The following is a 284,718-nucleotide window of genomic DNA, read 5'->3' as shown; positions in this document are numbered from 1 at the left end:
CCTGGTGGTGGCTCCACTAGCTTGTCTGTCTTCTTCTGATGGCCTTGTCTGTCTTCTGCACCTCTGTCCGGCTGGCCTCGCCTCCTCTCTACCCTTCCTCCAGATCTGCCCGCTCCTTGAGGGCACGCACAGAAGACGCCGCTGTCTCACTTGGGCAGGAAAGGGCTCTGTTGGAAGGAGATGGGGGACTCGGACAGACCAGAGAGAGGCTGGAGGGCCAGAGGGACAGGAATCGGAAACATCACAGATCTACATGTTTTTTTCAAAACCGAAGGAGCTGGTCCAGCCCACGGCAGTGGTAGGGTCCTGGACTGGGCGTCGTCACAGCTGCTTCCTCTTGGGCAAGCTCCGGACGACAGTGTCTGTCTGTCCCAGTTCCTACTGATTTATTGCCTCTCAGCTCCACATCCACCTTTTTTTGGTCCCTCTTTTATTTATTTATTTATTTATTTATTTATTTATTTATTTATTTTTTAACGTTTATTTATTTTTGGGACAGAGAGAGACAGAGCATGAACTGGGGAGGGGCAGAGAGAGAGGGAGACACAGAACCGGAAGCAGGCTCCAGGCTCTGAGCCATCAGCCCAGAGCCTGACGCGGGGCTCGAACTCCCGGACCGCGAGATCGTGACCTGAGCTGAAGTCGGACGCTTAACCGACTGAGCCACCCAGGTGCCCCTGGCCCCTGAGAACATTCCCCCTTTGCCAGCGGGTGCAGGGTTAGGCTTCCCAGGGGGAAGGGGCCTCCTGTTTCTGGTGTGTTATTTTCCGTCTACACGCAGCTGAGGCAGTGGCAGCGCTTGGGAGGTTGGCGGCGCTCGCTCTCTAGGGAGATTTCTTGAGCTTTCTTGGTCTCCAAGTAGGAAGCCAGCAGCTCCCGGCACTGCGGTGAAATTCCCCACCAGCCAACGGGGGCGGCCGGCCTCCCCCTTGGTGCTGGTGGGGGCCCCTCCAGGTTCTTGGTTCGCTGCTGGGCTCCTCTGCAGAGAGGGGAGCGGAGGCGGGGAGGGGGTGGGAACCCGGGCCTTGCATCGGCTCTTCCTGCTTTTCTGAGTTCTCTTTGGGTTCTCGTTTAGCGTCAGCTGGTTAATCCTTTATACTACATTTTCTCCGTTCAGATCGTTCAGATTACCGGCGCGGCTTGTGTCCCGCCTGGACCCTGACTGATGCAACCCTGTTCACAAAGCTTCTGTAGTGGGAGGCAGGGCGCGGCTGCCCCCCAGAGCCACTCACAAGCGGGGATTTCCTTCGGTAGAGGCTGGAGGTTGGACAGCCAAGGAAAGATACCACCCCACCATGTCTCTACGTGCTCTATTCGGGTCTGCCCCAGATGCCCACTCTCCCCCGGTCCCTGCACAGGCCGTCAGCTCTCCCGTGGGCCCCCAGCGTGTGCCCCCACCGCCACCCCCCCTTCATTCTGTGACCCCGTCCCTCTCACCCAGGGGACTCTGCTTTGCTGTGCTCCACCACAAAGGAACGGTTAGGCTGTTTTGCTCTTGCTTGCTGCTCTGATGCCCACTCGGTAATCCCCCTGGGGGCAGACAACCTGTTCTTTTCTCTTTGGACCCTGAGCACACGGCGGGTGCTCAGTGTGTGTCTGTTGCACGACCTCATTAGTTACCGAATTTGTAATTTTGTGGGCAGCGCACGAGGCTCCATTTGCCTTGGGGCGTGCGCGCACCCCTTACGGTACTCGTGAGGAGACCCTTGTGTGTAACCGAGCGGGTTGGTGTGCATAAACGGACCAACTCAGTTCATTTTCATTTCCCAGGGAAGTACCTTTCCCCCCGCAAGTCACTGAAGATAAAATGATAGTAAGTCAGAATTTGCCCTCTCTGGAAGGTGAGGGTCTGGGAGGGGCCCCGGGGGGAGGCAGAGAGTGTGTCACCAGTTGAATTGTGTCCCCCTCCCCCTACATTCCTGTGTTGAAGTCCTACCCCCCCCCAGTAGGACTGGAAACGGGACCTTATTTGGAAATAGGGTTGTTGTAGACGTGGTTAGTCAAGATGAGGCCATACCCGAGTAGATCAGGCCGCTCATCCAGTGTGACTGGTGTCTGTATAAAAAAGGGGAATCATACACACACACACACACACACACACACCCTTCAGGTGCTCGTATAAAAAAGGGGAATCACACACACACACACACACACACACACACCCGCCAGGTGCTCGTATAAAAAAGGGGAATCACACACACACACACACACACACACACACACACCCGCCAGGTGCTTGTATAAAAAAGGGGAATCACACACACACACACCCCGCCAGGTGCTCGTATAAAAAAGGGGAAACACACACACACACACACACCAGGTGCTCGTATAAAAAGGGAAACACACACACACCCCGCCAGGTGCTCCAGCCGTGCCAAGGACCCATTAGAAGCCCAGGTGCTCGTATAAAAATGGGGAAACACACACACACACTAGAAGCCCAGGTGCTCATATAAAAAAGGGGAAACACACACACACACACACCCACCAGGTGCTCGTATAAAAAAGGGGAATCACACACACACACACACACACCCCCACTAGAAGCCCAGGTGCTCGTATAAAAAAGGGGAATCACACACACACACACACACACACACCCACTAGAAGCCCAGGTGCTCGTATAAAAAAGGAGACGGACACACAAACACACCCGCCAGGTGCTTGCTCCAGCCGCGCCGAGGACCCACTAGAAGCCCAGGAGGACCCACTAGAAGCTGGGCGGGGCCAGAACACACCCTCGCCTCCTGCCTTCGGAGGGAAGCCCTTCATCCGGGACCTCCAGCCGCCAGAGGACTGCGACAGTAAGTGTCCGAGGTGGAAGGCACCAGGCGCGTGGCCTCTGCGAGGACAGCGCTGGCGCACATGGGGGGGGGGGGGGGGTGGATCTGGCTCTGCCGCGTAGCCGGCCGGCCGGCTGGCGGGTCGCCTCGTTTCCCTCCGGGTCTGGGAGGTGATTCGCGTTCCCTGAGGAAGGTAGTCCCTGATGGCCGTGCCGTTGTGTCCACTCTTGGGTAACACAGGCACGGAGGGGCCGGAAATCCATACTTCCGTGTGAAATCTCTGGTCTTTGAACTGTTGGCAACGGGATACGTTAAAATGGGGCTGACCAGACGAAACGCCTCTGCGAGGCCACCTGTTTCCAAGCTCTGCATTAGCGGAAGAGTGCTGTCAGGTTTGCGAAAGGAGAAAGATCCGGGCGAGGGCCCGGCCGCTGATGGGGAGCCCCCCACACGGAGCAGCACGGAGCGGGGTGCTTTGCCGACACTGACGCCTCTCATCCCTGGTGTGTAACTGGGAGGTGAGCTCTGTGGTCGTCCTCCTATTACAGATGAGGAAACTGAGTTACAGGGGGGGCCCACGACCTTGCCCGGGGTCCCATAGCTAGCTGGGGCCGGCTGATCCCAGGCCATGGATGCCTTCAATGCCCTGGCGGCCTGCCTCCAGACCCGTGGAGGATGGGGGGGCGGGGGGCGGGGGACATGGGGGCCGGCTCTGAGACACAGCCACCACGAGCCTGGGGGAACTTGGCGGCTGCCCAGACCAACTTAAGTCTCCAGTGCCTGCTGGAAAAAGGGCTTCTGTGCGCCCTGAGCATGGGCGCAGAACCAACAGGGCACGTCAAACGCTGACGCGGGCTTGCACGGGCGGCTGCTACGGTGCTGGTGTCATTTGTGGCTCGTGACCTTGCCATCAGGCGACTGTTGTTTTAGCTGATGATACCATTTGCCGACAAGGTATGGCGGATGGTGGGAGTGACCGTGCACGGCCCCCACTGCCAGCCCTCTCTTCCAGTTGTCATGGTTCGGGGTGATGAGGACTTCGGTGAAGGTTGGTGGCAGGCGGGGTGAGATCAGCAGGGCAGCGGGGCTGCGAAGGTGGGGCTCTGGTGTCACTGTGGCAGCAGGGGGATGGCTCACTGGCCCCTTGCCAGGCTGGCTGGGAGGAAGGGGTTTCCTATCCAGTCTTGGTTTAAGCTGCAGTGGAGGTCATCCTGGGGAGCTGGGGTACCCCAGGGATGTATGAAAGGCACACGGTAGGGGGCTGTCCGGCCCCTAAGTCCCCCTTTTCTAGAAACTGCCCCTCCCCCCGCAGAGATATCCAGACACAGCCCCGCCCTTCCTTACCACACAGGACTGCACCAAGAGTGCCTCCTGATCCAGCCAGCTGGAAGAGGCCGGCTTTGAGACCGTCTGTGTCCTGAGTCAACCCAAGTAGGCCGCGACAGAACTTCCGTGTGGAAGTGACCAGTGGAAGCGAGTGGGACGGGTGTTGACATGTATTGCCTACCGAAACGACGTGCTTCTCGTGCTATCCGCTCAGGGCCGAGTCTTTTCTGTGCCCGGCTACAGAGTCTCTTAGCCCCTTGAAAAATGGTTTTCCAAACTGAGGCGCTGTGGTAAGTCCCAAATGACAAACCAACCCTCAGAAGACATGAAGAGGGCTTTGGGGTTTTCCTTGGCGCTCCTGTGACTCCACCTTTCTGAGATGCTCAGCGGATGCTGGCGGGGGGTGGGGGGGGTGGGGGGCCGGTCACCAGCTGGTGGCTGTCCTAGTCTGGGAGGTACGATTTCTCCTTCCGTTTCATGTTGCCTACTGCCAAGGAACTGGCAGCCTCTATGAAGTTTTCCAAATCAGGGATGGTCAGGAAATTCAGGATCCTACTCATTTTTCCCAGGAGGATCTGCATCTTCCGGGCCGCTGAACCACATTCTACCTCCAGGATTGCTTTCTGCCTCATTTCACTCAGCACCTCCGGGGTTATGGACTGTGGGAATTCAGAGAAGGCTGGGTGAGCATAAATGCTGCCCAGGCGTCGTGATTTCCACCCCAGGATCAGGCCCCCTGTTGGCCAAGACCAAGCCTTCTCCGGAAACTTAGCCAAGGGGCACGCCTCTGCTCCCGGCCTTGCCCCCAGCAGTACGTCTCTCATTGACCTGGGCCTGTGGCCACCTGGCCGCAGAGATGTGGGCTGAGGACACATCGAAGCCTGACCCCAAACCAAAGGGTTGCCGGCTCCTGGGCCCTCAAGTGGCCTGCCTTGCAAAGGCTGTGCCTTCCTGGGGGTGTCTGGCTTCTCCCCGTGGATTCCTACCGAGGTGGGGCAGGGAGGGAGATGTCGTCGCACGAAGGGTCTTATTTAAGCCTTACAACGATGTGGTGTCCGTTTTGCAGACAATAATGGGCACGGGAAGTGTAGGAGGCCTGCCTGGTGCCTCACAGGAAGTGGACGGGCTGGCGTGTTCCTCCTAGGACACCCCAGCTGCCTGGCGCAGGTAGACCTGCTGACGAGTCACGTGTGTGCTGAGTTGCTTCATTTGGGGCCCACCCTCCACTGGCAGAGCCCCTGGGGCTTCCAGGCCTCCTGGACTCTGCCTACACCGGCCTTTACCTGACCCTCCTCCTGGGCACTGGCTTCCTTTTGTGGCCCTCCTCCCTCAGTAAAACTGTCCGAAGGCCAGCGGCCCGGGTCCTCCCACCCTGCCAACCTAGCTGCTCCCTTAGCTCATCAGCACGGTGCGGTGGGGGCCGAGTGGGTGGCTGGGGGACGGGGTCGGCCGCTCTGGGACATCTGGGGTAGGTGAGGACGTTGGGACATGACTATTCAGCATGCCAAATGGCAGGCCTCACCAGGCCAGGTGACCAGCTGCCCACTTCTGGCTGTCCACCTTTCCCAGTTGGAAAACACCTCGGTCCTGGGCGAGCCGAACCCACCACATTCCCTCCGCTCCCTTCCAGTGATTTCATTCGGCCTCATTTTGCCCGAGTCTGCTATTCGGTTGCTTTGTCCATCAACCTACAGCTCTGTCTGCTCACCTCCCGGAAAACATGTCTGTCTGTCTCTCTCCCCAGACAGGCAGTCCTACTTTCAGAGACCTCGAACGCCTCTCTGGTGGGTCTGGAAACAGAGCCTTCTGTGCATGGTGAAGGGCAAGTCGGAGCAAGAGCAGGGTCTTGTGTGGGTCCCAGTGGGGGCGGGGGACAAGGACACCCTATTCCTCTCCTGCACTCTGGGCCCGGGGAAGGGTCTCGAGAACCCACCTTCTTGCCCTCTTACGGTCAGAACCGCAGGGTGCACACTCACCATTTGTAGTGGGTTGAACTGTGGCCCCCGAAAGCTATGTCTGAGTCCTAATCCCCAGCACCCGGGGCTCCCACACCCACCGCCCCGCACCATCACCTGGCAAGCTTTTAAGGAATGCAGATCTCCAGGCCCCTCCCCAGACTGACCGGTAGCTGTGTTTGAAAACAGGGTTTTTGCAGATGTCATTAAGGATCTCAGTATGAGGCCATCCAGGACTTAGTGTGGGCCCTAAGTCCAGCGTCGGGTGTCCTTACACAAGAAAGGAGAGGGAGGGACACACAGACGGACCCAGAGAAGAAGGCTGTGTGAGGGTGGAGGGTTGAACCGATGCTGTAGCAAGCCAGCGAATGCCTGGGGCCACCAGAAGTTGGGAGAGGCAAGGAGGGCCTCTCTCCGAGAGCCTGTGGAGGGAGCGTGGCCCTGATGATACCTGGATTTCAGACCTCTAGTCCCCAGGGCTGTGAGAGTGAGTTCCTGTTGTAAGCCACCCGATTTGTGGCAATTTGCTATGGCAGCCCGAGGACACGAATCCATCTGGCTACTTTCTTGCCCGACTTGGGCGGCGCACCCTCAACTCCCCGGTGCTCATTTGTTTCAAGATGAGTGGTTTGGGGAAGAGAGATGAGGATACCCACGGCAGGACTGGGAACGTAGGTTTCCCCCTTGTGTCTGTCCCTGCCAAGTGACGGGGCTGTCGTGTCAGGGGAACTACTGAATGTTGACACCTTTGCTTTCTCGTCTGAGCTCTTTGAGGCTGTCCGGCTCCTCGGCTCCAAGTCTCAAGGGCTCGGAAGTGACTGATTGCTTCTGTTGTGGTCAAGCATCGGGTCAGCGAAGGTGGCCGTGTCGGTCCTCCGTCGGTTGCAGAGATGCCGAACGTGGCCCAGAGAGAGGCCGGTGGCCTGGACCGGCGGGCAGCAGCCTGGCAGAGGGAGGTGAGACCTTACCTTGTACTTGGTGCCCAGGTTTAAGCGGATGTGCTTCTGTTGGTGGTTGAAGCAGAAGGTGATCTCGTCCTGGCTCCTTATTTGTACTTTGATGTACTGGTTGATTTTCAAGGAGATGGACTGGACGGGCGGCGCGTGGACGTGCAGGTTCAGATTCCACCAGTTCCAGGCCTTCTGGTATTTGCCTTTGGGGAAGTAGTAGCCCAGGTTTTGGCTCAGGCTCAACCTAGACCAAGAAGGGATCAGGTAACCATGGCGCTGGGCCCTTGTGCGCGGGGGCAGAGCCTCTCCTGTGGCGAATGCAGGCCTGCCCCCCTCCCCTGCCTCTTTCCCATTCTCCTTCCTCCTGGCCTGGAGGCTCCCACACCCACCGCCCCGCACAATCACCTGGGAAGCTTTTAAGGAATGCAGATCTTCAGGCCCCACCCCAGATGGACAGAATGTGAATCCAGAAGGTGGGGGTCAGCCCTTCCCCAGTGTGCACATCATCCTTCCCTTTGGGTTTTGGACCCGGAGAAGATGTGGTTATCTCTTGCCTGCCTTATTGGAGAATTTTTAAAAATGCTTTATGTGAGGCTAAGTCAAATATCCTAAAACTTTTTTTGCTCGTAATTTTATGTATGTCCCTGAACAAGCCACGTATATTCCCTGAGCCTAAGTTTCTTCATCAAGAAAATAAAAGTAGTTCCTAGATTTCCCTAAGGTCTCTTCTGGCCTTTGAAAGTGAGTGTCACTGGGGACAAGAGGCCCTAATGAATGTCACCAGGTAATGATTTGAAAGAATTGGCTGAGTTTCTTGCCCCCGCTACTTAGCATCCAGTAACTTCTTCTACCTTTGAGGCATTGATTTCTGCACAAAAGGCCCCCAGGGCAAGGCAGATACCTCTGAGAACAAAGTTGTCAACTAGGAAATGAGGCATCTGGGTGGCTCAGTGGGTTCAGTGTCCAACTCTTGATCTCAGCTCAGGTCATGATCTCACAGTTCATGAGATCTAGGCTCTGCACTAATGAATGGTGTGGAACCTGTTGGGGATTCTGTCTCTCCCTCTCTCTCTGCCCCTCCCTCTCTGTCTATCTCAAAATAAATAAACACACTTAAAAAATTTAAAAAAAAAAACTCAAAGAGAAAAAGAAAAAAAAGAAAGGAGAAAATCCCCAAACACACAGAAATTAAAAAAAAAAAAAACTTAAAGAATATGTAAGAAAATATTCTTAAAAACCAAGGCTGGGAGAGTGAAAAAAATTTTTGGAAGTAAAAACAAAAGTCTGGTTTTGACTATCAAGAAGAAAAGCATTATAAAGTTGATGCAAGATGGTAGGCATTTCCCACTCCATGACCACTTAGTAGGGAAGGGAAGTGGGAAATCCTGAAAACACTGAGTACTTACCCCAAAAAGGTAGAGAAAGATTTTGAAGTGGCTGGATTACCTTGATTTGGTGGGATGAAGTTTCCCGCTATTGCCAGAAATGGGAACTTAATGGGGCACCTGGGTGGCTCAGTCGGTTAAGCGTCTGACTTCGGCTCAGGTCATGATCTCACAGCTCGTGAGTTCGAGCCCCGCTTCGGGCTCTGTGCTGACAGCTCAGCGCCTGGAGCCTGCTTCGGATTCTGTGTCTCCCTCTCTCTCTCTGCTCCTCCCCCGCTTGTGCTCTGTCTCTGTCTCTCTCTCCCAAAAATGAATAAAATGTAAAAAAAAAAAAAATTTTTTTTTTAATTGGAAACTTAAGTTCAGTTGCACTGAGATATTTAGAAGTTTGGTTTTGTGTACAATACATGAGACTCCAAAGCACTCACCACGCCCTCCTCTCTGAGCCACCTGGAACAGAGGGGCACTGGGTCTTTCTAAGGCAATTGTCACCAGGTTTGACTCTCAAGAAGCATGGAGGAGATACAGCCCGTGGAACGGGTCACTGTGAGTCTGTGGTCGCTGTTTCACGCACGAGGAAGCAATGGCACCAAGGACAGAGTGCCTTCCCTGAGGCCAGGGACCTGCCTTGCTGCCCTCACGATACCCATCGTCCCCTTTGCAACATGTGCGAGTCGGAGAAACAAATTCACAAGCAAATGAGAGAGAGAGACTTACCCAGTGTGGGAGGACAGATGTGCAGACTGGGAATCAAACCTTAACCACACTGCTTCTCCTTGGGGAGGGGTGTGTGGCTCTCATGACCCAAACTTACCAGATTGCTTTGTTTTCATCATAGAAGGTGGCATGGCCGGAGTTGTTGATAAGGGCCCGGACACAACCTTCTTCACTGTCTTCTAGAATGATATATATGAACTTTCTCTGTTTTGTACTGAGGATGAGCATAGCCACCTTTCCTGATGGATAACTGGAAGACAGTTAAGGCACAAGCACCCTCTTGGGACCCCCAGGAAAGGCAGAGAGCCCTGCAGAGGACGCAGGGCTCAGGAAAACCCATGCCCCAGCCCCAAACCACAAACTTCTTAGGTGTCACATGTGTCGGTATGAGTGTCCCTGGGTTTCGGTGGATACTGTATTTGGCCCGATTCATCAGGAAAGAGAATTTGGAAGACAATCCCACTGGGGTAGAGAATTAATTTTCCATCACCTTGAGGCACCTGGGAAGAGAAAATGAGCTTATGAAAAGCGCACAGGGGCTGACTGTCCCAATTCAGAGTCTAGTTTTGTCACTAGAGTGCTGGGGGTCTATTTACTCTCTGGATGCCCACCCATCACTACCCCAGCCATTGCTACCACCATCTTGCTGGGGGTTCTGAATAGGAAATCTCTCGGGACCTCAGTTTACGTGTCTATGTGATGAGGCTGAAATGGATCACTGTGTGTGTGTGTGTGTGTGTGTGTGTGTGTACTCACAGGCACACACACAGATTTTATTTTTATTTTATTTTTAATTTATTTTTAATGTTTATTTTTGACAGAGAGAGAGAGCGAGCGCGCGCGCGCGTGCACGAACGGGGGAGGGGCAGGGAGAGAGGGAGAATCCGAAGCAGGCTCCAGGCTCCGAGCCATCAGCACAGAGCCCGACGCGGGGCTCGAACTCACAGACCGTGAGATCATGACCGGAGCCGAAGTCAGACGCTAAACGGACTGAGCCACCCAGGCGCCCCCACCCAGATTTTAAACTATTATGTCAATGACTCCAGTGGTTATTGGTTGTATTTGTTTCCAAAGGCTGCCGTAACAAAGGAACACAAACTGGGTACTTTAAAACCCCAGAGATTCATTCTTTCACGGTTGTGGAGGCCAGAAGTCTGAAATCCGGGTGTCAGCAGGGGTGGTTCTTTCTGGAGGCTCCGAGGAAGAATTTCTTCCATGCCTCTCTCCTGGGGTTTGGTGATGACCTGGGATCCCTGTTGCTCCTTGCCTTGTCTACACATGGCTGCAATGTCCACCTCCAGTGTCCCATAGTGTCCGCCATGTGTCTGTGTCTTCACATGGCCATCTTCTTGAAAGAACCACAGACGTCCTGGATTAGGGACCCGCTTCAGCATGACCTCGTCTTCACTACCTCCATAAAGACCGATTTTCCAAGTAAGGTTCCATTCTGAGGCACCAGGCGTTAGGACTTAGATAGAGCTTTTCAGGGGAATACAATTCAACTCATAACATTGGCATCACTCGGGTTTTTTATTTCTTCTTGAGTCAGTTTTAGTGAATTATATTTTCCCGGGACGTTGTTCGTTTTAGGTAAATTTTCAAATTTATTGTCCTAAAATTGTTGTCATGTGGTGTTAAAAAAAAAACAAAACCCTCTATTGCCTCTATAGTTATGACCTTGTCTTCATTCTTTTTATTATGACTCTCTTCTCTCTCTCTCTTTCGTGGATAAACCCTGCTCGAAGATTTGCCGATTTTACTAGTCTTTCCAGAGAACCAGCTTTTGGTTTGCTTCTTCTACTCTCACTTTGTTTTCCATTGTATCAGTTTTTAGTCTTACTAGGATCATTTATATGCTCCTGTCGGTTTTCTATATTATTTTATTTTATTTTTCTAATTCCTTGAATTGAATATTGAGCTTGTTGGTTTTCCTCCTCCTCCTTAATACACGCCTTTAAAGCTATAGCACTTCTTGCAAAATACTGTTTTAGCTGTTTCCCATGCATGTAGATGTTAACCGTGAGTTTCACTCTAAACATGTTCAAATTTCCAGTATAATCTCTCCTTTGACACCTATGTTATTTACAAGTATGTCTTCAAATTTGCAAATGCACAGGGTGCTCTTGGAGATGTTGTTTATTGTTACTAAATATTTATTATTAAATATTTACTTATTTATTATTAAAATTCACGGGGGTAAGAGAGCATGGTCTATGTGGTATCAGCTCATGGGAGAGGATAGTGTTTGCTGGGACTTGCTTAGTGGCCCAGTTGTGTCATCAATTACCGCAGCTACTTCACATGTAGCTATTTCTTTGAGAAGGACCCATGCCCTGGTCTTGTGTTCCCATCTGGGCATTAAAACCCATGCTCCTGGATTATCAGGATGCTCCGTTCTCCCACCTCTCGCTCTCCCCTCCCCAGCACCTGGCGACACCCTGCCTCCCGCTTCCCACACTTGCGCTCTCGTCGTACCCTTCTGGTGTTCAGTTTCTCTATTTGTGGTGTTGATCATTTCTCTTACTTTCTTACACACTCTGTGTTTCTGATGCTTTGTACATTTCATCTACATTTCCCAGATGTTTGCAGCCGGAAGGCTTTTGGGGTCATCTAGTGTCCCACCCCACTCTAATTGGAACTCAGGTTGGTGGTTCTCCAATTAGCATTATTGTTTTTTACATGATTATTTATATATTTTTGAGAGAGAGAGAGAGAGGGAGGGAGGGACGGAGAGAATATGCAAGCATGGGCACACTGAGGACGGGCAGAGAGAGGAGACACAGAATCCCAAGCAGGCTCCACACTGTCAGCGCAGAGCCCGACGAGGGGCTCGAACTCGTGAACCATGAGATCATGACCTGAGCTGAAAACCAAGAGTTGGATGCTCAACTGACAAAGCCACCCAGGCGCCCCACCAACTATTATCTTTAACGATGAAGACCCGTTTGTTCAAGAAAGCTTACAGCGGAATGCCCACATCTAAGGCGATGAAAGAAAATGATACAGTTGCCTGAGGAGCTGGGGCGGAGGGCTCCTGAGGGCATCCGAGTGAAAACCAGTCTGTGAGGTGACAAAGATCTGCAAACCGACTCCAACCCCACACCCAGCACTGTGCTGAACACTTTACCTCCACAGCGCGAGGACTCTGCAAGGTAGGCACCGTCATGATCTCCCTTGAAGACGAGGCTAAATGACTCGTCCTGTGAGAGGAGAGCCAGAGTTCAGGAATCTGCCCCTTGCTTGCCTCCAACCAGTAAGCTCCCAGCCACTTCCCACATTTAGTCTGCAAATCACTGCTCTTTTCTTTTTTAACCTAAAACAGGTGCTTTGTAAAGACATCCAGGGTTGGTTTATTCCTGATGGCCTGTAAGAAGCTTCTAGACATTGCTCATGGGAGAGGATATTTGTAGTTTAGGTCTTAGTTTCAAACGTCCCCTGAAAGCCAGACTTTCTTGAGAGGCTTTCTGCCTGTCAAATCCAATTGTCACGTAATGACATTTTCCTAGTGATGAAGACCCCATGGGCAAAGCAAAATCTCTGACACGGAGGAGAAATTGTCACATTTTCTCTCACTGGGAATTATATAATAAGTGGCTTATCTAAAAGCCTAAATCTCATCACCATTTGCCTGGGGACAGGGTATGAGAGTAGGAGCTAAAAGTTAGGAGAGAAGGGACTACATCTCAGGCCCTCCCTTCAGTTCTACTAGAGTGGAAACTGCCTCACGGGCAGGGCCCTGTGCTATGAGAGAACGGCTGTCTGTCCCTGAGCTCTCTCCCTGTGGCCGTCCACCCCTGAGCTGTCCCTGTGGCCGTCTGTCCCTGAGCACTCCCTGCCTGCTGTGGAGCTGCTGGCTCCTGGGCTGGCCGGGCTGGCCCCTGCCTGAACACGAGCACACACTTCCAAACGGTGCTACCTGACTCAGCAAGCTACCTGGAATTTATTGCTCATTTGAAAAAAACAAAAAAACAGCCAGACGTTCCACTCCTCATGGGCCTTTTGGGCAGCCCCACGTCGTGGGGTGGATTAGGAAGGGACCTCTGCTTAGATCACTTAGTGGGAAACTTCCCCTTGGCTGCAAGGATATTTAGACAGACGCTGCAGGAGTAAAACTCTGAGGCAGGACAGGACAGGGATTGTGGGAAACATGGGGTTCGCCAGCCCAGCTGGAGTAAGAAGCCAAGGAAGGTTTCACTGATATGTTGGAAGTGAGGAAGCTGGAACCTTCTGAGGGCTTCCAACATCCTTACCATTCACTGCTTGGTACAACCTGGAGAGCCCCCCGGCTTTCCGTCAGTTTCTCCATCCACAGGAGTTCTGGCTGCTCCACTGACTTCCTTCTTCACACAGGCCCAAGAGATGAAGGGAGACTGAACTTTCCATTCCTTCCGTGGAGGCTCAAAGAGTCATACCTTGGTTGACAGTATCGGTTTCCAGTTCTTTCCTACTTTTGCCACAAGGTGAAGCAACCCTCGTCATTTTAAGATGTTCGGCTTCTTATCCTCTTAGTGCAAACTGCTTTCATTTTCCTTTGGACACACAGCAGAAATGCGTTTCCCAGTTCTCTCGCATCTAGGTGGGGTCATGTGACTTGTTTGGTGAGTAGAATTTTTTTTTTTTAATTTTTTTTTCAACGTTTTTATATTTATTTTTGGGACAGAGAGAGACAGAGCATGAACGGGGGAGGGGCAGAGAGAGAGGGAGACACAGAATCGGAAACAGGCTCCAGGCTCTGAGCCATCAGCCCAGAGCCTGACGCGGGGCTCGAACTCACTGACCTGGAGATCGTGACCTCGCTGAAGTCGGACGCTTAACCGACTGCGCCACCCAGGCGCCCCTGGTGAGTAGAATTTAAGCCTAGACCTTGACTTCACTCCTGTCCACGCAACAGGATACAAAAGACTCCAAGATGGCGGAGACCCACCAGAAAGGAGCCCAGAGCCCCCAGAGCCAGCCTTGGAGGAGAGCCCCTCAAGAGAGCTATGAGACTTGAGTCAGACGTGACATGAGCAAGAAACATGCATCCGGTTATAAACCTGTTAGCTTTGGGAACTATTTGTTTCAGCGGGTAGTGAGCATTGCTCTGAGTAATACAGGCTCTGGGTCCACGTGAGAGTTATTTACATTTTTGGGGGTCTCACTTTCTTCGACTGGAAAGTGAAGAGAGTTAATACCATACCTATCCCATGAGACTGTTGGGAAAAGCGAAGTTTACGTTACACGTAGAAGTGCTTTATAACCTGCACAGTGTTACACAAATGTTAGGTTCCATTAGGCTTGAGTTCTCCAGTTTAGTAAATAGTAACAGGGCAGTTACTCAGTTGCTCAGGCCAGAATTCTCAGATACATCCTCTCAACTTCTTTTTCTCTCACATCCTACTTCCAATTTAACAGGAAGCCTTTTTGAGTCTTTCTTCAAAAAACACCCCAAATCAGACTGCTTTCCACCACCTCTGCTGCCATTGCCCTAGTTGAGATGCCCGTCGTCTTTCACCCGAATTAATGCCCTGGCTCTCAGCTGAACTTCCTGCGTCTATTAACTTGCCTTGTTAAATCTATTCTCCATACACAGCCAGAAAGATCCTTCTACGGCGTAAAAGATTCTTCTACGGCGTAAGTCAGATGATGTTCCTCCCCTGCTCCAGATCGTCTCATGACTTCATATCATCCTTAGGATAAAATCTCGAGTCTTACTCTGACTCACCAGGCTCTACCCGAACAGGGCATCTGAGCCCATTCCCCATCCTCCTCACTTGCTCACAGCTGTCCTTGAGGAAAGGCCTCAGGACCTTTGCAACGCTTTGCTCCGCCCCTCATTTCATGCATGCCTAGACTCAAATGGCACTTCCCCAGCTGCCTTATACTTATCAGAACAACTCTCCGCTCAGGCCAACAAGTCATGAGCCCCTGAGGCTACTTCATCCGTGGTTCCTAACAATACCTGACATAGCACTGACCAGGATTGTTGTGCATTGGCTGTCTCCTCAACTGGAACAGAAGTTCCGTGGGCACAGGACCTTTGTTTTGTTCACCCTTCTATCTCCAGCACCTAGAAGAGGACCTGGGCATAGTAGATTCTCACTTTATATGTTCAGAAGGCATAAAGTCTATCACATCTTCCTAATGCCCCCTTCAGCGCCTCTTTTTTTGAGCTTCAGACCTGATTGCTACCTCACTCTGAGGGACTCCACTATTTTGAGATGTTTGAGATTTTTATAACTGTACTGTGTAGGTGCTTTTTTAAAAAAAAAAAATAGGCTTTATTTTTTTAGAGCAGGGCACAGCAAAACCCAGCAGAAAGTACAGAGATTCCCATATGTCTTTTGTCCCTAACACATGCACAGCCTCCCCTACTACCTACACCCGGCACCCACTGTCCGTTATCGTCAATAAACCTGCATCGGCACATCACGACCGCCCAGAGTCCATAGGTACGTTAGGGCCCACTCTTGCTGTTGGACATTCTTTGGGTTTGGAAGAGGTATCACGGCGTGTATCCATCACACTGTGTCGTTTTTACTGCCCTAAAAATCCTCTGTGCTCCTTTGATTCATCCCTCCTTTTAAACTTCTGGCAACTACCGATCTTTATACTGTTTCTCTAGTTTTGTCTTTTCTAAAATGTCATATAGTTAGAATACTACATATCTTTTCAGGTAAGTCTCCTTGACCTAGTAACATGAATTTCAATTTCCTCCACGTCTTTTTATGGCTTGGGAGCTCATCTCTTTTTAGCACTGAGTAAATATTCCATTGTATGGATGTACCACAGTTTACTTATCCAGTCCTCATGGGATGGCTTTTTGTTTTGTGCTTTTTGTGTTTGTTTGGCAGAGTAATGATTTTATTTTAGAACATCGTTGCGGAAAACATGTTCTGATGAGGTATAATCTTATCTTTCATTATCTTTTCAAATTTTCATTTAAATCCAGTTAGTTGACGTACAGTGCGATATTGGTTTCAGTGCTAGAATTCAGTGATTCATCACTTACATACAACACCCAGGGCTCATCATAACAAGTGTCCTCCATAATACCCATCACCCATAGAGCCCATCCCCCACCCCCCTCCCTCCATCAACCTTCAGTTTGTTCTCCATCTTTAAGAGTCTCTTATGGTTTGTTTCCCTCTCACTCTCTTTTTTAAATCTGCCTCTCATATGTTCGTCTTTTTCTTAAATTCCACATATGAGGAGTGAAATCAGATGGTATTTGTCATTCTCCAGCTGACTTATTTTGCTTAGCATAATACACTCTAGTTCCATTTATGTCATTGCAAATGACGAGATTTCATTCTTTTTGATGGCTGAGCAATATTCCATCGTAGATGTATACTACATCTTTATCCATTCATCAGCTGATGGACATTTGGGCTCTTTCCACAGTTTGGCTATTGTTGATAGTGCTGCTATAAACCTCGGGGTGCGTGTATACCTTCGAATCGGTATTTTTATATCCTTTGAGTAAATACCTAGTAGTGCAATTGCTGGGTCATAGGGTATTTCTATTTTTAGCTTTTTGAGGAATCTCCATACCGTTTTCCAGAGTGGACACACCAGTTTGCAATCCCAGCAACAGTGTCAGCGGGTTCCTCTTTCTCCACAACCCTGCCAACATCTGTTGTTTTCTGTGTTGTTAATTTTAGTCATTCTGACAGGTGAGAGGTGGTATCTCATGGTTTTGGTTTGTATTTCCCTGATGATGAGTGATGTTGAGCATCTTTTCACGTGCCTGTTACTCATCTGTATGTCTTCTTTGGAAAAATGTCTACTTGTGTCTTCTGCCCATTTTTTCACTGGATTATTTGGTTTTTTTTGGGTGTTGAGTATGAAAACTCATACTCAACAATTTATGGATTTTGGATACTAACCTTTTGTCAGATATGTCATTTGAAAATATCTTCTCTCATTCTGTAGACTGTCTTTTAGTTTTGTGGGTTGTTTCCTTCACTATGCTGAAGCTTTTTAACTTGATGAAGTCCCAATAGTTCATTTTTGCTTTTGTTTTCCTTGCCTCCAGTGATGTGTTGAGTAAGAAGTTGCTATGGCCGATGTCAGAGGTTGCTGTCTGTGTTCTCCTCTAGGATTTTGATGGTTTCCTATCTCACATTTAGGTCTTTCCATTTTGAATTTATTTTTGTGTATAGTGTAAGAAAGCGGTCCAGTTTCATTCTTCTCCACATAGCTGTTCAGTTTTTCCAGCATTATTTATTGAAAGACTGTCTTTTTTCCATTGGATATTCTTTCCTGCTTTGTTGAGGATTAGTTGACCATATAGTTGTGGGCCCACTTCTGGGTCTTCTGTTCCACTGATCTATGTATCTGTTTGTGTGCCAGTACCATACTGTCTTGATGACTACAGCCTTGTAATACAGCTTGAAGTCCAGGATTGTAATGCCTCCAGCTTTGGTTTTCTTCTTCAAGATTGATTTGGCTATTCGTGGTCTTATCTAGTTCTATGCACATTTTAGGATTGTTTATTCTAGCTCTGTGAAGAATGCTGGTGGCATTTTGACAGAGATTGCATTAAATGTGTAGATTGCTTTGAGTAGTATAGACATTTTAATAATGTCTGTTCTTCCAATCATGAGCCTGGAATGTTTTTCCACTTCTTTGTGTCCTCTTCAAGTTCTTTAATAAGTGTTCTATTGGTTTAGGTATCTTATGATTTTTGGTGTAATTCTAAATGGGATCAATTCTTTGATTTCTTTATCTGCTGCTTCATTATTGGTGTACAGAAATGCAACAGATTTCTTTACATTGATTTTATATCTTATGACTTTGCTGAATTCGTGTATATTTGCAATTTTTTTGGTGGAGTCTTTTGGGTTTTCTATGTAGAGTATCACGTCATCTGCAAATAGTGAAAGCTTGACTTCTTCCTTGCCCATATGGATGCCTTTTACTTATTTTTGTTGTCTGATTGCTGAGGCTAAGGCTTCCAGGACAATGTTAAATAGTAATGGTGACAGCGGACATCTCTGTCTTGTTCCTGACCGTAGAGGAAAAGCTCTGTTTTTCCTCATTGAGGATGATATTAACTGCAGGTCCTTTCTATATGACCTTTATGCTGATGTTGAGGTATGTTCCATCTATACTTACTTTTTATCAAGAATGGATGCTATATTCTGTCAAATGCTTTTTCTGCACTTATTGAAAGGACCGTATGATTCTTATCCTTTCTTTTATTAATGGGGTACATCACATTGGTTGATTTGCAAATATTGAACCACCCTGCAGCCCAGGAATAAATCCCACTTGATTGTGGTGATAATTCTTTTAAGGTACCTTTTAAGGTACTGTTGAATTCGATTTGTTAGTATGTTGTGGAGAATTTTTGCATCCATAGTCATCAGGGATATTGGCCTGCAATTCCTTCTAGTGGGCCCTTTTTATGGCTTTGGAATCAAGGTAATGCTGGCTCCATAGAAGGAGTTTGGAAGTTTTCCTTCCATTTCTATTTTTTGGAACAATTTGAGAGGAATAGGTAATAACTCTTCTTTAAATATCTGGTAGAATTCCCCTGGGAAGCCATTTGGCCCTGGACTTTGGTTTGTTGGAAATTTTTGATTATTGATTCAATTTCTTTGCTGGTTATGGGTCTGCTCAAGTTTTCTATTTCTTCCTGTTTCATTTTTGGTGGTTAGTATGTTAATAGAAATTTGTCCATTTCTTCCAGATTGCCCAGTTTGTTGGCATATAATTTTTCATATATTCTCTTATTGTTTGTACTTTTGTGGTGTTGATTTCCTCTTTCACTTGTGATTTTACCTATTTGGGTCCTTTCTCTTTTCTTTTTGAGAAGTCTGGTTTATCAATTTTATTAATTCTTTCAGAGAACCAGCTCTTAGTTTCATTGATCATTTCTACTGTTTGGTTTGTTGTTTCTATATTGTTTATTTCTGCTCTAATCCTTATTATTTTCCTTCTTCTGCCAGCTTTAGGCTTTATTTACTCTTCCTTTTCTAGATCATTTAGATGTAAGGTTAGATGGTGTATTTGAGACTTCTCTTGCTTCTTGATGTAGGCCTGTATTGCAATATACTTTCCTCTTAGGACTGCCTTTGCTGCATCCCAAAGGTTTTGGATGTTGGTTTTCATTTTCATTTGCTTACATGTACTTTTTAAATTTCTTCTTTAATTTACTGGTTAATTTATTCCTTCTTTAGTAGTAGGATGTTCCTTGACCTCCATGTGTTTGTGGTCTTCCTAAATTTTTTCTTGTGGTTGACTTCAAGTTTCATAGTGTTGTGGTCTAAAAATATGCCTGGTATGATTGCAGTCTTTTTGTACATGTTGAGGGCTGATCTGTGACCCGGCAAATGATCTATTCTGGAGAAAGTTCCATGTGCACTTGAGAAGAATGTGTATTCTTCTGCTTCAGGATGAAATGTTCTGAATATATCTGTTAAGTCCATCCACTCCGGTATGTCATTCAAAGCCATTGTTTTCTTGTTAATTTTCTGCTTCGATGATCTGTCCATTGTTGTAACTGGGGTGTTAAGGGTCCCTTACTGTTAATATATTATTATCAATGAGTTTCTTTATGTTTGTTATTAATTGATTTATATATTTGGGTGCTCCTAAATTGGCTGTATAAGTATTCACAATTGTTAGATCTTCTTGATGGATAGGCCCCCTAATTATGATATAATACCCGTCTTCATGTCTTATTACAGTCTTTATTTAAAATGTTTTTTTTAACGTTTATTTATTTTTGAGACAGAGAGAGAGAGAGAGAGAGAGAGCATGAACAGGGGAGGGTCAGAGAAAGAGGGAGACACAGAATCTTAAACAGACTCCAGGCTCTGAGCTGTCAGCACAGAACCCAACGCGGGGCTTGAACCCACCGACTGCGAGATCATGACCTGAGCTGAAGTCGGACGCTTAGCCGACTGAGCCACCCAGGCGCCCCACAGTCTTTATTTTAAAATCTAGTTTGTCTGATATAAGTATGGCTACTCCGGCTTTCTTTTGATGTCCATTAGCATGATAGATGGTTCTCCATCCACTCATTTTCAATCTGCAGTTGTCTTTAGGTCTAAAATGAGTCTCTTATAGGCAGCATATAGATTTAAAAAAAAAATCCATTCTGATACCCTATGTCTTTTGATTGGAGCATTTAGTACATTTACATTCAGAGTGATTATTGAAAGATATGAGTTCAGTGCCATTGTGTTACCTGTAAAGTTGGTATTTCTGGTGATGTTCTCTGTTCCTGTGTAGTCTTTGTTGCTTTGATCTTTTTCCCCCCACTTAGAGAGTCCCCTTTAATATTTCTTGCAGGGCTGGTTTAGTGGTCACAAACTCCTTTAGTTTTTGTTTGTCTGGGAAACTCTCTCTCTCTCCAGCTTTGCTGGATAATGTATTCTTGGCTACATATTTTTCCCATTCAGCTTGTTGCCATTCCCTTCTGGCCTGCCAAGTTTCTGTGGACAGATTTGCTGTGAATCTGATCTGTCTTCACTTTTAGGCTAAGAATTTTTCTCTTGCTGCTTTCAGGATTCTTTCCCTGTCTGTGTAATTTGTGAATTTGACTATGATATGTCTAGGTGATAGCTGGTTTTTGTTGAAATTTTTTTTAATGTTTATTTATTTTTGAGAGAGACAGAGGCAGAATGTGAGTGGGTTAGAGGCAGAGAGAGAGGGAGGCACAGAATCCAAAGCAGGCTCCAGGTTCCGTGCTGTCAGCACAGAGCCTGATGCGGGGCTCAAACTCACGAACTGTGAAATCATGACCTGAGCCGAAGTCAGTAGCTCAACCGACTGAGCCACACAGGTGCCCCTAGTTTTTGTTGAATTTAATGGGAGTTCTCTGTGTTTCTTGGGTTTTGATGTCTGTGTTCTTCCCAGATTACAGAAGTTTTCAGCTATAATTTACTCATATAAACCAAGATTACAGAAGTTTTCAGCTATAATTTGCTCATATAAACCTTCTGCCTCCTTTTCTCTTTCTTCATCTTCCGAGACTCCTATGATACGAATGTTATTACATTTTAAGAAGTTGCCAAGTTCCCTAAGTCTACCTTCATGATCCAATACCTTTCTTTCCCTCTTCTTTTCAGCTTCATTATATTCTATAATTTTATCTTCTGTTTCACTGATTAATTCCTCTGCTTTGTTGATCCTCACTGTTATGGCATCTATTCAGGTTTGTACTTTGGGTATAGCATTTTTAATTTTGACCTGACTAGATAGATTTTAGTTCTTTTATCTCTGCAGTAAGAGATTCTCTAGTGTCTTCTATGCTTTTTTTTTTTTTTTCAAGCCCAGCTAGTATCCTTATAATTGTTGTTTTAAATTCTAATTCAGACATCTTACTTATATCTGTATCGATTAAACCCCTGGCTGGTTTCTACTTCCTGTTCTTTCTTCTGGGGTGAATTCCTCTGTCTTGTCATTTTGTCCAGAAAAAAAAAAAATCTAGATCCTAGCTGTGTTTTGGTCTGCTTGTTAAAAGAAGCTAGATCCAAAATATATATATAATAAAAAATTAAATAATTAAACATTGAAAAATTAAAAAATAAAAATAAAAAGGAAGCTAGATCCTATTTCCCCTAGAGCTGAAGCTTTGCGGCACTCTATGATCAGTAGACTTGGTGCATGTGAGTGGTTTGTGCTGGTCTTCTGGGGGAGGAGCCTGTTGCACTGATTCTCAGGTGGCCTTGCCCTAGTGAAGATGCACCTGCAGGGCGCAGGGGGTGGGGCTTTGTATAGTGGCTCTGGGCTCCTTTTGGCAATACTGTTTAGCTCACTGCGGTTAGTCACTGCAGGTGGGCAAGGAATGAGATTTTTTTTTTAAGTTTAATTTTTAAATTTTATTTCTTTCTTCTCTTGTGGTTTTATTTTTTTAAATATGGAACTTATTGTCAAATTGGTTTCCATACAACACCCAGTGCTCATCCCAAAAGGTGCCCTCCTCAATACCCATCACCCACCCTCCCCTCCCTCCCACCCCCCATCAACCCTCAGTTTGTTCTCAGTTTTTAAGAGTCTCTTGTGCTTTGGCTTTCTCCCACTCTAACCTCTTTTTTTTTTTCCTTCCCCTCCCCCATGGGTTTCTGTTAAGTTTCTCAGGATCCACATAAGAGTGAAAACATATGGTATCTGTCTTTCTCTGTATGGCTTATTTTACTTAGCATCACACTCTCCAGTTCCATCCACGTTGCTACAAAGGGCCATATTTTGTTCTTTCTCATTGCCACATAGTACTCCATTGTGTATATAAACCACAATTTCTTTATCCATTCATCAGCTGATGGACATTTAGGCTCTTTCCACAATTTGGCTATTGTTGAGAGTGCTACTATAAACATTGGGGTACAAGTGCCCCTGTATCCCTTGGGTAAATTCCTAGCAGTGCTATTGCTGGGTCATAGGGTAGGTCTATTTTTAATTTTTTGAGGAACCTCCACACTGTCTTCCAGAGTGGTTGCACCAGTTTTCATCGCCCCCCTCTCATCTCTGGATCAGGGAGTTTATGCTTGCCACTCCTCAGGAAGCCCTCACAGATAAGCAAACAATCACCCCTTCTGTGTCCCTGGCTTCTGTCAGATCCCCACCTGCACTCTGTGTGTGTTTGAGCTGTCCACCTGTCAGGTGGCACAGCTTTCCTGGGTTTTCTCTCAGGCATGGCTGTGTTTCAAAACTAACTTTCGGATACCCCGGTGGTGCGGCCCAGTACTGATCCTCTGGGGGAGAGTCTTAGTGCCCTGTGGCCGGTGCTGGCTTGTCCCAGAAAGTGGTTGCGTGACTGTGCGGTGGCTCGGAGTTTATGGTAAATCGCAGCAGAAAGCTGGCGCCAAGGTCCTTGCCCTCGGCGGGCATCTTTGTTCCCGTGCTGGTGAATGCGGCAGCTCAGTGGTGCCCACCGGGTCCTTTGCCCGCGGAAAGGCCAGATGCCCCCTACCAAACGCACTCCCGGCACGGGAACCACTTCTCCCAGGGCAGCCCAGGGGATCCTCGGACTGAGCTGCCCACTCTTGCTGCAGCACCACCAGGGGCCACCCTGGTGATCCCGCTGACCTCTGAAACTTCAGACTCGGACCCTGTAATCTGCTGTGTATAAAAGCTGTCAGTATTGGGGCGCCTGGGTGGCTCAGTCGGTTAAGCATCCGACTCGGGCTCCGGTCATGGTCTCGCCGTCCGTGAGTTTAAGCCCCGCATCGGGCTCTGTGCTGACAGCTCAGAGCCTGGAGCCTGTTTCAGATTCTGTGTCTCCCTCTCTCTCTCTGACCCTCCCCTGTTCATGCTCTGTCTCTCTCTGTCTCAAAAATAAATAAACATTAAAATAAAAAAAAATTTTTTTTAAAAAAAGCTGGCGGTATTTAAACCCTCCCCTTTTTCCCAGCCAACAGTTTCGGGGAAGAGTTTTCCCCGTGAAGTCCCCGGTGCATGTTTTCACTCTTCTCTCTCTCTCTCTCTTTCTTTGCTCACCTCCACAGCACCTGCGGCTCTTTTCTCCCCCAAATCAACTCTTTGTGGTTCCTACCTTCCACAAGGTGACCGTTTTTTGGGGGTTTTTTTGTTTTTTTTTTTTCTGCCTGTAGACATGCAGCTTTGTGTGCTCGGTCCTCAGATCGATTTCTTGGGAGTTCAGAAAGGTTTGATGTTTCTCTAGCTGTGTTTGAGGTAGGAGGCAAGCGTAGGGTGACCCTACCCATCTACCCTCTTAACCGGCCATTCCCCGGGATTGATTTTTGTGTACATTTTAAATTTTTTAGGGGATGGACCTTTATATTCTACACTTCCGTTTTCCTCCTCCCAATCTTACCCAAATGCCCAAGACGGGGCCCGAAGGGAGAAGAGTCTCAGTGAACCCTAGTAAAAGCCCCGGTTAATCTGCCCATAACCCCCACACTCAGGCGTGCCTCTGTATTTGTATTCACACTGTATATTAGTTCTGACAACTCCCTGATGTTATGTGTGTGTCTCATCCCCCTCCCCCCCCCCCCCCCCCCCCCCCCCGGCCACAAAAACCCTGCACAAAGTAACACCACCAATGCACTGCCATACTTACCTCAGTCTTGCTGTGGACCCATCCCGTATCTACTTCCAATTTCTTCTTACGATAAACCACACGACGAGTTTTTTTGGCTTCTGGCACAGGCTCCTCACCTTGTGGTGGTTGTTTCCATAAGTGAAATGTGAAAGTCGACGTCTCCGCAGTTTTGGCCGTGAGGAAGTCTGGTAGAAAAGAGAAAGGAAGCCTGGATCTGTCTTTCTCAGAGAGGTTGAGGGTTTGAGACATCGGCCATATTCCCCCAAGTGGCGAAGGCTGCCAGATGGTGGAAAGGGCAGGTCTCTGGAGAGAAATGTAAGGGTTGAAGTTGCAGCTTTCTCCGTTTTGGCATCCGTCCACTCAAAATGCATTTATCGAGGGCCTACAGTGTGCCGGTCCGAGGCTAGATGCCAGATGCCGTGGTGAGGACCACCCAGTCCAGACTGGGTTGGGGGGGTGGTGTGAAGGTGACATACCAGCCACACGCTGCTAACAAGCATGGCTGCTAATTCTGGTAATTTACAAAATGGGCAAAAGTGGGGAGCCATTTACAAAAAAAAGGAAACGCTTCAAACCCCGTTATGTCAACTTAAAACATAAATGTGTGTTAGCGTGCCACGTTACTCTTTTTTAAAGTTTATTTCTTTATTTTGAGAGAGAAAGAGAGAGTGCGGGCACATCGGCGTGGGGGAGGGGCAGCAAGACAGGGAGAGAGAGGATCTCAAGCAGGCTTGGAATGTGGAGCTGGATCTCAGGAAACGTGACATCGTGACCTGAGACAAAAATCGAGAGCTGGACACTTACCCGACTGAGTCACCCAGGTGTCCCAGTATGCCATGACAAAATGCAGGGCAAGACCTCTCCTTTGTGGGTGCTTCTGATGCTGGACTCTGTGATCTTTTTTGCTCAAAGCACATTAATAATTTATTATCTATAATTCTCAGTTTTGGTAGTTTGTAAGCAGTCTGCAGAATCACAGACTTAAAAAATTCTGTATATTCCCCAATCTTTAATGGATGTTCTGTCCACATATAAATTTAAAGTAGTGTTTTATTTTTTTAATGTTTTATTTATTTTTAAGAGAGAGAGAGAGAGAAAGAGTGAGCAGGGGAGGAGCAGGGAGAGAGGGAGATGGAATCCTCTCTGAAGCAGACTCCAGACTCTGAGCCATCAGCACAGAGCCCTACGCGGGGCTCGAACTCACAAACTGTGAGATCATGATCTGAGCCAAAGTTGAACGCTCGACCAACTGAGCCACTTAGGTGTCCCTAAAGTAGTGTTTTTTCATTTTTAAGTTTTTTTTAACATTTATTTATTTTTGAGACAGAGACAGAGCATGAATGGGGGAGGGTCAGAGGGAGAATCTGAAACAGAATCTGAAACAGGCTCCAGGTTCATTTATCAGCACAGAGCCTGACGCAGGGCTTGAATTCACGAAGCACGAGATCATGACCTGAGCTGAAGTCAGATGCTCACTGACTGAGCCACCCAGGTGCCCCTAAAGTAGTTTTTTAAAAAGCTATTTTCTTGGGGTGCCTGGGTGGCTCAGTTGGTTAAGCCTTCGACTTCGGCCCAGATCATGATCTCATGGTTCATGAGTTCGAGCCCCACGTCGGGCTCTGTGCTGACAGCTCAGAGCCTGGAGCCTGCTTCGGATTCTGTGTCTCCCTCTCTCTCTGCCCCTCCCCCACTTGTGGGGGTCTCTCTCTCTCTCAAAAATAAATAAAATGTAAAAAAAAAAAAAATTAAAAAGCTATTTTCTTATTAAGTCTTTTGAAAGTATTCAACTTCGTTTTCACAGCAACAAGTTTCTTTTTATCATCATTTCTGTCAATTTCTATATGAGTTGAATTTTGGAACTAGATTAGTAGGGCAGCTGACTCTCGGCGGGTGTCAGACAAGCCGTGGGAGCAGCAGGAGAATCTGGGACAGTGGCACGTCTGAGAAACTAAGGAGGCCACTGGGTAGAACTCGGAGAGGAGGCTTTTCTGCAGGAAAATGAGGAGACAGAGGTGGGAGGGCAGGGTCATTTGGAAACCTGTGTGAGAAGTTTGGAAGGGGGTCTCAGTCTCCCTGTGAGAAGCACCTTCCTTCTCCAGTGTCTGCTTACAAATGATAATGATTTGTCAGAGGGAAAAAGCTGAAGTGAGCCCAGCCACTGTTTGTGTCTCTTAGAAATTAATAGAAAACATTTCTAAAATGGTAATGACAAAAGAGGACATATATATGCTCATTTTTTCCCCTATCGGAATGCTAAAATCGTGGACGCTTTGTTTTGTGCTATACATCCAGCTGTGCCATCATTAGGGGGAGGCTTTAGGCTGCCTTTCTGAGCCTCTCTTCCTTTAAAATGGAATAATGATGCCTACAGAGACGTACTGCGTTACAGTAAAACCTTGGTTTGTGAGCATAATTCATTTCCGGAAACATGCTTGCAATCCAAAGCACTCATGTATCAAAGGGAATTTCAAGAACCATTAGTTCAGTTGTGATCATGTGACATTCGGTACCACTCGTATTGCAAGACATTGTTCATTTATCAAGTTAAAATTTATCAGAAATGTTTGCTCGTCTTGCAGAACAAGTTACTCGCAATCCAAGGTTTTATTGTACTGTGAAATCATGTCTACACCGTGCCTGCCACCTAGTAGAGGGTCAATATATCTGTGGCCTTCACTCGGGGAGCTTTGAATTTTGATGGCTCATGATTCAGTATCTTCCCACCTCTTTTCCCAGACTAGATGGTTCTGAACAGGAAAGGCCACTTAATTTGAGAAGCCCCATGCAAAATGAAAATGCAGAGGTCCTTGTTCTAATATTATTAAGAAGTTCAAGACGGTGAGCCCAGGGCATTGAATCAAGCGCAGCACCTTTCAAAGTATTGGGTCCCGTGTGACTGATCAGAGGTCCCACATTCATGAAGCCAGCCTGGGCTTGGGAATCAGCATGTGCAGACAGGGAGGTGTGTGTGTAGAATACAGAATGGTCTGCATCCTGGAAGTAAGCGAGTTTGTATCTTGGAAGAGGCTGGGAGATTTCTTTGGGACTGGCTACAACCAGAACATGGAGGGGATGCCTTTTATCTATTAGAAGGGTTGCTTTTTTGTACAAAAAGTTCAAGGTGTTGCTTTTTTTTGTATAAAGAATTCAAAGTGTTGCTTTTTTGCATAAAAAGTTTAATCCTTCTAGACTTCAATTGCCCAGAGGAGCAAGGAGTCGGCAGGGGTAGTCGTGAGGCACTATGGGCGTTCAACTATATTAAAATCTTATTCTCCAATTGGAAGTCCTATCCTGGATGTGTGGCAATGGAGTATCCAGAGAGGCCTTAATCTCCCAAAAGGAGCAAAAAGAAGAAAAAAAGAAAAAAAAATCATACATGCCCACATCCATTAAAAACAACAACAAAAACACTTATTGAGTGCTTACTGTGTGCCTTACTGAAGTGGCAAGTAAGAAAGGGCACAGGCATCTACAGCCCAGAGGGAGCAGAAATATGAGCAGTAGACAAGTATAGTATCATAAGTGGAATAGATAATGTGTGTTGTGTTTTTGGCTGCTGAGCTTCTGAACCCCCCTCCTTGTTTTGGGGGCACCCCATTGTGTGAGTCTTGGTGGGAGGCAGGGCCTTCCCACTATGGAAGCCGAAGGTAGCAATTCCTTCTTGTCTCCTAGCTCCAGTGAGTGCATGAGACCTAGGCTTAGAAGGCCCTCTCTTTTTCTTCCCCAGAAACACTAGCCTTTCGTTGGGGATGAGTCCCAGGTTTGGCCTGAGAGGTCTCGGGCAGCATGCGGCTCGTGCCCACACGACGACTGGGTGATCTCAGGTAAGTCCCTTAGCCTCCCTGAGCCTTAGCTTCTTTATCCTGCTTCACGTGGTTATGAAGGCTCATTTGAATCAGACTACGTGAAAATAACCCGGTCCACAGAAGTTATTCCCTAAGAGTTAGATCAGGGGCATAAATTGGTATTGGGGGCCTGGAACATGGTCTTGGGAGGGAATCTGAGGATGTGTCCTGGCTCAGGACTGGTTAGCCATGGGTATTGCTGACATTTCTGTGTTAGTTGGATATAGCAATCTTAAAGATTTCCATGTGGTGGCTTTGTGTCTCTGAATGGAATAGTCTCATGGCTTAGGCTCTTGGCCCCAGTTTTCCATTATTAGATTTTTTTTTAAAGAATTTGTTTGAGAGAAAGAGAGCAGGGGAAGGGCAGAGAGAGAGAGAGAGAGAGAGAGAGAGAGAGAGAGAGAGAGGGAGAGAGAGAATCTTAAGCAGGATCCATGCTCAACGTGAAGCCTGAAGTGGGTCTCAACCTCATGATCCCTTGATCATGACCTGAACCAGAATCAACAGTCAGATGCTTAACCAACAGAGCCACCCAGATGCCCCCTCCATGATTAAACTTAAAAACACTGGCAACCACCATGATGGGGAAATATTAACAGCTGGACCTCAGATGCCTTCAGTATCTGGTAATGATCTAAGTAGCCCCTCCAATCTAGTTTAGATCCCTTCTTAGGGGGCTCTATGGACGTCTCTTCCTACCACAGCACTTAACCATTCCATACATGAATCCCCTGCTTTCTTATCTATCTTTACCCACAGTCCCCCAAAAAGGATAAGGGGGTCCCAGACTGTGTCCATCTTGCTTGGTATTTTATCCCTGGAAGCGAGGACCTTGCTAGTCCAGTAGGTGCTGTGGTTAGGCAGTGAGCATTTCTGCCTCCTTTAGGGTTCGTGGCAGAAGGTAAGAGGCAATCACAGGATGGAAAAATGGGGGAGTAGTCCTTACTTTCACGTTTCTTCATAATCCAGAGGATTGTTTGCTTGTATTTTCCAAAATTTTTCTTCAACCTAAAGAGAATGTGAATTATCTCGAATGCATGTTTACGTGTCATGCTACACAGTGTAGACAGTGCTAGAACCTGCCGAGTGTTTCTATTGTTGAAGAATTGGGCTCGTGCCTCTGCTTTCGGGGGCTGTTTTTCTTCCACTCAGTACTCAGGAATAAAGGGACAGTACAATGGTGTTGACCCAGTGCTTCCCTCCTGGACTTTAGGCTGACACCCAAATCCTTCTAAACGAGTTCAACAAGGGGCATCTTGGGAGCTAGGACAGGACTGGGAGGTCCAAATGTGAAACCGGCTCTAGGAGTTAAGCTCGTGCAGCTTGATTTTTCTCTATGGCTGGTGCATATCCCAGTGAAGGTTACCTTTGGAAATAGCTGGGAAAAACGGCACCATCTGTGAGCTGGACAGAGTCACTTGAAACCCCTTTGCATTTAGTGGGAAAACTTCAAATACTCCCATTCAAAATGACTCATCATGAAAGCCACACTGAGGGCTGGTTCTTCAAAATAATCAAGGCCTTACCCCCTCTCCTGTCAATATACAAAGCAAGTCGTCTTGGGATTTCACTGGCTTGGGCTGTTTCTGTTCCAAATAAGGGTGGTCTCCCGGGGCAGCTGCGTTTCTTGGTTCTCAGATCAGAGCCCCTTTGAAAGGGAATGTGCTGAAAGGAGTGAGCTTCCCAGGCTTAATTGGATCTGAGAAGAAGGCCTTTGACCTGACCGATTTTAAGTGCTCAGTTCAGATTCCTTGAGGAGAGTGGAATAACTTAACCTCAAGTAACCCCAGGAAGCAAATACCTTTGGCTGGAAAGGGCTGTGCTATTTTGGCGGGCAGAGAGCAGGTTTACTGTTTGTACTTTAGAAGCAGTGGCGGGACTTGAGAATGAGCTCTTCATGGCCCATTTGCATTGAATGTTATTTGTTGTATCTGCAAGCACTTTGAATGGAATCGAAGCAGTTACCTAGGCTGCCATCATCTGTGAAAGGATAGGGACCAAACCGGGGGTGGGGTGAAGCCTGACTTACAGGTCGAGAGCAGGATGCCAAACGTGTGCAAGGGTTAAATTCCAGTGAGGGGATCCAGCCACAGGCACCCAAGGCCCTTTTGAAAAGCTTCCTCCCTTGGCTCTTTGCCCACCTTTGCCTATTCTTGCCAGCCGGCTCCTCAACGCCAGAGACTCTGAGATCCCCGCTATTCTTTAGATTGACTATATATTCTATAGACTGATCTACACATAGTAGATCAGCACATAGTAGGTGCTCAGAAAATATTTGTTGAGTGCAATCAGATTAGAATGAACCTTGGTTATAGGCCCAAGTGGGATGGAATAGGTGGGGAAATGTCACATATGGGGCCCGGTAACTCACAGCGAAGTTACTTTGCATTTGTTTTTGTAGCTGTGTAAGGATCTGGAAGCTTGGATATTCTTTGTGTTTCACTCTGTGTATTCTGCTTTCTCCTTTCCTAGAGAAGCTTCAGGGGTGTCTGGCCCCAGGACTCTACTGAGCCCAAAGCAGAAGTTGCTGGCAGTCAACCTCTCTTCTTCGTTTTGGAGAAAGCTTCAATTCATCAAGGAGGTTATGCAGGGCACCCTGTACCCCCACAGCTTGTTCCTTGGTGTCACTGCCAGCGTCTGCAAAAGACTTGCAGGGGGCTGGAACGTGCACCTTGCTTGCTACGATTTCTGATAGTTGGATAAATGAAAATCCAGGTTTCTCCGCAGCACATTCCGGATGTACAAATGGGAGTTTGGGGACATTTTGTGACCTGGGGCCGTGACAACTAGCAAGATGTGGTGCCAGCAACGGTCTGCAATAGCCTTATCATTCCCCACTCCAAATGGGGATTCTGGCCATCGCTCCCGGTCAGTGCAGATCATGGCTTTTCCCACTCCAGGGAGCATGGAAAAGCATTAGCTAGCCTATGATGAAGCTAGGGAATTTCTTGGCAGATGCCCAAGATCTTGACCCCCCCCGTTGCTCCTTTTATTAAAAGAAAGGCCAGGGCTCTGACCCTTGCTCCCCGGACTTCTGTATAAGTTCATGGTACCTCCAAGACTTTTCCTGCCCTGGGTCTCCAACCTCTGTCACTGCCAGCCTTTGATCCTATCCTGTACCTCCCGTGCTCGTAGATTTCCTTGCTCTTGGTGGCAACCACATCATTCTCTCTACCTGCCCCTGACCTTCTCTTGCTTCTGTGCTTGCTCTTTGGCTCAGGGGACCTGCCTGGCCCTGGCCTTGGTCTTTTCTCTGGTGGCCCAGTTTATGCTTTCCGGGCTGCCACCGCTGGCCTACCTGAACCCGCTGACCAATAGCTTGATCTCTCCAGTCACTTACAGAATTCCCAGCTTCCTCCTGGTTTCACTCTCCAGAATCCCAGTCAGGGGGATGTCAATATCCTCTTCCGGTTCTTGGCGAGCAGCCATTTCTTTGAGCACGGTCCTAAACACTACCTGATAGGAGCTGTTGAGAACCTACAAAAGGAACATAGAATGAAATACCCGGAAAAGGAGGATTAATGGCTTACTATAATTAAGCACTTTTCTGACTCCCCAAAGTGCCTGGTGAGATTTCAATATGCTAGTAGGAAAACACAAACCATGGGAACAGTAGGGTGGCCAGTAAGATTTGTTTTAAAGACTATTTCCATTATTCTCATACTCCTCAATCCCCCATTTGCTCTCTCTCTCTCTTTCTCTCTCTCTCTCTCTCCATATATATATACACACACATATATAAAATATATATAATATGTAATATTATTATTAATTTTTTAACAGAAGCATGGCAATAAATCTTTTCAGAGCATAAAAGACTCCATTTCCCAAATGTGGAGATGGTTATAGAGCCTAAAAATGCTTCCATGATTTAAGAGCATACCAGGCTTTCTGAGTTGCAGGAAAGGCCAAGCTCCTAGTGGTTGCTTCACTGTGAAGGATGGCAGTCTTCAGGAAAGCAGGGTAGCACCTAACGCCTAACACGTTATAGTAGCGGCCAATTCTGCGTTTAGAGATTCTTCCAAAGTAATGATGTTTCAAGCTGCCTTCTTGTTTTGTAAATCTGATCAATCTACCCCAAATCTGTGATTCTAATACCTGTGAAGCTTTCACGTCGCCCTGCTCACGATATGAAGTTGAGGTTGAGGCCATTATGGCTGTTCAACATCCGATAACGTACTGTATGCCGTTAACGTATTAGCCTCCTCTGGTAAGCGGAAGACCGACATATCCAAAGTTGTGTGTGAGCTGGGACAAATTTAAGAATGTAGCTTGTGGTTGGCTGGGTTTTTTCAGGTTGGGGGGGGCAGGCTGGGGTGCCTCAGGTCTGGCTTGCCTGATTCCCAGACTCCGCAGCTCCTCTCCAGCTGGGGGTGTTGAGTTAGCTAACCAAGCAGGCTATTACACAGAGGTGGGTGGCTCTCGTGTCATGGGGCCTAGGTAAGGCAGCCAAAATCTAAGCCTATAAAATGCCTCAATGTTATGAATCGAAACCTAAGGACCACCAGTCGCAAGTGGCCAAATGGGCTTTAAGCGACGGCCAATCAAAACTTTTGTTGCCCTGCTTCTGCCTCTTTATAAAAGCCTCTCCCCAGCTCCCGCCCGCAGAGCACTTCCTAACCACTTCCGATTTGGTGGTACACAATTCGAATCGACATATGCTCAAGTAAACTCTTAAAATGTTTTGTAGGCCTCAGTTTATCTCTTAAAACCAGAGTCTGCTTCTGAGCAGGTAGAGGTTAAGGCCCGTGGCACCAATATGGCTGCCTCGAAATTCCTCATTGTTGACAGTTCTTCCCTTGGGATGGAGTGACTTCCTATTTGCCTGGGCCAGTGATCTCTCCCCATCGTCTTTGGATTCTGAGTTTTGTTCCCCAGAAACCACGGTGCCCGCTGTGGCCCACCCGACAACAGACCCACGGGGTGGGCCTGGTTGAAGTTCTCGTCCGTCCAGGCTGTGCCACCCTACTCGATTTAGCCAGCACACGTGACTTCTTAGAGGTCTGTCTCATTTGCTTCCCCTGCCTGTAGAGTAGAGCTAGCCTCCTCACCATGGCAGGTGTATCGAGTACCCCAGTGTTGGGTTCTCCATGCCCAGAGACCTCTCCTGGGTGAATCTCTGGTTCCCACGACCGAAAACATTTGCACAGCCAGGTTTGTGAGGCGTGGGGACGTCACGGAATTAAAACAAGCGTGGATCGTGAACTAAAAGCAGCAAAGGGAGCCGAGCTGTCAGAATAGCCAAAGTATGAGAGCCCCTATCCAAATAGAAGGACTTAGCGCCCTCTCTTTAGTTTGTACCCCAGTGGTTTCCGGGATTCCCCCAAAAGGGGCCTCAAAAGTCCACACTGACAGGTCTTTCAGCTACAGGTACCATGTGGCATTTGCGTCATTCTTTGTGTTCCTGCTCTGGCCCCGCCTGTCCACCTCTGCCTCCAGTGACGTTGCTCGGCTGCCTTCCAACCCATACGGCTGCCTGTGGTGAGGAGGCCAGTGTCTGGGGCTGGGTGGGGGCGGGCGTCGTGTAGTGCACCTGTTACACGGCGCCTCCCCCCGTGCGCTGTGCACAACCTCCCGGGAGGTGCCTCCCCTGTGCCTCAGACTGCAGCTCCATCCGGTACTGCACACCTCAGCGGACGGGGGTGCCGAAGGGCTCTGAGTAATTTAAGTTTCTACTTAAAACAATTCAGATTCCAACTCTTGCTGAAAAAAATCTTTCTACCTTTCCTATTGTAAATTCAGAAGAATATATCGGCTTAATTTTGAGTTCCAGGGACACAAAATTTCAGTCCTGTGATTGTCGTTAGTACCTACAGTCCTGAGAAAGTTTCTTCGCTGTAATGGAAAGGATGCATAATAATGTTTCCACCTGAATCGGCGTGCAAATCTTAGATGTAAGTAGACACAGGAAATTAGAGCCACCAGCTTGCACCAGCGGGTAAAATCTTCATGCAGGAAAGAGGACACAGCATACTGTAGGTGTAAGGCTTATTTAAACTATTGCGACTTCCCATCTCCTCTCTGGTTATGGGGTCCAGCTGGAGAAGGGACATCCGCGGACTCTGGGGGGCCGGTTCTGTGTCCCTCTGAGGGGTCGTGGTGGCAGGACGTGGGGAAGGCTAGCTGCCACGAGCTGCTGCGGTGTTAGCCTGCATGGCACAGGCTGTTGTCTCAGTGTCTGTCTTGCAAGGCTGCCCCGTTCCTTGTCCTTCGGTCAGAGACAGCAGGCTTGCTTGTTGGGGTTTCTGAGTTGCTGTCTTTCAGCACTTAATCACCAGGGATATACGAAGCAAAAAGAGAACTCAGGAAACTCCCCACCATGTCATCCCTTGGGTCATGAGGTTACTAGCCAGTCTGATCGCTCTCCACCCTTCAATTTTTTTTAATGTTTATTTTATTTTAGAGAGACAGAGAGAGAGCGAGGAGGAGAGGGGCAGAGAGAGAGGGAGACACAGAATCTGAAGCAGGCTCCAGGCTCTGAGCTGTCAGCACAGAGCTCGACACGGGGCCTGAACCCACGAATCTGACCTGAGCTGAGGTCGGATGCTCAACCGACTGAACCACCAGGTGCCCCTCTCCACCCTTTTCTTTTCTCCACCCTTGAGAAGATTCTTTTCTTTTTTTTTTTTAATAATTTGTTTTTTTTTTAATTTACATCCAAGTTAGGATATAGTGCCTCAATGATTTCAGGAGTAGATTCCTTAATGCCCCTCACCCATTTAGCCCATCCTCCCTCCCACCACCCCTCCAGCAACCCCCTGTTTGTTCTCTACACTTAAGAGTCCTTCAGAGGCTTCTTCTATTTGTTTTTCATATAACGTCTAGGGTTTTAAGCTGTAGTAAGTGGGAAAAGTACATCTACTCCATCTTTCTAGAATTTAACGTCATTTTTATTGAGGTTTCGACAAAGACTGATTTGCCTTGATATCTAGATAAATTGAATGTTTTATTTTGGGCTTTGCCACCTTTAAAAGGGTTCTGGAATGTGATTATATTATCAATAGGGCTCTGAAAGTAGGGCCATGGAGGGTTACCTTTGGTTTTTTTCTGACCCACTTTGATTTAATGTGTGGCATTTAAATCTTCATCTGTTTTAAGAAAAGCTCCTTTGGGCTATGCTAACAATGGAACGAAGCAATGAATCCCAGCACCAAGAGGCAGTTCCCCGCTGGCCTGGGGCCACACTGCTCCAACTTCTGGAGGAAGGCGGGCTTGAGTTTTTATCTGACTTACCTTGTTATCGTAGCTCTCAGTTTCCACGGAGTTCGTGGGTTCATTTAATAAATCGTCCCAAAAGCTCTCTTTAGAAACAAACTCCATGGCTTTTGATTTTGGAGGGCACAGCAGAAGCGAAGGCATTTGGAAAAACAACCACAACAACGAGCAAACAAAACCAAAACCAAAAGGAAACAGAGTTACGGCATTTTGCCCTTTTAAATAAAAATGCATGCATCATCAATAAGGCTTTAGGTAAACTCATCAAGTTTCCTAAAATTCAGCGGGGGGATATTAATAAAATAGGAATAAAAGGGTCAGTTTCAGTGGCTGACTTTAGGAAGTGTGTGTTACTAGCGGCTGGTGAAGGTTCACCTGACACAGTGACATTTGAGTGAGTCCTGAATGAAGTAAGGCAGTGAACAAGCAGGCAGATAGCTGGAAAAGAACATTCCTGGCAGGGGGCTAGCAGGTGCAAAGGCCCTGAGGTGACAGTATGTGGGAGTGTGGCTGACATAACTGACAAACTGTAAGAGGCACAGTATACCTGGAAAGGGGTGAATATGGAAGGTAGCGGGAGTGGAAATGGGGGAGCGGGGAAGGGGTTACAAGGCCAGCCCACAGAGGACCTTATAGGCTATGGGAAGAATTTTAGATTTTATTCTGGGAGAGATCTATTCTGAGTGTGATTTCCTCTTGGAAATCCTGAGGAATATTCCTAACTCCTGCCAGTGTTGTAAAAAAATTGCCGATTTCCAGACGTACGTACGGCTCCTAATTGCGAATTAAAGCATAAGAGATACATTCTCGAGCCTGTGAGCGCATGACAAGCAGAGAGCAAATGCCTTTGTTCTCAAGGTCAGGTACAGCCTGGGCCAGGAGAGGGGCTTAGAGCCTCCAGTGTCGACGGGGTGCAAATTGAATCAAGGAATTGATAATTACATCTTGGGCCCCATCTCCTGCTCCCGGGAAGGTGTGGCTCTTGAGGGGGGCGCTCAGGGACGGGCTCTCAGACGGTAATTGAGCCCCCAGGGAAATTACTGGGGCCTGTTTTCTCAGCTTCAGGATGACAGCAGCTCATTGAAGCCGGCCCACCCAGAGAGCCCTGAAAATCCACCAGGTTGGTGCAGGGCTGACTTATTGTGTCCGATTTTGTGTCTCTGTGACACCTTTGGGGATGGAGAAGATTCTCCGTGATCTCTGCACGTGTTTACCTTGCACTTCTTCCCAGTTCTGGTTCAGTAATAAAAACTCTGTTGGGATAGAGAGCCCCCACTGAGCTGGACCTGCCTTTACCAACACCAGGCCTGGGGGCCTTTCTGCTCGATTCCAGAAACACCGTGTGTCCCCACACTGGCTGCCACGGAAACGGCCGAGAAGCGTTTTGAAAAGCCATTCGGGAACACCCAGCAACAATCCATGGGAGTTCCAGCAAGCTCTGAGGGGGAGGCTCCTTGTGGTGGTCACTGGAGAGCGAATGTGGAGGACCTGGGAGAACGCGTCTGGAGAGACAGAGTGGCAGGAGGTGCCTCCTGTGGAAGATTCTTCTAGTATGCGCCCATCCTAGATTGAGAGTGAGAGCCTGGCTCTGGGCCAAATAGCTTAGCAAGTCCCCATCATTTGTGATTCCCCATTTGAATCATGCAAATGAACGGAAACGAAACTAGGTGTTTATCGCGGGAAGAAGGTGGCTTGGCAGTCCTGAATGCCGAACGACAGCCTTCTGAAGGGTTCGATTCAACATAATAATTAACCGTACTAACGTCAACGGGCGCTGTCTCCATGTCAAGACAAGCTCAGCAGATGTGCAGCCAACAGCCACAACTGGGGCTGAACGACAAGGAAAAGCTTTATGCCTAGTGCCTAATTAACTTTCCCTTTGGGGATTTCTGTCTACCTCTACCTTTGTTCTGGTGAGCTGCTCATCTTCTCCTGTGAGGCCCTATGGGAGGGTTGGTGGGGGCGGGGTAAGTGTCAGGCCCTTGAGCGGTGGCCCTACGGGCTACTTGCAACCTGTCACCCAGCCCCTTGGCTCTCTGGTCCCCTCTTCTGTGTCAGGCTCGTCTTCAGGGCAGCACAGAGGAGCGGGGCTGACGTTGGTAGGTGCCAGGCACACACGATTCCCTAAAGTAGACTGTGTCCTCTCTGGAGCCGATTAAGCACAGATCTTAATTTTTTCTCCATCCAATCAGTGCCTCTCTTCTAATGGCTTTTCCTGCCAGAACCATAGTTCCCGAATTCGGGAGAGATGTTTGAGCCGCCCCTGCAGGGCAGATCCCCCCATTGTGGATGAGGAAAGGGAGAGAGGAAGCAGTGAAGCATGAGCCGTGGGGCCGGCTCTGAAAAATGGGCAACCTAGCTCTGCTGATAAACAGGCAACAGAAGCAACTTTGTCCTGCCTTCACCTCCTCGACCTTTCCTGTAGTAAGTTCCTTCTTATTCTCGACAGGTGGGTTGAGGGATTGGCTCGTCTGGTGATTGCTAAGGGCACAAGTCTATAAGCTGTTCTCAAACCTTGCTCCTCGAAGTGGGGCCCATGGATTAGTAGCAGTAGCTGCTGCTGGGAGCTTGTGAGAAATACAGGACCTCAGACCTACTGAGCCGGAATCTGCATTTTAACAAGATCCTCAGTGATGGTTCTGTCCATTAAAGTTTGAGCGGCACAGCTCTAAACCCTCCCTGGAAATGGATTAAGATGAAGACAATTCTATTGATCGGTACCCTTCTGGGGGGGGGGGGCGGGGTTGGGTAGCGGGTGGGCTACATTGTCTAGAGTCTGAGAGTTTGTTTGATAAGCCACCTGTGTGTCCCAGACTTAATCTCCCCCTCAGCCTCTACCACGTTGAAAGACAAGATACTGTAGTCCCTAAATTGTTTCTAATAGGATGGGCCTGGTTAATTGTGGGGCTTTTGCTTTGGGGGTGAGGGTGGGAGGTGTCAGTGGGGATTTTGCCACCATCAGGATTCCCTCCTGTCTTTCCCCTTCATAGGATTCAACTAAGCCCTCCTTAATGAAGAACGAACGTGTTTCAAGGCACCATTTGTGGGGGCTCCAATTTATTCCCTACCAAGGTGCCATTGGATATGTCTATTTGGACGGGCCCTCGCGTCCTTGTCTAGCCCTGCTGTCCAGCCCTCGGGGATGCCGGCAGCCAGCTAGACCCTCCTGAAATGTGGGGCTCCTGAGTAAGGGATGAAGTTCTCTCCCAGGTCATTCCGTCTTGCTCCAGAGACCCTCTCTCTGTTTCTCATTCTATTCCTCCTCTTCAGGAAAGGACACGGAAGCCCATCCAAGTTCAGAGGCCGTGTGCCCAGCACGGCCCCGGGTCCTCTCGAGGACTTGGTGCGAGCTGGACCAGCAAGGGCCCCACCCTCCCGGGGCACCACCCCGCAGCCCAGGACACTCTGCGGGGAGCAGGGATCTTTGGATATGTTATGCCGGGCGCTTACCACTTTCTTCCTCATGAGCCACGTCAGGGGTAGCACACACTGAAAAAGAGTGGCAACAATTATTGATAGGATGTGGTATGGTGAACTTGTCTGGACCTTTGGGTCCCTGAGGGAATCGGTTTAAAAAGCACGTCCCAAATAGCTGGGGGAGACCAGAGTGGAGATCGTGGGTTTTGGGGTAAGTGGCTTTCACAGTCTTTGGCAGTTTGAGGCCTGTTGCTTACGTTCGACAAATAGTGATTCCCCTCCCTCTGTTCACACTTCATCTCGCCCACCAGAATTTAAATTCTGAGAAGGTGTCATTTTTTTCTTTTCACGGGCACACTGAGCTCCTGGAGGAACAGGTGCACAATGTAGTGATTCAACAGCTCTGTGTGCTCTGCTACGTTCACTGCGAGCGTGGCCACTGTCTGTCAGAGGTTGTGATGGTTTTGTCCATCTTATATCCTGCCCAGTACGCAGTAGGTGAACAATTAAGTGTCGGTAGGTATACGGTAAATGTCATGGAAGAAACTGAGTAAGGGTAACCTATTATCTTTCCTTCCAATTCCAGTGGTAAATACGCTCACCTCCCTTTTCAAAATTCAATTCTCATTCAAACTTAAAAGCACTTTACCCTTTGGCTCCGTTTCTTCCTTGGTCCCTGAGCCTGGCACCAAGCCCTAGAAATAATGCCTTGGCCACTGGCCTTAGGTAAGATCGCTGTATCCTAAAAGGTCAAAGGAGGTCTCTCTTTGGCCGGGGGCACGCTCATCCTGTTATTCTTACCTTCTTGTGGATGGATTTGTTAACTTCTACAAGTCATTTAAAATCATCATAAGATCGGGGCGCCTGGGTGGCTCAGTCGGTTAAGCGTCCGACTTCAGCTCAGGTCACGATCTCACGGTCCGTGAGTTCGAGCCCCGCGTCGGGCTCTGGGCTGATGGCTCAGAGCCTGGAGCCTGCTTCCGATTCTGTGTCTCCCTCTCTCTCCGCCCCTCCCCCGTTCATGCTCTGTCTCTCTCTGTCTCAAAAATAAATAAACATTAAAACAAAAATTAAAAAAAAAAATAAAATCATCATAAGATCATAAGATTTAAATACCTTCCAAATCTGACTTCGCAGTGGTTAGTGTGGTTGTTGAGAGTTTTAGTTTTGATTTTGATTTTGCAGGTGCTGTTGAGAGACAGAAGAAGGTGGCCATTAGCGATTTTAAACTCCCACTTTCCGAGGGATCCATATTAGACATTTAGGGCCCGAAGTTCTTCCTCGATGCCCAAGGCTGATCGCGAGAGGGGACGAGCAGATTGGAGGGCACTGGATGCACCCCTGCCTTTCGTCCTCCTCTTTAGTTCTGCTAACTTATCCAGGACTGCGGTGAACCAGGGGTCGGGACACGTAGCCCCTCTGTGGCCTTCTCCTCTGGTCACCACAGGGCCAGTTAGGATCCTCAGGATAGACAGAACAGTATGGGGGGAGATTTTGGAGCTCCGGGTCGCTCCAAAGCCGTGTGGAAATGTATGGGGTATGCGTGTCACTACGGGAAGTGGGCATGTCTGCCCTCCTGGTGCTCTCTGAGGAGTGTTCGATGGGAGCTGGCCGGGACACAAGGGGGCTATCTAGTACGATCCGCTAAGATACGCAATGGGAGGCTACTGTATTTTCTGAGGACTTTTGTAAGTTCTTGGTTATCGTTATTTCATGTCTGGCGGGATCTTGTAGTCCCTATTCCTTTCTGTGCCCTCCCCACCTCTCCCTCTTCCTATCCCTACACCCATGCATGCGCGCGCACACGTCCTGTATGTAAGTCCTGTGTGTGCACAGCAGAGACTAGCAGGCCAGTGGTCAAAAAGCAGAGGCAAACTGCTCCGCCTGCCCCCGGGGGTGTCAGGATTCGAGCCTGGGCCAAGGGGTCAGGACGCAAGCCTCCCGCACCCGTGCAGCATCCGTGACTATCAATCCTTTAGCTGAGGCTGAGCCCTCTGCAGTCAAGGACCTCTCCAGCTTTTAAGAAGACTCATCCCATGCCCCGATGCATCAGCACTCCTGTGGCGCTTGGGTAAATTCCTAGCAGTGTTATTGCTGGGTCATAGGGTAGTTCTATTTTTAACTTTCTGAGGAACCTCCACACTGGTTTCCAGAGCGGCTGCACCAGTTTGCATTCCCACCAGCAGTGCAAGCGGGTTCCCGTTTCTCCGCGTCCTCGTCAGCGTCTGTAGTTTCCTGGTTTGTTCATTTTAGCCGCTCCCGATGTTTACAGCAGCGCTTTCAACGCTAGCCAAATTATGGAAAGAGCCCAAATGGCCATCAGCTGACGAATGGATAAAGAAGATGTGGTTTATATAAGCAATGGAATACTACTTGGCAATGAGAGAGAATGAAATCTTCCCACTTGCAGCAACATGGATGGAACTGGAAGGTATTATGCTGAGTAAAATAAGTCGGTCAGAGAAAGACAGATATCATATATTTTCGCTCATACGTGGATCTTGAGAAACTGAACAGAAGAGCATGGGGGAAGGGCAGGGGGAAAAATAGTTACAAACAGAGAGGGAGGGAGGGAAACCAGAAGAGACTCTTAAATACAGAGAACAAACTGAGGGTTGATGGGGTAGTGGGTGAGAGAGGGGGAAATGGGTGATGGGCACTGGGGAGGGCACTTGTTGGGATGAGCACTGGGTGTTGTAGGTAAGTCAATTTGACAATAAATTATATTCATTAAAAAAAGGGAAAAAAAGAGAAAATACTGGAGAAGAACTTTGTTGTTTTTGAGCTGAAGAACTCCTTCAACAAGATAAAAATTGTAACTTATAAAGGAAACTAGTAATAAATTCAACGTCATTAAAAATATAAAAAAAATAGGGGCGCCTGGGTGGCTCAGTCGGTGAAGCGGCCGACTTCGGCTCAGGTCATGATCTCGCAGTTCGTGAGTTCGAGCCCCGCGTCGGGCTCTGTGCGGACAGCTCAGGGCCTGGAACCTGTTTCGGATTCTGTGCCTCCCTCTCTCTCTCTGACCCTCCCCCATTCATGCTCTGTCTCTCTCTGTCTCAAAAAAAAATAAACGTTAAAAAAAAATTAAAAAAAAATCATGTAAAAAGGAAGAAAACTCATCCCACTGTGGCATAGCTTTGTTAGCGATCTTTTTTTTTTTTTTTTTGAACCTATTTCCCCGAAGGCGGTCCTACTCTAGCCCTTCAGCACATAGGCAGTGTCAGACCTTGTCCTTGTGCGGAGAGCATGGATGCTTGAAGGCAGTTATCCTCTCTCAGAGCCACGTGTCTTCCAGGCTTGCCACCCCCTTGATGCCAACACGTCTGCGGATGACGCAGCCTCTGAGTCTGTCTAACGCCGCTCTCTCCTCCGAGTCTGCGTCCAACTCTCATGCGGTGTGGCAGTCCTCACGCTGAACAGCTGTCCCGGGGCTGGCTAAAGCAGGACTGATTTCCGTTTGTATCATCTTTTAACTGTATTTCGTTACGCTAACTTTTCCAGCACTCACATCAGTCATACCACTGACTTCTTAAACTTGTGGATGAGTAAAGTGTCTACCCCAAACAGGCCTTCCCCACCTTGTACTTTCCCATCCTACCGTTTCTGTGGGGTTCAAAGCAGGATCCGCTCTAAGTTAGCGCTGGATTTTATGTAGCTAGTCCCGGGTCAATGTTTCCGCCTGTCAGGATTGTTTAGAATCTGATTGCATTATCCCCATCAACCAACAGCTTCAGGTCGTCTGCGAATATAAATATTCCTCCTCCGTCCGTATCCAGGTCTGTGCTAAAATGTCCCAAGCCCTGTGGCTCCCCACTAGAAACTGGGTTGACTCTGATCCTTAAACAGTATCTCTGGGTGGTTATTCGACAGTTCTCATTCTATCATCTTCCATTAGCATCCACCTGACATTTCTCCGTCTCGTCCACGGAATAGCAGGAAGGCTTTGCAAATGAACCCCCTTGTGGAATGTGGGCCTACTGGGTTACCACAGTTCCCTCGATCTACTAACTTCGTCAAGAAGGGACCTTGATTTGTCCTTAGCCTATGCTGGTTTCTTGTGACCATTTTGCTCTCAGTATTTTTGCCCCGGGTTGGTCACACAGACTCATTTCGCATTTCCTCAAAAACCATACATGTGATTAAGCCACTCTCACTCTATAGATATTCTGGTGTATGTTTTATCCCGGTCAGGACACGGAGTTATCGTTCCCTTCTGATCTTTTCACCAGCCTTTGGTTTCTGCTATTTCTTGCCTAATTTTGTTGCATCTATTTCAATCCAGAGATCACTTTTCCTTCTTAGAGAAGTCAAATTAAATAGCAAAGAACCTGACTTTCTCTGACTCGTTCCTCCGAATTGTACTATAAACGGTGTCCCTGTTTACCTTGATCTTCTTCTTGCCCCAATCATATTTTATTTATTTCTAAAAAAATCTTTAACGTTTATTTATTTTTGTGAGAGAGAGAGAGAAAGAGCGCAAGTGGGGGAAGGGCAGAGAGAGAGGGAGACACAGAATCCAAAGCAGGTTCCAGGCTCTGAGCTGTCCGCACAGAGCCCGACGCGGGGCTCGAACTCACAAGCTGTGAGATCATGACCTGAGCCGAAGTTGGAGGCTTAACTGACTGAGCCACCCAGGCGCCCAACCCTAATCATATTTTAAAAGGACCCTCTTTTTTTGTGGCTGCCTGCATGATAATGATGATGATGGTGGTGGTGAGGGGGATGGTGACAACAATGACTTTTTGGGAAGAATAAGTTTGTCCTGGGCTTCAGCTCTCCTGGCCCTATTCTTAAGTTTGAGCCATTTTCCTACCTTCATCACAGGTAACCTTCTCATCTTTTTAGCCTCTGCGTGTGATCTTTCAAAATCTGAGTCTACTGGAGGAAACGGCACCGGTCTGCACTTTGGAGAGTTTTCCAACCGTCTTCTCCATCCGGCCAGGTGGCTTGAGGTAAACTCCACTGACAGCCCTTCCTCCCTCTGTTTATCCCCACCCACATTCCTATACGGACAGTATCTCTTTGTATATCCATCTTTCTATACGGAGCCCCCTTCCTGCCAAGACTTTTTTGGGGAGTAGGATACACCCTCCTATCACCATATCTGGTCCTGAGTCAGGTGAGGACTCAACAACAATTTTGCAAGTATTTAACAAATATTTACAGTATACTCACACAGGCTTACTATGTGCCAGGCACTAAGTCTTGAGGAGTTTTACAGCCATGGGCATAATGCTCTGTGTTAGAACTTCTGCGGTTCTTTACGATCCTGCTCTGTGCATGGATAGGTAGACACCTGAGGCCATCAGTAGCCTTTCTGGTCCTCCCTCGGAACACTTCCTTATATACATCATGAGGCATTTCTTGTGCCGTTAGCATTCCTTCATTATCAGACTGCCTCTCTCCATAGTAATAGGTTTCAAGGATTTATCTGGGTGTTTTCCCTCCATATTCGGTTCAAAGTCTTATTTGTTGAGAAGGGCCTTGCCATGTAAAATGCTGTTTCTGGCCCGCGGGGGTTGAACAATCCCATAACTTACAAATGCTTTAAAAAGAGGAACCTAGCCCCCGTGAAATTTATCCTCCACTTGAGGTTCTCTGGTTCTCCAATATTCCTGTGCCTATGAATCCTCTGGGGATGTTGTTAAGAATGCAGACAGGGATCCTGATAAGGCTGGAAGTCTGCATCTTTACAGGAAATCTGGGACAGGGATGCACAGTCCCGGACCCGGAGGAATCGCATTATCGATGCCTGCTCTCACCTCTGCTGTTCCCACTGGCCCTCAGCCCTACACAGCCAGTGTTTTGGCTTGTTTTTGCCTTGAATGTCTGTGTTTCTCCAACAAGTGGGTGGCTGGCTCCTGCCCCGGGCTGAACGCAGATTCTTTTTTGTGTCTTGCCTCCGTGGGAGTCCTTAGTGTTCTGTACTCCAGCCGCAGAAGGACTGGCTTTCCTTCATGGCATGGGCCCCATCCCGTCACCCACGCATCATTTTCCCTGTGTCACTTTCCTCTCTCTCCTCTTGACGTGGGTTTGAGCCCTTGCACCTTCCTGGACCTCCGTACTTCCTGGTTTTTTCCTGCACGCCGTCACTTTCTCTTACAACTCTTTCACTTCAGAAGGAAGCATCTTTGCCATCTGTCTGCCCCATCCCATTGCCCAGACATAATCATGTACATATTATAGGCACGTTTGGCCCAACTGTTAGCCGTGCTCTCCAAAGGATGGCTTGCAAATCCAAGGCAGAAGGGGAAAGAAAAACCTCCACAAATTTTAGAGAATTGCCTGCTGTCCCTTGTGTTTCAACCTCTGCTGTGAGCACCACCCCTTCACGTAAATGCAGGAACCTGGGTGTGTCCCTGGTCCTGGCTTAGAGCCTCCAACCCAGAGCACACCTTTGGCCCAAGCCACCCATGTCACAATATTTGATCAGCAGGCACTTCCCGTGGGTGGCTAGACTTTTAATAAACACCAAACATATGCTGGCTGTAAGGAACTCAGTGTTAAAAAGACACTTAGCTGCAAAACGTGCCCCTACAGACCAAATATGCAGAGTGCTTCAGACCTAAATTAGACACAGACATGACTAGCTCTGTAAATTAAGCTCAGGGACCGAAAGGATCATGAATGAACACGTCAAATAAAACAATGACGGCAGGAGGTTCTCTCTCTCTGGAGGTGGGTCCACAGCTGTAAGGACAGGCTTTGGTGCCCCCCTTCCCTCCCCCCTGCCTTCTTCTATCTTCTTTCTTCCCTCCCACATCCTTTCAAGCTTAGCACTGGCCCTTTACAGGCTATTACCCAGTAAATGGCTTTAAGAATCCTGCTTATGAATATTTAGATAAATGCTCAGATTCTCCCCAGCTGTCATGCTTATTGACTTTGAAATGGTTCCAGTTCTCAGGGCTCCCTCGGAGCTCACGTGCTGACCGAAGTCCCACACGAACTGATTTAGCCCATAACATACTCTTCATCCCGCCTGGGCTGCCCGCGCCACTGGGCTCCTGGCCTGCGTGGCCCTGCCCTCTGCCTCTCCCCCCTCCCTCATAGGGTTTCGGGCTCTTAATTTCATTTAACCACATTTGAGCTACAGGCACGGATGCAGGCAGGGAAGGGGGGGGTGATGGGGGAATCTAATTTACCGCTGCCATGACTACAGATGTGAAATGAATCTGTGAACCCGTGACGGATCAATCTCACGAAGGCGGGATTTAAATTATTAATAATGGCAAGAAATGCTATTCAGTGTTCCGTCCCAGGATCCTAGAGTGAGGGGACTTTGGGCTTAATTGGGGAGAGGATTAAGATTCTCAACGCAATCTTGCCAAACTGTCTCTGGAGTGTCTCCAGGTGGTGGCTACAAAAGTTCACGCTGCCGATGATTTTGGCTGGTTCTGAATCCGGGCTGGCTTTGCCTGCCTGCTGAGACAGAATCCCATTTGCCACTGTCCACGTGATCATCTGGATACAGCCCATCACCCCGAGGAACCAGTCTGTAATCTGGGAAGGTAATGGCCTGTGTCCCCGAGGGAAATAGGGCCTGTGTTCATGTAGAACGGGAACAGGAAGGCGAATGAAAAGAGAGGGGAAGATTGAAAAAGGTATTTGTTTTAGCACTTTGCTGATGCTCTTTCTCTGAGGGGGGTCTGGGCTGGAGGATGGGGGTGGCAGGGCTAGTAGAGGAGTTTAACTTTTTCCCTAAAGTACCGTATCAAATGGCACGGGAAGAAAGATCTGTCATCAGCATGAGAGGCAATGCGGGAGCCCCGCTCTTTCGCACGCACGGAATGCATGCCCCCTCCAGCCCCCTGTGTGACGGCCAGCAGGGGGCAGCTCCCCTTACCCAACTTACTCTCATAGATCCATTCTGTCTGCGTGCTCTCGTCATGCCAGGCCAGAAGTTCTCCATCTTGCTGCACGGAGGATGTGGAAGGCATCGCATCATGGTATGGAGACTCGTGGGACAATTCAGAGATGAAAGGAGGGGCGGCGTAGAAGGTGGTCCTCTGAGCGGGTTCCCTGTCAGAAGGGAGCACAGGGGCGGGTCAACTTCCACACAGGGGTCCGGTCAGGCACTGGGTTCTATGGCCTGCTGGGAAAGTGGGGGTGGGGTGCTACTCTCCGTCTCCTGCAGACTCTGCCCGTCCCAGATGGTGGATGTCGCAGGTTGAGAGGGACCAGCTTGTAGATGGTGGTAAATAGGCCCATGAGCCATTCTGGGCGGCGTAGCCCCACGTCGCCAACTGCTGCTTCGTTTGGAGTAGAAGTCTCTACGGATGCCTTCAAAGGCCAGTGGGCCAGGCTTCCATTACTGACACTCTAGTGTTGCAGAACATTCTCTGTCCTTCCTCGTTATGACCCTGCCCATTTCAGTGGCCCTTTCTGCCTCACTGCTGCCTCAGAAAGAGTGGAAAAAAATACCAAAGTAGATGCTGCAGCTAAAATCAAGCCCTGAGGCCTGTTCCCTCTAGTCTGCCCACCACAGATACCGCCATCATGGAGAAAGGTTTCCACAGGGCCTGATGACAGAGCAGTGGCTGTGAGGCAGAGATCCTGCCATTTGACAGCTTAGTATCAAAAGGGGCAACCCCAAAACACCACAGCTGTGTTCTTCCTCGGGAATCTCTGGCTTTTAAGTGAGAACAAAAGCCCATAATTTTGGGGGTCTTTGGGGGTATTTCAGCCCTGAGGTCACCTCATGTAAACCGGTCAAATGGCAGAGACAAGCGTGAGGGACAACGCCAACCCAAATGGGTGGCGACTGGGGTTGGTAGACAAAGCGCGGACTTCGGTGCCAAACGACCCGAGCTTAAATCTTGGCTCTTGCACGAATGTGGAGTAACTTTGGGTAACCTACTTAACTTCTCTGTGCTTCGGCTTCTGCACCTTTCTGATAATCATACCTCCCTCATAGGTCCCCACCGGTGGGGATGAGACGAGAGTGGGCAATGTGGTCTTGGCTGCTGTTGTTCTTACTGGGGAGGTAAGGTCCCAGAAGGTTCTTACTGGGTTCGGTGGCCCTTCAGCGACAGGCCTGTTCCCTGTGTGGGTCAGGGTTCCCCTACGCAGAGGGGGACAGGGAGGGGGCTGCATTCTGAGGCTGGGGGGTGAAGAGGTTGAGGGAGAGGGGAGGAGGCCACTTGCCGTATCCGGGAGGCTCAGTGCCTGTGGGAGCTACAGACAGATCTCGTTTCGCTTCCAAGGGACCCGTGGGAAGGCCTGGGTCTGTGCCAGCCTGCGGCTAGGGCAAAGTGGCTGTGTTCTCAGGATGCGCCATTAAAAAGGAGCAGTGGGGTCAAGTGGCAAGATGGCAGATCCTAGATCAGGTGACCACAGGGATCAAGAACTAGTGGACATAGGTAAGCTCTTCAGGCAAGTGTCAACCCTTGCCCTGTTCCGGGCCTCAAGGCCAGATCAGGAGACTCTCCTGGGCTTTATCTTTTTAGCGGGATGATGCCTGTCCTGTCTCACTCCCTGGTGACCCCGAGAGGTAATGCAAGTCCCCATGAAAGGACTCTGAGAAGTCAAAGCAGCCAAACACGATGAAGGGGTTATACTTAAGGTAATGGTGGCCCTATCTGGCCATTGCCATCGCCATGTACATTTACTCAACGTCCTCCCTGCCACATCTGCCTTGGGCTGGGACGGTGCAGGGTCTCTGGGGCACCTGTGGAGGCGGGGCTGGGGTTCTGGCCTCCTGAGCCAAACGCCAGCTCCCTGCCCCGTCTGCAGTGGAAGGGTTCAGGAAGAGCCATGGATCCTGGATCCTGGGGAGCGTGGATGGTTGCAGGCCTGTGTGGTCAGCTGTTTCAGAGTGGGGGAGGGGCCTGGTGTGCTCGGGGTGGGGGACCTTCAGGGCATGCGTGTAGAAGTGGGAGAGGGCGCCTTCCTGTTTATTAGGGACCCACGAAACGCTGCTGCACCTGAACCTGCTTCCTTTTCCCACCCCCTGCCTTAACAAACACATATGAGTGTAACACGTCCTGCCTGAAGTGGTTTGCACAGTTTCAGTGTCTCAGCAACCTTGTGCCAGGAAAAGCCAGGGGCTCTCTGAGCACCCATGGCCCAGACCTGGACTCTGGGAGCCAAGCCAAAAAGCGTGTGACAGACACAGGTGAGGCCCCAGGGCCCCTCCGATCCTCATGCACTCCTCGGTGACAGGAAAGCCACTCAGCTGGAATATGAATAAAGGGCTGGAAGGGTACATACGTTTAGGTCAAAGCTGACCAGGAATCCTGACTCTTGTCGCAGGCGTGCTAAGTTTCCATGCGGTGGCTCCTGAGGAGCAGGCCAGGAATGACAACGAGCCACAGCGCTTACTGAACACGTCGTGTGCACTAGGCACGGTTCGCCCTTTTTTTTAAAATTTTTTTTTTTAACGTTTTATTTATTTTTGAGAGAGAGAGAGAGACAGAGCATGAATGGGGCAGGGGCAGAGAGAGCAGGGGCAGAGAGAGAGGGAGACACAGAATCGGAAGCAGGCTCCAGGCTCCGAGCCATCAGCCCAGAGCCCGACGCGGGGCTCGAACTCACGGACCGCGAGATCGTGACCTGAGCTGAAGTCGGACGCTTAACCGACTGAGCCACCCAGGCGCCCAGGCGCCCCCTCAGGGAGCCCTGTGAGTTACTACTCCTTTCATCCCGACCACAGCCTCATACGGCTGAAATTCTTACTGTCCCCATTTTATGAAGGAAGAGTCTGGGGCCGCAGGAGATTACGTGGCTGCCCTGGGGCACACAGCTGGCTGGGTGGAGCCGCTGACATTCGAACCCAAGCAGCCTGGTGCTCGAGTCCCTGTTCCAGTCACAGCCTTTCCAGTGGTCCCTGCCACATTGCTTAACACTCTGTGGGTGTCAGCAATGGAGGTGAAGGGGCCTCGGAAGAGCCCCTCCCTTTGAGGTGTTGCTTCAGTGGAGGCGAGGCTGTCAGACCCACGGTGCTCAGCCTCCCGCAGTGTGCAGCCTGGAGCGCAGGACCCCGCGGGCTCGCGGGGCTGAGGGGTAGCCCTCAAGTTGTAACCTGTGGGCTCCGAATGAGGATCAGCAGGGGTCTCCTTCCTGCTTCTCACCATAACCGAACTGGCCTCGTGCTTTCTTTGTATCTAATGCCAACCCCTTCACCAGTGGACACAAATGTCCCCCCGCCCCCCCCCCCCCATCATCCTTTGGGGAGGGATTGTTGGGGAGGAGACACAAGGACTAGGCCTGTGAGTGGGAAGTCGGGGGTACCCCCCCACCTTGGTTTCTGCAGAGCTGAGCGCATAGAAGGAGGCATTTACATGCCTGAACGAGGCAGATGGCAACTCTCTTTTGGGCATTGTGTTTACGGTGAGCACGGCCGCAAGCCCCTTGCCACCTCTCCCAGGTTGAGACCTCGTCTGCGACTCAGATGGCTCCTGCCCTTTCCTCTCTGTAGTGCTGGGCGTCCAGGAATCGGACCTTGGGAACTGTCCCTCACCCTGTGAGTGGCCGAGTGGCAGAAGGCAGTGGTGGGAGGTCCTTTCTGTGTGACTCCCCAAGACCCCCGTCCCTCCACTGCAACCCCTCCTTCTCCAGGGGGCCTGTCCCCTGCACCGCCACCCCACCCCCCTACTCCTTGGCTTCGGGACGCAAAGGCTCCCGAAGCAGCATCCCTAAGCACGAATTTCCATCTGATTTATCCAAAAAGAAAACTTTTACCTTGTAAGGATAGGCAGGCTTTTCCATGAATACATCATATTGAATTCTATTGGAAAAAGAACAGGACAATATTGAAAAAAAAGAAGGCATCTTTTTTTTTTTTTTTTTTTTTTCTTATTTAAAAATGTGTGGTCGGGGCGCCCTGGTGGCTCAGGCGGTTGAGCGTCCGACTCCAGCTCAGGTCATGATCTCACAGTTCGTGAGTTCGAGCCCCGTGTCGGACTCAGTGCTGACAGCTCAGAGCCTGGAGCCTGCTTCGGATTCTGTGTCTCCCTCTCTCTCTCTGCCCCTCCCCGCTCATGCTCTGTCTCTGTCTTAAAAATAAATAAAACATTAAAAAAAAAGTGCTGTCAAGTATGTGATGCTGGGTTTGGGGTGGAGAGGCCCCGATTTGTAGAATTTTTCTATTTTTACTTGTCGTTAGTATTGTCTCTCTTAATGGTTTCCTTTAGAAATTACAAGGTTAAATTTCATAAAGTCAGGGAGAACTCAAGAAGATAATGTTCATGAAAGCATGGATTTTGGAAATTCAAGTTTGCTTTGTTAATCTTCGGGTTGTCAGACAGGCCTCCTTCTGTCCCGAGGTGAAGGCTATCTGTACAGAAGAGGTAACTGAGGTTCAGAATATTAATATTTTAATCCGAGTATTAAACATAACATAAATATTAATTAATATACATGTTAATATTTTAATATTAAAATATAAATATTTTACAATTTAGTTTTAATGTCAAAGAGGCTGTTTGTGTCATTTAATTACCCATTTGCCTGGAATGATACGTTAGGAATTTCGTGCACAACTGGGATAAAATATGCCACCAATTCTCATAATAGAGACTGGTAGAATGGAAGGAGGAAAGAGATAAGAACCAGAATTTGGAGTCTGGAACTTCGATGTTCAACACTTTTCCTTACCCGCAGTTTACCCATGAGACAGAGTATTATTGAGGAATATTACTTGGATGTTAAAATGATGTCTGCAAAAACCAAACGACACGGGCAAATGTTCAAGTCACGACACGGTTACAAAGTAAAATACAAAGTTGCACGTACCGTATGTTTAAAACAGTGAAAACAAACGAACTACAAAACAAGGAGCACCACCACCACCAAATATAGAAGAAATAAGAGTGGAAGGACAGAATAAGAATCACTAAAAAGTGAATCAGCTCTATTTATATTTGAATGTTGGTAGAGTGGAGAATGTTTTGCTGCTCTCTGCTTTTCAAGTTTTCAATTAAAAAAATGAACAAAAGCAAGGGGCGCCTGAGTGGCTCAGTTGGTCGAGCACCTGACTCTTGATTTCAGCTCAGGTCTTGATCTCAGGTTGTGGGATCGAGTCCCGCCTTGGCGGCTGCACTGAGCATGGTGCCTGGTTGGGATTCTCTCTCTCTCTCCCTCGCTTGTGTGCTTTCTTTCTCTCAAAAGCAAACAAACAAATAAATAAACAAAAGTAGATTTTATTTTTTTTTAATGCCATTCTCCTAAAATTAAAATATGCACATAAGTTATTAAAAAGCCAAAACAAAGAATGAAAGGAGGAAGGAAAGGAGAAAAGACAGAGGTGATTACAAGAGGAAGAGAAGAGAAGCCTTGGGAGCCTGTCCTGGTTCCTTTAATGGCTTCCCGTGACCGTGGAGTAGTCACCTACCCTCTCTCTGACTCCAGGTTCTGCATTTGCAAAGTGGGGACAAATAATGGCTGGGAGAATTTAAGGGGACAAAGATCGTGAAATATACAACACATGCCGATGCCACTGCGCTGCGCTCCTGACCTTGGGCAAGACACATAGAGAGACACGTACAGAAAGTGATGCTGTTTGTTCCGGAGCAGAGTGGAGGCTGTGAGCGACTGGCCTTGGGGCTCAGCAACTCCCTCACCAGTTCCAACTCAAGGCAGGCTGGTTGCAAAGCTCTGTCACCATCTGTGAAGTTTCCTGCCTGACAAATTGGCTGGCTCTCCCGTCCCTGCCTTATCAATATATTGCAAACCTTTCTCCTTCAGTACACAGAAAACTGCTGGGTACCCTGCTGGAAAGGGTTGTTGGGGCAACTCTTAACTGGAAATGGCCACTGAATGATAATAGCATGTGGGCCAAACGGCATCTGGAGCTGTGGGAGAGGGGGTGGGGGCAGCGAGGGTAAAGAAAATCAAATCTGGCAGATTACGCGTATCAAAATACAATTGGGCAAAAACATTATGAGTCAAAATTAAAATACTGCGACAGCTCTACGGTATTATTTACCACTGAGCAGAATGCATCTTCAGGAAGTTCTGGGGTTCTAAAAAAACCAAAAAGGGCCTCATTATGGAACGGTTTCTTGTTCTACGACGGCATGATAGTAACATAGATGGCACTTCCTTCTAGCACCTTCCGCCCACGTGAGATCAGAAGAGCATTTTTGCACCTCACAATGGAGGTGGGAGAGCTTTCAAAGCATTTTCAGATATACTTTTTCACTTACATTTTGCAACCACACTGTGAAGAAAGGTAGTTTTACGTACAGGCAAACTGAAACTTAGAGAAAGTTAAGTGATATGCCCAAGGTCAAAGGCGGCCCCACCATGTGCTGAATCACCTGACCCTGACATCACACCTGCAGCGTGGACACCCACGGTTTACGAAACCTCCGTGGAACCTCTTGGGGAGATCAGTCACACGGAGCTATTGATGATAAGGTGGCAATTGATGCTGCGTTTATATTCAAGTTGCTCATCTAATTTTATTGGATTTCCCCCACAGACCGTGGGGAAAATTATTTTTCTTTTTTTTTTTTTTCAACGTTTATTTATTTTTGGGACAGAGAGAGACAGAGCATGAACGGGGGAGGGGCAGAGAGAGAGGGAGACACAGAATCGGAAACAGGCTCCAGGCTCTGAGCCATCAGCCCAGAGCCTGACGCGGGGCTCGAACTCCCGGATTGCGAGATCGTGACCTGGCTGAAGTCGGACGCTTAACCGACTGCGCCACCCAGGCGCCCCAAAAATTATTTCTTTAAAGAAGAGAGGAGGGTACAGGTTGTATGACCCTACCCTGATTTATCCAGGGCAATGGGAGTCTCTGAAATTGACCAGCCTGCAGAGTAGTTAGGTGGGGGGCACAGATCCCTCCCACACCCCAATCCATTGCATCTTCTCTTTTTGTTAAGTCCACTTCACAAGCTGAGTGGGTGGGGTGTGTGGTGGGGAGAGTATAAATTACCCTTCACAAGTCAATGGTAGGAGAGTCATGGAACATAACACAATACACGAATAGTAATAGTAAAAGGAGCTAACACTTGCCTAGGCTTCCGATGCTATGTGCCCGGCAGAGTTCATAATGCTTTACATGATTTAATCCCTTTAATCTTCACAGATATCCTATAAGGTATGTCTGTTGTTATTCCTAATTGATAAGAAAACCAGCACACAGAGGGCTTCAGTGACTTGCCCAAGTTCATGCACTAATAAATGGGAGAGATCTGACATGCCAGCCTCGGCAATTAAGCTCCTGAGAGAGGAACAAGACGGTGTTCTTTGTGATAGACTCACATCTACCACCAGATAGACAAATAAATGGCACGCTGGCTTCTCCATCCTCTTGGATGAAATGGGACCTCAGAATGTTTCTCAACATAGTGCTCCAGCACTAGTCTCTAGTAATTAATCCATCAGCCTAAGAGAGGGGAGCCTGTTTTGCCATTTCCAGGGCTCATTTTATAGATGCCAATTAATTTATAAAAATATCTTAAAGGACAAATGCTGGTGTGTGCATGTGTGTGTATGTGCATACGCGTGAGTGTGTGTTTGACTTTATGAAACAAACGACATTAAGCTTGATTCAATTTGCATTTACCGAGCATTTGCTATGGGTCTGGAAGGCATTCTTGTGCCAAGGGCTAAGCCAATTTATATCTTAAAGGTATTGGTAGAATATTCCACATAAGGAAATATTGATGTAAATTCTTTTGAAAAGTTCCAAATCCTGTTGTAGACCCTTTTTAATGTAACCTGTTTTGTGTAGCCTGGCGCGGTACCCTGGGTTTTCATAGACCAAAACATTCTTCCATGTGCCTTTCAAGGCACTTAACATTCCTCTACAGTTTTGCAGTGCCTCTCCAAATTTTGCTAGCAGGGCATTTATTTTCAAAGCTTTTGCTTTATACACAGTTCCATTCACTTGACAACATTGTATTTGTCCTACTCCAGTGGGTAATATATTTACAAAGGCCCAGTGCATACAGGGAACATGTTAAGAATGCTTGATTCATACTGTGCAAAAGAAGTGGTCTGAATGCTATTTTTCAATCCTGGAATTACACCTGGTATTTGAACAGCAGGGATATTAGGATTCCGAGAGGGAGAGAGGCACACACAAAAGAGAGTTTCCCAGCAATAGAGAATTATCTCTCCAGTGCCCTAACTAAATTTCTTCGGGGGTAGCAGGAATCTAGGATGAGGCATCTGATTTGGTGAAGGGGGATGTAAAGGCAAAAATGCCCGTGTGGCTGCTGAGAACACCCAGGTTTTGGATGCAGGCTGTGTGTAATCAGACTGGGATTTAAAAATTGAAGCTGCCAAAACAGAACAACAACAAAAAAAAAAAAAACAAAAAAAAAACACCCAAACAAACAAGAAACCAAAAAAACAAAAACAAAACCCAGAAAACAAAAAACACAAAACAAAAATCAAGCTGCCTGAGGTGCTTGCAGTGGGTAACGGAACCAGATCCAGAAAAATAATGTAGTTCTATTTCTAGGTCAACAGTAAGATGATGCAGAAGACCTGGATGTTTAGCTTTCTGAACGTGGTTGGATATATAAGGCCAAGCAGTCACGTCAGCAAGGGAAGGCCCCGCGCAGGCCCGCGAGAAAGTGCGTATCAGCCGCTGCCAGCAACGGCACAGGGAGGCCAGGGCCAAATAATAAAGCCCAGTTTAAGGAACAGGTGCCAGTTGCGGGAACCGTGTTGGAAAAGTGTCAGCCCCAGGATGAGAGAAATCACTCCAGAGTTAAATACTCACCGGCAGAGTAAGATGATGCCTTCCGGGGACCTACTGGGTACCCTGAGAAGCATACTGGTGTCTGTTGACCTAGCAACAGATTGTGGGATGTATTCTAGGAAGTAATTGGAGGTCATTGATAAAATTGAGCTCTAAGGATGTTTCTCAAAATGCCGTTTGGAAAACAAATGTAATGAGTAGAAATGAATTAATAATAATAGTAGGGAATCGATTGAAAATATTACGGCTTGCAAATACAATCCAGTGCAATGCAGCTATTAAAATGATTTGGAGAAAATTTAATAACATGAAATGATATTCCTAGAAGTATATATTTATGTGTGATTGCAATATATAAATATATAAATAAATGTACCTTAAAAAAGTAGGTTACAAACACTTTATAAAGCCTGGTGAGGGTATAACCAAAGTGGGAAAGTGATTATTCCCCTCTGGATGGGAGGGATTTTTGCTTTCTTCGTTTCGCTCATATACAGTTTCCCTAACGTCCACAATAAATACGTGTTATTTGTGCAGTAAGGAAAAGATACAAGTTATGGGCTATATTCTGCTCGTTTTGTTTATGAATAGGTGCTTCATTTTCGTTAAGCCTCTCTGCTCTGTGGGCACCGTTCTTGGGGGCCCAGCTATTGAGATTGGGAGAACGTGGTCAGGAATGAGTGTTCCTACCTGTTGGCACTGAGGGCAGCATTGACAGATTGAGCCTCGGCTCTATCTCAAGCTTGATCTTTTTTCCCTGGGCGTGGTGGTGGATGACAGTTGCTATCTTTTAAAATTTTGTTAAAAAAAATGTTTGTTTATTTTTGACAAAGAGAGAGAGAGAGAGACAGAGACAGAACATGAGCAGAGAGAGAGGGAGACACAGAATCGGAAGCAGGCTCCAGGCTCCAAGCTGTCAGCACAGAGCCCGACGTGGGGCTCGAACTCACAGACCGTGAGATCATGAGCTGAGCTGAAGTCAGACGCTCAACCGACTGAGCCACCCAGGTGCCCCACCAGTTGCTATCTTTTAGAAGGCCCTCTTCCGCATACCCGTCCCAGATACTCTTCTTCACACACCTACTCTTTTCCCTTCAGATACTCTCCCTCATCCAGATACTCACCGTCTTCCAGATACTTTCCCAACAGATACTCTTCTTCCAGGTCCTTTTCCTCCTGTAGATGCTCTCCCGCCTTCGCATACCCCTCTCCATACAGGTACGCCTTCCCCTTCAGCAACTTTTCCTCCTCCAGGTAGTCATCTTCCTCCAGATATTCCTCCTCTTCCAGATACTCTTCCTCTTCAGGAAATAGATAGTCTTTCTCTGAACACTCTTCTTCCTTGATCTCCTCCTCCGAAGATATGGTCTGTGTGGAATTCTGGGACGTTGTGGCAGAGCGAAGGGGTGATGTTCGTCTTGATGACTGATCATCTTCAGCAGACATGTTGGGGCAGCATTAAGTAGATGAAACCCTGCAGCAAGCCGCAGGCGGTCACTTCGCCATCCTGGTAACCAAGAGAGGAATCAAATCCCATTAGTCGGTAATCGCTACTGCATATTGATTTATATCCATTCGTGTTCGCTCATTTCATTCAGTAGTGTTTGGGTGGCCCTTTGAATGTGCACGTCGGTATAGAGCGGCCCGTGAAAAGGCACAAAAAGGGGAACAGAGGTTTTACCCTCCAGGAACGGGTAGGAGAGATCACACCTGAAGGCAACACCTTTGCAATTACTGCACAATATGAAGTGAGCCTGGAGGGCTGGAGAGTGAAGGAGTGATTCGGCATTTAATGGTACAGTCATCAGAGGAGACTTAGTTATTCATCAAGAAATATTTGTTACCACAATAATCAAGAAGACGATGTTGGGATACCTGGGGGGCTCAGTCGGTTCAGCATCTGACTCTGGATTTCAGCTCAGGTCATGATCTCACGGTCCGTGAGTTGGAGCCCCGCGATGGGCTCTCCGCTGACCACGTGGAGGCTGCTTGGGATTCTCTCTCTCCCTCTCTCTGCCCCTCCCCCTCTCGCTCGCTCTCTCCCTCTCAAAATAAATAAGCAGGAAAACAAAAAAACAAGGAGGAGCTTGAAATCTGTTGAGAAGAGGAGTCATGCAAACAGGTTTCTAGACACAAAAAGACACGCGCAGTGGGAGAGGTACAGGCAGGGTGGTTACAGGCACAGTGGCCGGGCCTTGGTCAGCAAAGGCCCTTCTAGTTGGAGGTCTGCCGGGCACGTGGTCATGGCCACCACAGGCACGGCCTCTTCGGCTGGAAGGCACACCCGCGGTGAGTTTACTCAGCAAACAGGTATTTTTACGCCCCAGCTTGCATGCAGCAGTGAAGCCTTTGTCTTGCCATTCCGTCCATCCTCTCCCACCCCGTTAGCCTCTCCTGTAGCGCTTACACTGTTTCTGATTATGTTTCTGTGTTTGCTTGTCCAGCCTTTCTTTTCTACTACACTGTGTCTCAGTGGCAGTGACCTTATGTGACCTGTTCCCCGCTCTACCTCCAGTGGTTAGCTTAACGCCCGGTGCTCGGTAAACGTCCAATAAGTATGTGACCGGTGACTGAGTCAAGGGCAAGAATAGATGGCTCTAGAGCAGCGTGTCCCAAAGTTTTAAAAAGGGTAATATTCATTCTGCACAATGGAATGAGCTGAAGGAAGCAAACTGCCCAGAACCTTCCTGTTTGCTCTAGGGATTTAATGCATAAATATCTCAGTCTACCTTTCTTTCAGATCTTAGACCAGGAAGCTCTGTTTTCGGGAACCAGTGCTGAGATCACAGGATCACTTGCTAACGTGTGTGCACGACGACGCCCAAAATGGGAAGAGTGACGTGTAAAGACATTCATAGTGGGCCCGTGGGCTTGTTTATCTACTTTTAGGGTTGCTAGAGCCCTTAGATGATCAGATTCTGATAGGATTAGCCTGGGGCAGATGATCAGATTCTGATAGGATTAGCCTGGGGATAGAACCGAGGGGGTGCTACCCAGACCCCCTTTCAAAGGACTTGCTGCCGGCTGTGGAGACTGTGGTCTACAGACAGCCTCCGGCCGCCCCGTCTTTCAGGAACTGCCTCGGCTGCAGAGCTGCCTTCCAGAAGTCATCCAAGAAAGTCAGGCCGACTCAGGCAGGTCAGCTTTGACAGGCAGGCTTGCCCAGCCCGGTCCACAAGACCATTCCCTCCACCAGTCCTTCCCCGCCCTTTCTCAGGCTTATATTTATACTGGTTGCACCTCAACGGTCCGCATCTGGGAACCCGTTTCCAGACAACCCGCCCTCTGACAGACAGCTTCACAAAATGTAAGCCTACAAAGGAATGGATTGCAGGATTGGGGACAGCAAAGAGGACAGGCCTCATAGATAGATTGGTATTTTAGAAGGTTGGGGAGGGTGGGGAGGAAGCAGACCAACCCGGGGCCCAGAAAACTGACCTTGCAGAGAGAGGACAAGGTAGAAAAAGTAAGGGCAGAGTCAGGGGGTGGAGAGCTTTAGAAGTCATTATTACTCATTTTGGGCTGGGTGGTGACGGGAACGCGAGAGGATCAAAGGCTCCAGAAGGGAGCGTTCTTGCGGCCATTTACCAGACAGCGTAGAAACAGTAGAGAGTCTCCTGCCTCTGTCACTCACCGCTCTGTGGTTCATACAGTGATCTTCCTGCGTGTCTTCTCACCTAGGCTACCTCAGATGCCCTTTGGAGGAGATGGGATGTAAATCGCACACACCAGGGTGGAAGAGATCGCCTTTGGGGCAAAGGGTGAGCTGTGGGAAAACTTCGGGGCTCACACTGATGTCTACGGGAGACTCTTCTGCTTTAAAGGAGCCTCCCCAGGCTTACTTTGATTTAAAAGCTGAACGTGTCAGTTAACTGTCGCTGTTCACCTCCGACCCCCATGCGCTCCTGGCCCTGGCTCCCTAAGCCAGAGGGAGAAGGAAGGGGCTGGGTAAGAGGAGAGGAATTGGAGACGGGGATGCCTGGCCTCATCCTGGGAGCGGTGAAGGAACATATGTAAGCACCAGCCACTCCATCAAGGGCATGCTTAACACTTCAGGGATCTTCTACCTTTCCTATTTTTTTAGCTGCTCGAGATAAAAGGTCAGAATGGCCCCATCCCCCCGGACAGCCCAGAATGCATTTTCCAAAGGCAGCCTGTCATTTAGGCTTAAGAATCTTTTCTTTCCATTTTCTCATCAGGCCTTGTGAAAAGGCCCAGGCTGCTGCATCCTCACATTCTCCCTTTAATTCTCCTGGAAACTTCTAAGAAAAGCCGTCAGGTGGAAATGAACAGTAATTGGCAACTCGAGACCCGGCGTCTGAGGTAAAACATCCTGGTTTTGACTTGTGATTCAGATGTGCACTCATTTTGACCCCGGTTTCTGACAGATTGCAGCTTAATTTCTGTGGTCACAACAAGACACATCCCCTTTATAACAGCCGATTATAATCAGCTGATTATAGGTCTTTAATCTTTAGACTGGCTTCACAAAATGGCTGCATCAATCAAAGCAAGATGGCAGACACAGGTTATTCGGCTTCAAGAGTTTTTTTTTTTTTTAATTTAGAGTGAATATTTAGAATGAGCAGAATTCACAAAAAATCAAGAGTTCCGGCTTCTCGTGGAAATAGGAATGTTGGGCAACCCTGCACTGGCTTTCCCACACGGAAATAGTGCTGCTGAGTTCAGGCTGCTTTCCCTGAATGGGGCCTTCCACTTCTGCGTCTGTCCCCACCACTGCCTGTAGTCTGCTCAGATTCCCCGGGTGGGCGCATCCTCCCATGGGCCCTGTTGTTTTCCTTACAGTAGAGCCATGGCTCGCTGTCTCTACCAGAAGTTGGGAGAACAAAAGATACACAATCCACTAAAAGGTCTGGTATCTCTCACACTTTGCCTGCTCAAGCATTGGCTTCATCTTTCTGGCCCCACGGAGAGATGGGCTGTTTGGTGGCGACAGGTGCCGTGTTTACACAGGTCGACACTGGACGCCTGTACCTACCATGGTGATTGGGCATATAATAGGCACTCGGTAATAACCTGTTGAATGTATAAATGAAAGAGCAAAGAAAAGTATTAATAAATGCACTTTGCCAAGGATATTTACTGATTATGTACATACGCTTATTTACTGAAGAGGGGTAAAACTTTGTATCAGAGGTCATTCGACCACAATCTTGGAGATTTGTATCCACATAACCCCTTCCACACTGCACTGCAAATGAGAGGCCAACTGATTTTTCCATAGTGATTTTTCTTTCTTTTCTTTTCTTTTCTTTTCTTTTCTTTTCTTTTCTTTTCTTTTCTTTTCTTTCTTTTCCTTTTCTTTCTTTCTTTCTTTCTTTCTTTCTTTCTTTCTTTCTTTCTTTCCTTTCCTTTCCTTTCCTTTCCTTTCCTATCCCATTTGTCATTCTGAGGGGTCGAGGCCAGGATCTCCAAACATTCTTAGTTTGAAATACATGAGGAAGACATAACTAATGTAACAAAAAGAACAGAGCACCCCCTCTGTAAATGACTGATCTCACAAGGAATAATTGCAACCTCTGGTTTCCAGGTGAATGACCTAAAGAAGGGCTCCATGTTCTGGTTGTGGTTTTTTAGGAAAAGGAGTTAGTAGGGTCTCCTCACTGGTTTCCAAGACGGGGGCGGTGGTGTTGCTCCTGAGATGTTCTTTGTCTCTCTCACTGGGGCCATGGCTCTACAGACTTGCTGAAAGGCGTCACACTTTGGAAACCAAATGCACGCAAGGAACCTGCAGCTGGGTGGGAACAAGTTCCTTGGGGCGGGAAAACAGGCTGCTCCGTGAGGATGAGCACATTCGCTTTGTCCAGCTCATGCGGCCCAGTACGATGGCTCTGGGCAGAGAGGGGATGGGAAGACGTAGAAGGACACGATTTGCCAGCGTGGCCAGCACGGCTATCCTCCCCTTACGCATCCTCGTGGGTCCTCCTCTGCCCCCTGGACATCAATACTGGTGTGTTTCCAGGGAAAAAGCCCAAGGACCGCATTTGACCCTTGGTCTGTCGGCACCAGTTATTGTCGTCACCATCCTCTGCCTTTGCATTCTCAAAAGGAAGGAAGGGTCTGGCTTTTCGGACAAGGAAGGAAAATGGAGGCCCAAGCGCCCTCTGGTCCCTGCACAGGGTCGCTCGGGGCGGGGGCCTGGGTCCCAGTGCCCAGCTCCCTGCCCCAGCCGGGGCTCCCTTGCTGCACCTCCCCTCACTGACGGTCCTGCACACACCCGTTGATGGACCCTTCCGGTCCAGCCCTGCCCCCTGGCCTGGGCTCCAGCAGCGGGGTGGGGGGGCAGCTTTGTAGATTAACCAGTCTCTGCTCGATAACGCAACACTGCTTCTGACAGAACCGCTTCGGACAATCAGCAGAGGAGCGGACTGTGTGAAAATGGAAAGGGAGAGCTGAAGCAGGAAGGAGAAGGGAACTTCCGAAAGAGCAGAACGGCACAGTGGTCAGGATCTGGGGCCAGGTTAACTGGGGTTAAATCGGGCTGGGCCACTTACATCTGACTTGGAGGGAAGTTCTTCATTCTCCTGTGACTTAATTTCTTTATCTGTAAAATGGGGAGAATAATGGTCCCAAACTCTTGTGGAGATCCAATGAGGCAATACACGTATGCATAAGTAGTGACAGTCACAAATGTGACCTATGTTGTTATTGCACGCTGACTCCTAACCAGCACTGAAGGTAAAAGTGTGTGTGTGTGTGTGTGTGTGTGTGTGTGTGTGTGCATGCCCTTCTGAGGTCTTAATTAGTTTATGGCATGGGGAGAGAAAACAAAAAGATTGCCTCTCACTTCCCTGCTCCCTGGTAGCCACTGCAGCCTAGTGGAGGGGTCTCGAGATGAGGGTCTGTCAACGATTCAGTCCAAGTCCTGAGGGCGGGGTCCTGGGGGCAAAGATGGCCACGGGTATTGTCACAAGTGAGCTCCCCTATCCTTGGGAGGCTGGAACCCTTCTGGGGAAGCATTTTATGGCGGTGGTTGTGTCTGCCAGGACAGAACCTCCCACATAGCGGGTCAGTCTGTTTTCCTACTCTCAGCCATGATTTCGTGAGGTTGTTATCTATAAACATGGGACAGCCTTTCTGAGGCCACTCGTTCCATTTTCACGTGGCTGCGATTCAGCAGCCCTTGGACTGAATCTTGGATCCCAGCCCTCCTCACTTTTCTCACTCCCCTTCCCCGTGACAGTCTTGGGAGTGTTTGGAGGTGGCAGTCAGACCTTTCTCCAGGGCCCCAGGCTCAGACCCCCAACTCCCTTCTCGTCGTCTCTGCTCAGACATCTAAGAGACACCTCAGACTTGGTGCCCAAACTCAGATCCTGCTCGTCCTCCCCAGACCCCTCAGGTGCTGACAGAGCCCGTGGAGCCATTTCTTCTCTCTTCCTCACCCTGCATCCCATCTACCAGGAAGCCGGGCTGGCTCCTCCTTCAAAGGATCTCCCACTCCTCACGCGCCCCATGTTCCCACCCTGGTCTGCCCAGCATCACATCTTGCCTCGACTACTGCAGGCACTTCCTAGCAGGTGTCTTTTCCACAGGTCGCCAGCTTTTAAAACTGAAGTCCTGGGGCGTCTGGGTGGCTCCGTCGGTTAAGCGTCTGACTCTTGATTTCAGCTCAGGTCATGATCTCATCGTTGGTGAGTTCGAGCCCCGCCTCTGGCTCTGTGCTGACAGCGTGGAGCCTGCTTGGGATTCTCTGTCTCCCTCTTTCTCTCTCTGGCCCTCCCACGCTTGCATTTTTTTTCTCTCTCTTAAAATAAATAAATAAAAATTAAAAAAAAAACCACCCCAAACCTAAGTCCTGTCACCTCACCCCTCCGCACAAAGCCTGCAATGGCTCGCATCTTGCATCGAAAGCCCCAGCCATCGAGAGGCTCCCCATCACCTCTCCCACCTGCCTCCTCCTGCTCTCTCCCTCCTTCCACCCCTGCCATTCTGGCCTCAGCCTCGTGCCTAACATTGCCAGGCACTGTTCCACCAGAGGCCTTTGCTCTACTGTCCCCGGGGCCCGTTCCCCAGGTACTCTGGCACTTTTGATGTCCCCTAACCTGCTCTCATTTTACCTTTTTCTTCCAGAGCATGTATCACTTTCTAACATATTAAGCACTTTATTCATTTATTATGTGCATCGTCTCTCTCCTCTCACTAGAATGTGAATTCCTTGAGGGCAGGGAGCTTGGTTTCACTCACTGATTTGGCCAAGTGCCCTAGAACCGTGCCGAGCACTTGGTAGGAAATAATACATATTTATGGAATGGAGGTGTGAATCCTGATCCCTGCCTGTCCGGAGCCCGGGCCCCGTGTGAAGGCAGTGATCTCTCCAACGGAGTGTGGTGGGTCTGAGGACACTTAACCCTCAGCTCTGTCATTGTGTGCAGAGCTCCCCTCCAGAAGGTGTATCCCTTTCCTGTCTCATCGGCACTTCACGTTTTCTCCAGTATAACTCCTCCCAATAGCCTCCTATTGGACTGACTGCCAGTCATTTCTTAACTCTCCCAGCTTCCTAGTATGTGTGTCTTCATCCAAAGCAGCGATACAAATGTCAAACCAGAGAGCCGCAAGGCCACCAGCCAAGTCTGCTCTGCCAGGAGAGGCTGGGGAAGGGGATGAGCATTTCCAGTCAGCCCCCGTGCGGGGTCCCCTTAGCCTCCCGCAACAACCCCCAATGCAGGCGCCATCATCCCTCTTTACAGAGGAGGAAATGGGGCTCAGGGTTTAAGGGAAACAGAAGGGTTCACAATCTTTAGAGGGTCACAGCGACAAAAAGTTGTTTACAGGAAATTGTTTTTTTTCCTGAGCATCAAAAAGGAAGTGAAGTGGGAGAAAGAGGCTCTTACTATAAACATTTTTGGCTGAAAAAAAATGCGAAGGTCTTCAAGAATAAAGCTTGTCCTCTGGGCAGCTGGCAGGACCTGGCCAATCGAGGCTCCTCCCTCTCTGCTCTCTGAGGGGCTCAGCTCCCAGAGGCTCCACCCCTTGGCTCTCTGAGCCCCGCCCCTTGGCTCACGAGGCCCCTCCCGCCGTGTTCCTGGAGGCGACCTTCTGCTTCTTGTCTCTCTGAAGCCACTTTTCTCTCTACTTTTTGGGCCCCTCCTCTTTGGCTCCCTGGGACTTCCCCTCCCTCAAGCTCTCCCCACTTTTCTGAGGGATGGCAGGTGAAGTCCGGTCCCACGTGACTTGTTCTCCAGGAATCCGTGCTGCTCACCTCTCCAAAGTGCTCCCGAACCCTTACAGGAAATGCCCTAGAATTGTGCCCAGCATCAGTATCAAACTCACTGGGATATAACTGGCCACATCTGCCTTCTCTTCTCCTTTTGTTTAAATCGGGACAGTGTTCTCCCGTTTCTAGATCTGGGGTGCTACTCTTCTGCTTCTCTGTGCTCCAAAGATTTGTATAAAGCTTTGAGTTGCCAAACCAGTAAACGTGCCCGATTGAATTTGTTCGTCACGGCGTCCTTGAGCGACAAACACGATTATCTCCGTTTTATAGACAACACTCAGGTTCAGAGAAATCAAATGACTTGGTTAAGGTCAGACAAGTGAAATGTTGCCAAACTAGGATTTGGACACAGGTGTGCCATTGCAGAGGAATGTTCTTTCCCCGAGTGGACTATCATGCGGGTTGAGAGACTGTATTCTTTGGAGGACTGCACTTCTCGGGGCACTGGCTTCAGTGCTCAGCACCCACCTCCCCATCCCAGGTTAAACAATCATTCTCTGTGATAAAACAGGGTGAGATGAGGGAGGCCGGGGAAGTGGGGTTTTACTGAGCATCTCCTAAGTGCCTAGGACAGAATAAGGTATTTTGCATTATTTAAAACTAAACACATTTTTTTTAAATGAGAAAGAGAGACAGAGCACAAGTGGGGGAGGAGCAGAGAGAGAGAGAGAGGGAGACAGAGACTCCAAAGCCAAAGCAGGCTCAGGCTCTGAGTTGCCAGCACAGAGCCCAATGTGGGGCTCAAACCCATGAACTGTGAGATCATGACCTGAGTCGAAGTTGGACACTTAACCGACTGAGTCACCCAGGCGCCTCCATTGTTTAAAATTTAAAGAGTCACAAAAGTCAGGTAAAGTGTTATTATCCCATTTTTCAACTTAGAAAAGCAGGGCTCCCAGAGGTTCTAATTGGCCTTAGGATACAGCTACTGGGCGCCGTATTTGTGATCCCCCACACTAGGTCTGTCCAATTCCAAGTCTAAACCACACCGCAAAGAGACGAGAAAGGTATTTCATCTTTTTGGTCTTGACAACTCAAATTCTTAGCGATTCCCTTAAATACGGAGAGGCCCTAATGGCAATTACTTAAAAGAATAAAAAAATAATAATATTTAGAGTTTCTATTTGCTACAGGGAAGTTCATTTAGATGGAAAGGCATCCCCAGTTAAAAGTTTTCTGGAGTGATTTTTGAGAGTCATATAGAAGGCCTTTGCATTGACCTCCCTCCAATCTCTGATGTCATGAGAAACAGAGTGGGGTTATTGAGACACGTTACAACAGATGACATATTCATTTTCAGCTAGTTCAATTTAGGATCTCAGTAGAAGCGTATTTCTGGCGTGGCCCGTCGACACTTCCCATGTGCCGGGGGACCTGCCTTCTCGGCTCATGGGAGCCCATGTGGAGGCTGCGTGCCGGATGGGGCCGTAGGCAGCAACGGCGGGAGGAATAGCACTATCTTGGCTGAGCTCCAAACTGGATATGTGATTTTGAATATGTTCTCCCACTTGTGTCTAGGCTTCCTGTCTCATTTGTAATGTCAGTGGATTGGCCTAGAAGCGCTCTAGGTTCCTTCCTTCCGGCCCTGTGTTTCCAAAGACCGTCCCTTAGTCAAACCCTTAGGGCCAGGTGCGTTGTGGCTTTCAGGTTTGTTGCTGATTTAGGCTGTCCTTATGGTGACTGTATCCTAAATACGCATCAGCCCTGCGGGGGTGAGGGGGCAGGAGCCTGCAGTGAGTCTCATTAGTATTTCTATAGCAAAACATGGACATTTTCACAACAGGTGGGATAAAGAGAAACGGTTAGTCGCCCCACATCAGTTTAGGTTGGATTTTGCTTTGAACCGAGTTCTAGCAGTTCAGGCTTTGTGGCCAGAGGAGTTTGCCACAAATTTCTCAAAGTTTTCAGTTTTCAGAGCTTTTTCTGGATTACGGAATTTGTGGATAAGACGTTTTAATCTTGCCTTTATATTGCTCATTGGTGGTCACATCTAGGAATTATCTGATGCGGTGTTCTTGATGGGAAAGGCAATGCTTTTAGAAGTTACTACGGAAGGGGCACCTGGGTGGCTCAGCCAGTTGACTGTCCAACTTTGGCTCAGGTCATGATCTCATGGTCTGTGAGTTTGAGCCCTGTGTGGGGCTCGCAGCTGTCAGCACACAGCCCGCTTTGGATCTTCTGTCCCCTCACTCTCTGCCCCTCCCTTGCTCACGCAGATGTCTCTCTCTCTCTCTCTCAAAAATGAATAGCATTTTTTTAAAAGTTACTGTAGGAAAACAAAATCCATTTTGTGAAGATCCATTTGATATTGCTGTTTCTGGGATCACAGTGTGTCTAACAGGGAGGGCAGTAAGAATTATCGGCAATCATGGCCATGCGGCCTTCAGGACCCAGAACAATGCAGTTATGTTCAACCATGCTCATGGCTCAGTACTTACAATGTCAGGGAGTGAACTCAATCCAAGCCAAGATAGTTTTCAGTAAGAAGAGCTGAAAGAAAAAAACTTTCTGGTTAGCTCTTAGTTACTCAGAAAATTAGCCGGAGAAAACCTCCTTCCCTAAGAATACTGGAAAATGGATATTTTTCCTATGCTAAATATGGCATAGTTTACTTTTGTGGTACAGTGTGTTTCTTCATTAACCTTCCTTGGTCAGTAGCTCTCCTCGAATGTTCACCATGGAAATCAAACCCAAGCAGCCCTCCCTTATTCTACCTCCCTTTCCATCCCCCCCCCCCCACCCATGGGACAAAATGGCTTGACCACTCCGAGCATGGACAGTCCCTGGGAATTGCAGAGAACTCCCAGGGATACTGCAGATTTTAAATTTTTGAAGAGAACAGCTCGACATCTGCTGGATATTGTACGCATACCTAATTTTTGATTATGCTCCATCCCTTTTAATGATGGCATATTTTGCAAAGCGGGGTTTTTGGCTGTCTTTGAGATGAAAAGCAAGGACCATGTAAAAATCAGTGTGCAGTAGAAAAGGAGGGTGGCTGTGTCTAATGATTCCAAGATTGAAGTCACTCAGTGCCCAGTGGGCACACACATTCTGTTAGAAAGTCATCATGGCCATTCAAAAATGAAATAAAGGCATTATTTTTTCTTTCAGTTTCTGGAGGAAGTTGTGACATAAATATGTGACATAAAGACACAACGCAATATTTATCCAGTTATTTGGATATAACTGATAAATGAAACCTGTATTTCTTTTGGTGGAGGGGGCAACAGGAAAAATTCACTGAGGCGCTAAAGGTGCCACGGACGGAGAAAGTTTGGGAACCTGGTATAATTCACGTACTTGCTCAGAGGTAGACATTCCGAGTCATCCCTGATTCCTCCCTCTTCCGCCCTCCCAAGTCCGTTAACCAATCATTAAGTCCTCTTGGCACTGTCTTCCAAGAAGTGTCCCGAATCCATTCTTCTGTCCACGACCGTTGTGCTCACCCTTGTGTAGACTGCCATCTCCTACAGCTACCTCTGTGCTTTGGCCCTTGCTTTCTGATAATCTATTCTTCAGAGGCAGTCTTTTAAATACATAAATTGGATCATGTCGCTCCAGCGGTTAAAACCCTCCGGTGGTTTCAGAGGCTTTCAGAGGCTTCCAAAGCTTGCCCATGTTGGCTCCTGCTTTCTTTCTCACCCTCCTGGAACTCCACTCTTCCCCTTGCTCTCCATGGTACAGCCTCTTCCCACCCAGCCCTTCCCATTGTCTGGAAAGTTCTTCCAGATCTTCAAATCCTTGACTCCTCCTCCTTAAGTTTCAGCTTAAATGTCACCTCTCCAGTGAGGTCTCCTTTGGGTCACCGATCTAAAATTGCCCCCATTCCCACCCTTACCCCAAATCACTATGTATCTTCTCATGTTGTTTTATTTTCTTCATAACATTTGTATCATGTTTATTGATCTGTATACTGGAGGATAGAAATTTTGCTCACTTTTGTTTGCCGTTATATTTCTACCACCTAGAATAATGCCTGGCACATAGGAGGAGGTTAATAAGTATTTGTTGAAATGAATAGATGAGTGATTATTTCACACGGTTCTAACTTGGGATCATTCACTGATGGCTCCTAATGGAGGAGATCCAGAATTTGTATTGAGAGAGAGGATGTCAATAATTTCATTTGACTGATTTCTATGTATGTAAAATAGACATTGATATACAAAATGTGTTTTACAAAGCAGGTAATCTGGTCAAGCGTTTCCTATACTCTTTGGGAAGAGACAACTGCTTGTTATCTTATACAGACTGCATTTTCCTTAGCAATACTGATGGTTTATCATAAGTTTATATCGAATTGGATAATTAATGAAGCAACTTCATCATTTTATTTGTTATTTTTCATAACAGGCGAGCTACCCCTTCCTTTTCTTTCCTTTCTTCAGACTAAGAAAATGAGATAAGGAATGTATAAAGGAACATTTCTACAATGACAGCATTAAACAAAACACGGGAATGCCATGATCCAGCCTGCACCCACCGATGCGTTTTCTTGGACAACACCAAGTCCAGGAAGGGAGCACAGCACAGAGGCAGTAGGAACAGGTGTGGAATTATTCAACATCTCTGGCAAACAGCAGTGGGGATTAAACAGAGATTTCTTTAATGAGATTAATTCTGAAATACGAAGAGCAGTTTGGCATGTTCCCAAAGATACAAGGCATTTGTATCTATCTAAGATTAAAGGAGCTTTCACACAAAGCGATTTTACTTTTTCAACATCAAAGAGGATTCTTGGAGGGGCTGCTTGAAGCAGACACACTGTAACAAATGTGGGGAGTGCCAAAGCTTCTTTATATAAAAGACAGTTTGCTCAGCCAGGGATTGTGTCTGTGGTTTTCACTATCCAGGATATACAGAACACTGTTCTTCCAATCACAGGATTATGGAGAAAGGGAGACCAGGGGTTAGAAATCAGGTTGACAAACATCCCAGACAGGTGGCTACCCAATGATAACCTTGGATTTCCTGGGATGGGGGCTCAGTGCTTCCTGAGGCTGACTGTTGGACAGTTCTTATAAATATTATAAATAATGGCGATGATGCTGGTAATAACGATAAGAAGGATCACAGACACTATTTCTACATGCAAGGCACTGTATTTAGCACGTAAGAAATTACACAGACTTCTGCTAAATCTTCCTCCCTTGGGCTTTCAACCAGCCTTTCCAGGTCTGCTCTCTGGAGCTGCTCACAATAGATTTGCTCCATTGCGAGCTACAAATATTTGAAGGTAGCTTTTATATTCTGTACCGTGTGTGTGTGTGTGTGTGTGTGTGTGTGTGTGTATGTGTGTATTTTGTTTTGTTTTGCTAAACGTAAGTTCATTTATGTGGATCTGTATTAAATTCCATCTTGCTGGCTTTGCCTCACCCTTTCAGGCTGCTCAAATTTTATGGATCTGATTCTATCATTCAGTGTATTAACCAGACCTTAGAAAGTGTGCTACTGAAAATGATAAGCTTCCAAGTCTCCCTCCTATCCCTTTTCCCTTTCTTCTTTTCCTCCTTCTTGCCACAAACAGTTATTGACTTTCTATATGCCAGATACTGTCAGGTACTGGGACTGCACGTTTGCACAAGGCACACCTATAGACTTCAAGAAAGATCTAGCTTAAGCGGGGAGGCAGGAAAACAAATTAAAATACCGTATAGTATGATTATGTCATGAATGAAAATGCAGGAGGAGAATGTCAATATAAGCTGGAGGAGCGTCTGAAAGGGGAGGAAATATGGAGCTAGGAGAAGGTCAGCATTATATCTGGTTTCTGGGGGGGGAGTGGGTGGGCCCATGGGGACATAGGCAGTCCCCACTTAATTGAAGCTAGCCAAAGGATGTTCTAGGGCTGGGAGGGCAGGGGGTAGGCTCTAGCCACCATAAAGACGTGGAAAGAGAATTCTGTGTAGAGGGAGAAGGAGGGTTTATTTACGAAAAGGGCTATGCTATTACTGCTCAGTGACACAGCCCTCTCTCCTCTCTCCTGTCTGCCTGCCTAATGGGGCTCCTCTCTTCCCCATGGTGGACATCCCTAAAAAATCAAGTTTAGCTGGGGCACCTGGGTAGCTCAGTTTGTTGAGTGTCTGACTTCAGCTCAGATCATGATCTCATGGCTTGTGGGTTCGATCCCCTCATTGGGCTCCATGCTGACCATATGGAGACTGCTTTGGGCCCCCTATCTCCCTCTCTCTCTGCCCCTCCCCTGTTCACTAACCCCCCACCCCCCCCAATTTATCTCTCAAATATAAATACAAATTAAAATATTTAAAATAAAAAAAAATCAAGTTTAGCTGTCTTGGCTAGCAAGTTGAAGTTTTCACATGGTGGACTGGAAAAGCAGGGAGCATTCTAGATTTCAATGAGAGACCAGGGAGGGACAATATGAGAAAGGAAGGGGGTCATTTGTGATGTGAAAATGCCCATGCCCAGTTAGAAAGGCTCGTAAGACCAAGAGCAAAGGGACTTTTTGTTATGATTGCTCGTGGGGTTCATCCAAGCATAATGACCCAGTCCTTTAGGTTGTCCTCAATATGAAGACTGGAATCCTCAGGAATCCAGGCAGAATAGCTTGTCTGCTGGTGTTGGAGAGCCGGGATGGTGCGAGGATCCTACAAGTTCCCAGGTGTTGGGAATTTTGTAGGACAGAGAACAGGTGACCTTGGTAGACCCATTATCCTATGGTGGACCCATGGCTTGTTCAAAGAGGGATACCTCTGAGGCTGTGAGCCCCTCCTGAGGAAAGAAACCTCAGCAACCAAGAGGCTACAAAGTTCTGGGAATTAGTGGCCCCTGGGCCACTGTGAGGTGTTGACTGTCTCCTCAGTGCTTCCCAGAATTCCTGCAACGCTGTAGAAAGTCGGTTGCACAGATGGAGTTGGTTAGGGCTGATGAGCTCCACCTGTTGTCAGTTGAGAACATTACAACCTGGGTGAAGTGAGCTGACGGTGTTTATTTCCTTCGAGAGTGTCTGTGAACAGGGTCAGGAGTGGCTCCCGGGGCCCTGAGCGCATGGTTGTAGCTGCCCACACATAGCTGAGCTCCAAAAGCATGGCTCAAAGCTGTGAACCAGCGTAAAGCCGAAGTTTGTCACAACCGCTGGTGAAAAGAGGACTGGAGGGTCTTCCATGAATGATTTGGAGCTGAGAAGTAGGTTTGGGACCCGGGGCGTGCTGCCTCAGCACCCCTTTCTTCTAAAAGGTAAAGGGATGAGTCAAAAAGCGCATGGACAGTTGGAGTTTGGAGGGGTTAGATATCAAAACTAAACAAACTCTTTGTTATTAAACCAGCACTTCCTATTTTGGGTGGGGCAGGAAGAACATAGGCATATGTTTGTGGACTAAGGGATTTGGAGCAACACTAAGCAGAAGTGAAGAGGCCAGGAAAACCCCTCAGATCCCAGCAGACCAACAAGGGCTAGGCTGAGGACTCATGGCTGCCCAGGCCCCACTTTCCAGTGTATTTCAGTCCAGCTACACCAGCAGAGCAGGGAGGCCTGGGCTTCCCCTGTCTTATAGTGCCAGAGAAGCCTTGTATTTCAGTAGATAGTTGTATACGTTCCTCCCAATAAGAGACTGGAGAGAACTTTGGTTTTAGAACAGTCCGGCTTATTCAAGACACGACGTGTAGCGCTCGTGTATTCCCTATCAGTCCTTGATATGTCTAGAAGGAGGCCCTGTTAACAGTGTTACGTTACTGAGCATTAAGAGTCAACTTGGGAGAAGGCCAGGCCTTCGGCCAGTCATAGATTACCTCTAGTCAGAGTGGGCTCCACAAGCATCGCAGAGCTAGGACTGAGGGCTCAGTCTACTGAACAGTACTCCTGCCTGGGCATCCTCTGGCCCATGTTTCTGTCTCCTCTTGGTTTTCTACCTCAGCACATTCATAGTCCTGCTTCCTTTTCTGGAGAAAACGCAGCACACGTTTCCACCAGCTCTTCCCGAGTGGAACTTCTTTTTTGGGGGTCCCAGATGGGTCTTGGATTTCCTAAAGCAATTTAAAGTCTGTAAGTCTTTAAAACCCAAGTCACCGTCGCCTCCTCTGTGAAGACGTGCTTCCAGAGGAAGCTTCCAGAGAGCTTTTCACCACAGCTCTCGCGTGTCCTTTCCTTCCCACACCCACCATTTGCATTTGTTTGCGCGTCTGCCTCAGCCACTGGGTCGGTAGCCTCACACAACTCCTGGCACGTGGCAGATTTTCAACAGAAGTCTGTGCACTGGATAGATGGTTCATAGGAAGAAAAGGCACACAGGAGACTGGCCGCACATCTCATTTCCGGTTTGGAATTTTCATGCAACTTTCCCTCCTGCTAGGAGAGGCCACCAAGAGATGGGCTGTGGGTGGGCTCAGACAGCAAGGATGCCTCTGTTGAAGAGAATGGAGTGGGTGGCAGGGCCTTGGGTGTGGCTGGGGCCCTGCCAGCCGAGGCTGGGAACTCTAGCTGCAGCAAGGGGAGAAGCCTCAATTCTGTGAAGGATCCAGGGTATTCTATGGTGCCTTGCAAATGCAAGTCCTTTTTGTTGCTGAAGTTATTGTCCTCAGCGGCCGTTTATATAACCCCTCTAGTGAACTGGCAGGATTCTTGGCCGAAGGCGGCTGCCTTCCCTCTCGGGGGACCAACTGATGGCCTGCTTTGCTGAGTTCCAGGGCGCCACGCCCAGGCAGATCTGGATCCACGTTAAAAAAATGCCAGGGGACAAACACTGAAGTCAAAAAGTTCTTTTGACCCCCACCCCTTAGAGCAATCAGTGCTTTTTTTTTTTTTAAGCAGTGTAGACACCCCAGTGTACTCATTAAAACATCATTTCCCAAGGCCTTTTTTATAAATAGAATTTCAAATGTATTCAGGTTGGCGCTTTCAAGGAGGGTGACCTTGAGCAGGTGCCTGGCACCGAACACCTGTGGAACATGGGCCAAGGGACACTCCTCACCACCTCCCTGGATGGTTAGGAACGCTGTTTCTCTACCATTTTACAGGTGGGGGAAGGGAACACAAGGAAACCGAGTGATTGGCTTTGGGTCCCAGGAACTGGTTTGTAGGCAGGCTGGAATTTTCCATCTGGGGAATTCTTCTTCTGCTTATTTGGCTGGGCTACGCAGGCCTGGGAGGAAGAAGTCACAACCTCCACACCCGCAGTTTTTCCTTCACTGCCAGAGCCAGAGGCTCTCTGGAGTGGAACGGACCCAGTTCTCCTTATTTGTAGGGGAGTCATGAACCAACACCGGCCTTCACAAAGGTTAGCTAAGCGAAGCAGGGAACAGAAAGGCTATCAGAGGGAGGGGCAGAGAACGGGGAGAGAAACAAAGAAGGCTGCGTGTTGATGCTTCTTAGTTTCCCAGACCCTCCACACTGTTCCCCACTCCCTCCTGCCCAGTGGGGGCCGGAGGAGGGAGTCTGGGCTCCTACAGCAGCACTAGGAGGCTAATGAGCGAAGCCTTACCCAAGCCAGACAGCGGCGGCGCAGATCCAGCCAAAAGGCCCCGGGGCCCGGCGTTTGTGTGTGTCAGGCGCTCGGTTACCATGGGAACGGCGTCCCGAGTTCGCAGCGCCGCCTGGAGTTCCCAGCCTGTGCGCCTCCTCCTCTTCCCTGCCCCAGCCTCTCCGCTTCAGGAGGAAGTGCTTGGGCCAAGCGGCAGTGGCTGGTCAGAAAGTTTTCTTCATTATTTGCGCCAGGGTCCCCGGGTCAGGTGCCCCCCAAAGGGAACCGGTGGACCGCAGACTGCCGGTGTTTGCAGCCCGCTAGCGCCCGCGCTCCTGCCCCTCCCGGGTAGAGGAGGGTCGGCAAAGACTGGGTGGGGTTTTGTTTTGCTTTGTTCTTTATTTAATAGTATGTAATGTTTATAGCTTCGTTTTTCTGATTACAAAACCGTACAGCGCGATGTTAGCTTTCCGCAGTCCTGGGGCCCAGGGCTGAGCTTCGTGGGTGGCTGAGATGGAGGGGAGTGGGGTCTGAGGCTCACAAAGCTGACCGCCTTTATTTAACTCGGCCTGCAGAAGGGCTGCAGGCTGGGTGGGGGGGTTGGTGCCGGGGAGGTGGGCGGGGTGTTTTCCTAGGAGACACCCTCCGGAGACTCACTTATGCTGGTCCCCAGGACAAAGACCCCCAAGCGGCCGAGAGGACAGCGGCCTCTTTGCTCTCTCTGGGGGGTACTACTGGGGGGTTCAGGGAGCAGGCAGCCACCCTAAGGGGACAGAGTCCATAAGAGGAAGCCATCGAAGGTCACAGGTTCTGGCCCCTTGAATGGCTTTGCTGGCAGTTGCCAAGTGGCCCAGATGCACAAGGAGGCCCGGTTGCAACCTATTTCTGGTCAGTTGTCACACACAGTTCAGAACCATAGGTCCCGGATCTTTGAAATGTCAGTGATTTCTTTTCCCATTCTAAATAAATATTCACGTTGGCACCTAAATTTATACTTTTAAATTCTTTTTCTTGAAGAGTGTTCATCACATTGTGTAAGTTCTGGGTATCCATAAAGCCTGAAGAATCATGAGTACCCTGTGCATGTCTGAGTGTCACTGGGTTTCTTCATTTTGTCTCTCAGTGGCCTGTGTCAGGTTCTTGGGAAGGGGGTGAGAATGACAGAGAAAAGAACTCCGGAGTGAGGGCATGGGGCACAGAGAAACTTGAGGGTTCTCAATGGTTCTCTGCTTGATGGTCCCATAGGAGGTAAGCAAGAGGAAGGTGACCAGATAATTATTTATGCCTCTCCTCTTCCCTGGTGCAGAAAGTTGGAGAAGAGCAGAGGAGAGGCCAAGTCCTTACCAGTACTATGGGGTGACAGCAGGAGCCTCCGTGAGTTGGGGAGGAGTGTAGGGGAAACAGGAAGACACAGGATGCTACACAGGATGTCCAAAGAGCTCTTTGCATCTTTGGTTCTCAAGGATCTCTTGAAGCACAAAGGAGGCTAGGTTATTACAACAATTTTTGGTGAGGAGGAACTGGTCAAAGACTACTTTTATTTTTTTAATTTTTTTTAACTTTTATTTATTTTTGAGAGAGCACGAGTGGGGGAGGGGGTAGAACGAGAGGGAGACACAGAATCCAAAGCAGGCTCCAGGCTCTGAGCTGTCGGCACAGAGCCCGACACGGGGCCCGAACCTACGAACTGTGAGATCATGACCTAAGCTGAAGTCGGACGCTCACCCGACTGAGCCACCCAGGCGCCCTGGTCAAACACAACTTCTGAGAGCTATACCTCTCAATGATTCTCAGGGCCAGTGCCAAGGGCTGCATGGGGGAACTTTTGTAGCCCCCTATAATGTCCATCAACCTCACGTGAATCTAAGTAAGAAGCAGAATTGGTTTTCCAACACAGCTTCAAGACAGTTTCCTAGTCTACTACTTCCAATAGTCCAGGGCCACCAAAGCCCTGTCACAATTTCAGCGTCCATTCCCCAGGCTGGTGACTGTAACCTTGGATGGCGGCGTGGTCAGGCCTTCCACAAGATGGCGCTCAGGGGTTTTGCTTTAATTTTTAAACGTCGATTGATTCATTACTTTGTCAGTATCTTATGCATGCCTACTGTGTGCCGCATTGTTCTAGGAGTAGGGTCGGGGATGCAGACTTAACAAGACGAACGAAGTCTCTGGCTTTGAGGAATTTTAAAAGGTTGTGATTTTTTTATACTTTCAGAAGCAAAACCCAACTGTGATAGAGGTTTCCCATTTATGTTGCTGCTACGTTGTTTTGAAAGTTCTGCCGCATTTCTGACAGTTGCACAATTTTTTCCCTCCAGACTAGTATGGCCCGGAAGAATTATAGACACTTTTATTATTTGGCTGGGGAAAGGATTAACTTACATCTGTCTGCGTAAGCCACTGTCTAAGATTCATTCTTTCGCCAGGAAAATACTACATCTCAACTTGGACAATTCCAAATTGTTGCCAGGCACCAGCTTATCATTCTGAGGTCTCAGCTTGGGATTTGGCTGCCCATTTGAGTAAATTCACAGCTCCTTTTAAAGAAAAACCGGGGTGGGGGGATTATCGGGGTGGCTCAGTCAGTTAAGCGCCCGACTCTTGGTTTTGGCTCAGGTCACGATCTCCCAGTTTGTGGGATCGAGCCCTGAGTTTGGCTTGGGATTCTCTCTCTCCCTCTCTCTCTCTGCCCCTTCCCTGCTCGTTGTGCACTCTATCTCAAAATAAATAAATAAGAATGAAAAAAAGGGAAACATTTGGGTAGGTCTTTCAGGCGTTATAGTGACCTGCCTCCAAGTAAGGATGAAACTAGCTTTGATCTGGGTGAGAATTTATCAGACTCTTTTTTTTTTTTTTTCTTTTCATAGCAAAACGTCAACCCCGCCACCAAACTATCTACCCTGGAGAATAAGTACAATCAAAGAGCTCACTCTTGCCAAAGGCAAACCTGAAACATTGCTGAGAGAGACAAAGGTCTGTGTAAACTGCTCATTCCTCCAGCTTCAGGAAGCTCTATTCTCATTCCAAGTTAGAATCCCAACGGCAAGATGTTTTAGGACATTCGCTATACTAATTTGGCTGTTTCCAGAAATACCTTCACTTAGCTGTGATTTGAAAAGTATGACCTTGATTTTAATCACAGACTGAAAGAAAATGGTCCTAAGACAAGTGTTTTGTAGTTTGGCAGACAATAATTCTTAAGATCAAGACCTTGCTCGTTTTACCACCCATATCCTTAATGTGAGGATTCATGAGAACCCCAGACTCTGTCTGACCACCTGCCTGACTTGACATTAATACTCAGGTGTCCAGTAGGCATATCTCATTTAACACGGCCCAAATCAAACTCCCGATCTTCCCCCACCGTCTGCTTCTCCTTCAGTCATCTCAGTAAACAGCAACTCCACTGCTCAGGCCAAGCATCTCAGAACCATCTTGGCGTATCTCTCTCTCTCTCTCTCTCTCTCCCTGCCCCTCACATGTAACCAGTTATCAAATTCTGTTGCCTTTCCCTTTAACACACACTCAGAATCTGGTCACTTCTCACCACCTTCTCGTGTCTGGAAAATTTCATAGACTCTTTCACTGGTCGCTCTACCAGGATAATCCTTTAAAATATGTCGGATCATGACCCATTCTCTGCTCAAAATCATCCCATGACTTTCTGTCTTACCGGAAGGAAAAACCCAAGATCTCCACTTCCTGTCCCGCCCCCACCTTCCCATGTCTGACTTGACGTCATGGTGATCTGCTCCTGATTCACCTTACCGGAGCCACACTGGTCTCGCATGCCCCCATCTCAGAGTTGGGGAGGGGTGGGGGGGGGGGTTTCTGTCCAGAAGATTCCTCCCAGATAGCCACATGATCCCTCCCTCTTCCCCCCTCCCATCTCTCCTCGAAGGTTACCTTCTCAGCCAGGGTTTCCTGACCACCCCATGAAAACTGCAGGCCCCTCTCTGAGCTCTTTCTTCTCCATTCCAGCTTCATTTTTCTCTGTAGCACTCACTACTGTCTGAGATACTATGTGTTTTATTTATTGTCTGTCTTGCTCCACTGGGTGGAAGCTCCCTGAGGGCAAAGACGTTTGTCCGTCTGCTCTGTTTTATTCACTTCTGTAGCTCACCACCGAGAGCACTACCTGGGACAGAGTAAGTCCTCAGTAAATATTGACTGAATGGATGATTAGATTCTACGAGGATGTGTGTCAGAAGAAAAAGTATCTGTTTTGTCCAAGTTGTATTTCCTTAGGCGAGATGATTGATGCTATGCATTGTAATTTACTTTTTGGTTTTACTACTGGGAAGCTCAAGGTCAGACATAGAAGGAATTACAAGCACAGTTTCCCCCATGGTCTCTAACTCAGTAACAGCCTCCTCCGTATGTTTTCTCGTCGTCTTCAATTTTAACTTTTATTTGAACAACCTTGTGTGTACCTATGCTTCCGATAGTGCTCATGGAACTTCAGGCTCCCATGAAATATTTGCCAAGTGAGTGCACTGTATAGCATTTTCACCCTTTTTGGAAGTAAGTGGGATATGAATAAGAAATTACCCATGATCTCTGGTATGGCTGACAAGTAATGAGCTAGAGAGAAATAGGCGATGATGAGGAGAGGAGAGGAGAGACTGGTGCGGGGGGGGGGGGGGGGGAAGAACCACCCACGTCCCCCCTCCGGGGCGAGCGTATCATCTGTCATCCACACCAGGACCCTATGTCAGCGAGTGGGGGGGAGATAGGAATAATTCTGCCAGGGCAACAGGCATGAATTGGAGCTGCCTGGACACACTCGGACAAGTGGCTACTTTAGCAATGGCTCATATTTGTTACACAGTAGATATTTAATGTAGGTTCAAGGTCAGGAAAGTAAGCGTAAGGAAAATGGATTCCTTTGCTAGGATCCACAGAAGCCACTGGAAGCGTCACCAGCACCAAATGAAGACATGTTCCTGGATGTTAGGAAAGAGTTAAGTAAGCGGGTTGACTTTTGTTGTTACTTCTCAACATTGACTCTGGCAGAGCTGTTTGAAAGCCTGGAAAAGAGGGTAAGGGGGGACAGACCAGACAGTACCAAAGGGAGTAACTTCCCGGAGCCCAGAGAAATCCTGCCGCTGTCCGCCTATCCGCCGACCCCTGAAGCGGGACAGAGGTGAACGGACCCCTCTCCTGCCTGGTGGGGAGTCCCCTGCCTTCGGTCTTCTCGTCATTCCCAAAGCTGGGATTTCTGTCCTCTCCAGCCACCAGCTCCCAAGATCCCTCACTCAAAGGCCAATTCCCTAGGTTGCTGGTGGCAATGAGAGCTCCCACAGCCTAACTGAAGTTTTTGGAGATAACGTCTATTGGTATCTAGCATCTGCCTGTCACTCTTCCACAGAGCCAAGTGAAGGTAGGCTGCTCATTTGCTTTTCACAAGCCATGCCAGTGGTTTCTCTGTCGTTTATTCAAATCGTTCCAGGCGACTGCAGACTCAGGGAGAATCCAACTGAACATCTTTCCAGATATTACCGTTTGACAGAACACTTGGCAATTGCCAAGGGCACCTGTTCTTTTTTTTTTTTTTTAAATTTTTTTTCAACGTTTTTTATTTATTTTTGGGACAGAGAGAGACAGAGCATGAACGGGGGAGGGGCAGAGAGAGAGGGAGCCACAGAATCGGAAACAGGCTCCAGGCTCTGAGCCATCAGCCCAGAGCCCGACACGGGGCTCGAACTCACGGACCGCGAGATCGTGACCTGGCTGAAGTCGGACGCTTAACCGACTGCGCCACCCAGGCGCCCCAACACCTGTTCTTTATAAAGTTGGGTACCACCTTTATCCCCTTTTATTTAAAAAAAAATTTTAATGCCTTTTTTTTTGAGAGAGAGAGAAAGAGAGAGAGGAGAGAGCACAAGTCAGGGAGAGGCAGAGAGAGAGAGGCGGGGGACACAGAATCTGAAGCAGGCTCCAGGCTCTGAGCTGTCAGCACAGAGCCCCACGCGGGACTTGAACTCATGAGCTGTGAGATCATGACCTGAGCCAAAGTCGGACACTTGACCAACAGAGCCACCCAGGTGTCCCCTTTATCCCCTTTTAGAATCCAGGCACTGGGGGCTTTGTTTTAACCATCATCAGGGTCTTACTCATTACTGGGTTCCAAACATCACATCCTGATTAATGGTAGGTAATCGTTCTTGATTCTTACTCTCATTTGGATTTCTACCTTCTCATCCTTCGAGTAACTGGCCTGACAACTAAAACTCCGAGAACATTTTTTTTTTCCTAAAGGGCACAAGGGGTGCAAAAATATTTTGCAAATCTTGCCTCTTCATGTGCAATCAGCTTTTCCTCTCCTGGAAGTGATGTTTCCCTCGTATACCTTCTCTAGTTGAAGAACGGAAGGACACCCTCCTTCCTTATGTATTCCAGCCATGCAAATTGTACCCCAGAGGAAGAGAGACCAGAGAAAGGTCTCCGTGCTCAAGAATATAGGAAGGACACAGAGATCAGTACATCGTTGCCTTGGCTCTTCTGTACAAAGCCCTTGACCACCAGAAAGAAGTCATTGCTGAAGAATTAGCTAAAAATGGGGGGAAAAAAGGAAAAAGAAGGAAAGAAATCAAACACCACGTGAGAGTCTCACCATGGCATATATTTGGTTGTACAGCAGATCTAACTGTACTGTATACCGTGGCCAATCTGGAAGATTCTTCTTCTTGTGGTGTTAGCTCCCGCCTGGGAAACTTCAAACCTCTTAATAAACTAGAAGGTAAAGAGGTATGTTCTAAGCTCCTTCACCTTCTTTCTAGCAGGGCAGTCAGCTTGCATTTAGGATACTCCTAAGTTGTGTGTGCCTCTGCAAGGAGCCAACAACATGTATTCCTGGTAGATTGCGGGGACAGGGCCTCAGTCAGATACGCCATTGTGGGGGTCATCAGCCCAGAGCCCCTTGAACAGGACCTACAAATGTCAATATCAAGAACACTAGTCCTCTCTAGACATACGCATGGGATGCCACGCTTGGCCATTGTCCCAGCCTACCAGCCCTCTGCCGCCACGCTGGATGGACAGAGCCCCTTCTAAGATACAGATGACATCAAGGTTGCCAAGGAAAATCCCGAGCTGCCCCACTGCTGGGTGGCCGTTGGTAGTGAGACTTCCTCACAGTTCTTCCTGGATCTCTGGAAAATCTCCCTGGAAACTGCTGGGAGAAGCCTCCTTTTGCTGCACCTGTTTGCCTCAGGGCTTCTGGTTCTCTCTAATGATTTTCGGTGAGGGTGGGGGAGTAGACTTCGTGCTATCTGCATTATCAGCACAACTGATTTAACTGCATCCGGGACTGAGAGAAATTCTCAAAGATTTCCTTCCCTGGCAAAGCAGAGAAAACAAAATATTGTTGTTTAGGAATCAAATATTTGTACTCAAAAAAAAATTTTTTTTACATTTATTTATTTTTGAGAAACAGAGTGAGACAAAGCATGAGCGGGGGAGGGGCAGAGAGAGAAGGGGACACAGAATCTGAAGCAGGCTCCAGGCTCTGAGCAAGCAGTCAGCACAGAGCCTGATGTGGGGCTCGAACCCACGAACTGTGAGATCATGACCTGAGCCCAAGTCGCACGCTCAACCGACTGAGACACCCGGGCGCCCCAAACATTTGTACTTTAAAGCAAAGCTTTGCTGTAAGGAAAGGACAATGTAAACATGTATTCTCACTTTTGATCCAGAGTCAAGGAGATCTTTATTTATTTTTATTTTTTCATTTATAATTTACTTAGGGCGAGTGAGCATACAAGCTCAGGAGGGTGAGAGGGAGAGAGGGAGAGAGGGAGGGAGAGACAGAATCCCAAGCAGGCTCTGCACCTGCACTTCAGCATGAAGTCCCAGGTGGGGCTCGAACTCACAAACTGTGAGATCACGACCTGAGCCAAAACCAAGAGTCAGATGCTCAACCGACTGAGCCACCCAGGCACCCCAAGGAGATCTTTAGATGTAAGGAGCATATCCTTATATTTTGTGCTATCCCTGGATATAAGGTCTGTTGAGACGAAACCAGAGCTCTGTTAAATTGAGGACAGGTCCATTGGTGGGTGTAAGCATGGGCCCGAGGGTGGTCTTCTCGAGAAAGGGATAAATGAAAGCCCAGCTGCTCCTTTTGTCTGTATGCATACACTTCACCGAGGTGAGGAGTGAGCCACAGGGTAGAATAAAGAATCCTTGGACTATTATCTCAAAATGTGAACAATTTTTATAACCTGTTCTAGGGGATGATGAACTCATCAAGGTGAGAAACTCGCCTGCTTTGAGAGAGCTGGGCTGTGACTGGGTGCTGTGTTCCAGTGATTTACAGTCCCTTTTAATGCAGTTGGGATTGGGAGCGAAGGTCAGAGTGGGTCTTTGAGCAGATGTATGAGAGTGGATTTTAGATATAAATTATGCAGCACTTGAAGTTCAACACAGATACAAATCGAGCAGCTCCTTCATGGCGTTTGGGGAGTTATGACTGATGTGTGGTCTGCTTATGAATGGGAGTAGGTCACCCTTCACTTATGAGAGTATTTTTCACATTAGGATACCCATAATTAATTAGGGGTTCATGTGGTGAGGTCATGAATGGAAATGCTTGGTGTTTTGACCCCCTAAATCTGTGTTCTTGCCCACAAGGCCTCAAGGATAGATTTCTTTCATAGTTCACGGAGGAATGATGCGATCTTGCCTCTCAGCACAGCAGGAAACACTTTCATGGCGCCATTAAATTGGAGCTTGTCCACGCTGCGGCAAGGAAGCTGATTTTTCGTGAGACAAATCGTGTAGTATATTTTATTTCGATCCAGGATCTAACTTGGAGACTCCTTGATGACGAATTTTTTTTTTTCCCTAAATATTTTGGATAGAATTGGTTTACTTTTCCATTCGAGGGTGAAAAGGAATTCTAAACAACTCAGACTTTCGCCGGTCCAGCTAGTCAAATAAAGGAAAACTTGATGTGGTACGGCAGCCAGAAGGAATTTACTTCCCAGTGTAGCTAATCCGTGTCCACCTTCTGACGGTAGCATGCATGCCTGAAGCTTTGCTTTGAGTCGTTGCTGAAATAGTCAAGGAAGCCCCAGGAGCCCAGCTTATTTTTGCATGAGGTATTTGATGGTAAACATGTATACTCTGAGTGCTGGGCTCCTGAGAAAAGCAAGGCTTTATTTTGAAGTCCCAAGGGCCGGCTCTCTGCCTCTCATTAAGAAGAAACCACCACGATCAACACTTGCTTTCTGCTTGAAGCCTGTAGGGTCCAGTGCTGTCACATCTCAGAGGATTTGTATTTCTAGGTCTCTGAGTGGAAGTGCCTACCAGTTCTGTTCATTTGTTCCTGAAATGTGAGCTTTTGTAATGAAGTGTCCTAGAGTGGACTTCAGTACAGAAGGGCACCATTATTTAGTAACACGGACTTTTGTGATGTTTGGAGCCTCCTGGGAAGGTCTGTAGGTTCACTGTGACCTAAAGCTTTTAAATAATTTATTTAAGTTTATTTATTTAGAGAGACACAGAGAGCGTGAGCAGGGGCAGAGACAGAGAGAGAGAATGAATGAGAATCCCAAGCAGGCTCCACACTGGCAGCGCAGAGCCTGATGGGAGGCTCGAACTCATGAACTGTGAGATCCTGACCTGAGCTGAAATCAGGAGTCGGATGCTTAATCGACTGAACCACCCAGGTGCCCCTGAAGCTTTAAAATCAAAATCTTATCTTCCATGGGTTGTCCGTTTTGTCTTTCAGGAAATGCCGCAGGACTTTTTCCCTCCACATCAGAGGATTTTCTCTTTTTCTTCTCTATAGCCCACCCCTTACCCTGCCTCTTTCTTGTCCCCTTGTTCTTCTTCATGGCTTCACAATTCTTGTGAGCACTTCGTCCTCTCTTTTCGGCACAGTAGGAATGGGCTACCTCATTCCACATATTCCATTCTCGACTTTGCTGAACTGCTCAGTGAACACCAGTCACTGTTGCCCTCTAAATTTCTTGTTCGAGCCACAATCAGGTTTTCTGTTACTTTTAGCCGAAGGCGTTCCTGACTTAATCAGAAGGAAGGTACTTAATAATGATGAAGACCAGTTGTCAAAAGCCACCAGCAAATATTATTATGAATAATAAAATGGAAAACAACTTATATTAAAGTCAAGCAAGAACTGCACAGAGATGGTTCCTCCTGCCATTATTATTCAACAGTTTTTTCTTGAAGGCTCTAGGGAATGCGATAAGGACAATAAAAAACAAAACAAACAAAACAAACAAACCAAAAAACCCAGGGGCGCCTGGGTGGCTCAGTTGAGCCTCTGACTTCAGCTCAGGTCATGATCTCACAGTTTGTGAGTCTGAGCCCCACATCGCGCTGCTCTCTCAGTACAGAGTCCTCATTGGGTCCTCTGTCCCTGTCTCTCTCTGCCCCTCCCACACTGGTGCTCTCTATCTCAAAAATAAACATAAAAAAAAAACACTATGAGACAAAAACATTAAAACCAATACAACAAATGGAGTCCTGAAAGTTCAACTGTGCAGAGTTGTATTTTTGTATTTTGTATGGTGTGCACTGTGGAGTTGGGTTTTTGTGAGTTTAATAAGATCAGTTGTACAGCCAGCTGGGATTTGGGGGGTTAAGCCGTGCTTTCTAAATTAATTATTTCCTGGTTGTAGTTTGGTGCTATTTAATAGAACTTAGGTGTTTCAGCTTACATATCTGTATAGCTATAGGCTGGACTTTCCAGGATATTGGCAATTATCCAGAAATTTCTCAGATGTTTGGTTCCTGTTTCACTGGGTAAATTGGTCCGAGAGAATAATGGAGATCTGGGTATACACCACTCACTCACCTTCCCTCCGTATCCTCCCTCGTTCCCGGTAAAAAGTTCTCTTCTTTCCATTTGAGCTCAACTGTTGATTGTCTTATAGCAGACTTTGCACTATTACAGACTGGATTATTGTTGATCTTGTAATCAATAGAAACAATAAGAAAAAGATAAAACTTTTTTTTGCATGTGATGTGACTATTTTCTCTGAACATCTACTAGAAGACAGAATTTGTCAAAGTGTTTGGATACCAACCAAACGTACAAAATAATAACTCTTCTCCATTTTAGCAATACCCACGTAAAGCCTGAAAATGTCATTAACGGTAGTTACAAAATTTATAACATGCCGATGAAGAAACATAAGATATAAAATGTAAGAAAAAATTTTACGTGAACAAATGAAAAATCATACTATATTCTTGGAAGGGAAGACATGATTGTTCTAAAAATGTCAATTCCCCCAAATTAATAGAAATATAATGCAATTGCAGTTAGAAACCCAGCAGTGTTGCGTTAATGTGTTTGTTCAGTTTTTAATTGGATAATGTGATCTTAAGGTTTATGTGGAAGAATAATTGTATCTGAACTTGCGAAAAAATATGAAAACAATAGTAAGATGGTTTTTCCTTGATCACATTTCAGAACACATTCTAAAGCCTCAAAACTGACCTGATATAAGTAAGTGTGATGACAAAGAGAAAGTGGCAGAGAGTAGAGAATCCAGAAATGGATTCTACCCAGTGGGAAGAGCTTGGTTTATTTAACCAAAGATACTGGCCCAAGGAGTTCTCCATCTAGAAGAAAATCAGGTTGGTTCCCTATCTCCTATTATAGTATAGAATAAAATTATGAAAGGATCAAAAAGTTAACGTAAAAAGAGAACAGTAAAAATTACAAAAGAAATCTGGGAAAATGCAAATACAATCCAGGATTTGAAGAAACGGTGGTAATGAAGACTGAGAACCCAGTATCCATGAAAGAAAAGAGACAAGTTTGACTGTATAATATAGAGAACATAGAGGGTAAAATTGCCTTTGATAGACAATGTATTAAAATCTATATATACGATGACCTCTTACAAGTTTGACAAAAACATAAAACAAGAGAAGAAATTCGAAAGAAAAATGCCTGAAATGATAGTAGACACTGTGGATGTGCAGACTTGTATGTGCCTTGGAGGGTGACCTCTTGGAATGCGGCCACCATATGAAGAAATCCGGACACGTGTTCCCACGCCGACAGCCAGGACCAGCTGCCAACGTGTGAACCCGGCCCTGGGGACTAGTTAGCTAAATGGCCAGTCACATGCGTGACCCTAGCTGAGACCAGCAGAAGAACTATCGGGCTGAGCCCTGCCCAAACTGCTAATCTACAGAACCATGAGGAAATGAATGGTTGCTGTTTTAAGGCAGGGGTTGGCGAAAGGTTTGTTTTTTTTTTTTTTTTTTAATTAAAAAAAAAGTTTGTTTTTGAGAGACCGGGAGCGCGAGGGAGTGGGGGACAGGCAGAGAGCGAGGGAGAGAGAATACGAGGCAGGCTCCAGGGTCGGAGCTGTCAGTGCAGAGCTCGACGCGGGGCTCGAACTCGTGTACAGTGAGATCATAACCGGAGCTGACATCAGACACAACCAGCTGAGCCACCCGGGTGCCCCCAAGGCAGGGGGTTTGCAAAAGTGTTTTAAAGGGTCAGACAGACTGTAAGATCTCTATCACGATGACTTATTTTTGGGTTGCGGGACAAGAGCAGCCGTCGACAGTAGGGGAAACGAATGGGTGTGGCTGTGCTGGAATAAAACTTTTTGTTTTTGCAAAGACAGGTGGCTGGCTGGCTGGCTGGCTGGCTGTCGTTTGGTAACCCCCACTGAATCGGTCGGTTGGGCCGCAATCACGAAGTCATACCGAGGGATGTCGGTGACGTTGTCAAGTGAACAAGGCAAGTTGCAGAACAACGTGTAGAGTGTGGTTTTCGAAATGTTGGCCACAAACGTCTAAACCAAGCCCAGAAAACCTTCGGTGTCCGTGCACGTCTGCATGCATACATGTGCGTGAGTGCAGCGAGTGCAGGGATGCCTCGGAGTAGTGGATTATTAGGCGGAGGCCCGTTGGAGGCGGGGTGTGCTGAGATGAATATTGGTTCCGTGCGGTTTCATGTTGTTTCCGGTTCTGCAACGAGCCAACGACTTCTGAACTTTGAACGCCATCGAAGAAGGAAAAAATGAAAAAGTTAAATGCCTCGAGATTTCTGTCGCGCTCAAAGACCGTATGCAGCCACTGGCTCCATCCACCGTCGTCACTAGAGGGCGCTGGGCATTTGCCAGGTGGCAGAAGGGAGCCCGGTGGTGGCGGTGGAAGGAAGACCGGATGCTGCAAAGAGGAGGGGGATTTTCTGTTTGAACTGTTGCTCCAGGCTTGGATTTTCTGAAGGCGGATGGAAGCCTGAAAGTCATTGGTCGTTGCCGAGTGGACCAAATACCTAAGGATTTATAGAGGCCATCAACGGAGGCTCCACCCAAAGAGTCAGAGGCTCTTGGTCATCTATCCTAGGGGCCTTACCACAGAGCACCCCGCTGTCACAGCTGGGCCTTCTGGTGCGTTCTTGTAACCGTCATCTGGGTATCCGTAAGCGGAGGGGAGCCTCTGCTACAATTCGCGAGAACCCACCCTCACGGGGATGTGAAATTTCTCCCTTTCTCTGCAGAAAACCTCTCTTGATTGATCGTTCCAATTGCTGTGAGAAGGGAATCATTCACAAGAAGGATCACTGAGTAGCAGAGCAATTAAAAAAAAAAAAAGTGCTTAATAGCCAATGCCGCCAATTCCCGGCCCCGTCAGTGAGTCCACGATGGTGAACGTGGCACCAGCCCAAGCGTCATGTTCCGGCGAATCCTCTGGCCCATTGATACTTAGCCGGCCCCTCACAAAAAGGCTGATAGAGCCAACTTGAAAGAAATTGTTTTTGGGCCCAGACGACTGAGAGTTTGAACATAAATGAAAAGTACAACCCATATGAATGGGTAGAGGAGTGTTTTCTTGTGTGGGGGAGGTAAGAGAAACTTTTTGACCAGTTTTCATAGTATCTCACCTAAATATAGATGATACATAGGCATGTACATGTGTGTATACTACACAGGCACATATATATATATACACACACACACGTATATGCCTACGTATCATATATATATATATCTTATAACACATACACAGCTTAGACTTGTCAGGCACAGTGTTTTAGCTTTTTCAAAGCAGTCTGATATCTGTTCCCTCATTCGGATCAGCATACAGAGTTCCCGATGACTACCTAAGTCAAACTTTGGTTTACTTTACATTGGTACGCGGAAATGATCTCATCAGTCGGGGATGGCATGTTGGGGCGGCAATAAATTTTGAAGAAGATAATTTCATCTCTGATTCCTGACTCCTCATTTTATCAGCGGCCTGGCAGGAAGGGACGGAAGGGGGCGGGGGCACCAGGGCTACAGAGGGTGCCAGAAAGGTGTGAGTCTTGCAAAGGCCTAAGCGGCAGCCGCAGCGGGAGGGAGGGAGGACGCCGGCCGCCCTCCTGTCCTCTGTGCACTGAGCCCAAGACAAGAAGCAGGAATGAAGTACTTGGAGGGAGTGGGAATTCTCAAGGGCAGCCACATTTTAAGGGCATGGACGAGTACTCCCCCGGAGGACTTAACGTATTTTTAGTGTTTTGTTTTTAAAGAAAAGGAAAAGAATACCACCACAACCGGAAAGGATTTGACACAACAGAATCAAGTTCCGAGGATGGGTTTGGAAGAAGTCATCCCACCATATGGCAGGAGTTTGAAGCCCCTTTCCATGGCTTCTTTCACTGTGGGTTTACGTGGCCTCCATGAAAACAGGGCGCAGTTTACCTGATGTCAACCAAGCACCAGAATTCTGCTTCTGTGCATGGTGGCCTTGGTGTGGCGTCTCAGCTGAGCCGCGTCGTGGCTCTAAGGCAGGCTTATGGGGTTCCTTGGTAATCCAGGAGGAACTTCAGTTCCAGAAATTTGGACCTGGAGGGACTCTAGGACTTACCTTGTCCCACCCGCGTTAGGGGGCAGCCTCCTTCTCAACGCTTCGCTGGGACGAGTGACAAAAACGGCGAGGTCAGGAGAAATGTAGCCTGGGTGTGGGAGCATGTGTCTAATTGTGTGGTACACGGGGTAGCGGCAAGGGAGGGAGAAAGGTGCCCACCGGGACAGGGAGACGGGCTTTCAAGGGTACTTGGCCTGAGCTTTGGCCTTCACTCCCCTTCGCCAGCATTTGACGTGGGACGGCCTGAGAGAGGGCAGGAAGGAGGTTGTGATGAGCCCATAAAACCTTCTGCTGTGTGGGTCTCCTACAGAACGTCATTGTAGCTGTCTGCCTCCCTAGATTGCTGGTTCCAGGGTGATGGGAGAGGAGGCCTTGATTCCCACATGCGGTCTCAGTGTAGAAGTTAAAGGCAAGGAGTGCGGAGTCAGACGCTTACTACCCGCCTGACCCTGGGCAAGTCACTTACGCTGTTTCTGAGTCTTCATCCATTAACAGGGAGCTAGTGATATGCTCCTACGATTAGTGTGGTGATTCAGTTCTATCTTTGGATGAAATAGAATATTAGAGGCCTGTCACAATCTAAGTATTTTTTTTTTTTAAGTTTTTATTCATTTATTTTGAGAGAGACAGTGTGAGCGGGGGAGGGGCGGAGAGAGAGAGGGAGAGCGAGAATCCCAAGCAGGCTCCGTGCTGTCAGCACAGAGCCCGATGTGGGGCTCGAACTCACGAACCCCGAGACCATGACCTGAGCCGAAACCGAGAATCGGAAACGTAACTGACTGAGCCACCCGGGTACCCCATAACCCAAGTATTTAATAAGTCACTGGGTTATTTAATAATAACCCAAGTATTTAATAAGCAATACGTGTATTGCTTCCCACCACACATCTATTGGGCTCCTTTTGGGCATCTGGAGTCAGATGGGGGCTAAGAGCCGCCTCCTAAGAGTTCATGACCACTGGGAGAGCATTCATTGGAGGCGTGCTCCCAATTTGAGTAATTGGCTGCTTTGAAATAAGCTTGATTATCTGGGAAAAGGAGGTGACAGTCCCTGAGGACAGGCCAGGGGACGGAAGCAACAAAGAGCAGCGTCTTGTTAGCGCACTAGAGGGGCCTTCAATCACCAAGCCGGTTCCCTTTGTTAGTGAGACTTGGGCTTTCCACACGAGGTGCCGCTCGTCCATTGCATTTATTCCGCCATTATCCAGCCGTAGAGCCCCGATGACAGTCCTTCATTAGTCCCCAGAGAGGGCTCTTCTTTGGCCCTGACCGCATCGCAGAGAACAGAAACTGGGCTGCTGATTGGGGAGGGCCGACGCATCATCACTCAGCTTGTGTTTGCACCGATGAGGGGGGGGAAGTGACAAGTCTGCAGTTCGTGTTCTTACAGAGATGATGAGCTGTCTCAAACCAGCAATTTGGCTAAAAAGGAGTCTGCACGACTCCAAGCAAATTTGTCACTTTGTGTTCCCCTCCTCTTTCCTGAGTGTTAATGCAAGTTTGCAGTTGAATTTCAGATATTCTGAAATCGCATTTCCTGGCATTCATTGATGCTACGCTGAAAGCAGAATGCTAAGTACAGTACATTTTTTCTTTTGCACCCAAATGAATCTTGGAACTACATACGTATGCATATATATATATATATATTTTTTTTTTCAATTCTTTTTGCTTTGGCACTATCATCTCCTGACCCAGACACCATCTCATTTCATTCAGTTCTAAATGTTTTTGTTTAGCTGTTGCTGCTGCACATCATCATTACTATGAGTTGTACCCAGAGTTTTAACATAGCAGGCAATTGTACTTTTTCCAGAACCAAGTAAATGCTGCGTGATTTTAGGATTTGTCCTGGCATTTTTTCTTTTCTTTCCTTCTTCTTTTTTTTTTTTTTTGGGTCAGAAAAGGCTTGGAAGAAAATATCCAAAAACAGAGGGTCTCGAGAAACAAAACATCAGAAGATCCATTTAAAAATACTGTCTGAAAACTCCTTTGGCTGCACGGTTCAGATTAGGGGAGGGATCAGAGCTGTCCCGAGGAGGAATTTGCCCGTGGGATTCTGACGGAGCTGAAAATGCTGGAGAGTGGTAGCAGATAAGAGGAAGGAGGGCAGTCACAATCAGGAGGCAGGTGAGAAAGTTGTGGACTTGAGTCCTGGTGTCTCCTTGAGATAGATAATACAGGCTTCTAGTAGAGGTAGTCTTAAAAGGGTCATAAAAAGCCTTGACAGCTTGATGGATATGGACATCATCAATTTTTTTTTTTTCAGTGTAAAGAATGGGATCCTATCAAAGCACTTCCTAACTAGGAAAAGGATTATCTGTGTGTAGACTAACTGAACGCACCCAGGCCCTGTGCCACCTGCTGCCGGCTGTCCTCACAACATGCCTGTTTACGCTGATGTACTGTTGGGTGTTTCGAGCCCCCTTTGACCGGCAGCGGTGGTGATGTGTTGTTCTCAGCCTTCCTGGAACCTTTCTGCGTTTTGAGATCTCTTTTATATCGGTGACCGGAGCCGGTGGTAAGTACGCCCCCTAGCAGAAGGAAAACGCAGTCTGTGCGCCCGCCTATGCACAGCTCCGGTAGAAGACGAGGCGGGTGCCCGAGCCACGACTGTTCCTCGAAGAGCCTACAGCAGTTCCTCGCTGCTGTCAGTGATGGTAATTATAGTTATAGAGCACTGTCCCCTGAGGAGCTCAAAGCACTTTGTAGACGCTGTGGCATTGATCCTCGTAACACGAGTGTAACAGGGAGAAGGAGCACGCATTGTTATCGTTTTATAGATGGGGAAACTTAACCGAGACGGGCAGAAATGACTTTCTGTTCACGTGGCGCAGGTCATGCCGTAGAGGTTTCATGAATTCTGATGTGTGTGCTAATCACCCCCGCTAAATCACCGCCGCGGACCAGCCTTTCTTAATAAGGATGTCAACTCAGGCGTATCGCAAAGACGTTGTTCCATAATGAAAAGTCATTCAAAGACAATTTAGTTCTTCTTTTATTTGTATTCTCACCAAAAAAGCTACAGGAGAGCTTATCGCAGGAGTTATCTCCGAGTCAGGATAAAAGAACAAAGGCCCGATATCACGTCATGAACAGGGAGGAAGGGTGGGGCAGGGGTAAGATATGTGCTGGAAAATGTGTGCTAAAGCCAGTTACTGCAACGGATTTAGCTTTGAGATTCCTGGCAGTCAAGGCTAAAAGGAAAACTAGATGACTTATCAAGGTCTGCATCCATTAAAATAAAATATGCTGTGAGGCAACAGGAGTTTAGGTGTGTGGGCTCAAGTAGACCAATTAGCCTAGGAATAAAGGATAAATTTTGCATCTTCTGAAAATCATCCTATGACCAGATCATGGAGAGGCTGGCCGCTTGTCCTAAAACACCACACACACACACACACACACACACACACACACACCCCACCCCTTTATTTTCATATTCCAGTACATAAAAGTTGAAGGTGATGTGTGGTTAAAATTAGCATTGAGAGCAGACCTAAAAGGCACAATGGGAATAGAAAGCTATAAGTAGCTGCTTGGTGACTGACAGATGGAAGACAGTGGAGGGGACATTTTTGCCAGATAGCAGCCTCGGTCTTTCTGCAATATATGATGGACTGTAGATTCTCCTTATATCTCTTTCTGTCTCTTTCTCCTTGATTTACAGTATTGCTTGGATGTTTATAATCTTCAACTGTGAATGACCCCTGGGGACAGTTATCTTAACATTTACCTCAGGGGCCAGCTCTGATCTCCAAACAAATACCAAGTTCCAGAAAGAGTTCTTTGCTCACCGTGGCTGCAAAATAATCAGGTCTCCAAGCTCCCTGCAAATTGGGGGCTCTTTAAACGGTGTTTGAAAAAGAGGCATCTGGGCAGTTTTTCCTTGCTTATGCTTTTTACTGTAAACTGAGAATAACCTCAAGGGTTTTGCTTTTAGAGGCTTAGCTTTTCCAGTTCTGGAAAATGCATGAGGATGTCACCAGTTGTCCTAAACTTAAGCACTGCCCGAGACAAAATGTTGGCATGCTAAAAGTGTTGAAGGATCGAGAACATTCTCCTCAACACCCTCTTCATGAGCGATGCCCACTTCAGCTAAATCCTGCCCAACTATATTTTCCTCGATGGTGTGTGTGTGTGTGTGTGTGTGTGTGTGTGTGTGCGTGTGTGTGTGCGTGTGTGTGTGTGTGTGTGTGTAGGAAATTCTGACATCTAGATATGAGGCAGAAAAGATTAGATGTTGCTTAGATAAACGGTGCCTCACAAACCACTTGCCGCCTTTTTAAACAGGGATAAAATACAACTTGATTTCGGTATTATTGATATTATTTCTGGCTCTTGAAGACCTATGAAATGAAAACTAAGCTTTAAAAGCTTTGCAGTTAATTGCTGCTGAGTTAAGTGGTTTTTTTTTTTTTTAACACCTTCATGCTGACACATAATTTAGAAAATCAATCAGGGAGATGAGGATTAAAAATATGAATCTAAAGTACTCCTGGCTAATTACAAAATGCTGTAATAAACTCTGAATGGCCCAGAGCACCACTGAGGGCCTGAGGCTCTTGCTGGGGATTGCTGGACAGAGGGATGTCATACAGCGAGGGTGAGAGCAGAGGAAGGGGGGGTGGGTGGACAGAGGAAAGTCCTCTGTCTGTTCGGAAAAAGGTGTTCCTTGTTAGTGAAAATCAGTCCTGCATAACATTTCTTCAAACACCGAGACTGTCAAATTATGGAGAAAGGCAGTAGTTGTAGAAATTGAAGGTGATATTTATGCCTTTCATAAATGGACACTGTGCCAGTAAATAAGGCCCACTTTCAATCCAGCCCTTGGTAATCTTATAAAGGATATAAATGTCTCGGGTCCTCCTGCTCTCTCTGTACCCTTTTTGTCCTAAGTGGCTCCTTTTCCCATTTACCAGGCTCCCAGTTTTCTCCACTCAAGAGGACATGCCTGTTTATAAACCATCACACCTTTACTGTGCATTTAAGCTTCCATTTTCCCTCCTTAAGGGGGTGATAATGCTCCCAAGAGAACAAAATTTTTTTCTTGGGTGGTGAGAAAAAAATAATATTCTCTTTATGTATACAGCATGGGTAAACATATAATGCATAAACAGATACACAGAATCTGTATATCTGCGGTATTAAATTTTATTTTTTAAAAAATTTTTTAATGTTTATTTACTTTTGAGAGAGAGAGAGAGAGAGAGAGAGAGAGAGAGAGAGAGAGCAGGGGAGGGGAAGAGAGAGAGAGAGAGGCAGACACAGAATCCGAGGCAGGCTCCAGGCTCCGAGCTGTCAGCACAGAGTCTGACGTGGGCCCGAATTCACGAACCTCGAGATCATGACCTGAGCCGAAGTCGGACCCCGACTGAACCACCCGGGTGCCCCAAGTGGTAGTAAAACTTCATAGGTGGGAGCAAGTAGGAAAAACATGTCAATGGATCCAGTGTAGTATTGGGTACAGTAGTGAAAATGAGGTTGGGAACCCTTCTGTAGATTGAAGGGCCCAAGCGAAAGTTAAGTGGCCACTTCCCAGCAAGTCAATTCTTTGGCAAGGCTCTTTGCCAGTCCCTCTTCTGGGGGTAAAGAGGCTGAAGAAATGCACTGGGCACCAGTGCCTGGTCCCAGCCAATCGTGAGCTGGGGGTAGGGCAAAGATTTGAATTTAGAGTGAGGCGAGTCATTCCAGCTCGGGACATGAGAATTTTCAGAATTATGCAAGAGACAGTAGGCAAAAAAGAAGAAAAGGGAAGAGGAAGAGGAAGAGGAAGAAGGAAGGGCCACAGCAGTGGGAGAGCTGTGACGTCCTGTCATGTCCTGTGCGGAATATTTATCCCCATTTCTCGGCTTTTCTTGGTTGAACACATCTGGCTGATAACGCTTGGCGCTCGGCTGGAACACTGCCTTGGGAACTGAACCGTGGGGAGGTGAATGCTTGTCTCGTGCGGTGTCCCCCGCAGGAGTTCAATCCTGTCCTTCCCACTGCTGGGCCAAATCCAGCTCTGTGATCCTTCAGACAGCGCAAAGCTTTCTTTCCCTGCCTTTGGCAGTTTCTGACTACTTGGGTCTTTTATGTGTTCTTAGTCCTTTCTTTTGGCTGGATGAGCTTTTGGTGCCTGATCTTGTGTCTGACGTCAGCCAGGGACATACTGGCTGTCAGGGAGTTTTGCGAAGTCTCGCAGATGAATAACCAGCCAGCCATCAGGGCATCGGAGGAGCGCAGCGTCCTTATGAGGATTAAATTAGCACCAAACTGGGGTGCCTGGGTGGCTCAGTCGGTTAAGCGTCTGACTTCGCTCAGGTCATGATCTCACGGTCTGTGGGTTCAAGCCCCGCGTCGGGCTCTGTGCTGACAGCTCAGAGCCTGGAGCCCATTTCGGATTCTGTGTCTCCCTCTCTCTCTGCCCCTCCCCTGTTCATGCTCTGTCTCTCTCTGTCTCAAAAATAAATAAACATTAAAAAAAAATTAGCACCAAACTTTGAGAAGGGAAGGAAGAGGCACACAGGAAATTACTAACCCATAACTCTAATTCCCCACCTGGTAAATTGCTGAAACGATCAATAGCACAGACCGTCTGGAAGCCCCCTGGGGGAGTAAAGGTGATAAATGTGTTGTGGTCCCATAATGGAGGGGATGGGGTCTGCAAATGGAGGCCCATCTCAAGGGGGACATTGGGGGGCTGCCACGGTAACCTCAGCAGTGTGCTCCGTGTGTCACACAAGTGGGTCTGGAGTGTATGGGGCTAATTGGTTGTAGCAAGCAAAACACTGTGGGGTTGTCCGAGGTTTTTCTGAGGTGGGTCACATGATCACAAATCTCCAGGTTTTGGGGCCACGTGAATTTTTTACTGATTACACTAGTGAGTTGGGAGAGTCCCTGCAGGGCCAATGAGTGTCAGACTTGATACAAACATGAGTCACATGCGTTTAAGGCCTTGTTCCTATCTCCACTTGGGTCATTAATCCTTTAGCGTCCCAAGGTTAGGGTATGCTTTCAGTAATAGCGGGTATTAAGGGCTCAAGTTTGCGTGATTGATTACACTGAACTTGTTTTATACCAACTAACGAATCCATACCGGCTGGTGTGACACCTGGCAGTGGTCAGTCATACGAGGATAATGGTGGACAGATGGTCAGGCCCTATGGCCCATGCATTCATGTGGATCAAACGATTGGGAGAAAATATTTGTTTTTTCTTCTTAGAACCTCAAGTAGGATGCCCTTAGAGACAGGTCCGTTGCAAACTGGTCAGCCTCAGATCTTACGTTGGATGCATGGGCCTTTGAGGCATGGATAAGAGCCGGGGATCCCTTTGGGCACCCTGTCCCGAAGAGGAAACTGTAGAATTGTGCCACCGTCCCTGCATTCAAAGCCAGAAAACCTGGTTTCAGACTTCAGTGCTTGCTACCTACTCTTGGAAGGACCTTGAACAAGTCACCTGGGTCTCTTTGACCCGAGTTTCCCCTCTGTTAAGGGCAGATAATTCTACCACTACTTAAAAATGAGATTTTGCATTTATACATGGAAGATCTTGGCATATCATAGGCATCGAGTAGATGCTTAGCCTGATTTTTACATGTGCTTGGTCCTGGCTGGGAAGGACCTGATTCTCAGGGCAGTAGGTGACACTGAAGGACTCAGAGAGGAGGTGCACATCTATTTTCTTGACTTAAACTGACTTAAGGAATCTCCCAGCTGAACGAGGCATCCTGTTTTGTTCCTTGTCTTTCTAACGGCTGTGCAGAGATGGTCACAAGTAGGATGTGTCATTTCTGCCCCCATCCTTTTGAGTAGAACTCGGTCACACAGCCCCCGCCTGGCTCATGGGGGCTTCGGAATGCAGTCCCTGGATGGGCAGTCACTTCCCAGCGACATCTTCACTCCACGCAGGGGCAGGAGGACACATCTTTGATGACCGGTAAGCTGTCACGGACACAAGTAGTAAATGTACAAGGTCCTAGAACACGGAGGCGACGGGGTGTGAGATCATAGGAATTAAGGGGACAGGAAAAATGTTGGTTAATCCACCAAAAACAGTTTTTTTTGCCACATCAAGAAAACAGCTGTCTATCTCTAACACCTGGCCTCTTAGCCACTCTCGTAAATGAATGCTTTTAAAGTCAACTCTCTGAGAGTATCTAAAAATACCACCTGACAGTCATTTGATTTCCCATTCGCTGTAAGCATTTCCCTGCAATGTGGGACATATCTACTGGGTAGAGTAGGATGTACCTATAGAAAAGTGAAGTTTGACCCTGATGGGATTTCTAAGATAGGCTTATTTTTATTTGCACTTATTATGTTGGAAAATTGACGAGAGACGTTTAAGAGCCTGGGCTCAGGGTTACGTGGCAGATTAATAGACTGTCAGGGAACAGGACCCAGGAGCCTAGCAATCCCAACCATGGCCCTCAGGACCCATTTATGACATGGATAAACCCAAGCTATGCCTTGGAACTCCAACTTCTGCAGTCAATGAAGTCTCTTTGTTACTCTGGCCACATTAGTGAATGAAGGTCGCCCTGCCTGCCAGCCGCGCGTCTTTTAATGGTGGGCGTGTTTACGGTAAAACTACCTTATGGAAAACAACTTGTCACTTAATTGTGCTGTGCAACTGGAAATGGTGAACAGTTTCCTCCATTTAGTTCTCTAGGAAAATGAGCGGCTGCTAGGCCCAGAGCCTGCAATATCACGCAAGTGTAAGGTCTGGATTGGGGTATACGCATGGCTTCTGCTTCCTTCCGGCCACATGTTCCTAACGTCTGTATTCCTGGCCTTAATAGTTTTCTTCATGACCTCCCTTATTAAGAGTTGACTTAAAATGGAATTTTCCTTAATGATGGTAGGTGAAAGCAGTTTCACAGAATCAATTTCAATTTTAAGAGCACCTTGAGGATTACTGGGAGTTTGTAAGTTTTATTAAATTGAATTGTGTTGTATTAATAGGCATTTCTGAAGCCAAGATTCTAGAGATCAGAATGTCAAATTTTTTCCCTCTTGGCTTCACTTCAATGATTATAATGGAAAAAAATGATCTTTAAGTGAGACTTCTGAACAACATGCCTTGCAATGATGGTCCTCGTGGAAATACAATCCCTTTAGCCACTCAAGCCTGCTACCGTTTAAAGTTTGAGGGTCTGTCTGGATTTGTATGAAGAGTTTTCAAGGATTCAGGTCTTTCTTTTAGAGCTATTACTTGTATTTTCTACTCAGGGGGTAAAAGGACAATAATGTTCAAGTGCACAAAATTTATCCTTAGGCTCAGCTATCCTTGGGATTAGTACTTGAGGAGAGAGAGTCACACAATTCTCTCTTTTTGACTGGTAAGTACTGCCCCAGCCGGGACATCGTAATAGGACAAAATGCTGTCCCCTTAGGGAAGATTCTTAAGGTGATTTGCCCCTGTTGGTCTGGACTCCTGGTGAGAAGGCACTGTGTGACCTGCTTCGAAACCTTCAAGGTCATTTGTGTGTCTTATAACATTAGGGATCCCAAACTTCACTGTGCATTGGAGTCATTTAAAGAACTTTCCAAAAACAGAAAACATGGAGTATTCAGGCTTCACCCTGACGTGTTAACTCTGGATTTTGGGAGGGTGGCTCGGGGGGAATTCATATATTCAAAAAAACGTGCCTCGGGTCGGGTCCGTCCATTTGGAAATGGTGCTGGCTATGTTGTTGCGAGCCGTCTTTGCCCTTCTCTTTGCTCTGAGACGCTGGCTCCATCGAGAGCTCTCTTGTTCTCTGCCTTCTTGGACTTGATTTTGGGAACCCTCAACAGGAGGTAAGAGGGATGAGAGTAGTGCGGTCGGGCAAACTTTCTCCTGATTCTGCGTGCCTCCCTGCTGCCTGAGGCATCTCCTTGGGCTTGCTGGGGCCCTCTGACTCAAGACATTGCCGTCTTCTCCTTCTTTTTATGGCGGTAAACCTGGCATGACATTATATGTTTCAGGCGCCCAATGTTATAATTCACCACCTGTATACACGGTGAAGTGATCACTACCAAGTCTGGTAACCCTCCGTCACCTTACAATTGACCCCCTTCCCCTCTGGTCATTCGTAGTCAAGCTCTTGCTGCAAAGCCGCTGAAGCCAGAAGTGCACAAAGAGTCGGGCTCTGTGGTGACAGCTCAGAGCCTGGGGCCTGTTTTCGGATTCTGTGTCTCCCTCTCTTTGACCCTCCCCTGTTCATGCTCTGTCTCTCCCTGTCTCAAAAATAAAACATTAAAAACAAAAATTAAAAAGAATTAAATTAAAAAATGTGAGTCAGTTGAATGTAGAACTTGACTTTGGGCTCACTGTGTTAAACTAAGATTTTGAGAATTACGGAACCACACTTAGTTACATTCTGTTCACTAAAAATGTATATATTTAAAGGTTTATTTATTTATTTTGAGAGGAGGGAAGGAGCAGAGAGAGAGGGAGACGGAGAATCTCAAACGGGCTCTGTGCTGTCAGCGCGGAGCCCAATGCGGGGAGCTCGACCTCACGAACCTCATGACCCCAGCCGATATCAAGAGTCCGATGCTTAAGGGCGCCTGGGTGGCTCAGTTGGTTAAGCGGCCGACTTTGGCTCAGGTCATGATCTCGTGGTCCGTGAGTTCAAGCCCCGTGTCGGGCTCTGTGCTAACAGCTCAGAGCCTGGAGCCTGTTTCAGAATCTGTGTCTCCCTCTCTCTCTGACCCTCCCCCGTTCATGTTCTGTCTCTCTCTGTCTCAAATATAAATAAACGTTAAAAAAAAAAAAAGAGTCAGATGCTTAACTGACTGAGCTGCCCAGGCACCCCACTAAAAATATTATTGATAACTTTTTGTAGAAGCAAAATATATTTGTATTATTGATAAATAAGGTACAACAACGTTAGGATGAAACAGTGACTTTATCTTCGTTTATCTTGTAAAAATTTCCGTTTGGGTAAGTTTTATCATATGCATACCATAATAACTTTTAAAACATCACATTTGTAAATTAGGAAATGCACCTGTAAAGGGTGGCACTCAAGAGAATTTACTGGTAGGAGTTACTGGGAGAAGATTTTGTAGCTCACTGACTGTAGATTACCGATGATGGTATGTAGTTCTTAATACAGTCATTTGAAATAGTGTGGGTCAACTTTATGAGAGAGTCCAAAGGATGTCTAGGGTCCAGGTTTCATATGCGGGATCTCAGGGTGTGTTTATCTGATAGAAACTCTGGTTTATAAATAGTAATGGCAAAAAAAAAAAAAAAAAAAAAAAAAAAAAAGGCCCAGTAATGGCAATGCAGAATCAGATGCACCTAAACTTTATTAGACACCTACGGCATGCCAGGCACAAGGCAGGTCACAACAAACCATGCCATGGGGACTGCTAACCCATTTTACAGATGAGGAGACTCTGATTCTGAGGTGAAGTAATTACGCAGGGCTACACAGACGGCATGGAATATGCAAGCTGAAGACTTCCAAGTCCAAGTCCGGGATGCTCCCCTCGCTCCCAGTACGCAAGGCAATATTAAGGGCTTGGAATCGGAGGTCGTGTCCTAGCTCCGACACTTGCTGAGCGATGGTAGGCAAATCACTTAACTTTTTGGCGCCTCGCTTTCCTTACTGTAAAATGGGGCTAAAAGCAACAGGTGCTTAACCTTCTTGAATTGTTGACAAGATTAAATGGTACTTAAAGGGCTGATAACAGTGCCTGGTACATAGTAAGCACTCAGTAAATATCTCCTGTTTCCTCAAATGCCGCTCTCTCGTTAGATTACGGTCCTTTTGGGAGCAAGAAATGGCATCTGATTTCTTCTCCTCTTTTTCTTCCTCATCTCCGCTACCAAGCACACTGCCTTGCTCAGAGATGATGCTCAAGTAAACGTTCATTGATAAGGATTTCAGTTCGCCTGAACTTTCCAATCAGTAAATATTTATCGAGCGCCTGTGTGTGAGAAGCCCACGCAGCACTGTTTTGAAGTCTCGTCCTGTCCTGTGTTGTCTAATTTAATCCTCACCGCCACCCTGAATTGTAAGAACAGTCGTGGCCATTCTGTCATCAAAGAAACTGAGGCTCGGCAGAAGGAATGCGGCAGAGGTCCCGCAGCTAGATGGGGGTGGGCCCAGGGTCCCAACATAGGCACTCGACTTAGAGTCCGTGTGTCTGTCCACCGGCCAGTGTGGAGGCGAAGGTCTCCTCTGACACTATCACCGTAAGAGGTTGTCCTTGCTTTTAGGGATGTAAGCCCAGTCTCAGACCCATGTTTTGGAGACTGAACACATTAAAACTCACGGAGCAAAATGAGTAAATGGAATCCTTGTTACTTCTTTTCTTATTTATTTATTTATTTATTTTGAGAGAGAGAGAGAGAGAGACAGCATGTGAACAGGGGAGAGGCAGAGATAGAGGGAGAGGAGAGAATCCCAGGCATGCCCCCCACTGTCGGTGCGGAGCCCCACGAGGGGCTCAGACTCCCAAACTGTGAGATCAAGACCTGAGCTGAAATCAAGAGTTGGATGCTTAACCGACCGAGCCACCCAGGCGCCCCTCCTTGTTACTTCTTGAAAAAATATTTTAATCGATTTATTTGGCACTATTCAGAGGTCACATGCTATTTGTTAGCATTTCATTATCATTAAGGAGCAACTGATGGCTAATTAATTGAAGGGATTACACACTTAACTAATTAGATAATTTTTAAATTTCGGTTAGATTGGAGTGTACAGAATCATACAAATCACAATTAGAGTTGTGCTGATAAACAAAACCTTCAGTTTTGCCCCCGGTTGGTCAGAAGGGGAGACCCCCCCGACCCCCCACTGCGTCTTCATTGGGAAGCGTTCACTCCCATGGCTTCTGATGGTCTGCAATGACAAGGCCAATTATCATCTCCCACTGGGGCCAGAGACCTCACAGTCACTTATTTTTTAAAAATTGTTGAAGTGGGGCGCCTGGGTGGCTTGGTCGGTTAAGCGTCCGACTTCAGCTCAGGTCATGATCTCACGGTCCGTGAGTTCAAGCCCCGTGACGGGCTCTGTGCTGACAGCTCAGAGCCTGGAGCCTGTTTCGGATTCTGTGTCTCCCCCTCTCTCTGCCCCTCCCCTGTTCATGCTCTGTCTCTCTCTGTCTCAAAAATAAATAAATGTTAAAAAAATAAAATAAAAAAAATTGTTGAAGTATAATTTGACATACAACGTTATATTAGTTTCAGCTGTGACATTTTCCAAACTGAAGGAGAATTTCTTAGAGACTAGAAGTCTTCTCCGTAGGACATCTTTTTTTTTTTTTAATTTTTTAATGTTCATTTATTTTTGAGAGAGAGAGTGTGAGCGGTGGAAGGGCAGAGAGAGAGAGAGGGAGACAAAGAATCAGAAGCTAGCACCAGGCTCTGAGCTGTCAGCACAGAGCCCGATGCGGGGCTTAAACTCACAAACTGTGAGATCATGACCTGAGCTGAAGTCAGATGCTTAACCGGCTAAGCCACCCAGGTGCCCCTCCATAGGACGTCTTTTAATCGAGCCTCCCTCTTGGATCAAATGAACAAATGGACTAATATGAGGAAAAAGTCAGAACTTTGGGGGGATTTCTAGCACTCCCAGATTCAGAAGGGAAGTTTGTAAGGATGGCACTCAGCTCTAAAGACCCACGAGTTTCGATGTTACTTATGAGGACCAGTCCTACACACGGTCTCCTTTCTGATTTTAAGAAGGGTTTACTTATCCTGGTTATCTTTGGAACTTGGGAGTGCCAACCGTTCTACTTTCCGGCACATTCTACCTCTGTTGGTTTCGTCAATATTCCCACGCCGGTGAGTGGTTCTTCTATCAATAACAGCCATTCATCTCAACCAGCTGCCCCTGATAGCTGCCATTTTATTTTTTCACTTCCTTCCCTCTTAGGTTTTTCCAACTGTTGACCTTTATTTGTTGCCCAATAGACTTACCAGCAGGCTTTCTTGGACTTCCTGGCTCCTACCTTCTACTTCCTCAGAAGGTGAGGGCCCCCAACTGTCTCTAAAGAGCTTGGCTCCAACCCTTGTTATCTGTACTCAGTGTGCTCCTTTGGCACCAAAGTAGACTATCCTCTGCCCTATGTAGCAAAAATAACACATATTCCCACCATGTCCTGCAATTTAGAGATGACAGGCATCATGATAATTTACTACACTCATCCAACTTTCATCCTCTTCTCCATAAATGAGGAGGGAAAGGTCAGAATGTCCCCTGCCTTGCCCACCCTCTGACTCCTGGGCCGACAGCTACGGTTTCCGTGACTCTCCGGGGAAAGGCAAGAGGCCCTGGGCTCTCTAATAGACCCTCCTGCTTGCTGAATTTTTCCCTGTGATTCATCATCGGACAGTTGCATGTAAAGAAAGCCTGGAGAATCTCAGATGCACGCTTGCCCTTTCCCTTTGTCTCTGCTCTACCTGTCTGTTTAGATTAGAAACCCACGAGGCATGTCTACCTCCATGCTCTATGTAGCGCCCACCAATTGTGGATGCTCACGGAACGTGGATGATTGATGATGGTGTTAATCTGAGTAATAACAGGCATTTCGGGTTTCATCGCAGGGAAGCTTCTCCATACTGGGTTACGGATACATGTGTTCTGCAGAGGAGGAAGGAGCCCAGCTAATGGACAAGTAGGATGGCTCCGTTTGAAATGCTCCTCCCTTAAAAACAAAAGCCAACTCATCAATCAGGCAAATACAAAGCCTTCACAAAATCCTATCAAGAATTGTAACGGTAGCTCCAGTTGTGCGTCAGCTGCTTGAGATTTTAAGTCAAAGGGGGAGAGAGGCGATTTTGTAGGAGGGCTTCAAGGCAGTGATTATTTATTGAGAACTTGCTAAGTGTCAGCTCCTTTATGTGTGGTATCTCAAATTACTTATAATTTCCTCATCTTGGAGACAAGAAAACTGAGCTTCTGGGGGGGGGCGGTGACTTGTCCAAGTCACATGCTGTGTAGACTGGATGTTTTAGTCCCTCTAAAATTCCTATGTTGGAGCCCTAATCCCCAGTGGGATGGTATTTGGAGGGTTAGCTTTCGGGAGGTAATTAGGTTTTGTGAAGTCTTGCGGATGGGATTAGTGTCCTTGTAATAGATGAGGAGAGGCACGGAACACACTCTCGCTCTCTCTGCCATATGAGGACACAGTGAGGAGGTGGCCGTCTGCGAGACAGGAAGCAGGTCTCATCAGGAACCCAATCTGCTAACTCCTTGATCTTGGTCTTCCCAGCCTCCAGAACTGTGAGAAATAGGTACTTGTTGTGTAAACCACCCAGTGTGTGTGACATTTTGTTGTGTTGGACTGAGCTAAGACATACGGCCCCGGGAACTCCTTCTTGGCCTTCAGATTTGCGCATGGCCTGCTGACGTCAGCGTCAGTCCGTCAGTCCGTGACCTTGCCATTTGCATCCTCATTTATTCTGATCGGCGCTCTTTCTCTGGGTTCAATAAAAGAAGTTCTTGTTATGCTAATGTAGTAGGACAGTCCCTGTGCCCTTTTGTTTTCGTCCCTCCCCTCAGCAACCCCCCTCGAAGGACAGGAGGGAGTGTCTGTGGTCAGGTCATACTCACTGTTATGCTGTGAGAGCCATCACTGTCAGCCACAGATACCGTAGCTGCTCCTTCACCCAGAGCCAGGCTGCTGAGCAGAAAAAGGCCAAGGACCAAGGCAGAGGTGAGGAAGGAGGGAGCCCACAAAGAGAAGGGCCCCTGGGCACCCATCAGAGGAGGACTCCACTGGGCCACTTGGCACTGAAATGGGAAAAGGGAGGATTTCCACCATTATCTGGACCCTGGGAGTTTTCGTGATCATCCGACAGCAAGACTTCCCTTCTAGGAATGAACCATACCTTCGGTTTCCCCTGAGATCATGGGTATAATCTAGGGGAATCACTGTACAAAGCCAAGAAGAACTTAAATGGGGTGGGGCGTTTATGACCACAATTGGAAAATTACATTAAAAAAGAATCACTTAGAGAAGTTCCTCCCGTTAAAATAAAAATACTAACAAATGTGAATAATTTCTTATATGCACATATACAATAGTAATTAAACACATCAGGCTTACTCGCCGGTTTCTTTGTCCGTGAAGAACCTTACGGGGCAGAGCTCATGCTCCTTGGCCTTAGAAGTGCCTCCTGTGGGAGGAAGGCGCTCATCTGAACCTATTGGAGGTGAGCAGTCAATTCTTTGATAATGTGATTAATTACCTTCGTGTTTTTTCCATACATATATCTTTGAATTTTTGTACATTGCATTTTCTTAAAGCAAGGCTTGCTTGTAATCTGGATGTGGAAGATTCCAGTGGGCAGTTACGGTGTCCCTGGATCTGCTGACCCTGGTCCGCTGTTCTTCCCCCCAAACATGGCATAGTAGTGCCATTGGAGCTCTCTGCCTAATAAGAGGCTTAAGAGACACAAGAAGGCTCCCACTAATAGTCTGTAGAGGCAAATGACTGGACAGAATGCGGCCAGGGGGCTGGGCTACCCCTTTCATGAAGCCTGGACATCAACACTGCGGTCTTGGGTTTTGTTCCCAGTTCCTGGCACAGAGGTCCTAAAACCCTGGGAATTTCCCAAGTGGTGCCCGTCTGAGACACATCTGAGTTTATGGTGATGAAGGGACTCTTGGTGGCCCTTAGATGGCCTCAGGATGGACACTGACTGCCAGAGGAATCAACCATGTGCAATCATGTGATTGGAGGGTTGTAACTTTCAGCATCCCTCTACTCCCGGGAAAGGGGAGGGTTGGGATGGACATTTTCAATCACCAAAGGCCAATGATGGAAATTTTCAATCACCAAAGGCCAATGATGGAAATTTTCAATCACCAAAGGCCAATGACTTAATCAACCACTGCCAGGTAATGAATCCTCTATACAAACCCTTAAACGATAGGGTTAGGAGAGCTTCTGGGTTGGTGAACACACGGAGGAGCTGGGAGGGTGATGTCCTCTGCAAGGGTGTGGAAGCTCCGTGTCCTTCTCCCCCCATACCTTGCCCTAAGCATCTGCCATTTGGCTATTCCTGAGCTGTATCTTTTATAATAAAACTAACGGTAAATAAAGTGTTTTCCTGAGTTCTGTTAGCTATCCTGGCAGATTACTGAAGCTGGGGGGCGGGTTGTGGGAACCCCCAATTCATAGCTGGTCAGTCAGAAACACTGGTGGCCTGGGAGTTACAACTGGTGTCTGAAGTGGGGGCTGTCTTGTGGGACTGAGCCCTTCAACTTAGGTGACCCGACACCAACTCCAGGTAGAACGTGTCAGAATTGAATTGAATATAGGACAGCCAGTTGGCCTCAAAGAATTGGAGAATTGGTTGGTGGCAGAAAATATCTCAGGCTACATATCTTCCTTTGGTCTGGAATGAGTTCAGTTTTGCTGTCTTCCTTCTTGAGTGATACAACTCCAAGTAGAAGATGCTACCTTTAGAGAGAGGATAGGGCTCTCGGCCCATCTGGGCACTGGGGAGGTGAATAGGATGACCAAACAGGGGGCTGGCGTTTGGATTATTGTGTGTCACATTCACCTTGATCAGTAAGCTGGACACGACCAGGGTGAGCTCCTTCTGACTGTTAGATGCCTCATTCCCACCTGTGATACTCAGAGAGACCATGAGCCCTGCAAAACACCATATTGTTTTGTGATGTCACCTCTGGAATGTTCTGAGTGTTTTGGTGACCAACTCCTGCACAGGACCTATACCCGGCACCTAACACTGCTATGGCTTTTTACTTGAGGTGGGAGTAATAATCTTAGCAAAGGTAATAGGTTTGGGCGTCTCTGCTCCTAAGACTTTTTGGCGGCCCTTGACCCCAATGTGTCTTAATTTCTTTTTTTTTTTTTTTTTTAAAGCATTTCTTTATTTTTGGGACAGAGAGAGACAGAGCATGAATGGGGGAGGGGCAGAGAGAGAGGGAGACACAGAATCGGAAACAGGCTCCAGGCTCCGAGCCACAGCCCAGAGCCTGACACGGGGCTCGAACTCACGGACCGCGAGATTGTGACCTGGCTGAAGTCGGATGCTTAACCGACTGCACCACCCAGGCGCCCCTTAATTTCTTAAAATCACATCTTATCAGATGCCATCTTCATATGCTTTCAGACTCAGATTTTCATAATGTACATAAGTGACGAGAGGGGCTAAGTGAGTAGAAAGTCTCTTGTTTTTCAGGTGAGCAACTGAGGCTCAGAGGACGGGCTAGGAAGCAGAAATCTTATTTTCTCTTTTCCACAGCACTCAAGGCCAAATTTTACAAGAAAAAGAGATACCAGGACTGAAAGCCTAGAAATTCCCATCAACGTGGTTCTCCCTCAGGTAGGGATATTCACAGAAGGGTGTAACTTAGTTGTAGCCAGAACAACTCACCCCTTTCCAAACTTTGGCAAGATATGTAGGATAAGCAGCATAGTCAAGGCCTCAGATTCAAGCTGCCAACCAGCCGTGTGCCGGGCAGTGGCGGCGGGGAGGGCGGGGGTGGTTGCTTAGCCACTCTGGGTCTTGGGCTTGTCATCCCTCAAATGAGGAAGGCGGGTTTGGCGACCTGGTAAGACCTTCCAGTCATCATAACACTTAAAGTTTCCATGACACTCTGGAATAAGCCCTTCTTCTCAGACTTAGATCTTTTGGGGCTTGCTGTTGTACAACCACCCTGGAATTCTGGGGTCGGGTGGGGTGGGGGCGAACGAGCACTGGGACCTGGAACCAAATTCACACGACCGAATCCGTTAAGCAGAAAAGCTAGGACGCGGGCCAAAAGGTACATGGTGCTTTGGAGATGCCAAGAGAATCGGGGCCTGCCGCATACCAAAGGTAGGGTGGAAGGGGGACTCAGGACGGAGGCCAATGAATGGGTGAAGCGCTGGCAGGCTGGAGAGTCTGAGGTCTCCTTCTGCTAAGCAGCCATTTCCTTGGTGGGGTTCTCCTGACTGGATTGTTTCCACTGCTGCTATGTCACAAAGGGGGCAGCCTTACTTCTTCAGAGTCACCTGAGGGCCTGTTGGAAGATGATGGCGGTGCAACCAGAGGGGCTGAAATGTAGGGTGGAGGAATCCAGTGCAGAGGTAACTACCGGAAAGCTACATACGGGGATGTGTAGGGACAGGATCGATCATCAGTGGGCATCATATCTATCTATCTATCTATCTATCTATCTATCTATCTATATCTATCCAGATATATAGATAGATATATCTATCTAAATAGATAGATGTGGATAGATAGATAGATATAGATATCTATAGATAGCTATAGATATATCTATCTAGATATATATACTATATATAGATATCTATATAGATATGTATAGATATAAATACATAGCTAATATGTATATATACATATAATAACATTTAATGTAGAATTACATATATAATATAAACTATATAATTATATATAGTAAAATTATACATATGTTTTCTAAAGCCGTCTCGGGGCGCCTGGGTGGCTCAGTTGGTTAAGCGTCCGACTTCAGCTCAGGCCATGATCTCACAGTCTGTGAGTTCGAGCCCCGCGTCGGGCTCTGTGCTGACAGCTCAGAGCCTGGAGCCTGCTTCGGATTCTGTGTCTCCCTCTCTCTCTGCCCCTCCCCTGCTCACGCTCTGTCTCTCTCTCTCTCAAAAATAAATAAAAACGTTAAAAAAAATAAAAAAAATAAAGCCATCTCAAGGATTTTCAGAAGAATAGGATTAGAAAGAAAACCTTCAGCATTCTTTCAACAGGTAACAATCTAGGCAAGTATGTTCAGCAGGAGGGAGAAACAGGACACAAAAACATCCCAGCTATTTGTTTTCAAGTTATCCTTATAACTTTATTTTTTTTTTAATTTTTAAAATGTTTATTTTTGAGAGAGAGAGAGAGAGAGAGAGAGAGAATGAGCGGGGGAGAGGCAGAGAGAGAGGGAGACACAGAATCCAAAGCAGAGTCCAGGCTCTGAGCTGTCAGCATAGAGCCTGACGCGGGGCTCGAACTCATGAACTGTGAGATCATGACCTGAGTCGCTTAACCGACTGAGCCACCCAGGAGTCTGTCCTTATAACTTTGTAATGGGCAGCCACTTCATCAGTTTCAGCTCATGAAGCTTAGAATACAAAACTTCGTCCTGGTCATCAGACGGCATGGTTTCCCCGTAGGGTTCCTACGGCTCTTAGGAACTTGTTTTAGGTCTGATTCTATCCACTGAAATGCCACGTAGTTCTGCTGACCACTACTCTCCCCGAGGGTGGGTTTGCTCCTTTGGTTTGTTCACAGCCCACGTAAATCACTCTCTGCATCACTAAGGGACGGGAAGAGGGTGCCAACCTGGGGGTGGGGGCAGGAATAGGATCTGAAATCGGGGTCATGTGACGGAGAGGTTGGAAAAAGTCTTGAATCTACACCTGACGTAACTCTTCCTGCTTAGCTCCCAGAAACAGGCCAGCGTGAAGGAGCAGAGAAGGGGAATAAAACTGGGGGGGGGGGGGGCGGTTTGTGGCTTAAGGAGGCTCAAGCTTGTTCTGGGGCCATATCGACCGAGCGCTGATTCAATCATGTGGCAGGCACTAGGCCGTGCGAGTGTGAGGTATAGATTGTACAGGCGTGGGAGCCGGGAACCGCAGCCGCCCCTTTAGTAATGGCAGAGCTAGAGTTAGGGGCTTTGAGCCCAGGCCAGTGCCCACTGTCACTCCGTCACACGCCAGGCATGTGCCACCAGGCTGGGCCTGGCTGCTTCTCAGCTCCCTGTTTCTTCTCTCGCTCTTAGGAAATAGCGCCTCCTCTCTCTGCATCCCAACTGCTTGTCCTTAGCTTCCTGAGTGTGTCAGCCACAGTGCTGCTTTATTCTGGGATCCGGTCCGTCTTGTTTAGAAGGGAATTGCGACAGTAGCTCTGTGTCTCCAGAAAGTGCCTGGGGCCTCCCAATCGCGTTGGGCATTTGGGCTTCTCAATTACCCGGCAAGTGCCGGTGGTTCACTATTTGTTCTCACCCTCAGGTCTTTTCAGGTTTTAATGATTTCCAGTTTTTCTTCTCACATTAAATATTTGTGTTTTCTGATCTATTTCCCAACAGCGCATTAACTTGCCAGCCATCAATGCTATTTCCTGCCCGAGCCAGCTGACCTGGTTCCCTTTGCACATAACGATTCCATTCTCGAGGGCTTCCTTATTTCCCCAATGAGTGCTAGCAGTGCGTCTCGTGAAGGCATTGTTTATGGCTGGATCATTAACGAAGGGTCTACACCAGACCAGATCGAGCTCCAACAGCACCCTCCAGTGCCCCGTGCAAGCCTCTTATTCCCATTCTCCTTTGTTAGGGCTTGTTCTTCAAGAACAGGGAGCTATGGAATCTGCCCACAATACCCACGTCTCTCCCCATTTGAGTAACTTTTAGGAGGACGATCTCAGGAGATTGCATGTTAAACAATTTGCTGACATTTATTTGATCACCTATGATGGCATCTTTTCCTTATTGCTGTCAACTGTATAATTCTCTCAAAATCGATCACATGGGCCTGGGAATCATCCTCTTACCTGTTAGCATTTATTAAAACCAACGTCGGCCGTATCGGGGTACTAGGCAGCTGAGTTAATTTCACAGTATGATGACACTCGGCCCTTGTCCCTTCGTCTGAAAATTAGCAGCATACCCAGCTCTTCCTTTCGGCATCCTAGGGATCTCAGCCTCACGTACCTGAAAAATACCTCAGATGGCCAATGTTCTTTGCTGTAACCCTCAATAATGCTGGGAAAGTAGGTGTTTAAAAAAACCTGGTCAATAGGTTTTGAGTCTGCTGGGGCATTTGAACGCCTCTTCTGGTCTGTGGTAGCCGTAGATTTCCAGGAGCAGAGAGCACTCTAGAGTACGTCAGCTACACCTGCCTAGTTACTGTCCAGTCCTCCCCAAACGCTTTAGATGGAAGGCCACCAACCTCAGACACTGCACCCTGGAAAGTCCCACTCAGAGAGTCCTGGTCCTTAGAAACTCCATGGATCTCCCCCTTTGTTCCCTGCCCTCCCCCCCCCCCCCCCACCTTCCTATTGGCCATTCTTCCTCCATGTTCTCCATTTGCTGGAGGCCAGTGATCTGACAAAGGCACTCAGTGGTTGGTGATTTCAAGCATTTTCCTTGCAAGACCACTTGCATTGAAAAAAAGGAGACGCTGGGGTTGCCTGGGCAGCTCAGCAGTTTAAGTGTCCAGCTTCGGCTCAGGTCATGATCTCATGGTTTGTGGGTTCGAGCCTTGCATTGGGCTCTGTGCTGACAGCTCAGAGCCTGGAGCCTGCTTCGGATTCTGTGTCTCCCTCGTGCTCTGCCCCTCCCCCACTCTCTCTCTCTCTCTCTGAAAAATAAACACTGAAAAAAATTAAATAAAAAGGAGATGCGGGGGAGAGGGCCAGGTCTGATGCTACGGAGGGATTTCCATTCGCAGGTGGGATTCAGGCTCTGTGAGAGAGATGTCTGTGCCCAGGACCCTTTCTGGACCCCTGGCAGTAAGGCGTCTTAGGTCTCAACTGGGAGCATGGTGCTGCTGAGGGCAGAGTCTCTCGGTTGTCTTCCTCACAAGGTGATGGAAAGGTCTGATGAGCCCCACGGCCAACTGTATTCCCCTTCCCGCATCCATCCTTTCAAGGAGAAGCCACACTTCTCCTCTTTCCCCTTCTGGGTCTGTATCCATACCGGAGGACATTTCCCATAGATTAGGGAAGAGACAGTTTCTCCTTCATGGGAAATGTTGGTCATGGCTGCTCTGGGGACCAGAATCATGCTGCCATAGGCTCTACCTCCCAGACTTAGAAGAACCTTTCAGAGTTCTGAAAGGCCCAGACCTCTCGGCGGACCTCAAGGACATCAAGCGCAGATCAGTTTCGTCCATGATACCCAACTAGTGATACCCCTGGCTGTGGAGACCTACTGAGAAGGGGCTGGCTTCAAACATGGGCTGAGTCGTCCTGGGGTTTTGTTCCTCCTGTGTTTGCTTAGCTCAGACGCTCACTCCTCGGAAAGCCCAAACTTTGGTAAAGAAATACATTCGGCATTTGCTATAGTGCTTTAGGCCAGGAACATTCAAGCCTCACCGGCAGAACGGGCCACCTGTTTGGTCCTTATGACTGCTTGTTTCCCACTTCTTGGCCTTTCACACCAGGAAGCAGGCAGAGCAGTTACGTTTAGGTTCATTTTAGAGGTGACATTCAGAGAAGCTAAGTGACTCTCTCAAGAGCACTCAAAGATGGGACTTTTGAGCCCAAAGCCACTGGGAATTCGGGGCCGCCACCCTCATTGGATTATATGTTCAAGATGGTGACAGGAAAACCAGCATGCTCGCGTGCAGGGGCCAGCCCCCTTTAAGGGCTACACGGATTGACCTGGGGTTTTGCGGAATTCACAGGGGAAAACCCCACTGCTATAGATTGGCCATCGCGCGGTCACAGCTGTGCAGTTTACAAATATGAATCGAAATGAAGATAGGGCTTCACCAAAGACGCTAACTATACAGAGACAAATGAAATCACCACTATGGCAGGCCGAAAGTGACGACAGGTTCATGGGGTTCAATCTGATCGCCTTGTTACTTTTCAGTGCATTTCGGTTGATTAGTTCACCCGCAAGGACTCATTATACCTCCGCTGTAAGGGAAGCGTGCTGTTCTAGTTTCCATGTCTAGGCATGTCAAAAAAAAAGGGGGGGGGGATAGGCCACTGCCCTCAGAGAACTGTAATTTATCTCTCTGGGGCGGGAAATGGGACAGGGCAGAAGAGAAGCTCTGCAAAGTAATGATACCAACACATGCAAAGTAAAACATCTGGGCCCTGTGAACAGCAAGAGTAAGTATGTGGTTTGGAGTCAGATATCCTGTTTTAAACCCTGCCTCTTGCCCCTTGCTGGCTCTGTGATTTTATATAAAACATGATAGTTCTTCTCTGTAAGATATTACACATGAATATGGAAATCAACTAGCATATCCTCACATAATACTCATTCAGTAAGTGCTATTTCCTTTTCCTTGTTCTAGAAATCCTCCGCTAAGGAAATCTAAGCAACTTGTCTTTTTGAATTTGCAGTCATCATCTCGGTCGCTCTCTATAAACAAAGAAAATGTCACACGTTGTCCCTTCATTGCTGAACTCTACAACAAACTCCCTGAAACAGGTCAGATGTCAGTGAGGTTGCTGTGGATGGGGGTACAGGTTGTGCATGGCAACAACAGTTGTGAATGGCACCCTCTAAAGCTGGTCATTGTAGAAACCCAGCGTGGCTCTGAATCGTGTTAGCATCCACATTTTCTGGATATGGAAATGTCGGCACAGAAATGAAACGATTTTGTACAGGTCACGCACCCAGACGGCGTCGAGCCGGGACTCTTTTTGGGTTTTGTGACACCCGGTCCCTTGATCCCCACATCTTACAGCCTGCATTAACGTATGCTCCTCTTTGACTGCCCTCATTTGCACCCAGCGATAGTTGGTACTATTCACTAAATTTTCAAACTGACTGGAAGTTCCTTGGAGGCGGGTGGGGTCTGAGACTAGATGCCCGATTAATGTTAGCTGATTAATCCACATAAATGTGGATGAAGAATTGTTACAAGAACATTCAGAGTAGAAATATATTTAGGGCGAGGTGACCTTGTTTTCATAAGGCCAAGAGGGAGCCTTTCTTTACGGACTAAATCCAGCTAGGTCTGACTGGAATTGGGGAAGAAAGAATTTGTTTGGTCTTAACGTTTTCTCAAAGTTTAATCAGGGTTCTTGGCGTCTCTGAAATGCCTGCATATTTGGTATTTTTCCTCAAATCTTCTCACTTGCAGGGGAAGGTCCTGACTTAATTTAGCCTCATCTTAGTACTATCCATAGGATTGTGAGTTTGATAAAATAGGTATGTTCTTCCAATAGCCATTAAAGTAAATACATGACTATTAAACGTTGTTAAACGTTTTTGTGTTGTATCTAAGACACTAGGCCATGAGGCAACACTGGCCTTGACCTCCTCCTTGATTCTGTCTGGGAATAGGAGGGAAGATACAGGACTCAGTCATGAGAGGAGGATTTGGTTTCCTGGGGAAGGAAGTCATGGGGACCTATTAGTCTATCAACATTTTCTGGATTGGGTGCTGCGGGCGTGTAACAGAGAAGGCACAGGGTCTGCGTGGGAAGCGCTGGCCATTTAAAGGAGGGGACAAGATGTTAAGGTTGGTTGGTAAAAAGGACAGCTGGGGCTATGGCGGTGCCCATTTACAAACATGGATCCATCACTGGGCCAGGGAAAGTTAGACCAAGAGGTGATGTCACTGATCCCCGTTGTACAGATGTGAAAACCAAGGTCAGAGGGTAAGAGGCACCTGATGGCATGCACAGGGATAAGGGCCCAAATATCCAGACTGTTCACAGCTAGGGATCCACCACCTACACATTAAGGTTTTATTTAGTGCATTTCTGCTGAGGGAGCAGTCAGAAGTTCCTGGGGGAGCCCAGGCAGAATAAAGGCAGCTGAATATGATGATTTAATAGCCATCATGGATACTCTGAACAGTGATAAACAGGATAAAGGGCTAGTGATTCCTTTTCAGACATTCGGTTGGATGAAGACGCATATCTCTGAAACCGATCAGAAAATAAAGACAACTGGGGGAATCTGAACCCTGACTCAGTATTTGCTGATATTAAGTGATTAGTGTTAAATGTATTGTATTGTATTGTATTTGAAACATCTATTTATTTTTGAGAGAGAGCAAGAGACAGCACAAGCAGAGGAGGGACAGAGAGAGAAAGAAAGAGAGAGAGAGAATCCCAAGAAGCCTCCTCACTGTCGGTGCAGAGCCCAATGTGGGGCTCGACCTCATGAACCGAGAGATCATGAAGCTGAAATCAGGAGTCAGACGCTTAACCAACTGGGCCACCCAGGCGCCCCCAGTATTAAATTTTAAAGGGATAATAATGGTATTGATGCTTTGTTAAAAAGACGCACAGTCACGTATTTATAGGTAAAATAACAGGATGTCTACACGTTGCTTTAAAATAACTCAGTGGCGGGGTGGGGGTGGTTGTGGACTTGGGTGGACGTACAGATGAAACAAGTGTGGCCTGGCCCTGTGAGGCTGGGGGAGGGGTATGTGGACATTTATCGGGCTCTTCTCTTTTGGTACATGTTTGAAATTTTCCATAATCAGAAGTTAACAGGGGCGCCTGGCTGGCTCCGTCGGTTGAGCGACCAACTTTGGCTCAGGTCATGATCTCACGGTCTGTGGGTTTGAGCCCCGCGTCGGGCTCTGTGCTGACAGCTCAGAGCCTGGAGCCTGCTTTGGATTCTGTGACTCCCTCCCTCTCTCTCTGCCCCTCCCCCGCTCACACTCTGTCTCTCTCTCTCTCTCTCTCTCAAAAAATAAATAAAAAATGGTAAAAAAATTAAAAAAAGAAGTTAACAAAAAAACGATCTTCACCCCCGTAACTACTGCAAGTGCCTTGATAAATCCTTGGCAATTTCCTATGCGTGTGTTTCACACATACACGTTCGGGCAGCCAGGACTGGATTTGTGACCTCGTGGGTAAACCGGCACCGTTCATTTAACTTAGAGTCTTGAGTTTACTCCTCCATCTGTAAAATGGCAATTACGACAACACTTTATTAAGTCAGTGTTGCGAGGGTGAAGTTAATTGGTGGGTAGAATGCTCAGCTCAGGGCCTAACACAAAACTGGAGCTCAGTGTTTGTTTTCTTCTCAAGACTGGGATATACACTGTTGACTACGACCACAATTCCCGTAGTAATGTGTTCTAGAACAGGATCCTGCTGTGATGGAGGCCCCCGTTGGCTGGAGAGGACCTCTCAAGATCCATTCCTTAGTGACTGTGGCCAATCGTCCCAGAAATCTAGGGTCAAGGGACCTTAAACTGACAAGGAAACGGGCCGTACTGCCCACAGTGAAGTTCATTCTGGTCTCAGCTTCGGCCACAAGAACGACTGTGCTTTCCCAATTGGGAAATACGAAAACCATGGAGGCTGGATTTATTTAAAGTAAATAAGGTTCTGATTGCAGAATGTCCCTGCACCCTCACTATCTAGAAGATTAAGCACATCCTTACAAAGTTAATGACATGTGCTTATTGCAAAGTTAATGGCATAGAACTGTGCCTTCTATTTATCTAGCTCTTTGGGTCTTGAAGAATTCCAGCCAACATTATACACCGTGCAAATTATATTTCTCTCTACGCCCGAAGACATAATGCAGATAACCTGACTTGTTTTCTATCTTCTCCATCTGTAAAATTGTGAAAATAGCCTGAGAAATGAGGACTTGATATTTGGAGAGCATTGCAATGTACTTAAGGTGAAGTGCTTTGGGTGTCTTTAGAAGTAGCCATCGTGATTTTTTTTTTTTTTTAATTCATTGCTACAATTGTTACCTCTTCTCCAGGACACATTCCACCTGTTCACCACTTTTTGAATACACCTCAGAATTCTACCATTAGCAAAACCTACTCTTCTCGATAACACCTTACATTTCTGTGGTGCTCAGCAGTTTCAAAAACACGTCTGCAATTGTTATCTCATTCAGTCCTCACAACGGGGTGGTGACCCAAACAGGGCATGTGCTTTTATTTCCACTTTACAGGCACATTTAACTGACTTTATATGTTGGAAGGTGCCTAGGGGGTCAGGGAGTCTGAGTCCTTTTTACTAGTAAAAAATCTGGATCTCAGAGAGGGTGCAAGTGATCTCCAATTTCACACCGCCCATCAGTGACAGAACCAGGATGAGAATCCTTGTGATCCCCAATCTTAGCACGTTGGCCTTTAACCCTGGTGTAACCTCCACCTGGGCAAATGACACGTCCTACCTGTCTCCGAGCTGTCCCGAGTGCCCGCAGCTGGCATCCCTTGAGGGAGCTGGTTAGACATGGAGCTTCCTGGACCATATACCATACTGAGTGCATCAGTCTTACAAGTAGGGAGCTCAGAAATCTGCATTTAAGATACACTCAGACGATTATTCTACACTGGGAAGTGCAATTATCGGACTTAAGCTCTGTGGCTCTGATCCCCTTTGTGATATGATGGTCTTGAGGTGTATGGGCCACCAGCACGAATCGCTCCTTGGGAATTCCTTGGTGTCCCTTGCTGTCTTTGTTACCACATATTGAACTCTCACTGCTCAGTGATGGGTCTGTGATGGTGCCCCTCTCTTCCAGAATTACCATCTGGGCTCTGCTTTGAGCCTAACACTGTGTCAGCAGATGTTAAAGGGCTGGAAGGATAGACTCAGGGTGGCTAAGAGTGGAGGGCGAGCCTCGGTGGGACAAGGGAGAAGGCTCGGCTGCTGGACAGCACCACTGTTTTGGATGTAACGATTTGGGTGTCTGTCGGGGTGATTCATGGTGCCCCTTTGCCCACGCCAATTGTGGGGACATATCTGCAGCTGGGGGCGACTGAGAAGAGCGTGTGTTCCTCCACTAAGGGGACAGAAGTGTGCCAGAGCCCACGGTTAATGGTTTCATACGTTCTCTCTTTTAATCCTAAAAATATCTCTCTGAGGAAAGGCAGTAGATGTAGTTACCCCAACTTGAAAATGTGGAAACTGAAACTGAACTTGCCATATTCTTGTCACTGATCAAATCGTGGGGCTGGGGACCCAAATATCGGGTGGACTTCAAGTGAATGCCCTTCCACCTACACAACATACGTGTGACGGTCATTATTCATGGATTCGCTATTTGTGTATGTGCCCACTCGCTAAAGTTTGTAACCAGCAAATCAATACCTGTGGCGCTTTGGTGGTCATTTACAGACATGTACAGAATAACAAAAAATTAAAGTCACCTGATACACACATTCTAGCTAAGGAAACTTTTTTTTTTTTTTTAAAGTTTTTTTTTAACGTTTATTTATTTTTTTGAGACAGAGACAGAGCATGAATGGGGTGGGGTCAGGGAGAGAGGGAGACACAGAATCCCAAACAGGCTCCAGGCTCTGAGCTGTGGGCACAGAGCCCAATGGGGGGCTCGAACTCACAGACCGTGAGATCATGACCTGAGCCGAAGTCGGAGGCTCAACCGACTGAGCCACCCAGGCGCCCCCCAAGGAGCCTTCTTGTTTCAGCTCTCACACTGTAAAATAGTGTCCTTTTCACAGTTTATTTAGGGCCACATTCTTGACATTTTCGTGCTCTTTTGGGGGGTGGAGGATGATTGCACAGTTCAAATGGCCCTGTAGCACATTGCCCAAGGGCTGTCTAGTGCCCTTTAATGAAAGAAGGTGTGATGTGCCCGACGGAGAGAACATGGGTCAGATAAGCTTTGCTCAGGCATGAGTGACAGCACTGTTGGCTGAAAGTTCAATGTTAACGAGTCAATAGTGCCTACTAAATAAGATGTCTTTCAACAGTAATCCACATAAATACAAGGTTATGTCTCGGTTGGTTGACGAAACTGTGACTAGAGGCGGGCAGGCACCGAACCCTGCATCTCTACCCGGGGCGATGGTCTGGCACCTGCGAATTCAGCGTTCGCGGTCACTTTCCAGACCAGAACGGCTGCAAGTAGGGGGTCGGCTGTATTTCCTTGCGAGGCCTCCGCGAAGCCAAATGCAAACGTGTCCGCCGTGGCCCGGCCGGACTATCAGACGGAGTGTCTCGTGGGGGTAAGCCGGCCTCTTCCCTGGCCAGCAGCCTCGGGCTCGTCCGCTCCTTCACTAACTCTCGGCTTCCCCGCTCTCTCCCGCAGAGGGGCACAGCCGAGCCTTTCCTGAGGCTCCACAACCTGTACCCCAGCCCGCGCTGCGCCAGGCAGGCCGCCCTGCCCAGGCTGAGCCGCAGAGTGACCAGCCAGCACTCCTATCCGCTGAATCGCTTCTCCTCCGTGCCCTTGGACCCCATGGAGCGCCCCACCTCGCAGGCGGACCTCGAGCTGGATTACAACCCTCCGCGAGTGCAGCTCAGCGACGAGATGTTCGTCTTCCAGGACGGGCGCTGGGTGAACGAAAACTGCCGCCTGTACAGAGAACTGTACTTCTCTCCGTCGTCCTCTTTCCACCACAAGCTGCACCACAGGCGGCTCGCCAAGGAGTACCTGCTGCAGGAGGAGAACAAGGCGTTGCGCGAGGAGAACAAGGCGCTGCGCGAGGAGAACAGGACCCTCCGCAAGGAGAACAGGATCCTGCAGGTCTTCTGGGAGGAGCGCAAGGCCACGCTGGGCCGGGAGGAGAGCAGGGCCGCCTCGCCGCTGCTGCACCAGGACAACGCGGCCCTGGAGGTGACAAAGGACGCGGCCTTGCAGATGCACCGCCTCCAGGAGGACAGCAGCTTGCAGCTCCTCAGGGAGGAGAACAGGGCCCTGCGACAGCGGCTGGAGCAGAGGAAGGCCTACTGGGGCCCGGCGGAGGAGAAGGCGGGCCCCGGGGAGGAAAGCACGGCGGTCCCCTCGGCCCACGAGGAGCTCCACGGCCCCGGGCTGCTGCCGGACCAGGGTACAGGCCTCTCCTCCGCTTTCGAGGAGTCCAAGGGGCCTTCGCCCCCCCAGGACGACTCCAAGACCCTCCGCGTCCTGCGCCAGATGGTCAGCAACCTGTCCGGGTCTTCCGGGGACGAGGAGAGCAAGGCCGGCCCCGGCCTGGCTGACGGGAGCCAGTCCCTGGAGCTGCTGAGGGAGATGCACCAGGCGCTGCAGGCCCTGCGGGAGGAGAACCAGAACCTGCAGGTCCTCCGCGAGGAGAACCGGCTGCTGCGGGAGGAGAACAGGGCCCTGCACGTGCTGCGCGAGGAGCACCGCGTCTTCCAGGAGGAGAACAAGGCCCTGTGGGAGAACAAAACGCTGAAGCTGCAGCAGAAGCTGGTCATCGACACGGTGACCGAGGTCACCGCCCGGATGGAGATGCTCATCGAGGAGCTCTACGCCTTCATGCCGGCCAAGAGCAAGGACCCCAAGAAGCCCAGCAGGGTCTGAGGCCCCCCACCCCCCCAGGAGCCCTGGGCACGTGATACCCGGCCAGACAACGTCTCCTGCCTTCCATTCGTCATCCCCGCCTCCCCCCACCAGGTGGCCCTCGCGGAAGAGCAGCGCTATCGTCATCCTCAACTCAGAGAAGCAATAAAAGCATGGGGAGGCCGGCTGGTTAACATCAGCGTGCCGCTCTGGCTTCTTTTTCTTTCTTTTTCCGGCGGTTTTGGGTTCACAGCAGAAGTGAACAGAAGGTACAGAGAGTTCCTGTATACCCCTGCCCACCCCACCCCATGCACGCCCAGCCCCCTCCCCTGCTTATCAACATCCTCCTCCAGGGAGGTGCATCCTTCCAGCTCATGAACGCGCATTAGCACATCGTTATTGCCCGAAGTTCCTGGTTTAGATTGTGGTTCTCCCTCAGGGTTGTATATTCTGTAGGTTTGGACAAATGGGTAATGACATGTATCCATCATTATAGTACCAGAGTATTTTCACTGCCCACCCCCCCCCCCCCATCCTCTCTGCTCTGCGCATTCACCCCTCCCTCCGCACTGCAGGCAACCACTGATCTTTTTACTGTCTCCACGGTTTTACCCTTTCCAGATGTCATAGATTGGAAACCCACAACATGTAGCCTTTTCAGGGTGTCTTCTTTTGTTTAGCAAAGTGCGTGTAAGTTTCCTCTATGCCTTTTCATGCCTTGGTAGCTCATTTCCTTTCTGGGCTGAGTAATGTCGCCTTGTCTGGGGGGACCACCGTTTATTCATTCACCTTGGACATCTTGGTTGCCTCCACGTTTTGGCAGTCATGAATCTGTCTTCTTTTGTCCCTCCCCGCCCAAGTCTCGGCTTTCCTTATTGTGTGTTTTTCACTCCCCCCCCCCCTTTTCCTTCTTTTTTTTCTCCTACTCCTGTCCTCTTTCTCCCGTCTGTCTTTTTCTCTCGTCACCTTCAATTTCTGAAGTTGTGGCAATGGAGGATGGCCTGTGGGAGAAGAGGGCACTCAAGGCGAGGGCTGTTCAACTGCACTGCTATTGACACTGGGGGCTGGTAAGTCGTGGGGGGCTCCCCTGCATGTTGTGGGGGGGGGTTTATCAGCATCCCTGGCCTTTGTCTTCCAGATGCCAGTGACAGTTACCCAATCCCTAGTTGTGACAACCAAGTCTGTCTCCAGGTACTGCCACGCACCCCCTACCCCCAACATTGCTCTAAGTTTCTCAAAGTATATTCTCTGAGGCACTAGTCCTCGACACGCTCTGAGACAATGAGGGCTTCCATGGGGAGAAATGCTGCCACGATCCTCTCCAGCAGATTCATAATCACACTCCAACTTAAAGGATCTGAGAAGTCCTGCAATGAAGAAATCTGCTTAACTTTGGTGAACCCAGAATAGCTCCATTTTACTTGATCTTGAAATCGCTTTTTATGTTACCCTGCTGTTCTCCCAGTTTGGGAAGGGGTGCTCTGTGCCTTCCCCACCTCTAGGCTTACCTCCCTATCCCTGGGTGCCGGCTACTTACTCATAGTTCACACCTCCTAGTTGGATATAACTGGTGGGGCAGGTGGCTACTAGGCTTATGGGAGGGAGCTACAGAGGCTCAAAATTTAGTGTCCTGGGCTTTGACTTCCCGTTTCAAAGTTGGACATAGCGTAGAGCCAAGAGGTTGAAAGGAACCCTCGGGTGACCATAGAGGGAATGGGGCCAAGGTTCCCAGACTCTGCCGTGTGGTATTGGGTATGACTGGACAGTGGGAGTGATTCCAGTCTGCAACAAAGTTGAGGAATCACAGGGGTCCTTGAGGTAAGCTGACTGATTCTCAGTATCATCTCCGTTCGCTAGTAATGGGTCTCTGTGAGGAGGCAGGTGTGAGGGAAAGAAGGAATTTACCCGTTTTGCTCATGGGAAACTGTTAGGACAGATAAGAGTTTGAGACTGGAATATTCCCACACCTAGTCCATCGTTCATGCTAGCTGGATTTCTGAGCCTTGAGTAAGGTCCAGAAGGTGAGGGAAAGGCAGTTGCCAATCACTTTTCATCCCTGTGATTCTCAGTCCCTATGAGGCAGCCATTATGGTTTCTTCTACAGCTATAGAAACTGGAGTGCCAAGGATTTTCCAGAGGCTAGCTGGCTACAAAGGGCCAAACTGGGACTTCCGTACAGACCTAATGACTGCAGATCTCAAACTCCTGTTAAATCACATTGTCGAGTGAACCTGGGCTCCAAAAATTACGTTTAAATATGGCTTCCGTGCTTATAGTTCAGATTTGGGAAGTTGTCGAGTCTTAACCAAAATAGCATCAGAGATTCCAGATGAGGGAGAACAACGATAGGAGTATTTTCTCTTACCATTCAGTGATGACACATCTATCTATTCTGTACCCAGGGGCAGAGGGGCCTGATGGGCACGCGGAGGCTCAGTGATTCATTCCCAGGTTGCCGCCAAAATCTAACAGGAAGTTGTTGCTAATGGGCCTCTGGCCCTTTGCAGTCTTTTTTCTCCATTTGGTAAACGCATCACGCAAGGCATCGTGATATGCCATACTTTGTTTAGGGCAATGTCATAACCCCAGGGTGTAGGGTTTTTGTTTTTGTTTTTTTTTCCCTTCATTTATTTGATGAAACCAAATTGATTTCTGTGATTCTGGACAACTGGAAGACAAAAGGCAGACTCTCCCCACGTTTGTGTTACAAATATTAGCTTGGAATCATCTACACAACAGCAGCTGGGGGCTTCCTTGCAAGCTGAGGGCGCTCAGAGGACTTAATACTATTTAGCAGTGTCAACTTTCTCTGTCAAGCAGAATCTAAATGGGTGAAAAATTAGCAAGACAAACCATAAAATGTCATTTTTATGGAGTGGGGAAGATTTACTTCAAAACAGTGTTTCATTGCATAGTGCGATCTGTCACAGATAAGCTCACATTCCGTGGGAGCTAATTTCTTATAGAACAGTGTGAATTTCATTCTTCAAGGAGCACTTCCTTGAAACATCTCTGCTGCTTTTTCAGCTCTCTGTTGTCCTCAAGTCCCTCACGAATGTAGGAGGCTGTTTTCTCTTTGCAGGGAGGATTTTGGCTGCAAGCCTCTGAGGTTTGCCTTTGGAGAGCCGAGCATCCTCCCTCTCCCATTTGGCCCTTGGCCTAGCTAACTGGCACTCTTGGTTGCTGGGGTCAACTGAACCCACCTGCTGAATTGGCTGAATCCTGCCCATAGCCCTGTGTAGTGCCCAGTAGTGAGACATCAGGTCGAATAGAGAAGAACATCCACAGCCTAAAACAACTAGCTAGTTCATGGAAACTGTAGTTGCCCAGAATTAATTCAGGGAAGGGATTCCAGTCGGAAAATCACCTAGGCGAGGACAGTGGTTGTGAGCTTACCAGAGAGTGCCAACAAGAGGGACCAGAATCAAAACAACTCGGAAGAAAATCTTGTTGGCTTTGGTACGCTCAGATTCTGTTCTTGAACTCTTCCCTTTGCTAAGGACTTTTCGCGAAACGGGGTGACCTCGGTCTTCATGTGGCAAATGCTTGCCGTGGTCCTGTGTGACACTGGGCAGCCTGGGAAGTGGCTGGCACGAGGGCAAGGTGTCTGATGGAGGAAGGTGGAGACCCTACGCCCTCAATAACCATCAGCTCATTGTCCTTGGAGTTGAACTTTTGATTCATCAGATGGAAAATGGCTCTTACCGAAAGGCCAAGTCATTTTCGGAATATTCGGGATATACCAACAGGAGCTGCTGGAAACCACGTTCTTTCCGGTGAATGGGATTTCGAGCCCCCGAGTTGTTGGTAGGGCACAGAATGTTTGTGTTTGGAGCAGCCCGCCCCCTTCCTCATTCACATGCGAGTCTTCTGCAGCCTGAGCTCTTATCAGTTTCTCTGGGTAAATAGTTCTTTCCAAATTCTGTGCCTTCTTTGTTCACTCACACAATGGCCTTTGTAACCAAGAACAAAGTTAGGAACAGGTGACAGATTATTTTTAATGCTGTCAAGACAAGTGGCTGTTTAATTTTTTGACATTTTCTCTCTAGAAGCCTGCTTTTGTTCTTTGCGGATCGGGTGACTCAGAGCTATCAGAAATCCTCATGCCTTGGCAAGACTAAGTCCAAATCTTTTTCAGAAACTGGTCCGTCGTCATTTGGGAACACTGTGTGGAACAGAGTAGCATTGCTTGGTTGTCAGTTACTTTTTGTGGCCCTATGATTGGGTTGTCCTGACCTTTTCCCTCATTTCCTTCACTCATTCAATCCATCACCGGGTCCTACTGTTCCTGTCTCCTAAACAGCCCTCGGATCTTTCTACCTTTTTCTGTTCCCATGAGTGTGACCTTAGTCCTGGCCACCATCATCTTCTGGGTGACTCTGCATTGATTTCCAGACCTTCAAGGTTACTTGCAGCCCTTGTTCTGTGTTGCAGCCAGACTGATTTTCTTAAATGTGTGTATGCTATCCCACTGTTTCCTTATTTAAAATTCATCTCTAGCTTTCCGTGGTCCTGAGGATCAAATAAAACTTTACCCTGGGTCTCTGACTTGAGTGTGGATGCTACTTTATATTCTTCTGGCCTTTTCAATTCAATTACACATCACTGTTTCTCAGGGTCCCCAGTGGGCTCGTTCAGAATTCAACATAATTTAACCAAATGGCCTCCTTGTCTCTTGGAGATTACATCCAGAGAGGAGAGATTCCTCCTCCTGGGAAGGGCCGGCAGAGCTCCAGGGAAGATGTACTCGGACCAGTGAGGAAGGGTGGGGACACCTGGGCTGCCACGTGGTTGGTAATGGATCTCCCGTGGTCACGATCAGGCTGTTGGGTGAAGAGCCCGGTAACTTCCCACCTTGCCTTGTCTTTGGTGAAGATCACCTACTCTGAACCGCTCTGCACCCGCGGTGTAGAATTCAGAGCCAGCCTTCTGGGTACATAGCTAAGCTCCACCGCTTACTCTGAGACTTTGGGCAAGCCACTTAACCTCTCCGTGCCATGGTTTCCTCTTCTGGTGAAAGCAAATGGCACCTGCTTATCTCAGTTAGCTGTTGTTGCATCATAAACCCCTTCCAAAACTTAGTGGCCTCTGAACCACTTGTTTAGTTGGGCTGGATTCAGCGGGGCAGTTCTGGTCATGGCTGGGCCCGCCCCACCTGTGGTCAGCTGGCAGGTTGTCAGGTGACTCTGCTTCCGGCGGGTGGCCGACAGCTAGCTCTCCTTGACATGGCGTCTCGTCCTCCGGCGAGTTGTCCCAAGCTTCGTCTCATGGCAGAGGCAAGGGTCCGAGAGGGAGAAAGAACAGCATGCAAGGTCTTTTGGAATCTCGGCCGGCACTGGTCTGTCCTTACTTCTACTGACCACACCCCGTGGGCGGAAGCAAATTGTGAGGCCAGTCCAGATTCAGGGGGTGTGAAGGGCACTTTACCTCTTCATGGACATAGGGAAGCCACTGAGTAGGACCATCGATCCACTGAATCTATCCTACTACTTTATAGGTTGTTGTGGGGATTAGGTGAGAAAATATACAGAAAGTGCTTAGCACTGAGACTAGTCTGTTGTCAACACTCAAGAAGTTGTATCCACTTTTATCAGAATAATCACTTTTATGCGTATCTTTAAGAAAATGGGTAGAAATTAGAACAATTCACAGAAAACTGCTTCAGCGATTTGTGAGAGTTTTGTAGCTTGTGTAGCTAGAATAATAATAATTATTATTATTATATTATATATATTATTATAATAATTATTATAATTATTATTATTATTTGTGGTACTGGAAGACTAAAGTCAGCACCTGAGCTTCTCGTTATGCTCTTAGATGCAGATTTTTTGGTGAGGATTGAATACATTAATGCATGAAAAATGATTAACTCCGCATCTGGAATGTAATAACCACTAACTAATGGCAGCTATGATTATTATATGACCGCAACAGGGTCAATGATTTGGACAAAACCTGCCTTTTTCCCAGCCCCACTTTATTGCTAAAACAAATGAAGATTGGTTTAAAATGATTGCCGAGAACTCCGATCTAACAGGTGGTCAAGGTATGGCACAGTAGAACGGAGCTTTATGATGGAGATTTGTCACTCACGTACACATAGAATGAGCCCCACACCTTCATTATGCAGCTTCCCTAGATCAATCGTGGCCAGTCTTCAGTTATTCTCCCCCACTTTCTTTCTTTTGGTAATCTTTAAAAGCAAATCCCCGACGTCACATCAATACTTCAGGATGTATCACTGATAGACATTTTGAGTCATTTTAAGGAGACCTAACCACCCTATGATTGTCATATCTATAGCCAAACTAACCCGATTCTTAAATATCACCTAATACCCAGTTCATAATAAAACTTCCCCCATTGTCTGTGTGATTCAAACTAGATCCATATGTTATGTAAGAAACCTAAGTTTGTTTCACAGGAGGAGAATTCTGTGCAGTTCTTGGGGCATCCAGAGTTGGCTAGTGTTATTCGAAGCCCGGCCTGCCGAGGACCCGAAACGCACCTGATGCACGCAGAGAAGGTGGACGAATGTGGTTTCCTGAACCTTTTTTGCATTTTCCAGGAAATGTTAATGCTACCATTTGGTGGGTCTAAAGCCACATTGATTTAGAACTATTCAGAAAGGTGCTCCCGAGAGCTGTGATGCGGGATGCCCCAAGATTGCTCACGGGTTAGCTTCATTAACCTCAAGGTCATTGGAAAGAATAGAGACCCACGTTGTTACCTTGACACCTGAGATCTGGGTAAGAATAGAAGCAAGAGACTTGCTCAAGCTGAGGAAGGACCCCCACAGTGTGCTTAGATCCTGCAGATGGCAACTGGCCCCAAGCTATGGAGAACTTAATGTCAGGCTGTCACAGAAAGCCAGACTTATTCTTAACATCTTTAAATTGTATCTCTTTAAGGCTGTTGGCTGGGCTAGTCAGAGCTGGGGAAAAGAAGAGAGGCTATGCCAAGAACCCTTAGTGAGGGTGTGTCTGCAGTAGAAAAATCTTAAAAACACAAACACGCTAGCTCTATATGTGTGGTGAGATTAATGGGGAAAGATCTTAATCTTTTGGACAAAATAGATTTGTGTATTTATACATTCATTCAACACCTAGGCTAGAAACCAGAGAGCCATGCTGAGTCCAAGCTCTCTCTCTCTTCCTACATGTAATAAATCACCAAATTTGGCCAGTTTTACCTCCTCAAATTTCCTGAACTTGTCTCTTTCTTTTTATCTGTACAACCATCGACCCACTTCCCTTATCAGCTCTTGCCTAATCTGTTGTGGTCTAATCCTAGAAAAGTCCGTTTTCCACCCTGCAGTCATAGTGAGCCATTAAAAATTTTTTTTTTAACGTTTATTTTTATTATTGAGAGACACACAGAGCATGAGCAGGGGAGGGGCCGAGAGATGGAGAGACACAGAATCCGAAGGAGGCTCCAGGCCCTGAGCTGTCAGCACAGAGCCCGAGGCGGGGCTCAAACTCACAAACCGCGAGATCATGACCTGAGCCGAAGTCGGACACTTAACCGACGGAGCCACCCAGTGCCCCCAGAGTGCGCCATTTAAAACATTACTTGGACTCTGTTATCACTCTCCTTTAAAGCTTTGAATGGCTCCTTATTTCTTTCTGTGGACCTTCCACACCACAAATGCTGGACTGGATTATGGGTGTGCAGAAATAGTGATCCCTTTAGCTCAAAGGGTGGCCCAGTTGGGAACAGCCTCATTTATTTCCTCCCATATTCCACTCAGGTATGATTTACTGTGCGTGCCACCGTGGGAAGAGGCTTAGGGAACGAAATCCAAGCTGCTCAGACCTCTCTCCTCTCACTGGCTCCCCCTCCTGTGACTCCCGGCCCTGTGAGGGAGCAGTATGGAGCTGTCTTCAGCCTTCTAGAGGTCATTCTTTGCTCACGCAGGTCTCTGCATCTGGAACGTGTTTTGACCCCTTTTGTATCTTGTAATTCTTATTCATCCTCCAAGTCTCAATTCAAGAATCATTTGCTTCAGGAAGTGTCCCTAACCTTTAAGCCTAGGCCAAGGGTCCCTCTTTTGTGTCTTCCCTGTTCCTAACCCATGGGCTATTCTACCAGATCAACTCACCATATTACCAAGACACAGTTTGATTTTGTGTCTGTCCCTCCTTCCAATCTTACGGTTCCTCGAGAACAAGGTTAATCATCGAGAAATTCCTACTGCCCAGTACAGGGCCTGGCACACAGCAGGTGCTCAGTAGATAAAAAACACAAGGGATCGTGTGGAGGACAGCCGTGATACCCCTCGGCTGGCAGTTTCGCTCTAAACCCACTGTTTTCATGCCCTTTGCTAATGGGGTCTGACTTAAACTGTCCACCGGCACTGGATCACGAGGTCCAAAAATATCAGGAGACTGGAGTCAACATCATTGGAAACATATAGTGGAACATTTCTCTGTCAGCAGTCATACTGTTTTTAAGAGCAGCAGATGAGAAGACACATGGCATTCCAAGCAGGGAGACAGAAAAGTGAGAATCACTGCATTAGAAACGAAACCTTCCGACACTGACATGGCCTGGGGTTTGTATCACCACCTTCGCAGCCCCGAGGACTGAGTGTTATTCTAGTTGTTAGAGTTTGTAGGCTATCGCCTGGTAGAAAATAATCATTTCCAAGATGAGATAGACGTAAAGAGACTGGTACCAAATCAAAATTGGAGAGCGATGCTATCGTTTGTAGTGAGCGGAAGTTGGTAAAAATCTCCCATCTTGATCTTGCAAACGCACACACGCACACTTGAGTTTGGCGGGGGGGGGGGGGGGGTGGGGGTGGCGTGCTCCCTTTAGAGCTCAGATTTGTGGGAGCCCAACCGGGGCGGAGATGTTCACCCAAGACTCTGTGTTTAGAGGTTGCCAAGACAGCGATGCCCTCCTTTGGCAACCGTTAGGACAGCACAGTTAGGTCGCAATGGTCTGTCTGCTTCACTGATCGTCCTTGGTGGAACAATGGTCAGGGCGGGAGGAGTGATGCTTCCGAATATTTGAGTAAGAAGGAAGACAGAGAAGTCGCAGCAGTGATTTTGATAACGGGCCCTCTCAGTAGGAAAGAGTTAGCTTTGACTTGACGCGTGTTGCGTTCTGAGGGAAGGTGAATCAGAGAGCTTGTCTGTATCCCATCTGCTACGTACAACAGAGCCTGACGGTGTTAGCAAGGGAAGACGTGATCATCACAGCCTACCTCATTTGTCTGATTTCCGGGGCTCTAGGGGTTTGCTAACGTTCAAAGTAGCGAGATTTTCTTCCCCATTAACAAATTTCAGGATCCAAGAACTGAAACGCTACAACACACTGAAAAACAAAACAGAACACCCAAGTCTGTCTTAAACTGAGCAAGTGGAGGTGGCACTATGAAAAAATGATAGGAGGGAAAACATGACCCCAAATCTCATTCGAACCCTAAATCTTACCCCATGTTACCAAAGTTCTGCCTTCTCCATGACGATACCTGATAAAGACTGCCCAGTAACCGTGACTGACATCTTTCAATATGGGACAGTTTTGATGATATGTGTATGCATAGCTGTATGAAGTTATCATTCATCATAAGGGGCTAGAGTATAGCTAGCTACAGTGCCTTAATATATATAAAATAGCACATTGTCGATGCCCCCATAGATAGCATATGCACATAATTTTTACATGTGTATATATGATTTCAAGAGAAATGAAAAAAAAAAATCTTGAAAAGATCCAAAACAGAAGAGGAACTCATTGAAACATGTGTCATGGGTGAGAAAGGCGTGCTAATGAGGCATAAGCCAAAGGGCTATTCCATAATTTACCAAATGTTTTCTAAACACCTAAAACCGTGTTCCAGATTCTGTTACAGACACTGGGGGTGGTCGCTGAGGTTCAGGGCAGACATGGAGTTTACATTCTAGTAGGGGAGACAAACAGTGAACAAGTAATCCTATCAGCAAGATGATCTAAATGCTATGAAGAAATAGGAAATCAGCTGCTGGACTAGACGATGTGTGTGGTAGTTTCAGGCAGGATTGTCAGGAAAGGCCTCTGTGAGATTTCTGAAATGTTCAGTTCCCTAGCTCTATTCCCCTATCATTTAAAATTTATGTATGTGTGTATTTATTTGTTTAGAGCATGGGGGAGGGGCAGAGAAAGAGGAAGAGACAGAATCTGAGCCATCAGCACAGAGCCTGATGCAGGGCTCAATCCCATGAACTGTGAGATCATGACCTGAACTGAGATCAAAGGTTGGGCGCTTAACCACCTGAGCCACCCAGGCACCCCTATTCCCCTGTTGTTATAAAGGACCCTCAACAATGCGATGGGAAGGGGTGGGGGAGGGAGAACATTCTGTAGTCTCCGTCTTCTGGTAAGCCTGTGGCTTTGACCATCACAGGGGCTCCTTAGATTTCATTCACTTAGGTGGGATCGGATGGCTACAGGGGGCTGGATTTGGCTATTTCCCTTCCTCAAGGTGGGGTGGGCTCCGATGAAACCCCCAGCAGATTAGGCTCTGGTGAGATGATTTTTCTCGAGGCCTTGTTAAAAAGAAGAATAGGGTGCTCTGATGTCTTTCAAAATGGCTACTGTTTCCCCTCCCACTGTAGAAAGCATGAGGAGAATTTTCTCTGATCGTTAATGTGAGAATCTGGCAGAACTCCTCCAGGTAAAATCCGCCAAAATGTGAGGGTCCTCCATGACCGGATCCCTCTCAGAGTTGTCCACATGAGCATCTAGTAATTCCTCAATTACAGTTCCAATTTTCCTACCCTACCACTGGACTGGTTCTCATGGAAGTTTCTGCCCCAGTAAGTTGTTGTTCTCTGTATCTTCCTTTCTGTCTCTCCAGTTTTGGGGGTGACCCCAATTCTTAACTGATCTAAGAAGAGTCGCTGATTTCCAGTTTTTAAAGACTTTTTCTTGTGAGGATGGAAGGGAACAATAACTTTTGAGGGCCTCTTTGAGATAGCTGAGATGAATGAAGAGAAAGAACTGCCATGTCAGGGGTTGGGGGAAAGACTTTTCCAGGCAGGGAGTAGCATGTTCAAAGGCCCTGAGGTAGGAGCAGACTGATGTTGGAGGCCAGAGTGGGTGAGGCAGAAGGTGAGAGGCCATGGGTTCAAGACAGGCAGGGTCTAGATCGTGGAAGGGCTGGAAGGCCACGGCGGTGGGTGGGGGTGGGGACTCTTGGGGGAAGACGGGAAGGTTTTACATTTCAAATGGAAATAACTTATTTACCTTGGAGATAAAGACAAAATTAAATGGTATGATCCTGATAACTTTCCACATACTATAGAGGTAGAGAATTTACAGTAGAAATTCCCCACATGTCATTGTGGTTTTTGTATGTGTCTCTTAGCACACTACCATGTGATTGAACAAGCACGCTAGAAGACGACCCTTATTTGCTGATGGGTATCGCTCATTCCCTAGAGCAGCTTGTGTGAAGCCTGGGTAAAATCTAATTTGTGAGGGAGATGAAGCATATTCCCTGCTAGGCCTTATCTGCAAGGGCGACTGGGCCCAAGTTCTAGGAGGGTGGAAGGTGTCTCATCCTGCCTCCTCCAGATGGCACACTGTGGCCATAGAAGATTGGTTATGAACCCACATTATGGGTCATCCAAACAACGACATTGTTGCCCTCAGAACAAACTGCCCTGTTGTGTGAGTGAGGGAGACAGAGGGAGATGGAGCTGTGGGCTAAACATGGGGCTCACTCACAGTTTGCACCTGCCTTTGGTCCCTAGAAGTCAGATCTTGGAGTCCACGGGAATCATCGTTACGGTAACTTGGTTGTCCCGCAGGTAGAGGATGTTTTCCTAACCTTGACGAGGTAGTCCTAGGAGAGTTGAGTACATTAAAAAATCTGGGTTTCTACAAAGAAGTGGACCAGCAATTGCCAGGTAAATTTGATTTGCGCAAAGTTCACGTGCAGATTTTCACAAAAGCACCTCCCTTCCTGCGCCTTCTCGCTCCCCAAGTTCGCTTCTCTCTGCGCCACGTACCTGCTGAATTCTGTGGTTCACGTTGTGCAGATTGTTGTGTTAATCCTCCAGTCGGTTTTCTAGGTGTGTAGGATGGTTTAGTGTTGGTCTGGCTGTATTTCATGGACGCGAGACGCACAAAAAACTTCCATGCTGTTCCGCCATCTTGGCTTCTCCCCCAAGTGCAGATTTTCAGATGAGAGACCTGTTTTTCCTCACAGAGCAGTTTTCTTGTTCTTTCTGAATTATTTGAAAATGGTCCCGGTGATGCATTTTACTTCTCTGTTTGTATCCCGCAGACCTGATTTAGCTTTAACCGTTTTGAGTGACAAGACCTCCACCATCTACCTATAGAAATCATTCTGCGGACTAATTTTAGTTCTTGCAGTCACGTATTTGTCTATCATTCCTTTTCTCATTTTAATTCCATGATTTCTTTATTCCATCGCATGCCTTTGTTATGTTAAACCCTCCTGTAATATTTTAGGAAACTATGATGTTCTCTCTTAAGCACGTCCAGGTGCTAGAGGTGCTATTGCTCTGAGTTTTCCTCATGAGCCGCCATCCCAATTTGGGGTCTCATGAGTGTAGGCATTTGCTCTCCCTGTTCGCCCCAAGGTAGACACGTGGAGCTGGTGGGGAAGCAAGCCACAGAGAGTGCCTGGCTGCCACCTGACAGACAGTCAGCTTTCCATGGTCATGACTAGACTCTGAAGGCTCAAGGCAAGAATCCTCCCTGGCTTCTTTCAGCTTCCGGTGGCTCTAGGCCTTTCTTGGCTTCTGGCTACACCGCTCCATTCTCTGCCTCTGTCTTTTTTTTTTTTTTTTTTTTTTTTTAATTTTTTTTAACGTTTTATTTATTTTCGAGACAGAGAGAGACAGAGCATGAACAGGGGAGGGTCAGCGAGAGGGAGACACAGAACCTGAAACAGGCTCCAGGCTCTGAGCTGTCAGCACAGAGCCCAAGGCGGGGCTCGAACTCACGGACCGCGAGATCATGACCTGAGCCGAAGTCGGCCGCTTAACCGACTGAGCCACCCAGGCGCCCCTCTGCCTTCATCTTTACACGGCTTCTCCTCTGCATTTGTGTCTTCTGTTTCTTGTAAGGACACTTAACATTGGATTTGGGGGCCATTTGGGTAATCCAGGATGATCTCATTCTGAGATCCTAACTTAATTATATCCACAAAGACCCTTTTATCCAAATAAGGTCACCTCCACAATTTCTGGGGGTTATGCATGGACATAATTTTTGGGGAGCTGTCACTGACCACACTGCAGGAGTCCTGACTCTTCCAACTTGCCGTCTGGGGCCTGAAATTGTCACCATTTAGAAACACAACTGAAATTTGAGCCCTAGACCTCTAGCAGGCCCCTACTGAAAAGTAAAATAAAGTGTCTCTGAGAAAGGTCACTTGCACATTTAGTGTCCATTAGTACAGGACAGAGAGCAGGATCCTGGGGGAAGGGGACAGATGAGACCAATATTAGTAAAGCACTAAGAGCCAAAGATGGTCTGGTACATGGGGCATTATTGGGCACAGGACTGGGTTGTGTTCAGTTGACGACCTTGTGCCCAAGCAGACTGAACCCATGAAAGAGCACCCCCACAGGAAGGCAAAGGCAGAGTTTGACCATTTCTAGTTTTTCATCATATTTATGCTGGCCTCACCTGCCTGGACTGACCATCTGGCCAGGGAAACTGACCACCTTCCTGCTCTCCTCTGTTGGGTCCTGAATCATCCCACAGTGAGTAGAAGCCTGCAGGCGAATTGAATTGGGGTTTAAAGCATGAACAAGATGTCAATAGCCATTTATCCGGTCATGAAACATAGGTCCGCGAGTTGAGGGTCCTATGCCCAATGAATGGAAGAGTCTAGAGACTCCTAACCACATTCGGTTATCTCTAATGGTCTCAGTGAATTTTAGGAATGGGTTTCATGTATACAAACCTTTCTTTCAGAATTGGACTTTCGTTAGACCAACAGTTGACATCACAAAATCCAACACAAGCTTACACGGCTTGCTCCCCAGGGGGTATGGCTTTGACCTCTCTCTTTCAACTACAGCTTACAAGCCTGTTTTGTAACGGATGGAGGAATGAAAGAACAAATAATTAATTTAAACCAACCTTCCCTTTCAGGATTTTGTGTGTTTTCCCAACGTAAGAACCCAGGTTAGCAAACACAGCCCTGAGGAATGCAAGTGTCATTTAAGCCTCTTCTTACCGATTAGTGGGAACCTCAGGTCTACTAAGAGAATTGTCCATGCAGTTTGATCCATGAGACTACGTAGAACATAGTGGGTAAGTTGTGTTCTGGAGTCAGAGACCAAGTTCACATTCTGGTTATTGCATTTAATTCACCGGGGGGATCTGGGGGCTAATAACTTCTGTGCGACCCAGTTTTCTCATCTGTAGAAGGGGAGGGGAATAATAGTCGCTCTCTCTTCAGGCTGCCGAGAGAATTAAAACACAGCAAACTTAGAGAGTTTGAGGTTTCAGGACGTGTTCATTGTTATGACTTCTTTCAGAATCAATGCTTTTCACAGAGAGTTGGTCAAGATCAGATTGGTTGGAAAGAAGGACTTATATGGTCAATGCACAGCCCTCGGGGCTGGGGCGGGCATAAGGAGGTAACACTTCTTTATTAAGGATCCAGTTTTGCCAACCTGGCTCTCTGCCCGAACACTTACTCCCTGCACCCCTCCAGGCTCTGAACCTGTCTTGCCTCTGATCTGCTCTCCATGGAGACCAGCTTTATGTGCACAGGTATTACAATGAAATTCATTATTAGAAAGATTTCCTTCAGGCTCCCCAAGCACATTGTGTGGCAAGTTGGTAATTATGTACGTTGTTGAGAGTGCCAGGCGTTACAAAAATAGAAATGCTGTAAACTTTTTAGAAGCGAGGGTTAGTGTGGAGATTACCCATGACTGTAATGGTTTCCAAATGCAAATTGAACATCTTTCTTTTGATCCCAAACAATGGCAAGAAGCTAACATGGACCTTTGATCCCATGATGGTGTCTAGAGAAATTATGAGGTCTCCAGGATGGGATAATAGATCCTCATCAAGACTTCTAGCTTTAGGAGATTGTTTAATCTCTATTCTCAGGGGCTGCAGCTTTGAGGCAGCTGTGACTGAAAGGTCCCAAGTGCTATTGAAAACAGCTCATCAGTTCAGAACAAAGCTGATTATGTAAATTGTGCATTAAGATGCAGCTCCAATTTAATTTTACTCTGTAAATAAATATCCCATTAACATCCATCTGTTGAAAGTCAGGTAAGACATACTCTAAGACTATATGGCTAGAGTCCCAGCGAATGCTCCATAAATACTGAACGGGGGGGGGGGGGGTAGGGATTAGGACATACAGAAATTCACTATGTAGAACTTTAATTTGTTTTCTTTAAACTGGAAGCCAGCTATAAAAATCAATTTAGAGCAAGAAGAGGCTCTGATTGGCCAAGAAAGACACTGAATCTATTTCTGGTCCTGCTCTTTTGAGGGCACAGGAAAGCTTTCTCCTATTGCTGTCACAGAGATCAATAATAATTATGGCTCACCAATTCCCTCCCAAAATAAAAACATTTCAGCTGATGAGACGCGAACACTAAATTAGCACCAGCTCTTTTTGCTGCAGGGCAATTTACCCAGCCAGAAATGCCACTTGTGAGAGTTATCGTTGCTGAACGGGCGCAGCTGGCCTCTTCGAGTCCGGAGTGGTGGAAAATCCCACCCACCCTCGGGAGGGAACCGGAACCGGAACCAGAACTGGTAGTGGGGTTGCGGGGAGGGAGGCAGGCTGCCTTCAGAGGGCTGCCGTCTTCCGGTAGTTTAGGCCGATACCTACCCATGGCCCCGGAGCCCTAGGAAGAGCTACTGATGCTTTGACAGTAGCCTTTTAATATCAGGGGCTCCCAGCGGCGTGTTTGGTTGTTATTTACCAAGATTTTGGTGAAGATGGATTGCCGATCAGCTGCCATGAGGTAAGAGCCTGTTGTATTTTGGGGGCTGCTGCTTGGTGGTGGTGATGGTGTGGGAGGAGGCAAGGGGTGGGATTAGCAGGAGGTTGGGGACAGTCCAGGGATGACCCATCATGGGTTACGCGTTGTAATCTCTAATGTACTGTTTTCTAAACTGTTGGTCACTTTTCTTATAAAAATGACCATTTTGCATGGCTATGGGCGTCTCTGAAGGGTGTGAAGCAGAGGCCCTTCAACCAAGGCTACTAGGCCCAAGGTCACTGGCATATCTAGCGCTCTGTACATACTTAGAAAGAACCTCTGAGCAGGAAAGTTTCAGAAAGGTGCCCCTTCTTCCCAGCCCATGAAGCCCCGAGTCAAGGCCCAGATTCAGGAGAAGAAAGTACATCTCGCCCATCCCTATCTCTCTAAAATGTGCCCCCTTCCCCCTAAATGTGAAGCCTGGGCATCTGCCCCACCTTTTGTACCACAAGGATGGGACCAAGGCTAGCTCCTCCCCTTTTCTTCTTACCGTCTCCAAGGCGGCCATGATCTTGGAGCTAAGCAGCCATCTTATAACCATGAGGCACCAACACTTTATCTGCTTAGGAAGGTGAAGCGAAAGAAGAGTGGAGCCTGGGTTCTTCATGACATTGTTAAATTGCTATGCTAGCACTGGACTAACTACTAGTCCAGTTCTTGGACTAGTACATTCCAGCACATTCTTCTAGTGAATGTTCTTGTTCTATGAGAAAGATAAATCCCTGTTTTAAACCACTGTTAATGAAATGTTCTGTTATAGCCAAAATACCCGTAATGGATGAAGGGAATGGGGGAGCTAGCACATAGGTGAATGGTAGAGGAGTCTGGATTTCTGATTCTTGGCAAATTCATCTTCAGAGATGCCACTCACACTTCCTTTACAAGGGGACTTACCATACCCCTTCCTCAGTGTTTGTCGAAGACCAACCAAATGGCTACGTCCACCCTCGTATTGTGCCCTTTTGCAGAATTCCATTCAGCTCTTGATCCCAGGGTTATTTATTTTTTTTTCTGCACTGTCACTATGAGTCTTGGATTAATTAAGGATGCAGACCGAATGAGGCATTATGGTGACTGTCAGCCCTAGAAGTAAAATATCCCAAGTGGTTCCATGGGCAGGAGTGAGGTGAAAACCTGGGAACTACATAGCCAGGCTAGAAATTCCGGCATCAACTATTTCTGCAAGCCATGTTCCTTATGGGACCTGTGGTCTGAAGTGTCACTGAGGCAAAAAGAACACATCCTGGCTTCTTCTCTTCCACAGAAATAAGCACACGTGTGCACATGCGCAAGAATGATTATAGGCAAGGTCATGATACAAGGAGCATTTATTTCTCTATGCTCCCTTCCTACTATATGTCTTGTTTCCACCTTCACCCAGACTGGCTCCGGGTTGGTATCAGTTAGAATCATGCTGTGATAACGAACAAACCCAATCTCAGTTGCGTAGACTAGTAAGAGGTCTTTTCTTGATTACGCCGCCATGGCCTGTGAGGATAGCTGGAGGGCCCTCTTCACATCATTGTCCTTCTTACCCGTGGCTATCAGACGTAGCCTTATCTGGCACATTCTCAACTGCTATAGCAGGGGGAAAAAAATCTCTAGGGCAGCAACATCCGATAGAAATATAATACAAGCCACATATGTAAGTTCAGACTTATAAGTAGCCACGTTAAAAAGGCAAAATGAAGGTGATAAAGGTGAAGTTAGTTTTAATAATGAATTTTATTTAACCCAACATTATAATTTCAGCATGTAATTAATACAAGACATATTAATGCCTTTTTATATATACGTTTTTTTTTTTTTTTTTTTTTTTTGGATACCAGCTTTTCTAATCCAGTGTGAGTATTTTACACTTAAAGCACACTCAGTTTGGACCAGCCACATTTCAAGTGCTCAGTGACCGCATGTTGGGATTGGCCGCCATATTGGGTGGCCCAGCTCTGCAGTTTCCTAGCAACAATTACATGCTCGATCTAGAAGGGACTAATGCATATCTCTTCTGCTTACAACTCCTTGGATAAAAGTGGTCAAGTGGCTGTATCCAACCACAGGGAACCAGCAAGGACAATCCTTCCTTGTGCCTTAACATGGAAAGGTGGGACTATTTGATAAAAGGCAGTTATGTCCACAAAGCCCTCCTTACTGCCCTTGACTAGGACAGCCCACCGGCTGGTGCCTCCTCTGGTATGAAAGTCTTCGGGGCCAGCTTTCTATTTTGACTTGACTCCATTCCTTGCTTGGCCAAAGAATTGGAGGCAGATATGCTAAATATTGCAGTATATGACTCAGAAGTTGTGCCATATTAATTTTTAGAAACAGAAACTCTTGGGGCATCTGGGTGACCCAGTCAGTCGCATGTCCAACTTTGGCTCAGGTCATGATCTTGCAGTTCGTGAGTTCGAGCCCCGCGTCGCGCTCTGTGCTGACAGCTCAGAGCCTGGAGCGTGCTTCGGATTCTGTGTCTTGCTTGCTCTCTGTCTCTGCCTCTCAAAAAGAAATAAACATAGAAAGGAAGGAAGGAAGGGAGGAAGGGAGGGAGGGAGGGAGGGAGGAAGAGTTCTTGGAAGCGTGAGGTAAAATACTAACAAATTAAGATAACTGGGAAGGCCAGAGACTGAGGTGATCCAGGAAGCAAAAGAAGACATTCACGGAGCAGGAGAATTTTTTGTTCATCCTTTACATTTGCCAATATCTTTAGCTTCCTTTCTGGCTGCCTTGTTGCTGGAGTCCCTGAGCCCCCCCCCCCCCCCATCCCCCACCTCCCAGAACACCACAGCTAGGAGGCCAGGAGCAGGATCACTGACTGTCCGTTACGCTCTGTAGAACACAACAGGATATTGGTGATTAATTTTTATACTGGAAGCTCTTGGAGGTCCGGGCCACAACTTATTTTTTTCTTGAATCTCGGGTACTGCCTGGTTTATAGCAGATGTTCAGTAAATATCTGAACGAATGAGTTTTATATTAACTTTCACAAAACCGTTTCCTACACTGTTTATATTGGTAACGGGTGGCCCTGTGACTGAGCGTCAGAACTGACCCGTGTGCCAGCTGTGTGGCTGCTAACAAAGAGCACCGAGTAGTCCTTGACCTGCCTCTTGGTGAGAATTCTTGTAAAATAACCCATGTGAAAATAAATCCGTGTAAAATGACCCATGACGTGTGGACTTCTATTGTTTTAAAATGTACCCTTTGTTGTTATTTGGGTATGGTGAGGCCAGCAGATCAGGAGGCGACTGCCATGGAAAAGGTAGCTTATTACTCACAGTTCCCAAGAGGCGGGGTGGCCAGCTAGGCCGTGTAGGGTCACGAGCGGGACGGGACCAGTGACAGTCGGGAGCCAGAGGGAGTGAAGGGAAAAGGTAGGCGAGCGTCTTTAGCGTGGTTTCTGCAGGAAATGCAAAGCAAGACGGGGCAAACAGGCTTAGGATGGGCTAGTTTGACTGATTTCAGTGCGTTCTGGGCTGATTTCAGTGAGTTCTTAGTTGTCCGGGGTGATTGGGACGGGGACATGATTCGGTATGTGAGAGTCTGATAGAGGACGTGGTGACAGTATGGATTTTGGATTGGCTGGTCTGCACATACAAGGCACGCTGGCAAGCAAACATTTCCAACCTCTGAGAATTGGCTAGCTGGGGGAGGGACAGTGTCTTCAAGGTCAGCAAGCCCGCAGATACCAAAGCAACACAAACACAGAAAATAAAAAGGCATTATTAATACACACACAAATGGCCCTACTGAGTTCAAAGGTGCCGTTTGAGTCCCTTAGGGCCTAACAGAGAACTGTAGCTTACATGCCCTTTACTTGTGCGTGTTCAAAGGTGGGTTTTGGCACTTGTCTGGGGGTTTGAAGGGCAAAAACGTAAGGGCAGACGTTAGAGACCTGAGGTGTATTTGTGGTCCTAAGCGGACTCCCTGGCATCCCAGGAGGGCCCTTGGAGAAGAAGTTTCTGAATTTTTGGATTAAAAACAGCAGAGCTGTGTACACCCAAAAGGGATAAATGTTACTTGATAGAAATTGTACCTCCATCAATATGGCTTAAAAATATGGAGGTAAGGGGCCCCAGGGTGGCTCAGTTGGTTGAGCGTCTGACTTCGGCTCAGGCCATGGTCTTGTGGTTCGTGAGTTCGAGCCCCACATCAGGCTTGCTGCTGTCAGCATGGAGCCCGCTTTGGATCCTCTGTACCCCTCTCTCTCTGCCCGTCCCCAGCTCGCACTTTCTCTCTCAAAAATAAATAAACGTTGAAAAAATATAGGTAAACAGAACTGTCCTAAACTTTCCGGAGAGGAAATGAGGGTTCATTTATTTTCTTCCTTTTTCATTCTAACCCAGAGAACAGGCTCACAGTTGGGTGAGAGGTTACAGCTGGTGGAGTTGAGTGGGACGGAGGATGCAGGGATGATTGTCTGCCAGAACTTTCTGGCATGGATCAGGCTGCCGGTGCTGCACATTTCAAGTGCCCTATGATGGGTCCCTAGCACCTCGGAGAGCAATTGGAGGGCTAGCAGGGGAAGATTGATGTTCTTGAAGTGTGTGGTGTTTGCGAGCACACTGAGCTCTGGGAGTTCCTCCAAAGCGTGTTAGATGCTTTGGTGCCAGATACTTGGAAAGTCAAGTGGGACTGAGTGTGGCCTGAAAAATGTCGACGCATCCTTTGGTGTGCCTTGAGCTTCCGTGTTATGCTTAAACCCATGGCCATTTGCTAGAATGGGGCACTGAGTCCAATCAGGAGTTAAAAGGGGTCTCTATTTCAGAAGGTCTGGAAGTCTCAGTATGTCCCGTAGAATCGGGGACCTTGAATGCTGGGCGGCATGGAGAGCATCTTAAAATGGTGGTGTCTAGGGCCAAGGATGATAGCCATTTATAGCCAACAGCCAGTAGCTAATGCTGGCTTTGTGAATCATCGAGCACCCAGACAGATGCATGTGTGCAGCTGGTGGTGACACTGTGCTTTACAGTGAGGTCCCGCCAAGGCATTGTCATCGGCCTGATTACAGCAAAAATCCTAGCCTGTTCTTGGGGGCTGGAAAAAAATAGACTTAAAATCTGTACTTTCATTTAAAAATATTTTCTACGGTCAGGAAGAAGCTTTTATGTGCTTACTCAGATTTACCCGGCTAATAAAAAAAGATACTGACTGATAGCTGGAAAAATGGATTAATGCTAATACTAACGAGGAATGGATAATGTTAGTAGCTGATACTTAAGATGCGTCAGGCATTGGTCCATGTTACTCACACTGATTTGTTAATGCCTTACAACAACCCTATGAGATAGATAGTATATTATCTCCTCTTCCCAGATGAGAACAACAGAGATTAAGCAATTTGCCCCTAGGTCATGCAGCTAGTAAATGATGGAGCTGGGACTGGAACCCATGTGGTCTAGCCCAAGTTCATGCTCACAGCCCCAGCACCATGTTAAGGTGGGGAGCACAGGGGCGAGGCCAGCACTCTCCTCGCCTTAGCTCGTTACTCACTTTTTGGACTATATTGATGTCGGTTGAGCATTTCTACTGGGAGTTGTGGCACATATCTGGTGCTACAAGTCATACCTTCTAGAATCATGAGAGGGTCATTAACCTCAAATAGGCTTCCACAGGGCTTTTGGATCTTCCTATCACAGCTCTAGAAATAGAGGTCTAATGGAGTGCCAAAAATCTTAGCAATCGTAATTTTTAGCAACCTGGAATTTGGAATTTATCTTTCTACAATTTCAAAGCTCCCAGTTTCCTTGCTTGTTCCTGGTTCAAAAGCTTGGTTGCTGAATCAGTTACGATAGGCTAGAGTGTGCTTTGTAAAAACCATAATATATTAAATAATGTAACATTTTAGAACAGACATTTTTCACGCATGATGCCTGCCCGTAGGTCACGTTACACGCCTATCCCAGGTTGCCAAGTGGTCTTGACTCATCAAAATCATTGAAAGACCCAGGATGAGAGAGGAGCCACCATCTCAAAGTTGGCAGTGGCTATGCCATAGGAAAGAATGCCCTGGAAGGTGCGTAAGACCTGCAATTAAAGGTCCTGCCTGGGAGAAACACATAATTGGTGGGCCCCACCTGGTCTCATGGCCTCACCCAACCACAGGAGACCTGGAAGTACAATCCTTACATGTGCCCAAAGAGGGGCGAACAACCCATAGTTGGCAAACAGCATTCATGACCTCCACATGGTGCAGCCGGAACAATTATGAGCAAGAGGATTTTGGAAAGCTCCCAAGGTGCTAAACAGAATCTGCGGAGATCTTGGTAGCACAGCAAACAGGGATCAGTGCCTGAGTCTGACTTAAATGCATTAGATTAGAAAGCACTCAATTTAGCTGGTGGTTTTCCTAATTTCAGCGACTGCTCTCTCCAGTTTTCTCTGCTTCCCTCTTTTTTTCTCCCCCCATCCACCTGCCAGTTCCTAGGATTGTAACAGTGATGCTGTTGTCATCACTACTGGGATGAGACAGGGTTTCAGGGCAGCTTTTAGTCATCGTGATTTAAAAGGTTGAATGAAACTGTGATTACAAAGAGTAAAGAATAAGAATAGATTTGTACACATTTTATGTACCGTCCACTGATTTTGTGTTCGCAGCGGGGGGTGGGGGCTCTGTGGGACTCCATCCCTCCCTCTCATGCAATAGAATCATTTCATTCTGTCTGTGCTGTTTCTGGTATGTGCAAGATGCAGCTTTTTACCACGTGGGGGCCCGCCATCAAATGTGACTCTGGATTGACCTAGAGCAGAGGAGGTATGAGACCTGTCACTATTTCTCAGTGTGACTGATTACGGGGAAACGGCTGAACTGCAAACATGGTTGATGTTGGTGTGTTTCCCACCAGGAAACAGGAAAGGGAATGGATTTTGAAGTCCTACAGACCTAGGTTCAGATTTTAGCGGCACCGCTTATTAGCCTATGATCTTGGGCAGATCTGTTTCCTCATCCATTGTAAACTATCAAAACTCAGAGTCAACAACTACTTACGAAGTTTGTCTCTTTAGACAGGCATGAAATAGGAAAGCACTAGGCTGCCGTGACCTTGTCTCTGATGCTGACATGTTAGGAGCCGTAGGAGGATTATTATGGCAATGAACCCACCAGGCTCTTCTTGGGCCCAGTACGTGAAGCCCAGAAGACACATGTTTACGTGAACTTGCCACCTGCTCCCCTTCAAAGAACCATAGTTAAATATTTCAATGTGTGTTTCACATTGAGGCGATCAGTAAGTAGAGATTTTTCACACGGTAAAAAGACCTTTCAAGGAGAGAGATGTGAAAATAGCTGGCGTGGGGTGGGGTGGGAGCTGATATTGTCACGTTATTGACTGTAAGTAGCCTGATTGTTAAAATTACGCCATCCAAGTACATCAAAAGCCAGAAGGGAGAGAGTCCAACTGAAGTGGTTCTTTTTATTCCTTCATCACTGAAGAGAAGAATGCGTCAGTGCTGGGTGAATATACTCCGTTGTGTTTTCCGGAAAATAGATTTCAACCGTATTTCTTGTTTCTTGTTTCATTAGAGTGAGAGATCTGACAACGATAGGTGGTCGGGACAGAAACTCATGAGTTCTGAGCAAACCAGTAAATCGCCAAGAATCACAGATTTTTACTAAAACAAAGGCCCCTTGCCCTCTGTTGACTGTCCTCTTCCCAAGTCTAATCCTGAGTGGCTTGCCAGTTTTCCTGCCCATTCCCGTCGTGGCTGCAGTGATGGGTCACTAGAGCCTAGGACCACCTGACCGAAAATAACTCACTGAACCCAAATCCCTAGGGATGTGGCCCAGGACTCTTAATTTTTACAAGTTCCCAAAACACTGACATTTGAAAACCATTGATGGAACGTCCACACGTGAAATGATTCCTAAACACCATTATCAGTGAGGAGAAGCCTCACACCTTTTAAGGATTATGAAAACTGGAGGAGGAATGTTCCAGAGCCTAACTGTCGGCAGGGAACTTCCTGAAACCCAAGCAGTTATCCGCTTCTCCCCATTTTCTACTCACATCCCCAGGAAATGGGCTCAGTAAGAGACTGTTTGCTGGGGATTTTCCTACTTTTATTTTACATTATTGATATTCTTGTGACATTTCACAGATTGCTCCTTAAGTTTTCACAGCTTCTGTCTTGCCCTTTTGACTATAGATGGCTCTCTTGGCTGTGTTGTGTGTTCCCCTTTGTGTTCCCTTCTGTGCCCGGCGCATCATCTGTGCTCTATAGATATCTATAAATTCATTGATTTGGGCACAGCTCAGGTGTCACTTCAGCTGGGGGGTTAAAGATACCCTGAAGGGAACGTCTGCATCTGAGTCTCCTGCTGCATCCCTCATGTGCTTGGAACAGAGCTACCACATGGCGGGTGCCCAGCAAATGCACACTGATTGATTGACCTTGGACTTGCCATCTTATTTTGACCAATGCCTGCATATCTTTAGGAAAATCGGCTCCTGTTAGCAGTTACCTGTGACCATCCAGGCGTCACTCCAGAAATGGCTGCTTCTCAGGCAGCTACTCCGGAAGTTAATGCTAACACCCTCCAACTCTCTACTTGACATCCCCTCCTGGCTGTCTAGCGGACATCTCTAACATCATACACCCGAAACCGAACCCCTCGCCCTCTCTCCGTTCTGCTCCATTCCCAATCTTCACCGTCTTGGGCAATGGCAACCCCACGCTTCCAGATGCTCAGGTCCAAACCTTTGGAGTCACCTTTCATGCTGCTCTTCCTCTTACGTCCCATATCCCATCTGCAGTAAATGCTGCTCTATCTTCAAGATACGTTGAGGATCTGACCGCATCGCAGCACCTGCACTGTTACCTCCCTGGTCTCAGCCCCCATCATCTGTCCCCGTCGGTTCTGTAATGGTCCCCTTGGTCCCATCCTCACCTCCCCCTGGTTTACTCTCAATATAGCTGCCAGGGTATACATTTAAATCCTCTGGAAAGTTAAGTTAGATAGTGTGATTCTGCTGCTACAGACCCTACAATTCCTTCTCCCATTTCTCCTAGAATAAAATCCAAATCCATAGTACGGGCCCTTCCATATCTCCGTGGCCTCGTTTGTAATCACATCTTGCTCAGTCTGCTTCAGTGGCACTGCTGTTTGGCAATCCTGCCAGGCACCCCCACCCCTCACCAGGAGGTGGCTGTTCTCTCTTAATGTGCCCCGTGGAGAACTCCCCCGTTTCATTCACATCTTCGCTCAGATGCCATCTTCACAGTGATTCTGTCCCTCACCACTCAGTTTAAAACTTCACCATCCCGTCAGCACACGTAATCTTCTAACCCGGCCCTAATTTTCCCATTGCATTTACCACATTTCCACACAATGTACACATTACTTGATTATTGTGCTTGTTGGTCATATATTTTCCCAACCAGCGTGAAACCTGTGCGGGGCTTTTGTCTGTTTTGTTCCCTAATGTTTCCCTAGTGCCTAGACTATCTAGTAAATTGTTAAGCAGGAAGGGAAGGAGGGAAGGGAGGACTAAAGGGAGGGAAGGGGGGAAAGAGGAAGGAAGGAAGGAAGGACGGACTCCATTTTGTTGGAAGACCTCAATATGAAAAACTACAGTGGTGAAGGCAAAATCAACGTAAATCCACATTGAACGGAGAGAAGAGCATCACATTTTTGAGAACTAGCAGAGGAGGCATTTCTCACATGTCAGTTGTTTCTGATTGAACTCTGAGTGGTCTGCAGCACCTGCTCGGATTGATTAAATGGCTCCCTGTCTGATCAACTCTCCATCAGTTATTATCTGTGCTCTCACTGTCGGCCATATTGAATGGTGAATGGCTTCCTCTGGCTCTTTGTCAGGCTTCCAGAGCTATGGGGTTCGTGACGTAAGGTTCTGAGGAGGGTGGAAGAAGTCCCCAGGCTAAACAGAGGTTGAGAGCATCTCCCCGGGGGGTAGTCAGAGGTCCCCACCGTAAGTGCCCCCTGGGAACCAAGGCTTTTGTGAGGACACTGGCTTCTGTGAGCCTGAAGCGGAAGCTTCATCCCGTTGCATTTGATCTAGGAGCTGCTGCCGCCTGTGGGGAGGAGGCGGATCCAAGAAAGGTGTGGATAGGTCAAAAGCCATTTCTGCTCATTAGCAATACCCTCTGTTCGCATTCAACAGCAGCACTGGTGTTAATGGGTCTTGTCAGTTCCATGATTCCTTACGAATACGGTCCTGGGGACACTCCCACGGGTGGGGTGGAGGTGAGGTCACCCTACTGCTATCTTCCAGCCACTCACCCGAGTAAACCTGTGTTGTATTGGTTGCGGTCCTCATGGGTTGAGTTATCAAAAGGCTTCCGTGTGGGTCCCCAAGGCCAGGACCGCATATGAGGGCGGTTCGTCTGGGTGAGAGTGGCGATTTTAAACTGTGGTCACAAGTTCTCTGACACGTCTTGCGTTGAGAGGTTGGGGTCGACGTCCTTCAGTCCGGGTGGGTTCTGTGATTACGACGTACCAACAGAGAAAGGTAAAGTGATGCTACATGACCTCCGAAGTTAGGTCATTAAATGTCATGCCGCCTCCACCTTTTTTTGTGGAAACACTCGCTCTTGGAGCCCCAGTCCACCATGTAAAGAGTCTGACCAGGCTGAGGCTGTCGCGCTGGAGAGGCCACAGGGAGAGACTCCAATTGACAATCCCAGCTGAGCAATCTCATCCTTACCCCTTCCTGACCCACACACGAGATCCGTGAGTAAAGAAGCTTCTTCAAGATTGGATTCTGCAGGCATCGTGGAGCAGATGTGCCCTCTCCCTATAGACCCCTCGAGCACAATCAGATAGGTGCTGTTTTGTGCCACTAAATTTTGGGGTCGTTCTGCAGCCATACCTAATCCGAACAGCAGCATATGGGGAAGATACCAGTTTTGGAAATCAGTTATAGGTGAGTTCGAATGTTGGCTCCTACGTGGCCAGTTCTGTGACATTGGACGGGGTCTGATGCAGCTTTCGAGTGGGGAAAATATCACCTGTGTTTCAGGTTGCTGTAAGGGTTAAATGAGGTAATAGATGTGCAAGGCTTATCAGGCAGTAGGCATTTGAAAAAAATCTTAGCTTCCCTTTTCTTCCCTTCCCTCCCACCTTAGGAAAAAGAAAACAATCGCCTGGCTGTGTCCGCATTGGAAGTGCGAGTAGGGCCAATGCATCCCGTGGTCCCAGGGTGGGCACTCTGTGTTAGAGCTTTCAGCTCTCTTGTCCCAGGGTCTCACCCATTTGCCCCAGCTCCGTTAAGCAGGGCCTGGTCTCCACGAGCTTAGAGCTTAGCACAGGGTCTGGGCCAAAATAGTTGCTCCAGAAGTGTTGTTCAATAAATAATGTGTTAAGAAGTGTATGCAAGCAGAAATCTGAACCTGTAGGTATGGCTTCATAGTGGCTAGGGGTGTACAAAGAGTTATAGTTCTAAGAATTGAACCTGATTTTTAGAAGTCAGCTGTCAAAGAGATCCAGACTCTGGCACTTAACTGCCAAGGGTCAAATCCTGGCTCTGTTCCTTATTGGCTGTGTGACCTTAGGCTAGTTACATACCCTCTCTGTTTCTCCGTCTACAAAAGGGGAGACAAGGGATGGTACCTACTTAAGTGGTTTGTTGTAACAAGCAAACACTGTGCGTAAAGCACCTATAACAGCACCTAGCTCATGGTCACCTTATCGTGTTTCTCAAAGTAAGGTGCATAGGACCAGGAACATCCATATCACCTATGGACTTGTTAGTGTTGCAAGAATCTCGGGCCACACCCCGGACAAATCCGATCAGAATTTGTGTTTTAACAAGATCCACAGGTGATTCATATGCCCGTTAAAACTCGAGAACTGCTCGGGCACCTGGGCGGCGCAGTCAGTCGAGTGGCTCTTGATTTCAGCTCAGGTCATGATCTCACGGTTTGGTTTCTCACGGATCTTCTGAGATCTCACGAATCTCACAGGGATCGAGCCCTGTGTCTGAGACTGCGCCGACAGCACGGAGCCTGCTTGGGATTCTCTCTGTCTTTCTCTCTCCCCATCTCTCTCTCTCTCTCTCAAAATAAATAAGACATAGAAGCTTTAAGAAAAATAAAACTTGGGAACCACTGCTCTAATAAGCTCAGGTAGCATTATGATGTAAAGGAGAGCTGTCCTGCATTTGGGAAAACGTCTTTCTAAAAATTCTGTGCGGCCCCAACAGGCAGGGTTTTACAAAATGGGGTGGCCTGGGGATTAGGCCAAAGGAGGGGCCGTGCCAAGGGCCACCATGCACCCGTCCAGCAGCGTCCTCCTCCTCTCCTCCGGCCACTCTGCTTCAACCTTCAGCGTTTCTTCTTTCTTGCCCGTAGGCAAGTGCACGCCTTGCCAGGCGTCTCGTGCTTTATTCCTGGGCCTGATCATTCCCTGTGGTTCCACTGTGGTTCACTGTCCGGGGCTTAGTCCAGGTCAAGGGACACGGTGTCATCTGTGGTGTCCCACGCCATGGAAATTGGCTTTCCATTTGTCAGAGGCCTCCTCTTGTGTTACACGGGTTAAGTGCCCCTGTAATTTTGCCTCAAACTAAGAACACGTTAGAAAAACGTATGCCTTTGTGCAAAGCCTTAGCTTCCCAGTTAACCCCTCTGCCGCTCTTATGCAAAAATAACCGTTGTGGCCTATTTGTGGCCCGGTTCTTTTAGTAATATACACCTCTGTGACTGCGTGCATCACTGCGGAGACGGCTCTTCAGAAACGGTTTTCGGAATAAAGATCATCATTACTTTTAAAATTACTGCAGGCTGACTTCTCATTAAAATTTCATTAATGCCTTTCCCGGGTGTATTAAATCGGACACTTTTAAAAGCATATCACTCTATCATATTTCCATTAATATTGCCCACCATTTTAATAGCCCTGGAATGCGTTAATACCTCTGTGCACTTAACGCAAGAAAAGCAATGTAGAATGACCGAACTAGAGTCAACATCCTTACAGTGTTCGGCCCAACCCTGTCTCACTCCCGCACCTCTGTAGAACCACCTCGATAGAACTCAGCAATCAAAGTAGCAGTTCTAGGAAGATGTCAGTTAGGAAATCAGTGGATTCTGCACTAGGGGTCCTTGGGCCCCTGCGTTGTCATTTGAGCGATAAGGGCCCCCCAGGGCTGGGAATGCAGTTTTTCAGTGGCGTGCCAGCAACAGATGGGTCTACGGCAGGCAGGCTGCGGCCACGACACAGCTCTCCGGACTCCGTGCCCGGGTTGGGGGGCATCTTCCCCTCCTGCTTCGAGGTACTCCAACCCCCCCCCCCCCCCACCTTCTCTGCCTCACACAGCCATAGCCTCTCCGATCACGCCGCAGACGCCAGATATGAAATGGCTCGGAACAAAAAGGGAGGAAAAAGCCATCGCCTCACCGAGGCGCCCGTGTCCATGCCGCCTCCTGCTGTGGTTTAATGATTCAGTTGTGGGCGAGGAAAGCGGCATGCCTTTATGTCCCCAAAGGGAGTCACTCAAATTTGCAAAGCCTCCATCCCAGCCTGCAGGAGCCCAAAGGTTTTCTGGACCAAATGATCTCTCCCAGTACAGATGTTATTGTTTTAATATAATGAAAAATGCAGTGACATCAGGGCTTACAATAGCCCCCATCATTCATCCTTTCAAGTCATACAAGTATATTTAGTGAACGGATGGAGTAATCAGGGAGCACAAGGCAGGCTGATCTATTATTCAGGTTATTACGGAATCGGCAATGTTTACTTTCTTATTATAGTTTTCCAATTAGTGGGAGAGCAATGGCAGTAGCCCAGCTTGGGGTCTCCAGGGAGATGCCTGAAATTTTATGTGCAACTTAAAGGGAATAGAAGAAGTTATCAGGGCTGTGACTTGGGCTAATCTTTGCTTTTCACGGAGGGATTAGGTGGAGGGCTGCGGATTTGCAGTTTTAATCAGAGGAACTGCTGGAACTTTCATCACGGCCTCTGAAGGATGCCCGTGGCTCCTTCCACCTCTGATGGAGCGGGTCACTGGATCCTTTGTGTGCAAGAATTATCAGGGCTTTTTGGAATTGGCAGCTGTGTGGTCAGCTGTTTCGGGCTCGACTCCTGGGTGCTCCCCTGTCCATTGGCCATGAGTGCGGTTGAGGATGCCATACTTAGATGGGCATTTCTCCTGTTCTACCCCCTCCCCCCCTTCACCAGTGCCCATGGCCTTTCCTGGAATGCTCTCCTCCCTTCTCTCGGGCCAGCACACCCCTGAGGACAGCATTCTGTGTACATGTCCTTCCTCTTAAGGCTCTACTTGTCTGTCAATAGGCCCTTCCTCCTTAAAAATATATACTATGCAGGGGCGCCTGGGTGGCTCAGTCGGTTGAGTGACCGACTTTGGCTCAGCTCATGATCTCACGGTTTGTGAGTTCGAGCCCTGCATCGGGCTCTGTGCTGACCGCTGAGAGCCCGGAGCCAGCTTCGGATTCTGTGTCTCCCTCTCTTTCTGCCCCTCCCCCACTCATGCTCTCTCTGTCTCAGAAATAAATAAATATTAAAAAAACATTTTAAAAAAATGCATACCAAAAATCTAATTCTTTTTTTTTTTTAATTTTTTTTTCCAACGTTTATTTATTTTTGGGACAGAGAGAGACAGAGCATGAACGGGGGAGGGGCAGAGAGAGAGGGAGACACAGAATCGGAAACAGGCTCCAGGCTCTGAGCCATCAGCCCAGAGCCTGACGCGGGGCTCGAACTCACGGACCGCGAGATCGTGACCTGGTTGAAGTCGGATGCTTAACCGACTGCGCCACCCAGGCACCCCCAAAAATCTAATTCTAAGAGCAGCTCGTTTTAGAAACTGTTGATAATAAAGAATATAACGTAAAGTAACATCTAATCCCACTGCCCCGAAAGGTAATCATTTTTAGCTTCTTAGCGATGATTTTTAGCTTCTTAGTGATGATTTTCATGGTTACACACTCTGTTACTTTTGTCACTTGACAGTGTGTCGTGAGCGCTTTCTCATGCCAGTGACAATTTTTCTAACAGTGTCATTTTAAATGACAGAATAGTAGTTTATTTAAAAAGGTATCTTGTGTTCAAAAACAACTCCTATATTTTTGGCCGTTTAAGTGGTTTCTAAAATTTCTCTCATATAAACTGTGCCATGATGAATGTGTCTGTGCACACCTGTTATTATTGCCTTAAGATATGTTCCTAGAAGTGAGATTGCCGAATTAAAGCGTATATGCCGGCTTGAAGGGTTTGACCAATACTGACATTTTATTCGCCGTAAATATCGTTCCAACTTCTTTTGGCCCAGCAAGCAAGTGTATTGTTAACGACTGCTTCCTTGTTTGACAGGGGTCGGGGGGGGCGGGGGGGGGGTAAACGTGTAAGTTCCCGCAGGGTGGGAAGCACATCTCCTTACTTTGTCCCTATACCAAATATGGGGGACGAAGTCTCTTATCCATGGCCAGCTCACCAAGGCTGGATCAGGTGAGAAGCTCACACTCAGGGTTGTGCCGAGTACAGGGTCAGATCTGGTCTTTATTTACAATTCTGGATTTGTTGGCACCCATCTTTTAAAAAATATTGCCAGAAAACATTTATTTTCATCCTTGACTTGGGGGCACCTTCTTCAGTCTTACACCTGAAGTGAATGCCTCGCTGTCCTCACCCTACCCCTGGCCCTGTGCCAGCTTCTCTAACCCACTGCGGCCTGCCCTGAGGGGCCTGGCCCGTGTGGCCCGTGTCCCATCCCTTGCTGATGCAGGCGATCGAAATGATGGCTCTGAGGTTGAGGTCACCCTTTGCCCCACGTGTTGTTTCCCTGGGGGCGGCTGAGGCTTGAGGAGGAGGAATAACAGATTCAGGGCCAGAGAACGGGGTGGGGGCGGGGGCGGGGGCGGGGCAGTGCTTCCCCGTCCAGGGCTTTCCAGGAGCAGAGGTTTAATTCTGGCCAGGAGGTTCTGCCGCCGCCCTGTAATCCTCCCTTCGTCCTCCCACTTTCTACATCCCAAGCGTTTCCTGCCTCACGGTCTTAACAATTTAATGGTCATAATAATAGACTCTGTTATCATGTCCTTACTGTTTGCCCAAGAGAACGCAGCCAGGGGGAGACGGAATCCTCACGTAAGCTCCCGTCACCCGGCCAAGGCAATGCGCTTAGGAGCTGTGGCTCAGCGTCCAGCCCTACTGCTTTCAAAGTCTAGTTTGGCCGTTTTCAAACTGGGCGACTGGGCAAAATCCTTAAGCCTCCCTACGTAAGCCTCAGTTTCTTCAGCTGTGATGTGGGACTAACAGGGGTGGCCGTTTTGTAGGTAATGGGTTGCTACCCCGTGCTTTGTACGGGTAAAGTGGAAAGCCCGGTGCTCAGCGCGCAGTCAGTGATGCTTCAGCGTGAGCGTGGCAGAGGCCCAGAAGCTGTTCTCTGCTGCTTCTATGGCACTAGAAGCTCCCGGGCTTTCTGGGCTTAGGGTCATACGGAGTATTGACTCTTCTTCCCAGCCTGCACGAGGCAATGAGCTCACCGAGGCCCAGCCCTACAGAGGATCATAGGCTGAGCCCATGTCGAAGGGGGTCTTAGAGATCATCTCATCCTTTATTACACAGTGTGTGGCCTGACGTCCAGCAGCATGGCTGTCCCTGAGGCCTTGTCAGGAGCACAGAATCTGAGACTCCACCCAGCCCTGTGGAGTCGAGACTGAATTTTTCCAAGACTCCGCAGGTGATTCCCAGGTACCCTAAGGTTTGAGAGCGCTGATCTGGTCTAATTCTCAACTCCGCCTCTCCTTCCTCAGGTCTCCCCCTCTTCCATCTAGCCTGTCGTGCCCCTGCCGGCTCAGAGTGTTAATAGTGGGGACTGTTCCTCCCTCTCCTTTCTCTCTGGCACCCCCCTCCCGCCATGGGGCAGAGAAATAGGACAACTTGATTCCGCGCATGCTTGCAAAGTCCCTCTCCTTCTACTCTAGGCTCTCCAGATGCTCCTGCTTTGCCTCACGTTCTGGATGTCCCCAGTCCGTCAGGCTTGACTGTGACTTATAGAGGCATGGTGACAGCGTGTGTAGAGCCACCGTTACCAGATTCTGTGGTGACTGCAGCATTCCCAAACCTGCGTGAGTAGGGAGCATGCCCCTGATAGGCCCTGGAGGGAGTTATTGTCAGCATGGGTGGTGCGTCTGGGGGTAAGCACGGACAGGGAGCACAGTGAGCCAAAGAGCTAGGACAGTTGAGTGACAACACAATTGCACCGGTGTCACACCCGCCAATCCTCCAATCTGCTGACCGGGACCCAGTGTCAGAAAGGCCAGGCGGTGACTCACGGGGAATTAGCTTTTCCGGGTTTGCAAAAGTTGCGTGGCTCTTTGCTCTCTGTATTTCTCGGGACTTGCCTTTTGGCAAGCTAGCCTTCACATTCAGCTTTGTCAAAAGTAGCAAAAGGACACTTATTGAGCTCCTACTATACGTTGGGCCTCGTGCAGGGGTTGAGGAAGTGGTGGTCCTTGCCTTGCCGTTAAGACATGGAGACGGAGACAGTTGTGAATAACTGGAATCCAAGAGCAGCTGGCTGGAGCTATGATACAGACGCAGAACTGACAAGAGAGGAGTCTGGCATGGGGGAGGGGCAGACACCCTGACTGTCGAGCCAAAGGCCATCGGTCTTACTTCCTCCCGGCTACAGTCACCCTAACTTCGTGACGCCCCTTCTTGGGGGACCATGGGCTTCAAGGGAATTGGGTCTTATGTAACTTTGACAACCGACACAGATTAACGAAGAGCGGGAGGATTTTATCTTTTTCAAAAGCATCATCGTTGGAAGCGATCACATCCCTCTGATACGCGTTTATGTCTTCTTAAAATGTGTCTCCTTCCACTGTAATAATGTGAGGCCCTTGACAACAGAGATTCTGCCGCCTTGTTCAGGGCTCTCTTCCAGCACTTGGGGAACAGTGTCAGGCAGTGGTAGACATTCACATGAAATATACAGACCCACCCAGGCAGGCAGCTCGTTTGGATTCAACAAATAGTGATTGACTTTTCTCTAGTGTGCCAGACCCTGTGTTGGGCCCCAGGGACGTTATGAACAGACACAGGTCTGGGAGGAGACACAAAACAAGGTACTGCAAGCGTGATGAGTATCATGCAGCAGAGGGATTTAAAGCAGGGCGGGCCTTGCGTTAAAGCGGGGGTGTCAAGAAAGAACGCCCCCACCCCGAGGCCCGGGAAGGAGAGTTACCCAGATAAAGGTGGGTGGTGAGTGGGAGGGAGAGCATTCCGGGCAGAGGCAGTAGCACGAGGACCCTGAAGAGCGAGGGTGCCACACACGTCCTGGGAGAACAGAGTGCAGGAAGGTGGGCGAATGAGGCTGATGAGAAGGCGGGATCTGAGCAGGACAGAGCTGACAGACAGAAGCGACAGTAGGCTCGGGGAGCGCCCAGGCCAGGATTCAGACCTGGGTTGGGGGGCCGTGGAGGCCCACAAAGGGGGGAATGGCGGTGTGTGTGTGCGGGGCACTGCCGAGGCGCCTGCGTCATTCCTGGTGACAGCTGACTGTGGCGAGCATTTTCCCCAGGGACACCCAGGTCCCTAACCCCCCTGCTGACTGAGTTCTGTGGATCCCACTCTTAGCCCGATGAACACTGGCAGTAGAGTCACCCCGACTCTGACAGGACCCCTGGGAGGGACCACGAGGGCAGAAATGGGGGTGGGGGTGGAGTGGCTATGGAGCAGAGCTCTGGAAATCGACTTGGCATTACAACATGGCCTCTTAGGAAGGTGATACGTTTATTCTTCCTTGTTTTACTGATGTGCGCTTTTAATTTCTGTTAAAATAACAGAATGGAAATGTCTGCAGCCTCTCCTGGGGGAACTCTAAGCCCTGAATTTAGCTCCATTAATAAGGCTATCAAGACTTCCCTTCCCTTGGGCTCACCCAACTGGTCTTTTCCCAGAACTATTTTGAGCTTAGCAGGATTTGCTGTTTCAACTCAAATCAGCAAGCATTTCTTGAGCAGGCACTGTGTCAAAGTGCTCAGCACTGAGGGGGATCCAGAGGTAAATGGAACAGTCCTGGCTCAGAGCACACACACATTAGGGGAGAGGTACCTAAACAGCTAAACTATGGTACAAGGAGGGATGAACTGGGCCCTTGAATGGCGTTTGAATAAAGCATTCAAGGAGTAGGGGATCTGGGGGCAGGGAGGAGTCACTGAGGGGTGACTGAAGCTTGCAGGCTTCATAGGAGAGAAAGGGAGTTCAAGGGTAGGAAACAGCATAGAGCAAAGGGCTGGGGCTTCTAGTCCAGGTAACTGAGAGGAGAGTGTGGCCTTTCCCAAGGCAGGGAACTGAGAAAGGCGGTAGGTAGCTTGTGACTTGAGAAAGGCGGTAGGTAGCTTGTGACTTGAGAAAGCTGAGGCGGTAGTTGTGAGGGATGAAGCTGAAACATGGAAAGGAAGACCCTGGAAGTGAATGAAGTAGAAGCAGCAGACTTGAAGAGTCTGGACTGTTGGAAGGAGGGGGAGTGGGGGATGCGTGCGCACGCAGGCTGTGCGTGTGCGTGCACGCACGGGCACACGCACAGAGAAATGGATGGGGAGAGAGAGCCAGGGATAGAGGAGAGTGAGGTACGATGCATTTGGCTTGAGCTCTACCTAGAACTCAAGAATTATAGCAACAAAACTGGTTGGATTAATAAAAGCGCTATCCAGGTTTGGTTTGGTTTTGTTTTCTTAAAGAAATTTACAAGGCACGTAGCCCAGTGTTCCTGGTACGCATCGTGGCCACTTTAATAGTTCAGTCAAATCTAGGAGTTGGTTGGCCTTCCAGTGAAATGGAGGCAAGCTCATTAAAGGATTCAGTGGCAATTTAATTCTTGTTTTCTAACAACCAGGCCAAAGGATCTGGTGGCAGAGGAGGCCTCTCTTGGGCTACGGCTCCTAGAGGAGGCAGTGGGCAGATTGCAAATATCGTGTCTCCATTTGGATATGGACAAAGAAAAATGTTTTTTTTTTTTAAAAAAAAGGTCCATCACAGGGTAGCAGCATGGAGACCCATGTGGGGGTGAGCCCTGAGATTCAAATACTTACAGGCTCCCATTCTGAGCTCAGTCACGGGCCGCGTAGCCCCTCAGTCCCTCCCTTGGGCCCACTGTGGAGAAATTCATCTAATTCCATTTTACATCTCTGACCTGCAGGGCTTATTACATCACCTTTCCTCCATTCACCCAGTTGTCTCGTACAACTGAGTCAAGCTGACATTTTGATAGGAAACTCCAGGATGGGGTGAGTCTCAAATTTGGTATCTTTTCCCCTAACATGGTTTTCATTGATTCCGAGAGTTACTCTTTTACAATTCCCAGGCAGGGACTGAGACGTTCTTCTTGGCGAGCAGGTGTGTGTGTGGGTTGGGGGTGGGGGAGGGGGGGCGGTGGGGGGGGGGGTAGTGGTGGGGAACACTCTCTTTGTACCAAGATGGCTTAGATTTCTTCCCAGCTTCCTCTCCTGCAACAGCTCAGGAAGCATAAATGGGCTGGGGGATGGGCCGTGTGTCGAATGGAAACGTTTTGTAATTTTAAAGCAACCAAACAAAATAGGTCCTTCAGAATGGTTTTATTTTCTGTGGCGACATAGTCGTGGGCACAAAAATCTCCTCCTCTTCTTTAACCTGCGTCTGCAGCCTTTTGCATTACCTAGTCAATAGCAGAAAATAGGATTTCTCACCTACAGACGGTGAAGAGAGAAGAGGCTAGCCTGAACGTTAGGTAGAAATTACTTGTCAAGTTTGATCAATTCAGAGAAAATCCAAATCCCCTTTGAAAAGGCACCGTTGATGTTCCAAGATTAGTGGGCATGTCCTTATAGATCTATTGTTTGGCTAAATTGTCTGCATATGCAGCGTGTTTGCTAAATGAATGATACATTTGCATCTAAATGGTCCATAAATAATTTCGTTCTGCTCCAGACAGGATAATAAACAAGCCCCCTCCCCACCGTTGGACTGGTGAGTTGCCTGTGAGTGTGGACTCCTCTCTTACTGCTTTGCGCAATCATTTGACAAGGCACCGGGGAAGGAGTGCACCAATCTATTAACGAGCACCAATCTCCATTATGAGCTGAGGTCTGAGTGAGCCGGCAGCAAAATCCTTCATAATGTGCAGCTTTTGGCCTCCAGCTTCATGGGCAGAAATTTTTAAAAAGAAATCAGAAATCAGAGCCGCTGCCACCGTAGAAATTCTGCTTTGCACATTGGGGACGGTGTGAGGCATTAATTACCATCTGCAAGCTGCTTTTTACGAGAGCATTAAGCACCTATGCCTCCTATCCAACACGCCGGTATTTACAGCACACACGCGGATGTGGGGCCCGAGATCTACATTCGAGTTGGTACTTGGAGCATTTTAGCTACTAAGTGGACACGGCCAGGTGTTAAGGTCGTGCCGAGCTCTCCCTCCGTGTCCAAGCTGATGAGTTCCAGCTCTTAATTTGGGAGACAGGGAGCTTACGATGGCATTGACAGTTGCCAGTTTCCGGCTGCCATTATGTCATGCCTGTTATGTCAAAACCGTGACTTTTTATGGCCTCCTTTCATGAGATTTGTGATGTTCCGTTCTTTTAAAGGCTCCAAGGGGATGGGATACCTTGATTTAAGAAAGCTCAATGTATTAAATCTAGCTTCACGCGAAAGAAATACAGAAGCACAGTTATTCACTTTGCAAAAGGATTCACAATGGGATTCTTTCAGTAATAAATATTATATGCGGCACTTAGAATGTGATTTTGTTCATTGTTTCAGGAATGGGTCTGTTGGCAAAATGCAGCCTACTTAAAGGATTTTGGTGCTTTTTACTTCAGATGATTAACCCTCTGTTCCCCAGACCCCACCGGCATTGGGAACAATCTAGAGCTCAGGTGGCATTTCCAGGGGTAGCCGCTTCTCATCACCAGTTTTGTTCCTGGAGCTGTGTTGTGCTTTACCACAACTCCACGGAAGCTTAAGTGGACTTGCTTAGGGCAGATGGCAGTCCCCTTTCAGTTTGCCCTCTTGACCAAATCTAAGACTGAAACGCTAAGTAACACCTGTACTTTGCAGTTTCCCTGGCATTTAGGGCTCTTCATCTAATTTAGGGACTTGATCTTTAGGCAAGCGTGGTGGGTGGGACATCTGGCTTTTGTAGGTTAAGAGAAATCATTTTCCCTCTACCTTTAGGAGTTCTTATCTGAGACCCATAGAATAAGAGATGAACAAGAGAAAAAGTTTATTAATAGGTACACCTCCTGTGTACCTGGGGCACTTGGGAGAAATGAGTAAGCTGAAGAAGGGACTTGAGAATTCAGGATTAAACACCATCTTAATGTGGGGGGGAAGGAGGGATTTAGGCCTCTCAGGGGAGAGTAACTGATTTTTCAGAAAGGTGAAGGAGCCATTAGAAAAACAGGAGGGAGGGATAGTTTGTGACAAAGTTTGTCTGAGTGTGATGTTGCCTTGAAGTCTCCTCTTCATGGTCAAAGTCAGTCTGCCCCCCTTGATGACATTCTGGGGGGGGCATTTATGACAACCGAGTTCCTGTTGGAGGACTTATCTTTAGACAGATCAAGGGAGTTCAGAGAAAGCCTCTCCCTGCGATTGCTCTTTCTTGAGCACCTCCAGCTCAAAATGTCAGTATATCAAAGTGGCATATTTTGGGGGGGGGGTGCTTCTCCTGAACTCCCACAGGCATGTTTTGCTACCCTTCCTTCTTCTGGGGCAGCTGTGATAGTTTCCGAGCCTAGTGTTTGGTCTCTAGCATCAAGGTGTCAAGCAGCAGAAGGCAACAACAGTGGTATTTCTGCCGGAAGAATGCTGTACATAGCCGAGAGTTTTCTCTGGCTGGCTCTGTTTCTGACTGTATGACTCTTTGGATCTCCTGTGAATTTCCTAATACACTTCTGTTTAAACTAGCTCAAGTAGATTTTATAGTCTGCAACTTGGCTGATGTACCCTCCCTTCCCTGTGTGCCCTGGGTGGTTCACACTCAAGGCTACTGTGTACAGCTGTTCAGATTGTGCACTGCACAACTCCAGAGGGCACCATTCACATAGGCTGAACAACTTTGCGTTATGAATTGCTGTCTTCTTGAAAGCCTGTTGCCTATCCCTGAACTCTGCAGCTCCCGCTGCCTTAGTTTGGATCTCACTCCACAACTTGTGCATTAGCTGCCTCCCCAGCGTGAAGGGAGAAGTCTCTATAGAGATCACAACTCTTTCAGCCCACATGACCTTCTCCAAGAGATTAAAACTCTTTTAGGCTGGACATATTAATCATGTTCTGTTTTTTTTTTTTGCAATTTATGATGCCTTGAGGCCTTGACCACCTGGTGAGGGACTGTTCCTCCCCACGTTAGCTAATTCCTAGAGATAGCAAACAACTTACCTAGGAACATGCCTTCGACATGCAAACCTGCCAATCCTGAATCCACACCCCTATGCTATTTCTTTTATCTGGCACTTCCAGTCTAGCACTGTCTCCCTGCCCTAAATCGCCCCAGTGCCAGGTACCAGATAAGTTCAAGATCACCTTGGGAGCATAGAGTCCACTGAAATGATTCAAACTATCCAGTTCTATACCTGCTCAAATGTTTACTCGGCCACACCCATTCATTTCCCTTAAAACCACATTGAAAGCTTTTGCCCATGCTTTCCCTAATCCTTCTGCCTCCTGGTCAACCCTGGTGCCACCTTGTGCGGCCCTGCATGGCCTGGTGTGCCCCCTTCTCTTGGGAATTGTGAGTAATAATTTTTTCTTTCAAAGGAAGTTGTTCCCATGCTGTTACTTTACCACACCCAATTAACAAAAAATCCTGGTACATCTTTAAAAACTGGGAAAGAGGATATTTGAGCAGTACTACGTACTATAATATTTCAAAATCTTTTCTTTTATGATGAACTGGATTTCCCAAGACAGAACCTTTGTATTTTGACTGATTTCTGCTTCGGGGAAGTTCCTTGCAGAAGTATCCGTCCGTGCAGTCCCCCTCATTGTTAGAAGGAAGCCGAATCCCAGCGTTAGGGACAGATTACTGACCATCATATTCAAAGTCCCCTTTGTCACTTATTTCAGGGAACCCAGCAGCTATCATATCATATGAGCAAGGCTGCCTGTGGCTTTCTAGAATCTTCTAGGTCTTCTAGAATCTTAGAGATGAATATATATATACAGATTCTAACAGCTCTCTAACTTCATCCTTACATTTGGAAGAAAGCTCAAAATGCCTGTATAGTTTCTAGTTATTCTACCACATCCCCAAACAGGGAATTGCTGAGTGATAAAGAACCCTATGAGTTACTTTATGTGCTTATTTCCTCTACTATTCTTTTCCTCATTCAGTACTTCATCCAACTCTTTTCCCTTTGAATGAATCCCTTCTAGCATTTCCAACAATTGATCATCCCACTGCATCTGTCTGAATGGTAATTGTCGTGTGTTCTCGTGTAGAAATCAACAGACTATAGCCCCTGGGACAAAGTCATTCTGCTGCCTGTTTTTGTAAATAAAGTCTTATTAGAACACAGCCACACTCAGTTGTTTAGGTATTGTCTGTGGCTGCTTTCATATTACGATGGCAGAATTGAATAGTTGCAGTAGAGGGTATATGGTGTGCAAAACCTGAAATATCTGTTATCTGGCCCTTTCTAGAAAGAGTTTGCCAACCCTTTTTTTCTGGTAGATAAAATGGGCTGGTGGTCTTGGATATTATCTATAAGTTCTTCAGGGACTATTTCAAGTTCTTTTTCCACGAAGCATTCTTTAATCATTTTAGCTGCCATCAAGCTCTTCCTCAAACCACACCAGTTTAAACCTTAATCATTTCATTGACTCTTCATTATATAAAGCTGCGTGTTGCTATTGGTAAACTGTCTATGAATCTCTCGTGTTTTTACAAGTCTAGGTGTGAACAACCAATTTGCTCCAGAACCATCTTTTCAGGAATTTCAGTAAAGCATGGAGAGAGGAACTCCTTCTAGAGCAAATTTGTTTACATTCCTGGATAGTAAAGAAAGAGGTATTCCCTTCTAAGAGAGATTTGCTTCCATTCCAGGGTAATGAAAATAATCTCTCTCTCCAGAGGGGAGGATGGTCTCCTAATCTCAGGGTTTCTCTCCTATGATGTACCCACCACTCTGTGTGCAGGCAACACCTGGCCCTCATTGCACCGTCTTTTTGGAATTTGGTCAGGGAACCTGGACCAAAAGGTTGCTATTGCTGTGAATAATAAACTGTCCAAACCCAGCCCTGTGGCCAGAGAGAATCGGTCACAGACTTGACTCCCCAGATCAGGGGCAAAGTTACCAAAGGGAACCCTCCCTCCCGAGTGCTTGCTGTAGATACCATCCTCCCCCCAGAATAAAATGCATGCCGTTGATTCAGGAGGGCTCTTTCCCTCCTAGGCTGGCCGGACTTAGCAAATAAAAATCCAGGCCACCCAGTTATATTTGATTTTCAGATAAACAACAAGGACTTTTTTAGTATAAGTATGTACATCATATGTTGCGAGGGTTCTAAAAGAGATACTAAATTGTTTTGTCGCTGTTGTTTATCTGGAATTCAAATGTAACTGGGTGGTCTGTATTTTATTAAACAGCCCTACTCTCTGCTGTCTCCCCACTGGAGCCCATTCTGCAACCCAGCCTCTTCCTCAGGGTGTGGCCCCTTCTCTAAACCAGCCCCAGTGATCAGAGTTTTTCTGAGTCTCCTTATCTACAGAGCGACTTTCCTGGGTTGGTGAATACGCAGAGCTGGATGGTTAGGGAAAGAACCAGCCTTTGGGTTTTGCCTGGCAGCCTGGTCCTCCTGTCACTGTTTGCAGAAAGCAGGACCACGGGGTGGCAGGTGGCCTTGCCTTTCGAATGATCTGGAAGCATTTCGATATTTTGGGGGTGCTTGATTTCCTGTTTGATTGTTTCATTTTTAACCTCTGTCATCCCCAGAATTGTCTGTCGGGTCCAGTGTGAAAAAATCACAATGTGTCCCTCTGCTGTGTATTAACGGAAGCTGAACTGGGGCCCTGGAGGGGGCAGAGAGAGTGGGAGATACACTCACCCCCCAGACGGGTGGTAATCCACACCCCCAACTCTGATCCTTAATAGAGGCTTTTCCCACCGACTCCCTTGGAGAGGGCGTGCAGAGTATATCTTGTCTTGCTCTAGGCTAATAAGAAACCAGTTCAGTGATTTCCTTTTCTCTCACCCCACAGGCAAGGCTTACATGGGGCTTAGCTCTGAGCTGCCACAGAAAGCGTCCCGATAATCCACATTCCCCCGGGGAGGACCCTGAAATGGTGACCCTTCTCTGGCATGTTGGGGAGATTTGCAGGATAAATAAACGCCTCCCTGGGGATTTGCTAGGTAACTCCCTGTCAGCGCTGGGGGCAGAGATTTAAAAATGAGTTACCATTCCAACCTGGCAGGGATTCCCAGATGAGCCCCTTCTGTGTTCATGGGAAGATGTGCACAGTCCTTTCACCGGGCGCCAGGCTGCGGGGGTTGTCGCTGGGTGACCCTCAGCGCTAGGGATCATTCTGCGCTGGCTTCCAGCAGCGGCCCTGGCCATGGGTGATGGCGGGGGAGCTCTGGTGTCTGTGGCACAGCTGCTTCTCTCCCTCCTCTGTCCCCGCAGCCCCCTGTTTCCATCCCAGAGTGATAGAAGAGTAGTTCCCTCTGCTACTTGCTTACAGGGAACTCCTACCTAATTCTCTTCTCATATCCTTTTTGATCTCCATTTTGGGTTTCCTTGCTTCTCCATCCAAATGGAACTGTGGCCACTTCCCCAGCACCTCTTTTCCTGCCTTCCTCCTTTTTGTTTCCCCAATAAAATTTTTTTTTAGTGTTTGTTTATTTTTGAGAGAAAGAGCACAAGTGGGGAAGGGCCAGAGAGAGGAGAGGGAGACACAGAATCCAAGGCGGGCTCCCCGGCTCTGAGCTGTCAGCACAGAGCTGGATGCGGGGCTTGAACCCATGAACAGGGAGATCATGCCCTGAGCTGAAGGCGGGCGCTTGACTGACTGAGCCACCCAGGTGCCCGCTGCCTTCCTCCTTCTTACAGAAGGACCAGCTTCTTCAGGTCACTTCATCTGCTCCTTTGTTTTCTGTGGCTCTCTTTCTCACCAGTGAGCTCTGCTCTGGATTTGAGAATTCAATGATCAGCCATTCCCTTCACAGAATCCCATGGAAGAGAGTGTTAAAAAACAGAATCCTGGGGCACCTGGGTGGCTCAGTCAGTTAAGCGTCCAACTCTTGATTCCAGTTTGGGTAATTGTCTCCCAGTTCATGGGTTCGGGCTCCACATCGGGCTCCATACTGACATGGAGACCCTGCTTGGGATTCTCTCTCCCTCCCTCTGTCCCTCTCTCTCTACCCCTCCCCTACACACTCTCTATCAAAATAAATGAACTTAAAAAAAAAAAAATCAGAATCCTCGGCTTCACTCTGGACCTTTCTAATCAGAATCTCTGGTTCTGGGGCCTAGAAATTAAGTTCTCCAGATTATTTTCTGAGGACGCTGAAGTTTGGGAATTAAAACTCCAGATCCCAGAGTGGGGCCAGGGTTGGGCCTGTCGAATCTCCCCACAATGCCAGAGCAGGGTCACCATTTCAGGGTCCTCCCTGGGGAATGTGGACTATCAGGAAGCTTTCTGTGGCAGCTCAGAGCTAAGATGCATGGAAGCCTTGTCTGTGGGGTGAGAGCAAAGGCCAGGTGGCTGAGCTTCTCCTTCCTTTTGGTGGAGTCTCGCCCTAGCACTAAGAAAACTTACTGCATGGCTTTGAGGGTATTTGGAGGGAAGGGGCAAACATCTGGGACACTGTGGGATGCTGGAATGTCCCAAGAGGGGACGTGGCCTGAGATGAATTAGGGCCTGGCTTGTGAATATTCATGCTGGCCACGGGGTCAGTTTGATCACTTAGATCAATCAAGGCGGTGTCTGTAAGCCCATGTGGGAGCAGGAAACAGGTTCTGGGAATAAGGAGGTAGGGAAGAAGATAGAAGTTAACATGAATTGACAGGCAATAGGATTAGTACTCTTGCTCAATCCTGATCTTGCGAGTAACTAACTGTGGCCTGAAATTAAAGAATCAAACCATGAAGGCTCCCTTGACAACTGATCTGATAGGCCCAGAAGTAAATTTCAGGAACACTGTTGTCAGGCAGAAGGAGGGAAGAGCTAAGAGAAGGGGCCCTGGGTGGAAGGGAAGGGGAGTGAAAGCCTGTCTCTTTCTTTGGAGTCCAGTGAGGGAGGCTTTGGTCCCCTCAGGGCTGCCCCATACATTGAAATAGCATTGGGGGCAACTTTGTTGCCAGGGCTTTTATTCACCTCTAGTAGCGTTGTCTTCCTTACATCCAATTATGACTTTAAAATCGAGGCAAAAGGGGCGCCTGGGTGGCGCAGTCGGTTAAGCGTCCGACTTCAGCCAGGTCACGATCTTGCGGTCCGTGAGTTCGAGCCCCGCGTCAGGCTCTGGGCTGATGGCTCGGAGCCTGGAGCCTGTTTCCGATTCTGTGTCTCCCTCTCTCTCTGCCCCTCCCCCGTTCATGCTCTGTCTCTCTCTGTCCCAAAAATAAATAAAAAACGTTGAAAAAAAAAATCGAGGCAAAAATGAAAAGTGGGGGGGGAGATAATGAAACATAAGTCAAATATGGCAGCTGGTGAATTTCTGATAATTACTTTCCCTTGTAGCATTTCGTTTCTGTCCCCGCATGTCGCACAGTAGCCTGTGGGGAGGAAAAAAAAAAAAAAAAAAAAAAAAACCACCACCACCAACAAAAAGCAACTCCAAAGGATCAAGGAAACAGTATCAAATGCAATTTAATGACACGTTTCATGGGAGACAGGGTAGAGATAAAGTAACGTTCATTCTACGTTTGCTTCTTGCTGTCTTTAACACCATAAGAAAACCTAGAAAAGTATATGTATACATCAATTCAGGATAAGTAAAATGATTCTCAATTTCTCTTTCTTATCTCAATGCCTTAAAAAAAGGTTAAAAAAAAAAAGAGAGGGGAGTGTGTATTGTATAGTACTCAAGGTAAAATATTTTCATACAGTATTGGAAAAGACAAACTCTAACCCATGTAGATAACCCATGTGATAACCTGATGTGGGAAGGAATATAAAATCAATGTTTATCTACAACAGATCTCTTGGATCTCTTTTCAGTGAGGTTTTTCTTGGCTGGCCATTCTCCAGGTGAGCACAACAGACAACTCACTAGTTCTTGGAGAAGATCTTCAGAACAAATAATCTGAAAGCCTAGCAATCTGTTGGGAGACTCTACTTTCGATGCTATTTGTAGCTGACCTTTTAATCGAAGCATAGTTTTGTGATGTTTGGTCCATAGTCCCTTCCCTTTCCACCAGAAGTTGGATCCAGGTGGAAGCTTCAGCAACCCTCATTTCTTCCATCCCTTACGCCGAAATCACTGGAATCAGTGTAACTGACTCCCTGTTGACCTTGACATTCTGCCTGCTTCCAGACACTCAGCCTGGAGTTTCCTGTGACTTTTATCCTAGCGGGAACCATGCCTTTAATTTGGAAAGAGTATTGGTTAGAGTAGGCTATAGATTGTGAACAGGATCCTTTGTTGGGATGCAGTGGAGAGAAACAGCCAGAGCAGGAAAGTAAGGTCTGGGGGCTCTCTGTTCTTCACGTGGTATCCCTTGACTCGTTACCTTTTCTGTCTCTCAGCTTTGTGCTATGCTGTGCAAGGGTCCTATTTTGATGGTAACAGACTTTATGTGACATTTGAAACCACTGCTCACGGTGCCCATCTCAGATGTGGGATATTTCCAATCACTAATTTGAATATATGTGTGTGTGTGTGTGTTTGTGTGTGTGTGTGTGTGTGTGTGTGTGTGTGTGTGCGTGTTTCAAAGCAAACTATTGCTTTCGATGAGGTTTTAGTCTACAGGTAGAGATAAGAAACATGACCCGTAAGAACATGCAACAGGATATCCCAGTCTCTTAGAGCTTGAGTTCATTTTGCAGATTGGGGCGGCCAATAGGCTAGTTCTGAGGAGCCATGACTTTTCCATGAAATTCATCAGGTAGGACTTCCTGCACCAAGAGCAATAGTGCAAGGTCTGGAGTAGGTAGGGCAGGGAATGTGCTTGAAGTTGCTTAGAAGCCCCAGACTCCCTTCTACAGAATATTTTGTGTTTTCCCAATAATTGGCTGTTCGGCTAGCTTGACCGTAACCTGTGTCTCTGTCGGTGTGGCCAATAGGATTTTGCTTCTCCTTGCAAAGCCCCCTCTCCTCCACAATGCCGTGTGCATCCGAGATGTCTTGGCAGTGGTGGGCTGGTAAACGTTTAACATCTAGTTCTCCTAGGGGGAAAGGTCCTGGCTTATAGCTCTTGACAGTTGCCAGTGGCGTAAACACTACCACCACGGCCAATTTCAAGCTATGGCTGTGACGTCACTTGGTTGAAGGGGGGTTGGTAGCCCGTCAGCGTGTACTGTGTTCACCATACAATGACGATAGATGTCAAGACTCTATACGTCTACATATCTGAAGAGCACAGAAAATAATAGAGTCCTGAAATAATTAGGAAGTGCTGAGTTTTTAGTATTTGTTAACTTTTGTTTTTAATATAACCAATTATACGTTGACGATTTGATTTTTAGTAACGGCCGTGCTTAATCAGCTCACAGAATTCCTAAAACGTGTAACAACTGGTATCCAAAGCAGCTCTAGCACACCAGCCTGTCTTGGGCTGGGAAAAGCAGGGGGAAAAGGAGAAATCAAAGGGCACAATTAGTACTAAAAGGCCTCTCTGCCATTCAGAGTTTCTGACCCTTGGGTCCGAGAATTCCTAGAAATAGCACAAGTTGTTATTGATCAGAAGCAGCCTGGACTTGGGAGCAAGACCCGTGGGCTCCAGACCCAGCTCTACCATTTGCTAGCCGTGTGGCCTTAAACAAGGTCCTAACTCTCTCAGCTTTAGATTTCTCATGGGTGCAATAACGGTACCCATTTCATAAGGCTGTTATGGGATGAAATGAGATACTATATTCAACATAGTCAACCTACTGGGTCACAAACCCCCAATAAATGGTAGCCATGGGTACTGTTATTGTTATTAACCTGGCCCCTTTCTAAAATGTCCCAGGTAGGCGCCTGGGTGGCTCAGTCCGTTGAGCGTCCGGCTTCGGCTCAGGTCATGATCTCACAGTCTGTGGGTTCGAGCCCCGCCTCGGGCTCTGTGCTGACAGCTCAGAGCCTGGAGCCTGCTTCCGATTCTGTGTCTCCCTCTCTCTCTGTTCCTCCCCCGTTCATGCTCTGTCTCTCTCTCTCTCTCCTTCAAAAATAAATAAAAACATTTGAAATGTCCCAGGTAGCCATGGGTGGCGATGGGATCTATCTCAGATGCAGGTTCAGGCAAAGACTGTGAAAGACAATCTGCTTTGTATGGCCTGACCTCCATTTCAGCATCCACCATTTATGTAGGCCTCCCTCAAGGGGAGGAATGTCCACACCTCCTGAAAAAATCATTCTCACAAATGCCTGAAATTTAAATACTGGTAACTCATTTCTCGCTCTAAGTGTGGCTTTCTCCCTAGGCTTTTAACATGCAGACACTCCTTAGCAGGTTGAGTCATTAAGTCAGCACCTGGGTGTCAATGAGGCAACGTGATCCCTGGGCTATTCACTGGACAGATTCCTGGAAATCCAAGAAAGAGGACCCTGGAGTAGGTAATGATCCCGAAGACTCCACAGCCAGTTCTCACTCCCACCACCCCATCCCCTGCTTCCAGGTTGACCACTTCTTCAAGTTGGGCTGCCATCTAAAAGCAAATCCACTCCAGTCTCTCTCTCCCTGATCCCTCAGGTATCCCAGAACCAAGACCCAGTTGACCCTCAGGCCCGCAGTCCACTGATGAGGCGGGAATACTGCTGAATATTTGGGGTCGGTCTTCCTTTTTTCAAGAATACCAAATCTGTAGGCAGTTGGCTCGGTTCTAGTCATGGCCCCACCCACTTGACGTGTGACCTTGGGAAGGTCATTTCGTGTCTCAGGATCTCTAATTTTTTCTAGTCTGTCGAGGATGCCAATAAGGATGAACCCGAGATTCAAACGAGGGGGCCCTTTGCGGCTCTAAAGCTCAATACCACACACTTTGTTCGTATCGTTTTCAATTCTCTATTATCTTTTTGTTTGCTCTCTTTTCTTCAATTCCTCAACATCTGGATATGGAGAGGCAGGCCTTCTTGGGAGCACCATAGATGGCTGCAAATAAAACATTTCTACCCTTAATTCTAAACATTCCTAGGAACCCAAATACCAGTTCCTATCTGGGGTCACTTGTTCATAATACAGTCTTGTGTGCAGTAATAATCACCTGAAGTTATTCCTAGTCTGGCTCAGGTAACAGCACGACAAGAAGGCAGAGGTGATGTTTGCAGGAATCCTAAGGCCCCTGTGAACTGTAATTATATTCTTGTTGAGGTTTTGTTTGTTTGTGTACCTGGGGCACCTGTGAGGCTACAATAAATGCTTCAGAGTAGTTGAGTATCGGAAACCCGGGGAGGGACTGTGGCTTCCCGAGGTGTCAAACTTACAGGCAAGGGGATCTGAGGTTTGGAGGAAGGACCTGGGAATAAAGGAAGGAGCCAAGCGGGCTAGTCTCTCCCAGCACCGGGAACCAGCCTCAGCTTGATTCCTGGGCTGTGTGGCACGAGGGGAGAGCTGGTGTCCTGGAAGGATCTTCTGATAGAGCAAACAGGTTACAACCCTTTCCTTGGGACTGTGACCTGATGTTTGTCGCTCAGTCAGCGACATGATGTTTACGGGCCCCCTTAGGGTCTAACCTAACAACAGTTTGGCCCCAGGGTCTGAGTGATTGCTGTGTGACTAGAGGGGGTTGCATCATGAAATCTACTGACCGGTGCTCGTGGTGTGGGTTGGCAGAATAGGTGACTGGAGGAATACCGACTTGGGGGAAGAATGGTGTTGTGTCTCAGGATCCAACACTTTTGGTGAGGGAGAGACTTGCTGATGCCAGGCCAAGCCGTCTGAAACTAAGGACTCGTTTGGAGGCCTGCTCGGATGCAGCCAAGACGCTGAGGGAATAGGGCAAAGAGCAACCTCTGGGCGGCCGAAGGCCCACTCAATTCTAATCAGCGTTGTGTGGGGTTTGGGCGCCATGCTTTTCAGTGACTGGAGAGTAGCCAAGGAGAGAACAAAACAGTAAACAGTGGGGAGAAGAGGCCCACTGGGAAGGCTGAAAGGTATTCACCTTTGGACAGAAGAGACAAAGTCGATTAAACACGCGTACTTTCTTCAACTACACGAGAGAGACTTCCACAAGAAGGTGCTGAATTGTTGCGACAGCCAAATAAGAGAAAGCAGTCTACAAGCAAGCAATAAGAGAAAGCAAATAAGAGAAAGCAATAACAAGCAAGATGGATTTTGTCACCTTTTCATTCACGCTGCAACAGGGCGCTGAATAATAGTTGACCAGCGACAACGTTTGTGTGCAGAATGGGGCCCTCGGAGCACTTTGAAAGTAAGGAAAGAGGGCCCCTTTTCCCCTGCCCTAGGTGTACGAGTGACCTCTGACCCCCAGAGGTCAGAGGTCCTCTGCACACCCTCCAAATTCCTTATGGTTGATGCTAAGTCGTGGTTCCGCCTTACTGACTGTCAAGAGTCAAGTGGGTCCTTTGCACGATACCAAAGTGTTCTACCCTAGTGAAAGGATCGATGGATTTTACAATTTGATAATCAAACTCTCTACAGAGAGAACGCCCTCCCAGAGCTGGGAGATTAATTTTATCTTTTGTTTTCTCAGCTGCTTCCCTTCCCTTGCATCTTGCCTATTCTTTCCTACTTGCTCCACAGAGGGCAAAGGGGTTTTCACGAAATCACAAAAAACAAAGAGGGCTTTGATTCCAGAGCAAGAAACCATGGCCCAGGCCGGCAGGAAGCCCACAGCAGCCCGCCCAACAGAGGGTTCAGCATCTGTGCACCCCCTCGAGCCCCAGGATCAAACCGGAGGGCTCATGGTGTTGTGGTACCTCCAGCCCGGGTTCCCTGGCCTTCAGAGGTGATGCCATGTCCTCATGTCCAGGCAGCTTAGCCCTGACCCTAAGGTTCGTGGGAAGCTGTCAGAGTTGCGTCTGGTTGGTCTGGAATACACCTCAGAGCTGGCCAGGTCCCCTTCCCCAACCTGCTGTCCTCACACAGTTCAGGGTTGGCTTGGTCCGAAATAGACTGAAAAGAGAAGGAAGAAATGATTGGGACACCAAATCTCCTTTCAACCCCAACGGTCCGCTTTGCGGTCTCGGTGACTTTTGCTCATTGGGGAAGCAGCGGAGAAGGGACCTGGGGGTGGCAGGAAATAACCCTCCTGATCAAAGTGGATTAGAAATGCTCTAGAAAACTCTACCGACAAATCAGGACAAACATCACACCAAGGTCTTGAATCACAGGATGTTTACCTACTAAAATGCCCATGGCAGACAAAGACTAAGTACCACAAAGTACCTGAGACAAAAAAAAGAAGGGAGGGAAGGAGGGAGAAGAATAAAAAGGAGCCTGGAGTCCCGGCAACCGGGGATCCCAGGGCCACAGGCAGAGTGTCTTGGCGGAGGGGGGCCGGGCGGGAACGTCCGTTGGCCTCTGGCTTCACACCTCGGCTTCTGCGGAGCAGACCTCGGCGGCGGTGATGGCGATGCCGATGGCGAGGCTGCCGTTGTCAGAGAAGAGCTGGGCCAGGGAGGTGTTGAGGACGAGGCAGTCCCCATCGGTGATCACCGAGTCCACGCACTCGAGAACGGACCGGGGGGTGGCCTCCCACTTGAGACGCCGGTGGTTTCTGTTGAGCTCCAGGCGGTAGGTGAAGCAGTCGGCCTGGGTGGGGGTCCCGATCAGCATCATGGTGGCAAAGAACTGGGGGTGCCCTTCGTGCCTCTCCTGTTTCCTGAGCACCAGCAGGAAGTGGTGGCCGAGGCAGGAGTGCATGATGATCCAGTCGGCTGGGGCGGGGAGGTGCATGTCCGTGGCCAGGAAGACTATCTCCGCTCCCTGGAGGATGTCAACCCTGTGCATCTGCCGCAGGTGGGGCACCACCACCTCCAGGTGGCCTTCCCACTGGCAGGAGAACAAGGGGCACATGCAGGGTGTCCCCTGGGCGGCGTGCAGCCCCGCCTCCTGGTGGCGGAGGTGGTGGGGGCGGGCGTGGTGGCGGAGGTGGTGGTGGGGGCGGTGGGGGCGGTGGTGGTGGGTGAGGTGGTGAGGGGGGAAGCCGCCTTGCTCTGGTGCGCTCTGAGTGACGGCGCGTCGGCTGGACACATACTGCGGGAGAGAGGAGAGTGTTAGTGGCTGAGGCCAGTCCCTCAGCCTGGCTGAGACTCCCCAGGTGTGCCAAGAGTGGAAAGCAGGCGGCGAAAGCTTTGTTTCTTAAAAACAAAACAAAACAAAACAAAACAAAACAGGGGCGCCTGGGTGGCACAGTCGGTTAAGCGTCCGACTTCAGCTCAGGTCACGATCTCGCGGTCCGTGAGTTCGAGCCCCGCGTCGGGCTCTGGGCTGATGGCTCAGAGCCTGGAGCCTGTTTCCGATTCTGTGTCTCCCTCTCTCTCTGCCCCTCCCCCGTTCATGCTCTGTCTCTCTCTGTCCCAAAAATAAATAAACGTTGAAAAACAAAACAAAACAAAACAAAACAAAACCAAGGGGCCGGGGCTACCCGGGTGGCTCGGTCGGTTGAACATCCGACTCTTGATTTCGGCTCCGGTCACCATCTCACGGTTCGTGAGTTTGATCCCCACCTTGGGCTGACCATGCAGCGCCTGCTGGGGATTCCCTGTCTCCCTCTCTGCATGCCTTCGCTGCTCCGCTGAGCACACCGTGCGTTCTCTCTCTTTCTCAAAATAAATAAATATTAAAACCACCACCCCACCAGAACGAGGGGAAACTGCCAGACTGTTCTCCAAAGTGGCAGCACCATTTTATATTCCCATCGGCCGGGTAAGAGGATTCCAGTGTCTCCCCGTCCTCGCCAACACTTGTGATTATCCGATTTGACAGATGCTTTCATGAGACACAATTAAATTGTTCTGAAGGTCTTGCCAGATCTAGGTGCTGAGACATTGTTAAATCTTCTCCACGTCGTGTCATTTTGGTATAGGATCTAAATTGTGCCAATTAAAAACGGAAGCTCCTGCAAAAAATTCCTTTCGCAAAGAAGATATTTTCCAAAGCTAACAGCATGTTAAAACAAAAACAAAAACAAACCCCTAAAAAAAATTGAGGTAGATGCCTTGGGTGGTTGAGATTCTGAAACTTGAGTGCAAGAAAAGACAATATTTATGTCTTTCTGATTCCTTAACAAAATACTGAAACAAATAGGCGATTTCCCCCTTCAACGTGCATTATGATGGTCATTTGTCATAAAGACAAAAAGCAATTTTTTTTTTTGCTTTTTTAATACCGCTAATATTTTTGTGCAGGCATTAGAAGCCAATGGAATTCCTCCCCTCCCTTTCTTATCATTGATATTATTATATTTTTTTACATTTAATTATTTATTTTGAGAGAGAGAGAGAGAGAGAGAGAGAGACAATCCCAGGCGGCTCTGCACTGTCAGCACAGAGCCCGACGTGGGGCTCGAATTCACAAACTGTGAGATCATGACCAGAGCTGAAATCAAGAGCCGGCTGCCTAACCGACTGAGCCACCCAGGCGCCCTCATTGCTATTCTTATTAGAACAACGCTGCGGTAAGTGCCTGTTTGTCCTTCCAGTGCTGCCAAGGGTTGTGCCGTCTTGGGTGCCCTCCCCTGGGTCCTCAGGAGGGATGCAGAGCTGATGATGTGCAACTTGGGCCACAGTTCCCAGGCAGGGAGCCTCATCTGTGACTCCCGGGACTTCGCCCTTACCCCCGACCGCCCCGCAGCGGGCACATTTCTGCCCTGTTCCAGGCTCACTGCTCCAGAGCAGCTTCCCTGGGGCTCAATGCAAGGAAGCCTCCACCCCGAGACTCTCCCGGTCCTTTGTTCCTCGTGGCAGTGTGTCCACAAACACCCCCCCACCCCCACCCCAGAAGCTGTGATGGCTCTTGCTGATCAGGTATCAGTAAACACTGATTGAATACCTTCTCTGGCCGGACCATGAGGGTGCTTAGGGGGATCAGCTGTGAGCAGGATGAACCGTGTTTCTGGCTGTGGGTGGCACAGACATCAGTGTGCGCCTCATTAATTGTGATTTTCCCGAGGGTCCTCCCTGTGACCCCAGGACTACGGTTCCTGTTTTTTCAGTTGAAGAAACAGGCTTCCGTGGTTGCGTGCCCAAGGTTACAAAGCTTGGCCGTTTTGACACCCCCCTGACTCTGAACACGGCAGCCCTGCTCCCCCCCGTCTCCCTCCCTGAAGCTCTCCCTGCCTCCAGCTCCTCCTCCATTCCTGGAGTTCCAGCTCGGGTTCCTTGAATTAGCCTGTGGGACCGGGGCTGTGCAGTGAGGTGGCACCTCGCGGGGCGCTCGGGGCACAAGGCCATCCCGGGGCAGCCGGCCTCTGGGCGGAACTCAGGCACCGTGTCCCTTGTGCCCCGGCTCTCCAAGCCCTATCAGGACTGCAGGTGCCTTTGGACCCTTGCCTCCTCCTCTCGGTTCCTTTCGTCCCCAACGTGGAGAGTTTGAGGGTGAAGGTCTGCCTTCTGACTCGTGCCACTGTGGCTGCCAGGGTGCCCGGCTCCCTGGGCTCGAGGCTGGCTAATGGTGGAGGCCTGGCTGGCTTCCCTTTCTTTAGGGTATCCTGGGCCCCACCCCCCCTCCACTGCGTACACACCCCCACGTGATGTGCTCGTCACCCTGTGGCCCAGGTGGCCTAGAGGCAGGCGGGCGTCGCACCGGGTTGTTCGCTCCAGCTGCCAGTTTCTGTGCCCTGCCCGGGGACGGCAGCCAACCTGGGGGGTGAGCCACAGGGGCCTTTCCGTGGTTCCTGCGCTGTTCCTGGGCGGAAGCGGAGGGGCAGCGTGCCGTCACCCATCCTGCACCCCTGCCAGGCCCATGAGGGAGGCTGTGTTCCAGAATCCTGCTAGTGATGGGTCTGACTTCCCCTTTCGTGTTAAATACAGGAAAGGGGACTGACTAGTAGGTAACCTCTGCTAAGAATTAGGCCCTGTGGAAAGTTGGTATTTTTTTGCATAATTACTTCATTTAATTTTTCACGGGAAAGATCAATTCCTCTTTATTTTTTTAAAGTTTATTTATTTTTGAGACAGAGAGAGACAGAGCATGAACAGGGGAGGAGCAGAGAGAGAGGGAGACACAGAATCTGAAACAGGCTCCAGGCTCTGAGCTGTCAGCCCAGAGCCCGACGCGGGGCTCGAACTCACGGACCGTGAGATCGTGACCTGAGCCGAAGTTGGACGCTTAACCGACCGAGCCACCCAGGCGCCCCGATCAATTCCTCTTTAAAAAACAAATGAAAAAATTAAATCTGGCTTAGCTCCTACCTGCCTGCTGGTGGCATGTACCATTCAGTCAGTGGGAGAGGGGGAGTTTCTCGTATCCCTTGGGAACGTACAAAAGCCCAGGGCTCGCACACTGTCGGCCACATGCCAGGGTCCCCCCAGGTCTTTCCAACAGACTCAGGCCTGGCAGTGGGGTTCGTCTGCTGGGCTCAAGAGGGCCGGTCTCGGCCTCTCACGGAAAGCCCCAAACGCGGTCCCCTCTCCCAGCCTCTGAGAAGCTCCTCTCTCTCACTTTGTCCTTACAACAATCCCTAGAGAAACATATTATATTTGTCTTGCAGATGAAGAAACCTAGAGATGTTGAGTCCCTTGCCCAAGGTGACGTGGCTCATAAGGGGTGCTGCTGGGAACAGAGCCCAGATCAGTCAAAGGTGACAGAGATCAGAGTCTGTGATGATCACAGGCTGGATGTCCTCAGACTCTATTCTGTTTCACTGTTTATTTGTCCTGTAGCCCTGATTAAGTCAGTTTCCCTATCAACAAAATATGTATCTCAAAGGGTTGTTTGGGGATCGAAGGAAATAATGCTTGTGAGACAGCTTTAATAACTACATCAAATTATTACAAGTATCGCAATACTTGTTATTAAGTATTACATCAAGATGGCATTTCCCTTTAGATGTGGATTTGGGTGATTACTTCCGGTGGCCTTCTGCCTCAGTCCATGCCTGCCTGTGTCTGTCCTGGCCAGATGATCTTTGCACTTGGGCAGCACTCTGGACTGAACACAGGCCAACATAAGGGCCTGGAAACCCCAACATTGCACTTGGCCTGGGGCCTCCTGTCCCCACACAGACCCATGATGGCAGAACATCCTGAAATTCCCGTCGCAGAAATGGGTCTCTGGGGATCCTGGTAGAGATGGAGAAGAGGTGGCTGTGGTGCCGGAGAGCAGCCAGAGGCGGCAAGATATCACCGGTGCTCAGGGGAAGTCATTAAGGGGCCCAAGAGACACAGCTTCCTGCTGTAGAGCGCTCCTGCACGCTCAGGATGGGGCCGGTGGTAAGTTCCAACTCTTGTCCAACCAGAGGACCTTAGCAACGGCCCTTCCACCTTGCTTCCTTGGCCTCATCTTCCACTAGCCTTTTCATTTTTTAATTGCTGCTGGGTGACAAAGCCCAGGGCACAATCTGAAGCCACTGAAGTGAATGACTATGCAAATAGAGTGGGACACTCTCAACTCAGGGAGCCCCTGCAATCGCTGTGCCCCAAGAAGGCTCTAGGAATAAACCCAGCCTTAATTCTTCCCCTTCTTCCTGCTCCATTTTCTGATGCAAAATATGTTTCGTTTAAACGATCTTCGGGTGAGTGAGGTCACAGGGTTTCTGGCAGGGAGAAAGGATTCTTTTAATTGGCAAAATGCTAATCGTTTTGGAAAATGAATTCTAATCTTCCCATCTAATACAGTGGATGTGTGAGTAATTACTTTCCTTCACTAAACTGTTAATGCAACATTAGTGATTACGCTAATTAAAACTAATGAACTCTTACAGGCTGATAAACTCCTCAGTCAGTCAGCAGATGCCTTCCTCCCATTGGCTGTATTTAACTTCCCATTTGGAAGAGAGATCTTGAATTAACCTTTAGAATAATGTGCAAAATTGGGTTTAGAAGTGTTAGGCTTTATGGACTGGGTATAATTCTTTCCCCAAGCATTAGTGAGACTATTTCCACTGAGGGTGTAATTGAATTTAAAAAACGCCTTCCTTAATTTGATCAGCCACACTCCTATGGTTGGTAATGGCTCTCTCTCCAAATCCTGGCCTCCAAAGAGGACAACTGCCCCTGGAAAATCTCATGACCCTTTCTGCTCTCTGTGGCCAGCAAGCCCTGCTTGCTACTGTATTTCAGCTGGGGGAGGGTTTGCACCCAATTTCAGATGACAGGCATTTGCTTAGACTTTGCCCACCCAAAGTCTCTTTTATGCGAGTGACTTAAGGGGGGGGGGGTGTGGGGGAGGGGAGAGCAACATGCTTATCAGTGCGTTTCACACCCAGAGCCGAAAAGCAGGTGGGGGAGGGGGTAAAATTTCAGGGTAGGTATCAGAGTTTGGGGATAATGTCAGGGCCTGCACCAAGTTTGTAATCAGGGCTGCTAAGAAGAGGGAGTAATTGTTAGCTACCCCTAGGTCCCACTCTGCAGTGCCTAAAAATTCTCGCTCTTTCCAGGAGGGACAGTCAAGGCTGAAGGCTGAGCGTTGCCTGTTCTATTTTCCCGGGACACCTCGGCCCTTCCCCTCTTTTCGTCAAAACCTACCGTGACTGTAGACGTGCCCACAAAACCCAGGAGGACTCTGGAATGCCTGCCAAGCAGTCAAAAAATACGCTGAGAGCAGAAAACAACAGTGGGACTCTTGTCACCTGGGATAGAACATCTTCATTAGAGAATGTGTCCCATGCTCCATTTCCCCCAGACTTAGTTATACTTGGGACGCAGATGGATGAGATCCTCCTGTGGACAGCATGGTAATGTCCATGATTTTCTTTGAAATATTTTAGTGGGAGGGATGTGGTATAAACGTGAACCTTTTTAACCAGACTGTAGAGGCTATCAGTTCCCTAATCAGGAAGTCACTCTTTGAGGTGATCATCTGACACTTTAGCAGGAAGGCCACACTCCAGAGATGACAACTGCCATTGCCTCAGTATCCGTATTTCTGATCCACACCAGATGCTGCTAATTAACATTTCGCAGAGGCTTTCGTTGGTGAAATTGGTGGTTAGTTAGTCAGAATAACGAAGGCTAGAAATGGACTTGCCTGTATGAAATTCGTGGTTTTCAAGCCATGAAGATCGGTTTAAGTATTGCAGAGAGATCCTTCACTGTAGGGGTGGGCCTGGAAGCTTATTCCCTAAACATTGCCGTATCTGGCCACCGAGTCAAGGACCATCTCTAAGAATACCTGATTCTTGCCTCCGTTACATCACTGCACACACAGTTTCTTTTACCGATGAGCAAAATTATGTAAATTCAGCAGGGAGATATGGGTTAGCAGACACACAGAAGGCTTGGGCCTTGGGATATACGTATGCCATTAACTAATTGGAAGAGAGGACAATGAAAACGAAAATTTTGGCGAACCAAACTTTTTTTTTTTAATTTTTTTTTTTAAACATTTATTTATTTTTGAGACACAGAGAGAGCATGAACGGGGGAGGGTCAGAGAGAGAGGGAGACACAGAATCGGAAACAGGCTCCAGGCTCTGAGCCATCAGCACAGAGCCCGACGCGGGGCTGGAACCCACGGACCATGAGATCATGACCTGAGCCGAAGTCGGACGCTCAACCGACTGAGCCACCCAGGCGCCCCTGAACCAAACTTTTTAAGAACCAAGATCCATGGGCAAAGAGCAGTGAGAGGAGTCCATACACGTGTCTGTACGCACACCAGTCCTATGATTTCGAAAGTCTCTTGACCTGCCTGGTCAGGTATACATCCAGGACAGTCTCACTCTGTGAGGAGCAGGGAAGGAATATGTGGGTGACATTTTGAGAACAAAACCTAGGACTCAGATCTTGAGCTCTCAGGGCCCTTTTTTAGTTCCTAGGCCCTGGCTCTTGGCTGCCCAGGGCTGGTTGATTTATACATAGTTTCCTGCCTTTTGAGAGCCTTCAGGATGGGGACTTGTTGCCCACACGTCCTCACTGCTCACATGGTGCCTGACACACGATAGATGCTTGATACGTATTTGTGCCATCCATCGGGATATTTAAAAAAAAAAATTTTTTTTAACGTTTATTTATTTTTGAGACAGAGAGAGACAGAGCACGAACGGGGGAGGGGCAGAGAGAGAGGGAGACACAGAATCGGAAGCAGGCTCCAGGCTCTGAGCCATCAGCCCAGAGCCCAACGCGGGGCTCGAACTCACGGACCGCAAGATCGTGACCTGAGTTGAAGTCGGACGCTTAACCGACTGAGCCACCCAGGCGCCCCCCATCGGGATATTAGTGACACCTTCACGTACGAGGATCATGTTGTCTCTTGTCCTTTATAGCATTTAGGTGGCTCAGCCACAGTCCCGACTGGTGTTGTCTGAGACCAATAAGCCTCCGTAAGATGGATGCCGCCTCTCTCTCTCTGCCCTGTGGAGTCAAACGGCAGTTAAGACCTGTCCAGCTCACGCTGAAATTACTAGCTCGCGGCCTTCTCTCCTCAGCTAGGGTGGACGTCATAGAGGGCAGGGGCCGTATTTAGTTTGCCCAGTGCCTAGCCCAGTGATGGGCAAATCTAGCACTTGGAAGTATCTGGCATCGGGTAAACTCTCCATCAGTTTTTGTTGCTGGAGTAAACGAATGCGTGAATGATGTATAAATGGAACCCTGTTCTGGACCATATCCTTGGAAAGGCTGTTTGTTTTCAGGTGGAGGCTCTGTCCTGCGCCTTTTATTTTCGGCTGCTACATTCTCAGGAGTGCGTAGGGGTGTGTGTGTGTCCTTGTGAGTCCACGGCTGTGGGCTTATCAGGAAGGTCTCCTGGCAGCCCCTTACCCAGAACCCAGCGGTGATGGGACACAGAGTAGGCGCGGGGCTCTGGCCAGGAGGAGGACACTGAGGACAGTGCTCAGCTGCTGTCTTAGGCTATAAAATAAAAGCCTTGAGGAACAAACTTTTCATGTCAGAGGGGTACTTTATTTGCTTTTACTTTTTTTACAGAGATTACTCTAAGCCTCAGACATTCCTTTTATTAATAGCAGATTGCTCTTTACAAGTTGTTTGAGAAGGACAGGCTGCTCGATCAACTCAGGAAATCTGTCCACTTGCTAGACTGATCTAGACCCACTTTCCCCTCCCATACCTCGGCAAGACCGCTGACGTAGCAAAAGGCTGAATGCACCCATATACTCTTCCGGCTATACCCCTCCTCTTGAGGTGAGGCACTGATGGGTTGTGCCCGCCCGGAGCCCTTGAACCGACCCTTGGAGACCACACTCCAGATAACGGAGATCCTGTATTCCCTACCCAATGGCTCTAAGTCAACGTCCTGTAGCTGTGCTATTTCTGGGACCCAACATCCAGAAGGTGGACCGTTAGACATGAGATATGGCCCATGGATGACTATTTCGGGGGATATGCACAGAGTTGGGATGTGTGGCCTGTGGAGGTTCATTTGCCTTTGCCTGGGACCTGTCACAGTGCCAGACTAAGCCTCATGACGAAGAAAGCAAGACAGGCCACTGGCTGGGGGTCGTGGCCATGCAGATCACTCCGAAGGGGGAATTCCTAAAGGCGGAGGATAGAACATATTTTAAGAGTCTCTTACCTTGATTTGTACTCATAAGTATCTGAACTTGGAAGCGTGTGGACCTCCATCTGCACTTTGGCCTTGAGCCCTGCAAACGTCAGGGCCGGGCCTTGCAGTCCCACCATGTAGCCAGAGGAGTGCCTGTCCGTCTTCATTTACTCTCTGGCTCTGCCTTTCATCTGCGAGATTTTGAGCCTGCTAATGAGTATTATGAATCTTGCAGATGAAAGGACTTTTTCTTAAAAGCAACTTTTCGTGTACTGACATTTTTATATCTGCATTTGGCAAGCGAAACCCGGTGCCTGGGTGAGCCGCTTAAAGGTTAAAAATAGGGGCGCCTGGGTGGCTCGGTCGGTTAAGCGGCCGACTTCCGCTCAGGTCATGATCTCGCGGTTTGTGGGCTCGAGCCCCGCGTCGGGCTCTGTGCTGACAGCTCAGAGCCTGGAGCCTGCTTCCGATTCTGTGTCTCCCTCTCTCTCTGCCCCTCCCCTGTTCATGCTCTGTCTCTGTCTCAAAAATAAATAAACATTAAAATAATAATAATAATAAAAATAAAGGTTAAAAATAAATGAATCGAAGCCCCGGTAACGTGAGCATCTCCTTAGGAGGAAGGAGGGAGTGACGCAAGGGGGGTGTGCCCAGCCTACTGCGAGAACCACTTCGCCCAGTCTGCACAAGCTCAGGCTGCGGGCATCGGTGCCGCTCAGGGTTATGGGTACGGTAGGAGCCGGTGCCGGAACCTGGGACGGGGGCCTCTTGCTGAAAATGGCTACGTGCCCACAGGCCGACGTCACAAGTTGTGAGGGGCAGAAGTGTGTCCTCGGTGTTCTGGGACCTTCTGGTGGCCAGGCTGCTCCCCTGGTCTCCAGGGACTCCACAGATTCAGCCTGCTCTGCCAGAGCTCTGTACCTTCCTCATCCATGCCTGGAGCACCCTTTGTCCTGGCTAAGTTGTATTCCTCCTTGGCGCGTTCCAAACTCTCAATAGGTTGGTCTGTTGCTGGTATATTTCCTTTGTAACACACAACACGCTTATTCAAGGTCCAGGTTTCCTGTTAGACCATGAGGTAAGCTCCAGGTGGGCGAGCATTATATCTGTGTTAACCCCGCTGTATCCCCAGTGACAGTAGTGTAGGAACGTGGTAGGTTCCCCAGAAACATTTTTGGAGAAGACGAATGAACGACCCCTCCCCATTGACCTGTTATGCTAGCATAATCTGACCACTTTTCACCGTCTGGCTGCTACTCCCCTAGGGCAAATCTCCCTCATCACCTCTCTGGGCTTTACCAGAGCCTCCTGACTAGTTGTCGCGGGGCTGAAAGGTGGACCACCAAAATAGGTCAACCTCCTAACTTCTGGAACCTGTGAATGTGACTTTATCTGAGCAAAAGGGGGCTTTGCTGATGTAAATAAGTTCAAGATTTTGAGATGAAATCATCCTGGATTATCCAGATAGGCCCTCAGTCTAACGGCAAGCATTCTTAGAAGCGATGGAAGAGGAGACATAGGCAGAAGAGAAAGCCGCAGAGGGGAAGACCATGTAAAGATCAAGGAAGAAGTTGGAATGATGTGGCCGCAAGTCAAGGAATGCCTGGAGCCACCAGAACCAGAAGAAGCAGTGAAGGATTTTCTCTTAGAACCTTCAGAGAGGATGTGGCCCTTCAGAGGGGAAGTGACCAGGTCATTTCACCCAAAAGACCAAAACACCTTCCTTCAGAATTTTGGCCTCCAGAACGGTGTGAGAAATTTTCTGTTATTTTGAGCCATCGAGCCGGTGATAATTGTATGGTAGCCCTGGGAAACTAATACATGAGTCTCCCTGTGTCCGTTCTTGCCTCATACGGACTGTATTTTGTCTCACCAAGTATTTTAATGGGTTTCCATCCCATTCCGAATAAAGCCAAAGATCCCTATCATGGCCACCAAGAGCTGACACACTCTGGCTCCCAGCTAACTCCCTGGCCTCGCCTTTTTCCCACCCATATCCTCCTTGCTCCCTTTGCTCTGAACAATTTACCACTTTTTGTGCGTTAAATGTGCTGTCTACACCTGTCACAGGGCCTTTGCACGATCTCTTTGCTTAGGACACTATCAGATACCCATGCTGGGTCTCTCTCCCACTTCATTTGCAGCGCTGCTCTGCAAATACCTTCAATCTGAGGCTGCCTTCCCTCCCCTTCACTTACAAAAAACCTCTCTCCATCCTCTTACTCTAATTTATTTTACTCCATGGCATTTATCAACACTATGGAACTATAATGTACATATAGTATAGGTCATATATCTACGCGTGTGTACTGTACTGTCTTCTCTACTGTAATGTAAGTTTCTTGGGACTAGGAACTTGGCTATCTTGGTTAACTACTGTATCTCTAGAACATTATCTGGTACCTAAAAGAGAACAGCGATTTTTTTTTTTTTCAAATGAATGAATAATTTCCTCTTGGTCTTAAGCTCTTCCATCTTAGAGGACCCGAGCGAAGCATCCCTGTCACTGGAATGTCGATGTGACTGTCCTCATTCCTGACACCCTGCCCCGGTCTCCCCATCAGAGTTTTGGGCAGCTGTGACTTGCTGGGTTTCTCCCAACCTGTGACTGCTGAAACCATGGAACTTCTCGTGTCTGCAGGGAACTAGGAAGGCAATGGAGAGAGGCATTCGTTCGTGTGTGTCCTCGATCCCTGCATCAGTAGTATCTCTGAACTACTGATTTGCAGATTCAGAGTTAAGATGTACCAGAAGCATTCCTGAGCTTACTCTGACTAACTTTCAACGTGGGCTCATGCTTAGGGTCAGGCCTAGCTTACTGTGCATGTTAGGCCTGTCCTCCAGAGCTTTCTGGCCCGTCCATCCTGGCTCCCAGCCTCCAGATTTCCCACCACTGATGAATTCACGCCTGCACACTGTCCTCCTCAAAGGCTTCTAGGCCCATCATGTCCAGGCTGTGAGAGAAGCAGAGGTTCTCTGCGTGCCTAGGACCCCCAGAACTAGGAATTCTGGTTTCCTCCCTGAGAACTCGCCTCTTTCCTGGATGATTAAGACTGGGAACTGCTTCACTGTCAGGGAACACTGTCTACACACAGGCATGGATATGGCCTCTAGTCCTTCCGGGATGATCGTCAACTCACAATCCATACGCTAATCCCAGAAATGCACAGATCTAGAGCAGAGGACCAGGTCGTTTCACACAAAAGACCATCTTTTGACAGCAGGCTAAAATCCCCAATAATGATCTTTAGCAGATTAGGCCTCCCTAGAAGCTTGTCCTTAAAATAGGAAGTGTGTCATTTGATCAAGAGTAGATGGCAAGTTGGTGCTACAGAGTAGAAAGAAAACATATTTGAAGTCTGACAAACTTGGAAATGAATCCTGGCTTTGCTACTAAAACCCGTGAGACTGTGGACTCGTTAATTAACCTCCCTGTCCTTCGGTTTCTTTATAAGGTGGGGATTATGATGTCATAGGGTTGAAGTGAGGACTGAATGAGATGCAAAGTACATTGTATAGTATCTGGCCCCAAGTAAGGAGATATTCTTACCGAAGTTATCATTGCGTTCACTACTATTATCTTTATCTGGCTAGTGGATGGAGATGTGAGCTAAGGAAATTCACCCTGCGTAATTTCTAGGCCCATAGCTGAGTTAGATGAAGTCGTAAAAACACCAAAGCCCTTCCAAATCTCCTGTAAAGCTCCCTGAAAATTCTCACCCGAGACCGGTGTTTTCACTAGCAAAAGCCTTTTACTATTTCCATCTCATCACTGGCCAACGGATGCTGGTTGCAACATAGAGAGAGGTTTAATGTATGTAAAGAGCCCAGCTTAGTGCTTGGAACATCGGTGGCCCTCGGTAAATGATTACTGTCACCTTCATCATCGTCGTCACCCGCTAGCATTTTGGTCAATGCAATGCTGCTACAAAGTTTAATCCTACGAGCAGGTCTGGCCCTTGGTCCTCCCACCTCTCCCACCTGCTCATCCCTCTTTGCTCCACTGAGGGTCTCTTTTTGAGGCCTGTCACCATGCTGGCACGGCCTGAATGGCACTGCGTAGGTAGTACCTTCCCTTGAGACCAGCTCTCCCTGCCTAGGAGCGATCTCATACTTTCTATACCTTTAAAGCATGTTTCCTGAGGGAAGTTTGCCCTGTGTGTCTTTCTGTTTCCCCAGAGCCTCCGATCCACGCTGCCCATGGCAGTGATATTCCTGATGGTTTGTACCATCATTATAACACCTAAGCAGGCCTGATATGTGGAAGAGTCCCTGAAAGGGACAAAGGTATGGCCACACCACAATGGCTCAAATGAAACAGACCAACAGTACCAAGTGTTGGCAAGGGTGTGGAGCAATTGAAACTCTCATACACCTGCTCATGGGCGTGTAAAATGATACAATCACTTGGGGAATTTTTTTTTTTTTTCCCCAGTATCCGTTGAAGCTAAATCTGTGCCGGCTCCTTTGACTCAGCAATCCCACCCCTGGGCATATACGTGTGGGGAAACAATTCTTCATTGATCTCTTCCATTTTTTGCATATCTTGCAAGCATAGCACTGAATGTCCTTTATTCCAGACTAGGTTTTCAAGGATGTTTTATAGTGAACAGCCTTGAAATATAGAGTTAGTGATTCTTTGGAGCAAAGGGCCAGTTTGCTTATAGCCTTGGGACACAGATACCATATCTGCTTTCGGGATTGAGGGCAGGTGTGCTTGCTGTACATTTTAAGAGATTTGGGTTCCCTAAGCTTTTGTAATAATGCAACATACTGTGTGTGCAGGCCTCATCTGGCCCTCTCTGCATAACCCTGTGGGAATTGAGTTTCAAGGCACTGGTGCAAAAATGTGAATGCCTTAAGACAGTCTCTTCAGCAAGTCGTGCTGGGAAAACTGGACAGCGACATGCGGAAGAATGAACCTGAACCACTTTCTTACACCATACACAAAAGTGAACTCAAAATGGATGGAAGATCTCAACGTAAGACAGGAAGCCATCAAAATCCTCGAGAAGACAGCAGGCAGAAACCTCTTTGATCTTGCCCGCAGCAACTTCCTACTCAGCACGTCTCCGGAGGCAAGGGAAACAAAAGTAAAAATGAACTACTGGGACCTCATCAAAATAAAAAGCTTCTGCACAACGAAGGAAACAATCAGCGAAACTAAAAGGCAACCGACAGAATGGGAGAAGATATTTGCAAACGACATGTCAGATAAAGGATTAGTATCCAAAATCTATAAAGAACTTCTCAAACTCAACACCCAAAAAACAAATAATCCAGTGAAGAAATGGGCAAAAGACATGAATAGACACTTCTCCAAAGTAGACATCCAGATGGCCAACCGACACATGAAAAAAATGCTCAACATCACTCATCATCAGGGAAATACAAGTCAAAACCCCAATGAGGTACCACATTGCACCTGTCAGAATGGCTAACATTAGCAACTCAGGCAACAACAGATGTTGGCAAGGATGCAGAGAAAGAGGATCTCTTTTGCACTGCTGGTGGGAATGCAAACTGGTGCAGCCACTCTGGAAAACAGTATGGAGGTTCCTCAAAAAACTAAAAATAGAACTACCCTACGACCCAGCAATGGCACTACTAGGCATTTATCCACGGGATACAGGTGTGCTGTTTCGAAGGGACACATGCACCCCCATGTTTATAGCAGCACTATCAACAACAGCCAAAGGATGGAAAGAGCCCAAATGTCCATCGATGGATGAATGGATAAAGAAGATGTGGTATGTATATATATATATATACACACACACACAATGGAGTATTACTTGGCAATCAAAAAGAGTGAGATCTTGCCATTTGCAACTATGTGGATGGAACTGGAGGGTATTATGCTAAGTGAAGTTAGTCAGAGAAAGACAAAAATCCTATGACTTCACTCATATGAGGACTTTAAGAGACAAAACAGATGAACATAAGGGAAGGGAAGCAAAAATAATATAAACACAGGGAGGGGGACAAAACAGAAGAGACTCATAAATCTGGAGAACAAACTGAGGGTTACTGGAGGGTTGTGGGAGGGGGGATAGGCTAAATGGGTAAGGGGCATTAAGGAATCTACTCCTGAAATCCTTGTTGCGCTCTATGCTGACTAACTTGGATGTAAGTTTAAAAAAATCAATGAAATAAAAATTAAAAATAAAATAAAAACCACCTAAATGCCCTTTAAATGGCTACATTATGGTACATTCACACAATGGAATGCTACACAGCTATAGCAAGACAATGATTCCCACAGCACACAACAATAGGAATAAACTTCAAAAATAAGTTGGATAAAGAAAAACTAGACACAGAAGAGGGCACACGTAATAATTCTATTTGTATGAAGTTCAAAAGCGTGCAAAACTGTGGTGACAGAGGCTTGAACAGCGGTTAGCTTTGTGTGCGGGCACGTTGACTGGGAACAGACATGCGGGACACTTTCTTGGGCTGCGCACATTTTAGCTCTCGATCTAGGCGGTGGTTCTATGGATGCACACACACACACGCACGTATAAATCCACCGAGATATTGCTAAGGGTCTGTGCACTTCGCTGTATACTATACGTGGACAAACGAACAAAAGAAAGGAGTGGTGCATGTGGCCATTGTCTCTAGGTCACTGTTAAACGGGCACGTTGTGCAAAGCTTAAGGAAGAACGCTAGAAACTTTTTCTTTCATTTCTCCAGGTGCTCATTTGACCCCTGGATTGATCTGGTTGCCCGGGACGCTAATAGCTAGGGGATTGGAAGCTGGGGATGGGAGTCACAGCAGGGACGGGCCCTGGACTCAGCAGGTGGGCTTGCGGCTGCCATTCCTAGGGCGACGCAGGGCCCCGAACCCGGAGGAAAAGCAGTTGAAGGTATTCACAGTCATGCCTGGAGTGGTGCAGGCCCAGCCCTTTGGTTCTAGGGCCAGAAGCCCCCTCTCTGAGCCTAGATTAAGGGGCTGAGGACTGAAACTTGTACCACAGCATGTCAGTGGGTTCGCGGAGGCTAACTGTGGGCTGAATACAGGCTCCCTCCCTCTCTGCAGTGTGGTTCTTCTCACCCCAGTTGAGGACCAGCACCACCGCCCCGTTGAGAAGCGGCTGACAGCTCTGAGTAAATCCCCGTAAGCGAGGGGGCAGGTGTTTTATTGACTCTAAAGCTTTCTCACTAGCTGGGTACATATTTAATAAAAATCTTAGGCTTCAGGGGAAGACATGGGAAGGCAGAAGGGAGAACAGTTTCCCTCTGGGCTTGGGAGGTTAGCAGTCTGGCCAGTCCCTAATAACTCATTCATCCAATATTCATCTTTTAAGTTATTACGGTCACCATGTGTCTCTAAGGAACACGTTTATTAGTGTCCACTAAGATAATTAGCCCAACGTACTTCAAGGCAACTGACATTGTTCCCGTAAGTGCATTTCTTTCCAGATTTCTCCATGGCTGCCTTTCAACGTTGGGCCTGTTGTGTTCGAATTTCTCCCATAGTCCCCAGTGGAGGGTGCTCACTTTCTACTGTTGTCCCAGACGCTCCAGCTGGCCCAAGGGGAAGGAGACTGAGAATCCACCTGCGGCCTAGGATTCTTACAACCTGCACAACGCCAGCAGCTTGGGTTACATCTAGGATCACCCCAGGGGCTGGGCTTGCCTCCTGTCAGTCTGCTTTTCCCCATGCTCTAGGGGAATGTTGTAGAAGGGAAGGCATTTGTGGAGCTCTGAGCGATCCAAAGCACCTGCTTTTGTGCCCTGCACGTGTATAAATCCCAGAGCATCTCTCGTAGTTTCACAAACTGCAAAGCTCCTTTCACAGTGGGCTAGACCGGCGCGCCTGAAACACTGCAGTGTGCACACGACCCCCCTGGGCATCCTGTGCAAGCGCAGACTCTGATTCAGCAGGTCTGGGCCGGGGCTGACGTGCTGCATTTCTAACCAGCCTGCGTGTCAGCGCTGCTGGGGCACAGACTCCACTTGGAGGAGGGGGAGCCAGACCGGCTCTTCTCTGCCCACTTACGGCCTGCCGGGCATCCCTTTTGGAATCAGATAGAGGATTCTTAATGACCGCAGACATTCCTCTTAACTCTGACACTTTAACAACCTCCAACCCTCGCAGGTTCCAGAGTACCTTCCCGGAATCGGCTGCCCGATTCCACACAAGACACTGTTTCGTTTGTCAGTCCTCAGGGTCCCCGTGCCCAGAGCTTGGAGCACAGACTGACTTCACAGGAGGGGAAGGAAGGAAGCAAAACTCCGAGGGAATTTTTAAGCACAGAATGGGAAGGTGGTTTATCTTCTTTCTTTTCACTGTATTTAGAGTCATTCTTTCAGAGAGCTTAGCTTTAATTAATAAGTCCTTTACTTTTACGGCTGCCTGCAGTTTCCTACTATTTAGTTAAATTGGGTTTTCACGTTCACAAGTTCAAAGCAGCTTCCTCCTCTTCGTTTTAAGGAGTAATGCATAAACAAACATCACTCTCTTCAGCGGCATCCTTCGAGTCCCACACTGTTCTGCTGTTACATGGTGAATTCATTCGTTCGTTCGCTCATTCGTTTATTTCACAAATATGTATTGAGCAGCAACTATGTGCTGTGGGGGGGGGGGATGGTGGTGGTGGGGATAAAATGGTGAACAAAGCAAACAGGGTCCCTATTGTCACAAAGCAGGTTTTTCTAGTAAGGACAGCAGATGCTTTCAGAGGTCAGGAAGGCGTTTGTAGAGAATGGTCAGGGTGGCTTCCTCTCCAGTTTCTGGCAGAGGATTGAGTGCACATTGCCCTGTCCTTTTTTGCTTTCTCTTCTATTTCTGAAAAAATGTTTGTTTATTTTGAGGGAGAGAGAGGGAGAGAAAATCCCACGCAGGCTCTTCACTGTCAGTGCCGAGCCTCACAGGGGGCTTGATCTCACAACTCTGAGGTCATGACCTGAACTGAAATCAGAGTTGGACACTTAACCCACTGAGCCGCCCAGGTGCCCCTCGCTTTCTCTTCTCTTAATGTCGAACCCAGCGGGAGGAGAGGGAAGGGCAGAGGGAAAAGAAGGAAGCCTTAGGTGGGAGGTGAGGAAGGAGCTAGGATCTACTTTAGAGTCAGGAAAGTGACTGAGCTCTGTGTAAATTACCTGTAAGGGGAGCGGAGTTTGGAAGGAACTTTATCTTCCTCCCCATCCCTTCCCCTATGCCACCACTGTCAAAGATTCTTCCATGAATCCAATAGTGGAGAATATTTCAGAAGGAAGATAAATTGCTAATGGCACGAAAGCGTTCCTCCATAAAACACAGGAGTGACAAGTCCTCAATCCTCACCCTGCTAATGTACCAACCGCATGACAAGAAGCCAAAATGAGAGGAATTTTCCTCAATTTCTCTGCATTACTAGAATTCAGTATTTGCGCAGCACTTGATCTTGGCCAAGCGCTTAACAGTCATTCCCTGGCTCATCGTCGCAAGTCTTGATGAACAGACCTCAGGATAAAACCTACATTTCCTCGTGTTGGCTGAGAAAGGGAGTGGAGGCAGAGAGTGTGTGTGATGGGGACAGGGCAGGGGCACATGGAAAGGAGGCTCATGGAGAAAGGAGATGTGGTCTCTGTCCTTCTTATGAAACCAAGAGCAGCTCTTTTCACCTTTCCAGGACTTTGTGTTCATAACTGTAAAATCAGAACACGAATACCTGCCTCCCCTCCTACGGGAGACTGAGGAATGTGTTAAAATGTGCTGTAAAGAGTGAAGTGCATTTGGAGGGAGGTATTACATGGATGCAAATCATGGAAAGGCATGCCCCCAAACACACAGCTGTCCTGACTCACACCTGCTGAGGGCCTGTGCTAACCCCATCACACACATCGTGTCATTTAATCCTCCTCTGGGCTCCCGGACGTGGATGCCACGGTCACCAGCAGTTTGCAAACGAAGAAATGAGAGCACAGAAAAGGATAAGGGTCTTTCCCAAGACCTTGGGGTTAGCGATAGCGGAACTGGGGTTTGACCCTCAGGAGTCTGGCTTTTGAGCATGGGAACCGAGCCCCTCCCACCCCCCTTGGGCTTCCCACCCCCTCTCTGTGCGCGCAGCCAAAGCTCAATTATCTGCCTGTGGCTTATCTGTAGCTATTTCGTTCCACTCCAAGCTGACTTTTCCTGCCATGCAGTCCAGCTCATTAGTTGGCAGGGGACTCGGGGACTTAGAACTAATCCTAATATTAAGTAAAGAGCAAAGCATAATTAGGAAGATAAATCTTCTGGGGGGAAAAATGTATGTAACAGACTCCAAAGTCAAGCATGGGTAATTTTTCCCATCTTCTAGATGATCTACACCACTCTTTTCCTTTTCTAGCAGATAACTATGGGATGGTGATAGATTAAAAAAAAAAACAAAAACTTTTTTTTTTCTAATTAGAAGGGAATGTGTTCTCATCGCACAACTTTTAGGAAATTGTGCGTACTATGAAGAAGAGAAAACTCACAACGCCAGCATGCTAACAAAGAACACTCTTACCATTTCGGTGGGTACTTTTTTCAGTGCCTTTTAAACACAAATACCTAAATACTATATGTGAATTCTTATAAGCTGCTTTTTTCCGCTTCATATCGTATGGAAAAATACGTGTCAGAAACGTTGATGAACACCATCATTTTACTTGGCTCCATTTGGCCTTCGAGAACTCAAGGAGAGCTCATAGGGATGCGGCGTAATTGGTTTCATTCAGACCCGGCTACGAGAGTCACGATTGCCACCTACCTCCCATCATTTCCTAGCTCATTCATTCAGCAAACCTGCCAGATGTTGGGATGAAAAGAAAAATGCGATTCAGTTCGGATCCCTGAAGAGTCCACGGTCTTGTGTCAGAGACTCTGCATCGATGTTTTTGTCTGGCCCAATTTCATTGTCTTCTGCGGTCCCCTCCTTCCTTGCCTACACAGGCTAAGAGGTAGCTTTGTCACTGGAAGTGGTCAGGTCTTATTTGCTAACCCTCCCCCACTTCCAGTGCCTTCCCTTTTTTTTTTTTTTTTTTGGCCTCTGGGTTGAACAGTAGCATAAAACTAATTTATAGCTCTTGCCAGGAAGAGGACAAATTTTCATCTCAGCCCGTCATGCGACAAGCACTAGAACAAATGAATAATTGTTGACCCGCACTACCTATTAGAGACGGTGCTGGGGTCACCTCGTTTGTTGTTTTAACACATGAAATTAAGGGCCCTGGTGAAGCTTTCCACGGGGACTGAATTGGTAATGAGAACATCGTCTTTGTGGGTGACCTCTCCTAGCGCCATGTTCCTGGCGGGGAGAGGGATGGAGCCTCACCCACGACTGTCCCCCCATCCCCTGAGAAGGGCAGCTTCTGCCTGTGTCCACTTTTGAGTGTAGGTTCAGAGCCATTTTAGCCCAGGGTCCTTAATAATTAGCATATGCCTGTAGAGCAATTAGAATAGGCTGGATTCTGTGTGACGCGTTGAGGGGACATGGCCATTGACTTTGCTGTTTTGGCCATCAGGGAGCTCACCAGAACCTGCCATATGTGAAGCCATATGTTTCTGCAATAGAAGAGTTCATGGAGAGAAGCAGGCTGTGCTCTCTTCAGTATCAAATGGCTTGAGTTGTAGGAAAAGGCTTGTGCAGGGGGTGACTCTTGAAATGGGCCAGAAACAATAGATGAGGACTGGGTGGTGGACAGATGAGGGGAAAGTGCTCCTGGAGGATGGAGAACAGCTTGACCACGGACAGGAGCTAGTCTTCGCCAACCGATGAGGCCCCAGCAGAGGAACGAGAAATAAGGCCGGGCAGGAACCGTACAGTCTGATTACTGAGAGCTCTGAAAGCAAGACCGGGGTGGGGGGCAGACGTGGTGGCCGAGGGTTTCACAACACTTTCAGTCTGTTCCACATCCTGGATATATGACCATGATACCAAGGCTCTATTGAATGCCTTGTAATATGAGTATCTAAAATGATGACAAATTGTCATAATTGTCATATGTGTGTGTAGAGAGCAGATGCACACAACAGGGGCTCAACAGGTATTTTAGTAACATGTTAAACTAGTCATTCTTATGCCCTCTTTCCAGTCAAGAGCTATGGCCTTGAATCATCACTAGCATTTTTAAAAGTGTTCTCATACCTAGTGTCTCGGGTAATCCTGAGCATAGGTAAGGTCACCCAGTCGATGACATTTGCTGGCCGGTATTCCCTATGTTCCAGGCATTGGTCTAGGCCAGCAGATGAAAACGTTAAAGGACAGCAGGGCTGAGTTTCAGTGGAAATTGTGCCTGTCCATGCTGACTCTGGAAGATACAGGTGGCAGAAGGGAAAATGCTTTTCCTAGAGATTGGGATATCGTGCAGGAGAATCAACCAGAGAATTAGTACAAAGAGTAAGAAAATTCAATAAAGTGGCAGGGTTATAGGAGCCTACTTTCTTCTAGCCACTGGGCCCTGACCTGATGACAGTAAGGTTTATAGGGCTAGATCTTTTGGATTGTTGAGTACAGTCCTTGGGCAGAAAGAAGAGTAGCGAAAGCTTCCGGACCGTTAGGATAATTCTCAACAAAGGCATTCGTACACTAGCCAGGGAAGCCACTTTTGCTGTTACGAGGAGCCACAGTCCATGTCTTGAAATAGGCAGGGGAGGGGGGATGCTGTGGGATAACGCAGTATTCTAAAACGGAGATCAGAAGCCTTGGTGAGCCTCGCGAAAGCCTCCGGGTCCTTCCTGTTCTGTATTCAGCACGTTGCCATCCCACAGACCGACTGGAGCCACTACCAAAGGACAGTGTGAGAATGTGAAATGAGAATCAGCTCGGACAGAGGGGAAATTGGTAGAAATTATAAGCAGTACTTTGCTTCAGCCCGTATGAACATGTGTCTGCTTTCTCTAAAAATGATGAACGAACAAAAGGAATCTCAGAAAAGATAGAAAATCTGAACACATGAGTTGCTAAGAAGCAACAGACATCGTGGTCACTCCCTCCTCTCCCAGAGCTCTCCCAGGATGCAACCACACGCCAGATGGTTTCAGAGGGATTCTTTACCAAGATCTTTACCAAACAAATGACCTTCATCCTGCTTAAATAAAATAATAAAATTTAATGAAGATAACACAAAAAGAAAACCCTAGGCTAATCTCATGAGTATCATTGTAAAAGTCTGAATAAAATGGTAGCAGGTCGTATATAGCAGCAGCACGTGGAAAGAATTATATCCCTAGGCCAGAAAGGGTTCATATCAGGAATGTAAGGATGTTTCAATATTTAGAAAGCTATTAAATGATTCACCATTTAAATAGGTCAAAAAGATCTTCCTTGATGTTGAAAAGACATTTGATAAAGTGGAAAATGAGAGAAAAGTATCCAAATCATGTGTCTGGTTAAGGGACTCGTATCCAGAATACGTAAAGAACTCTTACGACTCATCAACAAAAAGACAGCTAACCCAATTTAAAAATGGGCAACAGAGAAGTGTTGAATCACTATATGGTACGGCTGAAACTAATATCACACTGTATGCTAATCAAGCAGAATTTACATAGAAACTTAAAAAAAATGGGTAAAGGAATGGAAGGTGCATTCCTCAAGAGAAGATATATAAATGGCCAACAGGCACGTAAAAAGATGCTCAGCATCACTAGCTCTTAGGGAAATGCAATTCAAAACCACAATAAGAAGCCACACCCCCTAGGATAGGTAAAGTAAAAAAGATGATAAGCATTGGTGAGGATACGGAGAAATTGGAACCCTCATACACTGCTGGTGGAAATATAAAATGGTGCAATTGCTTTGGATGACATTCTGACAGAAGGTTAAACACGGAGTTACCCTATAACCCACTAAGTACATACCCAAGAGAAGTGAAAACTTATGTTCACACAAAGACTTTTACAAAAATGTTTATCGCAGTATCATTCATAATAGCTGAAGGCTGAAAAAAAACAAATGCCCATCAACTGACAAATAAATACACGAAATGTCGTATATATCCACTCAAGGAATATTATTTGGCAAAAAAGGGAATGGAGTATTAACACGTTATTAACACGTTCCAACATAGATGAATCTTGAAAACATTATCCTAACTGAAAGATTCCAGTCACCAAAGACACAACTTGTATGATTCCATTTGTATGAAATGTCCAGAGTAGGCAAATCCTACAAAGTCGATTAGTGGCTTCCGGGGGCTGGGGGGCTGGGGGGGAGGAGGGAATTCAGGGCTCTCTAATGGGTATGGGGTTTCTTTTGAGGGTGATGAGAATGTTCTAAAATTAGCTTGTGGTAATGGTTGTGCAACTCTCTGAAGATATGAAACCCAACTGAATTATACACTTTCGAAGGTGTATGAAGTCTATTTTAATAAGACTTATAAGCAACAGAACCAGACAGAAACTTCCTTAACAAGTAAGCCGGTATCATTTATATTGGGCAACCTCGGGAAACATCACTGAAACCTGGAGCAGATCAAGAATGCTCACTGTACTCTTATTCTTTAAGATTCCACAGCAAGTAGCCGAAGCAATTTGACAGGAGAAAAAATGAGAGGTATAAAGATTCAGAAAGGAAGGGACTAACTGGAAAGTTACCATAACAGTAAAGAACTCAGTAAAGCACAGGTTTAATAAATATAAATTAATAGTTTTCATATGTTCAAACACAAACTAGTTATACACATTAAAAACAATACCTAGGAATACAGTTTACGAGAAACATTCACAAGCTTATAAGGAAAAAAAAGTTTAAAATGCTACCGAAGAACGCAAAGAATTGAATAAATAAAAAATATGATCTATTCAATAGGATGGTTCACTATGATAAGCATGTTGACATTCCATAAATTTAAGAAGACCATCACAAATGCGTGATTGGGTTAAAATAGGCTAAACACAACCAAACAAGTTGATTTAAAAAGTTTATACCTATAAAAAAAAAAAGCACGCGACTATAGTCAGGACATTATGGAAAAGTGAGTGGCAGTGAACGAGACTAGCTGACCGACTTGTTTTAAAACCAAGAATGAGTTACAGTAATGAAAGCAATGTGGTTCTGCTGTGCGACAAAACAAACAGGCCAGTGGAACAGCACAGAGTTAAAAAATACACTCAAATAGATATGGGTCTATTTAGTACACTTAGTAGAGCAGAAAGTCACCACTGCATATCATTAGAGAAAAGACTCTCCAGCTCTCCTAATGAGTTTTAAAATCTGCATCTCCGTTGATCTACAGAAGTGAGCTGAGAGAGAGCTTATGGACCTGGGGAAGATAGTGTGTTAGAAAAGTCAGGACACAGCAGTGACCTGCTTAGGCCATTGGCCAGACGACACATGGCAGCAAGAATTCTTTTTTTTTTTATTAAAAAAAAAATTTTTTTTTTAACGTTTATTTACTTTTGAGACAGAGAGAGACAGAGCATGAACGGGGGAGGGGCAGAGAGAGAGGGAGACACAGAGTCGGAAGCAGGCTCCAGGCTCCGAGCTGTCAGCCCAGAGCCCGACGCGGGGCTCGAACTCACAGACCGCGAGATCGTGACCTGAGCTGAAGTCGGACGCTTAACCGACTGAGCCACCCAGGCGCCCCGGCAGCAAGAATTCTTAATAGTTGTGTCATTATGGATAGATGAAAACAACTAGAAAGAATGCCCGCCAGATCCAACCATCGACGGCACACAGGCTCTCTGTGTATCAGGTCACAAAGGCTAATTATTAAAATTTCAAGAATCTTGTGAGCTGATTATGAAGTGCACCCATTGTTAAAATTAAATTATGTAAAATAATTAGATAAATTATATTAAGGACAATGGTAATATGGGACAGTTGGGTGGCTCAGTTGGTTAAGCATCCACCTCTGATTTTGGCTCAGGTCGTGATCTCGAGGTTCCTGAGATCAACCCTGCATTGGGCTCTGCGCGGGCGGTGTGGAACCTGGTTGGGGTTCTCTCCCTCCCTCTCTCTCTCTCTCTGCTCCTCCCCCCCATGCTCTCTCTCTCTCTCTCAAAATAAATAAAACTTAAGAAAAAAAAAATGAACAAAGGTAATAAATACTCCAAACTCATCACTTCCTGATTATTTTGCTTACATGTATTCTCGAGGTCATTCACATATCAATAAATCTGTATTTGTATCTTTGTATGGTGGAAATACGAAATAATGGTAAGCATCTTCTCCCAGCTTCATGAAAAATGACACCTTGCTAGCTTGAAATTAACTACGGTGGGGACATTTATACCATGGAAATTGGCAAATGCTAGAAACCAGGGCTCAATTTTCTGGGTTTTTGATTGTCTAGACTAAAGAAAGCGATGGAGAAAATGTTAATAAGGCACAGTAAACTTAAAAGTGTGTTGTGTGTGTACCTGTTACTTTGTGTGGGATAGCACACAGTGTTGGGAAGTTTAGTATTCTAAAATCGTTGTTCAGTTCAGCCAAGAGGTTGTTCGCGTCACTGATGAGTGAGTGATATTCTGACATTTACCTTTGTGGTTTCACTTGCGTCTCATTAACATAAAAGCAACTGTCAACCAACAGTCATATGGAAATCACACGTATTCATCAGTGGTGTGGTGGCTTCTCGTTGTAATCTGATTTTATTAAGTAGTGGCTGAATTGCACCCATAGGTTGCCTAGGGGTACAAGAATTCAGCAAACCCCGCAAAGGCATTCTGCGTGGCTGTGTGGAATTTACAACTAAAACTATTGCATATTTTATTATTGTATTAAAATTGTGTCACGCATCCTTTATGTTACTGAACCTGTGTACATATGTGTATGCAGGCTTCTCCCCCCCCCCCCCACCTCCACAAGAGCTGCTTGTTAAATATCTACCAGAATATCACTTCGTTGGCCCCTCAAAACTTGGACACAATTGTGGGAAAAACCAGGGAATCTTTAGGTTGGCTAATGTTAACTTTCCACTCTTGATGGAATGGGAACCTAACATATGTATTAAGTTCAGTTATAGTTGTTACACACCTCAAATTATGAATATGTTTAAGATTTCTAACCGTTTCTCATCTGAAAGAGCCTAGTTGAGTAAGGGTCCTCTGAAGCCAGAGTGTCCTCTGTCTACACCTCCAGTGGTATGTCCCACATGGTGAATGAGGGGGCTTCCAACCCACTTGTGACAATATTGATGGTCCCTTCCTGCTCCTGACTCATAAAAGAAGTCGATGAGGGTCAGTGAGTCCTGAAGTGGACATAAATCCTGAGACTACCCTGTATAACCTCTGACCTTTTAGTGGCTGTTGCCTTAAAATAATTGGCTGAGCTGCCGGGCATTAGGGTGGGGGAATGGGCATGTTGGGGGCTCCGCAGAATCGAGACCTTTAAATGGACCCCATAATTCTCATTCCACACTTAAGGCTACACTGGAAATTTATAGACTATGGTCTGGGAATCTTTGCAGGCCCTAGACATGGTTTTTTTTGCGCCTGTAGATCTAGGAAATGAGTACCTCTTGACATTGTAACAAACACCCCACATAAATAGTATATGCCCGCTGCAGATGGAGAGCTGTGCCTCATGGAGATATTTCTAGGCATGAGTCCTGACCAAGGGCAGAATCAGCGGCTTCGTGATTGTGAGGAGAGGATCAGTAATTTGGCCCATCTTCTTGTAGCCTGGCTGAGACTTGAATCGGGGAATACAGGGGCTGAAAGGTGCCCAAACTGCTTACGCAGGAAGGTCGTACCTGTGGACTGATCTTGTAAACTGTTTATGTTATTAAAAAAAATCAGGGGTGCCTGGGTGGTTCAGTTGGTTGAGCATCTGACTCTTGATTTCAGCGTGGGTCAGGATCCCAGGGTGGTGGGATCCAGCCCTGTGTTGGCTCTGTGCTGAGTGTGGAGCCTGATTGAGACTCACTCTCTTTGTCTCTCTCTGTCTCTGTCTCTCTCCCCCTCTGCCCTTCTCCCTGATTCATGCATGCTGTCTGTGAAAAAAAAAAAACAAAACAAAACAGGTAAGACTGTATATGCATATCACTATTTAATGCTCTTCTTATAGAAAAATAGAGTCACATATATTGCATTGAAAATGTACCAGAAGTACAGATACCAGAATATTAATTGTGGCTATCTCTGGGTGGGATTATGGGTAACCTTTTTCTTAGTGGTTTTCTATATGTACTGGGTTTGTAATTAGAAAAATGTTAAAAAATAATGTGTGTGTCTGTGTGTGTGTGTGTGTGAGAGAGAGAGAGAGAAGGAGGGAGGGATAGAGGGGAAGTACAGCAAGAACAAAACCAAAAGCGCTTCCATTTAAAGCTTCTGTCGGCAGCCAAGCCCAGGGCTCCCTACCTGAGCTGGTCCTGACCCACAGCACCCAAAGTTCTCAAGCCAGCGCGGAATCCTGGGGCAGCAGCTGAAGGCATAATTCAGCAGGGGCGGCTGAGAAGCCTTCAGCTTAGCTCATGATGGCTAGTGTTCCGGACCTTCCCAGGAGACTGAGCTGTGCGTCCTCCCGGGAGACGCCGGGGTCCCCCACTTGTTAGCCCCATGTCCACCTTCCAGGGGAGGTGAGAGACGGGCAGGCCCAGCCCTGTCTAGGGTGCGTGGGGTTGCTCCATAACGGCCAGTCGGCCGAATGGATGGATGAACTTCTGCTTCGCTCCGGAGTCAGCTTTCACACAGCGCCTGGGTGAGGAATGGTTTGCACCAGGAGCTCCCATCTATCTCGACTCTTGTGTGTGTTACCGAGCTGATATAGTGCTGCCACAAACCACTCTGGATACTTAAAATCTGGGAGGCATTTTTCAAACTCTGCCACCAGCAGCTGGTGTTTAGTGGCTTAGACGTGGGGTTTTGATGTGCCCTGGAATCAGAGCAAATCACCCTCTGGAAATAGAAAAATGCTGTGACATGGGCCAATGAAGGACTGGAATTTGAGCCCAGCATTTGCCTGGAGCTAGTTGATTTCTCCATTCCTAAGCTTGAAGTCAGAGGCAGCCCCTTAGAGAAATAATATGCTGCTATACTCTGTGACTGCTGGGAGTCTAGAATTGATAGTCGGCGAGAATGGTTGCTTTGAACAAATTCTACTGCTGAGATTTGGCCATCATTGTCACTGCTGATTCAGTTGCAGGCAGCTCTGGAGATAAGAGGCAACAAATCTCCCCTGGGCCCTCCGGTCCATGGTCTCCATGGAACTTTTAGTTAAAACGAGGGTCTGCACGGACTGCACCTGAAAGGGCCTGGGAAAGACTTTCCAGAAATCAGGCACGGAGTCAGAAAGAAAGGGAATGCACGACTGGCGTGCTCATATCCTTCTGGCTGGCTTCCACGAGAATATGGGTAAAGAACTATTCCGGTTATGCCCAAGAGAAGTAAGATCGGGAAGAAGTTAAGAGCATGGGGGTTTGAATCCCAGTGGAGCTGCTCATATGCTGTGCCACCTTGGGCAAGCTGCTTAACCTCTCTGAGCTTCACCTGTAAAATTAGGCCACTAATAAAACTTCTGTCATAGGGCAATTTTAATAATTGAAAGAGAGATTCAGGTACCTTAGCACCTTGCCTGGTGTAGAGTCGTTGCTAATCAGTGTTAGTGGTAGTGACGATGATGCTGATTCTCTGAACTTAGTGAAGCAGGATAGTTGGAAGGGATGGAGGTGGAACTGTAATCTGACCATGGCGGGGGGGGGGGGGCAGTGACCATTTCTTAAGGGAAATGAATGTTTTCAGCCTAACTAGATCTTGAAAACTGTGATTAGGCTCTGTTGATAGGACAGACAGACGTTCCGGAAAAGTACTTCTAATGTCCTTTAAGTGAAACCTTATGGGGGACATTTTCTTTGTACCTCGGGAAACGGCTTGGGGATCTCAGGGCTGTGAAGCCACCGCGTGGGACAGGAGATGACCGCTTCTGTTGTCGCGCAGGTTTCTCTTCCCAAGGGCTCCCAAGCCCTTCCTCTCCGGGAGCTGGCTGCTTTGGGGCTTTACTCCTGCTCCTCGTGTGCATCAACCCCTACTGACCTCAGAAGGGCTCAGAAGTCATCTTGGAGAAAGTCTTCCAAAGGGCCGCCGATTCTGTCTCTGGGGAAGCAGAGGGCGTTCAGCCTGTCCCGCTGCGAGAGGCTTCGGGGCCCGAGGGCGCCTCCACACTAGAGCCCTGTGGGAAGGTACCATCTGGACTTTCAGGAGAGTTCTTAGCTATCAACGGGGGAGGGACACATCACCCGGGCGTGGACGCCGAGGACACATTCAGAGAACAGGGCCACACTCTCCCCATGTGCTCCTTTTAGCCCAAAGCCTCTCCTCCAGAGCTCACCTCCCGTCACCCGTGCAGACGGAGACAGAAGTGAGTCATGTGTGAGCCAACATAGGCACTTGTGAGACGGAGCTGCTGGCAGATCCCCAAGCTGGCTGAGGTAGAAACTTGGCCTTGGTAGTTTCTCTTGGTAGAGAGCTCACAAGGCAGGACCAAGCCTGGGAATCTGTGCCACTTGCTGGTTTCCATAGGGTGTTCGCTCGCTCGCGTGATCTCGTTTTCGTTCTCCCCCAGCCCCCGGAGAGAGGTCTAAGCCCTGCGAGGCTATGTGATGGATGAGAAAACAGAATCGGAGAGGTGGTAAGACTGGCCTAAGGCCCCACAGCTAAGACAGGGCAGGGCGGTGGCCAAGTTGTGGCTCTGTTCCTAGTTTATACTTTTCTCTCCGCCACCCCCCACCCCAGAAAGAGGTTCAAACCAGTACTTGCTAAAGAGCTTTCCCCAAGAACCCGTGGCACTTTGTTCACAGCCTGCCATTAATCCTTACAGGCATTCTGGAGCAGCGGGTGGCTAACATTATAATGATTATACGGATCGTTATCGTGATACGGGATCGCTAGGACCAGGGTATGACTTCCTTAATGCCACGCTTCTCTGTGACACGCATGTATACGTACATACACATACATACATACATACCCGCATGCACCCACACCCCCCTCACCACCACACATACACCCCTACGCTAAAGAGCAACCTGTCGAGACAGCTGAGTGCTAAGAACGAGGCCTGAGGCCCCAGGACTCGGAAGCAGGAATGCCCTGGGATTTTTCTGATGCTCCAGTGATACAAAAGCCTTTGCAGATGACACACACAGGGCGTGGACACAATCAGAGAAAGTTTTGGGGATCGTCACAGGCTCGACTGCAGGTAGCAAATAAAGGTGCTGCGCCTCTCCCGGGCGGGAAATGTAAGGCCACAGACTGTTCTGGGGAGGAGAAGGAAAACCGTGTACGGAGGCCCACTCATGCCTTCCAGGCTCCTGTAGGGGCGGCTGGGAAGTAAGAGAGCCCCCGGGCCTTGCTGTCGGTACCTTCCGCTCTCAGAAGCAGATTGGCTAGACCCAGACGGAGCATGTGAGCCTGCCCCCTCCCCCGCCCCCCAGGACCAGGTCCTGGCACACTGCTGGCCTCAGCTCTTTACGTGGTGACGCTGTCTTGCAGATGAGAAGGGCAGAGGTGGAGTGTGGGAAGGAGGCTGTTTGGGAGCAAGAGACAAAGCCCAGACCTGGTGCCAGGGAACCCGAATGTTATGGTCTGAATGTTTCTGTCCCCTCCAAATTCATATGTTGAAATCCTAATGCTCAGTGTGACGGTGTTAGGAGGTAGGGCCTTTGGGAGGTGTTTAAGTCACGAGTGGAACCATCAGGTGTGGGATTACCGTCTTATGAAGGAGGCTCTGAAGAGCTCCCGTGCCCCCTATGGCACGTGAGGACCCATGACCCCGAAGAGGGCCCTCATCTGATCACGCCGGCACCCCGACCTTGGCTTCCAGCCTCTAGAACTGTAATAAGTTGCTGCTGTTGCTCAGATGCCCTGTCTGTCGTACTCTGTTATAGGAGCCCGAATAGACTAAGACACTGGAGCACATTGTTCCTGGGTCTTGCATCGGAGGGAGGCCCCTTCCGCCAGCTTCCTGATGACAAGCCCTTCTCCTCAGCCTTACAGAGCCACTCCTCTCATTTGCTTATGGTGGTTCACTCAGGCTGCCGTCACAGGATGCCATAAACTGGGTGGCTTAAGCAGCAATCTGTTTCTCAACAGTCCCGGAGCCTGAGACGTCCGCGATCCAGGTGTGGCAGGGCTGGTGTCTGGTGAGAGCCCTCTTGCTGGTTTGCGGGTGGCCGTCTTGTTGTATCCTCATGTGGCAGTGGGGGCGCTACACTCTCCCCTGTGAGGACACTAATCCCATCGTGGGGGCTCCACCCCAAAGGCCCCGCCTCCCCATGCCACCCCATTGGAGGTTAGGGTTTCAATGTGCAAGTTTGGGGTGGAGGCACAACCGTGCATTCCCTAACACTCATCCATCCGTGCAGAAGTGAACTGAGAGTTCAGTGGGAGAAACCGACAAGTTGTTAAGCAAGTACGTTACACGGGGGAGGTGCCATGGCATGGGGGAGGCGCTGGGGGCCAGAGGATATTTGACAGGGAAACCAACATCATCTTGGGGTGGTAGGGAAGGCTTCCCAGAAGAAGTGACCTCCCTGAGAATGAGCAAGAACTGGGAAAGCAAGGAGAAACAGGGGAGCAGACTTGGCGGCATGGGGAATAGCACGTGCAAAGGTAGGGTTGCAATGTGTAGCCTTCATTCTCTCTCACCTCCCCAGATCTCAGCTTCTCCCCACAGCACCATGCTGCTCAGAGTGTTCCAGGCTGCTGGAGGAAGTTCCAAGTGTATTTGCTCACAAAGATCTAGCAGAAATAAAAATCTGTCACTGTGGGTGCTTGCCGGGGAGGGGTTGTACTGATGTATTTCATCTTTTTGGATGTAATGGGTGTAATGGTTGATTTCGGGTGTCAACTTGGCTAGGCCAGAGTACTCAGATGTTTGGTCAAATACCAGTGCCGATATTGCTGGGAAAGTATTTGGGGTTTTTTTGGTTTGTTTTTTTGTTTGTTTTTAGTTTCTTTTTTTCAATGTTTATTTATTTTTTTGGGGACAGAGAGAGACAGAGCATGAACGGGGGAGGGGCAGAGAGAGAGGGAGACACAGAATCGGAAACAGGCTCCAGGCTCTGAGCCATCAGCCAGAGCCTGATGCGGGGCTCGAACTCCCGGACCGCGAGATCGTGACCTGAGCTGAAGTCGGACGCTTAACCAACTGCGCCACCCAGGCGCCCCTGTTTTTAGTTTTTTAATGTTGATTTTTGAGAGAGAGAGAGAGAGAGAGAGAGAGAGAGAGAGAGAGAGAGATACAGAGCATGAGTGGGAGAGGGCAGAGAGGGAGGGAGACACAGAATCCAAAGCAGGCTCCAGGCTCTGAGCTGTCAGCACAGAGCCTGATGCGGGGCTCGAACTCACGGACTGTGAAATTATGACCTGAGTTGAAGTCGGATGCTCAACCGACTGAGCCACCCAGGAGCCTCTTCTTTTCTTTTCTTTCTTTTTGGATAAGATTAAAATTTAAATCGATAGACTTTGAGAAGGGCAGATTACTCTTCATAATGTGAGTGGGCCTCATCCAATCAGTTGAAGGTCTTAAATGAAAACAGACTGACCTCCCATGAGGAGGAGGGAATTCTGCCTGCAAATTGTCTTTAGATTCAAGCCACAACATCAATTCTTTCCTGGGTTTCCAGCCTGCCACCTGCCTTGCAGACTTTGGACTTGACAGCTCCCACAATTGCATGAGCCAGTTGCTTAAAATAAATCTCTCTCTCTCTCTCTCTCTTGGAAAATAGATCCTATTGGTTCTGTTCTCAAAGAACCCTGACTAATACACTGGGTAAGCCCTGGCATCTTAGGTTGCCTGATTCATTTGAAAGCATTACATCTTATCCACCAGGAAAGACCAAACTTTCTGGCTTTTCCGACTGATTACAGGTATTCATACTATGATCTCAAAAGGCTGGGTAGAAAAAACACCCCTGAATTCCATTCTTGCCCCAGTTTGGAGTGAGACTCCAGAGCCCAGACAAGCTGATTAACTTCCTAGGAGTCATTTCTTCATCTGTCACACAACCGACAGAGGCTGTTAAGGTGACATGGCAGTGGGGTGTGGGGGGGGGGATGCTTGTAGTAAAAGGATAAGAGATACTATTTATGTAACATTTTCAAAAACCAGGACTCACATTACACGCACTGTCTCATTGAATCCTCACAGCACAGTCATATGGGAGGAATTATCAGCAGCCCCACTCTATAGATGAGAAAACTGAGGCACAGAGAAGCTTAGCTGCATTGCCCAGATTCTCATGAAGCTGAGGCAGCCAGGCTGGGCTCTCCTGCTCTCCCAGTGTGCGGGGCCTGGACTGAGACCAGAAGCTCCATCTAATTTGTTTCTCTTCCATGCCATGCCATCGCACAACTCCAGGGGGCCCTCTGCTTTCACACAGACTGCAGGGACTGGTGCCCTACGGTCTGGCAAACTGGTGGCCCTGTTTCCGCTGGCCTCCTCACTTTAGGATCCTGATGCCGAGACTGGAATAAAGACAGTGAAGTGAGGTTCAACCAGGGACACCTGTTCATATCCCAGCTAAAGAAGAGAGGTGTTCACAGCCGCTTATTTCCACTAACACGTGGCCTGGAAAACTACGCATATGCACCTGTCTTTGAAAGTCTCATTATAAATTAGAACGTTGAGTCCCAAAACCCTTGCGGATTTAGCATTCATCTGAATGTAAATATCAGCACAGCCCTAGGCAAGCAGCCCCTCTCGTGGCCACGCCCCGGAACTACTCTGCTCCTTTGCTCGAGCGCTCCAGGGTAGAGCACCAACAAAGTGCACTGCTCACTTTCGCCCGCCTGGCCTCCAGGAAGGCGAAGGGTCAGGGGGACTGCTCTCTGACATCACGTGAGTTCCGTGAGTTCCGCAGGGGGCTCTTTTCACTTTGGGCCGCGTTGAACTGCTTCTCACCTGCCCTGGGACAGCCAACCCAATGTGGCTGGAGAAGATCGCGAAGTGTCTGTGGGAACCACCTGTGCCTTTAGGTAGCAGCAGTAGGCACTGGGGATCACAACAACAACAACAACAATGTTGTGAGAGCTTATTACCGACCAGGTAATCATTGCATTGGATCAGGTAATATAAATCCATTGAAAGAAGGCAGTACTACCTGATGATTAGGATTTGCACTGAATTTGCGCTAGACGACCAAATCCCCTTCCCGGCTACTTCCTAGCTAGTGCCTTAGTTTCCTCATAGGCAAATAGGAATAATAATCCCACCAGCCTCTTAGTATTACTGAGGATTAAATGAGTCATTTACAGAAGACACTTAAAATAGCGTCTGGATCACGGTTAGCCTTTTAATTTATATATATATTATATATATTATTATATATATATTTATATATATAATGTATATTAATATTTTATATGTGGCTTTGTGTTTATGTATTTTTTACTCCTCCTATGGCATGAGTCAGGTAGCATCGCTATTCCCATGTTAGAGAGGAGAATACGATGTGGGGGCGGTCAGAGCCCCGAGCCCCCGCTCTCACGCGCTGTGCCCCGTGGGCGTCTCCTGTGTGTGTGTGTAGGGAACACAGCATGTGCGTTACTCACCTGCTGCAGGTGCCCGGCCCGCGTTCCCTGGCCACGCACCCTTCCCACACACGCTGGTGCCTCACCTGGTGAGTGTCTGCGACCCTGCCCCAGGGGCAGCTGTTGACACGTGATGACCAGAAACTGGGGGGAAATACCCAGATTCCTCCTTCTTAACGGGTAACTCTGAGGCATGTCCCACGTCTCCCAGTGGGTCCCCAGGGCGACTGCGCCCCAGGTGCCGACGGTGGTAACTTGCTCATCTGTGCACCTTATGTGGCTGCCTTCCGTTTATGGCTCATGGTCTCACTTCCCTCAGTTTACCTCCCAGATAAACTACCTGTGTTCGTGTCCTTGTCTCAGGGTTGGTTTCTGGGGATCCTCAACTAAGACACATACACACGTAGATGTATTTGTTATGTTTATGTCTGTAGTTACATTAAATGATGTTTTCTTTAAAGCGGCAAATAAGTGTATTATTTTCCCAAGGCTGGTGTAACAAATTTAAACTACCACAGACTCGGTGGTTTAAAACACCAGAAGCTTATTCTCTCACGGTCCTGGAGGTCAGAAATCTGGAGTTAGTGACACTAGGCCGAGCTGTCAGCAGGGCTGTGTCCCTCCGGGGGCTCTGGGGGACAATCTGTCCTTGCTTCTTCCAGCTTCTGGTGGCTGCTGGCGTCCCTTGGCTTGGGGCTGGGTCCCTCCAGTCTCCAAAGCCAGTGTGTTCGACTCTCTCCTCGCTTTGCCTTTGTATCATCTTCTCCTCTGTGTGTCTGTGCCGAATCTCTCCTGGCCTCTGTCTTCTAAAGATACATGTGATTGCATCTAGGGCCTACCCAGTAACGCCACACGATCTCCCCATCTCAGGAGCCTTAACCTAATCACACCGGGAAGACTTTGCCATAGAAGGTAGCATTCACAGGATCCAGGGATTAGGACGCAGACACCTCTGGGGTCCATTATCAGCCTACCACAATAAAAGAGTAATTCATGCAGAAGAGTTTTACTCTTAGTCCCTGTCAGGTGCGGGTACTAGGTAATGCAGAGATGAATGAAGCACAGCCTTTCCCCCTGGGTGCTCATATTCTATCTAAGGAGAGATGGACAAGAAACCCCACCTTTCCAGGGCATTAGGTACATGCTAAACCAGAGCCGTGAAAAGGGCACGGAGAGATCAAAGAGAAGGGCGCATGACTGAGCCTGTTGCAAGGCATGGAGGGCTTCTTGGAGGAGGTGCCCCTTGAGCCAAACCCTGAGGATAGGCACCCGCAGAACAGAAACTGCCAGTGACCATTCAGCACCCAATCTCCCTGTCTTCCTTCAGAAGTGCGCCTGAGTTTCGTCGGGGGCCGTCAAGTGCTTGGCCAAATAGTACATATTTCCTGCCTACCATATAGATGGGGGTGGCCATCGAGATGTAAGTGGAGGCTGATGGTTGGACTTTCTGGAAAGCTCTTTAAGGGAAAGCAACCTCAGTGCATGTGCCCTTAACCCTTGTCCTTCCTTCTTACTGCCGTGTGCCTGTGATGGCTCAGGCTGCCAGGGCCAGCTGGTGATCTTCTGCAACGCTGAGAAAGGAAGTGAGAGGCCGGCGTAGAAAGGCTTAGAAGGCCAGCCCCCAAGGGCCTGTGTGGTCACCATGCTATCGTGGGCCTGCCTGCCTGCCTCCAGCCTGCTTTAACATAGCAACACAACCAGTCGTACGTGAGCCGCTGTTTTGTTGTTGTTACCGTTTGCTGTTTGCACTTGATTTCTAACAGACACAAGGTGGGAAGAGCATGTCAGGAAGAAAGGAAGGACAGTGGGCACCAATTCACAGAGGCAGGAGGAAGTGGGCGTGTCCAGGGGGCATGGCTGGGATGGGCGTGTGTGGGGAGAGGTGGCCGTCGGGGAAGGGTCGGGCGACCAAGGGCCTCTACACGAAATCCACAATTCCAAATTTAAGAAAAAAGTAGCAAAAGGGAAGTCAGACTTTGGAGGGGGAGACTGAGGAAAATTAGATAAGAGAGAATTTCCCAGAAGTTGGTATTCAGGAGAAAGTTATTGCTCAGGTGGCCACACAGTTGGCCGCTGTGTGTTCAAGGGTGAAACAGGCCTTATATCCAGTCAGCAGAGCCCCTGCCTGGGCCTGCATTTCAGAGGCCCGCCCCGGGCTGCACCCACCCACAGGGCAGAGTCCACAGGGCCTGCACCCTGCAGGGCCCCCACTCAAGAACATATCACACCACCAGTACAAACCTTAAGCCAAAGGGGGTGGTCAGGAGGCTCTGTTTGTGGGGGCAGAGGGGAGGGGTGGATGAAGCTTCCATGTGTGGGCTGGGCGTCCCCACCTACGCAGGAGTGGCCCCTGCGGTATGGGATGAAGCCGGGGGTAGGTTGAGAAGGGGTGTGGGCTTTGGGCCAGGGGCGGGCTCCCCTCCCTCCCGCAACTACATTCTGGTGAGGAGCTCCTCGGAGTCCAGGAATCGTGAACTTGAGCTTGGGCTTCCAGGTTGTCACAAGGTCATGTGTGGAAAGGTGGGAAAATAGAAAGAACATGTTTTGTCTAACAGCGTGATAGCTTGATTTACGACTTCAAAGTGCAGAGACATATGATATGAGGGCTTCCCTATGCCCCGGGCCTCACAGATATCGGGGGCTGGCCTGCTCAAGATGACAGCGTGAACGATTCCAGAGTACTTCTGAGCGGCAACAGTGCCCTGCCCCCACTACCTCCTCCATCCCCTCTGCCAATATCAAAATTACCCTGCTGCAGAGAGCAGACCCCGCCTGGGAGTCTCTGGGTTTCCTGGGGCTTCTTGCCCTGATGCTGGGGCCCTTGGAGTGGACTTAGCTGTGGGGCTTATTCCTGTCGTGTGACTGCTGGTCTAGTTTTCTAGGAGGCTAACCCCTCCCTCCGGGCCTTCTCTCTCTCCTCCTGGGACCCTCCCACCACGATCTGTGGTCCCTCCCCTGTGGTCCCCTCTCTGCTTCGTAAATATATATGCGTGCAATTATGGGTTGAATTGTGTTCCTGAAAAAGATGTTGAAGTTCTAACCCCAGGTGCCTGTGAGTGTGACCTTATTGGAAATAGGGTTTTGGAAGGTGATCGAGTTAAAACGTGGTCATTAAGATGGGCCCTAATCCAATATGACTTGGGGTCCTTATAAAAAGGGGAATTTTTGGACACAGAGACAGACCTCTACAGAGGAAAGATGATGTGAAGACACAGGGAAAGCACCATTTACAGGCCAAGGAACTCCTGAGGCCACCAGAAACTAGGAGAGCGGCATAGGACAGATTCTCCCTCACAGCCCTCGGGAAAAACCAGCCCTGGGGACCTCTTGATCTGGGACTCCCAGCCTCCAGAACTGTGAGACCACACATTTCTGCTGCCAAAGCCACCTGATTTGTCGTACTTTGTTCTGGGGGCCCCAGGAAACGAATACAGGGACTAGTCGCCCAAACACAGCATGCGACATCGATTTGATTTCTTGTCTCCCCGTCTAAACTGTCAGCTTCCTAAGGGCCCAAACCACAGTGTCCCAGGACCTAGCACAGTGCCTGGCATATAGTAGGCAGTCAAAAATACACTGGTGCCACAAGAACAATTCGACTTCAAAGTGCAAAAGTGCTGGAGAGAACTTTAACCTTCATCCTGATTAACCACAACAGATGCAAATTAGAAGCGAGTGTTCTTTCAATGACTCTGTGGCCCTCTTAATCATCTCATCACCTAGTTAAGGCCCCCGGGAAATACCTGTTCCTGAGTTTTGCTTTGCTGATCAACGAGTGTGAGGCAGAAAAGCAGTGGGGGGGGGGTGGGGGGAGGAATTCCATTCTGCAAGCTGGGTGGGAAGAGAGAGCCCGGACCCTCGTTCACTGTGATACACCTGGACGTTCTTTTCCACGCACTGAATCGATTTCGGGTGCTTATCTCGCAGCACCACCCGCCACGAAGCGGGGCTGAGGGCCTGGGGAAGAGCCAGGAGTGATTTATGGGGCCCTCGGCGGCGGTTCCGGGGAATGCATCATAGCCGTGTGTTCCTGGCTCAGACTACACGCCTTTGCTCTGGGGGCACGTGTTCCCCACCGCAAGCGACAAGCAGAACCCAGGGCGTCTCAGAGGAGTCCGGCTCCAGGGGCTCCTGGTCCAAACTCCCAGGGCTAGTCCCGAGACCTGTTCAGCACTCTCTGGAGACCCGGGGATCTCAGCTCAGCCCTGTATACTATCCCACTCTCATAATTTGGGAGCAGTCGGCAGAAAAACTGCAGTCCTCCAGAAATGTGATTTGGGCGCTTGTTCCCCAGCTCCACCGTAACTGTCTTAGAGGTGAATATATTTCCCCAGTAATTCATTATTTTTTTAAAGTATAGTAGGCAGCATACTGGGTCATGTAAAAATACACTGTGCTAAAAGGAATTATCTTGTAATTAAATAAGCTGCATTTGAATTTGAATCTTTTCTGAGCTAAGCTGCAGCTCTGAATTATTACTCAACAGTGATCAGTGCCTTGAGAAAGGGAGTTTCAGTTTTCATTGCCAAATGTACGTATGATAACCAGGGAAAAAGGCAAAAATAACAAATAACAAATGAATAACAAAATAATAAATGGTAAATAATAAATTAAAATAATAATACATTTTAAAAGGCAATCAATAATGATTACCCCTGGACCATGAGATTATGGGTGATACAAATTTTTTTATATTTTTATTTTCCAAATTTTGAAAATTAACATGGTTTTTAAAAAAATTTTTTAATGTTTATTTATTTTTGCAAGAGAGAGAGAAGGCGGTGGAGAGGCAGAGAGAGAGGAAGACACAGAATCTAAAGCAGGCTCCAGGCTCTGAGCTGTCAGCACAGAGTCCGATGCAGGACTTGAACTCATGATCTGTGAGATCATGACCTGAGTCAAAGTCGGACGCTCAACTGACTGAGTCACCCAGGCGCCCCTATTTATTTCCTTTGTTAAAGTACAGATGAAGACTGGAGGTCATGGGTCCTCCATGGCAGTCTACACTTGGGTCACCCTGGAGAGAGGCAAACACTGGGGACTCTCTTAATCCCCCTCTGGACAGTCAGCTCCTTTGGTTCAACTGGTCCCTTCTGCTATAGATTAAAGTGGTTAGTCCTGGGGCGCCTGGGTGGCTCAGCCGGTTAAGCATCTGACTTCAGCTCAGGTCATGATCTGAGGGTTCCTGAGTTCGAGCCCCGCATGGGGCTCTGTGCTGACAGCTCAGAGCCTGGAGCCTGCTTTGGATTCTGTGTCTCCCTCTCTCTCTGCCTCTCCCCTGCTCACGCTCTGTCTCTGTCTCTCTCAAAAATAAATAAGCATTAAAAAAAAAATTACAGCGGTCCGTCCTTATTTGAACGTCAGTAGACTGCGAGTACCTTATTCCATAGTAGCCCTGGGTCTACTTGCATAATAGAATGACAACTCATATTTGCATGATGCTTCAGAGTGGCGGTTTCTCAGCTCAAACTGCACAATTGAATTGTCTGAGGAGCTTTGCCAGCCCAGCCCTAACCCCAGAGTACTGACTTAATTGGTCTGGGGTGGGCGCCGCTTTTGGAATCGTGCAAAAGCTCCCCAGCGACTCTGATACGCAGCCACTGCTGAGAATCACTGCTTCCGAGTTTTTAAATCACTTGTCCACCATTTCAGCTGATTCTTGGGGCCGCTCTCGGCAAGGCGAGTCAGCTCTAGTTTCCCTGGCAAGTCTTTTTATAGGCACTACTTGAGAAACCTTAAATCTCATTCTACCTCTGGAGTGTTTCCAGTTTTCTTTCTTTTTTTTTCTTTTCCGTGGAAGCTATGATTGATATGCCTTCCAGCTTTAAAATTCTTCAATTATCTGAATGTAAACTCTTTGACTCTAGAGAGCTTGGTCTCTTCTGTGATTCCCAAAGCCCTGGAAACATTTTGGTCTCAAAATCTTCGCTACCCAAAGACAATGGGGAGCCTTTCCAGCTTCTGGCCACCCAGAATTGTCCTACCGTCCCTTTTAGGCAGAGGCCAAAAGACGTGAATGCGTTCTGGGGAGGCAGGGACTGTGAAAGTGACCGTCTGGTGGCTTCCTCCTAGAGACATCCTACAGACAGTATAGTGAGTGGTGCTGAATCATAACAGAAGGAGTGGGCCTGTCTCACCCGAGGCCTGGGTCCCGACCTGTGACCTTGGGCAAATTGCTTACTGGTGTTGAGCTTCAGTTTTCTCGTCCGTCGTAACACGGGGATGATGTTTTACGGTTCACAGAGTAAACTCTACAAAGTTCAAAGATACACTTTCATCCCTGTGGTCGTCACACAACCTAAGTCGGGGCAAGTTTTTACATCCCATTTTACCAACTAGGCAAATTTGACTTAAGGACATTTAAGTGACTCGTTCAAAATCACACAAATAGCAAGCGACAGACCTTGGTTTTGAAGTCAATTCCTATTACTTCCAAACCCTTTATTTGTTTCACTACGCCATGTTAAGTTCCCTAAAAGTGTCAATAATGTCCCCAGCCCTACAGGGTTGTTAGTAGGATTGAATGTGATAAGGCCAGGCAGCAGGCAGGGGACCTGCCTGTCGTTTTGTCAATAAAGTGTTGCTATTAATAAAAATAGAGTAAGCACAGGCCCCCCGCCACTCACCTGTCTCTTACCATATTCTTCCTTCTCTCTGTAAATCTTGAGTGTTGGTTTTTGGTTTGTATTTTGTAATGCGAGCACCTGACTGTAGCTTTCATTGCCTAAGCATCCACTTCAAAGATGACTATTTCAAATAAACACATTGCCAGCCAAACAACCAGGTAACTGGCCAGGCCACCTGCCCCTCGGGGGCCCCTTTGTTTTAGAAATCTTGATGTTTTTTTTTTTTTAATTTTAGTTAACATACAGGGCAATACTGGTTTCGCGAGTAGAATTCAGTGACTCCTCACATACACACAATACCCAGTGGTCATCACAAGTGCCCTCCTTAGTACCCATCCCCCATCTAGCCCATCCCCTGCCCACCTTTCTCCGTCAAACCCTCAGTTTGTTCTCTGTCGTTAAAAGTTGTTGATTTTGATGACTGACCATTTGGACCACTTGTTTTTTGTCTTCCCATGCTTTAAGTTCCTGCTTTTGTGTTTTAAAATCAGTAATTAAGAGTGAGTCCTGAAACCCTAGACCCCACGGGAGCAACCTCAGTAAAAGCAGGACCCAAGCAGACCTTTGGCTAAGGTCTCCCTCCCCCTCCCTCTCTCCCTCTACATGACCCGCTGTGTGGTCCCAGAGTACTATGTAATTTCCAGGTCCTATAGATGATAAACCTTTAGTTTTCACTTTCCTGATGGTTATAGCTCCGGGCATCTTGCAGTCCTAGTAGGACCACAAAGGCCAGTCCGATCACAACCTTGGTTATTGATAGGCTGAGATTGGCACTCTCCCACACTCTAGAAGCTCCAAAGGTCTAAGCCTGCTCTCATGTGACTAGAGCAGAGTCTCTGGGGGAGGGACCCAGGTTTGGCATTTTTTACTTTTTTTTTTTTTTTTTTTTAAAGCTTCTTAGATGGGCCCAACGGGCGGGCAGAGCTGAGAACCACTGTCAGAGCAGGTGCTGGCTTTCTCTGCAGCCCCCGCCCACCCCACCCACGCCACGGAGCCTGGCGCACAAAGAGGTGCTCCGTGGTTTGTGGACACAGTGGGCTGGAATTGGCCAATCCAGACTTAGATCCTGAGAGACAGGGATGTATTCTCTCCGTGCCTCGGATTCCTCATTTATTAGGAAACAAAAATAGGAAAGCAGGCCATGCTGTGCTGTCTCAGGGGAGGGCTGAGAGGCGAGTAAGAGAGCTACCGTGTGGGCTCGTGTGCTCACGTTCGTGAGGCTGGAACGTTGTGCAGACAGGTAAGGTGGTAGGACCGTGTTCTAGGCGCTTAATAAATATTTATTGATTTTTCACAAGCTCTTACTTACCCATCTTTTCTTCACCCTTAAATATGAAGCCGGGGGAAATAAAGAAGAAATATAATTGCACCTCACACGTCAGGACTCCCCGGGCATCTCACATTAATAGGGCCTCTTCAGCCATCCTCTAAGTGCTAATAATTCCTGGGCGTTTTGATGGTAGCACTTTCTCCCAGAGATGGATTGACCCCAGCTAAGAGCCCAGCTCCTTCCCAAATCTCATTACAATCAGGCTTGATGGCAGGCAGGCTTCAGGATGTAACAAAATTAGAGCTTTTAAATCATTATCTCGACGCCGGGAGCATCACACTAATAAACGGGAGTGAAGATGCAGGAGAAAACGCAGGGAAGGCACAGCGGCCTCCACGCCCGGAGCCTCCCTCCTGCCACACTCCCCACCACAAATCACCGGGAGGGAAACCGATGGCCCCAAACCAAAGCCAGGGGGGCCCCCCCGCTCCCAGCCGGGAAGGGATGTGCTCAGCATCGCCTCATCACCAGGGAGGGCCTTAAATCTGAACTGGCCTTTTCACTTCTTTGTAAATTAGTGCTCCAGATGACCCACTTCTCCCAGCTCGCTTTTCTGCCGAAGGTACCAGTTGGGGAAAGTAAGAAAGCCCATGTCTCTTAGGACACGTCTTGGTGACCGAGAGGTGACACGGGAGGCAGTGCTTTCTGCGGCTGCACCTGTCTGCCCGCGTGCTGCTTTCCCGGGCTTCCGAGCTGTCTCGTGTGTTCGTTTGTTCCGCAAACATGGGTACTCACCTGGCACCCGTCAGTGGCAAGGCGCCAGGTGGACCCTGTGGAGCAACCAGAGATAGAAGCCTGGTTCTATCCAGGCTAGAAGCTTCTAGATAGAAGCTTCTCCATTCTGCCTGTCTCCCCGTCACCTCTGTGTTTCCCACCGCCCAGCCCCCTCCGCAGCGTGGATCCTGGTCATTTCTGGATGTCGTGACACCTCTAATGGGCCTCCCATCCATCCTTCCCCAAGGCGGTCATAGCTACTAACACGCTGAAGACACCACTCCCTCTTAATCCCCCACCGAGGAGTTCCCAAGGGTCGAGCACAGGGACCCTTCTCCTTCTCCGATGTCACACCTGCTCCAGTGACAGACACTCTCTGGACCTTTGTCATTATCCTGCTTTGGCTGCAGGATGGCCCTTCTTCCTGCTCTCTTCTCGCTCTCTGGATTCATCCTGGAAGTCCCCACCTTGCTTCTAGACACCCCCCTACGCCCGCAACGCACACAGAGGAAGCCCAGGACCCTCAGCATTCATGAGACTCTGACTTCCTCCCTCTGGCCCTCAGTGCCCCAGCCCTGCAGCTTTGTTTCTTGGTTTCTCCTTAGCCCCTGCCCAGCAGATGTTTTCCCCTGAGCCTTGAAGGGCTCGGCCTAGGAATGTTCTTTTCCTGCAGATTCTAGGTCACGTGTCGCTTTTTTAAGAGAAGGCTTTCCTAGATGACCCAGTCCATAGAAGCTTGTTTTAATTCTCTGTAAAGCATTTAACATTACCTGACATATTTACTTGGGTTTTTTTTTTTTTTTTTACTTCCTGTCTGGACTAGATGGAGATCAAGCCCGTGAGGCCAGGGACCTGTTTACCTCATTCACTAATGCATCCCCAGTGCCTAGGACAGTGTTTGGCATAGAGTAGGTGCTAAATAAATATTTGAATGATTGAATGATTTTTTTTAACGTTTATTTATTTTTGAGAGAGAGAGAGACAGAGCATGAACGGGGGAGGGTCAGAGAGAGGGAGACACAGGATCTGAAACAGGCTCCAGGCTCCGAGCTGTCCGCACAGAGCCCGAGGCGGGGCTCGAACTCACGGACCGCAAGATCATGACCTGAGCCGAAGTCGGCTGCTTCACCGACTGAGCCACCCAGGCGCCCCGAATGATTGAATGATTGAATGATTGAATGATTGAATGAATGAATGAATAGATGGGTGGATCAGTAGCCTTCCCTGCAAGCCCTCCTTGACTCTCCAAGCTATGCTATTAAAGACACTCTGTGCCTTCTCCTCTTACTCCCCTCAGGTCTGTGTTGTAGGCTTTATTGCACGTTAATGGGTTGTAGCAACATCGTGGTGCCTCACACAGTTGACATCATTAAGTACCTTTCTTCACGCTGAACATGGGCTTGCCCCCCAGGAGCCTATGATCCCACAGGAGAGGGAGGGCATGCTTGGAAAGACCTTAACTCTCTGTGTGAGTTGTAAGGAAAGAGAGGAAGTGACATGGGCTGCCAGCTTCCCACATTCCTGGGGTGACAGGTACCCCCAGGCACCCCCAGACACCCGTGTGATCTCAGGATCCCCCAGGACTGTTGCTGGGAGGCATACGAGTGGACTGGGATGAACTCAGGGCACAAGAGGTGTCCATAGAGTAACCAGCAGTCTTAAGCGCTTACTCAGTACCAGCTCTTTTCTCCCCCGCCATGGTTACCAGTATTTCAGTTTTGTTCATGGCAGCTTAGTGACCACTTCCTGGTCTGAGCCACTGAGTCACTGTTCTTTGTTTTCCCAGCCCTTCTTAGCAGTTCTGGCTGGCCGTGTGACCCAGTTTGGGGCAGTGAAACTTCAGGGGTATCCTTTGGAGGTAGGGACCCTGAGGAAGCTTTTGCTTTCCTTTTTTCTTTAATTTTTTTTTCAACGTTTTTATTTATTTTTGGGACAGAGAGAGGCAGAGCATGAACGGGGGAGGGGCAGAGAGAGAGGGAGACACAGAATCGGAAACAGGCTCCAGGCTCTGAGCCATCTGCCCAGAGCCTGACGCGGGGCTCGAACTCACGGACCGCGAGATCGTGACCTGGCTGAAGTCGGACGCTTAACCGACTGCGCCACCCAGGCGCCCCTTGCTTTCCTTTTTGAGACCAGGGTCACCCTTCGCCTTCTGTTACTCTTGAACTCAGTCAAGATGGCTAGAGCCACAGTGAGCATCTTGCAACTACAACATTGATACCCTGAAGGAAAGAGCAGGAAAGTCACAGAGTGGCCAATCTTGACATTTTGAGCACCTGAACTAACGCTAGAAACTCTCTATTCCTGGTCTTTGTTCTGGGAGACAAAGAAACCTCTATTTGTTCAAGCCACTGATGCTTGATCACTCTGTTCTTTGCCACCAATCTTATTCTTTTTTTTTTTTTTAACGTTTATTTATTTTTGAGACAGAGAGAGAGAGAACATGAACGGGGGAGGGGCAGAGAGAGAGGGCGACACAGAATCGGAAGCAGGCTCCAGGCTCCGGGCCATCAGCCCAGAGCCCCGACGCGGGGCTCGAACTCACGGACCGTGAGATCGTGACCTGAGCTGAAGTCGGATGCTTAACCGACTGAGCCACCCAGGCGCCCCTCTTATTCTTAATTGATGGGGAATTATGCTGACATGGCCAGTCCCAGGCCTGGAGCTGGACCAGAGGCCACAGAGTTCATAGAGGGACTGAGAAAGTTCCAGACAGCAGAGAATGAAGCTAAGGACTGGATTCCTTCCCACCTTCAGTACAGGCGGCTTGTGCCCGGGACAGACTCCTCGGTCCCATAGGTTTCAGGAGATACCTGGGCTCCTGGCTGCATCTGGCTCTGGTTAGAAAGGTCACTAAGGTAGCCTTGTGTCCATCTGTAGGAAACCAGAGTAGCAGCCAACCTGTGCAGCTGCACAGGGCCCCGAGCTTAGAAGGGTCCCAGGCTCGATTTAATGGATTACTGACACCACCATGAAATTCTTGATTTTTTCAACCAAGGCCCCTTATTTTCACTTTGCACTGTTGCCCACAAATGATGTAGCCAGTCCTGCCTCCATTTATGAACTTTGTGACTTCAGGCCATGTCTTGGCTTCTCTGAGCCTCAGTGTCCTCGTCTGTAAAATGAGAATAATGAAAATTGCTCGGCGGGGTTGTCGGGAGGGCTACATGAGGGGTCATGAGCAAAGCAGCCCCACTGTGCGCACTCTGTTCAGCCGCCTTCCCTTGAGGACGTATTTCTGCCCGATTCATAATGAGATTAGCATCTGCATGGCTGAAGTTCACGTTCTCAGAGCCTCATCTAGAGGAGGGCCAGTTAAGCTCTCTGGGGCCCAAGACCCTCTTTATTTCTCCCAGGTGCCTGGGATGGCCCCTTGTCCTTGGTGGGCACTAGGAAAGGTTTGGTGAATGTACAAATACTATTCTTGAAGCTCCTAGAACTCTCTCAAAGCCCACTTCTCCTCGTGAGGGTGAATTTAGGGAACAGCATACTTTAATAGCAGTATAATAAGGAGGGCGTGTTCAACATTTTGGAGACTCAAAAATGGCCATCCCAGCTTACCTAATCTAAGAACAACCAAAATCTCCCCGCCACCCACGCTGAGCTTCCAGTGTGGAATGAGACAAGAGCGAGGGCATTACACATGGGGAATCAGCTGGAGCCAGGATGAGGGCTCTCCCGGGGCCAAGGTGAAGTCCCCCGTGACAGTAGTAAAGGTCTTTTTCAATAAGCCAGTCTCAGCAGCCTGCTCTCGTTTCCCTTCGGATTGAATTCTGTCGCATTGTAATGCCTGATGGTGAAGGGAAACCTGCTTACCATGCAGTAAAGTTGACACCTAGACCGAGTGTGGTTTACAAGAAATCAGGCAGTGAAAATGAGTGGTATCGACAAACTAGTTAGAAGAGAGAAGAGTTTTGGATAGAGCCAACTCATTTTTGTCGTTGTTTTTCTAAGAAAAACTACCTTAAAAAACCCATACGTCTCCAAGTTTCAAGCCTTTAAAGAAGCAACAGCTTACATAGCTAATGCAATAGTAGTTAATGCAGCTAATATAATAAAGAAGCACGGCTGACTGCGTTCTCGCTGCTTCTGCCTTTCCCGCAGCGCCGCGAGGTAGACGTGTTGATCTTACCCACTATGTATTAAGTAAATTGAGGTTTAAGAGGACAAGTAACTCGCTCAAGGGCATTGAGCTGGCAAGCCCAGGCTGACTTGTGTGTAAAGTGCATTGATCTCAGGTGTGCAGCTTGGTGAATTTTCAGTCTGCGTGACCCAGTAACCACCACTCCGATCAAGACAGTGGACACTTCGTTTAGATAGATGTTTCAGAGTTACATACTAAGCCAGAGACTGTTAAATAAAATACGTGTTTTCGGGGCGCCTGGGTGGCTCAGTCGGTTAGGCGTCTGACTTTGGCTCAGGTCACGATCTCGCGGTCCGTGAGTTCAAGCCCCGCGTCGGGCTCTGTGCTGACTGCTCAGAGCCTGGAGCCTGTTTCAGATTCTGTGTCTCCCTCTCTCTCTGCCCCTCCCCCGTTCATGCTCTCTCTCTGTCTCAAAAATAAATACACGTTAAAAAAAATTAAAAAATAAATTAAAAAATAAATAAATAAAATAAAATACGTGTTTTCTTCCTATCTTAATAGATAAACACCTTCATAACACATCAGAAGGCCAGCCTTAAATTTAGAGGGCCCAGACTCCTCAGAGTTCCAGAACGTGGTGGTGGAGAGAGAGAGTTGGCCATGGGCAGCCCGCCTCTCTTTTCTTCCCATCTCCGTCCCTGTCCCATACCTGATGTACGTCCGTGGCCACCCTGGCCTGTACATCTTGGTTCTGTCCACAGTCTCCACAAAAAGGAAGCCGGGCCTAGGGGCATGCATACTGGTGGCACGGTGTGCCCTTGGAGGGTAGATCTGTAGAAGACAAGCTCTGGATACCCAGGGAGAGGCCTGGGAGGGAAGGTGCAAGCTCCAGGCGGGAACATTCACTTGTGGCTGCAGATTCCTCAGCCCACAGGTGGGACTCGGCCTGAGGAGGGCCAGGAGAGACTTGCAGAGCACCGGGTTTAGGGAGCCATCTTGTCAGGTCTCAGGGTGGTGACTCCACAGAACTGAGATCCTGTGTCTCCATCAAGAGACCATCCTCTTTATTCTCAGATTCACTCTGAAGAGCTCAGTTTGGTTAAACCCCTCTTCAGTGAGCGCTTGCCGTATGTCAGGCAATGAGCCACGCGCCGAGATGGATGGAACTTGCTCCCAGCTCTCTGGGGCTGCAAGTCTAGTGGGAGAGCCCGGCAGTTAACAGTTTTGCATCACAATAGGAACACACACTTTCAGGGGAGGGCTTCTGGAAGGGGATGACATCTGAGCAGTCTTGAAGGGTGAGAAAGTGCTAACCAGACAAGGAAGTAGGGGAGGGTATTCTGGGGAGGCATGAGTTAAGAATGGTCTATCTAGTGAGTGTGGAAGGGTTTGAGGGATGGCATGGGGAGTGTCAGGAGAGGCCAGCATAGGTTCTACCAGGAACATGGACTATTCCTCCAGGCCCTGGGGGAGCAGTGGAGGCTTAGAGCAGAAACGGGACAAGGACAAATTGACAATTTGTCCGTGTAGTGACATGACTGGCGCGCCTATGGAGACAATGAAATTGAGTAGAAGATAATCCGGGCAGGAGTTAATGAGGTCTGCTTATTCATTGATTCGATAGATACCTACTGAGCCCTATAATATGCCAGGCATTGTTGTATACTGGGGGTACCACAGGGGGCAAGGCAGAAAAAGTCCCTGTTCTCAAGGGGTTTACCATATAATGAGAAGGCAAGGACACTGTGGATACATAAAGAAATAAATACTTCAAATTATTTCAACAGATGCAAATGCTATGGTTAATGAATATTGGGATAGAGATAGAGGGGAGATGGGGGGGGAGATGGAGTAGCTCATTTGTACATGTGTTTCTTCATCCAGAATGGATGTATGGACGTATGTATTAAAGCCTATTTATTTGAGAGAGAGAGAGAGAGCGAGAGCGCGCACATGCGTGCAAGCTAGGGAGAGGCAGAGAGAGAGGGGAGGAGAGCATCCCAAGCAGGCTCCGCATCGTCAGCACGGAGCCCAATGCAGGGCTTGAACTCATGAACTATGAGATCGTGACCTGAGCCAAAGTCCGACACTTAACCTACTGAGGCACCCAGGCGCCCCTAGAATGTATTTATTTACCGAGGACCTCCGAGGGGCAGTAGCACTAACATGGAGAGAGTAAACAGACACGGTCCCTGTTACCACGGCATTTATGTCTCATGGGAGAGCCAGACATGATTCGAATATTCCATCATTGGAGCTTGTACTTTGAAGAAGGAGCATGGGTCTCTGAGAGTGTAACCAAGGAACCTGACCTGGCACGCGGTGCGAAAAGGCTTGCTGTGGGTGGGTGGGGGGGCAAGGTGAGCGCTATGGCTGAACTGATGCCAAGTGGCTAGAGAAGGAAGACAGGCTTGGGGGGGGGGGAACCCCGCCCTAGGCAAGCAAGGGCTCTGCCCTGCCCAACTTTGTCCAGGAACTTTGCCTTCATTTTTAAGCGAATTATATATTTTTACTATGATAAAATCTTAAAACACAAAATTTGCCATTTTTGCTATTTTAAGTGTACAATCCAGTGGCATTAATTACAGTCATAATGTTGTATGACCACCACCACTATCTGTTTCCAGAACTTTTTTTTGCCATTCCAGACAGAAAGCGTGACCCTTAAGCAGTAACTCTCCACTTCCCCTCAGCCCCTGGTGATCTTGAATCTACCTTTTGTCTCTGTCAACTTGCCTATGTGAGATAGTTCGTATGAGTGGAATCATGCAATCTTTGTCCTTTTGTGCCTGGCTTATTGCACTTAGCACCGTGTCTTCAAGGTTCATATATGTTGTAGCATGTGTCAGAATTTTATTGATTTTTGTAGCTGAGTAATATTCCATTGTAGGTACAGACCGTATTTTGCTTATCCATTCATCTGTTGATGGATTCTTGGGTTGTTTCCACCTTTTGGCTATTGCAAATAATGCTGCTGTGCACATTGGGGTACAAATACCTGTTTGAGCCCATTTTCAACTCTTTGACATGGAATTGCGGGGCCACACGGTAATTCTATATTAAATGCTATAAGGGACCTCCATACAAAAAACTCCTGTTTTTTTTTGTTGGTTTGTTTTTTACAGGAGCTGCACCATTTCACATTCTCGCCAACAGTGTGCAAGGTTTCTGGTTTCTCCACGTCCTTGGCCAACACTTGCGACTTTCCAATGCCTTTGCCTTTACCCTAAGAGCATCACATCTAAATCCTCTCTGAGAACCTTCTCAGACCTCACGTTGGGCAGGCAGTCCGAGGAGTCCTCACTTATGGTAGGACTTTGATGAGGGTGCTTTCCAGTGGAAAGAATTCCAGGGAATACTGCTCAGCATCTGTATTACCAACGTCAGCTAGAAGGCAGGGATGGAGATGGGAGGAAACTGGGAAAGAAAACTGGGTAAGAGTTGGACACTGGTGGAGAATTTGCGGCCTCTCCCATGAGTCAAGTAGGTCTTGTGAGGGTCCTTTTAATCTCTTTATCATGATGCCATTCCCCTAAGAGTCCCTCAGTAAATAAATATATCTTCATAGCCAGAGCTCAACAAAATAGACACTTGAATGAGTGGGCCACTCCATTTGCTTTTCTCCCTCACCTCTTATCTGCAGTGCCTTTTGAAGAGCCAGCAAGGGTTCTACTCCCTCAGGGGCCCTCAGGCTCCTGTCCCGTGGACCCTACCAACCTTCCTGGGTCTTTTCTGGTCTTTTCTGGCACCGAACCACTGCCTGCCTTGAGAGTTATTCAACACGCTGCTCACAGCGATGCTAGAAATTAGAAAAGAATAGGCAGGTTGCCTTGAGTCCCTTTTAGGGCTAAGCAAACAAATAAAAGAAGGAGGAAGGGGTAACTTATCCAAATAACACTCTCCACCCACATTGTGATATAAAGATCGCAGTGCACTTTGCTAGCTATTTTCTCACCCGAGCCTCACCATAAGCCACTGAAGTTGGCAGGGCGAGTGCTGTTTGCAGGAGGACAGATTCGGAAAGGACAGGTGACCTGCTGAAGGTCAGAGCGGAAGTGGCAGGGACGGGTGGGACTCCATGCCCAGTGCCCGCTCCCCCCACCCCCGCCCAGCGCAGTCCGTGACTCACGCCTGCCTTGCTGCCCCCGCACCTGCTCAGGGCCCCAAGGAAAAGCTCAGCCAGGCTTTTAATAATCAATCAAGAATTTTCCTGAGGCGTCTGCACAGACTTTTGGCTAGTCTTCTCAGAAGCTGTTCTTGCAAAATGCTTTCTTATTTTTTTGCCCAATCAGAACTGAGGTCAAAAAAAAAAAAAAAGCCCTTCCATTCTCTTTTTCTGCACCAGCCAGCCTGGCAAAGCCGATTTCATTCCTGAAATTCAAATTGGAAGCCGCCTTCTGTTCTCATTAGTTTGGGTTGTAGCAGTCATTACATTCTAAACAATTAATCCCCGAATGCCAGTTTCTTACTAGAATTATCCTGGACCCAACAACTGGTTTTCTTAGCAGGAAGGCTGAAGCAATTATTCCTGGCTTTTGTAACTAAACATGCTGTGCTTGGCACTTTACAATGTTTTCATCATCATGGAGTTATCAACATTTATCTCTATCAGGGGAAAGAAAAGGCTGTCCAATTGTGAAGGCCCAGCGATCACACAGACCTGTTTACTGACATCCACAGGCTCCCTGGGGCTTCTTCCCTTTGCTTGGAAAAGAGGGAAGAAGTCCCCCAGGCCCCAGGCCCTACCTGTTCTCAGACCTGGGGGTGTCTGAGAAGTAATAGAAAACCAAGGGGAAGAGGCGGTGGAGGGGTCTCAGGCTAGACAGTGTCCTCGGCCATATGGGAGGAGGCTTTGGGGCACAAAACCTTCCTTCCGAAGCTGGGCTCCCAGAGTCAGCAGGAAACTGGGACTCTGGTGGAGTCTGTGGGATTTCTCTTTCCTTCCATCGGGGAAGGCAGGGCTGCTCTGAGTGGGAGACTCTGGGGTAGCCGGCAGTTGAACTCACCCTGGGCTGGGAAAGGCCGGCTTACCTTCTCGTGCATTTACCCAAACTTAGGCCTTCCGGCGAGGTGGCATAATAGGAGACACACGACCAGCTCTGGGACCGGGCGCCTGTGTTCATGAGCCTGGCCTCATTGGTCCCTGCTGTGAGCTTGTGAGCACATTGCTTACCCTCTCTGTGCCTCCTTCCTCACCTGTAAAGTAGTGACAAAGATTGCTCTATTTTACAGGGTTATGTTGGAGATTGTGTTAGTATTTGTAATTAGAATAGTGTGCCTGGCACATGGTAAGTGCTTTACAAGTATGTGTTTAAAAACAAGTAAGCAAGAACTCCCCTTAAGAATTGAAGGGGTTTTAATGTTCTTTCGCCCCCTTTAGGCCCGAGAGCCCACAAGACAGCATAAAGACAGAAAGAGAAAGCTTGGTCCCCCATCCCTCAAGCCACAAAAACCCCTGATTCACTTGAGTACACCGGCAAACAAATCTCACACCCGTGTTCTTTTCAAAGTCAACCTGTGGCACCGCGGGGGTAGGGACTGTCCCAGGTCTCAAAAGGCGGAACCTGAAACATCTCCCAGCAGCACGTAGAGAACTAATCTTCAGATGATCAACCCCTAACCAGTTAAGGTGGGGGCAGTTGTAATACAGTAGATGGAAGCCAGGACCCATGAGATTCCTCTCTCCTTTTACTGTATCACCGTCAGGACCTATGGACCGTGCACGCCCCCTGCCCCAACCCCCTCAACGTCTGGTAATGACGACACCATCACCAATGGCAATAATAGTAGCTGGCACCTGTGTAACATTCACTCTGTGCCAAGCACTTTATCATATCAACTCATTTAGTCCTTACAGCAACCCTACAATGCAGGTACTATTGTTGTTCCCATTTTACAGGTGGGAAAACTGAGGTATAAGATAAACTAAGTTAGAAGTCCAAAGTCACAGGGCTGATAGCTGTGGAGACAGTCATTGAACCCAGGTAGTGTGGCTTAGCATCATACTACATTTTCCTGTATCATCGACCTCAACCATGAGCCTAGATCCAGCCCAGGCTCAGAAACCCAATCCTATCCTTAGGCAGGAAGGATCTGGGAGGTTGGACCAGGTCTCGCTGTTTGTCTAGCTCTGGCCTTATGACTGTCCTCTTCATACTGAGTTCATAGCGTAGAGCAGGCTTCAGGATACAGGCTCTATCTTTTTTTACGAATATTTTATTTTTGAGAGAGAGTGTGAGGGGGGGAGGCGCAGAGAGAGAGAGGGACAGAGGATCCGCAGCAGGCTCCGCGCTGACAGCAGAGAGCCCGACGCGGGGCTCGAACTCACGAACCACGAGATCATGACCTGAGCCGAAGTTGGACGCTCAACTGACTGAGCCACCCAGGCGCCCATCTCGAATCTCTGTCTTGGTAACACTCTCAGTTCTCCTGCTTCCTTGCCTTGTTCTTACCATCCTGAGCCTTCTACTTATTAATTAGAGCTACATTTACTAAGCACCTACTCTGTGCCATTCATTCATTTATGCTAAGGCTGAGGACACGGGGCTCACCATCTGATAGGGACACAGACATGCAGACAGCTGCACGGAGCGAACGAGTCTGAGGGCTGTGATTAAAACCAGCGCAGCATCCGTGAGATAGATGGGGAAAGCGGTTACCAGGAAAGGCTTCACAGAACAGGTAGCAGGGGCTCCTTCCTGCTGCCACACCTCGCTGATGCCAGCCCGTTGCCTAGAATTCTCGCTGCCTGTCTCTTTGCAGGCTGTCTCTTCATCCTGCCTGCCTGGACATACCCATGTGACCTCAGAGGGTAAGAAGGACTTGCATTTGTCACCTCTATTTTCTAATTGGTTGGAGGAAAATGTGCAGACATCTGCTGTCCCAGCACCTGCTCCAGGCAGGGGGATGGTAGGTTCTAGCGCCCCCTGGACCACCTGGCCATCCTGCTGTTGTGAGGCTTGACGTCTGTCTGGAGTCGTGCCCTCCATAACGGCAGCCCCGTCCGTCCCTGGTCTTCCCGACTCCATGTGGAATGAACGTCCTCCCAGCATACCTTCTACTCTAGATCCCTTGGAGAGATCTGGGGCACCTGAGGGGATCCCGCTTACTAATTCCTCACCCAGATAGCAAAAATTAGATGCAAAAGTAAGTCACCTGGTGACTTTGGATAAGTTCAGTGAATCATACCCCATCTTTAAAATTTTCCCTTCCTTGCACGTCAGGGATTTCTTTCCTTCATAATTCCAAATTCTTTCCCATCCCCACAGAGTCCCTTCTCACCCATTAGTCCAATTATGACAGAAGCATTTCCTGGAGACTTTCTTATTTAATGTGGAAAGACAAATGAAGAGAAACAAGCAAGGAAGGAGAAAGGAAGGAAGGAAAGAAGGAATAGAGGAAGGAAGGAGAGACAGCAGGCAAGAAAAAGAAACCAGTGTTTATAAGGGCACCACTATGTGCTTGGCATTGGTCAAAGTGCTTTTCTGTATATTTGCCGCATTTAATCCTCCATTAGCCTTACACAGCCTGCCTTATTTTAGACAAGGAAAGCGAAGCTCAGAGTGGTTAAGTCCCTTGCCAAGGGTCACCCAGGAACATTGGAGCTGAAGCCACATCTGAGTCCAAAGGCCACGATCCTTATAATTTCTGCCACTCACTCTGAACGGGTACAATGGGTACAAATCATACAACGAACCCGCGTGCATTCACCGTCTTCCTTCCAGTTTCTTTCCCCTGTCACCGCACCATGTGGTTCTAAACTGCCTCAAACCTCCTTTGAAAAGAGGCAGCATGTAGATGGGGTCAATGAGGAAGGGCCAACCTCTAGCCAAGGTCACTTTGGAGGGAGGCACAGAGCAAGTGTCACCGTCTCCCCTGACAGATGGAGAAGCCAAGGTGAAATGACTTGCTCAAGACCCGGTGGGACCGAAGCCAGGCTCTCGGTTCTGAGAAAACCTCCTCAGCCAAGGATTCTCAAGAAGTGGGTGGTAAGTGGCTGGGAGCTCGCTTTTCCGCCTCTGATTTCTTTTGGATTCTTGGAGAGCCTCGTGAATCTGGCACGTGCTTCAGTAAGCACACCGAGAAGGGTCCAGCTGGCATTTATTTAATTACCATAAACAGATGTATCACTTTGGCTTCAGTGAGGTTGGTTCTTGATGTGCTCATCAGCCCTCCTGCTTACGGGGAGGCCGGGCGGGCACGGGGGCGGCACAGGGTCCCTGGGGCGCCAGCCACCCCCCACCCCCACCCCGAGGGACGCTGGGGCGAGCAGGTGTCACGGGGGCTGGATGGTCATGGCACTGGTGCCAGGGGCACTTTCCTCACAGACGCGCCATCATCTCTTCCTTCCACGTCAGAGTCTCCCATGAGCCCTGTGTGGCTCTCCGGGACTGTCCCCAGATGTCAGGGCTGCTGGAGGAGGCGCCTGGGATTTACTTTGGTGATCTGCCCTCGGCAGCTCCCGGCTGAGCGTTTTGCTCCCGCCCTCTAAAGTCAGTGTAAACACTCCTCTGCATTTCTCCAGCTTGCACACTGGACACAAAGCTCATCCACGTCGTTCCACTTTTCTCTGACAAGCTCACCTCGCAGATGGATGCTTCCCTCCCTCCCTCCCTCAGTTCTTCCCACAGCCGTTTGGGAAAGAGAAAACGTTTGAAAGGAATAAGGGGGAAGGTTTACCAGAGATCCAGGTGGACGCTGAGTTAGATTAGGTAGAAAATGGTCATTGATATTTCATTTCTCGTTGATTTTAGAAAAAAAAAATTAGCGATCAATGTAGCTGCCGACTCAGACATCCCTTCGCCTGACAACACCTGTAACCAATTATTTATTTACTTATATCGAAGTAAAACCGGCATATAACATTATATTAGCTTCAGGTGCACAACATAGTAATTCGGTATTTGTATACACTGCAGGGCGATTGCCACAATGAGCCCAGTAAAGTCTGTCCCCACACAATTGACCCCGATCACCCTTTCGCCCGCCCCCTCCCTTCTGGTAACCACCAGTCTGTTCTTTGTATCCGGGAGTTTTGTTTTGTTTTGTTTTGTTTTGTTTTTTAGATTCCACATATAAGTAACATCGTACAATATCTGTCTTTCTCTGTCTGATTTATTTCATTTAGCATGAGGCCCTCAGAGCCCATCCATGTTTTCACAAATGACAAGATTTCCCTCTTTTTTTTTATGACTGGGTAATATTCCGTTGTATGATATCTATCTCTCTCTGTATCTGTCTAAAGATATGTAGATATATATCACATTTTCTGTATCTACTCCTCCGTTGATGGGTACTTAAGCTGTTTCCTTATCTTGGCTATTGTAAATAATGCTGCGGTGAACAGAGGAGCCCATATATCTGTTTGAATTAGGGTTTTCATTTTCTTCAGATAAATACCCAGAAGTGGAATAGCCGGGTCAGGTAGTAGATCTACTTTTAATTTTTTTAAGATTTTTTTTTCTTATTGATTTATTTGAGAAAGAGAGAGAGCGTGCAAGCAAAGGGCAGAGAGAGAGAGACGGAGAAAATCTTAAGCAGACTGTGCATTCAGCACAGAGACTGATGCGGGGTTCGATCTCACAACGCTGAGATCATGACCTGAGTCGAAATCAAGAGTCTGTTGCTTAACCGACTGAGCCATCCGGGTGCCCCTGCTTTTAATCTTTTGAGACACTTCCATACTATCTTCCATAGTGGCTGTACTAATTTACATTCCCACCAATAGTGCACAGATGTTCCTTTTTCACCATATCCTTGCCAACGCTTGTTATTACTTGTCTTTTTGATAATAGCTGTTCCGACAGGTGTGAGATCGTATCTCGTTGTGGTTTTGGTTTGTGCGATGAGTGATGTGGAACATTTATTTGTGAGCCTGTCTTCTTTAGAACAATGTCTGTTTAGATCCTCTCCCCATTTTTGAATCGGATTTGTTATTTTTTCTACTGAGTCAAGTTCTTTATATGTTTGGATGTTAACCTCTCATCCGATGTATGATTTGCAAATATTTTCTCCCCTTCAGGAGGTTGCCTTTTCTTTTTTCTTTTTCCTTTTTTCTTTGTCTTTTTTTTTTCTTTTTGCCAGTTTCCTTTGCTATGTACCCATTTTTAAACAAAAGGGGTCACGGAGCACAGATTTCCTTTTATGCACGGTAATTTGGAATTGAGCGTGTAGGTAAAGTGGTTGCAAAGTTTCCCCTGAAGCATCTTATGCAAATAATAGTTTTTATTGAGCCTGAATTTGGAGGGCTATGCTCTTTGTAGAAGTTTCCAGACAAGCAATTGTGTTATCAAGAGGGAGACACAGCTTTAGATAGAGGTTAAAAGCACCAGCTAACCTGTACTGCTCATTAAACGCATCCTTGGACAGGTTACTTAATCTCTCTGTGCCTTAGTTTCCTCTTGTGTGAATTGGGGATACAGTGATGGCATTGTTCCGAGGATGGTCAAACAGGCAATTCAGGTAAATCACTTGCCACAGCAGTTGGCAGTTTGTAAGTGCTCAATAAACATCAGCCAATAATAATAATTTTAAAAGGCACGCGCGTATCCATAGTCTTAACTTGGGTTCTCCAAAAATAGAGCCTGAGAGAAAGATTTGGGTGCAGGAGTTTATTTGGAAGGTGGTTCCAGGAAGCAGGAGGAAGGAGGAAAGTCACTGCTGTAGGCCACAGGGGCTTGATTCTACCAGGCGGCACAGAGAAGCCTGGAGAATGCCTCCCAGGACCGCCCGCCAAGAGCTGGGGCAGCTACGTGTGTGTTTGACGTATATACACAAGGGTGAATAAGACAGGATCCCACCTCGGCGTTTTTAAATGAAATCTAGTCCACTCGGTCCTCGTCCTCTGGCTCAGTTGTTGTGAAAAGAGAGCACTAATGGACGACATGTCAAGAAGTGCTTAAAGGCACAGGATTTGAGTTTAAGAAGGCTCCACCCCAGTGAACAAGCTCTTCCAGCGTTTTCTGCTTTGTTATTCTGTAGCACAGAGGAGGAGAATCGCATGCCATTTCCCGGCGAGAACTAAACGCACAGCATTTCCCACAGTTCCTGGACATAGCATGCCTTCCACAAATGGCAGCCACCGTGTGGCTGTCATTGTCATTATTGTTATCACTGTGTGCGTACCCGACGGCGGAAAACAATTGTCTGATGGTTGCAGGATGTGTAGCTGGCTTAGCTTCGTGCAAGTCATAATACACCCCGGACTTACAGAAAGGAAACCCAAGGTTCCGGTGGCTGGTTGACCTTGGTGAGGTCGTAGGAGTTAGATCTGGGGGGCCCTGGTGTTTGGCTGCAAAGCTGGGCAGATGATGAGACTGACTGGCCAGTCTCACAAAATCTGCTATTGACCTGCCTGCGGTTCTGCCTTCCTAATGCCCAGCGAACCCCCTCTTCCCTCTCCAAATGTGGTCTGTAATGGCCTTGCTCCTCCATAGAAGACATTCTCCAGTCTTGTGCTGGGAGGCCCAGCCTTGCTCCTTCCCCAGGCCACTCTCTCCTAGCTGGAGTTCCTGGGGCCTCGGCTGGAGACAGCCCTGCAGCACACAGCTCCCTCCTCATCACAAATTTGTGATTAAAAATACATTAAAGGACCGAGAAATTATTAAGAGATATGGCATCTTGCAAGTCAAACTGACATTTCCGGTTAGATCACAATTCTCACTTAGCCCCAAGGACCCTGTTCGATGGCTAAAAACATTAGGCTGGTTTCAGATCTGCTTTCTGAGGGCATTTTCACCTGGGGCCCGGGGGGTAAGATGCAAATGTAGCTTTTTGTACCAGAACTTGATCCGTCTACTCTCTGAAAGTCTGGGGTTATTGCTTCGTGGCTTTGGTGAAGCCATTTGGAGCCTCATCTTCCGTCTGCTGTGTATTTGAGCCAGTACCAGAGACCCAAGGAACATTGACCTTTTTAATGCCCTGCTGTTGCCTGGCTGGTTTACACCTGGCACCTTGTCCTGAGGACAAGGACCCCCTGGGAAGACATCCAGCATTGCCACAGGGTCCTATTATTAGAGAGGCAGTGTCCTTAAGCAGCGCTCTCCTCCTCCAGCAGTGTGGGGTCACAGAGCAGTGGGCTGTGCCCGTCATCAGCTCTGACCTTGGGCAAGTCCCTTCATCCCTTTATCATCCTTGTTTCTCAGACCAGGACCTGAAACTACAGCATCACTCTAGCTCTCTTATCTTGAACAGACTGTGCTTCAAAATCTTGGCCACTGGACAGACAGGTCACGTTACTGCTGCCCCCTCCCTCCGTTCATTTGGAGCAAGAGGAATTCGGTCACCCACACAAGTTGGGCAAGAGAAGCTTGCTCACCTCTTGTGCCCTGAGTAATATCCCTACGGGACACAGCTTAAGAGTAATGATGGCTCCCTTGGGGCGCGTGGGTGGCTCACTCGGTTGAACGTCCCACTTTGGCTCAGGTCATGATCCCACAGTCTGTGGGTTCGAGCCCCTCATCGGGCTCTGTGCTGACAGCTCGGAGGCTGCTTCGGATTCTGTGTCTCCCTCTCTCTCTGCCCCTCCCCTGCTCATGCTCTGTCTGTGTCTCTCAAAAATAAATTAATGTTAAAAAAAATTTTTTTAAAGAGTAATGGTAGCTCCCATTTATGGAGTATTTACTATGGGCTAGGTGCTGTGCTGAGCACTTGACGTACGTGACATTATTCCATCCTCACAGCAATCATTTTACAGGTGAGGAAATTCAGGCTCGGGGAGGCCAGAGAAATTAGTCAAGGAACAACAGAAGAACAGCATTGGATACAAACCCAGATCTGTCTGTACTTTAAGGCCTCAACTAGAATGTTGCTCCTTTCTTTCCCAACACTTTCTTTGTCCCTTGACCTCCTTCCTGAGGCTGCAGTGGTCAGTCACAGATTGGACAGGAGAGACGTGTCTTGTCCATCTCCCTCTTATTCTTTCTTCCGCAGTCCTGGGGGTTGGCTCTCCCCCTCCACTGGGCTTTGCGTCCTGTGGTCTTGCACTGCTATTCAGAGACCACGCAGGGTCCCCAGAGGTCGGCATCCTCAGAATTACCATCGATTGTGCGAGTGAGCGTGAGTGTGTGTTTAAAATTTTTTTTTAATGTTTATGTATTTTTGAGACACAGAGAGAGAGAGCATGAGCGGGGGAGGGGCAGAGAGAGAGGGAGACACAGAATCTGAAACAGGCTCCAGGCTCTGAGCTGTCAGCACAGAGCCCGACGTGGGGCTCGAACCCACGAACTGTGAGATCATGACCTGAGCTGAACCCGGACGTTTCAACGACTGAGCCACCCAGATGCCCCCGTGAGTGTGCGTTTAGAAACTCAGGCTGGAGGGCGGGAGACCCAGGTCTGTGGACTCGCTTAGTACTTTTAGAAAGTTCTCTCATAACAGTGGGATCCAGGAATTCTTTCCTGGCTCAGAAAGGTCAGAGCATCTCTTTGCCGCCCCCTCCCTTGCGGGGCCTGCAGCCTGGACCCAGCCACACCCCCCTTCATCCTTGCCCTGCTGAGAGGGAGCCTGCTTCTCAAGGCAGAGTGAACCGAAGGGCAGAGAGAAAACGTCCAGTCTCCCAGGGAGCATGCAGCGTTTGCGCACGGACGTCTCCCCACCCCGCTGAATCTCTCAGTGGTGTCACCCAGCTCGGATCCACACCCTCCGGATCCGATGCCCCTCACAGAGCCACTTACCCATGTGCTTACTCAGCTGCTGCTAATGAAAAGACGTCATGCATAAGTCATGAGGGGCACGTTTCAGGATGGGTGGAGATGGGGACGTTATCTACACGCCTCCTGGCTCTGTGAATGACAGGGCACCCGGCTGATCAGCCCCTGTCCCATGACAGGCACCTGTGTCCTGAGACCCGGGCCCTGTCCCATTGGATGAACGGCCTCAGGACCCAGGCAGCATCCAGTGTTGTATGGAAGCGATGCCTTAAGGACAAATCTTACTTTTATATAAGGGGAGAAATTGTGCTACTCAAAATTCCCTTCAAGGCCAAGGGCGATTCACGAATACCAAAGAGCAGCAAGCAGGAGGCTTGCAGAGAGGGCGGGAGGGCAGAGAAAGACAGCCCGGTGGGGCTGCAGGGAGTGGACGCGGGCTTCCAAGGAGGTGCTTTCATCGTAATGACCATTGTTGACAGTAACTGCTGCCGTTTACCGACTCTCCTCCGCGGCAGACATTTTCTCGTAGGCGCTCAGTTCAGTCTCAAGGCCACCCTAGCAGGTGGGCACTGTTTTCTCGCTTTTAAAGATGAGGAAATGGAGCCTCCGGGGGCTCAACCATTTGTTCAAAGTCACACGTCTACACGTGGCACACTCTGGATTTGACTTCAGGCCTGGCTCCCCCAAAGCCCGTGTTTCCCCGCCCCCCCCCCCCGACACCCACTACTTCTCCCCGTATTGACCTGGTGGGTGTAAAGGGCTATGCTTTTGACTATGTGTCTCTTTACTACTTGATTCAAAAAACACAATGTGCACGCAGAATGCAGGTTTGGTGAAGGGGGATGATAGGTGCGTGGTGCAACCCGCGGGGTCATACTGCTGGCCCAGGGCTGATGGGGTACAGGACGGGGGTCCCTGTAATTTTCTGCTCTGACGGCACGCACCTGCACGAGGGACATTTCGTTGGGGGCTAACTTCAAGGCAGCCTGGGACAGCGCAGGGGATATGGGTCTGGGATTAGGAGACGTAACTTAACGCTTCCATTTCTGTCGCCGGATGGGTTGACATTTGCAAAAGTTGTGTAGTGGGTTGAGTGGCGGCCCACACGATGACATGTTCACATCCCCTGGAACCTATGAGTATCACTTTATGTGGCAAGAGAGTGAATATGACATGACCCAAAGGTAGGATTGAATTAAGGGTCTCGAGAGGAGAAGCTTATCCCGGATGAACCAGGGAGGCCTTAAATGCAATCCCACGTATCCTTGTAAGATAGCCACACAGAGGAGAGGACACGCGGAGGAGAGAAAGGGACGGTGGGACACCACAGAGGCAGACATTGGAGGGATGTGGCCACAAGCCAAGGAACACATGGAGCCACCAGAAGCTGGATGAGGCAAGGAGCAGAGTCTTCCCTGGCGAGCCTTAGAGTGGTCAGGGTGCTGCTGACACCTTGATTTTGGACGTCTCACCTCCCGAACCGTGAGGGAATGCGTTTCTGTTTAAGCCCCCAGTTTGTGGCAGTGTGTTACAGCAATGCTGGGAAATGGATGTACATCACTTCCCCCTCTCTGGCCTCAGTTTCCTCAACTATAAAATAAGAAGCTTTAGGGGCACCTGGGTGGCTCAGTCGGTTAAGCGTCCAACTCTTGGTTTCAGCTCAGGTCACGATCTCACGGTTGGTGAGTTCGAGTCCCGCATCTGGCTCTGTGCCGACAGTGGGGAGCCTGCTTGGGATTCTCTCTCCTTCTCTCTCTCTCTCTCTCTCTGCCCCTCTCCAGCTCATGCGTGCACTCTCGTTCTCTCTCTCTCTCTCTCTCAAAATAAATGAACTTTAAAAAAAAGAAGGTTTGACCTTCCATTTCATTTAATGACTCCCTGTCATTCCCTGAGTCCCAGGCCCCTGTGGAGGACAGGTCTCCATTCCCCAGACTGACCCCTTCCGTGTAACAATTAGCATCTAAACAGGTCAACTTTTGCCTTTGAGAAACAGAACTATTTGATTCAAGATGACTTTCAGGGTAAAATACCTTCACAGACGGTTATTTCCCCCCCCCCCCCCACCATTGTTAATTGCTAGAAAAATACTCTGCCTCACCCTGGGGAAGTCATCCAAATAGCTCTGACCTCTCTGTGGACTTCAAGGAAAGCTTGCAGTACCGGTTTTCTCATTTCTGTCACAGAGTCTGCAGCTCGAGGGACCGTGGTTAAGAGAGTTACATGAAATCTGCTCTGGCGCCTCTGGATACGTGGGGGACAGAGGTAATCGGCTCACCTCGCCTCGGTGCCAGCTTCAGCCTCCCTGCAACTCCATCACCAGCTCGCCAAATGACTGCTCGGGGCCCCGGGCCTTTACTTATGGGACTCGGGAGCCTCGTTTGCAATCACCATTAACCAGAAAAGCCGCACAGCCGCTCGGTGCCCGTGGAGTTGAGTGTCCTACAATATCCACGGGAACCCGAGGGAAGAGTCTGCACGGGGAGCTTTTAGAATAAGGCCCAGAGAGCGACCCCCACCAGTTTCAGCTCCTCTCTTATCCTCTCCGGGCCCCTCCAAGGTGCTAATGAACTGTGCGGAGGCACAAGAGAGGCCAGCAAAAGGAAGATGGTGACACTTCCAGAGGATGGGGCCTGGGGTTCCTCAGGGGTGGGTTATGTCAACCAGAGCCGGGTAACCCACACTCTGGCTATTAACCAGTCTTGGCGGAAGCCTTCAAGTGCTTTAAAACAGGTATTCAGGCTGAACGCTCCAAAGGCCGCCTCTAAATCCCTAAAAACAATGTTTAGGTCTTTAGCTCTCATTCGGCTGCCTGCCGAGCCATGTCAGGCAGAGTTAGGGAAAGCCCCGGGGTGAGAACGGGATTTCCAAAGATTACCCACAAACAGGAGAGGTGATGTCTGGCTTTGCCACACATATCTCCTCGGTCCCCTCCTTTGGTGATCCCTCTCCTCTGCCTTGCAGTACCCCCCCCCCCACCCCCCCATCACCTGTCACTCAACACACATTCATCCACACCGGCTCAGGTTGGTCTTAGAATAAAAGGCGTGTGGATGCTTCAAGTAATGGTGCTGAAATGCCCAGATTTTAGATGTAGTGTTAGTCAGGCCCTGAAATTAAAGCCATCATTGTCCCATATGCCCCTCCCATCTCGTGCATGCGTGTGTGTGTGTGTGTATGTGTGTGTATTTCAGTCTGTAAGCCCAAGGTTAACAGGTTAAAATAAAGAGGTTTAGGACCAGCTAGATGGAGGTATGAGTGGCCTTCCAGGACAAGTGAGGACGTTACACCCTCTGTTCTAGATGCTGGTGAGGGCACTGGGGTATTCAGCAGGGACTTTGGTACCGGCCAGGGCCTTCAGAAGTTTGCCAGAAAGCTCTCTGCTGGTCTTTCCGAAACCAGTTTATCAAGGGCTGTGGTTAAGAGGAGGAAGTCGTACAGCCAGCCTCAGCTCAGGTACTGTCTGCTTGGAAAGCTCTGAGGACTGGCCCTAGAGGGACCCTGGCATCTCCAGAGACAGGGCGGGAGAGGGGAAGGCTAACCAGGACAGGGCATTATAGAAGTGGCCGGTGCCAATGGGAGAGGAGCCAGAGCAGAAAGGCTTTCTTGGTTTGGAAACAAGCAAAAAGCACGAGGGCAAAAGGAGTGCCGAGTCAGGACCGGGAGCTGGCGCCCTCACCAGGGCCGGCCCGAAGCCTGCTGACCACATTTCTGTAACCTCTGTGAATGAAGACGGAGAGGGCAGCAAGCCAAGAACGCTGGCTTCTTGCTGGTGACCCTTTATAAAGTGGGAAGGAGAAATGTGGGGGCATCATCTGGAATCCTTATACGTGCAAGGAGACAGACACAGGGACACACAGAGTGTCATTTGCGCCCCATGGAGAGGGCGCTGCAACGGATTCTTCCTCTGCTTGCCCCTTGCTTAAAGCAGAGGTCCGCCGGGTTCTGGTCTCCTGTGTTCCAGTACAGCTTCTCTAAATGCCCCCTTTTAATTAGGGTGGGCTTAAGGGGTGTCGTGGCTTTATCCAGGGTGTCTGCATTGCCAGGAAGGCTTCTGCCTCCCATGTAGAAGGAAAGGAATCCACTTGCTTGAAGGAATCCCAGGTTACTGAGTAATCGCCATAATAAGATTGAGGATGAAGGTGACCTAGGGAAGCATGGTAAATACACGATTTTCTCTGCTCAGTAAGTGAATTTTGATTATAACTCAGCACTTGCCTCAGGTCCTAAAATACTGTTAGCATTCTCTGGAAAGCCCGGGAAGGGACGAAGCGCAAAAAATGCTTCCACAAAGAAAAACACAGGCTTCCCAGCCCTCTTTGTAGCTACACACAACCTAGAAAATTGAAAGCGAGGTTGCAGTCTCTCTGTCCTTGGTCACCATTTCACGTTCCAGCCTGTCATACAAAGTGCACGGAAGCACCACAGATCAATAGCTATTCTGGGTTAACGTTGCCACAGCCCCCCCCCCTTTTTTTTTTCCTTTAAAAAAAGAATTTTTTCCACCGTGTAGATCACAGCTGATTATATCCAAGACATATTTCTGCGGTCTATGGAAATTCATGCTTAGTAGGAGCACCTTTTCTTTGAGGTTTTGTTCACTCACTTTTTAATGTAAGTGAAGCGGCCAGCAGTGCTCTGATCGAACTGTCCCTTCAAAAGCTCTGCAAATGGCTGTTAGCCCCCAGGTTTGCAAAGCAGGTAAAACTTACCTGATGGGCCACCTGGACCTCCATAAAGGTGGTCTGGGCTGTAGAGGTCTTTCTGCCTGGCACAGCCCCTGTGACTCCTGTCTTCTCTGCCGGACCCCCCTGGTGGCATTCACAGCCCTCAACTTGCTTTGTTTACCTCCGGGGATGCTTGCGTGGGCAAAATCCCTAAGTGGTTTTTTTATGGGAAATTAAAAAAGCCAAGTGAGAACGGAAAAGCGAGCCATGGAAAATAGTCTCCCAAAGCATATGTCAGAGATTTTTATGTTACTGCTTATATGGTTTCTAAGTGGGCTAAAGGCTTTGAGTGACAACTTTTAAAGTTCCTACCAGAACCCCCCACATTATGTGCCATAACATAATTCTTTTTGGGGGAGAGTGCCACGAGGCACGGCCACCCCTTGTAACTCTTTTTAGCCTCACAGACCCATGGATATACTCATTCATATGTCCATTTCGAAGGTGGAGAAGGGAAGGCTCAGAGAGGTTGAATCTTTTGAGGGCGCACCGCTGGTCAGAGCTGACCCAGAGCCTCCAACCCTGACTCTGAACTCCTGGGTTTCGGGCAGCAGGACTACTTACTAACCAACGTCCAGGCAGACCTCGCTAAAAAATACACCCAGATGCGTCTCACCCCAGCCCAGCCCACCCCACCCCAGATCTGAGCCGTCTCCTCCCATCATCAGCTGCAGCCAGCGAACCATATACATGCAAACTTTGGTCTCAGACACAATTTTTAAAGGCATTAAAATGCAAAACAGAGGTAAACAAAACGTCTTGCCACGGGGAAGTAACTAATGTAAAGTGACAAAATAATGGGAGTTTGAACGCGGTCTCCAAAGTGGCGGTAACGTGGAATTCAGAATCACGTTTTAGTATGTCCGCCATGCACTTGCTTTGCCAAGGGTGACTGGCAGTGGACTGTCATTTGTAGAACTAAGCCACGAATGCAAAAGGAGCCAGTGGAACGAGGGGCAGGAGAGCTAGAGCCAGAAAGAGAGAGCATAGGACGGAGAGAGCAGATGCAGTTCACGGAGCTGGTGCTAGTCACAGACTGGGTACTTCCGAGAGCTAGTTCCTAGGTCTGTGCACCGTAGCGATCCTGGAGCAGTCCAGCACCCCTCTGCCCAGGACTGGTCGCCTCTACTGCCACAGGCACTCCAGGCAGCTGTCCCTCCTAGGGACTTCCAGGAATCGGGGCGGCGGGAGGGGAGAGGCACCCATCAGTCCTGACCTGCAGGGCCGAGGAGAGTCTGACTCTTTATAGGAGTTTATACAGTGATGAGGGACGAGCAACGCTTTCCCTACCCAAGAGCAGTGGTCAGGATGAGAGATCTATCCTGCCAGGCTGTTCCGGGCTCTCCTGCAGACCTGCCCTCCTCCCTGTCACTCAGCCCTGCGCATGGTGAGGTAGACAGGAAAGCAACTCCCAGTGAGTTCATCGCTTATCTTAAAACAGGGCCAAGGTGGCTCGGAGTTTCATATCCGGGACTTCAGCTGAGCCCCCCACCCTCCCACTCTCTACTGCCCTGTCTTATCTCTGCCCCCACCACCCCTAGCCAACGGTTCTTCGTTCATTTCCCTGTGGATCGCGGCTGTGATGTGGAGCAGTCTTCCCAGACCCCAGATCTGGGCTGTTCTTGTAAAGGGCTTTGGCCCGAAGACACAAATGCAGAGGCGGTGGCGCGGGCCCCGGGCAGCCGGTGGTGATTCACACACCCGCAGCTCCCAGCCGGTTTCATTATTATACAACTGAAGCAAATCCCGCCCCCTCCGGTCCCCAGCGCAAGGGGCGCAGCAGCTCACAGGGAGCAAAGACTAACTCCTCCTGATCTTTCAATCTCTCTCTTACACACACACACACGCACGCGCACGCACACGCACACACACACCGAGTCTGAGCAAAAGGCAAACCACTTTGCAGAGAGAGCCCCCCTCATCCGCTCCCAGGTCAGGCTCCGGGGGTTGCGCGCCCCCGCCCGTGGCCACTTCAGCGGCAGCCAGCAGAAGGGGGCTTCCGCAATCCATGTGCCTGCCTGCCTTTCCAAACACATGGGACAGTGTGCAATTTGGGTAACTTTTCACATCCCGTCTCCTGAACGCTTGCCCACAAATATTTGGGAGCTAGAAGAGGACGCCCCCTTCCCCCTCCGCCACCCTCCCTTCCGACCCCGCTCTTAGGCTGACAGCTCTGGGGAAAGAGACTGGACTCTCACTCCAGTTCTGCCAGTCGGGGAAACAACACGCTGTCACCGAGAGCACGAGAGACACCTAGAAAGCGAGAAGGAGCCGAGGCAACCCCTCCGGGTACCAAGCGCGTCCTAGCGCTAGCCAGAGAGCCTTTGCCAGGAGCTCCAGGAGCACACAGAGGGTCACCGACCAGCCGGGAGAAAGGACTGGAACCCGAGCCGCGGGAATAGAAAATGACAGCAACTCACCTTTAGGTTGTGCGTGGGGTTTACAACGCAGACAAGTTGCCCAGCGGCGGAGAAAACCCGTTTAGCCTTGTAGTGCTGAAAGCGGAGGTGAATGAGATCTAACACAGCCCCAAAGCACTGGGTGAAGAAAAGCATCACAACTTTTGGGGGGGTTGTTGGCACAGGAAGGCAGCGGGAAGAAGCTGGTAAGTCCTTGGGCTCTGGAAGGAGCACAGCCTCTGAGACACTCCGCTCCAGCCCGGCTTAGCATGCCTTCATATTCATCATCAAAATAAGACGGTTAGAATCTTGCAGCAGTGAGGCGGCCAATCAAAAGGACAGAAATGTTATCCTTGAGGTGCAGAGACAGCCAATAACAAATGCTTCCCCTACCGAAACTCCCTGATGAATTGAGCCTGGCGGAGAATGTATTATTGAACATTACCATAGATCAGCGCATTGCATTTATCTTGTGATTACAGCCAACCATACATAATGCTGGGGAGATAGGCTGACAAAATTGATTGCTTAATGTGTCTCCATTTATTAATTGACTTAATTTAACACGAGAGCCTTTCTCAACGCGCTGGCAAAAACGTAAAGCATTTAAACCGCCAAATAGTAAAGCGCCCTGCTCCAAAGTAGGCAGATGGATAACGCAGATCGTGGCTCGACGCACCAGAGCTGCTTGGGAGAAAATCAAATATTACAAGACTCCGATTCCAGATAAGGATTTGGCAGCATGGAAACGTGCATCTTTCAATCTTGTGCTCTCTGCGATTTGGACTTCAGCCCCCTGATAAATCTTACTTTCCAATCTTTATCAAAGAAAAGAATCCCTAACAAATAAAAGCATTTGCAGTTGGGAGGTGGGGGGATACATATATATATACTGTAATTACTGAAGCCTGAAAATATTAAAGCATAAAGATGCACGGGATCTGCTGCTAAAAATAATGAAATCCCTGATGCGTGAATGCACACACACACACACACACACACACACACACACAGAAAAACCTACACAGAGAGGAAAGTGGCTTGTAAATCAGCAAAATAATTACAGATGTGGAGGGTCTTTGCTTGTCATTCATTTGCATATTGGTGGGCAGCAAATTGCTAATTAACCACTAGATTGTTGGAGACATTAAAATAGGGATTAGGAAGTGCACATACCACATTGTTTGCTGGTCTCCGGGAATGCCAGCGGCACATTTCTGCGGGAGCAGGCAGAGGGCATTCTAGGCTCCTGAGGGCACTCCCTCTCCAGAGTGGGGCTGGCGGGGGCACTAAGCCCACTCCCTGGTTCCGGAAAAGAGGCTCATGAACGGCACGCCCAAGTGTCCTAGGGTATCTGGGGACTAGTTCCGATGGCTTAGTCAAGTCTTTGTGACTAACACAGCAGAGTTAGGTGTGTTTTGTCTCCTTTCGTCTTTTGTTGTTTCAGCACCTGGGGGTGAGTTGGATCAGCCTTGTATGCGAATTGCACCCGGAGTGTGAGCCCAAGTTCCTTCCTGATTGGCCCTCACTCTGCTGGGGCGACAGTGCTTGTGTTGTAACGTAGGCAAAGCCTACACACGCCTGGGACACCCACGTCTGTGACCTGGTCAGACCAGGTCAGCCAACAACAGATTAAACTCTAGGGGGGAGAAGGTACAGGTTTACTGAAACCAGGACAAAGGCAGGGATTCGTTTTGACCCGAATTTAAAACCACACCGATGCTTTAAGAAACACGCCAAACACTGAATTGTTGCTTCCATTTTCATTAGTGGAAACTTTGTACTTTCTAAAAATGACTGCACTCACACAAAACTAGAAGGCGACAACATTTGAACCGGTTAGAAACTCACACGTCGTGATGCGTGCTAGAGGACATGAGTTCCTAGACCCTCTCGTTATATGGTTCATAAATCAGGGTTGCTAGGCCACGACCCTGGAATTTGCTTTCTGAAGTTTTCATTCTCCAGAAGCAGCTTTCGGGAGTTCAGCAGGAAAGCATTCCGTGTTCTTGCACTGCCTCACTTAAACAAACAAACAGAGATTGTATAACCTCAGACAGGTTTCTTAATCTCACTGAGGCTTGGTTCCCACACTTGTAACGTGGGGATAACAGAAATTTATTTGCTTCTCAGGGTCGTTGTGAAGACTAAGTTGATGTATCTGTAAGTACCCTGCACAGTGCCCGATTCAAAGCAGCCTCCCAAGTCTCGAGTCTACTGCATAGCTCTGGCAGAAGGGTGATTATTTGCAGGTATGTATTTTCTTCCTGCTCCCTGAAATATTTTTCCCTGTGGAGATTCACCCTACCACTGAGGGCCACACAAGCAGAGGGCACGGAAACAGTGGACTTTACTCCTGCTGTGTTCTTAAGCATAGGTATTCCCGATATGAGCTGGAGGCCACCATTGAGGGCTGGAGACCAGGCCTAGGAGTCGGGACCCAGGGGCTGAGGAATGCATGTTGACATGGGCAGTGGGGGCAGCACCCCAGACCTGCTCTGCTGGATGTTTTTCTTTAGTTCCGGACGTGAGCCCTTGCTCTAACTCTCTACCCGAAAACTGGTTTCCGTTACTCTAGTTTAGGGTATTAAGCACATCATCTGTCCTCAGAATCAGTTCTCACAAAACTCATCCGTTGGAAAACGTTTGGAGTTAACCCTAACAGCAGATGTTCATGCTTAATGTCTCCAAAATAGGGTGGCATAAACCAACCTTCAAATAGAGATTTAGAGCTGTGTCACTGTTTACCACTAAGTCGGGTCCTCTGCCATAGCCACGCCAACCCCCCGCCCCGCCTCACGTTACACCATGATGTTCAGGGCTTCCCTTCACCTCCACAGCAACCAGATTTATATTTTATCTGGACTAGAACATCCTGACAAATTTTAATTCAAACCCTGTATTGCTACTTCCTGTTACTTTGGGCAAATTGCTTTATTTCACTGATGCTTGGTTTTGTTGTCTTGTGAAATGAAGCTAATAATTTCCCCCTAAAAAGTAGCTTACAGATTAAATGAGATAATAGAGGTAAAATGACCAGCCCAGTGCCTGGTTTTCATAATAACTTCAACGAGAAGCTATTCTCCTCCTTCTCCTCCTCTTCTCATCAAAAATATTTTTGTCACTGGGGCGCCTGGGTGGCTCAGTCGGTTGGGCATCCAACTTCGGCTCAGGTCATGATCTCGTGGTTTGTGAGTTTGAGCCCCGCATCGGGCTCTGTGCTGACAGCTCAGAGCCTGGAGCCCGCTTCAGATTCTGTGTTTCCCTCTCTCTCTGCCCCTCCCCTGCTCATGCTCTGTCTCTCTCTCTCTCTCTCTGTCAAAAATAAATAAAACATTAAAAAAAAATTTTTTTGTCCAAGTCACCCCAAAGCGTTAGTGAAGATGTGGAACAACGAAAAAATTTCATGCACGGCTGGAAACCACTTTGGAAAACTGTTGGGGATCATCTACTAAAGCTAAGCGTATCGATAGCCTGTCTGCGACCCAGAAAGCCCGCTCCACGTGCCCAACAGCAGTGTGAACACGTGCTGAGCAGAAGACTTGCGCCAGGATTTTCGCTGCAACATTGCACCTATATCCACAGCGGTTAAAAACTGGGCACACAGCCTAAATATCAACAAGAAACTGGGTAAATTACCCCATTTTGTCCTCCTTTTGCAAATAACTACCTAGACACGAAGACGTGAATTCTTTGCTACCTGCAGCCATGCAGTAACGTAGATCTCACAGATACGATTTTGAGGCACAGATGTGATACAGAAGAGTACATGTCGTGTGATTCCGTTCATGTGTCGTTGAAGAACACAGAAAAGGTAATCTACGGCGTCGGAGACGGGGCTGCGGTAACCTTGGCAAGGGCTTGTGGCTGAAGAGAACGCATGGTAGGTTTTAGAAAGCTAGGTGTGCTCTGTTTCTTGATCCGTGCTCTAGTTTTGTGACTGTTGTGGGTTGAATTGTTTCCCTAGAGACAGATTTGCCGAAGCGCTGACGGCCAGTACCTCAGAATGTGACCTTAGGTGGAAATAGGGTCATTACAGCGGTAATCGAGTTAACGTGAGGTCATTAGTGCGAGCCGTAATCCACTATCACCAGAGTTCTTATAAAAAGGGAGAATTTGGATACAGAGGCATGCACACAGGGAGAATACCGTGAGGAGGTCAACGGCAGAGACTGGGGCGATGTATCTCCAAGACAAGGAGCACATAGGCTGACCAGCAAACCCCCAGAAGCTTGGGGGAGGATTCTCCCTCACAGCCTCCAGAAGGAACCAATCCTGCTGACATTTTGATCTCAGATCTCTCGTTTCCAGAACTGTGACACTGTTGATTTCTGTTGTTTAAGCCACCCGGGTTGTCGTACTTCTAGCTAACGATCCTAGCTAACTAACGATTACGACTATTTCGTGGAAATTCTTCAGGCCCTGAACTTACCATCAAGGCACCTTTCTTGCATGTAAGATAAATGCTCCAACTAATACTAAAGTAACATGTGGATGAGCACATAATTGCATTTTGAAATAGTAAAGAACTCCATTAAGATTTAAAAAGCCTATTGAAGTAATAAGGGAAATACTTGATTATGTAAAATGTTAGACTCTGTGAAATAATGTCTAACAACTGAAATTGAAAACAAAAACCAGAGCAACCAACACGCTGGGGGATATATTTGCATCCCCCAACAGCAAAAAATTTGTATTCCTGATAAAGAAGCCTTGTATATACATTCTAAAGAACTAAAATCATATAGAAAACATAGATGCAAAATATAAACAGATTACACAAAAGAAAAAAAATATTAATAAGTGGAAAATGTTTAATAGAACTAGAACTCCAAGAAATGCCAATTAAGACAAGGTAGCATCTTTTACTCGTCAAATTAGCACTTTTTTATTTTTAAACAATACTATCCAGCGCTGATGGATCTTCCATGAGACTGACATTCTCATCTGTTGGTGGCGGTAAGACTAATAATGACAAACGTATAAATGCGAAACCTCCACATTATCCCTCTGTAGGGGACTGGTTGAAATAAACTATATGCATCTATATAATAGTGGCTATTAGCCTTAAAAAGAAATGACAGTTATCTCTAAATACTGTTATGGAATGAATTCAGGTGGTATTAATGTGAAGAGTCTTATGCATAAAATGCAGATGTTTATCTTCGAATGGGGGATTTGTATTTGTTATTTATGTTTTAAAAGTGGGAGAATAAATAATAAACTAAAAACAAGGATAGTGATAGGGGAGAGAAGGGAAGAGAGAGAAGGCAGAAATGAAGCCACATGTCTCTGAATTCACTTATTCTATGGTTTGACTTTGAAACCTTGAGGTTATTTTGTAAAACTGTGAAACAAAAACTAAAAAGAAATCCCCAAAAGTTAGAAGCGAGATGAGATAAATCAACAGTTTTTCAAGTTGAGGGGGTAGGCACCCAGAAAGGACAATTTTAGGCGACTTTGGAACATGATCATGTGACTGTAAATCTTTAGTGAAATACACCCTAAGGACAAAAATGAGTTAAACGTTCAGCTACACTTAGTAATCATATTGTTGACGATAGTGTTTGTAGTGGTTTAAAAATATAATACCGCCTACAGAAAGACCCTGATCTCCCTCCGCACGAATGTGAGACGCTCATTAGTGACTTGCTTCTAATGAAAAGTGTGGGAATGTTGATGGGTGACTTCTGAAGCTAGATCATCAAAGGAATGGCGTTTTCTCCATGGTTCTGGTGGATCTCCTGCTCTGGGGCCAGCCTTCATGCCATGAGGACATTCCATTAGCCTTCCAGAGAGACCCATACAGAGAGGCACTTATGTCTCCTGCCAGCAGCCAGTACTACTTTGCCAACCGTGAAAACGAGATACCTTGGAAGCAGATCCCTCAGCCTGGGCCACACCTTCAGGTGACCTCAGCCCAGGACACATTCCTTCCTGCAGCTTTATGGGAAAATCCCCACCAGAACTAGCCAGCAGAGTCGCTCTCAGATTCTTACCCTACAGAAACTGTGGCATAATCCCTGTGTAGTGTTGCTTTAAGCCACAAGTTTTAGGACAATTGATCATGCAGCAATAGATGACTACGGAATTTGTGCCAGGAGTAGGGTGCTGCCGTTACAAAACCCTCAAGTTTAGGAGTGGCTTCGGAATTAGGCCGTGGACGGAGGCGGAACGTATTAAAAAGGCTTAGAGGTTCTTGAAAGGACTGTTTGTAGAAGCCCATGATCAAGGAGGGCTGATTTTTGGAAGAGTTTGTGAGTGTGGTCTTGTCCGAGTGGGCCACCACCAGAATCACAGGAGATCCAAGAGGTTTTTAAGAGAAGTAAATTGGCAGAAGTCCCACAAGGTTGGATTGAAAGGTGGCAGAAACAGTATAAAATGATAAGAGGCCTTAACCCTGAAGCTTCTGCAGGCAGGAAGCAAGCTAAAACTCTTCTGCAAAAGACCTGGGCTGCCTTTCTCAATGAGACGAGGGTGACCTAGAGGGTGGAGTAAAGACAAGAGAGGCTGGAGCTGAGAGCTAGGGAGACTCACTTTCAGGCATTGAGTCCTAGTCAAGGAACTTCCACCATTTGCCCCTGTGGGTTTTGCTATGGATCAGAGGCTTCTATGTGTCTCCTGTTTTCCTCTATGGGGTGTGTGTGTGTTGGGGGTGGGGGTGGTCCATAGTAGTTACCCTATGCCTGTCCCACTGTTGTATGTTAAGTGTGTGTATGTGCAAAGAGGTGGCAAATATTTTCTCTTCTATTTATTTGTTTACTTCTTTATTTTTAATTTTATTTAAATCCAAGCTGGTTAACATACAGTGTAGTAATGGTTTCAGGAGTAGAATGTAGTGAACCATGACTTACATATAACACCCAGTGCTCATGCCAACAAGTGCCCTCCTTAGTACCTATTGCCCATTTAGCCCCAGCCCCCAACCAACTACCCCCCAGAAACCCTCAGTGTTTTCTCTGTATTTAAGAGTCTCTTATGGTTGCCTCCCTCTCTGTTTTTATCTTACTTTTCCTTCCCTTTCCCTATGTTCATCTACTTGGTTTCTTAAATTCCACATATGAGTGAAATCGTATGGTTTTTATCTTTCTCTGACTTATTTCACTTAGCATAATACACTCTAGTTCCATTCACGTTGTTGCAAATGGCAAGATTTTATTCTTCTTGATTGTTGAGTAATATTCCACACCTTCTTTATCCATCTCCTTTATCCATCCAGTGGATGGACATTTTGGGCTCTTTCCATAATCTCCTATTGTTGCTAATGCTGCCATAAACATTGGGGTGCATGTGTCCCTTTGAATCAGCATTTTTGTGTCTTTGGCTGAATGTCTTGTAGTGCAGTTGCTAGATTGTAGGATGTAACTTTTCTTTCTGGGTCGTAGGTCTTCATGTTTTGAGAAACTATACTCGAGGAGCTATACTCTAGGAATCCTGAGGTGTTTTCTCCACACCTGGACCTGATTTAGGTAACAAGATCCTAGACTTCAAGCTGATGCCGTAAAAGAATGAGTTTTGGGGAGTCTTTGGAAAGCCAAGTGTACTTTCACATTTGCAGTGTAAATCAGTAAGCCAGAGACTAGAAAGAAACATGCCTACACATACTTTGACATTGCTCTTTCAATGGATGGAGATTCATTTTCCTCCCTTTGAATATGAGCAGACATGGTGATTCACTTATAACAATAGAATGTGATAGACATGACAATGTATGATTTTTGAGCCGAGACCGTGAAAGTCATTGCCATTTACACCTTGCTGTCTTGAGTACTCACTTTAGGGGAAGCCAGAAATCATGCTGTGAGGACCCTCCAACAGCCCTCTGAGAACAACTGAAGTCTTCTGTCAACATCCAGCATCAGCTTGGTGGCCATGTAAGTAGGTCCCCTTGGAAACCGTTCTCTCAGCCCCAGTCGTGCCTTCACATGACCACATCCCTGGCTAACGTTCTTCTGCAATATCATGAGAGACTCTGACCCAGAACTGGGCAGCCAAGCTGCTTCTGATTTGCTGCTTCCTTGACACTGTGACATCGCTAGTGTTTATTGTGGCTTCGCGCCATTAAGTTTTGGAGTAGATTGATGTGTGTGCATTGTTGATGAAACAAATAGATAATTGTGTTAGTGTCATTGGGGTAAGAGAAAGGACCCACAGGCTTAAGATTGATAAGGTTTAAAAAATACTGTAGGCTTAAAGTCAAATGGCAGTAATTGCAATGGGATATTTTATGTTAAGGAGCAGCCAGAGGAGGAGGAGGAAGAAGAGGAGGAAAGGGAGAGCAAAAGCAAAGTTTGTTAATTCCATCCACAGAAAAGACCTTGAAAAATGAGTACCTTAAAACCTAGGTTGCGGCTTCCATATAAATTTTCCCCCTTGAACACCAACAAACTAGATATTTATGAAGAAATGGCTAGTTCCAGATCTGGAGCAGAAAATGTTTAAGATGAGCCTGGAGCATCTCATCACACCAAAAAGTAACGAGGCGATAAAAAATACCCAAAAAACAAAAAACTAGAAAAAATGCTAGAGTCTTCTTAAGGATTCAGAAAGCAATGCAAAGAGGCCCCTACTGGCCAAAGATGGGACAATTGAAGCATGATTAAGAATAATAACTGTAATGGATTAAAACATATCAAATATGTTTAAATGAATTCAGAATGATACTAGAAAAACTAATTAGTTCCCTTTGGATCGTACTTGGCACTCAATTCATTATCGTGATAGCTAGTGAATACAAGGAATAAATTAGGCCTTTATCCTACCTTTCTTCTATGAACTGTACCTGAGTATAATTAAATAGGCAACGAGAAGTTGTTTCTGTCTGTAGAAGGACTCCAGTTCACAGATGAAGAAATAATGGTGAAATGAGAATATACTTTTTTGAAATTCCTAGTGGATCTGGATATCACGGGAAGATAGCCAGGCAGGCACTGCGTGCCATCGGGGAGGTCTACAGCACTGTTTGCAAAGCATTCTTGCCAAAGTGACAAATGCACATTGATCACACTTCCAGGTTTAGCTACCAATTTTTAGGAAATGTAGGGGACAGAGGAACGTGCTAAATGGCAACATGGGGACCTGAGTAGCAAATTCCAGGTTGGATAAATGACCGGGTTCTTTAACCAATAACACAGACACTGCAGAGACAGAGAGAGAGAGAGAAGGATGGGAGAGAGAGATAGAGAGCGAGCATGTTTCAAATAGTTTTTATAACATGCAGAGGCGCCCGGTGTATATTGAATTAGGCAAATCAGGATATAAAATCGCATTTATAAAATAAATCCATCTTATGTTTTAAAAGTAACATACGGCACAAAAGAAAAAAATGTAAAAAATCGTAACGGTGTCTGGGGGCAGTAGGGTTGCTGGTGGTATTTAAACATTGTTCTATATTTTCCCAATCGGCTTTAAGATACAAATATTATTTTTATAATCGCTACACTATCTCTTTTTTGGAATAGGACAAATAGATAAATTAGTCAACATATGTCTAGAGTCAGCAAAAGCGCTTATAAATCTAAAGTACTTGTTTTTTCACACGGTAGCCCTGTGATTCCATCCATGGAGATTCTGTTTTCTGCCATAACATGGACTAACCCCGTTGGGATGTAATGTGCTGGGGGGGTCCTGACTCCCTAGCAGCCGCACATGTTTGACTAAGGGTCCTACGGGAAAACCCGAAACCAGAGGAATGAATTGGCCCTTCTAGCTTTGAGACAGGTCTGTAATTCAGCGTCTGAATTACGAAGTCTGACTCTTGGTGGATGACGAACAGGAGGAGGAAACAAACAGCCTCAAAGTAGCTCAGGTTGGGTACAGATGGTCCAAAAGCAACAAGTTTATTCTGTAACGTTGCCAAGGCAACAGCAGCTGCTTCTGTGGCGGCGGGTGGGGGAGGGGAAAAGCAGTGGAAATGAAGAAGCAGAATGATTCCGTAAATCTTTCCTAGGGAAATAGGGACGGATGCTATAAAATATTGAATATTCTCTGGGTGAACGTACTGCCATAACACACGAAGCGTCGTCAGTAAAAGGAAGGGCAAATGGTGTGTTTCATATTATAATCTGCCTGGACCCCAATAGGAGTCCGGTGCCTGTTGTCATCCTGTCATTTTGCCTTCCATGGCTCCAAACAGCGGTAGACGGGGCCTTCTTACAGCTCCGTCCCCTTGAGTGTTAAAACACATTGACGTTTTCTTGTGACAGTTACGGCGGCATCTATTCACAAGGCTGAAAGATGCTTATTAGGTTTTCACTATGTCTGGACTTGAGCGGGAAGAAGAGAGGAAAGGGATACTTCGGTCTTCCCCCTCCTCTTCTCCTCCCCCTCACTCCTGCTTCCGTTCTTTTTAGCTGCAGAGGAAGAAGATCAAGAAAGGAGAGTGTGGCAGTGAGAAGAGAGCGAGAACAGCAGGTCCGGGGAATGTGCTAGAGATATTTTCAGCCAACGGGTAGTGCAGCCAGCAGGCTACCTGGCCAGAAGGCGGCCCCCTGGGGTCACCGGGAGCCTGGGAGGAGCTGAGTCAGGAGCCCATCTCTGCAGGTAATGAGGGAGGGGTCAGAGTTGGACATGAAGACAGAGGTTTGGAAACGATCAGTGGGACATGTGGAGCATCTCAGTCGTTCTCCAAGTGGAGACGCTCTGAACGCACCGGCTCAGGGAAAGACTCTCTTCCCTCCAGAACCTCATTTCGTGTGTTGAGAACCTGGGACAAAGTTTGGTTGGTTTTCACGTGCGCTCAAGTAAAGAGAATTTAGAGCCCTGCTCCTGCCCAGTTGGTACTGAATGTTTTTTCAAATGCCAAACCACTTTTACAACAATGCAGGGTGGCATAGAGGTCGAAAGCCTGAACTTGGGAGTCAGGCAGGCCAGCCGAACCTGGATCTGAACCCCAGGCCCGCCACCTGGAGCCGCTCAATCTATTTAGTTGGAGTCACGTTGACAAGGTTAACCGCAGGGAACTCAGCCTCCCCAGGCCTCAGCTTCCTCTTCTGTCAATGTGGGCCCAAGGCCAACCCCCTAGTGTTGGGTTGTGAATTTGACACAGCACCTGGGACGTTACTATTTCATCATTGTCATTTGAACTTGTCTTTGAAAAGTAGGATGGAATGGAGTTAGTTTATCTATGCTTGCTTCTTGACTTTGGGAGTGACACTAGATAAGGTAGAAACCCTGACCAGAAAGCTCTGTCACGAGTTGACGATGGGCCTATAAATAGGGTTCTCCAAAGAAACAGAAGCAAGGATCTATATGTATATTTATAACTGTATCTATATCGTCTCTCTGCCTATCTGTCTATCTATCTATCTATCTATCTCTCTATCTGAGAAAATAGAACTTATTTTAAGCAATTGGCTCACATAGTTGTAGAGGCTGCAAGTTCAAAATCTGCAGGGCAGACCAGCAGCCTGCAGGTGCAGGGAAGATTTGATGCAGTTCAAGTCCAAACGCAGTCCGGAGGCAGATTTTCCTCATTCTCCGGGGAGGTCGGTTTTTTCCTATTAAGCCCTTTGGTTGGGTAGATGATGCCTGCCCACTTTGTGAAGAGTAATTTGCTTCACTCAGAGTCTACCGATATAAATGTTAACTCACTGGGGAAAATCACTTTCACAGAAATATCTAGAATAACGTTTGACCAAATATCTGAGTACCGTGGCCTAGCCAAGTTGACAGAAAAATTAACCATCGCAGGGCCCTTAGAGCCCTGTCCGAACTTTGGTATCTCCTCACGAATCAGTAACCGTGACCCTAGAGAGTCACTCACACAGTGAAGAGGGTCCCATTAATGCAGTTAATGTCATGGCATCTGTAGAATAGCTGGGACCAGATTTCACTGTTTTCATGATCTGTGCTGTACCCTTCCTCAGGAAAAAGTCAAAGCGTGACCAAAGTTGATAGCAGGAAATATGTAAAAATGGCAATTTTTGCCATAGATCCTGGGGCTAATAATATGTATTTATTCCAATGTCTTAAATCTTAAGTGAAAGAGTGGAATATTTAAAGGGAACACTGGGGGCGCCTGGGTGGCTCAGTCAGTTAAATGTCTGACTTCGGCTCAAGTCTTGATCTCACGGTTCATGAGTTCGAGCCCCGCATTGGGCTCACCCTGGTGGTGCAGAGCCTGCTTTGGGTCCTTTCTCTCTCTCTCTCTCTCTGTCTCTCAAAATAAATAATAAAACCTTAGAAAAGTAAAATAAAAAATAAAGGGAGCACTAGACTGGGGACCAGAGGTTCTAAACCCTAGCAAAGTGGACGATCATACCTGCACCAAAAAATGTAGCCGTAGGGAGGATTTGCTATAATAATCTATGTAAAAGCACACAGATATCAACTCTACTCAAATCTGGAAAAGGGTTGAAAGCTGAAACCTTGCCGGGGGTAATCTAACTTTCTCAGAAGAGCTGTATAAACAGAAAGCATTGCTGCTTTTAAAACAGAAGGGAAGGCAAGAGGGAACCAAGCCACATATCTCAGGCTAACACCTTGTTCTTCTCTTTCTTCTTTCTCTTAAGCAAAATTTCACTATGTTTTGACAGAGCTTCTCAGTTAGTCCTCCAGTTTATGGCTTCCTGCCCATCTTCCTTTGTTTGGTGCACACGAGGGGTGCAGAGCTCTTTCTGTAAGCTGCTGTCAGGGAGTGTTGGGAGTCCAAGGGCAAAGATGACCTACAGGACTTTAAAAGGTGCCTTTCATGGGTCTAGGGAAAGAGGATTTCTTAGACGCTGTTGCTAAAAGTGTAAATCAGTATAATGTCCTGGGGTACAGTTGGGAAATACAGAGCAACTGCCTCAAAAGTGTATATGTACCTAGCGTTTCTGGTCTAAGAAGTTTATCCTAAGAAAGTACCAGATAAGTATGTGAAACGTACATACAAAGATACTCATTAGGGTCTTTTAACAATGAACGGCTGCAAGTAACCTAAATGTCCAAAGGTATACAGGATTGAATAAATGAATTACAGTTCATCTTGGAAATAGAATTATTTGGGGCACTGGGTGGCTCAGTTGGTTAAGGGGCCAACTTTGGCTCAGGTCATATCTCACAGCTTCTGGGTTCAAGCCCTGCGTTGGGCTCTGTGCTGACAGCTTGGAGCTTGGAGCCTACTTCAGATTCTGTGTGTGTGTGTGTGTGTGTGTGTGTTCCTCCCCTACCTCAAAAATAAAGAAACATTAAAAAATTAAAAAAAGAAAAAGAAAATAGAATTATTTAGGGGCACCTGGGTGGCTTAGTCAGCTAAGTGTCCAACTTCGGCTCAGGTCATGATCTCACAACTCATGGGTTTGAGTCCCATGTCAGGCTCTATGCTGACAGCTTAGAGCCTGGAGCCTGCTTCAGATTCTGAGTCTCCCTCTCTCTCTCTGCCCCTCCCTCTGCTTGTGCTCTGTCTTTCTCTCCCTCAAAAATAAATAAACATAAAAAATTTTTTTAAAAAAGAAATAAAATAGAATTATTTAACCATTAAAGATAATAAAATGATGTACATGTGTGCATATAAAAATATATAAAGATATTCATAATATATTAGGACAAGTAGATCACTAATATTTTTTAATGTTTTTATTTATTTTTGAGACACACAGAGAGAGACAGAGTTTGAGCAGGAAAGGGGCAGAGAGAGAGGGAGACACAGAATCTGAAGCAGGCTCCAGGCTCTGAGCTGTCGGCATGGAACACAACTTGGGGCTCTAAACTCGTGAACCATGAGATCATGACCTGAGCCAAAGTTGGAAGCTTAACCCAACAGAGCCACGCAGGTGCCCCAGTGAATCAGTAAGTATTAAATATAGCATTAATTCCATTAAAAAATAAACACACACAAACATATGGAAAAGTTTTGATGAGATGTCTTAGTACATTTGGGCTTCTGTGGTAGAATACCATAGACAAGGTGACTTAACCACAGAAATGTTTTTCTCATGGTTCCGAAGGCTGGGAAGTCCAAGATCAAGGCATGAGCAAGTTCATTGTCTAGCAAGGACCCACTTCCTGATTCATAGATGGTAGTCTTTTTCCGGTGTCCTCACATGGGGAAGAGAGGAGGGAGCTCTGGGGTCTGTTCTATAAGGGCGCTAATCTCATTCATGAGGGTTCCACCGTCATGGCCTTATTATTTCCCAAAGGCCCTACCTCCTAATCACACTGGAGGTTAGGGTTTCAACATATGAATTTGGACCTGGAGTGGGGGGGGGGGGACATAAATTTTCGATTGATAGCAGTGGATATACACCAAAATATTTACAGTGATTTTCTCTGGGTAGTAGAATTTTGGTTGGTTGTTTTATTTCTTCTTACTTATCTGTGTTTTCTATTTTTCTACACTGAACATATGATTACTTGTATACCTGAAAAAATAAAGGGGGAAATGCCTTCCTTAGATAATATTTACCGCTCTGCAATTTGCCCGTTCTTGATTAGAAGGGGGAGTGCTGTGAATTCTAGAGGATCATCATGACATCTGGGGAGGAAAATTGTCCTCAACATTACTTCTGTTATTTTTCACCTTCCATTGGCATTTTGACATCAGTGCTGAATGTATCCCCTCAGATTGATTTTCTCTCTTCTGTAAAAAAGAAACTATTAGCAGACGCCCACCCTGGACAGCTCTTTCTGAAGAATCTAGATTCTGAGCCATTGCAAGGTAAAGCAGCCATTTACCTGATACCCCCAAAGACACCCTGGCACCTGTATTATCATAAGGACTGTAATTCTTGGAGGTTTGCTAACATGAACTCATCACGAAGGTTCTGGGGTTAATGCTAAAACCTGAAGTCAGAAATAGAACCCAAGGTAACACTGAGAAAACCTTGACAGGTGGGTATGTACTTCCATAAGGAGGGCTGATAGTTCTCTTCCTTTGGGCGGATCATGAGATCTGATATTTTTAGTGTATGCCGTGGCAGGGCTTGAAACGATGTTACTTCTCGATAACACGGAGACACTTCACCCTGAGTGCCTGTGTAGGTAACCCAGAAAACACTTAGCAGGTTGGATACTGTGGCAGAAAATCAGCATGTAATCATGTTACCCTGCCCTTCTTTTGGGCTGTTGAGCTGTAATGAGAGATTTTTGTCTCCTGACTGCACAAATGTTAAGACCCCTTGAGGTAGCCTCCGGCTTCTAGATCCCGAAACACAAAGCAGGATCACAAACGCCACTCTGTTTCGCAAAACGGCAACAACTAGTGAGTCAGGATGGGTAGACAAGGAGGCTGTGGGGAGGAAGGATGACATGCCATCCATTTATCTGCAGTGTCAGGTTGGCTCCAGCTTCCTGAAGGGCCTCTTCCCTGTCCCCACTCTCATACAACAATGGAGGTCATAGATTGTTCTCTTGCCGTATCTCTACCCTCCCAGAGCATCAACTAGCCTTTATTGTCTCTCTCAAGACGGTCACCTTATCTTGCCTCGTGTTGTAGTTATATATGAATACTTCTTAAACTCTTACTAGCTTGAGAGTTCCCCGAGGGCACTGACAGTTTCTCAATTGGGTTGGCATTGATCATGGACGGTACCCAGCAGATGTTCAGTATATATTAAAAAAAAAATCATTGAATGAACAAATGCATGAATGGATGAATGAACAGTAGGCATTCCACATTTACTCATTTCTACTGACAGAGAGAACAAGAAGTTGGAGCTCTCAAAAAAGAAAGTTGATTTTCAATCTCCCAATGGTTTAATGGATGTGTGTGATTCCCCCTTCTCAAGGAAGGAGTTGGCTCTGGTATCCTTGATGTCACTGCTTTGATGCTTTACTCTTCCCCTCATGGTAGAAAAGGTGAATTTAGCTAGGAATCCAATGGACTCATTCAAGGACCTGCCATTATTCTGGGACTCTGCCTAGTCAGTTTCTCTCTGACCCTCACTGGTAATAAGCTGACAGTGGAGCAGACTTAATCTTTCCACTTACAACCTATTAAATGGATTCATAAGATCAACCCATAGGTATTTGTTATTCAACTATTACACTCCCAACACTGCAAGGTACAATACTCCTAGAGTTTTTGGACTGAACAGTAAAGTGTTTTTTCATAGATTACAATATCAGCATAGATCATTTAATCCCTCCCTTTTACAGAAGATTGCACCAAGCCGTTCCAAGGCATCATCATCATCATCAACATCTCTTCCTCCCCTTTCTCCTTCTCCTCTTCCTCCAATCATCAGCCAAAGGCCCTGTGTACATAGTACTATGCTGAGTGTGTGAAATGAATACAAGGAAGGAGCGCCTGGGTGACTCAGCCGGTTAAGCGTCCGACTTCGGCCCAGGTCATGATCTCACAACTCGTGAGTTCAAGCCCCACGTCAGGCTGTGTGCTGACAGCTCAGAGCCTGGAGCCTGCTTCGGATTCCGTGTCTCCCTCTCTCTCGGCCCCTTCCCAGTACACACTCTGTCTCTCTCTCAAAAATAAAGATTAAAAAAAGAAGAAAAAAAAAACCACAAGAGAGAATAAGAGGAGTGGATTATATCAAGAATCTTGTGATGTCAAAAGTAGTCAGGCTATGGACATGTGAGTGGCTCAGTCGGTTAAGCCTCTGACTCTTGATTTCAGCTCAGGTCATGATGTTGCAGCTTTGTGAGTTCAAGCTCCGTGTCAGGTTCCGTGCTGCCAGCTCAGAGCCTGGAGCCTGCTTCAGATTCCGTGTCTCCCTCTCTTTCTGCCCCTCCCCCATTCGCTCTCTGTCTCTCTCTCTCTCCTTCAAAAATAAACAAACATTAAAAAATTTTTAAAATGAATACAGGGAACTGTTAGATCAATATATGCATATCCATAGAACTGTTTTCATAGTATAGTTTTACATTGTGGACTCAAACAGAAACTACGCCTTCCATTTCTAATGATATCCTGGTGCTCTGTCCCTCCTTTGAAGGACATGCTAGTAACATTAATAGAATGTACAATAATTTGCTGGCCCCATGCCTCTTTCCCTCTTGTAGGCTCCCAAGGAGCACAGGCACAGGTAAGTTCTAGGTGTTTTTATTAAAAGGGCCATGGTCTCCCTGCTGGCAGCTCCTGGGAGAGGGGGGCTGGCCCTGTGATTAGGTAGGACCCCCTCCTTGGGTTCCCCCAACAAGCGTGAGCTACGCATTCCATCACATGTCCGGGCTATGCCTTCCCAACTTGCAGACTCCCTGTAGATCTTTCTCTAGTGAAGGAACTCTACTCTCCCTTACCTCAGATTCAAATGGAGCCTCAGACACTCTCCCTTACCTCAGATTCAAATGGAGCCTCAGACATGCCCCAAATCATCAGGCCAAATCTGCCAGGAATCTTAAAGGAAAAAAAAAATTTCCGGGAGTGAGTTATATATGGCGGTGAATTCATACACTTTGTGTAGCTCATTTCCTTCCATTATGCTAATTCTTCTAACTCAATAACTTAATTCCACCACCACCCCTTCCCCCTGCCATACACCCCCCCCCTTTTTTTTTTTTTTAATCCAGGGAAGAAGCTGATTGATGCTGAAGTCAGAAGCCATCCAATTTTGTGATGGTCTAAGTACTCCAGGCAATTGCCCTGCAGCTGCCAGTGGCTGTCTTAAGCCCACGCGAAAACAAGCACATTTTCAGCAGGCTCATTTAGAGCTGCAAGGAGGTCGGTGGCGTGTGCTACGTGTGCATTTAGGAGTTTGTTTGCAGCTGCGCGTCCTGGACAAATGCCAAGGTCAGGAACTCTATAGAGGGCTGTCCTAACACTTCCTCCTTGATCTGTATCAACCTGCCTGTGTGCCACACAGGGAAGTGCTGCTCCAGCCTGTTGGCCTCGCTCCCTCACACAGTCTGTGCTGACTCGATGCTTATTTATTATGCAATTATTAGAGTTATTGGATGTGCTCATGGCTTATTACCCTCTGGACGCGTTTACAAGTAGGATAAGAAAAACCCACAGCAGCTTAATTTCTGTTGTGATCAAGAAATGTGTACTTACTGTGAAACATTGTCTTTGTTCCATAAAGCTTCTCAAACCTTAATTTTCCTTTGTAGGGGCCACCTAATGTATATATGTGTCTTTTATATGAAGTAGGTTAGAAGCAGGCATGACTGATCAAGAGACTGGGCGAAGAGCCAAGAGCCGGAGCTGTTGGGGAGAGGGCCCCCGTGAGCTAAAAGCTGCAAGGTGATTTCTGGCTCTTGGTTCTGTCAACATTTGCTTAACAGACTACGTTTCCATTCCTTTCTGGTCTTTCTCAGAAGCTTACTCTCTCTGTCTCCAGTTTGTGGACAAACACATGTGCAGGCAAGCAGATGCACACGCGCACACACACACACACACACACACACACAGCTGCAATACTGCAGCCTTCTATCCACCACACAAAGAAGCATTAACAATTTTCTAGGGATGGAGGCGATACTTTTCCAAGCATCTCAGCAGATCCTCCCTCATGGTTTCTTTCAGAGGACAGAAGGTTCTGAAGTTCCTGCACTGCCGTATACCCTGATGCAAAAGCTAGGCCCTGAGTACATGTGGACTGACTTCACCTGGGGATAGTCTTGTCCTCTGCACGTAAGATGATACAGTGTGCATAGAGCGCCAATAATATGCAGAACATTTCTCCTTCCTACTTAGGGACAGAAGTGCTGGGATGAAAAGGATCTGGGAACCTAAGTTTTATTGTTCTGGCGAGCACTTTTCAGTGATTGTCAAGAAAAGAGAGGCACGTGAGAGTTCTGTCATTTCTTCTTTCTCATTTTCTCTCATTCCTGCCCTCGTCTTACCGCGACCCACCCCTATGGTTAGGGGGGACTCCGACCACCCTGACAGCACTACAGAGATCATTTGGAGCCCACATGATTTCCTTGCCTCCTGACAGTTCTGATCCTATCTCTCAGCCAGGTATTTATCAGAATCTCTGCTCTGGCTTCTCGAGGTTCAGGGCGGGGACAGGGCAGCAGTCAACTTTGACCTCTCCCGTAGTAACACCTGTATGTTCCATCCACTTACCTTCTCAAGGCTTAAACGGAATGTCCCAAAGAACTTACATGCCCCCGGAGCCTAACCAACTCTGGTCAATCTCTGGAGAAGGGGCCTGATACTAGCCCGCGGCAGAGGCCATCTGAAATAGCCCATATGGGATTTTGCTAGATGGGCTGGGCCCCCCCCCCCGGGACAGCACCCCGTTGGCTCCCAGCTCCCATTCTAGTCTGGGTTCTAGAACCTGCGAGGACGTCACCATTTGCTGAGCTTCGGAGTCTCCAGGAAAGCCAGAAGGCGGAACCCTTTCAGGGGTCCCAAAAAGCGTGAGCTCTTCGAAGCAGGTGTTTGGTCTCTTAGAGCAAATGCTTGATTCACGTGGATCTGAGCTGTGGGCGCTGGCTGGTTCTGTCCAGGGTCACGCTCAACCGTAGAAGCAGCGCTGACGCTGAAGCACTGGAGAGGAACATTCCGAGTCATTCGGACCCTAAAGGAGTGCTCACCGGTTGTCTGTTGATTGTTCCTACTGCCGCTCTGTTCCTACTACCCGCAAGCTGCTCCCTCCACATGATTTGCCAGCCACCACAGGGCAGCGACTGAACAAAATGCTCTTCTAGGGGATGCCCTGTTCCACTCCATTTTTATCTCAGCATTCCTGTCCTTTAGATGCGCTGCTGCAATTCTCACTCCCCACTGCCTAGGTACGTAGCGTCCATTGTGTATTTCCTGATGATGCGCTTTGGTTTGTCTCTTGGAAACACTGTTATTGCACCCCAGGGACGCAGCCTCCAAACTGTTGCATTCAGCCTTCTCCTTCCTCAGCTGTTCGAATCCCATGACAAGGGTGACTGATTGGCAGCACCATAACCAGCAGTCACTTCCCCGCCCTCCACCTCCCCCCCCCCCCCCCCCAAGGCTTCCCAGAGGAAAAGTTGTGCCGTTGAAATGCAAATGGCTGATCAAAAGCGGTAAATCCCTTCCAAGAACAAGGTCTGTCTTTGCCACTTTGGGCTTTGCCAAATATTTCAAACAGCCTTTCGCATCTGGGCAAGGGGGAATGTTGGTATGTATCATCAGGCTGAGGCAGTGTTCTTAAACTGTGGTCATGATCCACTAGGGGCTTCTGAAATCAGTTTAGTAGGTTACAACTGCATTAGAAAATAGAATCGAACCAAAGAGAATAGGGTAGATGTACAGGAGTACACAGCCCGTAACAAAGGTTGGTTTCTTTGTGAAATTTTCATTTTGGTATAAACACACGCACATAGATACATAAACGTGTGTACTGATGTGGGGGCATGAATGTATTTCTGTTTATTTTTTAACCTTTATTTTAACTGTGACGTATTATTAACCCCCCAGCAGCATATATACAATTTCTATTTTAAAGACTCATTAGACCAACTCCTAAGTTTCCCCCACTATGACTGAGAACGAGGACAGAGCTGCGACCTTAGAAACCGTCTGTCTGGGGGCACCTGGGCGGCTCAGTCGGTTAAGCGTCCAACTTGGCTCACGTCGTGATCTTGCGGTCTGTGAGTTCAAGCCCCGTGTTGGGCTCTGTGCTGACAGCTCAGAGCTTGGAGCCTGTTTCAGATTCTGTCTCCCTCTCTCTCTCTGCCCCTCCCCCGTTCGTGCTCTGTCTCTCTTGCTCTCAAAAATAAATAAAACATAAAAAATTTAAAAAGAAACCGTCTGTCTGACCCTCCTCACCTCATTCCCCTTCCCGGCCCCCAGAAGCAGCCGCACTCCTGACTTTTACAGTAATCATCCCCTGGCTTTGGTCACAGTTTTGCCCCCCACATCTACATCAGGAAGAACACTGAGTTTGGTCTGGCCTTTGAGCTCTTCCTAAGAGTTCTCCTGGGATTTGCTTCTTCCCCTCAAGGCTGTGTTCCTGACATTTTTCTCTCGTCGGCACGTTCACCTGTAGCTCAAGCATTTCATTGGCGTGTAGCCTTCTTCGTAGGATTGCACCATGATACCGGCACCATCCTGGGGCTGGTGGACACGAGAGCCATTCCAGATTGGGTGTTTACAAACAGTGCTGCTCCGGAACCTTCTCCCTCATTTCCCTGGCATGCCTACAGAGGGGTTTCTCTGGCACACAGGAGAGGGCTGTTGGATCTGTGATTCCTGCATGTTCTACGTGACGGGGTGCAGCTTGGTGCTTGCACCCATTCTCTACCACCAGCCCACACGTGGTTTTGTTCAGATGTATTTCTGACTGTGGTCTGTAACCAAAAAAGTCGGAAGACATGTCTAAAGGCTCCTAAGGTAAGAACGGTACTTCTTTAAAACTAAGAATTTTTTCATTGCCGTGTGTGTGTGTGTGTGTGTGTGTGTGTGTGTGTGTGTAGGTGAGCCTGGAGGAAATCAGAGCAGGAGAAAGGATGAAAGGACACTCACGTTGTGAGCACTTGTTACCCACCATGCACCGAGCACAGCGCTTTACCAATTTGCACGTATTTTCTCCTAAATCTTCACATCAGCCTTGTGAGACGTGGTTAAGTCCCACTCGGTAGAACAGAGGTTCAAAGAAAGTAAGGAACGCACCCAGAGGCATATGGCAAGAAATATGCTGGAACTGGAATTTGCACCCAGGCCTATCGGTCTCCGAAGCCACCTGACCACTTTTCCCACCTCGGGTGCTCTTCCCAAGGCCCCTGCCTCTGCAGGTTGTACTTCCCTGCCTCACTGGCACATGACCTTGGCCCAGGATTGTCTCCAAATCACTGTGAGAGAGGCGCAGTTCATCCCAGGACTTCAGATCTTCCACAGAGTGTCCTTGGCCCCCTGCCCAGCTCACACCTGCCCTCCAGATGCCAGAACCTGAACAGCTCACCATTCCGCCCGATGCTTAGACGGCTCTTGCCAGTCACTGGCTCCTTGGTCTCTCACTGTCTCTCTCTGTCTCTAGATGGTGCCCTCTCGCTGGAGGACCGGCTCGACCTTTCCTCTCTGAAAGTTTTCATGTGTCTGCTCCCACCCAGGGAGGTGAGTTTTAGCTCCCCCTCAAACTGCTCCTAATGGCGAAGCCTCCATCACTTGAACGTTTGCAAGGAAGAAGTCCTGTTCTGACCTTGGCCACAGATTGCCAGGGCGGCACGGGGCTGAGTTTTCAGTTGGCAAAATGGGGTGTCTGAATGGCTGCCCCAGCAGGAGTTCTTCCGGACTCTGTCTTAAACGGCTCCCCCAAACTTTTCTCACAAGACCTAAGGGCACTACCTGTAGCCAAGGAGCTATTCCCCTTCATTCAAAACAAAATCAAGGATGGAAGGGAGGGGAGAGGAAGGACGTTCGTTTGTTCATTCACTGGACATTCACCGGGCACTTTTGGGGATTGGGGGAGGTCACTGCTGTAAGACACCCCAGCCAGTCCTCACAGAGACAAATACGAAAGCACACCCATGCATTCTGTTTTTGATACGCTTGTGTTGATACAGGTGGAGGCTTTCTTTTGGGTATGACACGTTCTTCTGGCCATGAAAAGGGCAATCACGGAGGAGATGTTTCATTATCAAGGTATTCTTAGGATGTTTTTAGACTGTTCTCAAAGCTCTAGCAGTTCACGCAACAATTAATATATTCAGGCAGATTAGTCACTTACCAGCAAAACCCTCGATTTCTATAGCACTGCTGGAGGCAGAAAACTCACTGTGTTTAACGGACTTAATTAGTAGCTCGGAGTTACAACTGAGATCATTTGGAAGTCCCACGGACAAGAGAAAGTGGCAGGAAGGACTGATCACCAAAGACTGAGAAAATGTGTTTTCTAGGCAAATTACACAGAAGGGTTTCCACTGGCTCAAATGGGGCTCACTTTCAAAAGACAGGCCCTACTGATTAAGGACTTCTGTTCAGTGAGCTACTCTGGAGAGTCAACATTGGCCCACATTCAGCCCCAGTCCATTCTACCCTGAGTTTTATACCGCATACGTGTGAGATAGGTAGGTAGGTAGGTAGGTAGATAGATCGAGACAGACAGGCATAAAGAGATTGGATTTAAGGAATTGGTTTATGGGATTGTAGGGGCTGGTAAGTCCAAAATTTGCAGCACAGGATGGAAGGCTGGAAACTGAGGCAGGATTGCTATGTTGTAGTCTGGAGGCAAAATTCCATCTTCTTCGAGAATCCTCGATATTTCCTCTTAAGGCCTTCACCTGAGTGGGGGAGAATGACGTGGACTGAGTTGTGTCCTCCCAGAATGCTTCTGTTTAGGGTCTAACTGTATTTGGAAATAGGATCTCTCAAGACGTCATTCAGATTAGATGAGGTCACAGGGTTGGGGCCCTCATCCAACCGGACTGGCATCCTTATTGGAAAAGGAAGGAACACCAGGGAGGGATGCGCAGAGAAAAGGCCATGTGAGGACTCAGGAAGAGGGAGGCCATCTGCGAGCCGAGGAGAGAGGCCTCAGGAGGAACCAAACCTATTGACACCTTGATCTTGGGTTTCGAGCCTTGAGAAATAAATTTCTGCTGCTGAAGCTCCCCGGTCTGTGGTCTTTTACTGTGACAGCCTGAGCACAACAGTTCAGAGGCCCACCCGTATTATTGATTGCAATCTCCTTGATGTAAAGTCAGCTGAGGGGTGCCTGGCCGGCTCAGTCGGTAGAGCATATGACTCTTGATCTCGGGGTTGTGAGTTCGAGCCCCACATGTGGCATGGAGTTTACTTAAAACGAAAATCTTAGGGGCACCAGGGTGGCTCAGTTGGTTAAGCGCCTGACTTCGGCTCTAGTTGCAATCTCACAGTTTGTGGGTTTGGGCCCTGCATCGGGCTCTGTGCTGATGGCTCAGAGCCTGGAGCCTGCTTCGGATTCTGTGTCTCCTCTTTCTCTCTGCTCCTCCCCTGCTCACGTTCTGTCTCTCTCTCTTGCTCTCTCATTCCCTCTCTCAAAAACAAAATTAAAAACAAAAAAAGAAAAATTTAAAATAAGTAATTAAAAATAACGGGGCGCCTGGGTGGCTCAGTGTGTTAAGCATCTGACTTTAGGCTCAGATCATGATCTCATGGTTCATGAGTTCGAGAGCCCCGCATCAGGCTCTCTGCCGTGAGCGCAGAGCCTGCTTTGGATCCTCTGCCCCCTCTCTCTGCCCTTCCCCCACTCTCTCTCTCTCTCTCTCTCTCAAAAATAGATACACATTAAATAAATAAATAAGTAAATAGAAAAAAACAGCTGGTTGCCGGCATTAATCATATTAAATTTACCTTCACAGCAACTTCGAGACTAGTGATTGACCAAACACCTGGGCACCTAGGCCCCCACACCACACACATGGAACTTCAGCAGCAACATTGGATGAGTTTCACACTCAGATGAAGTCTGTTGCTAGGCTCCCTTGACTTCAGGTCCGATTTTGCCACCAAATGAGTTTTGGGAGCTTGGGGGTCTGGGGGGAAGGGGTGGAAAGGACCAAAGGTTAATTTCACTTACTTTACGGTTTCCATTCTGATCAGGCCTGCTTGCCAAAGTGCAAAGGGCTGCTGCTATCTATGCGCAAGAGCGATAATAACGGCAGTCAGTTATTAAATGTGTATCATGCTGCCAGGTGTTAAATAACTTTATTCTCCTGTATCTTTCACGGCAGCCCTGTGAAGCACGTCTTATTTTTTCCATTTTCTAGAAGAGGAAAGTAAACCCAGAGAAGGGAAGGACTTTGCTCCAACTCACACAGCAAAAAAGAGGCCGAGCTTGTGACCAGCTCGCTATGCTGCCTCCTTCTCCGGAGGGATGTGTGCAGAAGGGAGAAAGTGTAACCGCTCAGAAAACATTGGGGCGCCTGGGTGGCTCAGTCGGTTGAGCGTCCGACTTGGGCTCAGGTCACGATCTCGCGGTCCGTGAGTTCGAGCCCTGCGTCGGGCTCTGGGCTGACAGCTCAGAGCCTGGAGCCTGTTTCAGATACTGTGTCTCCCTCTCTCTCTGCCCCTCCCCCCCCGCTCATGCTCTGCCTTTCTCCCTGTCAAAAATAAATAAACATTAAAAAAAAAAGAAAAAAAAAAAAAGAAAACAGAGAAAGTCCACACCCTGAAGCCAATTCACCGCCAGACCACTGACATCCTTCTGAAGTCCTTCCATGTGAGTCTGCCCCCTAGACTGTGGCTGGAGGAACCTCCTGAAGATCTGGCATGGGCACTCCCTTTCTCATACATCCTCAGTGGCTCCCCATTAATTAATTACTCAACACAAGCAGGAAGCCTCACCCTAAACTCAAGCCCCCTCTCCCCCCGCCCAAACTTGGCCTTCATGGGGTTCTTGCTTTTTTTTTTTTTTAGCAGCACTGCATCTCCTTGCTGCTTTCTGCCCCATACCGTCCTCCCTAAACTGAACACCCCCTCCTCCCAGGTTGCAGAACGGACCTTCTTGTCTGATGGAAGGAGGGAGCGCTCTGGAGTCCTCCCGGTCCCAAAGTCTGCCATGTGGAATCACCACTTCGGTAAGTTGCTCGCTCACTCTGAGCCATTTTCTACTTGTGGGTACCTTCTGCCCGAGGCTGATGTGAAACTCACAGGTAAGGTACAAGGACGACGCCTCACTCACGCATAGGACGTGAAGTGCTCTTTCCTCCCCCCTTCCAGGGAGCCGCTGAGCCAGGGGGCAGGAACAGCCTCACCCTTGCTCACAGGGTCAGTGTTCACCGTCCCTTTCCGCACCCATGAGTGGCCTCAAACATCTGGCCTCTTTGGCTCCCAGAACAGCAGAAACCCCTTTGGTGACTGCCAGCGCCTGTCCGCACGCCTTGGGTCAGAGCCGCTCTGGAAAGCTCTTCCCCTCTCAGCTCCCGAGTCTGGGATTGACATGCTTGTTTCTGGGGGTGGAGGTGTCAGTGAAATTCCACAGGCTTGAAAAACATTGAGCAGCGTCTCACTGAAATTGCTTTTTCCACCCCGCCCCCCCCCCTTCATTTTTAATTTGAAGAAAACAAAAGCCCAAGCGCTGCAGCGGAAGATTCATTAAATAATTTACTGCACCTGCCATTTTAAGGGGTAATTTAATACAGCCACCCTTCGAGCCACCTTTATGACAGAAATTTTCCGCCTCCTTTGGGAAGGTGGCTGCGTTCCGTGGAGTGGATGCCTGGGTAGCAGGAGAAGCCAGAAGCCCTCGAATGTTTTCCAGCCCCGACAGAAGCCAACCCCGTCAGACACACGGCTGGGTAATGACTGCAATTTCACGCAGATTAAATTTACCTTTGGGGGCGAAATATGGACACAGAAAGGAAACCAAACCCCGTGTTTTCAAGGTAGCCTAAGATCCAAGTTCAAAGGGATCAGAAAAGAGGTTTGTGATTTGGGGGATTTAATAACTTTTCATTCTTTCACTGGCTTTTCCAAGTTTACAGTGCCTTTTTCTTTGTGAATCCATCTGCATTAAGGATACCACTGCTGTCATTAACCACAAAAAAAAAAAAAAAAACAACCTAAATGGATTTTTTTCCCCCTTAGCTTGATGCGTTAATTGCATTACTTAAAAAAAAAAAAAAAAAAAACCAAGTCTGGAATAAAACGCTCAGGAAATCACTTGTGACACATCTTTTTAAAATTATGGTTAAAAATACACATGACATGAAATTTGCCAGCTTCATCATTTTTAAGCATACAGTCCAGTGGCCTCTGGTGCATTCACGTTGTTGTGTTACTGGGGACACTTGCACTTCCTCCTACCCCCACCCCCAGCACCCCAGACTCACTAGAAAGGGTCATAGCAAGATTTTGTTCAGTGATATATATTTTTTTAAGTTCATTTCTTTCTGAGAGCGAGCACACGCACGTGTCTGCATGCGAGAGGAGGTGACGGGCAGAGAGAGAGGGAGAGAGAGAATCCCAAGCAGGTTCCATGCGGTCAGCGCAAGCCTGAGGTGGGGGGGTGGCGCGAGGGGCTCAATCTCACAAACCGCGAGACCACGACCTGAGCCAAAATCAAGTGTCGGACACTCAAGCAACAGGGCCACCCCGGTGCCCCTGTTGAGTGTTATTTCTGCCTGTCCCTTTCCAGCTTTCTTGGGATGTTGTGCCTTTATCCTAGGAGAGTCCCTCCTCCAACTGAAAAGTAACTACCATCGAACTCGTCTATCTTAGCCAAGTACCCACAGAACTAGAGGGACACATTCTTCTCTAATTTAGAGTCACTCTTCTTCGCACAAAGACTAAGGAAAAGTTGTAAGAGGAGAAGCAGCTGTTTGTTGGGTAGCTCTGTGCTCCTTTTGTGTTAAGCCGTTTACAGATGTCTCCCTATTCGCTGTTTACAATAGTGTCCACCACCACGGGCGCAGAAGTTGTGGCCCAGAGGGGTGAGCGAACAAGGTCCCGCGGCTAGGACTGAACTCCATGGCCAAATGCATCCGAAATCCGATATGGCAGATCAGCCAAGAGAGAAAGAACCTGGAAAGGCAGGAAGATTTCTGGGAGGGAGACGGGGAGGGTAAGTGAGTCAGGAAAAGAAAGACCACGCTGGCCTCCCTGGCCGGGAAGAACATCATCGACTTGGGCTCTTAACAGTACTTGCAGAGGCTATAGCTGGCTGGGCTTCACTCTTGTGGAGAGACCTCCCCCAGAGGGCTTCCAGACAGCGCCCTCCCTGCTTTGGGGGTCTGATTACAGACATGACAGATTACTTTGATCACTTGCCTTCTCCTGCTCAGAGGGTCACTCCGAGCTGCAGGCAGAGTTTCTGACTCTGCCTCAAATTAAAACGCCAACTCGATGTCACGATAGATTTTCTTAACCACCCGTCTCTGCGTGTTGGAATGTCTCTGTCTGGTTGAAAGTGCCCCCTGGAGAGTTACCATGGCAACCCTTGTCTGCAGCATGGCAGGATCAGGTCTCTAAAAGAGACTTCCAAATTGGTGTGGCCACTTTCAGCCACAGGCCCACACAGGGTTTTGCTTTGGGTACCCAGCTGATGACTCCGGCCTAGGGGGCGAAAGTCCGGGAGAAAAACTCAGTGGTACAAAACGCTGCCCCCTCCTTCTCCCGGAGCCTTAGGAGTGGGTTTGCATCGTCTCTATCAGGCTGTACTTATTTCCCTCTGTGCTTCCTCCATCTTCCAGGCTCAAGGTCAAACCCTTAGAGGTAGATTTATTTCTTACAGAAAAAGACTGACATGCAAGTTAGGGAGGAGGCAGCTGGCTCAATAAAGGGGGATAAAAGAAGATAGAAACCTCTGAAGGTTTGAAAACTGGAATTGGGTTTTGATAAAAGATTGAGATAATTTTCAAGAGACTCAGTGGCTTGCTCTTTCTTTCTTCCTTCCTCCTTCCCTCCCTCCCTCTCTTTCTTTCTTTCTTTCTTTCTTTCGTTTTTCTTTCTTCTCTTTCTTTCCTTCCTTCTTTCTTTCTTCCTTCCTTCTTTTTCTTTCCTTCCTTCCTTCTTCTTTCTTTCTTTCCTTCCCTCTTTCTTTTTCTTTCTTCTCTTTCCTTCCTTCCTTCTTCCTTTCCTTCCTTTTTTCTTGCTTTCTTTCCTTTTCTCTTTCCTTCCTTCCTTCTTTCTTTTTCTTTCTTTCCTTTTTTCTTTTTCTTTCTTTCCTTCCTTCCTTCTTTCTTTTTTCTTTCTTTCCTTTTTTCTTTCTCTTTATTTCCTTCCTTCCTTCCTTCCTTCCTTCCTTCCTTCCTTCTTCTTTCTTTCCTTCCTTCTTTCTTTTTTTCTTTCTTTTCCTTTCTTTCGTTTCTTTCTTTCTTTCTTTCTTTCTTTCTTTCTTTCTTTCTTTCTCTCTCTCTCTTTCTTTTTCTTTCTAGAAATGGAATAGGAATGCACACAGCCAGAAGATTTGGAATGTATAATTTGTGACAAGCAAGTTCAAAGTTATACAGACTCCTATGTCAGTATTTAATTAGTGCTGTGATCCGCCTAAAGATGGGGAACAACATACCTTAGCACTTAAAAGCTGTGCAAGCTTGATTATGTGAGTGGGTAGAGGAGATCCACGAATGTTGCAGAAGCACCAGCCATTTCCAGATCTTTCTGGTTGTAAAATATGGTCACATTATTATTTTCAGTGGCTGTAATCACCCAGGAGGACTCAGAAGAGTCCATTCATCCCTTTCTTCCATTCCTATCTGCCCGATCTCTCCTGACATCACAGTCTGACCCCCTGACCAGGAACAGCATGGATTCCTGCAGTAAGAGACTCTGAAGCACATAGCCAAAGAGCCCCAGACTTGTAGAAAATCCAGAAGAAGGAAACATTCACTTTTATCATGGGTCAGTGTATTAGTTTCCTAGGGAGCTCTAACAGAAGACCACAAACCGGATGTATTAAATGAACAGGAATTTATTCTCTCATAGTTCACAAGACCAGAAGTCCAAACTTGGGGTGTTGGCAGAACTGGTTCCTTGGGGGGAAATCCTCAGAGAATCCTGTGTGTGCATTTATTGTAGTTTCTGATGACTACTGACAATCCTTAGCGTTCCCGGGCACACGCATGCATCGCTCTGGTCTCTGTCTCTGTCTCCACACGGCCGTCTCCATGTGTGTGTCTGTGACTCTTCTCTTCTTGTAAGGAGCCAGTCATGAGGGCCCTACCCTGATCCAGGGTGACCTCAGCGTAACTTGATTTCATTTGCAAAGATCCTATTTCCAAAAAAGGTCTCGTGCAGAGATCGGGGAGCAGAGATCAGAACTTCAGCATCCGATTTGGGGGAGACACGGTTCAATCCGCAACATGGGAGTCCCTCCCGAAAAAGACCCCGAGACAAAGATTTGAATGCAGATAGGTTACGTTTGAGGGGATCGCAGGAGGTAAGTGGAGAAGTGAGGAAGAGAAGGGAAGGAGGCCAATACAGAGGCATTAATGAGCAAGATGCTGTTGTGGGCAGTTGGGGGTCAATCTTGTTGGGGGACTCCAGGAGACAGTGTCAAATGCATCTCCGAGCTGTCATACCCGAGGAAGTTAGGGGATTTATCCCCTGTTTTCTTTCATTGGCTGAAAGCCCACCAGCAGCGCCGTAGAAGGGACAGTGGGAAATGGCTAAGTGCAGGAATGGTGAGGGCCGTGGCTGGACTGCCAACATCTTCTGCTGGAACATCTGATAATGACACCTTCTCTGATGCTGAGAATAAAGACTTCGCATTGTAAATGACTCCAATTACTTTTTGAGCATTGGCCGATAACTACTGTATTATGAATTAGAAGTAAAAAAAAAAGATATTTACTCCAGAACCACTCTGTTCAAATACTGCCCAATTATCGACCATCTCAAATGTTTTAAAAAAAATGTGTAACGTATTTATTTTTGAGAGACAGAGTGCGAATGGGGGAGGGGCCGAGAGCACGGGAGACACGGAATCCGAAGCAGGCTCCAGGCCCTGAGCCGTCAGCACAGAGCCCGACGTGGGGCTCGAACCCATAAAGCGAGAGATCATGACCTGCGCCGAAGTCGGAAGCGTAACTGCCTGAATGAGGTGCTCCATCTGAAATGTTTTTAAATTAATAATTGCATTATCTGAACTTTGAAGATCCTTGTGCTTCTGTCATATCTTTCCATCTCTTCAGGGTTTGACTTTCAGTCCTGTGCCTTCCTCTCCCCAACTCATGTCTATCTGGTAAAGTCCTATTCAATCTTTAAGACCAAATTGCGTCCCTCCCCCCCCCCACCCCCCCCCACCCCCGCCATTGACTTTAAGCTCCTCTTAGTATTCCTGTACTATGGAGCACAGCGCCTCACATGGTTGATGAATGAATGCACGAACGTGAGATCACTGGTTCTCGGAAGCTCTCCATAGCACACACCCAGAAAGTCACACTCTAGCAACAGAACCGTGCAATTCGTTATACTTCGAAAGATGTCATCAGCCAGAACATACTTTAGAGTCCCACAAACACCTTGAAAATCGTTACAGTTTGTTCAGGTACCACGGAAAAGGCCAGCGCTTGCCCAGCTTTTCTCCCCGCGGTGCTGGCCCCGGCGGTGCTCTTGTTCCAGGGCCGGCGGGTGTTCTGTTCACAGCTTCCGGTCCCTGACTCCATGTCAGCTTGCTGCCCCCTCCCCCTGCCCCCGAAAGAGCCAGCCCAATGCCCGTCACTGCCAGCAGACCTGACTCAGTGGCGCTGGCATCCCGGCACGTTCGGGCCCTGCTCTCTGGGCTCTTGGTGCAGGCGTGCGGCAAACACGAAGGTCTTTTCCCGTCTTAGACCTTCTGGGTTTTTTTTCCTGGATTTCTATAGGAGCTGAGGAACATCTACAACACAGGCAGCCCAGTCTCTCGGGGCACCTGGGTGGCTCAGCCAGTTGAGCGTCTGGCTCTGGATTTTGGCTCCGATCATGATCCCGGGGGCGTGGGATTGAGCCCTCCATCCGGAGTGTGGAGCTTGGTTGAGAGTCTCTCTCTCTCCTCTGCCCCTCTCTCTGGTTCGTGCATACACTTTCTCTCTCTCTCTCTCTCTCTCTCTCTCTCTCTCAAATAAATAAATACCCAGTTCCTATTCCTCACAGTCCCTGATTTCCAAAGTTTCATGTTGAAAGTTTTATGGGCACCCAAGGAATCTATAATGTAATGAGGAAGACAGATGATAATCTGACACTGGAGGCAATCATTGATATCACGGAGAGCTTCCAAGTGGAGAAGGACAGGAAAACTATCAGTGGACAATGGCTAGAGTGGGATTGGGAGAGAACGTGGGTATGACGGTGTTAATGCACCTTGGCCCAGGCTTCAATTAGTAGCTTCTTGTTTCTGGAGGGGTGTGTTGTTTTTTTTTTTGTTGTTGTTTGTTTGTTTGTTTTCGCATGACCACTTGGCAGCCACGGGGCAGGCTGATGAGGAGGAAGGAGGTCCAAGGATGAGCCAGATGATGGTCTGCCCGCTGTCCAGCCAGCGTATATTCTAATGTCTGCAGACAACGGTGAGCTGAGGCGGAACAATGTGCGCCATGGGAAAGGGTCCTGTCAAGCTCTCTGGTGCAAGCCCAGCAGGTAGAAAGGAAACAGTCTCCACCCAAGAGAAGGAATCACTTGATGCCCACACAGGGCCCGATGGTTATGGGGGCTCCATGCCCCAGACTTTGGCTTCGTAAGCGTGTTTGATCCCGTCGGTAAAAGAGGCCAGTAAGGCACGTGGCAAATTGTTTCTAGGTTCGATCAGCAATCTGCTGAGCATTGTGGATGTGCCCCAAATGCCGGCTGATTCTGGTCTTTTACTTTTCGCTCTCTGAGGGTCGTCCACCTGGCTTTCCGCACGCCCTGGGGTTGTGCGTTAGGAGCAGGAGGCACTGAGGACATGGAGATCCTGTAGCCGGGGTTTCACTCTGCCGGACAGGTGCTCGGTGCTTTACCTACAAGTATTTCTCATAGTTGCCCTTCGAAATAGGGTTGGTAGCCATCCCTCATTTGCCCACGAGGCCCAGAAAGGTTCAGTGATTTGTCCAGATCACACGGCCAAGAAGTGACGGGTCAGGATTTGACCCCAGACCTGTGGCACTGCACAGGCTCCGTGTGTGGTCTCAACCACAGTCTTCCTGTCTGGCGAAGAGTCGGGCCATAGAGCATGAGCCTGAATTGGGACAAGCCCTACGACTGAAAACATTAAAGGAAGAATTATGTGAAGCTGAAAATGCTAAGAAGCAGTAGTTTAAAATATGCACAGAGGTGCCTGGGTGGCTCAGTCGGTTGAGCGCCCGATTTCGGCTCAGGTCGTGATCTCATGGTTCGTGGGTTCGAGCCCCACGTCGGGCTCTGTGCTGACAGCTCAGAGCCTGGAGCCCGCTTCGGATTCTGTGTCTCCCTCTCTCTCTCTCTCTCTCTGCCTCTCTCCCACTCCCACTCTCTCTCTCTCTCTCTCAAAAATAAACATTAAAAAAATTAAAAAATAAAATAAAATATGCACAGCACAGACCTTGCCCTCCCCTGGGTGGCCAAGGCTCACTTCCTCGAGACCATAGCTCTCCTTCCAGCAATCCGATCCAAGTGCTGAACTGGACATTGGGGCAAAGTTGCCGTAGATCAGAAGCCAGCTGGCGGGGGAGTGGGAGGAGAGTGAACCTGCCCCTCTGATGTGTCACGTTAGGGCCTCACGGTGTTCTTTTTTAACTTTTGAATTGGAGGCCGATATTTAACGTTCAGGACATTTTACACAAAATACAGATTTTTCTGCTTTTTCTTGACAAGCCATGCTGGACGAATATTCCTGGGCATTCCCAGGAGTTGGGTGGCTGCGTGGGCTCCATCATTCACAGGACGTCCCTGATCCCCCCCTGGGCATCGTAGCCTCGACCGCTGCACAAAGTCACGTCCTCGGCGTGGAGCTGAGACCCGTGAGGTTTCTGGCGAAGAAGGAGCCAAGTGTATGCAGACTTGAGTCACACTCTGTCACGGCGAAAAGGCCAGAATTGGCATTTTAAAAATTCATCATCTTCTAATAATAAAACTCTGTATTTACAGAGAGCCGTGCTTCCGAGAGCATTCGGGCTTGTGCAAACATCAGTTCTGGAAGGATCATCACAGGGGCTCAGGGAAGTGAGAAGGTGACTCGGAGTGGGGTCTCTGCAGTTACGGCAAGAGGCATGAAGGAAAAGTGGCCTGTTCCAGGTGGCCAGAGGGATGTGATGTGGGTCCAAAGAACAAATATTTGCTGGGCAGCCACCTGTGACAGGCGCCAGTCTTTGCCCCGCGGAGCACCTGCCTTCAGGGTCCTGTGCTCAGTTCCTTAGTCCTTGACTGCAAGCCAGATGGAGGTGGAGGAAGCTGGTCCTGAGGGCCAGAGGGACAAAGTGCACCTTGGTGGCTTCCTGCAAGTCTGCCTGGCCTCGCAGTCACCCTCTTTCTATTAGGCTCCGGGCCCTGGCGTATCCTGGTCCTTCTGCCACTCGTCCAGCTGGCAAGGGCCCTGCTCGTCCTGGCCTCAGCTCAGAGACCACCTGCTCTGGAAAGCACTTACTGTTTTACAATTCCTCTCTGGTCTCCCTACCGCAGGGCCGCCCTCTCCGTGAGGGGAGGGAATGTGTCCCTTAGGGGGCGTCTCTAGTCCCCTGTCGCGTGCTGGCAGGTGGAGGGGCTCCAGTCAGCACACCCTTCCTGGCCCCGTTCCCATCCTCACTCATTGCTTCTCTGCAGAGGGGTAACGGGCATGGGGAACCAGGGTGCTCGGTAAACCAGCCCAGAGTCCTCTGGGCTCTCCCCTTCCTTTCTCTGTCTGGCCCCCGTGGGGGAGCTGGGGATGCCTACCCGCGCTCAGCCTGGCAGTGAGCCCCCCGGGGGGCACGCTCCACCCTTTGGGGGAGGCTGCCGTAGTCCGGCTCTGCAGCGGTGGGCTGGACACGTGTGGAAAGTAATAGGAACCTTCGTGTCTACGCTGTGCCCTCCATTCTGGCTTTTGCCAGTGCTAGAGCTGATATTTTCATCTCCACCTGTCTCACTCTTGAGTATGTCTATCCACTGGTTTTGAACTTAGAAACTGGAAACAGAAGGATAATATCTTTCTTTTGTAGACCCACGGTAGTGTCTGTTTTCTATCCCTGCGCCTAGTACATGCCTGGCACAGAGGAGGTGCTCTCCATGTTGAGCAATGAATTTCTCAAAGATTCTGGGGTGGGAGGCCTCTGCTTTTCCTCCCTCAAGACAGAAGTGCAAAGCACGCCCCTTGTCCCGGCCCCCGAGTGAAAGTGCTTTCAGGCAGGAGGCCGGTGAAGCCTCCCAATTCGATTGGCTGAGGGTCTCCTATCTTTGAGGAAGTTAGGTATGAAATGGCATTGGCTTCAGTTTGAAATGCCCCTGGGCAAAACTGCCCAGCCCTATCTATTGAGAGAACAAAACACAATGTGAATTTGACCAAGTTGAATTCTTTTTCAGGACAGGCAAATAACTGCTGAAGTTTTTGTTTGAAAAGCACCACAGCTGTCTGACAAAAAGGCAGTGAACGAACGTTGAACTCATCTCAGCCAAGCTGCCCCTCTGCGCTCAGATCGAGACCGGGCTTCGGAGGTTAAGTCTCCCCACTTGTGTCTTCCCCAAAAAGTAGCAGATTTTGTGGGTGGATTTGGGGAAAGAGAGGGAAGAGGAGGTGTTCCCAGGCTTGGCTGTGAGGAGAGGAGAAACGCCATGGCAGAGGTCAGGCGAGGCTCAGAACTCAGGTGTCACCTTTAATGCCACCGGGGCGCTAACTGAGGCTCTGGGCTGCACGCAAGCCCCAAGGAATGACAAAGTGAAAAAAATGTCTTTTCAGAGAGCATAAAAGTAAAATTAATAAGAGGGACATGAGAGCGATCCCAAGACATCCACCCACGGGACAGAAGGAGACTGTAGAATTCTTCCTAAGAAAGTAAATGACAAATAAGGTGAAATTAAAAATCCATTGACAAAGGTACCCAGTAATCATCACGTACTTCTGTTGTCTTGGTGCTGAAGCAGGAGTAATGCCTCAGGCTAAGTCTTCCAGGCCACACAAAGGATATTTTTCTTTCCCCTGTCATTTTGTGTTGTGTGTGGGGTGGGGGTGAGGCCGGAGGGGGGGGAAATGGAGCGCCCGCCCGCCCGGCGGGAGGTGCGCCTGCAGAGCAGGTGGGCGGGGCTTCACGCCAGGATGTGCAGTTTCAGGAGCGGGAGGCAGCAGGTTTGCCTGATGGGAAAAACAGAACCAAACCCAAAAGACCGGAGGCCCTTTGAGCAAATGCAGATCCCGGTAGGGTACATTCCCGTCCGGCAGGGCTCTTTCCTTGCTGAGAGATGGGGAAGCTACTGGTGCGGGGCCAGGTTGGAATGTTGGCTCTTGCATTCACCCAATTTTGATGTTGGGCAAGTTGATGAATCTCATTGTGTCTGTTCCCCCATCTTTTACAGGAGGATGAGAGCGTCTATTATTTCAGGAGTGGTGCAAATTAAATAAACGACCGTTCTGCGCCACAACCTGCTTTGTCACCTTGTGGTAGGTCCAGAAATCCCACCCTTAGAAAGCATCCCTCTTGTACATCTCTTTGGAAATCAACCATTTAGATGGCTTCCTGCTACGGTAGTCGCCCCAGGAAGGAAGGCCCTTCCGGGAGGGGCCACAGATAACCCCGGGGCGGGGAGTGCTAACATGATGGCAATACTTAAAACCTCCATTCGTGGAAATGTTCGTTCATTCGAGGTGTGAGTTAATGTCTCCCAGCCTGGGAGGAGCACAGAAGTTAAGTGGAGGTCTGCCTGGGTGGCATCCTCCTGCCGGGGCTGTGACTTTGGGCAGGCTAAAGTCTGTTTCATTTTTTTTTTTAAGAGTTTTATTTATTTATTTATCATTATTTTTTTAAATATGAAATTTACTGTCAAATTGGCTTCCATACAACACCCAGTGCTCATCCCAACAGGTGCCTTCTTCAATTCCCCTCACCCACCCTCCCATCCCTCCCACCCCCACCCCCCAAAAAAGGTTGCCTGCTCTGTTTCAGAAGCCCCCTCTGAAGACGGAGCCTATCTGTAAATTAAAGATACATGCATGGCGCCCTACTCAAAAGGCTGTCGTGAGAATTCAGTGAGGTAATTATGGGATGGGCTCACAAGGGTGCCTGGGACATATTAAGCATTCAGTAGACATTGGCTCTTATGATCATGATTGGATTCGTCCTCCCAGCTGGAGCATTCCCGAAGGGAGACAGAGAAAGAAGCTCCTGGAGCCCAGGGGAGGGGGCCGTGCCACCCTCCAACCCCCAGCCCCACCCCGTGATCGTTAGCACCCCGTAATCAAATCTTAGCAGACTCTTTTCTCAGAGATACAGGAGGGCGATTGCCTGAATCTGCTAAAAGAAAGGACTAGCGCTTCTGGTCACCAGATTGAGCAGCTAATCAGGGCTCTCCATCTGTGATTATAAAGTCGTGAGAGACGTGAGAACGGGGAGCTTGTTAAGAACTGAACCAGCGTTAGCCACTTCTCAGAGGCAAAGCTTGCAATGAGCATCAGAAACTGCTGTGTCTTAGGCATTAATCAGGCAATAGCTTATGATGTTTTTTTTTTCTTTCTTTTTTAAATATCCAAAGCCAAACCTCACATGCCTTAAAGATGAGGACCCAGGACAGACCAGGAGTCTAAAATACCGGAGGACCCAATGAATTCGGAGGTTCTAATGAGGTGTTGAGCGTATCACTCCATTCAGAAGACTGTCCTCTGGCTTCAGCTGCTCATCAGGGGGTTTAAAATACTTGCTTTCCCCCCTTCTTTCTCCCTTGTGTAGTGTTTTTAGTGTTTGTTCCCAACCAATCTGCGATCGCCTGCAATTACTTCATTTTCCCCCCTCGACTCTCCTGCAGTGTGCCAGAGTCTGGACACCTAGGTGAATTAGTCACCCCCAGCTTCTGGTTGCTGCATTTCTCTCGCTGCTCTGACAGGGAGCAGAGGCCTCCCCCGAGCCCTGTCCCTAGCTGCAGGGTCCTCACCGAGGGCAGGCAGCAATGCTCCGCAGGTGTGCAGTGGTCCCTGACCGACGGTTTCCAGGGCACACACCCACAGGTGCACACGTGTCCCTGCACCCTGGCCCTGGGACCCGGAGGGAGGCGCCTGACCCAAGAACTATAGTCATCTGGCTTCCAGGGATGGCTGAACCAATCAAATTCCTTTGTTCAGAAATCCACACTAAAACAGACCAAAACAAAACAAAACAAAAACTACAGACAGCACATTTACCCACTGTTCGCAACTGCTACCACTGAAGGGTCACACAGCGGAGGTGGCCGTGGGGGCAACCGGCCAGGATGGAGGGGCCGCTGGCGGCCCAGCGGAAAGGAGCAGATGGGAGGCACGTGTGGCCAGGCCTGACCAGAGTGGAGGGCCAAGGTGAAGGTCCAGGCTCCAGATGCGTCCTCAGAGGTTTGACCTGATTACAGCTCCACGTGGATCCTCAAGATGAAGCCTGTTTTAATAGTGCCGGCTGAGCAGGATGGTCTTTATTGCAAACAGATGATCCCAATCCGGCTCATCGGTACCCTCCCATAAGATGCCGTCCGAGCACAGCTCCCTGATCTCAGAACGAGTCATCCTGGCCGTGGCTCTGAGCTGGCCGGTGGGACCGGAGGCCAGTTGCCAGGCGTGGCCTCTGAGTAGCTGTGACTTTAAGAGCTGCCTCTAAAACAAGTCCTTGTGGCTCACTTGTAGGTAAGTGACAACTGCTTCCTAGTTCTAAAATTGCTTTTTGGAGTCGGCATGTACATAACTACTCAAAACATATTTATTGGGTCCCTCGGATGTTCAAGTCATTGCAGTAGGCGCTGAGCATGATTCAAAGATAAAACATTCAGGCTTTGGACTCATAATTTTGAAAACTAAAACGCGCCTCTGTAGGAGTCAAGATAAAAAGTGATAACTGTCCTACAGAAGTCCAGATAAAATGCCATAGGCGTTCAGAGCTGAAACCAGCTACTTCCTTCCAGAAGGATTAAGTGACATGGCGAGGCAGAGATGACATTATGTCTGGGCCCTGACCGTCCGGTAGGACCTGAAGGCTGGTTAGTAGGAGGCATAAACAGGAAATAGCTCATGGTTAGCCGGAGGGGAAGAAGCAAGAAAAGGGGGGGAAAAAAACCTAAATCAAATTGTGGAGGCAGATTGTATATTCGTCATCTAAGATCTGTCCTCTGGAACCTGGGGGTTCAACTGGGGGGAGGGTGCTCACCCCACTGAGGTCCAAGCAGCCCTGACCACAGGAGCTTTTCCCTCGTCAACATATTTCTTTTCTCTTCCTGATGGGCCCCACCTCCCTCCATGGTAAAACGTTGCCAGATGGATTTAATTCAAATGCTACGTGCTAAAAACGTAAAGTAAAGAGAAATAAATGGGAGTGCTTTAAGTAACGCGCTCTGGCATCTCATAAAAGCCTCTTAAATTGATCACATCAGAGCGCATGGTGTAGACTCAAGAAAAAGGAGGGTTTTATGGGAGCTCTGGCAGAGCCCCAAAGTGGAGTCGCACTATGCTTGCTCCAATCATAACCCTTCCTCATATCACGTTTTGTGCTTGAAATGCTGCACCCTGCACGATGGGCTTTCCTTCCCTGACCACGGCATGTATTTAAAAACAAAAACCTGCGGTCGTTAGCAATTCTGGTCCGTTCTGACCAGACTAATCATACCGGGCCTCTTGGCTGCTAAAATCCTGAGGCCTGTTTTCCAGCGATCAGGAAAACCAGAACGTTAAAAGCGTTCTTCCAGAGGTTGAGAAGGATCTGTTTTTTTTGCCCCAGTCTGGCAGCCTTGGGATGGGAGTGGGGGGCTGATTTTTGCATGGTGCTTAACCCCATTTCCTGGTATTCAGTATAGAGAAAACTAGCGGCAGTGTTCTTTGCAGCTGGAAAACTCCCCACGAGGTGCAAAGATCTCTTTCCAACGCCACTCCAGGGTGTCCTCTTGCCTGTCTAATCCTCTTCTACAAAATGCCATCCAAGTGCAGATCTCTTGACATCAAAATGAGTCCGCTGGGCTGGGGGCTGGGACAGGGCGGGTGGAGGGGCAGGGGTTGTTGGCCAGTGGATTAGAACGCTGATCCCAGCATTCTGCGGAACAGCATGAGGCAGCCTGATTGCCAAAAAGTTGGCTTGAGCAGAGGAACACCTGGCAAGGCTTGGGAGTAATTTGTGTATCACAGAGGTGGAAGATCCTTTAAGCTGGATGTCAGACTACCAGAGACCTGAGGTACCGCAGGCAAAGTTCAAGAGGCTGATTGATGTGTTTTCTATGGATGGTTGACGTTGGTGCTTATAAGACCAGGAATAACTTCCGTGGTTTTTCTGTGCCCACACACTTCCCAGGTACCAGTGCGTCTTTCTCAGTATATCGACCTCCTGGCTCCTATCTTCTTGAGAAGCAGATCTGATCCTTAGAGCTAAATCAGGAGGTTTCTTTTCACAAAACTCCCGTATTGCAGTATTTTCCCCCACAGGGTACCATTCTCCCAAGAAGCCTAGAAGACCTGTGCTTTGCCCCTCTGCCCCCCCCCCACTCTGTTTTTTTTCTTTTTCTCATTGCATATTGACTGAAAGTCTAAATGCCATTCTGCTGTAGGTCAGAGATAAACAAGATCCAGTCCTGGCCTGCCCAGAACTCACAGTTCGGTGTGGGGATCCTCAGACAGGCACATCAGAATCGCCTGGAGCACTTAAAAAAAAAAAAAAATTCCTGGGCCTTTCCCCACCCATTAAATTAGAATCTTCAAGGATTCAAGGATGCAACCTAACAATAGGTATCCTCTTCCCAGTTGACCTTTGTGTAATCAAGGAGGGAATTGCTGGCCTGTTCGAGAAAAATAGTTACAACCCTATGTGGTTAAGTGCTGGAATAGAGGCCTGAGCACTGAGCTGTGTCTGCTAGGAGGGAACTATGAACTGAGTTGTTGGAAGGGGGTTGGTGGTCAGGGAAAGCCTGAGCAAGGTAATGCTTGAACCGGGTCTTGAAGGGTGGAATAGGAGTTGGCTACGGGGCTTCCGGGCCAGGTAAAAGCTGGATGGGATGGGAGATTCCTTGAGACCGAAATGGACGCCTTAAAGGTCAAATGGCTCGTGGCTGGGGCTCCATGCAGTTCCGCGCGGCTGGAATGAAATGGACAAATGGGAAGTGTATGGAGATGTGGCCAGAGGCCAAATGATGCTAGCTTTAGAGGTCTTGCCAGCTCATTTGTATGTTTTGCCTGCAAGCCATAGAAAAACTTTGAAGAGTTTCAAAGGGGATGGAATAGGATTACATTTACATTTGAGAAGGATAAACGAGGGGCAGTGTTATGAAGTTGAAGCTGGCAGGATTAGCTAGGGTATTCTTAGATTAATTTAAAAGACAGACCCGGCATCTCTGAAGGTCCAATACTGGAAGGCAAGATGACTTTGGCAGACACACAGGCTGGACTCATCAGACCCTTTACAAATGTGTCCAAGTCCTTCAGCTTGCATTTATTCCCCCTGGAAACTTCGTGCTCTTTCTGCTGCCTGTTCCATCATCCACACTCACTCAGTGTGAAGAGGGGTTTGTAAGCCTCAGTTAATACAATGACGGCTTTTCAAGGCCCCCATCCTCACGATCACATGGTGGATGAAGACCTGACTCTTGAGCCAGTGTGCCTAGTATGTACCAAGTATTTGTTGACCAACTTTGGCAGGTGATAACAATAGAAAGAATCAACACCTTTACTTCATGCAAAAGATGTTTTCAAGGAAGCACAAGCTTTCATTTCACGGTTAAATCAAAAACAGCTTGTTGGGGTGCCTATGTGGCTCAGTCTGTTGAGCGTCCAACTTTGGCTCAGGTCATGACTTCACGGTTCGAGCCCTGCGTCAGGCTCTGTGCCGACAGCTCAGAGCCTGGAACCTGCTTCGGATTCTGTGTCTCCCTTTCTCTCTTGCCCCTCCCCTGCTTGTGTTCTCTCTCTCAAAAATTAATAAATAGACCTAAAAAAAAAGTTAAATTTATTGTCTTGAACACATTCCCTATGATCCCCAAATATACAGAACTGATAAACACAAGGGAATGAAAAACTCTTCTGAGTTCCTGTAGAATAGCATACAATGCTCACAAATAGTTACTAAACAGCTCAAAGATCATTTTTAAATCAAATGCTTACTTAGACCTAAGAAATTTGAGTCTGCTTCAAACAGCTTTGTGACTTTGAAAAGTAGGTAAATATAGACATAGCAGTTTCAAAACCCCAAATGAATGCAGTTAAAGCACCCTCTAGGAAAAACATAAATGGAAAAGCAGGTTGGCTTAAGAGCCAAATACTGAATGAAACAACCAAAAATGACATGATCGCATGTCACGAACAAATACTTTAAGGTGTGAAAATAGATGACAGTTGTGTTTATGATAGATGCTGGGGTTAAAAACTGGTGTCTCCATTATTTTGTACTCCATTTGCTTGTAACCTAACTTGGTTTGAGAAAGGCATTTGTGAGTCTCAATACACTCTCTGCTTTTCAAGCACCAGTCCTCTAGCTTGAAGAATATCGAAAAGCGGCAAAAACCAACTGGAAAAAAATGCCTGGAGATTTACATTAGGCTCATGAGCCTAAATCATGATTTTTATATGCATAAACAACGATGAAATCATCAAAGAGGTCAGAAAAAGCCACAAAGCCCTAGCGAAGCTATTAACAATTCAGCATCTTCAGATCATGTGGAAATTTTAATTCTGTCTACCAAAGATGCGTGCAGAAATGGTATTCGTGATGATTAAGACCTGTAACTGTAAAAATGTGAAATTTATAGCCTCATAAAATGGTTTGTATAAAATGCAAATATCCCAGCTGGGTGGGTTGGCCACGGAGGTCTCAGTTGGGTTCTTGCCTGATCTGATTACCATTCTGAGTTCAGCATGGGCATTGGTTTTTGAAAAAGGCAGCATGTTATTCTTAAGTAGCTTCTTTGATTATCTTTTGAGCACTGTGATGGCCTCTTCAAATGGTGAACAGCTGTGCAAGGCAAACACATAAGCAAAAGTATGTTAATTTGGGGGGTAAATTAGGGCATTATGTTCTTAGGCCTACAAAATAGTTCACATTGTGTTTTGACTACCATACCTTTGTAATACACTTTGAAATCGGCAAGTGTGATGCCTCCAGCTTTGTTCTTTTTTCTCAAGATTAATTTGGCTATTGGGGCGCCTGGGTGGCTCAGTTGGTTAAGCGGCCGACTTCAGCTCAGGTCATGATCTTGCAGTCCGTGGGTTCAAGCCCCATGTCGGGCTCTGAGCTGATGGCTCAGAACCTGGAGCCTGTTTCAGATTCTGTGTCTCCCTCTTTCTCTGACCCTCCCCTGTTCATGCTCTCTCTCTGTCTCAAAAATAAATAAATGTTAAAAAAAAAAAGAGATTAATTTGGCTATTCTAAGTCATTTGTGGTTCCATACAAATTCTAGGATTGTTGACTATGTAAAAAAAAAAATGCCATTGGAATTTTGATAAGGATTGCATTGAATCAGATAGTTTTGGATAATATGGACATTATAACAATATTCTAATTCATGAGTACATAATATCTTTTTATGTGTATTGTCTTCAATTTTTTTTCATTAGTGTCTTAGTTTTCAGTGTACGGATTTTCACCTCTTTAAATTTTGTGTTTCATTGTTTCTGATGCAGTTATAAATGGAATTGTTTTCATAATATCTCTGAGAATTCATTACTAGTGCAAAGTAGTACAACAGATTTTTGTATATTGATTTTTGTATCCTACAGCTTCATTTGTTTATTAGTACTAACAGTTTTTTGGTGGAGCCTTTAAGGTTTTCTATATATAATATGTCATCTGTAAATAGGGAATTTTACTTCTGCTTCAGTTTGGATGCCTTTAAAAATTTTTCTTATCTAATTGCTCTGGCTAGGACTTGCAATACTATGTTGAATAAACATAGCAAGAATGGGCATCTTTATCTTACTCCTTATTCGTACTGGACAAGCTTTCAATTTTTTTACAACTGAGTATGATGTTGTTTGTCGGCTTATCATATTGGGGCTTTATTATGTTGACATACTTTACCTCTATGCACAGTTTGTTGTGAGTTTTTATCATAAATGGGTGTTAAATTTGTCAAATGCTGCTTTTTCTGCATCTGTCAAGACGATAGGATTTTTATCCTTTGCTTTGTTAATGTAGTGTATCACATTGATTTACAAATGTTGAACCACCCTTACACCCTGGAATAAATCCCACTTAGTCATGGTATATGATTTTTTTAATGTATTGTTGAATTCAGTTTGCTAATGCCTTGCTGAGAATGTTTTTGCGTCTATGTTCATCATGGAGATTGCCCTGTAATTTTTTTTTTTTTTTTTTTTTGGTAGTGTCCTTGTCTGGTTTTGATAACAGGTTAATGCTGGACTCAAATGAGTTCAGAAGTGTTCCATCCTCTATTTCTTGAAGGAATTTGAGAAGAGTTTGTATTAATTCTTCTTCAGATGTTTGGTAGAATTCACCAGTGAAGCCATCTGGTCCTGAACTTACTTGTGTTTGTTGGGAGGTTTTTAATTACTGTTTCAATCTCCTTACTAGTAACTGATACGTTCAGATTGCCTATTCTTCTTGATTCAGTCCTGGTAGGTTGTATGTTTCTAGGAATTTATCAGTTTCTTCTAGATTATCTAATTTGTTGAGATAATCGTTCATAGTAGTCTCTTATGATCTTTTTATATTTCTATGGTATTGGTTGTAACATCCCTTTCATTTCTAATTTTGAGTCCTCTCTTGTCTGTTCTTGTTGAGCTAAAGGTTTGACTATTTTGTTTATCTTCTAAAACAGCGCTTAGTCTAAGAGCTTTTGATCTAAGCTATTCTATCTAAGAGCTATGGATCTTTCCTATTGCCTTTTTAGTCTCTATTTCATTTATTTCCACTCTAATCTCTATTTCCTTCCTTCTAAATTTGGGCTTATTTTGGTTTTCTTTTTCTAGTTTCTGGAGGTATAAAGTTAGGTTTTTTATTTGAGATCATTCTTCTTTATTAATGTAGGCTTTTATCAGTGTGAACTTCCCTTTTAGAACTGCTTTCGCTGCGTTTCCTAGGTGTTGGTGTATCGTATTTCTATTGTCATTTGTCTCAAGATATTTTTTGCTTTTTGTCTTTGACCCATTAGTAGTTTAGTAGCATGTTTTTTAATCTCCATATTTTTCAAATATTCCAGTTTTTTCTTATAATTAATCAGTAGTCTCATACCATTGTGGTTGGAAAAGATGCTTGATGCTCTTCCAATCTTCTTAAATGTATTGACTTGTTTTGTGGCCTAATATATGATCTGTCCTGGAGAATGTTCCATATGTGTCTGGGAAGAATGTGCTGCTTTTGGATGGAATGTTCTATAAATGTACATGATGTCCATCTGCTCTAACATGTCGTTTAAGTCTAGTGTTTGCTCATTGATTTTCTATCTGGATGACCTATCCATTGATGAAAGTGGGGTATTAAAGTCCTCTGCTATTATTATATTACTATCTATTTCTTCCTTTGAGTCTGTTATTATTTAGGTGCTTCTATGTTGATTTCATAAATTTTTACAAATGTTCTATCCTCTTGTTGGGTTAACTACTTGATCATTACATAATTACCTTCTTTGTTTTAATGCCTATTTTATCAGATAGAAGTATGGCTACCTCAGCTTTCTTTCGGCTTCCATTTGCTTGGAATATCTTTTTCCATTCCTTCACTTCATGTCTATATGTGTCTCTTGTAGACAGCATATGGTTAAAGCTGAGATGAGTCTCTTGTAGATGGCATGTAGTTGGGTTTCATTTTGTATCCACCCAGCTACTTGATGTCTTTTGGAGAATTTTGTCTATTTACATTTAAAGTAATTAATGATAGGTAAGGACTTACTATTGCCATTTTGTTAATGGTTTTCTGTCTGTTTTATAATTCCTTTTGTTTCTTTTCTTCTCTGGCTATCTTCCTTTGTGATATGATGATTGTCTTTAGTGCTATGCTTAGATTTCTCCTTCGTGTATGCACTGTAGGTTTTTGTTTTCTGGTTACCATGAGGCTTATATAAAACATCTTAGAGGTATAAAGTCTATTTTAAATTGATAATAACTTAAGTTTAAATGCATTCTAAAGTTCAGCATTCTTATTCTCCCCCACCCCCAACACACGCTTATATTTTTGTCTTTGATGTCACAATTTATACCTTTTTATCATGGGTATCCATTAACAAATTATTGTAGTTATGTTTACTATTTTTGTCTTAACCTTCATACTCAATTTTTAATTTGTCCACCACCATTACATTAGACTATTCTGAATTTAAGTACTGTATATATTTACCTAAAACCAGTGATAATTATACATTTATATGTGTTCCTATTACTAATTAGCACTCTTTTATTTTAGATTAAACAAGTTCCCTTAACATTTTGTGGACTGGTCCAGTGTTAACTCCTTTAGTTATTGGTTCTCTGGAAAACTTTTTTTTCTCCAATTCTGAAGGATAGTTTTTCTGGGTAGACTGTTTTTTGAACTTTCAGAACTTTGAATACATAATGCCACTCCCTTCTGGCCTACAGAGGTTCTGCTGAAACAATCTGTTAGTCTTAAAGTAGTTTCTTTATATCCAACAAATAGTTTTTCTCTTGCTGCTTTTAAGACTCTCTCCTTATCTTTAACTTTTGGCAATTTAATTGTAATGTGTCTTGATTAAGAGTCTGTTGGATTTATCTTCTTTGGAATACTCTGGGCCTCCTGGATCTGGATGTCTGTTTTCCTCTCTGGGTGAGGGAAGGTTTTAGTCACTACTTCTTCAAATAAGCTGTCTTCTCCTTCTGGGACCACCATAAAACAAACACTTCTCTTGATATTCTCCCATAAGTCTCTTAAACCATCTACATCGGGTTTTTTTGTTTGTTTGTTTCAGTATAGTTGACACATGATGTTACATTAGTTTCAGGTGTACAACTTACTGATTGGACAAGGTTATACCTTATGCTATGCTCACCACAAGTGTAGCTCCCATCTGTCCTGTTACATCATTATTACAGTATCATTGACTGTGCTCTCTGTGCCGTGCCTTTTATTCTCGTGACTTACAAATTCTGTAACTGAAAGCCTGTACCTCCCTCTTCGATCCACCCATTTTGCTTAATCTCCCACCTCCCTCTCAGTACAAACATATTCTAACAAACAAAAGAGTCCTTCCCTAGGCTGGGGAAATTATCA

At 47.8% G+C, this 284,718-nt stretch overlaps 3 protein-coding genes and 4 long non-coding RNA genes across 17 annotated transcripts; 4 read left to right on the top strand and 3 right to left on the bottom strand.

The window, feature by feature from the left end:
* Positions 1–4,546: 4,546 nt before the first annotated feature.
* On the bottom strand, positions 4,547–74,129 carry ERICH6B (glutamate rich 6B). The gene is made up of 15 exons (XM_053215756.1): positions 73,933–74,129; positions 66,931–66,982; positions 56,382–56,764; positions 50,277–50,322; positions 46,450–46,616; positions 39,711–39,782; positions 38,628–38,666; positions 35,196–35,284; positions 31,303–31,439; positions 28,909–28,970; positions 24,136–24,302; positions 9,534–9,619; positions 9,217–9,369; positions 7,036–7,261; positions 4,547–4,771 (listed from the first exon to the last, which is right to left on the bottom strand). The coding sequence occupies exons 3-15, from the start codon at positions 56,701–56,703 to the stop codon at positions 4,556–4,558; spliced, it is 1,782 nt and encodes a 593-aa protein (XP_053071731.1). The 5' UTR covers positions 56,704–56,764; positions 66,931–66,982; positions 73,933–74,129; the 3' UTR covers positions 4,547–4,555.
* On the top strand, positions 46,245–48,941 carry LOC113601003 (uncharacterized). The gene is made up of 4 exons (XR_003422121.2): positions 46,245–46,543; positions 47,512–47,580; positions 47,801–47,956; positions 48,044–48,941. It is a non-coding gene; the product is annotated as an uncharacterized LOC113601003 (long non-coding RNA).
* Positions 58,239–69,744, top strand: LOC128314116 (uncharacterized). Its single transcript, XR_008295551.1, has 3 exons — positions 58,239–59,018; positions 59,457–59,580; positions 68,884–69,744. It is a non-coding gene; the product is annotated as an uncharacterized LOC128314116 (long non-coding RNA).
* Positions 74,130–80,515: 6,386 nt separating the features above from the next.
* LOC113601002 (uncharacterized) lies at positions 80,516–86,994 on the bottom strand. The gene is made up of 2 exons (XR_008295547.1): positions 86,434–86,994; positions 80,516–81,247 (listed from the first exon to the last, which is right to left on the bottom strand). It is a non-coding gene; the product is annotated as an uncharacterized LOC113601002 (long non-coding RNA).
* A 19,219-nt stretch (positions 86,995–106,213) lies between these two features.
* CBY2 (chibby family member 2) lies at positions 106,214–257,667 on the top strand. Of its 10 annotated transcripts, none has more exons than XR_008295542.1 (7): positions 106,215–106,501; positions 106,975–107,055; positions 233,287–233,363; positions 245,610–246,098; positions 251,805–251,994; positions 256,247–256,342; positions 256,625–257,667. XR_008295542.1 is itself a non-coding variant. In XM_027064867.2 (6 exons), exons 3-4 carry the CDS (start codon positions 112,808–112,810, stop codon positions 119,642–119,644), a joined length of 1,272 nt encoding a protein of 423 aa, XP_026920668.1. In that variant the 5' UTR covers positions 106,299–106,501; positions 106,975–107,055; positions 112,774–112,807; the 3' UTR covers positions 119,645–119,892; positions 120,605–120,690; positions 126,051–126,973. The 10 variants fall into 10 exon arrangements, 6 of the variants coding, with proteins under 6 accessions (XP_026920668.1, XP_053071716.1, XP_053071692.1 ...); XR_008295544.1 differs by having other exon boundaries at positions 251,797–251,994; XR_008295545.1 differs by lacking the exon at positions 251,805–251,994 and having other exon boundaries at positions 106,214–106,501.
* Positions 169,983–239,749, bottom strand: SIAH3 (siah E3 ubiquitin protein ligase family member 3). Of its 2 annotated transcripts, none has more exons than XM_027064866.2 (2): positions 239,401–239,749; positions 169,983–170,860 (listed from the first exon to the last, which is right to left on the bottom strand). In XM_027064866.2, exons 1-2 carry the CDS (start codon positions 239,437–239,439, stop codon positions 170,192–170,194), a joined length of 708 nt encoding a protein of 235 aa, XP_026920667.2. In that variant the 5' UTR covers positions 239,440–239,749; the 3' UTR covers positions 169,983–170,191. The 2 variants fall into 2 exon arrangements, with proteins under 2 accessions (XP_026920667.2, XP_014924351.3); XM_015068865.3 differs by having other exon boundaries at positions 238,246–239,747.
* A 24-nt stretch (positions 257,668–257,691) lies between the features above and the next one.
* LOC113600788 (uncharacterized) lies at positions 257,692–264,486 on the top strand. Its single transcript, XR_008295540.1, has 4 exons — positions 257,692–260,137; positions 260,587–260,665; positions 262,363–262,495; positions 262,771–264,486. It is a non-coding gene; the product is annotated as an uncharacterized LOC113600788 (long non-coding RNA).
* Positions 264,487–284,718: the final 20,232 nt, after the last annotated feature.

Source organism: Acinonyx jubatus, chromosome A1, assembly GCF_027475565.1.
Source record: "Acinonyx jubatus isolate Ajub_Pintada_27869175 chromosome A1, VMU_Ajub_asm_v1.0, whole genome shotgun sequence".
In the NCBI taxonomy this organism is placed as follows: Eukaryota; Metazoa; Chordata; class Mammalia; order Carnivora; family Felidae; genus Acinonyx; species Acinonyx jubatus.
This window is presented reverse-complemented; position numbering and strand designations above follow the sequence as displayed.

Coding starts and splice junctions, on each gene's coding strand:
- ERICH6B (XM_053215756.1), bottom strand. CDS start 56,703: ATGTCTGCTGAAGATGATCAGTCATCAAGACGAACATCACCCCTTCGC. Junction 28,971..31,302: donor AGGAGGAAGCTGGGAATTCT/GTAAGTGACTGG, acceptor CATTCTCTTTAG/GTTGAAGAAAAATTTTGGAA. Junction 4,772..7,035: donor ACCTGGGCACCAAGTACAAG/GTAAGGTCTCAC, acceptor GAATTCCCACAG/TCCATAACCCCGGAGGTGCT.
- CBY2 (XM_015068880.3), top strand. CDS start 107,745: ATGATGGCGGTGCAACCAGAGGGGCTGAAATGTAGGGTGGAGGAATCC. Junction 107,802..118,426: donor TGGAGGAATCCAGTGCAGAG/GTAACTACCGGA, acceptor TCTCTCCCGCAG/AGGGGCACAGCCGAGCCTTT.
- SIAH3 (XM_015068865.3), bottom strand. CDS start 238,380: ATGCTTTTCTTCACCCAGTGCTTTGGGGCTGTGTTAGATCTCATTCAC. Junction 170,861..238,245: donor ACCCCACGCACAACCTAAAG/GTGAGTTGCTGT, acceptor TCTCTCCCGCAG/TATGTGTCCAGCCGACGCGC.